The 247,789-nt window shown below is 41.0% G+C and overlaps 5 protein-coding genes across 9 annotated transcripts; 3 read left to right on the top strand and 2 right to left on the bottom strand.

Annotated features, from left to right (window-relative positions):
* Nucleotides 1-6,628: 6,628 nt before the first annotated feature.
* On the bottom strand, nucleotides 6,629-143,190 carry DCX (doublecortin). Of its 4 annotated transcripts, XM_085230459.1 has the most exons (9): nucleotides 143,053-143,190; nucleotides 141,350-141,568; nucleotides 90,794-91,001; nucleotides 88,877-89,267; nucleotides 79,125-79,465; nucleotides 36,840-36,942; nucleotides 32,927-33,064; nucleotides 22,235-22,332; nucleotides 6,629-18,535 (listed from the first exon to the last, which is right to left on the bottom strand). In XM_085230459.1, exons 4-9 carry the CDS (start codon nucleotides 89,238-89,240, stop codon nucleotides 18,479-18,481), a joined length of 1,101 nt encoding a protein of 366 aa, XP_085086585.1. In that variant the 5' UTR covers nucleotides 89,241-89,267; nucleotides 90,794-91,001; nucleotides 141,350-141,568; nucleotides 143,053-143,190; the 3' UTR covers nucleotides 6,629-18,478. The 4 variants fall into 4 exon arrangements, with proteins under 4 accessions (XP_085086585.1, XP_031410543.1, XP_085086586.1 ...); XM_031554683.2 differs by lacking the exon at nucleotides 143,053-143,190 and having other exon boundaries at nucleotides 22,238-22,332; nucleotides 141,350-143,009; XM_085230460.1 differs by lacking the exon at nucleotides 143,053-143,190 and having other exon boundaries at nucleotides 32,942-33,064; nucleotides 141,350-143,009.
* Nucleotides 119,261-127,796, top strand: SERTM2 (serine rich and transmembrane domain containing 2). The gene is made up of 2 exons (XM_031554688.2): nucleotides 119,261-119,724; nucleotides 124,104-127,796. The coding sequence occupies exon 2, from the start codon at nucleotides 124,643-124,645 to the stop codon at nucleotides 124,919-124,921; it is 279 nt and encodes a 92-aa protein (XP_031410548.1). The 5' UTR covers nucleotides 119,261-119,724; nucleotides 124,104-124,642; the 3' UTR covers nucleotides 124,922-127,796.
* Nucleotides 143,177-147,256, top strand: LOC109369088 (UDP-N-acetylglucosamine transferase subunit ALG13-like). Of its 2 annotated transcripts, none has more exons than XM_019618274.3 (4): nucleotides 143,177-143,309; nucleotides 143,531-143,693; nucleotides 143,921-144,059; nucleotides 146,233-147,256. In XM_019618274.3, the coding sequence occupies exons 1-4, from the start codon at nucleotides 143,229-143,231 to the stop codon at nucleotides 146,342-146,344; spliced, it is 495 nt and encodes a 164-aa protein (XP_019473819.1). In that variant the 5' UTR covers nucleotides 143,177-143,228; the 3' UTR covers nucleotides 146,345-147,256. The 2 variants fall into 2 exon arrangements, with proteins under 2 accessions (XP_019473819.1, XP_031410547.2); XM_031554687.2 differs by having other exon boundaries at nucleotides 143,269-143,436.
* A 126-nt stretch (nucleotides 147,257-147,382) lies between these two features.
* On the top strand, nucleotides 147,383-173,488 carry LOC100551113 (UDP-N-acetylglucosamine transferase subunit ALG13). Its single transcript, XM_085230461.1, has 23 exons — nucleotides 147,383-148,573; nucleotides 148,753-148,836; nucleotides 149,877-149,927; nucleotides 150,750-150,796; nucleotides 151,747-151,819; nucleotides 153,681-153,762; nucleotides 154,135-154,315; nucleotides 155,156-155,231; nucleotides 156,013-156,121; nucleotides 157,324-157,388; nucleotides 158,276-158,376; nucleotides 159,131-159,258; nucleotides 159,971-160,208; nucleotides 160,712-160,868; nucleotides 162,672-162,807; nucleotides 163,146-163,181; nucleotides 163,310-163,365; nucleotides 163,982-164,044; nucleotides 164,406-164,574; nucleotides 165,665-165,790; nucleotides 170,295-170,335; nucleotides 171,097-171,277; nucleotides 171,540-173,488. Exons 1-23 carry the CDS (start codon nucleotides 148,433-148,435, stop codon nucleotides 171,812-171,814), a joined length of 2,616 nt encoding a protein of 871 aa, XP_085086587.1. The 5' UTR covers nucleotides 147,383-148,432; the 3' UTR covers nucleotides 171,815-173,488.
* A 3,501-nt stretch (nucleotides 173,489-176,989) lies between these two features.
* On the bottom strand, nucleotides 176,990-246,455 carry TRPC5 (transient receptor potential cation channel subfamily C member 5). The gene is made up of 10 exons (XM_031554681.2): nucleotides 246,063-246,455; nucleotides 230,343-230,864; nucleotides 214,669-215,005; nucleotides 210,282-210,421; nucleotides 206,607-206,929; nucleotides 201,865-202,060; nucleotides 187,204-187,410; nucleotides 186,988-187,029; nucleotides 185,304-185,393; nucleotides 176,990-184,605 (listed from the first exon to the last, which is right to left on the bottom strand). The coding sequence occupies exons 1-10, from the start codon at nucleotides 246,438-246,440 to the stop codon at nucleotides 183,871-183,873; spliced, it is 2,970 nt and encodes a 989-aa protein (XP_031410541.1). The 5' UTR covers nucleotides 246,441-246,455; the 3' UTR covers nucleotides 176,990-183,870.
* Between the last annotated feature and the right edge of the window lie 1,334 nt (nucleotides 246,456-247,789).

Raw genomic sequence — 247,789 nt, 5'->3', positions numbered from 1 at the left:
TGAATGGACATCAGCAGATCACCCATGAACCCTTCAGAGCACAACCACAGCACGGTGCTGGGCCCTGCGAGAAAACAATGGCACAATCTCTGCAAAGACGCTCCCGCACTGCATCGCCGACGGTGCCGGCGGGTGCAGCACCACGCACCTCCCCGCCGGAACCCCAGAGCAGCCGGGAGCGGCTCGGGCGCACGGCTCGTTCCTCCTTCCCCCGCTCGCCGCCGGATCCGCGGCTCCCTCCACCGCCGCTCGCTAGGTGGCGGCCTCGCCCAACGGTCGCGGCCGTTCCTCAGAGCCAGGCGTTCTCCTTCCAGCCTCGGGCGCTGCCCGCCGCCATCTTGCTCCGGGTAAAGGGCGCAGCGCGGACTGAGTTTGTGGGATTCGCCGCTTCAGCCCGTCTCGCAGAGAGCTGGGTGCCCGCCTGCAGCTTTGTGTTGAGGGAGGAAAGCGGCTCAGGGAGTGGCGATGAGCAGCTGGGTCCACGTCCACCCGTGCCCTTGGGCACGTCCTCTAGCCTTCGCGTGGCGCGTTGATAAGGTGCTCATCAAAGCACACCGCAGCTTCGAGCGCGTGGCACACACCGCACGCAGCCGTTTGCTGCTCGTGTAGGCAGGCGGCAGTCAGGCTGAAAAACGCACATGAAGAGGAAACTCCCTGAGGCTCACAGTGAACACAGGATTCCCTTCTCTTTGAGTTGCCATTGGTATTCTGAGTGTTGTGTAAACATTAAATATTTAAAACATTGCCTGTAGCATTCTTGTTTCTCGGAGGGATTTGGATAAAGCCGTTGTTGACTCGGGGTCATCAGAACATCTCTCACATTGAACCGTTTTCCATTCTCTGTGCAGCTGAGACTTCTAGGAGCAATGTACCTCTGCAATGGGCTCAATTCATAACCTCGTTTAACAGCAGGAGTTGGAAGGGGCTTTGGTCAGTTCCCGCATCGCTTGTGGTCTATAGGATGCTGCTGCAGAAGCACCACTTGAGCCATATATAGGTTTCATTGCATCAGCCGCGATGATAGGTAAACTACTTTACAAGGCTCCGTGTTAAGATGGAGTCTAATGATAGGTGGAATAAGCTATCTGCTGGAAATGGCTCCAAGCCTGTGCTCGTCAGATCCCAGCTCTGCAGCTCATCTTACATACTGATAATTCAACAGCTACCTTAGTTTCACATGTAAAACTCTTGGGTTATTCTTCCCACCAGCACCTGAAGTAAGGAATTCCACGTCCACTTTAGGCATCTGCCCTGTTTTGGCTCTGGCACTAGATGATTCTGCAGGTCACACAGAATGCTGTGGCTGTGGCAGTTGAAAACCAGGTCTCCTCAGTCATAGCCCAGTGCTCTAATTACTCTTATCCTAGTGCAATTGCCCAACAGTTTTACTGACAACTGATCTAATGTTCTGATCAGCAGCAGTGCATCTTGAGTCATTTAGGTTTCAAGATTGAGGATATTCTGAGCAGGCTCGTTTTTCTGTATTTAAATCTCCATCTCTAGTGTAATGGAGTAAGCAATGACAGGGATGCTGTTCTTGTCCATGTGTGCCTGGGTGTCTGTCCCAGAGTGCTTTGTCATGAAGTGGTAGCATAAAGTATCTTACAGAAAGAGGGGCACAGGAGGACACGTTTCCCCTCATTTTTCTGGCACATAACTACACTGCCTCCCCTTTCAATCCTACTTCCCACCCAAAGGACAACTGATTCATTTGCAGAGCTACAAAAACTTGGCCTCATCTCACTGCATTTTGCTCATCTTCCTGTTGTATGTGCACAGTAATACATGGGTGGGCAACCTCATTTGTGAGTTGATTTCATTATAGATCAAGTGTGTTCCTCCCCTCACATATCTCACAGTTATCTTCTTCCCTGATGAGGACTTCTTAATTAAAGCATGAACAGTTTGTGATAGAACAGCATTTTCCAAAGATTTTATTTCCTGGGCAGACAGATGCATTGTTCTCCAAAGGCTGGTAAACTATTTATCATGACTCTGTTAACGCATCCTGCTCTAGTTGTTGTTCAGCTTTCTAAGCACTATTGCAAGAATCATATTTTACAGGCCGGTCATAGATTTGGCTGTGAACAGATGCAGTATTCCTACTTTGTAGGATTTTTTCCACTTTCTCCTGTCAGGCAGCTGTACTGTGTTAATACAAGTTCGGGTTGGATTTACTGCCATACTTTACAACAAAACTGAGGCCAGATATGTCACAAAATTACATCTTTGCCCCATTCCTGTTCCCAGGAAAGGGCAGTTGTATTCCCTGTTCCACCAGCAACTGAGGACTCCAGGAGATCATACTGTCTGTGGGAAGAAAGTCACTGATTGCTCCAGTGCGTTCTACCAAACCTTGGCAGTCTTACAGTGTCCCAGGAGCACCCAGCCATGCAATGCCCCCATGCTGCCTTTGGGATCCAAGGTAGCGCTGCAGATCTGTGCAGCTCAGCTCCCTGCACCATGTCCCACTGTCTGGTGTACACTGGAGGCTTTTAATCCTGCTTCTTACATCCACATTTTTATTAGCTTTTAAGGCAACTAGAGCTGCAGGTCAGCCTAATGGGACTGATAAAACACTGATCTAATTGAAGTATTGCCACTGGGAAGTTCAGACCTCCAATGTGTTTTTGCAGCTCTCATGAGGACCTCTCTATGGTTATGAATGCTCTTATCATTCGGATATCTCTGCTTTTGAAGGTGGACAAACACTGATTGATACGTTGTCTGAAAATCAGCAAACAGCAGGCCTGCAGTAGTAACCCCTGAGAGAAATTTTTAAAATTGCAAAATTTTATGACACACAGTAAAAGAGTGCATTTGAGAAAGTGACCAGACTCATAATTTGTTGCCCGGGGCTCAAGAAGACCAAGATTTGAACACAGGAACAAAGCATCATTTTCAGGATCAAAAATCCTTCTTTGATTGACCCTCAGCCTCCACACTCTGTTAGAAGCAGTGAAGCTGCTGTGAAAAATTGGTGCTGTGTAAGTGGCAGCCTGTGCCACTGAATGGACATGTTGTCAAAGACCTTCAGGAATAACCTTTTTCTCCAGAGCTCCAGTTGCATTCCTAGCTGTCATTCTTGTGGTAACTAGAAGAACAGAGGTTTAATGATCTTAATGGCATTTCCCATGGCTGCATGTGGGTGCTAAAAGCATACTCTGAACACTTAAAGTAGAAGATGACACACGCACCGGGGATAGAGCACAGTTGTCAGAAGAAACAACTCAAATCTGTTTTAAACATCTGTTCAGCTGCCAACATCCATTTGGGTGCACTGACTGGGAAGACCTATGCTTAAAATATATCAGCTTCCAGCAAAAGTGACTTATTTTTACTCATTTAGCATCCTTTACTGGCTCCTGTATTTTCACTGTTTTATACCACATTGGTGGTCCAGCTAGACACTGTCCTGAGCAAAACAGGAGGATGTCCTTGGGAGAAGATGCTTCTTTGCAATGACAAACCACTCCAGTAAAACCCAGCTGTAGCTGGTGGCCTAGAAACTGGAGTTTGGATGAGAGCCAGTGGTGAGAGAGGCCAAGGGGAGTGGATGTCACCACAGGGCTAGCACTGTGTCTCCTAAAGAGGGGAAATTTAGACTGGATATTATATATTACTTTTTGCAATAAGAGAATGAAGCACTGGCACAAGTTGCACAGAGACTTGATGGGTACTCAGTCCCTGGAGACACTCAAGGTCAGGCTGGACAGGGCTCTGCGAACCTGATCAAGCTGTAGGTGTCCTTGTTCATTGCAGGGGAGCTGGAGTGTTGACCCTCAAAGGTCCCTTCCAACTCAAACATTTCTATGATTCTATAGTGAGAGGTGCTTTGCAGGCTCCAGTTGTCCCACTGCTCGGACTGTGAGCATGTCACTGGTGTTCCTGATGGCTGCTTGCTCCATCCAGAGGTAAAATGTGTCTTGCAAAATCTTTCATGCTCTTCACCTCAAGGCAGATCAATAGAATTTGAGGTACTCAGTGCCTTATTACAATCCAGTATAAACTCAAAGAGCAAAATAAAGTGAACAAAAATGTTTGCATCACATTATATGTGCTTCTTGCAGGTTTTAGAGGAATGGAGACACCTTGTGAAGTGGGATTTTTCTGGAATCTGAGGGGAACAGTTTTATGTAAAACATTGATGAGAACTTTGAAATTTGGTATACCTACTTCTGAATAAAAATACAGATTAAAGATGAGTGATTGGTGTTATTTCCAGAGTCAGATATGTGTATATGGTGATTAAAACCATACAGCGTATAACGTTACTCCTACTCTCTTATGCATAGTTGATGTTGTACACAAGGGCTCCAATTGTAATTCAGAGCATCACACAGAGACTGAATGGGTGTTAGTCATGTTAACAATATTGGAAATACAGGGCTGAAAGCCTACAGATTTCAAGCATTGGAGTTCTCTTACTTATTTTGGAACTGTAATATTCAGTATTGCTGACCTGGTGCCTTCAAAAAAAAGAAAACTGAAAACTATATGGACTTGTTTTCTGGGTGGTTCACATCTGTTTGCAAGTGTGCAAGACCTGCATAGTGGTAAAGGTGATGCTTTAATGGGAAACTATACTTTTGAAGTTTAGGTGCACTTGGGAGAATGATTGGGGCAGCAGAGCAGATGGTTGCTGTGGAAAACAAGGGACAGATCTGAGATTACCAAAGGAACTGTGCAGAGGATTTAGATTTGTTGACTCTTTTGAAGGTGTTTTATTTATAGAAGAGATAAGATTATACTTCACCACATAACAATGGAGCCAGAGAGTTGATGCTACAACCCTCTTCAGCATTTCATAGAGCTAAGCTGCAACAGCCCAGTTCTATTCCTCTTGGTCTGGCTGCCATATTTTGGGCTGGAATTTAAGGCCAGAAACCACAGAAAACTTGGATCATGTGCAGCTGGCAAGCCTGACAGGCAAAAAGTGTGTTTTCTTTGATTAGAACCATACTGTACAGCAAGCAATGGCTGAGCATCAAGTAATGGGGATTAGGTCTACAGACCAGCCAAAGGTTTTCCAACTGGGCCAAAATGTCTGTTTCTGCCCAAACAACTCACACCACGTAGGGCCAACGTGCTTAGACCTACAGCTCTTGGAAACAAACACTGTTTTGCTGCTTTGGTGAAACATTACGTTCAGAAATACCTGACATGCATTTCTATATAAATCTGGGCTGATGTAGCAGGAAGAGCAGGAAGACTGGACATCAGAAACTTAATTTTGTTCTTATTTACATGGCTGTAAATCTGGAATAATTCATATGTGTCGGTGGGATTTATATTAAGGCAGCAACAGCATTTCCACAGTTTCCAGCGCCAGCTGTTGGTACCACGCTGTGCCCATCTGGGTTTCCAGTGACTACCTATAGTTTCTGGAATAGCTGTGATAGATGCACACAGTGGTGTGAGGGTTTATAACCTGCCATTTCCAGAATATTTCCCATAGGCAGAAACACTAACTCTTATGTTTTTTTATTGATCTCATCTAATAAGCAGCTCCTCAAAAAGACAATAGAGTGTTTTGTTGATATGCAAAAAGACAGAAGCAGAGTATTTTTTCCAGTACTTGTTCTGCCTTTCTGTTAACATTTGCTTCAGTGTCAATTCATGTCAATTCATGCACATTCAAATAAAGGCTGTTTTTCTTCTACTTGTTTTATTCTGGGAACTTTTTTTAGTGTGTCTTTCATTGCAAACACTACTGTATTGTATCTGCTTTTTCTGGCCTGTTCAAGCATGCCAAGATAATGACAAATGGGTGCCAGTAACTGGCCGAGTGGAGTGACATATTGGTAGCCCCAGTGCTGTCTGCCACTTGGCATAGGGTCTCCTCTGGATCCAGATGGCAAAGAGCACACCCTCTTTGGACTGAAGTGTGGTGACCATAGAAGAAGAAAGGCTAAAGGACTCCATCTGAGCATGTCTCTTTGGGAAGAATTTGAGCTCTTTCATGGCTGCCTGTTCTACAGCAGGGATGAGCAGAGGTGACTCAACCACCTTTACTTTTAATTCTGCAGATGTCAAGTAAATAAAACACAAAGTGATTTGCACTATATAAGTAAATGAGGAGCTCTAAGCCTTATTTTTCAGGGTTACAAAGAAAAATATCATTGTCTTCACTGTGGTTCTGATGAGGTAGCTGTGAAAGCAAAACTTGAGACATTTTTCTACTTTGTGTGGAAATACAGAACAAACACAGCATCTCAAATCTTACAAAGCCTCCCAAAGCGAATGTGGGACCAAAAATCCCATGCTGTTGAAACCTTGTTGCTAAGGAAGAGATCAGTTCTAAGGGCCAGATCCTGCTGGTCTGAATCCACAGTTTTGACTGAAGAGCTGCACATAAGGAAGAAATTGCCCTTGGCTTCTGCAGATCTCCTACACTGGGTCCCTTTAGTGAGAAGGATGGGTCCTTTACAGGTCAAGGCTGTTTCAGACAGGCAGATGTGGGTCATAATTAATTTAAGACGGTCACATTTTGGTGGTCTTTTTTCTGCATTTGTGCAAGTACAACCGAGATTGATTTAGGAAAGTCGACAAAGAAAAATGAACAAGTACCACTGTAATTTATAAGACATAGTAAACACACGCCATGCAAATAAAAGCATCAGAAAGGTTTTATCGGCCTAAATATTGAAACCAAATTTTATTTTTTGAAAATGACATTACACACATCTTGCAAATGTACATTTAGATGAGAAAACAATGAGTAACAAATATTGAGAGCAAAGCTATAAAGTGGACAGGTTCTCTGCTGCATGGCATTGCATTACAAGAATACTCAGACCTGGGATGGTTATTACAAGTGGTAAAAACAGTTCACAACACCTCACAAAAATGGATTTTTTTTTCTAGAAAGTCAAATCTTCTAACAAAAGGAAATTCTGCTAAGGGAGAAGAGGCGTGGGGAATAAATGCATGGATCAAGGTAGATTTTGTGGTTTTGAGGCAGGGTTTTGGGGGGGATTTTTAAGTCCATTTCTTACAAAATCCATCTTTATCTGTGACCCCCTGTCTTTTTCTAGCCTTTATTTCCTGTCCTCCTCTGCCAACAGAACCACGGCTATACAATAATAAGCCCTGTGTACTCAACCCAGAGCCTGGGAGTGTGGAGAAGGAGCTGCCTACAGAACCCATAACAACATAATTCCTATATATCATCCACTATCTCCCCTCTGCTGTGTATCCAGGAAAATCAAAAGGTGCGTGCAAACTCTGCAAATCAGGGGCCGTGGGACCAGTCCCATGTCAAACAACCAGGTGTGGAAGCCACGGCCAGTAGCCCACATGCCACATGCCTCAGCCGCAATGGATCAGCAAGATCTCATTGTTTACTGGTGGTGCAAACTTCCAAGGATTAACTTGTTCCCCAGTTCAAGCAGAGGCAACAGGTGATTGTTCTCCATCTGTTTTATCTTGAAAGAGTCTAATCAAAGTGCCAAGGCAGGGCGCAGTGAGAAGTTCCCCAAGAGAATCTGTTGAGAACTGCTTTTCAAACCTCATTGTATATCATTTTATTTATGCCCAAATCTGTACTTTACAACCACGAGAGAGACAAAGATAGAATAGAGAGAGAGGGGGAGAATCTTTCCAGGAGGAAAGGAAAAGCTAATTAAGTGAAGTACAAGACCATGCATTTACTCTCAAAAGCTTGTTCACGAGCAAGCTAACATTTCTAACACTACAACCACTCATCTACATTTGTTTGCTAAGTAATCGAGTTCTACCTACAACTAGGGAGCAGAAGGGTTTTTTCTTTTCTTCCCCCTCCCCTTAAAACGTCAATAAAAATGTTTTCTGTACAAGTTGAATGGCACAAAAGGTGGTCTGAATGCTAAACAACTCACCACAAATGGAGAATGCAAAATTAGTTCAAAACATGCATGGACTGTGTACAGGTAAGCAAGGAATCATTGGCATAAAGCTGCAATATATTACAAGATGATACAATTGAGATCTTTTGGCATAACCTCTGCTTGTTCTGTCCCTTTAAGAGAACTTCACATGAAAATTTGGAGTAAAGGGAACTCAAGTTATATACCCAAGCAGAAAGTTAACTATGGGCAACACTGTTCGAAGAGGAAAGCAGTTCCCCTCCCCTTCCACGTACTCCCCCAAAGTACAAAAGTCAACATAATGCTATGTGTAGCATTGCTGCAGGCTTGCCAAATAGAAAGTTTAGATACATCTGTTTTAGGAGAACAAATGCATCATTTAAATTAATAGCTCTTTGTACAATGACATTAATTAAATACCTTACTATTTAAACAAAACCAAAATGAAATTTATCAATCCAAGAAAACAGTAACTCAACCCTTACCACCCATGTGTCCTCCAAGGTTATGTACACAGAGTTTAAAGTATACCAGCTAAACTTTAAACCCAGCTGCCCCTCCAACCCCCACCCACTGAATGGCAATAGAAAATACACTGTGGTCTCTCAGTTATACTATATTGCAGCTTTGTTATTGATGATGAAATCATACAAACTCAATGAATGACCTAAGACAGTAATCCGTGATCAGCTTCCAGTTCAGCTGCATCTCCCTCCCTCAAAACCACCACTGGGCAGACTGGCAGCTCACAGAGAGCTGCAGAGTGCAGGGCTATGAGTGAAGGCAGGTCACGCTCTTCAGAGAAGACTGGCATGAAGAACACTGGCTTATGTGATGAGAGCCACTTACCTTAGCTTGAAATTGTATTTGTGATTAAGAAAATAGGCAAAGGCTAGTAACAGCAAAGTCAACAAGCTGATACTCCTGTCCTGTGCTTCTAGACTAGGCAGTGTCATAGAATACAGAATATCAAGCAGGGGAATTTGTACAGAGAATAGACTTGTCTACATAGGCTTCTTTCAAGAAGACCATGGATGTCTTCTAAATTGATAATCACAGCTGTACTAGTACTGCCACGGTGGTAAAACTGCTTGGATCACATGTAATTTAAATAAGAAGCAAACTAACAACAATTTTACATGTCAGAATTCAGCATGTAATTATAACTCACAGGCTTTCTTGTTCTTACATTCAATACTTCTGCTTCACCTTATCTCTAAACACCAATTAACAGTGCAATTAGTTCCCTAGACATTCTTCTTAAAGAGACACATTGTTAGATATCACACTAAATCTGGAAAAAGCTCTTCTGATGTAGAGAATGAAAAAAAAGAAAAAAACAGCTGTTTTGTTCTGCAACCCATCAGTGACTGTGGTCAGCATGACAGGGAGACAGAACATTACTTCATTCCAACTGCCACCTGCAAAGGGAAGAGAAATGAAATCATACTAAAGATCTAAAGATAACTAAGAGAACTAAAGATCCATCTATACCTGCTGTGCAGAGGTTGGAAGCCGCTGGAGAAAAGCAGCCATATTGGAATTCGCAAAATGAAACAAGAACACAAAAACGCTGAATGTTTCATAGGGATTCTCTGAAGGTAAAATTCTTCAGTTCTAGATCTGGGCCTGGAACCCAGCTAGGGATCCATTTGACTCATTACAGACATTTCTTCAGTATGATTCTACACACGGGTTCCTCAGAAAATTGGGGATTGGTTTGGGTCCACCCTTTCCAAGTGCCACCGTTTCACCCTAACTTCATGTATCAGGCAAATCACTTCGCTCTGCAGCTACCTCACTGCTCAAATGTGACTCACATTAATATAAATTTCTTATATATAACTTAGGCATGTGTTAATTGCAAATAGAGATGGAAGAACCAGCTTGAATAAAATCAAAAGCAGCCTTGAGCTTAGGTAAGTCACCTAAAAAAGAACAGAACCTTCCTTTTATGTTCAGAGACATTTGGCAATACTTTTCTCTAAAAACTGAGCCAACCATAAACCTCTATTCTGGTTGGCACTAGATGGGATTAGGGCAGAAAAATACCAAAAGAAATAGAAATGCTATTTTCTATAAGCCTGTTGGGCTTAGGGCATGTCTTGGTGGACTGAGGTGAGAGAAGGCAAGATAAACTCTCTAGGACCAGAAAATGTAGAAGAGACCTTGATTTGCTATGCTGCTTGTTTAATTTTCAATCTTAAATGTTTTAAGATATTTCAACATGTGAAATTATTTTAGCTTTATCATTAATTACAATAAAATTATAGAAAATATCTCCTATGTATAACTTTCTATTAGAGGTTTATAAAAGAGATCACTTTCTAGCTGGGATAAATGTGATTTTTTCTGCAAAGTCTGCAGTTGTCAGCCAGGAAACTGAATCTGCACTTACCTAATCAATCACACAGTAATTACTAACAGTAATGAATCTCTGACATAGGAGACCAACCTTGGACCAAATGGATTCAGCTCCCATAATTACAGAGGAGCTCCTGCCTGTTTTAAACAATGAAGAATTAGGAGCTTTGGGTTTTGCTTGCGTTACACTGAGTGTCAGAGAATCTACAGAAACAAAGAGCTGCAATCCTTATGGAAAAAAAAAGAATTGAAAGTCTGAGAGCAAGCAGCAAAAAAATGTATTCAAATAAATCACATCTTCTGTCTTTTAGCATTAAATTCACAAGTATTGTAACTCCACTGAATTCAAAAGAAAGATTATCATGAGAAAATCAGTGTTAAACACGGATCCTCTTGTTCACCATGGCCTTTCCATTGATTTATTGAATGCAACAGCTTTCACATGTGTGGCTAGGGATTTCAGGGACAAGATCATCATCAGCCCTTCTGCCTGCACAGCAATTTACGGTAACCTCTTCCAGAAACCTGTCTGGACTTATCACCTTGGTGCAACAGGGTTGGTAGTTCTTCCAGTTTGCTGCACTCCATGGGAAGAGCCAGGAGGTTCAGAGTTGCCCTCATTATCCTTTCATACATGTCTTGCAGTTCCCCAGTGTGCCAGACCTGTACTTTCCTGACCAGTGCATGCTGATGAAATTCTATTTCTGATCTAAAGGAAGAAATAAAAATAAAACCAAACTGTAGTTCGGTGCTGTCATTCAGCGAAGAGCTGGATTTTCCCTTCACCCTTTTAGAGATGACACAGACATCCATATGCCAGCAGGAGAGAAAAACAGGGCAGACAAAGAATTTCAAACCAAGTTCTTCAGCCTGAGGCCAAGTGTGACCTTATTTCTGCCAGTGGGAGTGGGACACATGCTGTTGTGGCAGATAGCCTGCATCCTAGCTTAGATACCTGCAGGGGCAATAACGCTCTCAACATGCAGCCAGAAACCCCTGCTGCTTTTCCATCCAGACTCAAGCTGTAGATCCACAGCTTGCACTACCCCTTTTATTTCTCTTTGGAGTTTCTTGGCACTCATCTTTCTTTGTTCCCACACATCAATGCTGTTGATGTTTCCAGTGCACTGCCTCATGCTCTCCCTTCCATACGATTTTCTGTGATGTTCACGCTCATTTCATCACTCAGTAAAGATCTTGCAACAAATGCCCCCTACCATTCCTCTTGGAAACAAGTCTTTTTTCTTTGTTTACTGTGACAATAGCCATCATGGCATCCTTCTCTAACAGTGCAGCTTTTTTTTTTCAGTTGACAGACTCTAATTGCTGCAAAGATTTGTTAATTCCCTTTGGGAATCCTCCTGCTTCAATTGTTTGAGTGGCAAACTGTCAGACCTAGGCAAGCTCTCAACTGGCCAGTGAGTTACAGTTCACTGAGTGATAGAGCAAGAGCCAGAATAAGTGTGTTAAGCAATGAAGACTGAAAGGCAATTCTTTCCCATGAACACTTTCTGAACAAGCAAGCTTTCAACAACAGGCCCACTGTTTTCTTGGTAGAAGGCCCCTGTAATCATTAGACTTATTCATTATTTAAAAATACATGGCCTCATTTTCGGATGGTAACCTGCGTTGCCCCCTGATACGTACATGTACAGGTAATGAAAAGAGGGGCAGTTGGGGACTGTGTTCAGGTCAGGTGTGGCAGCTCCAGATGAGAGAATTTGGTTGTTGGATGTGGACTTGTGCTTAGAGGCACTGCCGGATCCCCAGTTGGTTTGCGGGGAACTAGAAGTGGTGTGTCTGTTTTTCACCATTACTAAAATAATGAAGCATTTTTACATCATGGTTTTTGGAGACTCCTGAAAAGTTGGGAGTTCCTGGAAAGACTTGTCTAAGAGAGTGCACCATAATCTGCTTTTATAGGGTTTTCAAACTTCAGTAATAACGAATAAATCTTAAGAGCTAGCTCTTCTATAGCTCTGTATATCAGCTGATCTCAAAGCAGTTTATGGATAGAGATGAGTGCTATGGTCAGTTCTTTATGCACTGGGACAGTGTGGCACAGGGAGAACTGGTCAGCTCACTCACTATATCAAAGACCAGTAGCTCTGAATGCCCACTTACATTCACTAGGTTTGGTTCTCATTTGCTCAGAAATTCATCTACTGGATGAACATTAGTGTCAGTGTTTTTGACCTTCTTTAAACAGTGTCCTGATGAAGTGGTCTGTGACCCTAAAGCTCTGCATCTTCCCCTGAGGTAGTACTCCTACTCTGCCCTACAATTAGGATTCTGTTAGAGCAGCTATGCAATGACATTGCTGGAAAAAAAGCCTTTCCATCCATCCACTTACTGTCTCTGAGCATCTCCCAGACAATAGGGATAGTAACACCTTTTTTTTTTTTTTTGGTTAGCTTAGTCCCAGACCTGTGAACATCAAGCAACTCAAATCTTTCCAGAGGGGAAAAAAAAATAACAACAGCAAAATAGCACAGGGGTGGATGGACATGCCAGTTCAGGCTGGAGGCACCTAGGAGAGATACCAGATCTCAAGTCGGGGCAAAGAGGGAGGGTGAAGAATACCTGAATAACAAGGTTGATAGCTGATGCAGCAAAAAACCCAGCCCAGCCAATCTATTAATGTTTAGTGGCTTTACTGTGAGACACAGAACTCAGCTTTAACATTTCTTGAGATATTGCAGAGAGGCCTGCTCAGGTTCATAGGAATGGGACAAAGGCATCAGCCAGAAGATGCCTGTGATCCTGGAGACAGTCACTTTCTAGAGCTGACTGCATAAAAGCAAGATGGGCTAATCATCTCAAGAGGCTCAAGAATTAATCTGTCCTGCCCACTTTTGTCAAGGCCATTTAATCTAGGCCTTGTTGGATATGTGTAGTCCTGCTACTGAAGCCCAACGCATGTTGGAAGGCACTTAAAGACTTAACCTGCTTTGCCTCAATAAACCAAGGTGGTGATGATTCAGCTGGATCTCCTCTAGAATCTTGTATAACATGCTAGTCCTGTTGCCTGAGCTACATCATACTTTATCTATCTTAGCAGAAAAAGATATTTATTCTGTGCCATCCATTTGCTTCTACAAGTAACATCACCAGTCCCAAATACCATTCTAATTTGCTTCTGTCAGTAACCAGAAAAATAATTTTGAGTCTAAATTACTATTAAAGAAAATGTTTTGTTCTGTCTTGGTTGTGATCAGCACCTTCTGTGTAGTAAATACACCTCTATATAGCTCTTCTCTAGTTGTGTACTGTCTTAGCTTGTGGAGACACTTTCTTGACTAACTTTATACCTCTTTTACTTGGCTATCTTTTCTTCCTTTATCTAAAAACAATTCTTACTTTGCTGTAGCCAAAGATATCTCTCCAATTGCCTTGAATGGATGTGGGGTGCCACCGAGGTCATAGCAAAATACACTTATGCTTTTACTATGATAAAAAAGGCTCATACTTGCAAAATCCACAGCATACCCCTGCAGAGAGCATGGAACTTCCAGGGATAGCTGTCACTGGAATGATGTTTTATTTTAGGGATTCAGCTTGGTATTACAGAGCAATTTCAAAAGGTTTTCTTTGCGTTTGCAATAACATCAGCAGTCAGAGCAAAGGCATGGACAAGCAAACACAAGGCAGCCTAGAAAATGTCATCAGTATCCACATCAATAAGGGGGAACTAACAAATTTATACCAATATTTCCTATTAAAAATGCTTGGGTGTAACACTGTTTTGCTGTTAGCCAAAATTATTGGTCCTGCCTCTTTATTTTCTTTTCAAGAGCACTGTTCAAGGAAATGAGAGAAGTAACAGCTAGACTATGTGTGATTCTTTGCAAGCATATATGTATGCTAGCTAAATGAGAAAGAGAGATGTGGAAGTTCTTTTCTAAGCAGAATTATTCTTCTGTTGCCTATGAAAATACGCTTTTCAGATTCTGATAATACTGTAAATAATATGCAGTTATGGGAAACAGACAACAGAAGGCAAAAGCTAATTCCATCTCCTATTGCAAAGTGGACCAAGGTAGAATTCCTTTACCAAACTCTTTCAAAATTATTTCAAGGGGTAGAGTATTGGTTGGCTATCTAGTAGAAGAAAATGAACTAATTCCAAATCTGACATCAGATGGAGGTTTAACTCAAAAGTTTCAGAATATAAATGCTTATAAGTGACAAAACTCCCAAGGCTCAAGAACTTTGCTGCATTGCCCTGATATTCTACAGTTGAGACCGCTGTGGGAAGGTATGAAGACTAAATACGTTGGTCTTTCTATGGTTGAAGGATATTGCTCTAATTCCTTACTAATGATTATATGTGGAAATAGGTTTTTTAAATAATTTTATACGCAAATTTGCTAAATTATACTTGGTACTGAATAAATAAAGGTAGATTTCAAAGAAACAAAGCTCTGTACCAGATTAAGAATCTCTCAAATTTGCTTTTAAATACTGACTTGTTTTAAATCAGTATAGTCTTAATGATTCAATTAGTTTCTGAAAACACTAAAGGCAGCCTCATGGGGGAAATTAGATAGGGTTTTTACAGCAGAATTAATATGGCAAATCCTCACATCCTGTAGTGCTTTTTTTATGTGCCTGCAAATGTAGAAAATATATAAAATCTAAACTCTGGAGTGTATAACAGAATTGCAGTCATTTGCTCCAGGATCTCATAAGGTCTGGAATTATTACAGCACAGTGAAACTAATTCCTAATTCATTCTAGTTCAGGAAAGCTTTCTGGCCAAACCCAGGCTTACATCTCATGAAAAATCAACAGGAGTAAAGCACGTGCGAAAATTTAAGCATGTCTTTAGCTTCTTTGCTGAATCAAGGCTGTTCCTCTATTTAAATGACTAAGATATGATACTTGTGCATTATTTCTCTTTGTAATCAAATCTATTTAGGGATCCTACAAAGCCAAAGATAAGTAGTGTTGAATGTACAGTGCATTCCACATGCATTTCTGTACAAGACCTCATACAATAATAGCATTAATGCAGACTTAACAATATGTTACAGCTGAAATGCTCACTGACTTCTACTGCCTAAGCAGTTCTACCTAGAAAACTGCTTTTTAAAACTTTGAGTTGGACCTCATACCCTGTTTTCTTTGTTGGCTTTTGCAGGTTTGAATGGCTATTTTTCCCACTGAAGATTTTTTCTTCTTCTTTTAGGCCTTTTCAGGTTCCCTTGGTTGTGCCCTGAAGAAATTACTGGGCTCAACCCCACCCCAGGATGATTCTAGTGCAAAAAAAAAACTCCTAAGGAAGTACTTGCAGGATGAGGTTTTAGGTATGTCACTAAGTACAGCACAGGAGGAAGGCCTAACTGATTTATTAGCACACTCTACAAGGAAGAGCATATTTAAATAACCCGCTACTCGTGGCAGGAAGGAAAGGAATCACCTCTCAACAACAACCTTCACCACCATCCATCCAAAGGTTTATTTGACCTTTGGCATCCTGCTTTGTCTTATACAAACTGAATTTGTGAGTACTGGATGGAAGCATATCTCTGACTCCTTTAACATCATCATCAACTCTAGCACTTCACTCTGCTTATGGGCATCACAGAATTAGGTTTTCCTGTTGAAAAAGTGGTGAGAGTCTGAGGCTGAATAGCAAGAGAACCTAGATCTAGTTTTATGGCTGGTCTCCTTGGTTGAGCAGGGACTCACAGGAAGGTGGCAGGACATGCTAACTCGGGCTGTGAAGGAAACAGCCTGCGTCGCTAAGTGACAGAACCTCTGCCTAGAGTCCAAGTCCACCATCCCTTAACAGGCTGAGCTAGTAGTCAGAGTTCCTGGAAAGGCAAAGCCTGGGGAGGGACTTTCAGATTTACATCAACAGAACAGAGAAGAGGGTAAAAGCATGCCAAATATCTATCTCGCCAGAGCTTTTACTAAGATAAATGTTCTAATTAACAATATTGTTGGCATAACCATGGCCTTTGCTATCCTGATGCTTAAGAAAGCCCTGTTTTTTCAAGACTAGTGTCAACAGTAGCACCTAGTGGATTAAACAGCCAAAAATTAGCATCCATAGCCAAATCTGCAGCCAGAACAGTTCAGTATCTTCTGTTAGAGGATCTGAAAGCACTTTACAAATGCTAAGCAACATTTGGATTCACAACCTCCAGTGAGGTAGAACAGTATTATCCACACAGGAATGGGTAGACCTATTGAGGCACAGTGTTACTAGCAGACCTGCTCCCCTTCAGACACTAAATCTAGCAGTGCCAAAAGACTGAATGAAGGTTTCCTGACTACTACACCTATGCTTCGTCCACAGTACTTTCCCCTATACTTCACAGCTTACATGAGCCTCTAGCCTTCTGAACTGAAACCAGGTTTCTATATACAATAGGTGAAATGTTCATTTAGCAGTCACATAGTCAGCAAATTACTCAATTAAATGAAGTTATTTGTGGGCACAAATTATTTCTTTCACAAAACTCTGTGTGTAAAAGATCATGCACTAAGACTACAGGGTGCAAAATCGGTGCATAATTCTGACCCCTTGGTAATTCCCAATTCTGACCTCTCTCAGATGCATCTTAAAGTTGCATTATATGTATCATCACGTGAACCTCTAAAGACATAGCCTGCACAGATGGTTTCATATCAGCAATGCAAGCAAACAAAATATGGAGTGGCTTTGTGAACAACCCAGCATTCATATAGCATCAAACATCACATTATAATTCATTCTAATCACAAGGGGTTGCAAGAGAATAAGGAATAGGTGTATATGTTGAAACAAAGGCAAATAGAGCAAGAAAGAAATATTTGATTGCACAGATTTCCTTTAGGTAAAGTTCCGTAATAATCAGTTTCATCAAAAGCTTATTCCATGAGAAAGAGAGGCAATGCCAGCTAGCCTATAACAAAATTTCGGCGTAGTAAAAACCACCAGCCCTGCGTGAGTAGATGAACTTTGCATTCCATAGGAGTCATTACTGATTAATAAAAGCAAAAGGTTTCTCTAAATACAATAAGTTTGTTTTTGTCAGATAGAAGAGTTTCTTAAAATATGGGTTTTCAAACACACAAAGTTCCATTTGTTATACAAGTAGAGAATCTGGCCATAGTTATGAATACAGAAGTGTAAAAAAACAAATACATAGTCTTAAACATTACAAAAACTATCAAAACATTCAATATTTTGAACTGACTTTTTTTTTCCCCTACAAGTGTCTGTTCTGGCAGTGATGACAAGATTTCTAAACTGATTTGTTATTATTACTGTTCTGCAGTTGGTGGGGTTTTTTTTTGTTCATTTTTCTGAATGTGTTTTTTTAAACAAAACAAAATCACCAGCTTTTATAAAAAAGAAGGAGCTTGAATCTTTACTCCAAAACACAGATACAAGGTTTTCCTTTATAAAAAGTGTATTGATTTTTTGCTATAAAAAGTGACCTGTAGGATGTCAGACCTGAAAACAAATTCTCACAGTGTTTTCAGTGTTGGCTGTTCACAAGGCATTACTTTTAAAAACAGAGATAGAGAGATACCATAGGGTGGTTATAAAAGTTTGTTACCAGCTAGCAGTGTTTCTGGACTATATGTGAATCTGTTCAACTCTAGACAACTCAGCTGACTTACATTATTTTACTTAATTATTTAACAACTCCCAATATTTGAATATCTGAAAAATCACTATTGCACTAACCTTACTTAGCATCTCATGTTATCATTCCTAATCTTGTCCAAGCTTCTGCTGGCATATTAAGCATCAAACTAATAAGTCATTTCCCTTCCTGCCCTGTAACAACAAAAACAGTACTAGTTAGTATGCAAGTGCTAAAATCAGGGCTGTAAACGAGGAACAAGCAAGTGTTGGCAGTTTGGAGGTAAAGAGTTGTCAGAACTTGTCAGCAACAAATTGATTCACACACTTCTGGGGGAGCTTTCCATTACTGTCACTAGGAAAATTACGTATTTGCAGAAGAAAAAATAATAGAAAAATATGGGAAGTGCACAGGATCAGTGGCATAATGGCCCAAAATTGCTGGCAATGTCCATTTTGCATCCCTAAAACTCTGCTTAAAAGAATGGTATCCCTCTATCTCTATAGACTGGTAGGTGATGATTTGTGGTAGAGAGGATAAATCACAGAAAAAAAATGACATATAACTGTGTGTCCTTTGTCTGATTTGAAAGCACCAGTCACCTATCTGCTTAGTTTGGCAGAAGTACTCTACTGTATCTTAAACATAGCTTGCAGTACAGACTATTAACGTCATGTCGCTTTACATGGAATCTCCAAGGGAATCAGAGTCATCCAAAGACAGAGGCAGATACAAGTCCTGTAGGAAGAAAGAAAAAAATGTTAACTCACACAATTGGTTTTCACCTTTGGTCATGCAAAAGGAGACAGTTGGATGGGTCCAGTTCTGTGCACTTCCTAGTGACAGGGTGGAATTCTCATGCACTGGTTACTGGATGATTGCCCGGTTACTCTGAGGCTAAAATAAGATTAATTGCAGAGTGGAGGAATTGCACCTTGGTACCAAAAGAAAGATCACAGAATCACAGAATCACAGAATTGTAGGGGTTGGAAGGGACCTCTAGAGATCATCGAGACCAACCCTCCTGCCAAAGCAGGTTCCCTACACCAGGTCGCACAGGTAGGCGTCCAGGCGAGACTTGAATATCTCCAGAGAAGGAGACTCCACAACCTCCCTGGGCAGCCTGTTCCAGTGCTCCGTCACCCTCACCGTGAAGAAGTTCTTACGCACATTCGTGTGAAACTTCCTATGCTGCAGCTTATGTCCGTTTCCCCTCGTCCTGTCTCCACGTACCACTGAAAAGAGACTGGCCTCACCACTATGGCCGCCACACCTCAGATATTTATAAACCTGGATCAGGTCCCCTCTCAGTCTTCTTTTCTCAAGGCTAAACAGACCCAGTTCACTTAGCCTTTCTTCATAGGGGAGATGCTCCAGGCCCTTCACCATCTTTGTGGCCCTCCGCTGGACTCTTTCCAAGAGATCCCTGTCTTTTTTGAACTGGGGAGCCCAGAACTGGACACAGTACTCCAGATGAGGCCTTACCAGGGCAGAGTAGAGGGGGAGGATCACCTCCCTCGACCTGCTGGACACGCTCTTCTTAATGCACCCCAGAATGCCATTGGCCTTTTTGGCCACGAGGGCACACTGCTGGCTCATGGCCAACCTGTCGTCCACCAGGACGCCCAGGTCCCTCTCTGCAGAGCTCCTCTCCAGCAGCTCATCCCCCAGCCTGTATTGGTGCATGCAATTATTCCTCCCTAGGTGTAAGACCCTACACTTGCTTGTGTTGAACCTCATCTGGTTTCTTACTGCCCAGCTCTCCAGCCTGTCCAGGTCTCGCTGAATGGCAGCACAGCCTTCAGGCGTGTCAGCCAATCCTCCCAACTTCGTATCATCAGCAAACTTGCTGAGGGTGGCCACTATCCCCTCATCAAGGTCATTGATGAAGATGTTGAACAAGACCGGACCCAGCACAGACCCCTGGGGGACACCACTGGTTACAGGTCTCCAGCCAGACTCTGCACCACCAACGACGACCCTCTGCGCTCTGCCAGTCAGCCAGTTCTCAACCCACCTCACTGTCCACTCGTCTATCCCACACTTCCTCAGTTTTGTTATAAGGATGTCGTGGGAGACAGTATCAAACGCCTTTCTAAAATCAAGGTAGATTACATCTACCGCTCTTCCCACATCCACCCGATTGACTGTTTGGTGACAAGTTTGAGAAGAAATTTTTTATCCTTCTGGATCAATGCGTCCATTGCAGCACATGCATGAGAGAGCAGAAACTTTCCTTAAAGAGATCTCTCTGAACTTAAGTCTAATGAGTATTACCTTTATTTGACAGCTACCCTTAGGACAAATCTCTAGGAAAATAACCTTCCGTGGTGTATACTTTATTTTAAGCCATTTTTGATCATTCTGAAAGCTGTTCAGAAGTTAAAAACATAATGCCTAGTTCATTTTTTTGATGAAATACTGAATATAAAGCTTTCCCAGGGCCTCTTTCTGAGTAACCATTTTATTTCGCTTCTTTGAAGTTCTGCATGGATCTAGGTATACAAACAGTCTTAAGGACTAAAGCTATCTTTGGGCTTTTATGAACTCTGACCCCCACATGGAATAACTGAGCAACATGAAGCAAAGCACAAATACACAGAAAGGAAATCCACAAGCATCTTGATGGAGGACGAGGGGAAAAAAAAGAAAAGCGATTTCATTGTAAGTGGGAAATTGCTCCTGGGAGGAAAACGATGATGCATGAATAATCAGGAAACCTAAAATGCTACATTCATGCTTTCTGATTGGCTTGAATTAGTGGAGAAGCTCTGCCTTCAGCAGTCCTTCTATTACAAATGTTCTAGGGCCTTCACTGGGAAGGTCGTAAGTCAGCCAGCTGAAAACATACATAAAACATAGCAGAAGGTGACTTTTGCTTTTCTTCACCAGAAAACCAATCCTCAACTCCAAAGCCCTAAATGAGATAGTGTTTGGAAAGTATTGTAGGTCCTGGGCTGCTGAAGCAACGAATGCAGTTTATAGCATTTCTTTCATAGAAATACACACAAGCAACTGCTGAGGGCAGACTATGGGCCGGATCCTGCTCTCAAATAAAAATTAAGAATACATTTGGAACCACTGTGCTACATTGGTGCATTTCCTTAGACTTTAAACTGAGCGGCTGAGACCAGAGTGAAGTCCTGAGAAAAACACTGATTTCATCTGATTTAGCTATACCTCTGTTAAAGGACATGAAAACAAAGATGAATGACTTTGGATTTCCATATCTTGGAAATATTTTAAAGATCTGATTTTTGAGAAGCCAAATTCTGCCCCAGGCTTCCCCAGTACCATTCAGTCCCATGTCCAATGTAGTTCAAAGTCTTACATGCTTGAGTTATAATCCAAAGCCCATTGGACTTTCAGGGATACTTCACAGAGACTTTGCTATGCTTTCTTCCACCAGCTAACAACAGCAGTCCAGCTACCACTTTTCTCTTTGAGATAAACCATAATCCTCCAGCAAAATCAGTTCCACTTGTGCAATCAAGTCCACAGGAGATGACATGTGGCTAGCTGACTGCAAAACCTCACCGTCATTAGAATTGTTTAATGAGGCTTCCAGTCTTCTACAATTTCAAGACAATGCTTTCAAAATTATACTTGGGCTGAGGTACATTCTGATTACTAAAGCAGAAATCCCACTGACCTTCACTCATACTTTAATTTACATGCAAATTCCACTTTTTATATCAAGCAAAAACTGTTCAAGGAAGAGAACAGCAACGCTGTAGCTATTAGAGAAATGAGAAAGCCCACAGAAATGGCAAAGTGGATTCAGTGTAATAATACCAGAATAATAATAAACCATGAAAAGCTGTGCTACTTCTCTACAGTTTAAATAAATCAATAAATGAATAAACTATGAGACACCACAAAATTACTCATCTCCACTGGGATGCCAGGCTATATGTTAGATGCTCTGGATGTCACCAGGAAAGGTTACTGTATCAGAATACAATTACTACACTGGGAATAAAAAAAACACATTTCCTGCAAAACAGAACATTGCCTTAAATCATTTTAAAAATCCCTGAGAAGCAGCATTAAGGTGATGTCTTAGAGCTTTAGTTATGTTTGCATTTCTCTGCTGTTTAACGAACTAGACTTGCCAACACCTATAGCTTTTCAAGAGATGAGCACTGAAATGAAGTTATCCGTGACCTGTGAGCACAAGTTTAGGCCTAAGTTCTTTTCTGATCCATACAGATAATCTTCAGCACACATTAATAACCCCAACAGGAGGAACAGTTCAATGACTGACTGTTCTTATCTTGCTATAGGCCAAAGTGACAGTTCTTTCAGGGAATGAGAAAAATTCTCCACTGTTTCACTTGAAGATGTGTTTCAAGAAAATAAAGACTTTTTTAAAGTGCCTTGCACATCTAAGCAGATTAAGGAAGAAACAGATGTAGTAAGGTATAAGAAACATAATACCTTGTGCTTACGGAGGCTCCCTGGGCTGGTAGGTGTGGAGATGGGGGACTGCTTGGATTTGGGCGTAGACAGCTGACTGCTCGAGGTCCCATTTGCTGTCAGAAAACAAGACAGAAGCTAGCAGTCAGACAAGAAAAAGGAAGATTTCTCTTCTTTGGGGAGATGGAAGATATCCAAACAGGCAATATAGAAACACTATAGTTTATTCATGTGAGACAGGAGGGGAGAAAAAAACAACAAATGAACAACATAGCTATTCATCCAACTTAAGGCTTTCAGCTGTTCAGAATAGTTGGCTGTAAAAGATAACAAAAGAAATACAAAATACACTGAAGAAGCAATATTTTACACTGCAAATATTTATCAAGTTGATCCATGATATACATCAACAAAAAAACAGAGAGACAATTTCTGTGCTCTCAAACAGTTTAACACAATTGAAAACACATGGAAAAAGCATGAGAGGAAGCCAGAGGCTGCAGATATTCTGGATTCTACATAAGAAATGTTAAATGTCAAAGACACATATTAGAAATTAGACAAACAGCTGTCTGGAATACCCTGGATGGAGTTAGCGGTGGCAGAGATTAAATGACTAGAAGAGCCCTTCTGAAGCCCTGGTGTACCTTGGTGGGATCTCTTCACCTTGGTACCACTACTTGACACCAGAGCTGACCCTGCCACTCCTCCGCTGTCTGCACCAGCTTGCGAAGAGATGAGCACGGTCCATCAGGGGAGGAACAGGAAAATTGCATCAAGTGAAAATCCTCTTTCAAAGACCAAAATCTGGCCTCTAGGGGTGCTCTGTTTGTTCACTTTGTTTTGAAGAAAGCATAGCTAACCTCCATGGTTCTATTAAAAAACCAGTCCATTTAAGCTAAACAGCTCTACAAAGGGTTATTCTTTGGGGCCTAGTGTCAAAGTGAAGAAGCTGAGGTCTGTATCAGTCAGCTATTATTGACGTGTTGCACTAAAAAGGAACAAAGTAAATAGCATATTTCACAGAAAAGTGAAGACAAACAAAATGTTACCAAGACAAATAATTATTTTCCTACCATCGATGTCCTCTGAAGAAAGCTAATGTCTTTGATAATTTCAAAGTGTCATGCTACATATTTCATAAATCAGACTTACTCCTAGAGAACTTCATCTGTTGCATATCAACTCCAGGGATACAGACCCTGCTCTTGTTACCAGGGGCTGTAATCAAGTAGCTCCTTTGGCGCAAGCAGTATTTCCTGAGGGAGGGAAATTCCAACTCGTGCTGACTGTGCCTAAGTATATAATTTTCTCTGGTCTTTGCTTTTTTCAATCCAATCTGCAGCAAGCTGGACGCCTTATGAGCATTAAACTACACATCTCAGTCAAGTGTACAGAAGTGACATTTGGAAACCTACTCCAGATGTTAACATATTCAGCACAAGCCACAAAACTAAACACCAAATACTTTGTCATTTCCTTAAATGGCAATGATGTTGCCTACCCTCCAGATAAGTGTACGTGTCCCTACCCCTTTAAAGAAAGTATTTTTAATTGTGTAGATGTTTCACACAGAAAGACAAGCTTATAATGGTCTTACTGTCCCGATTTCTAATTTCCCATGACCTCTGTGTATCATTACTCCAGCTGCAAAGGCACACGCACAGGTAGATGATTTCCATGTATAGGACTCACACTTTCAATTGTAATCACTTAATGTGCAATTAGATACTTGCAACCAAAAAAGCATTTGAGTGTCTGGAGGAGACCTAAGAAACGTATAAATATCATGCAGTAACAATGATGTGTGCAAGTGTCATGTTTTAAAGAGTGAGATCAGGATAAAAGTGTAACATCAGAAAGCATGGCAGCAATATGTACCTGCACCCATGTTGCAGCCTCTCATCGTGTCCACTGACACAGAAAGTGGACACAAAAATTAGGACATCTCTGAAGTCAGCCTGGGTAGAAAAAGGTGAGCTAGGTCTCAGTGTGCAGCCCTGGCCTTAGTGATTCTATTGAATTTAATTCTTAAACACAAAAGCATATCCCCAACCTCCAGATCTACAGACATGCACAGCAGCCAGCGAGGCTAAAATATGTGGCCTTTATATTCAGGGCTTTTTTCAGAGTCTGGTCCCGACCAAGCAGACATATGTTTAACCTCAAGTGCATTACTTTGGGGAACTGCTGTATGGACACCGTTAAGCATAAGTCTATTAATCACCTCCAACACCCAATGACAGAACCTGGCTTGGCCTCGGGGCTGCAGGATACTCTACTCCAGAGCTTAGCTTCTGAGTTCAGACTCAACTGGAGGTGCTCAACATGCTTACTCTTCCTGTAAGAGAAGCTCCATCTTTTGTAAACCATTCAGTATGTAAAAAAATAAATAAATCACTAGAACCAGGGCCAAACAGGTGTTTCCTACACATCATGTGTTATGTTCCTTCGTCCTTCTCCATTGTGGGCAATTACGCATTGGAATTGAGATATCTTTTTGCCACTACAGCCATAGGCTTCCTGCTAAAACTTTTGGCTTCATTAAATCAAGTTTTTTCTCATTGTGAAAATATTCCTGAGAGACTAAAATCTATAATTTATATTTTTTTTAAACTCATTTGTGGTTGGCTCTTATGTCCTTGGTATCTACCTCATTATTCTCTGGGGCAACAGCATAAGTCCTGCTTTAATGCTCTGCTATCTTCCTGTGAGAAGGAGGGAAGCAGTGAAGGTTGTTGGTATCACTGGTGCAAATGCAGAAATCATACATTTGATTTTAAGTAAGTGTAAAGAAATGTGCTGTAAGTCAAGGGACAAAGGAAGAGCTACAGGCATGTTAAAGCAGCTCAGACTTAACTGATGCTTTGTGAATTGAGACCTCTGTCTTTGTATCCATTGCTTCTGCGTTTTAGGCACTAATGGGAAGAAACAGCTTTTTCCCCATTGCAAATGCATCTCACCAAGAAAATAGATATTCCTTAAAAGATGCTAGAAATAATGACTTATAGATAATTGGTTTATAGTTTGACCCTTCACCTACCTGTTCTACCCAGGCCATCCTTCTTTGGCAGGAAGAAAAACTAGTTATAGAGCCCCAGAAACTGTTACATGTTGTACCCTGAACTGCCACATGCCACTTTTCACTTTGCTCCAGTTCTCTAAAGTGAACTGTCCTTGAGCTTGGTGGGAAAAAAGTGGAGTTCACTACTTGCCATATAATGAAGGCAAGTCAGAAAGAAAGCAGGTTTTCTACTGAATATAGTGTGGGCTATAATAGTACTAATATGATCTGTATTAGCTGGAATCCATCTCTACTTTCTAAAATCCCTTTCTTTATCACTCAACCTGAGGCAGGAAATAATCCTTTCTAAGATGAAAAATGCCACAATTCTACAAAGAGACCAAATATCCCCATCCACAAACAGGAAGACTGGGATAACAGCTAACAGTCACTGCGCAGCAAAAGGATGTAATTGCTGCAGGGAAGGACAGAAATTCTCTAATACAATGAGACTTTCAAGTGCTACAGCAGGGATATTAATATTTTATAAGCACCAATGAAAAAGCAGATGTGACATCCAAATCAGAAATTCAAAACAACAGATGCACAAGGGCTGCTCTGAAAGTAATGCCTCCTAATTTATTACATTGGCCCATGACATCAGAGGTGGATGTTGGTGGTATGGCAGTAGAGGTTGAACCTTCCCACCAATATCCCGTTACATTCTGTTGCTGTGTGTGTGTCACAGAATTCCTCTGTGTAGAAAAAATGGCACCCACTGACATTCATTGCTGAGTGAATTTATGAAGACACTTGCTGAACGTTCATAGAGACCAAGCAGTGGATGTGAGCACAGTGAGGAGGTGGGTGGTGCATTTCAGCAGTAGCGACAGTAACAGCAGGGCACCTCTGCTGGTGCAGATTTTTAGAAGTGCAGCATGCAGGTGCTGGTTCATGGCTGGTGAAAATGCATAGCTAATAGTGGTGGCTATGCTGAAAAAGAGTGTTTTGCGGCTAAGAATTTGCTCTATCATGCAGTGTTACTGTACTCTTTGTATCTGTTGTAGTTTCTATGGAAATAAATAGGCATTACTTTCAGAGTGACCTGTGTATATCTTTACAGATATTCACATGGAATTTTACAGCAGGAGGAACAACAATTAAGAAGCCTGGTTTAATTTTCTTTGTGTCTGCTAATGAAGAATAGTGCTCATAGTCAAACTTGCATACACTTCTTTTGAACTCAAATGCAAGGAAATAAGATGAAAAGAGCAGATCCCAGGTGTTCCTCCACTGAATTCTGATGATGACTCTCAGTAGCTAAGGATCTCACATAAGCTTGGCTGTTGGAAACCACTCTTTATAACTGGCTTTCACTTTTTTTCCTGTCACTGTTGTTTGGATATTTTATCTTACTTATTTCATAGTATTTGCTTTGGAACCTCAATTTGCCTTAAAGCTTCTTTGTGCACATGACACATCCTTTGATTGCAGAATGTATGTTACATTTTTTGGAAGGATCCATGCCTCCTTCAGTGCACAAGTTAATTTGTACTCAGCAGATAAATAAGGGTTGTCCAACAAATGAGAGCGAAGATGGAGAATATTGCTTCCTGTCATGTTTCAGATGGCAATGAGAGATCCAGGTAAACTGAATTCTCTGCTTGCCTCCCCCCTCCTCCCCCCCCCCAGGTTCTCATTTATTACTGTTTCTTGAGTGCTGCTCAGGCTTGCTTGGCTGACTGAAGCTTTGGATCTGAATTTACAGCAATGATAAAGCACCATGACCTCTAAATGAGCTTAGTGATGTTTCTATCAATGAACAGAACTGGAGATAGCAAGGACCAAAGATTACAATAAGGGTTAAAATCTGTGGAGATATCTCTTTTTCTCCCAGCTTAGAAAACATGGCTAATGCTCCTTGCTCCACTGGGGTTCTCAGGTCCTATGGATGAATTTCTGGTTTGGGGATCACATGCTCTTGTATCATAAGAGAAGAAAAACATGGAATACAGGGATAATTTTGTCCTGGTCATGTTTTAGAGAGTTGCCGAGGAAATAAGGGAACAAGGAGAGCACAAAGCCAACGTAGAAATAACAGTGCATTTAGTGAGCACAAGCCATCCTGCCCTGCAGGGCGGAAGTATCTGGGAAACTTTGTAAGGACTCCATTGCAGCACTTATTTAGGAGTCGAAGAGTTTAGATTGCACAGGCATCCTTCTCTCAGGCACCTCCTAACAATGAACTCAGCTCTGCACTGTTGGCACCTGTTTTTAATCACGTTTGGTGAGGATGATCTGTCCGCTGGATGCATACTGAAGATTGTCAGCTAGCAGAAAGTAAGTAAGCACAAGTGGGATTACAAGCTGCTCTATCTCATGTGTGATCCAAAAGACATCTGCTGCCTTTTCGACATATTCATAGATAATGACCCTGGGGAGCCAGATCTGCTCTCAGGACAGACTGACGTTCTGTATCTGTTTTGCTAATTGCTGCTACATTGTGAATATGCTTTTGTCCCTCTGTCCAAACTCTCCCATTAGAGAAGTAAGAAATGAAAGTCCTTTAGCAGTGCCTTAGATCTCTGCTCATAGGGATGCTCAGGAAAATCAAGGCAAAAATGAGGAAAGGACATCCTCAATTTCAGCTCAGGTACCTGCGGCTCTGAACTGCATAGAACTAAGATTCTACTGGATTTAAAACTCTCCTACCACAGAACATGTACTTGTACAATGGAACTCTTGCTTGTTATGTGAGCTACTGTAAGAAATTCAGTTTTTTAGAACAAAGAAGGGCAAATAGCATGACCATTTTTACCACTGTATTCCTCAAGACTTAGCTCTGTCTTTTGTTCAGTTTGACTTCTTATTGGAGTGGTCTGTACTAATCTTCCCAAATTCCATTTTGACACTGCTCCATTTAAATTTCATGGACCATATACAATACCTTCATCCATCCTCCTACACAGTACTAGGGGGCTGCCTCATATCCACTATACCTTAGAATTACTATAGGGTTTTCTCAATTACACCAGCACATAACATCTGTGAGCTGCTGCAGGACACAGTAGCATGAATACAGAGCTACAGTATCTTCTCGTAACAGTCATTCCATCTTCATTCATTTATTTAAATGACCATATAGTAAATAAAGAGATAAAAGTACTATACCAAGAAAACAGTGTTTAAGACGTTTCTGTGGATTGGTTATCTCATTTTTTGAGTATCACTGGAGCTGAAGGGCTCTGGCTGCCTAGAGGGAATTGAGCTTTTCACAGCAAGGCACTGACATGTCTAGGCAGAAGGCAAATTGCCTCCAGCAGAAGGTAGCAACTCAACCAGTGAACTTGCATCACTGCAGCTGGAGCTGGTACTCCATGTAGCTCCACTTCTGTCCATAGCTTTTTGTCTTGATCATTTTTAACAAATGATTTGCTTGTGTTTTCTGTTACTCCATGTCAATCCTTGTTATTATGGAATGGGATCTGATCACTTATCTACTTGGGTGGCTTGCTACCAGGACTGCTGTAACAGGGTCACCTAAGAATACATTAGAATTCATATCCAGCTGGCAATAGGAGTAATTATATGTCTTATAAACTGCTTCCTTTTCAGTGCTGGATTTACAAACTTGTTACATATACCTCCTTCTGCACACTGCTATCATTCTGACTCAGAGGTGTCCCCAGACACCACAGCCAGCAGTCAAGTTTTGGGTGTCATCAGGGCAAACTGAGCTCCGTCCAGCAGTACTCTATGGCTCTCTCAGAAAGTTATTTAAAGTAGGTCCTTTGTTTCTTACTGAAATTAGATCACCAAATCCATAGCCAAAACCAAAAAGAGCAAAGTCTATCAAAGAGGAACAGAAATCATCTGCACAGAAGGTGGATCCCTAACACAGAATGCTTCCAGGCTGGAAACGTGTCAGCTTACATGGGAATCTATGCAGCCTACGACAATGGCTAACACAGCGTCAGGCCACACAGTGGTATTAATTCATCTGCGTACATTGAAACTTTGTTGCAGCAAGACAGAATAAATGGAATGAATGTGTTAGTGTGCAGGTTACTGAAACAGTCCCTGGTCAACTGGACGGCAGGTAGTGGCCTTGCTGCTAAATGGGTTACCTCTGCTGGAAGGCCTGGAGTACATGCTGCTGTCACTGCAGTCACTGATGATAGAGATGCATCTTGCCTCTGGCAATCTGAGAGCTGATAGTTTTGGTTTTAGCAATATTATTCTATAAATGCTTTCAGAATACATAAAAAGCCCAAAACGAAGATTCTCAAAGCTTTTTTGTGCATGATTCCATGAGTAGGTTACACAGCTTGTATATGGATTGGTAGCACTGCTTGGACAACCCATTGGTAAAGAAGGCTTGAACAACTTAGATATGTACTCAAAGCTGTGCAATCAGTGGAAGAGACTGGAGTCAAACACAAGTGCCCAAATACCCCGGTCTGTGTGAAGGGTAGCTGCTGCTACTTGGGCACAGAGCATTTCCATAGATTTGAATGAGGTTTTATTTGTGCTGACACAGAAAGATCAGACATGTTCCTACAGTGAGTGGTGAGGGAAATGTATGCAGTGCTTTTGTGCTGTCAGAATTAGCACCACTAACAAGCTGTGCAAAAGGAGTGTTTTCTGTTCTCTCTGTGCTGTAACAGTGAGCTAATACTTCTGTCCACTACCTACAGGCAGCATAGGAGCTGCTGCCAAGGAGTGCAGCACAGCCATGCATGCACAATCTTAGCCTCAGCTGCCTGTGTGGGCACTGCAAATGCCCTGGTGAATGCAACTGATCACTGTCCAAATGTACATGCGCTGCATTCTCATTTTCACTGCTGATAAATTATGTACCATTTTCCCCTAGATTTTAGAAGGGAAATGGAATAATTACGTAGGTTTATTTGAAAGTAATACCTCCTATATATTTCCATGAAAATTACAACAGATACAAAGAGCACAATACCAATATTTGATAGGGCAAATTTTCCGCTACAACACTCTGTTTTTCAGCACAGTTACCACCATTAATTACACACTTTCAACAGTTACCAGCCATTAACAAGAGCCTACATGCTGCACTTGTAAAACTCTGCACTAGCAGAGGTGACCCACAGCTTACTGTGCTCACACCCACTGTTTGGTCTCCGGAAACATTCAGCAAGCATCAAGGAATGGCAGTGGGTGTCATTTTTTTCACACAGTGCAATTCAATTCCACCTCTTTGCTTCATCTGCACTTCAGCATCTCACATCATGCTGTCAGACTGTCCCACTGCTGCCATGAGTCGCACGGCAACAACATGTAATGGGATATTGGTGGGAAGGTTCAACCTTTACTGCCGTACCACCACCATCCATCGCTGAAGCTGTGGGCCAACATTATAAAATAGGAGGCATTACTTTCAGAGCAGCCTTTGTAAAATGAGAAAATAAATAAAATAACACCTTTTTCTGCCACTATAATGTAATTTGTAATAGGGAAGGTTCAGCCTTCTTCCACTCAAGCACCTTGGAGACTCACCTCAGAATCTGTATTTAAATTATTACCGATAGATTTCTCAAAGGATAAAAAATACTACAGAGATAACAACTGAAAATAACAAAATCTAATTATTAAAAACTAAGAAACTCCGAGTTCTGATATGACAATCACAACAGAGTAAAAGACAGCAAAGACAAAAAGTGCAAATGTATGGAGATCAAACACATGGGAAATATACTGAACATACTTGAAATAAAACTGCTTCAAAATCCTTTTACAAAAGAAATAGGTGAGAATTTTGAAGGGAAAAAAAAAAAAAAAAGGATCAGATTATCTTTTGTTAATCAAGCTTCACTCAGTATTCCCTGCCTTTTTCAATGTGATAACTTTAAAACTCAGCTAAGCTTGCTGTTTGTTTACATAAATATTGACTCTCAGGTAATGTGCACACCTACTTTCTTTATTACAAAGTCAAGAGGAAACAACATAAGATGGTAGTATTCTTTTTTTTTGTCTCTGTCCCAAGAAAACAACTATCTTTTATTAACCTTCCATCACACAAAGAGTTCAGTCATTTTCTATTCTCATTAAAAAAAACAGGCTGCCATTTTTCATGTACTGTAATCACAGAAAAGTACGAAAGATCCTTGTCTAACTGAATTAAAGAAACCTGATTTGTCCTTCATTACAGGCCTTAATTCCAGGAGCTGGCTATTGTTTGACATTTCTGGTTATTTTAATCAATCTCCCTTTGAAAGGCTCAAACTAATTATTCATTAAGCTTCATCAGATGACTCACCGTTTTGTTCCGTGAGTCAAAATCAGGAACACAATAGTTGTCATTTCACATAAGACTATACACTCATGTAATAAAGTCTTCTTCTGGTAGCAATTAGTACCTGATGCTTATGGAGTTTAAATGCTGTCTCAACTCACGCATGGCCTGACTTCCAGATTGCTGAATAGGAGATTTTTTTTTTTAATTCTACAACAGATTTTCAATTACATCTTAAATGCACCCACATGACTCCACCACGCAACTTCTTCTCTATAAACTTCATAGATCACAGTAAACTCAAGTTTAAGCAAATACTGGAATGTTGATGGAAAACTGTATGAGTGCAGAATCCTTACAGAGAAGGAATTATTTAAAGCAGAGTCTTGGCATGTGCCAGCAAATTTCACATTTTTTTCACATCATCTTTTTAAGTAGCTAAAGAACATCAAGAGACCCCAAACAAATTAACTGCTTAATGGGGAAAATCTTACTGAATACCACTAGGAGAATTTTACATCAAATAATCCAATGTCTACTGAAGGGTCAACTGTTTTGTGGTGTCTACGTGCAATATGCAATGGGTTTCCATGAAGGTGAAAAGCAATTTCTGCTTTATTTTTAGCCTGTGATAATACTATGGGTCACTTGAATTTTGAATTCAATTTATAAAGCTCTGTAGAATCTTGAAATGCTTAGTTTGTGATTTGGCCTTTTTAATGAACACCTATTCCTGGCTCTCTTTTGGAAAGAACAGCGGAACAGATGATACACCTAGAGTCTTGCTCTCTTCATTGTACGAGTCTAAAAACTACCAATTACCAGCCAGGTCTCTAATCTACAGGCTCTGCAGCTCTCCATGTGTGCTATATTGCCAATCCAGTTAATACTGAAGAGGCAGGGCAGCATTTCAAATGGTGAAAGCTGCTGCAGTGAATGAGGATTACCATTTTCTTTCTCTTCCATTACTGAGTGAATGTCTCTATCACGTCAATAAGCCCATCACCAGATCCTCAACTGCAAGGTCACTTGTCTTCTTTAAATGGTGATTAAGAGAGGACATTTCTGACTTGTGCAGTAATTAACATTTGCATTACACAAGAGGCTATTCCAAATCAGTCTGTAGCTACAGGGAACATACAAGAGCACTGCAAACCTCAATTTCCTGCCTGCAAAATGGAAACTTTTCCTTTTAAATTGTTTTTTAGAGCAAGAGGCTGTGAGACTGTGGGTGGTACGATCCCAAAGCCATGACTCCACTTAACTAACCAGAGATTTCCTCTCCGATATTTATTTAGTGATCCCGTATGCTAACAATATCATCTTGTGTTTAATATATGCCAAAGTCTCAAATGCAAACATCCAAGGACAGTGTTTTCAAAGTCACACACTACGTGTTTTCATCTGGAGTAGAGTTAAGATTCAGAAAACAATCACTCACCGTCTTGATGGTTACCTGAATCAGCTGGAGACTTGCTCCGGCGCATTGGGGCTGGACTCTTTGCTGAGCTCTTCTGAGGGGTGGGAGATGACTTACTGCCCGTGGCAGCTGCAGGGCTCCCTTTCATCACCCGGCACTCTAAAGAAAGAGACAGTAACCATGGTTATGTCCCTATCTACTCTCACAGCCTATGGGCACTAGCTGTGAAACACTCATGGGTGGCTTAGTGACTTTCTGTTTCCAAAAAGCTGTAAGAAAACTTCAACACTAATGGGAAAACTGGCATTTCCAGTGTAAAAATGAGACATTTTAGGGACAGGTCAAAAAGAAGAGCCTCTAGAGGAGGCACTGAGACTGTACATTAAAATGAGGATTCTCTCTGTGGCAGGGAACATTTTTGTACGTGTGCCCTACCAAGGGTTTTCTACCCTTCCCCTTGCCTTGATGCCCACCAACTAGAGACCAAAATGAAAATAGTCAGCATTTAGTGAGGAAAGAAGAGGTCAAAAACCAGTTAATCTGCAAAACTCTCCCATGAAGACCTAGCAGTAGGAACAATGAGTACTGTTTATGCAGGTGTATAAAGCCAGCAAACAGCTCATAGCACGACTTAAAGATAAGTGGTGCATGGGACCTGTGACCTAGGAGGCTTTCAGCCCTTTCACGCTCTTTCTGTGTTTTCATCAGGCTGCCCTTTACAGATGTGGAAAGCAAAGACAACAAAATGGTTTTACAAAATACACCCTTTGTGCTGGTTAGTCATCTTTTTCAGAAAGGTTTACATAAGCAAATGCAGTAGATTCATGTGTTTAAATGCATGAGCAGATGAGAGCCCCAACTGTGTTTTGTTAAAAAAATAAACCAGCCAGGAGGAGGGGAAAATGTAAACATGATCTACAGTGTTGTGCAGAAGGGATCTGAAATGCTAACAAATCTGTATGTGTTCCAGGATTTCAGGCATCTCGGGTCTTCACAACCAGGGTTTATTTACATTGAGAACTGATAGAGAAAGTACTTTGTCTTCCCAAAGTTAACTTACTTCAGTTAAGAAATTGGCAATAAAAAAGGAATTCCCTCTCTGTCAAAGTCTAACTGGTCTCATCTCCTATAAGCAATTGTCCTCACATGGAAAACAAGTCTTTTTGAAAGATGTGAATTAGATATTCCACATACAGGAAGATTTTTATAGAAAAGCTCAGCTCAGCATGCATGGACTGCACTGAGAATCCCCTTGATTGGCATTCTTAATGGGAATTAACTAAAGCAGAATATACTGGATGGATACATAATTGGTCAATTGAAAACAAGTTGTCTGACCGAAACGTATGTGTTATTTTATTTATATGTCAGAATATATATGAAAATGTAATTGCCCTAAACCTTTTCCCCAGGCTTTCCTCATTCTCAGACAGTCAAGAGTCAGTCTCTTCTTCTTCCAGATGGGATGATTCCCTATGCTCCAGGGATGTTGCATGGTAATTATTAAACCCATATTAAGTTTATTCTCTCTCCTAATAAACAGATTCTGGAAACTGTAAATAAGGGATAGAAATTGTTTTGTTTTGTTTTCCTAAGGTACTTCTCATAGATGATGCCACAGAAGGTCTTGTAGGGCTTCAGAACAGAAATATCCCCATTTTTTTATGTCCTTGGTTCTAAATAATAATGTTTGATGAGGCAGTCTGAGATAGCCACTTGGAAGAATGTGCAAATAACTGCTTCTGGTGTTAGTCAGCCTAACCAAAACATGGGGGACAATCATCTTCAGGCACTACAAAAGTAATGTTTTTCAAGGCTTTTACATGTAGCTGCTTAACAAAAGAGTGTAACACTTGGATCAGCAATTGTCTGTGCACCAGATATGGGTTTCTAAGAAACCAAGGGAATTTAAAAGTGTGTTACATCAGTATTTAGTCATCCAAATTGCTCCCTAAAATATAAACCTAAAAAAGTGAAAATATTTTGTTGCCTTTTTTCAAGAGCTTATTCAAATTTATTTTCTCCCCAAAGGATAATTCCTTGCAGAGAAGCTCAGCTTCGCATTTACCAGCACAGAAATGCTGACTCTGATGAATTTCTCCAGCTCAGCCATCAGCAAGTGTCAGCACACCAAAGGCAATTACTGAGCATTTGTATGCCTTGCAACAAGGTAATAAATATGGACATCTGATTGTGCTGACATCAGTATAAGCAGGCCTCTTAGCATTGTGGGGTGTGACATTTCAGTGTGCTGATGCTGAAGCCAGCCAGTATGAATGAGACAGAGCAGAAACATCTGGAAGGTGCTTAGCAACAGGGATTACAGGCAGAAGCTGTGGTGGGCAGTCAGAAAGAAAGAGATGACATAATCCTCTCATGGTATTTCTCTTTTTGTTTCCTGATGTCCTGCCAGAGTGAACATAATAGCCAGCAATTCAAGTACATGTCATCCCAACAGGAAAGAGAAAGTATCCATGACAGAAGAGATTTTAATAAGTGACATTCATCCACAAGACCTCAGGTTCTCTTTGCAGCATCTGATTCATAACAAAGAACGATGATGGGTGGATAATGGGAAAATGCTGCTGGCTAATAGCTCCTCGTCTGTTTCTTGGGAAGTGCAGGGTATCCCCACTCTCCTGAAAATACAACAGAGAGCTGCAGATGCTCAGTACCTGCCCAACAGCAAGCTTGGCATACTTTTGTTAGTGAAATCCAAGCTGGAAAAAGTAGTAGAAACCAGGAGTGTAGGCAGAGAGCTGAGCTTCCCATGAAGTTGTTCTGCTAGGATTACGTGCAATTTGCTTTATATGTAGAACTCCCTGTGGAGCTGACTCAACTCCAGACTGTTAAAATAAAATATGAAGCTCACATTACAGATTGCTTCACCAGCCTGATGCAGGCTTTATTCTCTGTCTGCAAAGTTTCAGCTGACTCCTGGAAACTTTGAAATACCCAAGACCACCAAATGGGTTCATCTGGAGTACACAGGTCTGAAGTACCAGCATCAAATAAATCCAGCCTTGCTAAGGAGTCATAAAAAGGCAGTGTTTGAAGTTTAGAGGCTGCTTTGCCTCTTGGTAGACAGCAAAAGTTCTCTTAAGTCTTCAACGCTGAGCCAGTCTGTAGCATACAAGATAGCAGGTAGTTTCTGTTCCTTACACAGTATACCTAAAAGCTTTTGTAAGTAATGTTTGGAAGCCATATTTTCTTCCAGTTTAAATGGTCACAGCTGCATTCATTTACTCTTGCTGCACTTGCTGGCACCAGCAAACAGCCTGTGCTGTTGGTACATACAGTTGCCAGGTAGAGTAACTCCTAAAAGCAAGCTCTGCATATTCTGTGAAATCAGAGATTCTGTGGTTTAATTGATCAAAAAGACTCACACCGTTACAGATCTCTGGTTGCTATCATAACATGGACAAATGATGGTGCTGTCCAAGTCCCACCTAACAAACATTGCCCTCCTTTTTTAATCAACAGAAGAAAGTAATATGGGGAATGATTTTTCTTTTTAACTGTGCTCGTTCCTATTTTTTATGTTGACACGTGTACTTAAGGACAAGAGTGACAAACTGTGTGTATTTGTGTTCCAAGTGGGAAAATAGAGATTAGTCTTCTACTGCTTAGTTCTCAAAAATGTTTCAATCTGATTGGAACTTGAACAAGTTTAAAGGATATGTACCAGATTTTGTAATTAATGTAAAAATGATGGTAGAATGGAGGAGTTCGTCTGTTTTGAAATGGGCTATCCCAGCCTGTTTGCCCAATTACAATATCCACTGACTGTACTTTGTGTCACAAAAGGATGCTGAATTCCATGTACTGGGTCATATAGAAAAGAACAGAAGCATGCAGTACTTTTACCTATTACAAGCAAATGAATGGAAGTCAAGTAAGAACAGATTGAAGAACAGTGTGTGTTCAACATTACCACTTTCATCCAGAGAAAAGTCATCCTGTGCATAGCGGAATTTTTCGGGACCACAGGCAATAAACACATCATCATCCCCAAAGAAATCGTGGAGACAGGTCACCTATAGAGAGAGCAAAGTCATTCATTTTATTTTTAATTGGCAACATTCTGACATGGCTCAGTTTAAATTTAAACAGGAAGGCACTGCCTCTCTGCTGCTCCCCAATTCCACACTTACATGGTCCTGCTTCCTGCAAATCAAGTGGAACAGTGTAATTAAAAAAATTATAAAAAAGAAAAAAAAAGAAAAAATGTAACTACCCTGCAAAATCCAATGAAGTATGGAATTTCCAATCCTTTGGGAGCTGACAGGCTATGTTAGCCATCCTAATGAATGACACAGGCATTCCTGAGCTAATTCTAAAATAATAAGCAGGGTGCCCCCACGCTGGGTTGGTAAGCACGGCTGTCACCACTGCCCATGCTGACGGGTATTTCAGTACCAACAGAGCCTAGAAACTCAAGGACTGCTAAGAAGAGTGGCTGGGCACAGCATGTTCCTATAGAAGGTGTCTCCAAAACCATTAGCAGGTAATCCTGGTCTAGTGGTTGGTGACCCTGCCCATGGCAGGGGGGTTGAAACTAGATGATCTTTGAAGTTCTTTTCAACCCAGGTCATTCTGTGATTCTATGAATCCCTTTGGACCAGCAGAGCTGGACAGAAAACCTTAATTCCACCTGCCTTCTCTCCTTTCCCATGTCCCCCCAGCACTTGTGCAGCAGTTGGCCTGAAAAACTGGGAAAAACTGTGCACCGTTTGTATCAGCAAGGACAGCACTGCTGGTGGCCATTCAACATTCATTTTTCTTGGTGCTACACTGTGAATAATGACATATTCTGATATTTACACAGGTACAGTAATGGCAATTTGCACAGTTACCAGTGAAATAATGAATGCAATTACACAACAGCAGCAGGATAACTGTGCTAAGCGTAATTCCACTGGAACCAGTGGTAATTACACATTACCTCACGATAATGCTATTTTGCTATCTTCAGTACCTAAAGTTAATTCAAGTCATCTCAGTGCAAGAACATGTGGAGAATGTGCACATCACTGCTCTTCAGGGAGAACCTTAAATACCCAGATTTTTCATCAGTATATTGCAGAAAATTAATCAGACTCCTGGCAAGCTGACAGGTGCTCTTTTGAGGCAAAGGAAGATGATGCTTTTCCATCTTTACAGAATCCTCTGAAAACTTTCATGAAGTGCAAAGTAGCACTTATTTTTAAGAGGGGAAAAAACACTTTGGAAAGTCCAACATCAAACCTTTTGTGTTCAAAACGCAAATGCTCAGTACAGAAACAGCCTCCATAGGCTCAGGGGACACCAAAGTGCCTGTACACAACTGACTGCTGAGAGTTTAGCCCAGGGTCCTGGCATCCCAGCCACCTACTGATTAAGTACTGTGTCAGGAGGAGGAAAACGTGCTAGCACACAAGCATGGGACATCTCCAGCATCAGCCCACTGACAGCACAGCTGTGCACCTGGGTGAGCCCAGGAGCACAGGCCTGCACCTGCTGGAAATAAGTAAACAAAACAAAAAAATGCAGCTTTTTCACAGGACCACTGCAAGTGACTGCAGTACTGGCAACAACATTTATAATAGAGGTCTCAGATTGTTGAGGTCCAGTGTTTTGCCATGTCTAGCCACTGTGGTCTTCACAGAGGTCACACGCATTGCAAGGAACTGGGGAGAGCCCTGGAGACAGCAGTGGAGGAACATACTGTAGACAGAGCTGAATTTCCATATCTACTGATCTATTGGAGCTGGACTGTGAAAAGTTAATTTCAAGCTCTAATAAATAAAATATAAAGAAGGCTTTTGGCTATCCAAAGAGGGCTCCGTATTTCACACTGATTAATATAATGCATAATTAAAGCACTGATTAAGAGTGCCAGCTCTGTTTACAATGCCAAACATTAATGGAAAGCCTCCTTTTCACATCTGCACGACTTTCGAAATGGAGCAAGATGAAATCTGCAATGGCATTGATCAAAGACAGAATTTTCTTTACAAACTCAGTGAGCTGCAATTGCTATTTGCCTGAAATTAGGATGAAAATAGTTAACACATCACTTATTGAGAATTCCCCTACAGAATGGTGACATTTCAAACGAGCACTTGCTATTACAGCCCTCCCTGAGGGTGCATGCCACTGATTCATTTGCAAATAATTGGGTTTGGCTCAATACCCACATTCCCATCTGAATTCTAAGTACCCTACGTATACCACGGAAAAGACTCGTGGTTTGCTTAGCTCACTCTTCTGCATGGAAACTGCTGTGCAAAGCTAGATCACGACATAAGGGTTCAAAAAACCCACAGGCTTTTAGATGAAATCAGAAAGAACCAAGGGGGGCTTTCGCCCTCTCCAGGTTCCAAGTCAAAGGGTATACTTTGTCCTTGGGCTGCCCATTACCACAAGCAAAAAGAAAATCCAGGCAACCAAGGAGGCCTTCAGATCAAGTGTCTAACGTGACAGCTGCACAAGGACAAATATGATATCATATCAAGCAGAGATACTTGCAATTATTTTTCTTGCATTCTTGCCCCTTCAAGTAGTAGATTAATATGTATGTTTTATAATTGTGACCAGCAAACTGGCTGAGCACTGGAGGCTGATAGATAAATCACAAAACCCATTTGTTGTACTCCTGATATTAAGGAAACAATAACTTCTGTATTTGTTTTATTCATTCTCTTTTGTTTCCTGTTGTAAGGAAAGGCAGACAAAATCCCACCCCTCTCTCACCAAACAATGGAAAACATTAAAAATTCAGAAAATAATGTCACTTCATGTAATTCTAAGTTAGACACATTGCTTCTCTTCATTGTACATAGTATTTCCTATTTACCCTTTGTTTATTAAACTTAAATCCTTGGTCATCGCTGTATGTCCCTGAAGCATACTCCATATGCGTCACTGTCTATATAAAGTTGCTAGAATAAACTTGCTTTGTGAAAACATACGACTTAAGTGCTGGATCTTACTGCTCCCAAACCTAAATGTGGGCAGGAGATGAAAAACACCAGGAGAGCAGCCCCAGACATACACATCCCTGCAGGGCACGGAGCCGGGAAGAGGAACTGTGAGCTGCTCTGCTGGGACAGCTGCTTGGAAACCTCATCAGCCAGTGTGGAAACACCAGGGCCGTCCTTGCCCAGCAGTACTGAACTTCTACCTTGCATTAGCTGGCTCAGGGGATTTTTGTGACTCCAGAATAACCTTAAGAATCTTCTCATCTCTATTCTTTGAAAGCCTTTTTTCTCACATTTTCTCAGGAAGAAAAAAAAATACTACAAGCCTCTCCCCAGGCACTGTAGACTATTTTAAAAGTACATGTTCTGCTTTAGCTTACCCCAATCAACTGCTCTAATTATATCCAATAATTGGTCTGGAGCACCATGAAAACCCTAAAAAAAATTACCCCAGTGGACAACCTGAAAATCATTGTTTTAAATGCTTCCTTTTGCTGTTAGCTATCAACTCATTAAAGCGCAGGGCAGAAAAATGATAGCACTCTGCTACTGCACAGACCTGTGCTGCTACCTGAAAATGGTGGCTGTGTTTATGTTCTTATGCACAATTTGCAATGGCACTGGCATCCATGAAATTAGTAAGATGTTGTCTTTTTGAATCTGCAAATTTTATTATTAATTTTATCTATAGTGGAAAATTAAACCTGCGTATATAATTACAGTTGAGAGAATAAATAACATTTATTTCCAAGCCTTTGTTTAAAGAAAGATAATATTTAATTTGAAATTCAAGACTGAAATGATAATATTGACATAGAAAGGATCACATTGCATGAAATGTTTTCTCTCCATTTCCTGCAGCTTAAGCAGAGCCAATAAAGGAAGTTAAATCTTCACACTCCAGTAGATGAGGCACAGATTTATTTCTTACAAAGTAATTCTTTCTAATAGATTTGCTGGTAACATTTTTCTTTGTGTCAAGTTTTGGTGTTTTTTTAAACTTTACAGCATATATTAGGGAAGACACAGAAGTCAGTAGAGATCAAGAAATTCTAGGGAGCACAAGACCATTCACAGTTCCTTGGGTTTTCTTTAAACGTGGTTTCTTTCCTCATTAAATGAAATCCTTCTGTGTGTATATTAGAAAAACCTTCTCTGAGAGAACAATGCAGTTAGGATTTCCAGGAGGGGATTTCTGCACTGACTCTCCAATAGTGTCTGCTGCAGCCATTTTAATTGTGAAAAGGAAAGATATGACCTTTGGAGCAATGCTGAGCCTTCTAGTTCATTTTAACACAGCAGTGTAGAACAAACCATTTCACAAAATGGAGCTAGAAGTGAGCTCGCTGTTTGCTGAAATGTCTCTAATATAGATTTGCCTGGAAAAGGAGTGGTGAATATGCAGGATATTGGTGTGCAGCTGAATAACCAGCTAGTCCTACCATCCTCCACGAAGCAGCAGGAGCATTTCAAAATTGCAATTCAGTAATAAATGAAATAACTGAAAAGAATTACAGATCAAAAGACTGAAGACTTAGTCTGTGTCACCTACCAGTGCAGAAACCTCCTGAGCTTTATAAGGGAGTTATGCTAAACAAGCGCTTTTTGTTCCCTTTCATAACCTGCAGAATGACAGTTTGCAGAGTACACATGGTAACGTGCTGCCTCACTGTCACTCTACTACTGGCAGTGTGAAGGTTGTCACTGCAGTAACAACGGCTCCAGCTGCATTGTAGGCGCTGCCACTGCTGGACTGAGCTCTGCCACTTAGCAGGAGACCTCCAGTAGCCTGGATTGGCCATCACCATTTGTCAAGAACACGGAGAGTGTGTATGAAGAGTGATACATCACCAGGGGGGTTAACTGAACTGTCTTCTTCACCTTTCTGAGAAATGCCTTTAATAAAGGTTCCTATTTTTAGCTTGACAGGGCCAGGTCAGGCTGAAAGATAAATGAAAAGATGCTGTAGCTGGTGATTATTCAGAATAGTGATTTATGTATGTACTCCTGCCCTCACATTTTCCATCTCTTCCTTATGTTGTGGAATGAGCAAAGATCTCTGCTTAAATGGCTAGCAGAGATCTGGCAAAGGTTATTTGGAATGACATAATCACAAGTTTGACTTAGGGGTTGACCATATCCCATCTCAGGACTTCTATCTTTAACCAACTGCTTGATTCTGTGTAAGTCTTAGGGTAAAAGAGCCAGGGCAAGATTTCTTCTGTTCCTTTCTCCCTTAGTCATAAAAAAAAAATTAATTCTTCCCTCTGTAATAACCTTCTTGCTAGGAATTTACATGGCAGAACAGAAAGTGATAGCCATCTTCAAACTGTTCCTTAATTTTCTGCAGATCTAATAGTTGTGCTCAAAGAAAAGAGATGTCTATTCGATTTCTAAAAATCATCATACTAGTTGAGCCTAGAAGCCTCCAGAGTTGAGTGTGGGAAAATTGTCTTCAGAAACAGTTTCTTTTAAGGCCAGAATCCAATTTGCATGCTATGCACACATAAAGCCTATTAAGAGCAGAATAAAGGGAAGAAATGCATTTGCTAAGGCATTTTTGACGGTACTTTCATAACTGATATAAAATTGTTAGCTGAAGACAATGCATTTCAGAAGCTTGCTGATGTCCTTTCTCACTCAACACTCAAGTGCTAGGTGGAGGTGAAGAAGCAGGACTAGCAGCTAAACAGGCACTGGGAGTTTACTAAGGTGAGAACATAACTAAACCGTGCTTTAACTCAGTTTAAACTCAAATGGGAAATCCAATGGACTTACTTATACTCCAACACCTGCACTCAAAGTCAAATTGGCAGTGGTATGCTTATTTCATGTCTGAATAAACACAACTCTAAATCACAAAGGCAGCCCTGCTGTACAATTAATCAGTTGTGTGCACGCAATCAAAAAAGCATGGTACAGCAACCAAACATATACAGGCTTGTCCACAAGAAGAGTCAGCAAGGTCATGTGTCAGAGTGAGTATCAGGAATGAATGGACATGCTGAATGGATTTTAAATGAACTGCTTTCTCTTCTCTGACAAGCTTTTCACCACATGTCCAGAAAGAAAAAGACTTCAGATTTAATGGTTAAGCAGACATAATGGAAAATAAAGATGTTAATACTGGAATGTACAGCACTTAATACAGGGTTGGTTTTTTTTTGTAACAGTCTGAAGACTGCAAACCCAAAGCAGATACTGAATTGATTTACATTTTATTAGATTCGGGTTTCCTGCATTTAAAAATAAGGGATGTTTGGATTCAATTACTTCTTTAAAGCATGCACACGCCCACTCAATAGATTCTACATTTGCATTCACAGAAAGAAAATTACTTATCTGTTTTTAGGAAAAAACGCTGCTTAAAATGGATAAGCAATAGAAAGATGAGCAGAAAAAGCATGGATGTTGGTTTCCACAAATGGAATGGGAGCACTCCAGCATGCCAGCCCAGCCCAGGGATGCAAGTGCAATTATAGTGCCTTGGGGGACCCTCTCTGAGATACCCTGCAGTAAGGGAAGGGGACTTGGTCATCTGTTCCTCCATCTCTGCTCTGTGCCAGACACCCTTGTAGAAGCTTGTCACAAGCAGGGTCATGCTGGCCCCTCACAATGCAGCGCACGTTGTGAGGGGAAGAAAAAATCATCTCCACCGTCTACATCTCAGCTCACATAATTTGCTCAGTCTGCAAAAGCCTGAAGTGAGACTTCCATCCTTTAAAATGTTAGTCAGAGACCTCAGCTTTCTCTCGTATTCATGGAGACCCATGGCTCACATTCAGGAGAAAAAATTCTGCACAAAACAGCAAGACCAATGCTTTCTTTGATGCATGAGGGAATTTTTACACCACTTTCCATCCTTTCTCCTACTTAACATTTTTTTGTCAATGAAAAATGCAGATTTTCTCCATTAGGCTGCATAGCACAGTACATTGATTATGAGAGCTTTATGGCCACTTGGAATATTTTATTATATTGTGACTGAAGCAGAGTAGGGACACCAACTTCTAACCAATATGCATTATTTGGACTCATTTTGTGATTGCTTATTCAAATGGAGTAAGAAATATTCATGCATGTATATACAAAACAGCTTGTAATGCTTCAAGCTAGAAGAACTGCTGCTCTCAAAAGGGCTGCAGCACAAAGTATGTATTTATTTAAGTATTGGAAATAGAGCAGTTCAAAATAGAACAGAATAAAAAGTAGGGATGGGAAGGACAATAGCCAGACAACCTACCCAGTAGGAACATTAAAAGTGAATTTAATATATCTGGTAAATCAGTGGTGCTTCCAAACCATGTGAAATCCAATTAGCCCCTGGTAGAAAGGTTAGTTTGTTATGCTCATTCTCTATACATTTGCAGAGGACTATGAGACAGAAATTCGGGCTGTTCATTCTTTTTACCTAGAAGAAAGGCTTTTTCTTGCATTCATAATGGTATTACGTGAAGGACAAATGTGCTGTGCAGGGCAGAGGCATGAGCAGCCCACCCATCAACATCATTATATAAAAAAATTACCCTTTCTCCACTCAGAGAACCATAAAATCAGACATCCTAGGTAACAGATGAAGATAGCAAAGGATTTCTAACGCAAGTTGCCCCCACGCAGAGAGCACTTAATAATCCAGAGAATTCTTAGAACATTATTGCTAATCATTCCCTCTCATCACTTTTGAGAGGAAACCATACTTCTGGACTTAAAAAAGAGCATCAGAGATTTTGGAAGTAGCACGACTATATGGCCAAAGTCAAGCAGTGCTGCTCAAAATGGCATCCTTTGTCAGTCAGCCTACTCAAGGTCAGGCTGAAAAAACAATGGGCTGAAATTTCCAGTTAATGAGATTTCCTGCAACAAGCTCCTAAAAACCTATAGTTGTCGCTGATCCTATTGTGCATATCTTCATAAAAGAGAAAGGCTGTTCAGCTTTGTGCGAGATTTCATTTAACTGTAACAATGGCACTGATTGTGGTGGAGAGATATTGGTAAATAGATCCTCACCCTGATTAAAAAACAAAAGACTCAAAAACCCCAGCAACATAAACCCATGTAGCAGGACTGAATGGGTTGGATGCATGCCCATAAGCAACTGCACCATCTTCAGAGAGCACAGAAATAATACTGCCATTAGCCAAGCAACAGGCCCAACAGAGTAAACAGCTTCACTAAGCACTTTCCACTTGTAAGCAAGATCTGAGGGGCTGGAGGAGACCAACAGCAAGCCTTTACTTAGCCTTGCAGCTGAGCTCCTCCCCAAGGAGCTCTTTTCTCCATACACTCCCTTACTTCCATGTCTGCCTGGTGAATGAGGAGATCAGCACAAGCAGCTCCATATCCACCCCTCTGCCTGCAGACTCAGGTGGAAGCTGCACGGAACGGAGGAAGTACAACTGTTTTTGCTGTTAAAGCTGTTCCCACAAACACATGCAGTACACACTGTCTGCTTGAAAGACTAGGATGACATCTCTGCTTTCCTTATCTGCTAGATGGATGCCCTAGGAAGGGTTTCTTTTCTGTCCCTCAATGTCATATAAATGTCCTTGCTCCTTCTCCTTTCTCTTACCAGCCAGCACTACATAAAAATACTTCCACCAGTTAATTATTTCATGGTTAGATGCATCAAGAACTTAATTCTCAGCCCAAACATTTCAAAGTATAGTACACTGGCCAGATACAAAAAAGAGATTCCTTTGTGAAGTTTTACTCATCTGGATATAGTGAGGGACTTCAGCCCAGCACTGCAGCTAAAGTGACTGCAGATGAACTTTCACAGGGGAGAAGAACTGATTTATTAATGCATTTCCAATTTATGGGGATATGTCCATTGCTCTTGCAACCCCATTCTGCCTAACTATTGCCTACTGTATAGCCATGGAAGCAGGGGATGGCATCCCTGCACGGTGCCTTCAGGCAGAATAAAGTTCTGGCAAAATGAAGGATTACACAGGTGTACAAAATTGAAGGATTTGTTCCTACAGTCCCTCTGTGATGTGGTGTAAGACGACACAAGATAGGAAATTCTGTCTTTGATAATCACTCAGAGTGACAAAGGGAATCATATTTAATACAAACAGATTTGGTTTCCATGCAACAAGTGGATGTGCTTTTCTCACTGAGGCAGCCTGAGAACTGTAGCTATTTGACGCTGTCGTGCGTCCTGCTGACATCAGTAGCCTCCTTCCAAAATAAGCACTACAGTAAAATCAGCATCAGACTTGCCATTATTATTAGCGCCTCAGGAGAGCTTGAGGACACTTCAGTTCAAGTCAGGCATCACCACTGACTTTGAAGGTAGCAGGTTTTAAGCTGGCTGCACTTTTCCCAGCACAGTGGCAGCAGCACACTAGCACACTTCTCTACAGATAACCTTGTCTTCCCTGGCATGTCGAGTAGAAAGAATATATTGATTAGGACTATGGCAATGTGGTTTTTTCCCAGGGGAAGATGAACTTTAACTCAGTCACAATTAAAAATCTTTTCGTTCAGACAAGACTATTCTGTCGATTTACCTCATGCACACACTTATATCGCAGCCTCTCCACTGAGTTCCTTGGTCTAGGTCTTCAACTACAGTCTTTCAAAAGCATGCCTGCTGTTTTCATTGTATGTAAAGATACTTTGTCTGTTAACTAATTTTTGGATGTGTCACTGAGCTTATATTTTATACAGGCCCCTCTCTGTTTTGTTCAACAATTGCAAAATCCAAAATACTTTTTCCCCAGAGGAGATATAAAAAAGCTAATATTTTTCACTGCAGACTACGTTAATGAAAAAAAGACACAAGTAAGAAGTATTGGACCTTCAAGCCACCCTTCCTAATACAGACCTCCAAAACCTGATAATAAATGAACTGTCCTGTCCTCCAGCTGCAACTTTATTTGCAGGCTATGGATCCAAGTCAGCCCAACTCTTGGAGGGGATCAGAAGATGCAGCTGATTCTGTATGTAGCTAAAACTGGCTTTGCATTTCACCCCACTTATAGGCATTGTAGCTTTTGCTCAGTAGTTAAAATATTTCAAAAAAGTTCCTTAGGACATTTTGACTTGTTAAAATCCAGTGCTTGCAAGGATCTTTATTACACTGCTAATTTTAGAGATTAATGGGAATTAAAAGTGCTGTCCTTTAAAAATTAAATTGTAACATGCTACATTCAAGCTAAGGGAAAGTAACAATTGCCATCAAGCTGTTCTTTCAGTGAGTTAGAATTTCTTCCTTAATTACAATTCTAAACATGTTCTTTGTGTTTTGGGAGATTTCCTGAATTTAATGCAAACGCATATGCCCCCTCTATCAGAACAATTTTGTTTTCACTCTAATTTCTGTTAATCTTTGGATAAAGCTATTATTTTTTTCTAATTAAACGGGTCTTTTCAATTCAGCTGACAGCTAAGAGAGTCATGGAAAATTCAGCATTATGTCCTGAATTAAACCATATTAGGGTAGAAATTAAAAATGTTAAGCAGGCTGAGAGATAAAAAGTACTTTGCACAGAACATACAGAAAGGCTGCTGAAATGAGTGTCCCAAAGCCTCTCAAATGAAAGTGCTTTTTTTTTTTTTTTTTAATTTGAAATTTGTCCCATCTCTTACAATTCTATAGACCTATGGCAAGTTCTAGCTTAGCATGCAGTAATGTTAAAGGAATAATTGATGCAGGAATACTAAAATAGATGGTGTGTAAAATGGCAGTCTGCATAATTGTCTGGAGTGAGTTCAAGCATTTCTGCAGTGAAAAAATAGTCCTGCTTTATAATCCTATCACGTCTCCTGGCTGCTGTGTAGCAGGCAAAATTTCATTTGGAGATGATCCCAAGATGCCACTGATTTACCAAAGGGATTCCTAAAGGCAGAAGGTTAAAGCCGTTTTGCCCCAGCTGAACAGCACCTGGGAGAGCTATTAAAGGATCCACACTAATTTTGGCAGTAATGTTCAAATTGCATCAGTATAGTAAAGATATTGCACATCAAGCTGTTTCTTAGCATGCGATAGTGGCAGGACACTGAGTGATAAAACACCTTCCTTTGTAATGTTCTATCTTTCTTTTCAAAATATAAAGTGTTACGTGATGGAGGAAAGGGGAGCAGGAAGAGGAGCGGGTTAAAAATATTATGCAATTAATTTCTGCTCTGAAACATGCAAGAGCCATTACATTTGGATGGTATTTCTCATAAAATGAGCTGTAAGCTACTGAAGCAATTAGAAACTAATTGCTGGAAGATTCCCCCAAGAGACACATGACAAGAGAAACGAGAGATGGCCAGAAACTTAGGAGCAAAACTACATCTGTTTCCTTCCCAATCTGTAAGAAATAGCAAGTTCCTCTTCTGCAGGTGCCGGGCGACTGTATGAGCTCACACATCAGCTGGTTGCAGATGGTTATGCCCATTTACATTCCCTTTGTGCACTGGCACTGGGATAATTGGGTACTGCTCTTCTCATCTGAACTGCAGAAACACATCTGGACTTTTTCCTCTCTTCTCCTTTGCTGCATGAACTCATCAGCTCTTCACATATCATCCACTCTCCATCTCTTCCCCAACCCTCTATAAAGGCTGTGTAATTTCCACGACAAATGGATCCTTTCTGCTGAGGCAAAGAACACAGACCCAGTGTGGATACACACGCAGGGCTTCTCCCTGCCTCCACTGCCACTAGCAGGGACTCTATGGAGCTTTTTCTTCTCTGCAGCACTGTGCTGTGAGACAGTCCTGAGCCCAGAGAGTACCTTGCAGCTGCCTTCATATTCCAGGGACAGATGTTACAAATATTTCCCCCTGGCAAGACCCTTTCCTCATCCCTCCAGAAAATAAAGCATTTCTTCTTTCTTACAGATTTTAAGTCAGACGCTGATGTCTTGTGTGCATCCAAGAGCCCTGGGTCAAAGCACCAGTTCTTAACCCTCATTGTGACCGTGGAGATCAGTAACTCTGCATCTACTAACTAAACAAAAGGACATTAAATAACCTTCTGCTAGAGCTGATGATACCTTATATCAGCTAAAAGATGCAGATAGGTTTGTCATTTGCTTCTTTTTGTTTTTAATTACTGCGGGTGCCAAGGAAGAGGCAAGGTTTGCTGTCTGTTCATGGTGGACATGCTGCTCATACATAAACTCATATGTAGACACTGCAAAAGACCTCAAGATACAGCTATGAAATGAAATGTAAACAAAAGGGCCAAATCTGTACTGCCAGAAAAGCCTCTTGATAAAAATCTACCAAAGTCAGAAGAATTATACAAGGCATCCATCTGACTTTATTCCTTGATTAAATATACTGACAGCACCTCCACAACTTTGCATTTTCTTTTTCTTTTTCCCCTCCTCAAATGCTTTATAGCTTCCCTTTGCTCCCTTCTCCTTTCATCTCAGATCATTTCTGACAGGTAATCCAGCAATATCAGCCTCTCCAGAGGAGATCTCTATCCTCAGAGTGGTGTGCTTTCTGTTTGCTCCAGCACTCCAACACACATCCAGTTCAGATAGCGTGGGCTGGGCTTTTTTAAGAAACATCAAATGTCTGTAATTCCAGTTGGCTTCAAAATGAGCTACAGACACACAGTCTCTCAGACACACATGAGAGCAGAAATAAATGGAGAGGTAATTGTAACAAGACCACTTCTCTGAGCTCTCCTACAATATATTTGCTATATTTTCCTTGGCATCTCTGAAGAAATGCCGTTCAGCCCAGAAGATACATTTCCATACGGAATGTGGTGTCAGCTCACTAAGATGTCACTGTACCAAACCACCTGACCTTTTTCTTTTCCTTATTTATATCCTTTAAAAAATAATATCCTGACAATTAACACACTGATGCAGTCAAAATCCACTATAATATTTGCACACTGGAGTGATTTAACAAGCATTTTTCTTTTACTGTCCTGTCTTGAGCTCAAGTATGCTGAAGTAATTTTAAAAGATTTTTGCTTTTTTTTAGTCAGTCTAAATATTTTGTTTCTTCTTCAAGAGAACACATAATACACACCGTTATATCGTTTTTGCTCCAAGGCAGCTTCTTGGATTAAAAAAAAACACTCTAAAGATTAGCCGTAAATGATGAATAAGATATTTTTCACTGCTGCTACTCTTCACTGTTCTGTTACCTACGCAAGTAGTAAATTTGCTTTTCCAAGTTGACCTATCCATAAAAGGTTTTACTCAGAAGCATTTTCCCTGGCTACCTGACCCAGTTCTATAGCCACAGACCCTCCCCTGTGTTGCATGTCTCTTCTTCTATTTGGTTGGGATTTGATCAATGAAATCACTGTTTGGCACACAGAACCATTTCTGCACAGGGCTGTTGCCAGCTGCAGGACCATGCTGCTCGGGAGCCACATTCCTGGGAGAGCAGCAGGCAGCTCTCTAATGCAGAGCGTCCTGGTAGCAGCATGCAAACTGACCTCTCCTGGTTACTATCAGCTTAGAGAGATGCTGTTTAACATCTAAACTTCTTTTGTTGGAAGCAAACCCAGACTTTATCAATGTACAATTATATAAGGACTACCAAATGATCACATAACAAAGCATTTTTTCACAAGATGACATTGACTTCTAAGAAAAAAGTGGGGTTTGGTGTTATACTAGCTTCCAGATGTAAAATTTAGCAGTTGGCAAATGAAGGTTCTGGTATTTTCTTGAACAGATTTTTATTCTTTTCAGAACGCAAATGGAAAAGAGAGAAGTTAAATCCTATGGACCAAGTAATTATTCCTGTAATCCTCTTTAAGGTGCCTCGCTTATCTATATCAAATGAAAAATAAGGCATCAACACTGCAAGCCTTTCCACCTTGCCCCAGTGATGTACACTGATTCTGCCTTAGAGATGTCTGCAGAAACCCTAGTGGTGCTTATTCAGTACTTTGCATCTCCTGTAATAGTGATGATGGATGTCTCATCCATTGTAGTGTCAGAATTTGGTCTTTGAACTTACCTTTGATAATAATAGGCCCCATGAGATCGTCAGGTCTGAGTCGCAGATATCATGCTATCAGTGGTTGATAGCTGCTGCAATAAGTGTGTACAGTTTAAACAGTGTGAAATGTGCTTTTAAATGAATAAGACAATGAGCTGCAAGGAGCAGTATTGTTACATATTGTGGTTCCTGGGGTAGAGTATTAAGCTATAAGCATTATTAAGTATAATGTCATTCAATACAAACTTCCTTTGCACCACATCTAATTTTGCATGTGCTGATGAGAACCTGGCCCTTTTCCAGCAGGTAGCATACAAGCACACGTGAAGAAGGTTGTTTAGATTGTATATGTATTCATTTTATTCTTATTTTTCACTCACAGCTATAGCCACGATGAAGATGAATAATATTTTCTCATTTAGATGAAAAAGACCAACTTGCCATTTGAGGGTTAATGAATGATAGCAAATGGAAGCATGACAATAAAATTAGCCATGCCATGAGCAACTCACTTTATCAAAATCATGAGTTTATACGATTAGCAATGGATTCGGTGCAAATCTTTACTATGCTAATTAGAAGAAACAGTATAGATTATTTGGGAAGAGCATTCCAACAATTAGAAGTTTCTAATTTTAAACAATATTATTGAACATCCGTTTCAAGCATTCATGCCCACTTAAGACTATTTTTACTCATCTCCCATGTGCTATTTAATTTCTTTCATGCATTTGTGGCATTGTATCCTGAGGCAGTGGAGTAAATCATTCCTTTTTTAAGCTAAGTCTTGCAGTAGCTGCTCTCAGTCTCCTTAGATTCAGGCCAGGTTGCTCTCAGCAGAATCTAACATGTACCACATCCTTTACTCCTCTGCAGCAAGTATGATTCTGACCACACAGAGGTCAGAGGGAAAATTCACCACTGACTTCAATATGCATTGGATCAGACCCAAAATCCCCACCGCAATCAGGAGATCTGAAGGAAAGAATTACAGTAATTTATTGGTTGACACCACTTGACCATTGGAAGACATCATCCTGTCTCCACCAGAGAATTGTTGATGACAGGATATAGCTCCAGGCTTCTGCAACATGCAGTTTTCCTATGGGCATCACAACAAAGTCCACGCACAAATTTCATTGGTAACCTGATCAGAAAACAATGACTGCATGAAACCTAGACTTTTCCCATATATGCTCATGCCATAAGACAGGTATAAGGTTGAAACAAGTGCCACTTGTGACTAAGACACCTCTGTCCCTTGGAAATTCGATTCTGATTCATTTTGTGGGGCAAACCTTTGGCTCTGGTTCTCTACAACCATATTGTCATAAATTACTAAACATCAAGATAGTATCCACTCATCTCTGCACAAGGACTTACTGGGAGCCATGGGGTATGTCTGAGCTGGTGTCTCTCTACAGCATATGTGAGGGCAAGAACAGCAAGTTCCATCTAATTCCATCCATATACGTGTGACAGATACACAAATAGACACCCAGTTGATAATCTCTTAGACAGTTTGTCCCTGATAAAAAGCTGGTTAATAACTAAATAACTAGTTACTTACAACTGTGACAATTACACTGAAGCAATTTGTATGTGGACATAATGATGTTCCTAATGACGATTAACTTAAATTAAATGCTTTTAATTAGAATTTACGCAGCCCTTAGCTGTCTTACAGACAGTATTCTGACATTTGTGCCTCACCAGATACGAGATTTATATTTTGCTTTGTCAAATCTGACCATAATTATTTGCTGAATAATTGATGTCAGATGCTGACATTGCAAAATGCTGCAGTGCAGTAAACCAACACGCAGAATGATTAGGGTTCAAACCTCTGTCAGTCACTCACAGCCATTTGTGTGAGTGTCTGAGGTAGCAGCCTGTCTGATTTGCAAGTACTTCTACCTCATTGCTTCAACTTTCTCCAAAAGCAGAGAATCTTGCTTTTTATTTCAGTAGGTACGTGTGGAACTAGACCAATTCAATTTGTCAAAGTGTCTTTTTCTCAGTGTTCAACTAGGAGAAAGACAACTACAGGAGCCCAGAATACATACTGGATGCATACTTAAAATATTAACTCCAAAAGATCCTTAGAGGCAGCATCTTCATTATTCAGAAAATCTTGGCATGTAAACTCCACCTACCAGCATTCAAAAGGAATGAGTGATCAAAGCTGGATTATAGATTCATTAGTGATTATTCCGTCTGGAAAATCTTCCCTGATGTTTTGCGAGAATATGACTAATTAGTAATAGTTACAATAGGATTATGGTCAGAATTGTAAACAGCTACTGAGAAACATGACAACGGGAGCCTCCTCATAGTTTTACTCTCCAAGGGACCTTTTTGGTAGGGATGGGTTCAGAGCTCTGTCTTCTGAATTGCTACAGCCCATTGTGCTGATAACAAGGGCCTCAGGACTGGACTGGACTTTCATTGCATTCACAGAATTCCAGTGTCTTGAATGATCCAAAGATATTGCCTCATTTATGCCCTAAGCAACTCTAATAACTTTGGTGAAACTGAAGATCTGTTCCTCTCATCACTTAGTGGAAAACATTGAAGATGTTCCAAGATGTCTGGGGGTTGGCCTCTTTTCCCAGATAACTAGTGACAGGACAAGAGACAGTGACCTTAAGCACCAAGGGAGGTTCAGGTTGGATATTAGGAAAAATTTCTTCTCAGAAAGAGTGATGAGGCACCGGAACAGGCTGCCCAGGAAGGTGGTGGAGTCACCATCCTCAAAGGTGTTCAGAAAAAGTAGACATGGCACTGAAGGACATGGGCTAGAGCAGTCACAGGCATAGGATGATGGTTAGACCATCTTTCCAACACTAATGATTCTATTCTATGGTATAAGTCAGGGTAGAGCATGGCACTGAGCTCTTAGCAGCAGGACAAGTTCTGGGCATGCCTTATTTTTTCTGCTGTTTCTTCTCAATGTGAGGGAATGGGAATGAGTTACAGAAAATATTTCTCCTTTCTTTCTGAAAAGACTGCCATAGTAAAGACCATCACAGTATGCAACATATTTTATCTCAAGGCCATTCACCCTTATGGCATAGAGTGTGCATGAGCACTTCCCCAGGAGACCAATGCAGCTTACTGTCTGCTTTCCTTTTGAAGAAGAAATCAAAGGTTGCTAAATTCCCCTTTGAAGCACAGTGTCAACATACAGAAAGAGCACTTTGTGTAGGCTTTCCAGTGTGGAAGCTCTCCAGTATCTGCACAGGGCTAACGTGCAGTGAGGTTTCTCCAGAAGTCAAAGTTAGAGCCTGCCAGATTTGTTTCACTTAAGAGTCACACTTATCCCACTTAGCATTCGTTCCAATACATATTTCATCATGTTAATACATATTTTATTGCACTTTTTGTACCAGCTCCTCTAGCATTTCGCTTTTGCAATGGTGCCTAATAACCCATGATTGCATATAGCCCTGAGTGCATGTTTGTGACTTGTGTGATTCCCTCCTGTCCCTAGGAGGGAGTGATTCTCCCAGACTCCTGCTGTGGCTAAGCACTGCTTGCAATTTCACTCCATCTTTTCAGGTTTCTTAGCTCACGTATTCTACACGTAACGTAAGTTACTCCATATCATGTCTTCCCAACTTCTACAGCCGTTCCTACAGCTTCACACTGCTCAGCTTTTCTAAACATAACATCTAGGGCCAAGCCCTGCAACCTACCTATACAAACCAGGTCTTGTAATGTTTACTTCCAGCCAAAGTCTTCCTCGTTGCAGTAAGTTTTATTCATAGAAATACAAATTATTATTTGGTAAAATAGTAGAAAAAAATCATATTTGCACGAAAGATAAACCAAAGTTTACCATCATTCTTCTTCTGAACTGTTGCTCTGAAGTAAGACAGGCCATGGAGTGGCCATTGTCAGCAGTGCACCATAGCATGAAGCCAGGCAATGAAAGCCACAAGCGTTCATAAAGTACGTTCTTTGCAACACATTTTTTTAACACATCCAAGAATGTCCTAGCTTTTGAGAGTGCAGGAAGAATAAATACATGGAGAAGTCAGATGTGTCAGCTGCCTCCTTTCATAATCCGAGCTAATCCCACAAAGCGCTTTCTGAAAGCACACTGAAGTGCATGTCTGCAAGGCTGTACATATGTACGTATGTTTGTACACCTATGTACCTATATGAAGCAAATTTCACATCCTGAAAAAATACATTTTTAAAAATATTACTGAGGATCTGACTAAAACATAATTTCACCATCCGATCTTCAAGGACCAGAGGTCAAAGCAGCCATTTAAGTTGCTGTGCTATCAAGCTGGTTCCTATCAGGAAGTGCTTAACTGTTTACAGATATCACTAGTGCTTTTAAGGACTCATGTTATGATTTAAAGTATTTGGGGAAAAAAAAAAGAATTAACAAAAAAATTTAAAACAGTATACTTGCAGAGTAATGTTTCTTTACTCAAATCCCATTTATCATATTTCACTAAGTTATAGCCTGTTTTCCCTTAGAGAAATATAATATACAAACTTCAGATGTATTTACTTTTAGCTGTACAAAATGCATCCTCTTCCTAACACCTCTTCCCACACCTCAAAGTTGACTTATGTAAACTAACAAAAAAACCCACATATGTACACTCATCTCTCTGCCTCCATGTAAGGGGAAAAGTTACCATCTTTGCAGTCACCACCCATCCATGCCCAGGGAAACACAACAGACAGAACAGAAACAAAAAGCTATTGACAGTTCTTCAACGTCAAGTGATCCAAGCATTAATAGGCCACTAGGGAAAACTGCTCATAAATGTGATGGCCCTTGGTGTGAGGTTATCACAAATATTAGATCTAGGCAGCACTCAGGACACCTAGCTGATCTCAGCCAGTGCCTCATCACTCCAAGTAGGAGACCTCTTAGGAACTATCTGCAGTTTTGCAAATCCAAGTCAATACCTCGAATTTGCACTCCAAAGAAGAAAAGGGGGAAAAAAAAAGAAGAAGAAAAAAAAAAAAAGAAAGATGTGCAGTGGTGCTGCAGCTCACACAAGCAACACTCTTACACGTTTTTCTTTTCTTTTTTAATCCCTGACATTCCCTAAGCAGAACACAAGACAACAAAGATCAAATTCACAGGTTACAGAAGGATGGATTAGCATACAGAAACCCAGTTCACCAGAAGCAGATGGCCACAAAAGTCCCTTGGGATGATGAATCACAGACTCAGAATCTCATGGGCAAAGTGAAGAACAAAGCCCATCCCACAGTGGTAACTGCAGACTGAGAATAGGCTCAAGATCTTTTCCACAGTCCTACTATGGTTCTGTAACCAGGACCATGTCTAGATGAGCTCCAGCTCTCTGGCTGGAAGAGCACAGATACTAAACTAAGTTTAGCTAAGATACAGCATTTCAGTATCTTACTGAAGGTAAGCCCGGCTTGTTCCCTGCCATCCACGGCTACAGCTAAGCACGGCTACACTGCTAAGGAAGACAGACACAAAGTTCCAGAGACCTACCATGAAAATGCAAAGATGTAGATATCCTCTCCCCACCCCATTATGGGTGAGCAGACAGTGGCTCAGAAGACCAGCCAGGGCCATATTTCGTGCAGAATCTAACCATTCCCACTGGCAGGAAGGCCAGGATATTCCCTTGGCATCCAAATGCCCCCAGAATCAGTCAAGGCCACCAACCTTACCAGCAAAAAAACACTTGAAAAGTATCTTCCATGACTCTTGTGTAATAGCTAATAAGCAGCTATGTTTGCAAAGGGTACTGAAAAAGCTGCAGTGGCTCTCTCTTTTAGCCCATTTCCTTCTCTTTGTGCTAGTCTTTCAAACTTTGACAGACTGATGATGCAGAAAAGAGGCTCTCCTACCTCACCACACTAGGGCAAATAGCGAACCCAGCTTTGAGGCCACCAGCCCATTTGCTCTTCTCTTTTTTCCTCTTGTACTATTTTCCATGCATGCCTCTTTTCCATAAGGAATTCTTTGTTCATTTCAGAGTTGTGAAAAAATCAAGTTATTTCAGCTATTCACACCTTTAAACTTGCTTCCACCTCACAGTCCTCCAGGGATAAATTGAGATTAATTGCCCTTTCCCCAAAGTCCTTACATGATAAATGAAGTTTGCTTATATAATTTATCCAGGAAGGACAATTTTGAAAAGGTATGGAATTCACATACTGCAGGAGTTTGACACAGTGCAGTTGGGAGTTTAATTTAATTGACAAGGAAAAATAGAAATAAACCTTCCATGTACCGTAGGGAACAACTCTACATTAGCAGGAAAAGAGAGAAAGATGTGGGAAAGAATCGCTGGAGAGTGGAGGATACTGAAGTCATCTCTAGCTGTCTTACCTGTGAGTGACCTCAACGAGCCAAACAGACTGAGGGTGTTTGGAGATGAATGAGAAAAGGGCATTTGGACAACCTGAGAATCCACGTGAGCACTTCCTGTCTGCAAAAGGAGGACAACTACATATGCTTCTTTGTAATGCATCTGAGCAATTCCAGAAATGTGCTTACTGAGGATGCAGCTTTACCCATATCCAACACTGCAATCCTTGATGCTGTTCTCCAAATGTACTTGCTTTCCCTTGATTTTCAACTCACTCTCCATTGAATAACTTACCCAACCATGAGGTGCTTGAAATACTTATGCTTGACTAATTATTTGTTCTGAAAGGTGCTTTTTTCTCCCCTGAATTAAAAAGTCCATTTATCCAAAGTAATTCTACTTTGTTGAGGCATAAATCTCTTTATGCCAACTAGCAGCCATTTTTTGAGGACTAAAAAACTTGAGTCCGATATTGAACTGAATTGGGAGTACTTCCCATTTCGTCAACATCTTGTGAACTTCCCTTTGTAGACTTCCTGCAGCGGAGAATGTCTTTCTCTATCACCATCCTTATATTAAAATTTTTAATCTTTTATGCTGCCTGCTGGGACAATCTGAACAAGGAACCCAGAATAACCATAGTATCAAAACAATTGTTAACTTTTAACTTAAATTCATCCACTTGGCACCCATGATCACTAAATTTGAGTTCAGCTCGACACCATCTTTATTTTGATGCAAATTTGCCACAACACTTCTTTTGCCATATGCAAGTTCAATTACAAAGACTTTCTTTCTGCACTGCTACCTTCCAGATGCACTGAACTTCCCTCCTCCAGTCTACAAGAAAACCACTTGGCTCCTCTTCCACTGTTTTCTTTTTATTCCATTACTTCAGTCAAATAATTTGCATTAAGTTAGTGTATCACTTACAATCTCCCTACACACCTTTCCTTTCTTCTGTGTAAATATATACAAAAAAAATCCCAGTCTCACGCTCTGGTAGATTGCACACTTATATATCTATATCTTTTGTTATTCCATTCGAAAAAAGGATGGATAGAGAGCAAGAGGAATCATTGTAGCATCTCCCCACAAAGCAAATATTTATTGTTTACACAGATTAATATTATTTTATGAATTATATAGTTGAATATATATATTACTGGTGTTCAAGAGCCAAATACTGTTTCAACTTACACTTCAGTCTACCAATCTTATATAAATGCTGGAGTAAGGAGGAAAAAATGGCCAACTGCAGTGAACTCGGTGAATATAGCACTGGATGTTTGCCTCCTAGAGGTTTTTTTAATAGTTTCCAAGACCCAACACATTTGTTATGATTCACCCTGTGATAATTCTTAGAGTAGCACAGCTGTAGCTGCCAAGCAAAAAGGCACTGTTTACTTTCCCTACTCCTCAGTGAGTAAACCTCTGGCAAAGCAAGGGCAAGCATCTTTAAACTCAGGATCAACTCTAGCAAGCAAAGGCTGAAAAATTTAAATTAGATGTCTCTTACAACCAAGCAAATGAAAACTTTTTAGTCTTGCTGATAAAACCTGTGCAAAATAATAAGACAAACTTTTCTAGGTTAGAATACTGGCTGCAGGATTTGGCCTTTTATTGCAGTTTTCTAAAACCCTTTTCCCCACATTGGATATGTTTCTAAGCATAGCTACTTATCATAGAAGAAGTCTCAAATGCATTTACATTTACAAGAGGGAGGCAGCATACCCCTCAGGCTCCTCTTTGCTCACCTGTGCTGATATGTGTTTTACTTCTATGAGACTGACTTCCCTGCCCACTGGGTATGTAAACACATGTCCTTCCTTACCAGATCCTATGTCTGCACATGGGCTCTGCTGTTCATCACCTCTCAGGCAGCTGTACTAAAATGAGCCAGTGAAGCACTCTGAGAACAGCCTGTGTGAACCAATGCCACCTCTGGTTGTGCCCTATGTTCCCTTCTGATGTTGTGCTCTGGGGAACACACAACATCCAGTCTCTCTGTAGATCACACTGCCTACAGACATAGGTTCCACCCAAAAACTTACTTCAATAAAAAGTAAGTACAAACCACAGATGAAGACAGAATGTCAGGATGTTTATGCCAAATCACAGGTGTGCTGTGTGTACAACGTGATCTCACTGGGGCCAGGAACTTGATCTGTAGCACTTGATGCTCTGAAGTCAACATACTAAGTATTTTGCTACAAGCTTATTCATATTTTGAAGTTCAAGACAAGACGTTTATCTTCTCTGGTCAACCATTCCCCCATTTGCATTTCATCATGTGAAGCAGATTTCTATTTCATCCTTCTAAGACCAGCTCTGATTTCCTTATCACTTGCTACTGTGCTGAAGACATGTGCTTGCTAATGGCCTCTGCACAGCAGAAAAGCAGAGTGCAACATGGAGCAGATGCCTTCTCTGTAAGTGAAAGTCTATTCATTACCTCTATAGGAATGAAAGAAACCTGAATCTCTTCATCAGAAGACTGTTTTGTCTCCTGTTGAGTAAAAAGATGCAAAGTCCAGTTTTGCATACCAGATTCTCTGCTGAGATTTGGAGATACAGGTACCACCTCACTGATCTGGTCCATCTGCTTACTACATTCCACATTTTCACACACTGAGTAAATTACTGAGCCAGAGACAAATCTTTAAAGCTACTTCTATGCCTCGCTGAGATAGTGGAGGAAAAGGGCTCTATCCTGGGATCTGTTATGGAAAACTTTCAGCAACAGGATGGTTAACACAGTCTTGGATGTATGTAAACAGCACAAACATAAAAAAAAAAAAAAAAAAAAAAAAAAAACCAACAAGATAACTGGGAAAGCACCTCAGAGGAAAACTGCCCTTCCAAGGCAAACGGGTAAATTATTTCTCGGAGCTCCTTTCTTTCCCGTTCGATGCAGCTCTTTTTGCCGCAGCCCAAGAGGCTCAGAGCAGAAGCAATCGCTTAAACAAAGGATTTGCTGGGAGCTCGGTTACATCATTGCTGCTGGTTCTAGCAGACTGCTGAGGAGGATTTGATTAACATATCAACGGAGATGCTGAATAGACAGTACTAGGCAAACTGGCTGCATTAGCTCCTACTCTGCTAAAAAATAAGAGTGCTACGTGGATGCAGTTACTTAAAAATTATTCTGACCTCTTCAGGTCAGAGAAGTCAGGAAAGATTTTTCTTCTGCATATATATATTTTCCCCTTGCCAGCAATGAAGCAGACAAATGCCTAACCTCCTGCCTGGAGCACCCTCAGATGCTGGGTGGGATTCGGCAGAGGAAATAGCACACAAGGTGGTAATCTTGTGCCTAAGTAGATAAAACTGCAGATTTGCCCTGCAGAGGAAATCAAGTAATTGCCGAGACTGATAGAACAGTGCTCCTGTTAATGGTATCACGTTCAAAATCCACTGAACACTCCTTCCAAATACATTTTTAAATTGTCAGCACATTGAGCAAGTGTACAGAAGTAACAACGTGAGAAAGGACAAGGGCAAGCAATAAGAACTGTGTTGGTTTTAAAAGCAGCTTTAGGAACACATTATCAGCTAGCATAAATCAATAATTCTGCACTGCTTTTAATGGTACTTTCCAAGCTTATATCAGTCTTGCTCTGCAAATAGCACCTCAGATCTTCTCATTTACAACATCTTAAAATCTTGCTTTGGGGTTACTCTGTTGTCAAGAAGGATCTATTTTTTCTAACAGGATTCTTGCAAACACAACCCATGTGACAGCCAGGCAACTCCCATACCAGCCCTGTTAATGGATTTCTGCAAGTTCAAGACCCACACACATTGTGCTTTGGGAATACGTTTGCTCAGAGTGGTGTCTGAAATAGCAGCTCTGCCACTGTGCCAGCTCAGGGCAGATTACATGGGTGTGACCCACAGGTAACTTTTCTCTAGTTCTCTGTTGAAAGTTGGGCATCTTCCTCCCGACTATCCAGCTAAAAGGAGAATAAAAACATTGAGCATCATGCCTTGCTGTTACAAATCCACTTAACTGGAAATTAATGTGAGGATACAGCTTCCTGTGCCTCACATGGAGCCTAGCCCTAACAGCAGCACACAAATAGCTGGCACTCTCAGGAAGTTTTCAAGTACTTGAGGTGTGGTGCCCGAAGGACACCAGAGCCCAGTGCAACCTGACATTAATTCTACCGATGTGCAGGGACCAGGGGAATCAAGTCTCCTCCAAGCAGCAACTGGCAGCTGGAGCAGCAGACAAGACAGAGCAGTGGGGGCAAAGTGAAGGCCTCTCTGCACCATCTGGCAGGCATGCAGAGAGGTGCGCTCTGGGCCCTACAGAATGGTGCAGCAGTGGCTATTTAAGTATCTGCTCCCCCGGGATACCAGCAGCACACACCTGCCTCAGGCAGAATGTCCTTGGGAGCTGCTGTCAGCACACACCATTGCCAACTCCAGCAAGGATGGTGCCTCAAAGTGCTTTATATTGAGCGAGGCCAACCAGGTCCGCCTCCCTCAGCCCCTTTGCTCTCTTTACTCTCACTGCTCAGCATAACCTGGTGGAAACAATAAAAACTTTTAGGATATTTATGCTTTTTATGTTCATTTCCCACATTTCTTTCTGAAAAAGCAACACAATGCATTAGTGAGCTGCTGCTGCAATTGGGTCTGTGCAAGTACACTCATAAACAAACAAATTCCATCATGCGTTACTTGCTACCTCATCAGGACTTGCAGCTACTGTAAACTCCCCCTGGATGTAGCAAACCTTAGCTATTTGTTATGTGAGTTTAAGAAAGCTCAGCCTGTGGCACAGTTAAGATTCTGCATTTGTGAACAGTGCAGCTGTTCGCAACTGCAGCAGTAGGGATATTCTCAGACTTGGTTTGCAAAGCTTCATGGAACTTAGTCTCTCCCAAAGTACAGTGTTATAGGGAAGACAATAGCCATACATTTTTCTGCAATCAACAAGATACAAGTAGAAATAGCTGAGATTGATAGCAGAAAGCAATGCAGGACAACATCTGTGAAGTGCTTAGTGGGGAATCAGAGCTGGAAAGGCCTGGAGGGAGGCCTGTTTTCTCTCCTTCCTTGTGTAGGCAGGTTGGACACAGGTGCTGAATTTCTGTTCAAGACATGATCTAGTAAAGCTGGAAGAAATTTCTGGGTTTTGTAATTTCTGGCGTGAGCAGTAATGAGATACTTTTTTCTTCCTTATATTTTTTATAATAAATTATTTTAAATTCTTGGCTGGGGCATTTGTTAAACACAAGAGCGCAGTCAGCTTTGGCACTTTGGGGACTCTTGAGTACAAGACAATGCTGGCAAAGGTCATCAAAACAGGAAATATAAAAATTGCTGTAGCCAGGCTGCAAAAATGACATACAATTACCAAAACCATTACAAAAGTCCAGGAAAGGCTGCATTTGCAGGGGATTGTCATGGGTTGATGCGGAATACTGAGAACCAAAACAAAAAAAAACATAAAACCATGACAGGGATCCACACTCTGACTTGATAATTGTCTCAGTTCCCTCTATATTTCTCAGGGTTTCCTCAGTGTGACAAACTGAACCGAGCCAGGACAGAATAGCTGCACGAGGGCACAGCCCTTCTGTGGGGCTGAACGCAGAGGGGCCACTTCAACTCCATGCTAGAGACGAGTAAAAAGAAGGAACTTTTGGGGATGCTATGGCCTTTGTTGTTACAGATGGGTTTATCCTAAATGACAGAAGAATTTAAATAACTGGGTTGAAGCTACCCTCAAAGCTGCATTTCTTGCTATATCAGACATTGCTGACTCTAAAATTATAGTTTTTCACAAAGTGGATTTTCCAATCCTTGCTCCACAGGATCTAACTGGGACAGTGATATCATTCCAAAGGAAAAGCCACAGATGTTTAAATGAGCTACAGTCAAATATCATTTGAAACAACACAAGTATTTAGAGTTGCAAAGAACAAAAGTTTCCACATTCAGATGGCCTGGGAAAAAATCAAGGCTTAGTTTGTTCAGGCACTCTTGTGTAGTGGCAGATTTGACTCAGTGCACTGGTATTTTGCATGTAAATGCTCAAAGGGTGGCATAGTAGAACAAACTCTATAGAGAATAGATATAAAGGCCTGCCTTGTGGAGAGCCTCATTCGTGCACCGGTGAGAAGCAAGTCCAAACTGCAGTGTCTAGTAACAGCAGAGCAAACAAAGAGCAGCTAAGTAGGACTGGTGCTGCAACAAGAGAGCGGGACAAGGAATAAAAAGCTTCTGCAGTGAGAAATAAACTAAAACAAAAGGCTGGTTTGGAAGAGCTTTGGCAGTGCAAATTACAGGACACATGTACACAGATTTCTTCCAAATGGCCAGCAAACCACAGTTGCTTGTAAAGCTGTGCACACATTGTGTTCTGTGTTAGTGGTTAATCCACAGCTGATTAAGATCCACCCCGTCTGTGCGTGCAGAAAAGGCATCTAGCAAACAGACTGGGGGAACTGTGCTTAATATGATGGTTAATAACAGCACATCCAGTTGCCTGATTTGTACCCACAATTATCTTTGTAACCAGGAATGTAAGAGGCACAGCCATGGTCCTTCTGAGACTGAGAAATGGATTGTCTGTGCGCAAAGCAATTACTTCTCAGCTGTGATATGAGATGCACTGTTGCATCCTTCTTTTCAGAGGTGGCAATTCAGGAACAGTGCTGGTCTTCCCATCTGCTGGTCTTTTCATCTAGTTAAGAAATAAGTCTTCATGCCTGAGAGATTAACACATATCTACGCAGACGGGTTCAAGGCACTACCTAGCCCCACTGTGGGCTACACTTCAGCCTTTGTAGAACTTCTCTGAGGTTACATAATAAAGGTTTACACCTACAGGTTTATTCAGAATGACACCACACGCACTGACTGACACTTCTTTCAACTTGAGCAGTGCAAGCCCAGCACACCATGAGCAGTGCCAAGCTGTGAGGTATAACCTGGATTGCTGCAGGGGCCAGGAGAGAATTCTTTTCCTCCTGCCCCTGTACGCTCAGCTGTATCATCTAGGGAGCATTTCCAGCTGAAGCAAAAAAAGATGGCCAGGGGCAAAATGAAGGACATGGCAGGCTAATGGTCTCATTTGGTGTAGCAAATGCCCCAGAATCCATTGACAATTTAGGAATATAATCCCCTCACTTTTATTAGAATGACATGCTTCAGTCTTCTGTACAAATAGGAGAATACAGTTTCCCTATTGCCACAAACTTACATACAGTGATTTTTCTCAAAATAGGGCGCAGCAAACTGCCTAGTGGAATGCCTTTACCCCTGTTCATAGTGAGGATTAAGGTGTGAAATTCCTATTAGGACAGGGGGATTAGGCTGCTGCATTTACATAAGATTTGACACAGAGGATCAGTTCGTTGGTGTATGCAGGCTGATGCACAGCCCCTGCGACAGGCCAATAGCTGATGTTGCAGAGGGGGAAAGCTCCCCCTTCACAAATAATGCACTTTCTCTTTTTGCATGGTTTTGCTTGGAGAGGCAGGTCCAAAGAAACCCAGAGTGTCTTCTCTAACACTTGCTTACAGCTCCCTGAATGGGAGGCAGTGAAATTGATTCCTCATTTTCACAACTGGATCGGAAGATTTCACAAAACTTTGCTTTTCCCTCAGCAATTCTGTATGATAGAGTTAGCAGTGTTAAGCAGATACATCCCCACTTCAGTTCATATTACTCTATCTTCCTTGACTTTAGCCCTAGGAACAGAGCAGCCCAAACTCTCCAAAGGTAGCTTTATTTCTTTGAACCTCAGGGCTTTTGATCAGGGAAGAAAATGCATGAACCTATTGTGCTTTCTGCTCTTAGGAGTTTAAAGGCAGATCCTTTAGTGTATATGATAAATTCTTTATTCAGTTTATTCAGTTTTATCACTGGACCGTAAATATTCAGTGTTAGAGTTTACTTGCTTAGCTACTGTATAGTAATTTGCATAATTAAATTACCCCAAAGCATAAAATTAACAACTGATTGGAATCAGTTTTGATTTACATGCAAAATAACAAAAAAGTCTTGCGAAGTAGAGTTAAAAAAAAATCAGTAATTTAGGAATATATATAGTGGTCCTAATTAACTATAATAGTAGAAGTATGGCGAGACCAGCTTCAGCCATGGTGGGTTTCCTTGCTTTTCCCCTCTTACTGCTGCTTCTCAAACCCTGCAGTGCACCTCCACACAAGCTGACTTGCTGGAATTTCTTCACATGCCTAACTGCTCTGATGTATCTAAACTGATGCCTCAGCTCTTGGTAGCACTTAGACCCAACACCCATGTCTGAGAGATCCTGCTATCCCAGAAGTACCAGCTGAGCAGTACTGATGTCCCCTTGTCACCTCTCCCCCTGTACTTTCTCTTATATTCATCCAGACAGTCTGGCCTAAGTGGAAGACCATCAGGTCCCTTCAACATTTCTTCAGAGATCATAGTATATCTTAGTATGTCAATGAAACAGCTAATATATCAAATAACTTGGGATAATATCATCTGTGGAGGAGCAGAATTGAGAAGCCAGTGCTCATAATACCAAGGTCTTTTCCTGGGTCATTAAATCACAACACTGAACTCTTGGAGTTTTGTTTTTATCTTGCATGAAATCTGAGGGGAAGTACATCCTTCTGAGGTGGAAGAAAGTCATTAACAGCTGTTTCATGAAGGTGACCCACACAGCGTACGATTTGTACAAAGAACAAATAGGCACTCACACATCAAATTAAGGAATGATTTGTAAATCCAATACCCAATCTGACAACTTATTTTAAATACTGTCTGCTAAAAGCTCACCAGAACCAGAAGTGTAAATCATGCCTTTTGACTTTATTTCTACATCTCTGTAATAACAAACCACTACTGGTGTACAATGCCACTTTCCTGACTCAGGGAGTAAAAGAGGGATGTTAAAGAAGCCATAAATAGTATCTGCTGGTACTCCCATTTATATTATAAGCTGACTTTGATTCAGCTCCCTGCAATTAACAGGAACAAGAGGAAGACAAATAAAATTACCCCAGCTGTTTGTGGCCGACAGACCTGGCCTCCCAGCTGAGAGCTCTTTGTGCTGCTGAGCACGTCACCAAGCAACCAGCCCTTGCAGCTGCCAGACTGCAAAAAAGAAGTGAAAGCATGACTTATGGAAAGGAATCACATGTGAAGGGGATAAAGGTTGGGACTGAATCAATCTCTGCTTTGTCTCCTGGCCTAAATGCAGCATTAGATACGAAAAAAGAGATCACTGTCAATGGGTTTCACCCGCTGAGGGGGCAGAACCTGGACACTTATTTTGTGTTAGAAGACAGACCTTTGGAGTATGAAACCCAGGTATCCCATTCATGATATCTGGATGCAACAAAAAGAAGAGATTAAATCTGTTACAGTGCTATTAACATTCTTCGCCAGACTTAGCTGGTGGCCCAAAAACCAGCAGAAAGGTGGTCCACAAAACATCTGCCAAAATGACTACATTGTCCCAGTTGTAAGTCAAACCCACATATAAGTCAAGTGGAAGTGAAAAAAGATTGTTTGATAATTGAAACAATATGTCAAAGAAAGCAAAGCAAACAGGCAAATCCCCATGCATGCAGGCAGGGAAGAAATAAAATGGGAGAAAAAAAGAGAGCGAGAAATTAAAATTCAACCATGGTCTATGTTTTACTGATTGCTGGAGTAATGTTAGCTGTAAGAACTATATAGTGGATATTCTTATCCAATCTGGGAAGTCTTTTGATGAAAGAAAAATAAATAAATAAAAGACTTGAGAAACCCTGATCCCCAGCTCTCCGCGTTATGAATCAAAACTTATAGGTGAATCATCTTCTATTTTTCCTAAAAAGAACAGCTAGGACACACATGAAAACTTATAGCCTCATTTCAGCCCCCCCATGAGTTTAAATGAGGCAAAGCATACCCAACTGAAATTGCTAAATTAATTGCCTTAACCCAGGCCACAGCCTGCAGGTGGAGTAATGCCAGGAGCTCCAAGACCCACTCTTTGACTTTCTGAAGCACAATGCCTGTCATCTATCATAAAATATTTCCATATTTCCTGTAGCAACTGCCTTACTATCAAAAGTAAGAAAGTCTTTCGTGAGCTATGTTTATTAAAAAAAAAAAAAAGTTAGTTTTCACCAGTACTAAATATTATGAGATGTGTACAGTAGTTTTTCGTGTATCCACTTTTGGGCTCAACTTTATTTTTTGTTGTTTACTGCCCATTTTACACTAAGCTGAATGTTTCACAGATACAACTGGAAACAACCCAAATAACAAACAGCAGAATCAGATGGGATTGTTTGTTACCAGCATCTGCTTTCTGGGAGAAAAAGCATTCTGCAGAAATAGTGTAAGATAGAGTAATTCTGCACGGCTTGGCACTAAATCACTACCTGGTGCCAACAGCAGTGTAAAACCTTTATGGAGATGTTCGTGAGGTGGATAAAAATTCAAGGAAGAGCAGACATTTTGGAAACTGCTCTCCATTTTAAAACTGCAAGAAACACCAAGGATGTAAAGATCTCTGTTGCTATAGAGAGCTAAAAATAACATTCACCAACAGTCTCTATTGAGAGTCTTACGCAAAATCCAGGCAGCCTTATGGCTTTCATTTTGTGGGACACATTTTGCAGCTCTCCAACTAGGGTTGTCTAAAATGACAGAAATTCCCAGTATCATTTACTCTGAAAGTATTAAAATTCACTAGAAGCAAAAAGATGCCTCAATTTTTTGCTGGTATTAAGAGATGTAAGTTCTTGTTTCTAATCCATTATGAAGGGCTTTCAACTAGGCAAGAATAGCATTCTTAGCTCCTAACGTTGGCTATCTATCCCGACTCTTTGATACACTTAATTTACATGTAATCCTGCAGTCTGCCAGCAGTTGATAAGGTTTCTGATACGTGCACATTTGAGGAAGAGAAGTTTAGTCCTCTTCCTGCCTTTCCAGAAAGCTGAGCTCCACGATGGAAGGCCTCTCAGGTTTAAGGTTTCAAACAGATTCAAACAAATTTCTTCTCAGCTTGATACGTTTCTCTCCCAAATAATTCATCTTCTAGGTTTAAAATTATTATAATGTTGAAGTCACTGCATTGCAGTTTTGCTTCTGCTTCTGTTATTAAAATACTTCAGACTTTTAAAATACTACGAGGTAGGGAACCACGATGAAGGGCATAATTTCTCTCCATTTCAATGATACTATTTTGGAGATAAATACAGTGTGAAAATTGGACACATCAAAGAAACAGCTGAGTTAATAGCTATACAACTCACATTTAAAGAATGGACTGAAGAATGTGTTAAGAGCAAAACTTCCACAAGCACTGTATTTTTGTTCCCCAAACGTAAAGAGTAGAATCACTCCACACAGTTTTTACAAAACCATTTCAAATGCTTCATATCATGCAGATTTCAGCTCTGTCTATAGAAAACGAGAGTATTCCCCATCTGTAAAGCCACACCTATAGTGTCTCTCAGCCTCTTTACATAGCTAGACACCTCAAACCTCCAAAGTAAATTAATGTCCAGGGTGCCATGTCATCCTGATAGCTCAGCCAGAGTCAAACTCCCAGACTTCACACTAAGAGGCACAAAACCATACCACAATGTAGAAACCATGGAGAGCAGTGTAAGCCTGGGTGATTTCGCACTGAATTCTCTCTCCACAGTACACACGTCTTGACCATTTGTAACTTACTTCACATTTCACCAAAATTCTGGTCTTACTATAATACATTTACAAATGAGTTTCCAAGCATATGTGTAAGCTATTCCATCCTTTGTAGTGCAGATGGGAGCACTGCAGAGGCGTACGGGTCAGCACAGTCTTTGGAGAAATTATTTATTTATTTATCTTCCAAGGCTCACTTGTGAACGTGGAGAGGTGAAGTGGAGAGTTAAAGTAGAAGGGGAAAAGGACTACAGCAACATTTAAAACTGTTCCTTTCTAAATTTTGTATGTATACCATATGTTCCAGCATGTTAATTTGTTCTGAATCTGTGCTGAGACATTTGTACTAGCCTGCCTCATCAAGACCAATCCTCTCAGCTGAATAGATATATCTAATTTAAAAGCTAAGAATGAGAGTAATTTATACCAATGTGCATTATTTTGCACTTATGATCTTCCATTATACTGCCTATTCATCTTGGTATCCCAGTATCAGCATGGCTGGGGGTTTTGCATGATGGCTTGAAGAGCTCCATCACAACCAGGGAGTGATGTTCACACGAGGCAGTGGCAGAAGCAGAGCTGTGGCCCCTGGTAGCTGTAGGGGACTGAGTACCAAATGCACGACGCAGAGCAGATGGTGAGGGCAGGAGAGCACAGGGAAGGAGCTCACAGTCCTGCTTCTACCCTGCTGCCCAGCAGGCTCACTGGCTGCATAATTATTCCAGCAGAGCCAATAAAGCACGTTGTGTTTGTTGTGTTTATTGTCCTTCAGATAACAAGGCTCAGATCTGGAATGATTGATCTCTCACATACCTTCTGACTGAAGCAAAATCCTCTGAAAAAAATCCTTTTAATGAATGAATGAATGATTGTCTTCCCCCCTAGTTTTTGTTCATATAACTAGTTCCTCCCTTTGAGGAAGAAAAGAAAGAATTATTGAAAAACAGATTACAACTTACTAGTTGAAAAATCCTATGCATTTTTCAAGATAGAAAATAATAGTAAAGCACTTTACCAATAGTAAAGTGAACCAACGCACAAAAGTTTCCTATGCATTTTAAAATATGTGCATAAATTTGAAGCTGCAAATGAAAATGAGATTTGCACTTATCTCAAAGCATAATGTAGAAGTAATCAAATATATTTTCAAAGTAATGTTAAAAACTCCAGTCAAATGCTCTTGGGTTTATTAAAGGAAATGAAGAAAAAACAATAACTAACACAACTCAAGGATCATGTTTTCAGAGGAAAATAGTATCTTTTTACTGTAAGAGGAGAATTTAGTTTACCCAGACAGCAAGCTGAGCTGCAGAGCTATATCTGCAATATTTACTAAAAGATATTTATACAGATAAGTACACGTGCATATACTTGCACACACCCTGTTTGCTTTAACAAGAAAACTAGAATTGTGTCTTAATTCAGAAAAGAGTGACTGTATATTCACAGGGGAGAGGGTGTGTCTTTTGACTCGGAGCAGCAAATGCTCAGTTTATTAGCCTTGCTCACTTTTCCCTATTGAGTTTAAATTCAGAGCTAAGCAAATTTCCAGGAGCAGTCCTGCAATTCCAGCTCTGTGTGCTAATCGATTTGCTGCAGCCCGGGAAGCCCTGAGCACAAACTGGAATAGCCCTTAGCTTTCATGGCTTGCCTTTGCACTTCCCCACATATGCAGGCCTACCTTAGCCAATTCTGACAATCTGGATGGATTGGGTCCAGCTTTTTTTTCTTCTAAACTCCTTTAGACGTGCATTTATTATGTTTCTGTGCCAATATCTTTCATCACCCCTGGCAGACCTGGGGGTGGATGGAAGCTGTTATCCTCTGCACGTAAGTAAAGCTATCACTTGTCCCACACAGACACGTTTGAATGACACCAGCATTGTGTATAAAACACATGGCTGGAAGGCTTTGGACAACCTCTCCAGCTCAGTATGGGCCCTTTGCAACATGGATTCATTTCCTAATACTTCAGTTACATCAATATGCACATACATACAGAGAATAAAAATCATTGGTTCCATTTTGTGTGTAGTTTCAGGGACAAGAAAGGAAATACTGTTGTGTTGGATGATAGCACTATCACACTCTCTTATCACCCTCGATTGTTTGGCTGCCTGCTTCTAGCCACATCTAGTGCAAGCTCTTCCTAAAGCAAAGCCTGAGCTGTCGTAGCTCTCCACTACTGAGTGAAAACAGCCTTTTGATCAAAGGCCAAGAAGAGCTGTGAAGGGTATGGAAAGGAAGCACTGGAAGCAATGGATTCAGACAGACAAGAAGAGGTGGAATTTACTATGGGATGTGGAATACAGGACCATCCACAATCAGATTCTTGAGGTCTCTCATGCTGGGTAAGGTCAGGAGAGTATTTCCTTGCTTGATGCACTAGAGCAGGTAGATAAACATGAGCAAATGTACCTAATATGACACCATTCAGAGCATAAGAACCGAGGACTCAGGCTTACCAGAATGAACAAGACATTCTTCCAGTACGTATGGGAAAAAATCTACATGTAATTTGTGTTTCTACTATGTCATCAAAATAAGGCATCTGCTGAATTCCAAGCGTTGAGGTAGATGTTTGCTCAGAATAAATTCTAGATACCTGCTTCCTGTCAGAGCAGGTGGGACTCCCATTCACGACTCTGAGATTTCTACCTGAGCAATAAAAGGAACCAGAAACTTCTGTTTCATATGATAATATAATTAGTGATTGGAAAAAAAAAAAATAGAAGGCTTTTTCAGCCTGTCTCAGCTCCTGTTATTCAGCCTAATTTTCCCTTGCTCATTTTCAGCCTATTTATTCCTAGATAAACCCTCTGGCACTACAGTGAATAATCCTCTTCTCTCCTGGGATTCAGAGTGAAAAGGGAACATGTCACTCCGTATGACAGAAAGAACTGCTAAAATAAAGATGCTGGTGAGGATTGAATTTTTAACATCTCTCTTTTTGGGGGTGTGAATAGCACCAGGATTCAGTGATAGGGGCCATGTACTTCTAGGTCATCAGGTCAAATCTGACTGTGTCCTCCAATAATTTTGACAGTCTGCCATCTGTGATATAAGGAGCAGATGTTCAATACACGCCTGCTAGCAAGGCCTGTATTTCCAGAAGACCAACAATTTTCAGCAAGCAGCACTACAGCCTGCTTCTGGACTTTGAGACTCACTTCTTTAAGGAGACAATAGATGGATTAGACCTTTAGCCAGTGTTTACAGAACAACAAAACGCCAACAAATGGTGCCAGAGACCTGTCCGATGGCAAGTGTGAGCCATTCCAGAACCAGAGGCTGAGCTAAAGCAATGGCAAAATATCCACCAACCCTTGCAAGATGATAGGCTTCTTTACTGTCTCCCTCTGCCTCTGTACATGGCCTTGGGAGTTTCTTGGGGACACCACCAACTGCAACCACATCAGCTTCAATGCTCACGTGGGAACAGATGTGATCAAGACTTAAGCTGCTGAGATCAAACTGCTTCTGCTTTAATAAATACAGGAATTAGGACTGCACACAGGGCAGCCTCCCAGAAAACAAGTCACCTTCTCCCATCATTAAATTGCACACAACAGGGAAGGATAATGAAAACAAAAATATGTGAAACTGGAAAACTGACTAGAGTCTGTCCATAGACTCCAGCACTTCAGTCTGTCCTTGGAGGGGACATACTTAATTCAACACTTTATTTAACACTGCTCCAGAAGCAGCTTCCTCAGACAGCTCCAGCCATGGAGCAGGACTAAGGCAAAATTTTGTTTACTCCAGAGCCACCTCTGGCAAGGACTGATCCAAGGCCATATATGTCAGCTGGTATTTGTCAAAACCCTTGTGACACCATGATCAGCCAAATCCCTGAAGCTGGACATTCTTCGGTCATTTATTTTTAAACAGGCCACAATGCAAATCAATTGATCAGCTATGAGAAAAAAAGAGCTAGAACATAACAGCTTTTGTAGGTATTCAATAAATATGTTTAAGTCAGTAATTCTTTATGCTCACAAGGAGTGGAGGGCACCATTCTCAGCTTGCTTGTTGGCAGAAGTTATCACAGCATCAGTACTACCGCTTTAGAGCATTTTTCACTACTGTCTGTAGTTGGCACAATACTGAAGACACTAGCTAGGTACAGTTTCAGCAACAGAATCTGATGGGCACACTCTGGGGAAGCCATTAGTATCCTAGACAGGCTCTTTTATCCCTGATTCTGCGGCCCATAGACCAATGTAAACAGAAATTAAGAAGCATAAGGTTTCTGAATAATACCTTAGAAAATCTTCTGAATATTTCATCATTAGTACTTAGATATGCGTTCATGGAAGCCTGGCTTATTCACTCTAGCATATAATAAAATCCTTAAGGGATACCTGAGGCCAAATTGGTTTTGTCTGCGTTAGCGTCTAGTCGTTGCATGAATCAGGCAAAGCTGAATTTCTAGCTTAGACTAAGAGCTCCCTAAAGGTAGGGAACCAGGCTGCCTTGTCTGGCCATGTAAGTGGCTTGGGTTCAGAAGTTCTTAAGCCCATACATTATTACTTACTCTTCTTTGCATGACATGCATTTGCTAGTCATGTCACACGAACAACCCGATTCGGAGCAGCCTGCAAATGCAGTGAGAAGGAATGAAGCACAGAATTAATCCTAGAATGAAGTGACCTATCACAGGGAGCTGCTATGGGCAGAGCTGCCTGTGTTATTTCTCTGCTAGTCCTGAGCCACACTTGTCTTCCTGATATCAAAATGGGAGGTTTATGAAAGGCATGCCAAATCTCAGCAGCCAATAAGAAGCCCTAAAAAGATCTGGGAAAAAGATGCAGAACAGATACAGTCTCATTGTTATGGCTTTAGGCAGCAGGGAGGGAAGACAGGATTCACCTCTCCCCATTAGTGCCAGCTCTCGCAGATCCTTTCGCAGGATGCAGGATTAAGAAATACACTCATCTCCTATTTGTCTCTCCCATTCGTTTTGAGGGTAAACCTTCGCCAGCTTTTCACAAGTGAATTAAACTACTTTGTTCTGGGGTCACTTGAATGGAGCCTTTCAGAATCCAAATGGGGAGTTACAAAGTCTCATAAGAACAAGGTATTTCACATTCTACTTCTCAACATGTCTACACCTCAACATCTTTGCATGTTCCAACATGCAAACCAATTTGTTTGCTTTGTAGCCTTGAACCTCATGCCTCAAGGCATAAATTAACTAACTCCAGGGCTCTAGGGGGCTTTCTTTATTTATTTTTACCCCGATCTTTCAGCAATGCAGATGTTACTAGATACACCATGGGGTTATTCACCTTCTTGAGCATCAATTACAAATCACAGCAGTTGGAAGCATTTGTATATTTTGGTACAAATCTTATTCTGTGTCATATTAATTAAAGTTCGTTAATACAATCAATAGAACTACATTATCTTGGCAATAGAGTTTGGACCATTGCTAGCAATGGTACTTGAGTGGTGAAATTTTTACTGGTTTGTTTCCAGCTTAAAATCAGTGCAACAACTCCGAAGTTTGGTTTCTCCAGTGCAATTTACATGGATGCACCCAGGGTACATTTTTACTAGTAGTGAAGCACCAGATGCTGCTTTACCAACTATTTTGTTAGCCGTTATGTGAAAGAATCAACTTTTAGCATGTTGTCAGCTTAGTCATCCTGCTTCTTTCTCCTTGCAGCTGCTGTCCTTCCTCAATGCAAATAATCTAAAATGAAATGGGAGTTTCTCTTCTGGACAGGAAAGGTGGGCTGGTCTCCTGTGCATTTGCATCAGCTTTGTAATCAGAGAGATAAACTCCACTCCTCACCTGCCACAAGAAATCCTCATCAAAGAAAAGATTGCCAGAAGGGATCATTTTATTAAGACTAGAAATTATTTTGCGAGCACATTCACAAGTTCCATGACATATAAACGTATATAATTCCATTTGGTGAGACAGTTAACACTGAGATGGAATAGAAGCACTTTGTCTGGGCTAGATAAAAGCAAATAAATAGCATATGCATGACCTCTCTCTGTGCTTGAAGATTTTAAAATCCAAAGGAGATCACTATATGTTACTGTGGCAAAAAAGGCATGCAGTTGTCCTGATTGTTGAGCACATCTATGGGGAATTGGAGCTTACAAGCTCTCTCCCACCTGAACAGTACTTTTTTTTTCTATTTATTCAGTGATGCTAATTGATGAAATGGGGTATTTAGTTAATTAAGACGTGGCAAAGAATAAACTAAAGAAAAGACAGAAAGAATTCCATACCACTGAAAAGCATCTTAATTATAAGATAGTACTGAACCTACTGCATACATTTTTGGTTCTTCTAGAGCTGCACACTCATCCAATGACAATCATCCACATTAAAAAAAAAATTAAAAAACAGACTAGTTTCTTTTGCTAGACCTCTTTGTATGTATTCTGAATTACTAAGACTCTGGAATGCAAGACAGCTTAGGAAAAAAGAAGTTCAGTATGGACAAAAGAAATTAACTTTTTCAGTTAATTTCTTAAAGCAGGAATAAATGCTGACAGATACCATCTGCAAAGCAAGATACAGAAGGCAGAAGATGGGTACTGGGCTGTTGGTCATGAAATTGCTTCCTCTCTCCTAAACACCTATTTATTGTACAGCACAGTGAAAGAAGCTCAAGCACAAATGGGACATTATGTCTATACAACATTTGCAAGGTCTACTTCAGACTACTGCATTCAAAATATTTGAGTGCAACTTCATCCACTGTGTCAAATTCTGCTTTCTAATTCAGTTTAACTACATGAGGCAGGAACTGTCATCATATGTTTATAAAATAGTCGGTGCTCCCAGGAATCCAGACTTATTTGGGACACTGGATATAACTATAACAGTTTTAAAAAAGAGAAAGAATGTGCCAATACAACTGCTTTATGACATGACCCACAGGTCAGACCAAATTCAGTCCTGCACACACCCGTATATACATACACATAAATTACATTATATGCATCTCAGCAGAATAGGAGCTGCAGTCATGAAACAAAGTGCTGAATTTAATCTACTGTCTTAAGTTTTTGTTTAATGCACTGAGTTCTTTGGCAGATACTACATTCTATGTAGCTATGACAGTTGAAAACATAAATCTGTATTGTGATTCTGTTATGACTCTTCTTTGGTCAACAGTTTGAAGCTCCTTCTGAGTTCTAGGGTTTTTTTCAATAAAGTGGTGATATATTCCAAGGAGAGAAGCAGCAGACAGACTAGGCACAAAGCACTAAAAATGTATGCAAGAGCAAGTAAAGTAAGCTACTTAAACACAAGATTCTAATTTTGCAATTTCAAAATGGTGGTAGTATTCAAAAGGGTAATAATCTGAGATATAACAAGAAACAAACTTCCTTAAAAAAATCTAACCCACTGTTGTTTTAAGTGCTACATTCATTCAAATGTATCTCATCCCATCCAGCTCTCAATTAACTGCTTTCTCATTCCAAATGCAGGTCTGCAGTGCATAGAAATATAATTATTTACACACCAGTCTATCATTGCCACTACTGTCTGTACTTCTAAAGCATCTTGATTACTCTACTGATGAGCACCATGGAAATGCCTATAAATAAAATAATCAGCTCTCATTAAATTACAGTTCATGGAGTAGGGAAAGATGATTTTCCTTTGTACGTTCCTTTTGTAAATTTTATCATTTCACAGCAGAGAGTGTAATGTGCCTCTGATGACACTCAAAGAGACGGACTGTCAGGATTCTTGTCAGTATTAGTTTGAGCAGCTTGCACTTTTGTATGAATATTTTCTCCTGAAAATAAAGTACTATTCATGAGAATTAGGCATTCAATAATCTTTTTTCTAATGTCAGAATCAGACATGCAAAAACCTTTAATATCATATCAAAAGGTCAGTCTTTATGGAGCAGTACGTCACGAAACCCTAACAGCAAACATGATGCTCAAAGCAGAAGCTTCTGGCTTTGGCTTGGAAAACTGCATTGTGAAAACACACATAGGTGGGAGATTTCACATAAGCTTAGATTAAAATATAAGCATTCAAGGAAACTTTCCAGTAAGAACAAAGCATTGGTAAATCAAATTTGCTCCTCAGGGCCCTCCAGCAATAATTGATGCCACAAATATCAAACATTGCATTACTGTCAAATTACAAAATCTCATTGCTCTCATTAACTGCAATACAAAATGTACATTTGCATGCAGTAAAACTGCTGGTGGTACCTAACACATAATGGAATATCACATTTCATAAAATGGTAAATTATAAAGCTAGTAAAACAAGTTAAATGTGGTAACATCAATTAGACTTTACTGAAATCAGATTTCTGTGGCAAACACGATGATGAAATTTTCAGGTTACCCCAATGAATGAAGTACAAAATTTAGGCACCGCTTTCTATGGATCTCTGAGGCTGACATGAGGAAAGCAAGGCTGCTTTCCTTCAAGGTTCTTGAATCCCTTTTGGAGCCATATGTTGTGGCTGCTATGCATTTGCAGTTGAAATTGCTAAATGACATAGGTCTTAGTGCTCCATCCTCAGCCATGTCCCCATGAAAGGCAGCCACTCCAGCACCAGACTGCACTCTGCCCCACAGCAGCACTACTCTAGGCAATCTGTAACTTAAGAGCAAGCAGCATTTCCCAAATTTCTGCTTAACAATTGACAGAATTTCCCAAGGTGGTACAGCCAACAGCCTATAAACACAGTCCAGTTTATGAGCTGATTCAGTCTTGCTTACCATTAGAGGTGGAGGGGAAAACACTGTTTATTCCTGCAAATAGTTTAAAGGCAGAAAAGAAGATGGTATGCCAATGGGCTCCAAGAATTTCCATGCTTCATCCAAAGCTGCATCTAATCTCCAAATTGTCAGCTATTCTCAAAGAATAGAGGCAATCTACTCATCCAGATTAAGATTCTCATCCTCACAACTGTGAGTGCAACAAGACAGCATAAGGAGACAACTGGTTTTGGGTTCAGATCCATCCATTAAGCCTTTTTTAAAGCTGCTGTGATTCAAGATGCATGGTCCTGTGCCCACATATGATTTTCCTCAGTGCAAAAGAATAATTTGTCCCTCCTCTCCCTCTTCTCACAGCCACTTCCAGTATTCCCAGTACATCACACATCCTGTATCACTACAACATGCTACTGTACAGTCAGCTCAGCTGGAAAACTGCTCACCCATGTATGTCGTATAAGCTGTATGACTTACAAGTGCAGGGCTGAGGCAAGTGGAAAGAAAATCTTTGAAGGGCAGTTGAGATTTTTTATGTTTGAAACTATAAACAGCCACCAACTGATGTGCAGGATGCAAAGATACTAACATGTATGGGCTGAGACAAAGCAAAGCTACATTCAGCTCACAGACACTGTATCTGGACTTGGAAACTTTATGAACCAATGTTAGGTGCTGAAAGGATGAACATTTTCATTTGTAAAGGCTGCATGTTGGTTGGACTTACTGCTTAGTGTTGGCAAGGTATTTGAATAATTTTCTCCAAAGATAGGAGAGTTAATTTAAAGCAACAGCTTAAAACCCTAGAATAGTCAGTGTCCAACTTTAACAAAAGAGCTGGAATAAGAAAAACAGACACAACAATAAGATTATCTCTTAATTACAGCAGACTCAAAACTATTAAATCAAGATCAGAATTTTCCTTGAAGAAGAATCTAGTTCTTCCCAGTCCCCAGAGCTATCCTCCACATTCTTTTAAGGGTTTTCATAGATATGGTAATATGAAATGCCTTATTGCTGTATAGCTGCTAACAAGAGACAGATGTTTATTTCAGTTCCAGAAAAATGCAGACACGAAGCACATTATGATGACCACCTAAATATTTCTGACCCAAGACCCCATTCTGCATGTTATCTATTCATGTATTTAGTCAAGAAGATGCAACAGTTCCATACTTTTCCTCCTAATTATTGAGAGCATACATGGATAGCTGCTTCATCTTAGCAAGGCCACAGTGAGAGGCACTCACCGTCAAGCAACACATTTTCACTTAGTGAATCCAAAGCCTGAGAGCTCTTGTCATTACTTCAGAGGCAAATCAACTGGTGGCCATAAGCCGAACTCCCCATGTTATTTATTTAGCTAGTCCGGAAGACACACAGTGCATGTTGGCGTGCAGGATGGAGCATCTGTTTCACTCAGATGGTTGGCTGCATTCTTCACTCGATATTAATATCAGTGAAAATTTAGTAACTTAACCACTGGCATGGGAAGTCTGACTTCTAAGAGAACAGATGGCAGTGATCATCTCAGGTTAATTTTAGGCTTCAAAAATTGTTCTGAGTCAGCAAAGCATCAAGATAAGAAAAAAAGAAAAAGGCAACATCTGTAAAATCTCCTACCTGTTTTCCATCCAGAGTATACAGCTTTTTGACCACTCCTGTCTCCAGTTTTATAGCTTCAGTGATATCAGTGAGAACTTGCTCAAACGAATGGGCCGTCTTCTTGTTCAAGAGCACACGGACTGCCTTCCGGGGCTTCACCCCACTACGGATGATGGTTACCAGCTTGGGACGCACAAAATCTTTGTTCTCCTTTGCCTGGGCGCTGTTGCTGCTGGCCAGAGACTGAGGTGCTTTCTGGTTGGCAGATGTCTTCACATTGACAGACCAGTTGGGATTGACGTTCTTCGTGTATTCCACCTTCTTGAAGAAGTTGTCAGATGAGCATACATAACTCTCTCCTTTCAAAAGAAATGAACATCAGTATAATATAGTTCTTACCTTAAGACTGCTGAGAAACAGACAATGCACATTTTTCCCCCATTAACTATGTAAAACATTCATCACAGTTTTCATTAGAACTTCAAAGACATCTTATTATTAAAATATTGTGTTTTATATTTTATATTTATGCTTATTTAAAATATGATTTAGCATTTCCCCAATGTAAGCAAGTCAGACAACTTACATCAGCAAACATACATGTCACTCAGTCACATAAACCTGGGATTAAATAAGACTGAGATTTGTAAAGGTATTAGTTACCAGAAGATGCCACTAAGCTGTCTAAAAGTTCATAAACATCTAATTCATTTAATCACCTAAATTATTTTGCAAATCTGTGAGATTCTTCTCTATCTTTTCAGACCTAGTTACTACTTCAGCCTATCATCTCCTTCCAAGAGGATATAAACATCCATCCACAAAGTACCTGTTCTATAAAGGCTGAAGAATTATGAAAATTCAGTACTTAACAATCTTTGTCAAAAAGCATCTTTGGTAAATCTAGCAGGCATAACAAATACACTTCATTTAGTGTCAGTGATTTATTAGTCAGATCTAATAGCAGCTAAGATACAACACTATACCTAATACCACTGTTTGCTTTAAAATGACTGGTACCAACCAAAAATATATTAAGGCCAAATATAGACATAATAGAGAAGGGTGAAATGTTACACAGTCCTAGTAGTAGCTCAATGGAAAAAAAGAAAAAGAAATAAAGCCCTACCCTATCCCATCCAGAATTAGTTTCAAGCTTCATCTGTAATTTATAGGATTCTATCTACCTAAGGTTTTAAAATCACCTTAAAGAAGGATTTGTAGGAGCTTCTTTGGGCCTGCAAGTCTGATGGATCCTTGAGGATTTATTACTAGAATGAGACTGTAAAATAGTCTCCCTAAGGGAATGTAGCTGTCTAGTCTGAAATGACTCAGGCTGCTGAGCATTTGAGGATGCACAGAAAAAAAAAAAAAGAAAAAAAAACACACAAAAAAAACAGTAAAACAGTGAAGAGGAAAAAGCCTTTGCCCTTTGTCTCACCATTAGATAAAATTTTAATAGGAACTGAAGATACAAAATGGGTACCTGCAGGATCTTATGAAGTTTCTTTTCATGCTTTGTTGGACTGATCCTACAGTTCTTTAGGTATTGTGATAGTTAAATCTATATTTTAATATCAAGACCATTTTGAATAAAAAAAAAAATCCTTCTTCACATATAGAAACAGTTGCATTTCCTTATCTGTTACCTCCTACAAACTCTATGGCCTGGATATCTTTGAAAAGCCTGCCCAGCATCTCAATCTGGCTTTTCAATATGGAATCTTTCCAGATAGGGTTTCACATCTATTTGGCAAAGGTGTAAATATGGATTTCCAAAGAGCCCACTGATTTCCACAGAAAAATTTATGATCCAAGCATGAAACATATACCTTGTACACAGTGCTCACACAGTTATCCTTCTGATGACTAAATAGCATTTTTTAGTGAAAGTACTGAGATGATTCCCTCACAGAACACATGGAGAGACCAATAACACATACATACAGGCCTTACTAAAGGCTTAAAACAAAGGAGTGCACACTGTTTATGTCCTTACTACCGCTGGTGTTTGAATTCACAAAAATCCATTGAGAAGCTGCAAAATGTTTGGCTGTTCAATTATGTGGATTTCATTTTGCCCTGACTTTGTATTTCACTTGCCAGAAAGTAGTGCGTGCTCTCAGTGGTTACATCCCCAACAGCAGCTTTTGTCTCCTGAACTGCAGAGCACCGAAGTCATTTACCACCAAGCAGGAGGTATTTTGTCCCTTCTGAAGTAATGACAGAAACACAGACGGCAGAAATCTAACAAGATGGATACTATTTATTACTAGCGTACTCCAGACTAACAGAGCCCCAGCAGGAGGCTCTGTTGGTGTGAACAATCAATCTATAGCTGGAGTAGGAGTGCTATCAGCAAAGCTCCTTGATAAACTGCTCATATAGCACTCATAACTGAAGCTCCTTTAGTGCCTCACATTTCTTGAATTGGACTCAATAGAAGCAAAAACGTCCCACAAAGTTCCATACGTTATGGAGTTACTGATTGTTTTCCAGAAACACTGAATTTGTTAAATCTTTCTGATTAATAAGCGATAAGCCATTGTTTATTTATCTGCTTCAGCCAAGCAACATCTGGTGCAGAGGAGGCCCATGCTGCTCAGCACTTTCATAGCTGAGTACGAAGCAATGAGTCTGAGATGCTCAAACGGGGGAATTAGCCCTCCTAAGAACCTGAGCTTCCTCAAGCTGATAATTCCCAAGCAGCAGAGCCTTTGGGAGCATGCTGAACAGAACAGTAACATTATGCTTTGAGAAAAGGGATTTCTGCACCTAAATGCAATATGAAGAATAAGTGACTTGAATCCTATTCTCACCTCCACCTTTCTGTGAAAAGTTCTGACCTGTGCCTATGCTTCCCTACCTGAAAAATAGTAGCAATCAGCTACCAAAGGGGTGTTGGGCTCGAGTATAACTTGTTTTTACACAGTATTCTGGGAAACCACAACTAAATAAAGTATAGGCATATGCTGTGTTCTATAAAAACATGAAGTCTTAGTGTATTTTCCATAAATAAGCTCCACATTTTCAAGTGAGTTTAAGATATTATTGGTCTGTTTAGGAGAGTGCTATTATTCTTAATTCTAGGTGAATCCTTTGAAATTCTTCACTGCACTGTGTAGTTGCCTGGTGTACTTAGAACAGCAGACTCCAAAGGCAATAATGGCACCATGCAATAATGCCTATGCTTTGCTTCCACAAATGCAGCCTTTGGTACTCGTGGATAAAACTTTCAGATTATGCTCACAGTCACAAGTGGAAAATGTCATCTGTCCATTCTCACTTGGTTTTATTTAACCTGATCCCTAGCAGATATTTTATTGAATTCTAAAACTGACAAGAAATTTTCTTAGAGTGACACTGCTCTATCCTTCAGAATAGTGGCCCTTCCTAGCATCATTTCCACAGCTATAGCTGTATAGCTCCCAGGAAAAGGTATTTCCATCTTCCTTGACCACAGATATAACCTGAAGTGTTAATTTCAATTTAAATTAACTACAATTTATGTATTTCCAAATTCAGTTTTTGGCTGTGAAATCATAACGATATCCGTGAAATTCCTCAGTAAGGCACACTCCCTTTACCATTTGCCAGACAGGAATATTTGCTATTTCACTTTATGCAGCTGAGTTTTACCAAATTTTACCATAAAGTAGTAGTATAACCAAGCAAGAATGGTCTGAAGTCATTTGAACTTTCCAGTTTTGAATATGTGCACTGTGGTCATAGGTTCACCAAGGAGAGAAATCTTACGGAGGAATATTTCTAGCAGAGAGGAGTGGTTTTTCTGCTACATCAATACGTAGATGAGTCTTTAATGAGAATTCACGGTGTGCATTTGTGCCAGAAATATAACTGATAAGCACAGCATGGTTGTAGAAGTGCACAGCATAACAAAGAAAGGGAGGAAGCAGATACAAGATTCAGTCAAAGAAATAACTCCAAGAGGTACATTACTCTCCAGCCCTGAACGTAAAACCTGCACACAAATATTTTCAGGAATGTATATTCAGACAACAAGCAGCTGTGTGCACATGCAGAAACAGCTGGAACCATGAGAAAGTACAGTGAACAGCCATTTTGCTACTTCTAAACAAAACCCCAAATGGCATCACCAAGGAGAATTTCACATGGGGGTGGGAGCTTCGGTAAAGATGAGAAGTATCATCCCAGGCAACATCCAAACTGCTGCTCAATATGGCACTACAGGCATGGGAGCAGCGGTGCTAAGAACAGCCTTTTTCTAGTCAGTGCTAGGTCAGTGCAAGATGCCCTTTCTGGATTGCAAAGCCAAAGCCCTGCAGGATGTTGTGCACTTGGCATCATGACTGCGTGCTCCAGAGGTATCACTGTTTCCTACTGTGCCATCAGACCAGCTAGGACATTTATTTATTTTTTCTATCCTACTGTTAGCTATAGATGTAGACTGTAGAGCTTTGACCATAAGCCAGCACACTGGCCACTGAAGCCACGGTTTGTATCATACAACCGTACTGCCTATACCTGCATTACACATCACTGTGCTACTAATTTGATAGAAGCACAAGGCGATTAGATTATTCAGCTCCTAAAGAAGGGATGATCTCAGCAAAGATAAGGTTTGCCTTAGAGAAGGTTTCTTAGAGATTCTAAGCTCAAGATGAGTGCTAAGCCTTCAACCCTCTTAGAACGGCTTCTTTTGACAATACTAAAAATGACAGGTTGTACTTTTGCAAAGAAAAAAAAAAGAAAAAAGTTATACTTTCTCAACATGCACCAGCAAGTTTTGCATGCACCAGCAAGTTCTCAAGTATAATGAGATGGACAGAATTTGAGAAAAATTGGAAAAGCTGGATTGAGGCCATTTTGAAAGTCTAACTACTAGCAGTTATTCCAAAAACTGTCTCTGTAGACTGCAGTCAATTATTTTGGTTATTAGCTCTACTGCCTCAAAGTTGAGACTTTGCTACTGTGCCCAGCTTTCATGTTTCATGGGATTTACTATGACTTCAGTAGGAATTAAGTGGACTTAACTCCTCACAGAGTTCATTATATATTGCATTAAAGTAGGCCCTTGAATTCAAATGCATGAATTTCCTGCTACTTTATGCACTGAAAATGATCTTCTTCTGCCTCAAGACCTACTTCACTGTGGCAAAAGAAACAGTGGAAGAGCTTCCTTTTGCTCTTCCACATGGAGCTTCCTCATGAGAGAAGCACTACTTGCTCTGTTGGAAAAATAAAAAAATTAAAAAAAGAAAGAGAAAATGAAATGCATGATTACCAAGTTGCCTTCACACTACATGATAAAGATTCACCATGCCAGGTTATCTACAGGGACCACACTAGTCCTAGTGTGGCAGCTCAGATGATCAAGGAAATAAAACAGAACAATAATATGTATTGCTATACAGGATATAATTAACCAAGCTCTAGGGATAACAGTTTCAGCAAACAATGTCAAGTTACCAAAGTTTCAATATTGGACTACAGGAGCTTCAGCTTTCCAGATGAACTGGAACATGCATACATTGGGTGGAGACTTCAATGTGCTTCCCTCAGTCCCAACACGCACCAGGCTCTGTACAGCTCCAAGGTGGAGCCTCTCCTGTGACTACTTTAAACATTCCTGGACAAGACTCCAGAAAAGACTCTCCAGGATATGACAGGATACAAAGGCTTGGAAACACTTCCTCAAATATCATACATAACCCAACAACATTTGCGATGAAACCCCACTGAACAAAACATAATTCCATTCAGATTTTTCTAATGCTTAAACTAAGGCAAGAGCTGATTTCAGACCAGAACAGCCCAGCACAGGACAAGAGTATAAATCCACTATATGATGGGCCTTCTGACATACTGTCTCTCAAATATTAATTTTAATCCATTGTTTGCATTTTTGGTCTTACCTACCATGCCTCATCTATACTATATTTGTAGTCAGTATAGGCTTATTTCATATTTATTTCTGATCCCCACCATATGCTACAAAGAACTCTTTATTCATAAAAAATTGGACTCTAGAAGTAGGACCAAAGTCCACTTTACAATAAAAAAAACTTGATAGAAGTACGTACCTCCAGACCCCTGACCAGGCCCTGAAAAAGACTGAGGAATGGGATGAACTTGAACAAGAAAGATCAAACCCTGACTTTCATCTTCTTCTGTCCTATGAAATTAGGACAAACAAACCAGGCTTCCTTCCTCCATCTCAGTTCCTCAATGATAATATCACCTTCCTGCACCTTGACATAATCAGACTGTATCTTCTCTGGTCAGGGAGTTTCCTAAGTCTTGGTCACTAGAACTCATTATAAAATGAAAGGAATAAAGTTTCACCTGGTGCTCTTTTCCAAAACTCATTTATTGATTAGAACAACCATGATAGATGGAAGCGCTTGGGTGCAGTATTCACTCCTGACTTAGTCAAAAGAACATGTAACTAGAGGACACTATCAGCAATTTACATATAGTAAGGATGAAGTGAACAGAGAATAGGATGCTCTACTGTATTAAATCAACATCTATGTAAAGAAAGAATACAGTTCTAAACAATGGCAGCATGTACTTCTGCATATTTACAGATACATTAAAATTGATGATGAAAACAAGGAGTCAAGATTAAGACAGTGAATGCAGTGAATGAAGATAATCTTTATTAGTGATAGCAAGAGAGAAAAAACGATCAGAGAAGAAGACTTTGAAAGTCATTGGGAGACATGAACATAGACAAGTCTAGCGCAGGAGGCAGTACAGAACAAGTGGACAGTGCCAAGTTCAGTACAGGAAAGGATCAAGAGGCACATCCCAGCTGATAGATACGAGATGTGACCAGAAGAGTAGAAGAGAATTCACTTATTCCATGTTAGACAGACTGGAAAGGAAAACATACATTCATCAAGAACCTTAGGAGAATGGCCCCTAAATTCCAGGGAAGGACAGTTTACCAAGTCTGACCCTAGAGATCCAAAGGGTTACTTCCAAGAACCATTAGTTAGTACCTCACCAAGTATTTCTGTTCATGTGAAATATCTGCTGTCTTGAAGTTATTGGTATTATGCAGTATTCATTCTCTACCCTACAGAAGTACATTCAGACTATAACATATAAACACATTTTTAATCATGCAGAATAATCAAGTACCTAGAATGTGGTATGAAAGACTATTGGTAATTTATGAGCTACTGAAAATCAAACTGAAATTAGCCCCTCCAATAACTTCATTTCCTAGGTTCTACTTACTTACTGGAAATTACAATAATAAATTAGTCACCTTTTAGCAACTAAAACTGCTTTAGTTGCTGTCAGTCTCTAAGCAGAAAGCTAATTATATGGCAAACCTATTGTCAAGTGTCTGTACTGTTTTGCATGCCACAGTGCAAATATGCTGAAGTTCTGTTTTTTTCATGTGTACCTAGTACACAGTTACACAAACACACAGACCAGTAGCATAGTTTAACAAAGGGTTGTTTGCAACCATGATATTTGTGTCTCTCCAAGATTGCCTTTCTAAACTAGCACTATGGGAATATTATCATTAAACTGTTGATAACAGCAGATAGATCTCCTTTTGCATTTTAAGATGTTAGATTATCTTTTTTTCATTTTGATCAGATTGTATTTTCCTACTAGCTAATGCTCTGCTGGGGATGCTGCAACATAGACAATCCCATTTTTGTTTCACTGTCACATCTTCAGTGCTTCCATACACTGTTTTGGTAGAACAAAGCCAGAACCCAAATGTCAGCGTCTCCTGCCTATACTTCAATCAATAAAACAATGTGTTTTGAAGAACCAGGTACTTTCTTATCTGCAGCACAAATTTCATTGTAAAACAAGCGTAATTATGAAAGTCTTGTTAACTTCTGACCAAAAAAAAAAAAAGAAAAAAAGGAAGGACTGAGAGTCGTCATTAGAGATAGGCTGTGGTCTATTAAAAGTGATGAGAAAAAGATGGCAGAATCTCTGAAATCAGGGAGGCCACACTCCCATTTGACAGCTGTATGGTAACTCAGCTGAGAATAACTCTACTAGGATTGCATCATCTCTGTGAAAAGCATTAATTTGTTCTCAGTAAAACTCTTCTATGAAAAATGTTATTTTTCCATTGTGTGCTTTTCCCCACAAACTATTTTGGGGAAATGAGCATCCCACTTGACAGATAAGGAAAAGAGGCTAAACTCGGGGTCACTTGGTAATTCCCTGCTGAGGTTGCCCCAGCAGTTCAGGGGCTTACATTACTGTCTTATTAAAGCAGAAGCCTTGTGGTTTTTCTGAAGTCACCACATCCCTCAGATCATCTACTTGGAAGAAAACAAAGAAGAGAGGAAAGCACCTCTCCTTTTGCAATAGGATAATCAGGGTATTCCAGGCCCAAACAAAGGATGAAGTGTCTGAATTGGTCTGGAAAGAGAAAAGCAGAGCAAGAGAGAGGACATTCTCCATGCACCCTGCTCAAGCTGTGACACCAGCAGAGCTCACCTGTGGCCATGCCTCAGGCAAGGATGCAAGACTGGCTGTGCAGTGATTTTTGCCTTGGGCATCCTCCTGGCAGCACCCGCAGCAGCAGCCCACCACTGCAGAGGCTGAGCTCCATGGCAATTCCTTCATCCCACAGCCCAGGTGATGCTCAAAGGAACAGGCACGGGCTGCCAGCCTCTCTAGAAACAGAGAGCACTCTGACCTGCACCAAGCATCTCCTGCACACTCAGGCCTTTTTTCCATGCATGAGATGTCTTCCCACACCTTCCCACAAACCTACCACAGCAACCTGGCCCACATCAGCCCCCACCACATACAGTCTCTGTATAAACACTCCCCAGATACACTTCCTTGCACACGCACACTCCATTTCAACATACCTACCTTCTGTACGTACCCCACATGAACCCTACTCATATACAGCATATGAATCCCCCCAACACTCCTTCCTTACACATCACTGTGCAGGAATCCTTCAGCACCTCTTACACACAAAGCCCAACATCCCTCTACAACATTCCCTGAGCATAATCCTTCCTACATGCCCCCTGAGCACGAACCCCTTTAGGAACCCTCCTTACAACTTCTTCCACATATCTCTACATATAAAACCTCAAATTTCACCAAGTGCAACCCCTCTCAACATCCCCTTTCCATGCACACACATAGATCATTAACTGCCCCCCAAACACAATTGCATGAGCTCCTGACACACCCCTCCACACTCCTCAAATGCTGTCTGAATTGCTAACACACCTCCTTAAACACACTCACCCCACATCCCAACATTCCATAATCCCCTGCACATCCCAGCCAATGCTCCCATACACATTGTTCATGAGCCCCACACTGCACACCCTTACACACTGCATAAATCCCTCCTACCCCCATCATACATTGTGCAGAAACCCTGTTACATGCATACTGCATGACCCCACCACACATACAGTCATAGCACTTTCTACTCATATGCATCCAACCCCAGTGGGACCCTAGCCCAGTTTGGACAGACATAGGGATGCCCTCAGACAGCCCCCTTAGCCATGCATACAGCCATGTCTAGTCCAGAGTAAGACACACCCCTCAAGCTCCGCATCTGCACTAGAGCGAGCATCCGGAGGCACCCTGCGGCTGCCACACTCCTCTGCATCTCTGTGCAGGAAGGAGATGGGGCAGGTTCAACACAGAGGGGCAGAAGCACCCCTGGGCCTGCAGGAAATGTGACCTTAAGAAAAGGCCGAAGTGGTGCAGCCCCCTTCTCACCCCGCCTCCTCACTGCACCAGCCAGCAATGCCAATTACCTTCCTCCAGCTCATCCATGCTTCCAATCTTCCGCGATCCATCAATGGTGTAAATGTAACGGACTCCCTGAGGCAGATTAATGTTGTCAGACAGGGACCGGGTCAGGTCAGCCAGGAGAGCATCAAAACTTCGGAAGCGGTCAGAAGACACAGCATATACAATTCCCTTGAAGTAGCGGTCCCCGTTGCGATAGAAACGCACCTTCTTGGCTTTCTTCTCATTACTCAGTGCCTGTAAGGTCCTGGTTCTGTAGAAGCTACAATGAGCACTGTGAGTGGGACTGGGCAACCCATTCATACGTGAGCCTCGCATGTTTCTGGACGCCTTGTCTCGTTCGTCAAAGTGTCCAAAATCAAGTTCCATAGTTTGGTGAACCCTAAAGATCTGAAGCTGAGCAGGAAGACGGGAAGAAAAGGAGTGTGAAGAGGACAGGTTAGAGCCAAGCAGAGCCACAGTCCAGCAAGAAAAACGACAGAGCTGCGTCTGGAGCTGGCCAGATTTATTTGAGAAACACCCCCTCCCCTGACCCAGATTTGTATCGATTCTGGGGACTGAGGGTAGGAGGGGTCCTCACTGTGAAAGGGATCCAATTACTGGGGGCAGGGAACATATTACTAGAGAACAGTCTGCTCCTACACCTGGGAGTTTTCAAAGCGCAGTAAATTGGGACTTGAGGCCAAAGGGAGTTGCATCTCAGCCCCCAAAAACTCATCCAAACACCAGTTGGCAGTGAATTAAACCTCTGAGCCCTGTGAGGTTTCTTTTGGCAACAGAAAACAAGGAGATCCCAGTGAGTCAGCCCTTCAATCTGTCGAATCACGGAAGGAATCAGAGCATCTGAATATTTAACATTAGAATAAACTGGCATTTATGAAAGAATGGTCGCAGGGGACTAAGCAGTTTCTTTGTGACAGCCTGTTCAATAAGGGTTAACAATGAGATCCATCCCACCCTTCCCCCTATCCGCAGCCCCCTCCTAGCCCATCAATCAATTCCCAGGACCAGCCTACATCTCTAAGAAGAAATGACTGGAAAGAAAAATCTGTCATTGAAACGAGGCTTCTATGAGCCCTTTTCAGCAGCCTGAGCCTCCTCTGAATTGCATTTCAGCTCCCATTTAATGAGGAGGAGAAAATAAAGGAGCTATTTCCAACTCTTCCAGCCCCCCCCCTCCTGGTCTTAAGTGATTTAATTGCTGGAAGTGCCCCCTGCCCAAGGGACACGCCGCCCCTGCCAGCTCACCTTTCATTGTTCTGAGCACAGGGGGGCTCCTTGCGCAAGGGAAGAGCTCAGAAAAGCAGAGACTTGAGCTGACAGACAGTAATCAGGAATTTTCGCATGGTCTTTAGTTTATGCTTAAGAACAACCTTCTCCCTGCACCAAACCCCAACACAAAAGGAGGAGAAATCCCCCCAGTCCTGCTCTTTCATTCTCTCCGTAAACTAGAAACATGCAACTCACGTATGTTGCTTGCATGTTAACACGAGGCAGAAATGGGATTTACATCCCACACTTGGCAGCCAGGTACAAATTTAGGAAAAGCTGTTGCTATCAGTTCCCCACCCCTCACATTTGCCAGAACCGCTGCTTTGCTGTGTTTTACAATGTCACCGTGACCTGCACGAGAAAAATCATTGTCCTCAGCCTGCGGTAAAGCAGATGACAATGCAGGCAATCTGCAAAGAAACCCCAAGTTCGGAACGTTTTCCGCACAATGCCAGCTGGGGTATATTCAGTCGGGTGACACGTACTGAACAATGAAACATCCAAGCAACTTCAGGAATGAAACAGAGGATTTGGGGGTTTTGTTTAAAAATGAACTGCAGATGCTGTAAGGTACTAAAAGAAAGATTCCTCCTTCCATCTGACATCTGCTACTTTTCTGCATGCAAGTCACTCGAAAGAGCTGTACTCACCGGTTTTCAGCGCGCAGGGTGGAGATGCTGAGAGAAAGAAAACCAGGCTCGCTCTGCCTTTGTTGTCTGAGCTCCAAGCAAGAAATTCCTGCCAGGGTGGATGAGACGCCTCCTAGGTCCTAGTGCCTTGTTCGATCCCTTCATGGTAACTTTGCCTCAATGGTTTTTACTCTAATCATCATTCATCTTATTGTAATCTTCTCTGTATCTGAGGGGGGGGAAAAAAAGGGTGTGTTCATTCCAGTTCTGGATATGTTAATAGATGGTTAAGCAAAAAAAGTTTAAAGGGGTAAGTTTGGGGCTTGTGTTCTGAGGGAAGAAAATTCCTCCTTGGCTTTAACTTCACCAATAAAGCATTTGGCCCCACTGAAAATAGAGCATAATTAGACTGATGCACCAATTTTATAGGATTACAGTATGGGGAGGTCATGGCTACTAGCTTACTATGTCCTACAATACTGGCACAAGGCTCTACTGTGTTAGTAAAGCAATTTAAAAAAAAAAGTTAACCAGTGGCACTGGGCCCAGTCTTGCTACTGTACTGGTTTCACACAGCATTCATGGTTTACACTGGCAAGCAGGAAGGGACAGTTGACTTGGTGGTTACATATGCAGTGCACTTGAATAATTTTTCTCCGCTAGCACTGGACATAAGTCAAAACCAAAGCTCTGAATTCAAGTACCCAAGGGGTTCAGGATGGAGTCAATCAACACAAACCTAACCCAACAGATTCAGTTTGGCTTATATCCCAAACAAACAAAAGAGAATTTGGACTTAACTGCAGGAGAATTCATCTGTTTCAAAACTGCACTAGCCTCTTTCCCTGAGACAAGAAAATCTGTCAGCTGCTTTATAAGAGAGATTTCCATCCTACGTAGGGGAGCAGCACTGCAAACCCCACTCCTAACCCTGCTGGTGCTGGTATTATCTTTACTTTAAATAGGAATAACACTTGGAAATGGGAGGGTCTTCTCATCTGTAGAGGGAAATCTTTCGTAACAATGCTCTGTATGTTTTGAATGAAAACATCAGATTTTCTTCATTCTGGCACATTATGGAAAAAAAATAGTATTTATTCCAGCTTTGTCTGTCCTGTAGATGATTGTCCAGGCAGTGCTGATGAATCCACTCAAAGCACCTCTTCCCAGCAATTTTCACACATAACATTTGTGAAAAGTTTTCTTCTTTCCCAAAACCATCTTTTCATTCATATAAGGTTCGTTGCATCCTCTGCAAAAGCTGACATTTGCTCCCTATGTGCTTCGTGGAATCACTACAGAGGAAGCCACAGATCTACTCTCCTTCCCATTCCCAAATTAGATATATGGACATTCATCACCTTGCACATAATCTGTCCATGATAAACAATTCTTCCCTATACTATACAAAAGACTGTCTTAAGTTTTCATATTTTTAAAATGCAAAGACATAAATTATTATACATGTGCTCAGAGAGCAACAGCAAAAATAGAGGAAAGGAAATAAAATTTAGTCTTCAGTCATGCATGCCTAAGGCATTTGGTTACTAGTTTGTGGCAAGGTGGAAGGGTGATGTAAATTCATGCCGTACAAATTATCTCCCAAGTGTGACTTCTATGGAGTCTATGATGAAGGCAAATAGTCTCGAACAGTATTAAAAGACAGCTCTTCTTTCTAACCCTGAAACCTCATCATCAGTGAGAAAATGAAGCGTGTGTATATGGATGTGCTTGCTCAGAACACTATCATAAACTTTTGAGCATGGGCACTTGTTTTTAAAATCATTCAGGGTTAAGCACATTTACTCTGGCAAGAAACCTGGTATTTGATCCTGACTGAAGGATACGGTTTCTACAGTCAATGGTAACAATGTTCATCTTTGGTGTAACCAAGTTATTTGTACAAGGTGCCCAAATCATGGAAGTACAGTTGTCCCCCTTTAATCCTGCCACAGGCAAGAAGAATCTCAGCAGCCGGAGCATCATTGAAGATGAAGAGCCCTGAAGCCAGACTGACGTGACATTCCCAGTGGAATCACACCACATTTGCTTCTCTGCAAATGAAAGCAGAATCATCTCATTCTACAGACAGTGGCTGGGCAATATGGCATGGAGATAAACAACCCTTTCTTGATGAATACTTCTTCACTGGCCCCAAGGAGTTAATGTTGGTCAAAACCTATTTACTTCAGAAGAGAATCATTCCCTGAGACAAATCTAAACCATTTTAGGCAGCGTGCGGTACTGAGAATCGGAAAAATTCTTCTTCCCATCAATAGCCTCATCTTGCTAAAATGGAAAGACAAATATAGCTTTTCAGATTAAAATATCTGCTTTAAATCAGGTGAATCATTTTTCCTCCAAGGAAGCTAACATTTAGACTTCTGCCTATGTAACTAAATCTGGAAAAAGACATGTTTGTTGGCATTGCCAGGCAACTGTGATACTTCAGAGAAGAGCAGAGTGCAGATAAAAGAGATTCTGTGACTGCTTCTGTGCTAACTTCCCCATGCATACAAAATCCAGTTTCTATTATCAGAAATCAGCCTTAAATACTTTCTATGTCGGCCTTCCATTGCCTTGCTAATAATACTGTCCTGAACTCTATAAAAATTTTGTTTATTCATAGCACATCACAATGTAAGGGTGCTAATCAGCTGAAGTCTGGCTGCACCACAGACAACATTTTTAAAAAAAATTAAATCAAGTGATCACTGCTTTTGTAGGAAAACTTGGATCATCATTGTCAAGTCAGTCTATGTAGATGCATGTTTATTTTTTTTTTTTATTTTCACCTCCATTGTTCTGGACTGCTTTGAAGATGTCATATCTGATCACTCCTTTCAAAGCTTTGTTGGATGAGATCTTTATGCCAAAGCACTCTGAAATCACAAATAACTATTTCAGGGCTCTGTCAAACGTGTCGAGGCAGTCAAAACCTAAGATCCATAAAGCCAGTAACTCACTTCTGAAACTATAGAGCAACAGCCTTTAAACCTGAGGAGCTGATAGTTCTTTGAAGAACCATCCTATATTGGCTGACAGAGTTAAGTTTCTCCTACATAGCACTATAAGCAATGAGCACTTCACAGACTTTCACCACGCAGTGTTAGTTTCCTTTGAATATTTATTTTTATAAGGACCACACACATCCGAAAGTCTTTTAAATACCAAAGCTTGTGAGCCAAATTCAGCTTACTGCCAGGACAGTAAGAGGTTTACCTTCACAGCAAACCTGCCCCACTCTTTGCCTTGTAACCATCTGCAGAGGCTGTATAGTCCCATCTGTAGCCTGAATCACTGAAAACCCCAGGGAACAGAGGGGACAGAGTTTTCTGTGAAAACTCTGTTTCTGTGAAAGGAGGAAAGGTTGGAAGCTGTAGATTCCAACGAGTTTGGCTGGGCTCCAAGGCCACCTGCAGCAGCCAGAGAATGTGAGGTTCTCACCTGCATCCCACAGCAACAACACCCTTTGGGTGGGACCTCTCACTCCTTTGGAGACAGCCTGCAGCTGTGCTGAATTAATGCTTCTGTGCTGCTGCAGCCCCACACCCTTGGCAGATCCCCTCAACTTCAGCAGATTACTTTGGCATCAGATAAACTTCTGCTAAAATTTAGGAGAAAAGAGCTATTCCTTCCTCTGAGGGATCAACAAGAAGCATGCTACAAGTGAAAAGGCCATTCCCTATGCTAATAAACCCTTTTTAAGTATCTGGAAACAATGCAGCCCGAAGAATTAATTTAGTGACTCATCAAAGACATTCCCAACACATCCAGATATAAGAAAGCACTAAAAAAGCACAACACTCATCCAAAAAATACCTTTAACATTAGATTTCATCTGGCCTATTCCCTCCATTCTACAAAGCAACAAATCACGTAGATTAATAAATATTCCACGGCTGAAAACAAATTCCCTGATAGAGAAAACAAAACACCCTCAGCCAAGGTATCCTTTTATAAATCCTGCCACATCCAGTGGTTCTACAAGGCAAATTTTGGTGGCAGTTCAGTGACACAGTTTTTCCTCAACAGCAATTTGCAAAGCTTGAAGAAAGCCATGGAAACATCTGCCACATGCATTGCATCTACGTTGGGGAACATGCAGAAGCTCACAGAGGTTGTCAGTATGTTTCTGCTGACCAAACTAAGCATGAAAAATGGTCTGCAAGTCCCAGCCAAGGCCATGACAAATGAAACCACAAGAAATCTAGATGTCTCCTTCCTCAAAGGTTGTCCGAGGAGACTCATGATCAAGACTACTAATTTCTTAATAATTGACCTACAAGACTAAAATTTTCAATAAGAGATGAAAAATAACTTCAGTGGCTTTAGGAGACATTAGGAGTATTTTTTTTTTAAATTCTGCAGCACAGCATTGGAAAAGACTAGAGGTAATGAAAGGACAAATTACACCAGCCTGGAGCTCTCAACCTCTGAGGCTCATTGTGAAATTTGGAGTTGAAAAAAATCATGATCATCTTGTGTGATGGGCAGGGACTACATGAGTACAAAGGTTTCAGAACTTTAAGAGGAGGCAAAGAAAGAGTCATAAACAAGGAAAAAAAGTGAGTTCAGTTTTGAATCAACTCATTCTAATGCTACAGAAGTCCCCTGCCTATATAGATCCTCCTTTTCCATAGTGCCAAGCATTTCCCATGTCCATATACCACAACACACTGCCCATAGGTACCCTTGACTGAGGCCCACGTTGTCTTTGGAGCATGCACCCACTGCTAGCAGAGGACTCACCTTCAGGCACAGACTATGTTTGTGCCAACGTGTCTGGCAGAGCACAGGTGATGAAGTCCCAGGGAAGCCACAAGAAAACCTGTCCACTGGCAGAAGATTAGTATTTAAAGCATGGATTCTGGCTAAGCTCAGCACTGGTGCCGAACTGTCAGCTACATGGTAGAAACAATTGTCATTCAGCTTTCTCACCTACAACCAATCAGAGCTGAGAGGCAGCTCTGATGTTTTTATACTCTCCGTGAAAGAAGAGAGCAGAGTGGGGAAGCACTTCTTTTATGCTACTTGAACCATCGTATGGAAGCAGTAAGACAATCTCTTTTATCCTAAAATTTCACAGAGAACAGTAGTAAATGATGATTTTTTCATTGCTGCAGATACTGCTTAGCTAAATCTGCCATTGTTCTTCAGGCACATTTATCTTTAAGAAATTATTGATAAACATTGCTTTAAAATGAAAATTTAACTGCTCAAAATCACTTACAAAACAAAATACACAAACACACTAAATGATAGATGTTTAAACACCAGTATATAGAGATTTCTTATTTGCATTGATGCAGTCTCATTCAGAAGGACAGACTTGTTACAGTCTGTCAGAATGGAGAGAACAATAAAATACACTACAGCACACAAGGCTGCCTCTGACATCTTTAGTCACCTTCCTCCAGCTGGGAGAGCCAGCTCTGCAAAAACTACATTGAACTAAAACAAAGCTGATTCTTTTCCCAGATTACTACCAGGCTTTGAAATGCTGGGTCTTGCGTGCAGCAGCCAGCAATATCATTTGTTTCTGGTGGCAATGCAAAGTCCTGTCCCTAGCAGCTATTAATACATCCAGGGACTTTAGATATACCCTTAGGGAACCTACAAAGAGCTACATGTATGTTTCATCTTCAAAACAAAGGTTTAGGTATACAAGCCTAAGACATGGCCTTCCAGATAACTCTATTTAAAGCGCTGAAATAATGATCTGAAATAATGATCTGAATTTCTGCAGCTCATTTGCTCCATGGGTTAGATGTTTCCTTGTCTACAGCATGACCATCAAGAGAAGCATGGGGCAGTCTACGAATCCATTGATGCCTCTGAACAGACTCACTGGAAATAGGCATCTCATCCTGCTGGGAGGCAATGACTGTCAGCGCTTTGATGCTGATCATTTTAGGAACCTTTAGTAGGTTTTGATTTGGGGTTTTCTTTGACTAGTCCAGGGTTTCTTTTGTTGTTTTGTTTGTTTGTTTTAGGAATGTACAGCTTGCTGAAAACCAGATAATTGTTTAACATCTCAGGAATACCAGATGATTAGATTAGATATTAGGAGGAAATTCTTGACACAGAGGGTAGTGAGGCCGTAGCACTGCTGCCCAGAGAGTGCCCCATCCCTGGAGGTGCTCAAGGCTAGATGGATGGGGCCCTGAGCTGGTGGATGGCAACCAGCCCAGAGCAAGGTTTGGAACTAGATGGTCTATAAGCTCCCTTCCAACTCAAGTCATTTTATGATTCAATGATGGTGATTTTACTGAGTGAGAAGCTGACACCAGAAACTCCAATGTTGATTCTGATGCTGTTTCCACATTATATTTTTTTTATTATGAACCTTCCCCCCAATGTAAGATAAAAAATTACCAGATACTACTTATGGATTATTTATTCCTCATTATAAGAAACCCCTGATCTGGAAGTTTGTAAACCACTGTTTACTTGAACAGAAGAACTGTACCAGAACATCAGGATTCACAGCCAATGTTTGGATCAAGAACCAGATTAGAAGATAGTCTTGATCTCTCATCTGAAGGCATCCTTACCTTCAATTTAACAAGATCTCATAAAAGGTTACCCAGAACCAACTATGTAAACACTCTGAACAAGCAAAGATTATAGGATTTCAGGCACCAGATAGAAAAGGCTTCCATTTCATACTCCACAATTCTTAACACTTATTAATTACTAGAGCTGGAGCCAAAAAGGGTCTACTCAGAAAATATGAAGAAATGCAGATATTTCCCGTGACCTCAAACTCCAGAAAAATAAGCCCTAGTGTGTTCAAATGGGACCAGCTCTCTGCTTACTGTGAACCTGAGGGTGGTCTTTACGTGGGACATCTAAAGGCAAGTGCCTCAAGTCAGAAAAATCAACTGATGAAATGCCATAATAGTGCAAAACATCAGATTCGATCCTTGCTAGCTATAATAAAAGAATATTAGTACCAGACTGGCTTTAATGAGAGTCCAGTTGGTCATAACCACTGTTCCCTCCTCTGTTAGCATCTGCTGAACTGCAAAGTGAAGGTACTCCTGCAACAACAGGTTTCAGTTCCTAGTGCTGAGTACACATCAAGTCCCAACAGAATGTCACCATACCACCTTTACATCATGGGCTAAAGGACAGACAGGTTTACCCACACACATCACAGCCACTAATTTTGTTCATCTCCTGCTTTGTTACAGCCACTGGAGAAAGGCAGATCAGCTGATTGCAATCACACTACAGAAACAAGCCACAGCCATAAATACTAACAGGCAATTGTTTTGTCCTTTGCACCCAGCAAGTGCTTTGCAGTTCTGAGTTGATGTTTTATTCTGTTTCCATTTAGAAAATTAAATTGCTTAGCTGCATTACACTCATCAAGCAATTCAACAAACATTTTCAGCTTGATCCTCAGATAGTAACTCTGAAAGCAGATGGAGCACTTCTCAAGTATCTTTTATTCAAGACTGATTCAAGGCCCAGAGCATAATACAAATAGTTTTTGCATGTCCCCTAGGCACAGTCGTGACTTGTTTCATTGTGGTCACCCTGTGTTGATCCAGGCCCCAGTGCTGGGGATCGGGCTGATTCCCCAATTTGTGGTCTAATTCTGAAAGCCAGTATTTAAAAGCAGTGCTTGCCTTGTTTTTTTAACCCTACAATCCCACTCACTTTTGAGTTGGCCATGCTAAAGATTATCTCTTGTTCTTTACTTCTTTACTACCTTTCCTATACATGTCTTTGGGATATCCATTTTAAGTCTCCTTCCCTGCCTTTTCTATTGAGGTGCGAAAGGGAAATCTGAAAGGCGATCTAGTTTTACTTTCTGCAGCGTTAATCACAAAAGAGTGGAATGTCCACATCACACCCAGGCCATTCACAGAGAGAGAAACACAGTGCAGAGTGGTTCCCTGTGAGGTTGGCAGATGTGACAGGAAACAGTAAGCCAGACGTGAGACTGAATGCATAAGTTCAGTGCACAAAGGGTACCTCCTCCGTGCCTCACAAAGCAGCACGGAACTGCATCGTACTCCTGAAAGCTCAAGCACCCGCAGCAATCACCGTCGGGACGTCCGTGAAAACCTCGGTGCAAACCTCATAAAGGCCTTTGGGCTGATTGCTCGGGCTGTAGGCACCACTAAGACAGCAACGATGCCACCACGTGGTGAAATTGAGATCGGGAATGCAAAGCAATCCTCGTTCGAGGACTCATCAGTTTGGAGGAAGTGCAGCTCTCAAACATATGATTTGCTCCCTAGAAAGGGAGGACATAATGCACCCATAAGCAGCCACCCTGCTTCACTAGCAGTGCTGCAGTGTGTGTTGTGAGATGCTAAGAAGGATTTGCAGCCACAACAGTTAGTCCATCTGGTGAATTGCCATGGCAAAAGAAACGGACGATCTCTCCTACACTTTGCATTTCCCACCCTCCTTCCTGCTTTGTGGAAAGGAGCGAGCAGACAGGCTTTTTGCCTTGATGACTTGCAAGGACACTGCCAGCTCTGGACCATGCTCACTTCCCCTGCAACTTGGTGGGCAGTATAGCATAGCCTGATTGTTACCCAGCTACCGAGAGCCATGTAATGATTATTCATCATCACAACAGGCAGTGTCTGTACAGCATGATGTTACTTGCTACTACAAGGGATCACTTCTGATCAGAAATTCAGGTAAAGCTGAACAATACGGTTAGTATGTAACGATAGTGATTTAATTCAAAGGAACGGATAGCTGATGATTTGGTTTAACTTCCTCTTAGGAAATCAATTCCCATAATCTGGTTATTCTTCCTACAAGTTTCAGCACACATTAAGCATACATTTGCAAGACCTAACAACATCTCAGACATCTTGAATGGTTAGTCAGGGCTGGACTGCAGTTCTCGACAATGATGCAGCCAGATTTACACAAATCTTTCTCCATTTGCACAGTAGGATTCAGTGATTTAGATCCCTAAACTGAAAAGGAACAGATTTGTTCTTGTTGTTTGTTTGATTTTGCACATTACAGGATCTTGAAAAGCAGAATGACCCTTGCTCAAACTTGGGATTTGAGCTGTATATGGGGGGAAACAAATCCCAGAGGTGGAGTCACAGCTTCGCGCTGCATTGAAACAATCTGTGATGTGACTTGTTTGATTCATGTCAGACCAAAGGAAGGTTTTGCAGAAGCTAATTACTGTTTTGTTTCATGTAGTTCATTGGGTGATAAGAAATCATTTCAAATTACAGACACCAGGAACAGGCCCCTCATACAACATAGCTTTCTTCCCCTTAATGCAAGGCCTGCTAAACCAACACAGACAATTGGTTAAAGGATTTAGAAAACACTTAAAGAAAGCAAGTTATCAGGCATTTACACGTCAGACTTGCTTCCCCGTATTTTGTAAATGCCCTTCCCATCGCTGCCCAGGAGGAAGCAGTTAAAGGCAATGCCAGCAGATGGCAACCCGCTAAGGAGTTTGTAGTGGCTGTTGAGCCGTGCAGACCTGCAGCGTGGGTAGCAGCCAGAGGGTCAGAGCAGCTTTGTCCTTGCAATTAAAACTTTGAAGGAAAGGCTACAGGAGATATCCAGCTGTTTTAAACTCTGCTGCAGCCACACTGTATTAATAACATCCCTGTGGTATTACTTAACCCATTTTCATAGCTTAACTCATTCCATAAAATTCTTACTGGCTTCTCAATGCTAAAACATGGGAAGCTCACACAACATGCATGTGGTCATACATTGCTGTGATTTAAGAGTCTCAGTTTTCTTTTATACTTCCAAAACCCCTGCCGAAGACCAGCTTCCTTTAAGCAACGCTGTCTGAAGTATAGGTTTAAATTATACACTGCCAATTCAAACAGAATATAAACCCTCACGCCCAGATCACATTTTTTAAAATGTCCCCATGCTTGAGATTTCCTTCTGTCCAGCTCTAGGATAACTTCTAATTTGTGCTGTAAATTACTGTTCAAATATTTCCCTCCCACCAACAATTCATGGAATGAGAGGGTTTAAGTTTTATGTGCAGATTACATTTGGAGGCTGTAAACGTTTGGAGTCTCCTTAGATTTTTAAAAGCTGGAGGGCAGCAGGTTTGGCAGTCCTCACAGAGTTCGAGTAAGAGCTTCCTCAGCAGGAGCAATGCTTTGTTTCACACCATCAAAACACAAAACAAGGGTTTCCAGGCACCCAACAGACTCCAGAGGAATAGAGCCAGAACTCACATTCAGACAAGCCACAACCCTCAATATGCACACTTTTCATCCACAGCTGAGCTCAGTACTAAGAGCTCTGTACTAAGAGAAGCATGCTACTTGCTGACCAGGCCTTGCCAGCCTGACCTACACAAACTGAATGCACGCAGAGAATCTGTTCTCTTCAGAGAGGAGCCTAATCTTTCCTAGAGCCTGTGTTTCTGCATATACAAAGGGAGATCTGAAAACTGCTCAGTCTTCTCAGCTCTTCAACAAACCCTAAGCTCATGGCCTTGCTTCAGGAATTTGAATTTTCTTGAGAAAAGCTGCAGAATTGAGAAACATTAGTTTTCTCACATACAGAGTGATCAGTACCAAGCAGAACATAGCTGGGAAAGACTACTGAAAAAGTGACCACTTTAGAGTCATTAAAGGAGGGATTTGAGTTATAGTGAGGGAAGAGATAATAGTAACGTCCTGCTAATTAGCAGGGGAGAAGACAGGAGGTCCCATTCACTGAACTATTGTTTTAAATTAGGATATGGAGTTATTTCATTGGAGGGCCGCTTTTTATCTTCTCTTCCAAAATAGAGATTAGCAGTAAATTATTTAATTTACATTGGCCAAATAGCTATCAATTTCAAGGAGATGTAATTAGATTTCAGAAGACAGCTTTTAATATTCATATCAGCTGCTGTAACTACCTTTTCAATCCACTGCAGGATTTAGCAGGCTGTGGATGTCAGAGGTGTTTGGTATGGAGCAGTGGGTTGTGGTAGGTCACTGGGGTGAGCTCATGCTGTGAAAGGGATGGATGATAACTCACTAGTTGTGTTCATGCTATAGGGAAAGGAACTCAACAAACCCCAGGATAAAGAATATTTGCTAACAGGAATCAATTGCCCATTCACTACTCTCTACCAAAGCTCTCCAGCTTAGCCATGGTCCAGCACAGTATCAACATCCCAGAAGAGACAATAATTCTTAATTATTGCTGCCTGCTGCCCCCACCACACATGCAACTTCTACCATGCAGTGACTATTCCACATGCTTTTACTCACTTTCCCATGGATCACAACTAGCTTCTAGGAAAAAATATATATATACATTTTACTTGGCCTAAACCAGTTTCACCCACAGCAGAAGCAAAATATTCATTGGTTTGGCTCAACTATCATGAAGTCTCTGCTGGTTATAAAGCATGCAGAGACTGCACAGTAGGATCCATGAGGAAAGTCTGCAATATACAAAATCTAATGCCTTGAATGTAAGGAAGCAGGATTTTTTGGAGTACTGAAACATAGAATACAATATGAGTAAATGTAACATCATCCTCAGCAAGTACCATTAATTTACTTGCACACTGGGATAAGCTGCATTACAGTCTAGCAAGAGAGCTTTTGTTCCCTTATGTTCTTCACACTAGCTCGAAAAAATACCTATGATGTGGATTATACTAAGGGTAAGCAGTCCTTAAGTAGAGGAGAGGTGCTACTATACCTTCATTAGAAAACAGCCTCTTCTGTACCTCAGTCAGGGAGGGAGTTATGGGGCAGATTTAGAGGAACTTTACTGAAAGAGATTTTAACTAGCAGGGAACACATCCTTCAGAAATGAGGCATGTAATAACTTATTCTGGTGTCACCATTCCCTGAAGTAAATAGCATTGGATTTTTTTCTGAAATAACTAGCTCATTTCCTCAGCCTGTGGCAGAAGCAGCAAGTGCCAGCCATCTGGAGTGCTAGATGGCCCACTGCCAACATAGCTGTGATGCTGTGGAAGAGGTGGAGAGCAGGGGTGAGATAGAGCAACAGAACAAGTATAGCATAGACAGACAGCTAAAGCAAGGGAGGGACTTACATGCAAGAAAAAAAAAAAAAAAACTGCTCTTAAAAAAATTGTAATTGATGCCTAAGATCGAGCAGGTATTGGAAACAAGTTGTTTTCCAGGTTATTTGCTGCCAGCATGAAGGTAGGGAAAGAGATGATCTTAGCAATGAAGAATGATTAGAAATAAAATTATGAGATAAATAAAATGAAATAAAGTAAAATAAAATAGTGAAGAGCCAACCCTTTACACTGCGTTGGGAAATGTAAGTTCCCTGACTCGAAACCTATCTCTACACAAGAGAACCATCACAACATGGTTTACTGACAGATGGAGCTTATCTTTCTAACTAAAGAGTCCAGGCTCTGTGATACTTACACAGACCTCATTTAGACTCTGCTTGAGTCTTTAGCTCAAGTAGCTCAAGCCATCACACTTTACCATTTTGTTACCTTATTGTGATGCTGTAATATGAAGAGCAGTCATGAGAAACAAGACCTTTTTCACACAGAGATATAGCAATTTACCATAGACTAAAATATGATCCAAATTCCCAATTCTTGACAACTGAGTAGTATAGAAAATAACCTACAGAATATACCAAGCAACACATCCCTAGTAAGTGCTTAGATACCATTTCAACATATTTGTTGGCAAGAATTGGTTAAAAGCAAAAACCAGGTGGGGCTGCTCACAGTTCTTAAAGGAAATTGGATGAAATAATTTGTTTTTGTTTTTGTTTTTTCTTCCATTGTGCTCACCGCTATCAAGTTATGGTAGGAAAATTGGGACACTTGAACATTAAGTGTTACAGCATTTTTCTGTATAGGAATGCTGTTTTTCTTTCCTACCATTGTGAGTTCTTAAGATCTGCATTCTTTGAGCTGTAAGGAATGGTAGTCAAAGTCTAATAAATGTAGGAGTCAAGGTAACTATGTTTGTCTTCTGTTGGTATAAGAAAATAAATCAAGCTCTATCTTTCTGGAAAGTGAAGGCCTTTAGTGTTCCTTCTATTTTTCTTTTTTTTTTCCCCTCAGGCTCCTTAAGAAAAATTACTGTTCAGAAAACTACACGTGAGAGTCATGCCTGCAGAGGGCTAATCCAATATTGCTGTGCCATAGAGCTGTGATCTCTTTCTCTGGAAACAGGAGAACAAGACTTTCTTTGTAAGGGATAGGCGAGCTGTCTTGAGGTGGAAACATGACAAAGACATTTGCCCTTTTCCACAAAATTAAAATGTGCTACTAAAATGGGCTGATTTTAAGGAGGAAATGTTTTATCACCAGGCAATCAGGAGAACAAATAACACTGATTTAGCTGGCTATAAACTAGAAACATAGGTCAGGTTAGAGTTCCTCTGGTTCTGTATCCCATACACAACAAGACAAATAGTTCTGAAGCCACTGTAAAACGTGAGAAGTAACATCTGGGCACAAATGTACTCCTATTTTTTTGCCAACCCCTGATAGTGTTTGCCCTATGCTGTGAAGTTTGGGTCATCTTTATACTCTATTTATAAATGCTTCTTGTATTACTGTCAAGTAACTTACAAAATGTTTTGGAGCCTTCAGATCCTTGACAGTACCCAGAAACAATGAATTTCTCAGGTTATTCAAAAACTTCCAACTGGAATCCACTATATAAAGTGGTTGCCACTGGATACTCCCATTGATTACTGCCTATTAATGTTTACAAATGAGTACTGACACAAAATAAAACATAATGGGATATAGACTGAACACGTGGTTGATATTTTTGGTTTCTAGCATGTCAATCCATTCCTTTTCAGTGACAGAAATTTCAAAGTTAATGAAATTATTACTGCTGAGAGTTTAAATGTCAGACAGATCCTGTATTTGCTGAGAGCTGAGCCAATCCTCTATCACTGCAGGGATTTCACACACATAAATGAAAATAGAAATGTGGTTCTACCTTCTGCACTTCAGAAACTCCTAAACACAGGGATGAGCAAGGAAAAAGGAGTCCTCTTATTCAGATGCAATCTCCTTGTGTGGTTGAGGAATTGGAAGCTTCTGGATACAACTAAAGGAAACCTTCAATAAGAACTCATAGATGTTTCTATTATGAATCCAAACGTACTTTGAATTCAAAGGCAATGAGTCGGTCACTGGGAACAAGATATTTTGCAGGGAATGTTAACTAGAGGGAAGCAGTATTACTTATAAAATCTACAGATGAGGGAGGGGAATCTAGAGAATTGTTATAGTTCATTGTATGGGTCATAGAGGCAATTTAGCAGAGATTTCTTAGGTTATCCACAGGGGGGAAGGGGACAGGTTGACAAAAAAAATGTTCATTGCCATAAATCAAAAGATGTAGCAGTTTTTCTCCTTGAGCTTTTTGTATACAATCTTCCTCACCCACTCCTGCTTTCAGCCCACCAGCTAGCACAACTGTGATTGTATTGATGAGAATCAGGTGCTGTTGCAGTGCAGATAATATAAAGCCTGCACCAGTCCAGGTACAAAAGATGGCACAAGGTCTTCATTCCTTGTTAACATAGACCTGAAATCCTGGCTATGTAGAATTTCTCTTCAATAGATAAATAGTTTCTGAAAAGCAAAAGGAATGATTAAATACTCAGGTCCCTAGTTGGATCCTTTTATAACATTTCAGTGGGGGTTTGGAGCTAATAGCCATTATACCACTATGATTTTAAATGCAAAAATATCCAAGGTTAGTCTAAAGACATAAACAATAGGAATCATCATGTCTGTGGCTCTCTTTTCAAGTGGCACCCTACTTACTTGTACATGCTACATCCCACTAGACTAACTGGACTATGCTGTGGGAAAAAGAATGTGCTTGCACTTACACAGGAACTTTTCAAGCTACAAAGGAAAATGCTATGCTTTGCAAACCAAACTTCACTGCTCTTTATGTCCAAGATGACATTAATTCAGACTTCACCCAGCTATTTAAAAAAGCTACCAAAGCAAAGAGAAGCATAGCTGTGTGATGGGAAAAAAGTAAGAAGTCAGGTTAAGGGGTCCCACAGTGTAACAGCTGAGCCCATCTTCTCTCTCTGCTGCCTGAGAACAGGAGATGATGCCTGTAGTGGCCAAACAGCAATTATACATTCATATCTTCTTCCAGAAATGAATCTGTCTCTTCTTTATGGCAGGGTTACCAGGACCTCTCCAGTGAAAAGCCTTTTTGTTTCCCTAAGGTCATCTGTGCAAAGAGGACCATGCTTTGATAGTTTCTGCCATCTAATTAAGAAAGGGTTGTGTGAGTAAGCAAGTAGCCTGGCAGCTGATCTTTTGTGAACAGGGCAAATTTCATTTGTGCAAAAAGAAACCTGGGGCTTACACTGAATTATTAAATGAATTATAGCAACTGATCACTTTCCTTTGGAGTGATTTAATTATCACAGATATTCCAAATGAAGGAGAGGGAGTAATCAGAGGAGGTACAGAACGTTTCCTGAAGGAAATGTCAGGTTGGTAGCTGCACCCCTTACCTGGAGATGTCCAGTGAAGTTCATTAAGGGCTGGTGATGTGTTGTAATCATTTGTGTTGCCAAGCACCAGCATTTCCGTGATGCAATACACAGAAATAAATGTGTAAACCAAAGTATTCAAGAGAAAAAAGAGCATGGAAGCCACATTTGTCCCTGGAAAAAAAGACAGGTGGCCATAATCACATGCATTAAAAGCCCCTCAGCCAGAAAGGTGGGAGAGCAAAGAATTAAGTCAGTTTCACAAGTGGCAAACTGAGGCACAGAAAACTAAGATAGATCTTAGGATAGAACTAGGAGAGAAATCTAGGACAAAGCTCAAAGCTATAACCAGAAACAGTCCAGATATTCAATTTAGCAGCAAGTAGGAACAATTTCTAGGAAAAAAAAAAAAAGCTATTATAGATATTTGCAAGATAAGATAGAAGGCATCCAAACTTCCAGTTTAAACCATTATGGGAAGACAAAGGCCACAGAAGACTGTTGTAGGTAAACTGGATGTGCCAGTCTAATAGCAATGCAGAGAACAAAAATAGTGGGATCAAAAAAATGCATTCAGACCTTTTAACCATAGCTGCATGAAAATTGGCAGCATCCCGTTGTTTTCTGAGGGAAATAGCGGTGCTAAGAAGATAATAGATGGAAACGATGGATATCCCAGCATTATCCATTTTCTTAGAATATTACAGCTACATCCCAGCCTCCTTTCTGTCATTGAAGGGAAATGGATCAGTAACTGTCAGTCAGACCTTTGATATCCACTGACCAGATCTGCAGTACTTTGTGAGAGTTATGTTATTTCACCCACACTCAGAGCTTTTCAGCCTCATATTTTGTGTGCTGTGTTCATAGCTGTGTACTTCCAGTACTAATTCTTTGAGTTTGTTACCATTATTGCTTGCTCATGGCACTAGCTCCAGGCCTGGTATCCAAATCTCATTCAGAAACTCAGCCCAGTTCAGATCTATGTACCACTCAAACCAAGCAAATCATATCTCCCATCATTATCTTTAAGACAGCAATGATTGGCATACTGCTTAGATTTAAGCACAGCTTATTTCCATGTTTCAACACTTTAGAAAACCTTTCCTTCTGAAAAGTCCTTGGCTTTGCTTTGCATCACTTCATGTTACTAAAACAATTTTGGATGAAAGTTGGAGTAGAGTAAACCAAATAACTGCTAAGTTAGAGCCTATGACTTCAGACATAGACAAATTGAAAGGCATTTAAATGGGTTTCTATCTTTACTGCCAAGTATTTTCAATAGGCATAGTACTTTAACTGCTTCATCCTCTCTAATAGACCGGTTGCCTTCAAGATTGAAACAGGGACAAAGAGGCTTCAGTGTGAGAAAATGAAAACCATGCTCAGGCTATCAGGAGTGTTGGGAGGTATTTCAGTGTACTAAGACCTAAACAAGATCAGACTGGAACAACTGAAATGCTTTTCTTGCTGCTTGAATAAATGGCATTGGAATTTTTCTACTCCCATGCACTCTTCATGTGCTTCTTTGTAGTTCTTTTAGGCACATTAACATGTTTCCTGTGCAGGAAACTTATCCTCTGTCTCAGATGAATTACCTGAAGCACCTCAGACATTTGAACGTTTCTTGTCAGATGCATAAAACAAGTCTTACCTCAAATGGCAGTGAATCCGATGTGCCCTGACAGTTACAAGCAGGGCAACAGAGAGAATCATTACATGTTAGCACAACTGAGAAATTCAGTGTCCCACTACCAGAAAAAATAGGATTTGTCTCCAAAAGTGACAGTCAGTGCTGAACATAGAGACACATGTTCCAAATTTTATTAACGTGGGTTTCCTTTCAATTGAACTATTCATTTATGGACCTTATCTTACAGTTAGGTCTGAGACTTTGTTTTTCTGTGACAAAGAGCAGTAAAGAAAACTCTGTTGTTTTTGTTTCTTTAAAAAATGTTGTCCTGCTTGGAGGAAATATTTGTTGGCAGAAGACCCTATATCACAGGCCACAAACTATAAGTCACAAACTATGAGTATATTTCATACAGTATGAAGGTAGCTTGTAGTATTATAGCCACTGAAAATGAAATATCTCAAATTGTTAAAAGGTAAGAAATTATATGGCTAGAAAAGATAGCAGTACAAATCTTCCAGCTACTTGAAATAAGATCAGCTGGATCAGGAAGATTCAGAGACTTGAATTCCCTTCCAGAGAATGTACACAAAGTAGTAGAGTTCGTTACACTGCTGGGTGTTTAGATGCTTCCTCTCAGGGCTGGACTTGACTCACACAGTGGATTTTTAGCTACCTCACTGGAACTAACAGGAAAAGCTATCAGAGTAATTTTCCAAGCCAAAATTAGAGTATAGGAAATACATTTGACCTTTGCTATCTGCCCTCTTAATTCATGGCAACTGCTTTATTTAAAAGGAGGCTTCCTGAAGTATTTGCAAATATACTGCAGGAAAGAACCTTCACTATGACAGAGAGAAAAAATATTGTTTTGTTGGTTTTTTTTGTGTTTGCTTTTCCTAACAACTCCGCTTTTGGCAATATGAGACTATGTTCAACCAAGTTATGCTGGGAGGACACAAAACCAGGTGCAGAGAGAAAGTAAGACTCTAATTATAGGACCTACAGGACTGCATCCATCCCTTCTGACATGGCTTTTCCATCCGCTTTTCCTTACTTCCACAGTTGAATATCCACTGCTTACCAGAACGTACAGTGGGTGAAAAAGTTGAGTGTGAATTCACTGATGTGAGGAAGCTTCAAGGAACTTCAACCCACCACCACAACCTTTTGGATGTTCTCAGGGTTATACCTGAAATACATACATGGATACCTAGATGTCACTCCAGGTCAGCAAGAGTGAATCAGCCAATAAATTTCTGCACTGGGGACAGAAACTAAAGCTTTTTATGTTGTTAGTTGTTTTTGTTTTTAACCAGGAAAAGGTGTATTCATTTTTGGTAAGTGTGACAATCTCTTTTCAACCTGGTATGGCCTAGAGCTTTCCTACGGTCCCTGTGAAACAGAGAAGAGTCCATGGCAAAAGGAGTCACAGGAAGCAGATGCTTGCAACCGACAACTGTGTTCTACAACTAAAAGCAGCTGAGGTTTTGCTGTGGCAGTGATTTGCTAACCCTGCTAATGAGACACGCAGACACTTCATCTTGGAATTCAAGAGCAATTGGCTGCTAATCAACCAACCAAAAAAGCAAATGCTAGAACCTTGTTTAGTATTCTGATGACAGTGCTGTAGAGGTTACATATGAATAAACGGGAAACAGCTGCTCACTGCTGCTTTTCTACTGCAGCCCTGTCCAATATTACCCACCCACTGAAATATGAACATTACAATAAACTGACTCTGCTCATGTGAACTTTGTGCGAGCCTTAGGTGAGCTGGGGGTGGAGGAGAACAGCTTACAAAGAACAAGAATGGACAATATGCAGAATGAGTTATAAGGAATACAGAGGGAATCTAAGAGGGGCAGGATGGAGGCTGTAGGTTGCAGACATTAATACTGCAAAGCAATGAATGCTAGCACAGACTTGTGGAACTAAATTCTAGATCAGCCTCTCTCCATCCTTGTAAAAGCATTTATCTCAACAAGTAGGTTTTGAACAAGACTTCTCCAGCACAAATTGCCATATTTTAAGCTTTAAAGCTAGGCTCGGTGAAACATGGATAACATGCAAATCTCTGCTCTGTGCTGAGTAACAAGAATTTATAGAGGGCCATACCAGCACATATCTGGCTACAGACTCAGGACTTTGGAAACATTCCACGTTGATAGAATGAATTCCAGCAAGTCTGCCTCCTAATGCTATTTGGTAGGTCAATACAATCCCCAAGGAAACATAGCACCTCTGGGTGCTGCAAGCTCTGTTAGCCTCCAGAACTCAACAATTCACCTTTTGCAAACAATTGAGAGAACAGGAGTTCATCAAACATAAGTGGCCAAGTTAATATTCAAAGAACCAAATCCTTCACTAATACCTGCCTAAATGGACAGGGGATGCTAAGAAAGGGTAGCTATAGCACCTGCTGGTGATGTTAAGACTGCAATATTTGCTTTGGTACTCAGGACTGCACAGGCCAAATAAGGAGCCAGTTGCTTTGACGATAATGCTGGCATCACATTCACAAACAGCTCTTCCAGGAAGCCCAACTCTGGGAACTGAAAACACAGGTGGTGGAAAAATGCCTAGAGAAACCATGGTTCCACTGAGAATTGGCTGCGGTGCAGCCCAACAGAGAGCATTGCTATCACAATCTTTGGTCATCAGTACAGTGACTTCGCATCTGAATGTGTGAATGATCTCTTCAGGTCTGATCTCTAACACCGTACTTTCATTTAAATGTACATGTTCTCAGGATAATCTTTGTAGGACTGACCCCTGCTGAGAGACCCACAACATCACATACGCTGTATGTGGTCTAGTCACAGATTAAGAAATGAGAAGTTCATTGCATTATTTGTACACTTGTTACTTCTTTTTCTTGATTATTTTAAGCCTGTCACTAGAAGAGCAGCTGAAGCAGGAAGAAATGTTAACAACAAACTGTATGCAGAAGGAGATTTTGTGCTTCTTCCTATTGCACAAGGCTAAAATTCTATGAAGAGAGAGATTTTGTTGGCATCAGGAAGTAAAATAGAAAACTGCTATCTGTTGAAGGAGTAGAAATGAAGCATTTGCCCTTTACAGAAGGCAGCATAGGCACATAACAGACACTGACACAAAGTAATATTTCCTAAAGCTATTGTCAGGGGAAGGGTTGAATGCCTTTATCACCAGTGGAGTCACATAGATGTATAGAGAGAAGATGTAGCCCAGAATTGACATTTTCTTTAATCTTTGTACATGGAATGAGTACTGGAATAACAGGAACCTGCCAGAGAAAAAGCTAGTTTTCAGCATCAAAAAAGTATCTCTTCATTGCTACAGGGGAGAAGACTGAACATCTTACTTGGCCACTGCTGCCCAGCAAGGCTTTCTGCTGCTTCCCAGGACAAGAAACCTCTTCAAGAGCATCAGCTGAGCACAGCATAAGATCTCTAAATGGTTGGTATTTTGAATCAATGCCTAGGCACTAGGCAAGTCTGGCTTTTAAGAAGCTGGGAGAGGTTAGCAGTGTGAATCTGGAGGATAATGATACCTCCTACTTTCAGTGGGAACTAAGAGAGGCTGTGTGGAATGAGGCAGGATGTGATAGGTATTTTGGACCTAAAAAGAAAAGGACCAGACAACCAAGCAGCAGACTTCATGCTGTGTGCTATCAGAAGAACCATGTGGAAAATTTTTCTAGGTAGAATTGTTTATCTGTATTGTAAACATCTTCATTTATAAACAATGAAGCAATAAAGCAACTTTTGTTGATAACATGCTAAAAATAAACGGAGAGATCAGCCTGCTGATAAAAAGGAAGGGAAGTTCAATGAGGTCTTTGTCCAGCCTATTCACAGAACAGTGACTTCCCAGACAACTTGATCCTGGAGACAGAAGGGAAATGTGTTTTTTTGTGACACAGATCTGGGGGAAAAACCAAACTGGCTATTAATATTCAGGCACAGTAACCTTGCTTCACCAAAAATGAATAGTAATTAAGTGGAACTGGCCACTGAGTTTGTTCTGTTAGTGACCCAGAGGCTGAGGAAGAAAGAATTTGTGACTGCTATTAGACAAAGGCAACAAGTAGAAACACTCCCTGTCTGTGCCATAAATATATAACAACAGCTGTTACAACTGAGACTAAGAGAATGTCTAGGCTGACATCCTGTCTCCGCTGTTGTTGGAAAGAAATAGATGCTAAAAGCTGTCATACAAAGAGGCCTCCAGTAAATCAGGGGAACTCAAACAGTCACATTGTGCAGTTTTCTTCATACTACTTGCTTTGCTCCTCTTCTGCATTCTAAGAGCACCAAGTGGGGATTTAAATTCAGAACTAACCTGAAATCACTGATAATGTTTTGCTCCTACTATTCTACCTGAGCAGAGAAATAAGAGCATATTTTCATCCAGTGAATCATAGATTTCAAAATTGCTTCATTTGACATAACTTCTTGCTCCTTCAGTACAGTAGAATAAAGTAAGATACTGTTACACAGGGTCAGGGCAACACATGGTGTCTGTATCACAGCACAAATCTCTGGGGCTCTTCAGCTGAAAACGACAAACATTAAGGTATAGATGCTTTCAGGAAGAGGCAAGAGAAGAACTTAGAGTCATGGCAAGAGAGGTTTATATTACTGGGAAGGATCAACTCCTGGCAAGTGGATTGTGGATTAAAGGAAAATACCTGAGCAACTTCTTTATGAAGCTACAGCATGAGGCATAGGTACTATTCCAACTGATAACTTCGACTTTTAGACAGTTTTAGACAGTTTAATCCCATGCCAGTCAGGTAATGCAGCAATGGCTTTCTACACTTGATTTTGTATCATTTTAGCTTAAACTATTAGTACATTTGACAGTGGCTAAGCTTTACTGTGCTTTCCTTTATAGCACAGATTGATACAAACTGAGTTTTATTCAAAATCATGGTGAAACAATGTGGCAGAGCAGAGATGGCAACATTTGCATCTACTACTTTTTTTTTTCCTTCTTCTTCTCCTTGTGCAAGGATTTCAACCATATTTACTCCAGATGAGTTTTCAAAGAGTTCATCCAGCTCTGGGTGGAAATGCTGATATCTGAAAAGTCAAATTGTGTGGGTGGGTAAAGTTCCCTCAGCAACATATTTCATAAATGAGAACTGAAAAAAAGGGATTTTCTTCTTCAGGATCAGAATGAAAACAAACCCAAAGAAATAAAAGATGATGTAATAGGGTCATCACAAAATTGTTTTCTTTACAGTATAAACTGTTGTAATTATTATTTAATGACTGGAACTGAAGAACAGTTCCCCCCTACACATAGGCATAAACCCATCTGTTAACTGTGAATCATGCAAATAATGTGACATCTGAGACTTTAGAGAAGAGTTTAACTGTTTTGCAGCTAGCATTCCCTATACTCTACCCACTGTGCATTCAGCTTTGTGGTCTGCCTGTGAGGATTTAGTTATAATTCAAGATATCTGTTCATATTTTAAAGGTTCTGAAAGTAGTGACTCATGGGTCCTTGCCAGAAGTGAGTTTATAAGTGCTTAAGTTCATAAATGCTCAGCATTCAGACCAAAATAATACCCTGCATAACAGTGAACACCAGCATTAGGGAAGTTTGCTCAGGATGAGCTCTAAAGAAAGCTTTTAACTTTGTAATCACAGCACTGCCTGGCAAGTTCAGGTGGTACCTTCAACTGTAACAAGAGGAGAGGCACAGATTGAGAAAAGTTTTAGATACAGTTATACATATTGCAACATCATCTCTGTGAAGCACTTTCCAGGGAATCACATCCTCAACACTTCAAGCTGGTCCTGCAAGCAGAAAACTGTGTGAAGCCCGAAGAGTCAAAGGGTTCCCTGCACAGAGGTCCTGCTCTGTGGGGACTGAGATCGACCTTGTGGTGGCAGCAGGTCCAGTAGCTCAAGACTGACTCACTCACTTGCCATAAAACAATACTAAGTGGCAATGAAGGCAATGCTAAGCTGTCCAAAGCCTGAGCATGGGGCAAGACTGAAGGCAAAAAAAAAAAAAAAAAAAGTAGAAATAAAAAAGTACATTTTCAGACACCATTAAGAATATCCAGAATTTCAGGAAAACTACATAGAGCACCAAAATACAAAACATTCACATTTCATGTGTATACACAGATCAACCTGTTGGCTTTGACATGTATGTCCATGCCATGTCTCCCCTGGGCACAAGTCCCACTTTGGAAGTGGGAAGAAGTAGTTTCTGAGCTACCCAAATCTCAGCAAAACCTGCACTGCCCACGCAGATGGTAGTTCCTCTGGATGATGGATACTAGTCTCCTGAAAGCTCGTTCTTTACTTTGCTGATAAAATAAGGCTGGTTATGAACAATTACTGCACACAGACAGTCATGCCAAGATCATCCAGTAAGTAGTGCAGTTGGGCTGTAAGACAAGCTTGGTTATGAGTGTTAGAAAAAAATGACTTTAAACAACAAACAGAGTGGCTCAACATCAAGCAAGGGCCACTCTGGTTGTATCTTAACAACTGGATGGGCAAAAATAGATGATCAGCACATCCAAAAGCTTCTCCAGGTTTCCCTGAAGCTCTTGGGTCCAGAAATTGTGCTGAAGTCCCTAACAATAGGTACTGCAAGAGCTGTCCTACTTAGGAATAGTAATAATGGTAATAATAATCTAGACCATGGGCTAGAGAACAGTATCTGGTTTAAGTTCTATCCCTGACTCATTTTTCAACTAACTTTTTTTTTCCAAGACCAACAAGGACCTGTGTGGGACTTCTGTGGAAAGAGGCAGTTATGTACTTGCATTTCATGTGGAACTGATTTTTAGATAGCCCTCACTCCCAGGGTTATTCATACAACACTGCTCTTTCTACCTGGCCCTACCAAAGCTAGATCTCATCAACTTACCTACAGAAAGGGGATCTGCAATGACAATCTTTACAAGCTCCCTCAGGAAAATGAAACTTAGGACTGTTTCAGACAGAATTCTGTCTGTGGGACAACACAGTCCTTCACTGACAACAGTAAATCAGATTAGAAATGTTCCTTAAAATTAGCAGTAACATCATGCTAGACTGGATTTCTTGAGTTATCTGTGGGAGAATGAGTTTTTATAAATAAACAAAACCATAGCAGTATTTTTGAAGAATGAAGTTCAAAACAAAACCAAGTTGTCAAAATAGCCCAAAGCCTTCCAAAACAATAAAACTTTCAGTCCAAACACATGAGCATTTTGAGGCACGCTATACTGGGCAAAACAAGACTGCATGGGAATGCACAGGAGAAAAAGGACTCAGCTCTACTGGAGCAGTGGGCACATGGCCACATGCATGTCTGTAGCACTTTGTATTGACAGACTGTTTATGGAGAAGTGGTGGTAATTTTTCCCTTTCTGTGAAGCAGAAATGAAGTAGAGACAAATCAGCACATTTACTTGAGACCCTTTGTGGTCTAAGAAAGAAAAACTCCAGGCAACTTCCTTTGTTTTCAGGGTTGCCATCCGATTGACTGCAGTGTTTCTCCTCTAAAGATGGTGGCAGCTAGATCTATTCCATGCAAATCTGAATGAACAACAAATATTTGGAAGTCCAAGAATTCACTGAAGACTTCTGTTCCAAAACCTACTGAAACAAAGTTTTGTTTTCCACTTGTTTATCATATAGATCATCTGACACTTGGAGTCATGGTGTGTAATGCTGTAATGCGATGGAAAGTACAGCAATAATAGTGGAGTGGCACAATCCTAGGCTGCAGCAAGTGAGAACAAGCTGAAATGCAGCAGCCATGGACGTGAAAGAAAAACTGCTTACTTTTGAAAGGCCTCTGGTAGGCAGGGATCTTGCTAGAAATCCCTCTCCTCTATTGAGGACCCTTAAATGAAGTCTGGGAAGGGGTGGTTCCTGGTTCCTCTCCTGGTCACTCAAGTACATTGCATGCACCTGAGCTCCCCAGGTTGGCCCTGCTTTCCCACCAGGTGCTCAGTCACTGGTTCAAGCTGTGACTTAGCTTGATTTCCACTACATGGCTAAAAGGACAAAATACATTTAAACAAACAAACAAAAAACCAGATTCCACTCTGCCAAGTCAGACAGCACTAAGTGCTGTCACTTGCTTTAGTATCTTTTCCAGAGTAATTCACGCTTTTGTTATATAGAACTGTATATGTTTATACAGTTCTGGGCAGAAATCAGCAACCTTCTGACCTTTAGAGGAACAGCAGGCAGTCCTAGTTACCCAGTTCTCCTCATGGCATCAGCACTTCTATGGGTGGTTGGGACAGGAGATGAGGAAGGCAGGAAAGGGAAAGAACAGGTCTTTTTCCATGTAAGAGGTCTAACACCATCTGGGCACCTTGGGAGTTGGACCTCGTGGCTAAAGAAGGCCTGGGCACCTGTTTGAGGAGATGTCCTATGGATAGCTGTACAGCACAGCAACACAGCTTGTAACAGCAACAACAGCTGCTGAAAATCTGATGCCTGGCAGCCCTCCTCAAGGTTATGTGACCACACCTCACTGAGGGACTAAATAACTGTAAAGTGCTTTGAAAATACAAAAGTGCTAAGTATGATTATTAGTGCCATCCGTAATGAATACTACTAGAAGATCACAGTTAATTATGAGTTAATTGTAAGTTATCTCTGAGGGGTGAAGAGAGTGAATTTCCTCTAAGCCCTTTGAAACTCCGGGCAAACTGAGCTGCCTTGGGTTCAGTCAAACTCTCATACAGGCAAGGATTAACCATGTAGGTGGAAGAGGGAAGCTGTTTTAACAAGAGAAAAAGGTAAAGACAGTAATGAATAGATAAATGATAAACTGGTATTGAGTGTAACCTCAAAACAAGAAAGTACATTCAAACACAAAGCATTTCAGACATGCCATCTGAATTAAATCTGCTCTAATTTAACACACTTTCTTTCCATCCCTGGAACTGAAAACTCAAATATTGTTTCTGTTTTCTGTCATCTTTGACAAATGCATGACACCTACCAAGTTGTATTTCTTTCCAGAGTTCAATAAATATCATCTACATTCGCAGAAGAGGCCTCCACTTGATCCTGGCCCTCCTACACACAAACAGATCTGAATTATCAAAGGTCTCTGCAGATGACAGCTTGAATAACCTGGGATGTCTCAGCTGCAAAAATACAGGGAGAGAGGAGAGCCCAGCTCTGTCTTCATTCTCTGCAGCTACACTGAAATAAAATTTTGAAACATCCAAAGTAACCTTTAGTTGGTTCATAGAATTCATAAATTTGAATAACAGAAGAATCCATGAAGAAACAAACAGATTATAGCCACTAATAATCACTCACATCTCCTTGGTCCTTGTTAAAACCAAATTTCATATCTGTGGGAGTGTTATGAGAAAGATGTATAGAAAGATGTATAAAATTAACTGATCAACACTTGGTGCACAGGTCAAACAATGTGAAGAAAGGAACCTAATGAGGACTCTACTCTTCAGCTTCCAGATTTCTAACGGCTGCTTGAAAAATTATTTTCCCTGGATTCTTATCTGTGTATTTCCAAGGTAATTTGTATACCTTTATATCACACAGATTTGTCACTGACTGTTCCAAGAATTTGCATAGAGAGAAAGCCTTACATACTTCTGAACAATTCAGGAATTCAGCAGTCAGTCAAGCAATTATTAGCTTCAGCTGGTATAAACTGTGACATTATCTAAAATTCATCTGTTTTTATTATACCCTGCTACAAAGGAAACAAGAAATCCAAGTATGCCCATCCAGCAAAAAGCAGCTTGGATCTAAAAAACGGAGAGAATTTCCTGCAAAAACAACAAAGGGAAAAAGAGCTGAGCAGAGAAGCTGGGTTGCAGGGTGAGAGAGATCTTTTCATTTCAGCAACACTCATCAGCATTACACAGAAAGCTGGGTTGCAGGATTTCAATAGACGCCTATCTGCCTCTTCTGAGTTTCATAACTCAACCAGCAACATAATTTGTTTAAACAGTGCTCTCACTCATTTCTCCTTAAATAAAAGGACATGTTCCCACGGTTTTGAGGTGTCATTGGATAGTTTGTTGCTAAAGGAGAAACTGGACTGATTCCAGTAAAAATACGCATGCAGGGAATCATAGCACAAACAGCAAAATAAGGCACTACACATAGCACTATAACAGAGAAAACTTGAAACCCAGAAAAGGATCGGTTTATAATATACTCCTTCACTCCAAAAGGATAAGAGAGTTATGCAGCTGTTTTTCATTACCCTGTGGCCCGTCTGCTCGGGCAGTTGAGATAGGGAACTACCAGGAGAGAGCTGTTCTAAGGAGATAAAACGTTTGTCTCATCAAACAATGCTTGAAAGAAAAAATGAAATGCTCTTTCCCGAACTTGCATGGGACCTGTTTTCCAGAGGGAAACCTTGTTGCCAGTGCCCAAAGCACAGGTTGAGAATGAATGACAGCCTCTAGTCACTGGAAGCTACCACAAACCCACAGTAATTGTGGGCCTGTGGGTCAGGTTTAGCTAGGACATAAAGAACATTGGGAACAGATACTCAGGCTGCATGTGAAACACAGCTACATGCAGCCCAGTGGTCAGCAATCACAAACCGCAGCTTCCCTGTCCACATCCTGGTCACCTCCAGCTGTGCTCCTCTGCTGGTAAAACCTTGGGGCCCACTGCACACATCCCAAACTGACATCTGCTCCCCTGAAAACTGAGCCACTTTGTGTAAAGTAAGCAATCTTGATCCTGTCAGCCTCCTGAAATGTGCACACAATGAAAATTCTAATTTTCATACTGTTTAATTTGTATAGTAACCGGAACAGTGACACAAAATACCTGCATTTGTCAGCTGGGGGTACATAATAAATGCAGGTCAAGTGACTTGAGATCAGGACTGTTTAGGTTCCCACATCAACTTCAATTCCTCCTGCTTCTTTTCAGCAGGTAGATCTGAGCTTCAAGCAAAAAAAAATTTAGCCACAAGGCATTCAAGCTGGGGGTACACTTATTAACAGTGTCAAATTCCTCAGGGGATAAATGAACTGTAAGCTAAAACAGCCACAGACACCTCCCCAGAACACCAGACACTAAGCAGTAAGAAAAAAACAACAACATAAAAAGCAACAATGTCAAAGAGCAAGGTTTGAGGGTCCCAGATGAAAAGTGACACCTGCCCATGATTGCAAACAGGATCCCAGCTGGGAACTCTCCCCAACTAATTCCACCCAAAAGGGGAAAAAAAAAAAAAAAACAACAAAAAAACAACTCTGCAATTCGCAGAAAACCAGAAAGAAATTGATACCCTTTCTTCCTGGCTCACATCTTACTCTGCAACTACAAGGAAGCTCAGTCTTGTTTACCACTTGCAAGCACGAAAGGGTTAAGAAGAACCTTGCACAAACTTTGCTGTGTGATGAGCTGGCAGCCTCCCTCCCTTCCCTCCTCGCCTGCAGCCGAGATGCAGCAGCGCTGGAGTGCTGCGATCCTCTCTGCTCTGACTGTTGCCTACTGCTGCTGAGGGAGGGAATTACTGGCTTACACTGTTTCCATCCAAGCAGTGAAGCACACAAAGAGAAATCTCCTTGTCTTCTACTCCTATTGCCTACGAAGAACAGAGCATCAGCTCTGATGCTGTTGAGTCAGATTGTAAACTGACATCAAGACTTGGAATAAGAGCCATACCTGATATTAAACCACACGAATTCAAGAGCAAAGGAGAAAGCAACAGATATGCCAAATGCACTAAAAAGACAGTATCCTGAATCCAACAGTAAGACTGCAAATTTTTGTACTAATCCCACTACCTAGGAGGAGATATTCCTTGATACATCAACAAGCTCATGGTCCGAACCAGCTGCTCTAGTGCCTAATCCCAAAACTCCTGCTTCTGAAAGGTAACTATGCTTTATTCTGTTCTCTCCCTATGCACTGTCACAGCTGAGACACTACCATACTGACTTGCATTTCAGCATAAGAACAAAAAACACCACCACTGAAATAAGAGACACTCCCCTCTCCTCTCTCTCAGATACTCCCTGGAGAAAACACAAGCCATGGATGGAACTGATATTTAAAAACCTTGTTTGCATTTTTTCAACAGTCTTATCTCTAAAAGTCACCTAGACAGAATACACCTGGTAGTGTCTGTGTTCTAAAAGAAATGTTTCTGTGCTTGTTAGACAGCTCAGAGCACCTTACTGCTTTGGACTAATCATTCTCTTCTGTCCCACTTTACTCATTGCAATAATGTTAGTATTAGCTGGAAAAGCAAAAGAACTCAGTTGCCCACACTTTCAGAGATGCCCTGCTAGCAGGTGACACTTAAAGCAATCTGGAAGTAAAAGGAAATAAGTGAGATAAGACATGAGTTGCAAAACAAATTTCTGTTGTCTGTCTGCATTGTTTCAGGGGAGGTTAGGGGGGGAGGAAGGGGGAAATATCTTTTTCTCTGCTTCTCTGTGACCTACAAAGGTGCAAAGGGGCCATGCAGGCTTCCTAAGAACAGGGAAAATCTTGATAGTTCCTGAAGCTGCAGAAGGAGAGTGGTAATTGCAATACTCATGAAGTTTTGGCTCACAGATTTGCTCTCTTGTTAAGACATACTCCAAAGAGAAACTTCATTGGTGTTTCGTTTGGGGCATCTATTTTCATTACTGTTGTTTTGCTGTTGTCGTTTTCTTTTATTAAATGAAGTGTTCTGTTTTTGTTTTTAATACTTGCATAAAAATGAGCACAAACTGCTGAAAAGGAAGTGTCTGTTTGGAATCAGTCTGTATCCACTGAGCATTAGTGAGCATTAACGGTGCTTGACACTCCTTAGAAACTGATATATTGTCCAGCCAGAGTAGAACAACAAAGCCCTGATGAAGAACATAGATCATAGTGAAGTTTGGCCCCACTTATGCTGCTCTGCTCTCTAATAAATCTCTACTTAATTTGTCCTCGTACTGCTGGTCTCCAAGGGTAGCCAGGGAGACTTTGTCTGTAGTATTATGAGTTACACAAAGTTATAAATACTAATCTGCTTTATACACAGGTTTTGTAGAACCTTTGTGTGCCCATTTACTTTCACATTACCTTGATCTCCACGGTCTTCAAGTCTGCATTCCTTAAACGAGGGAGTTCAAGCTGAATTTACTAACATCCAAAAAGATACATTCACTGAGATAACTGGCAAATTGAACAGCAGAAATCTTTACTGCTGCCTGGAGCTACTGAATTATTTCTGGAAAGAAAAGATGTAGTTAATTTCACAGCTTTTAACAGCCCGAGTAGTTGGTCGCTCCTGACAATTCTATAGTTGAGACTACAAAAAAATGAAAGCTGTGCCAAGTCCCTACTGCTAATACTTTCTACTGTTAATCTGCTCCTTTTATTAATTAGCAGAGCTTTCTCAATTCAAGGTCTTGGTTTATAGTTAATTATTGAACTTAAGATTAATGTCCTTAGCATTCTGCAGTCTAATTTTATAAAGGAGGAGAAATCTTAATGGCTTAAGTAGAGAAACCAGCTCTGACTTTTACTCTCAGTGAAACAGCAGAGGAGATGGGCATTGCTCTGTGCTTTAATGCATGCATATGTCAGATTCCAGATTGACTACATTTCATTATCAACAAGGAAATCTTACTAAATACAAAGGTTTAAAATGATATGAAGGTTACTGGCCATATTAATTTCCACCTGCTTTATGTCACGAGAATATTCCTCACAGGGGAATACTTTTCATTTATGTCATTTATGTCTGAAGAACAGAGTTAAGATACATAACCCTATGATTGCCTAAGTGCTTGGTTATGACACAGCCTTCACATCCCCTGCTCCTGCCTCAGCTCCAAACCTGCTCAAGTCAGTACCACAGACTATATAACAAGGCTGCAATTTTTGCTCACTGGTAGAGACCTTGAAGGGTGCCCCAAGGCTGCCCTACAACCAGACAACAAGACTAGTCCACAAGCATCTCCGGATGTTCAAGCATGCTTAAGAGTTGCTTGCTTTGTCACTGGTACACTGGGGGCAGAATAATACAGCACCCACAAGGGTTGTGGGAGGCTGCTTGCAGTACCCACATCACCAAGAAGCAAATGGGCTGCAGAAGTTCAGAATGTATGCTTCTGTCCAAGCTCATCCTCAGGGTTCAGTACAGACATATCCACTGGGACCTCTAGACATGTGAAACATTCCTGCTCAGGGCATGTGCACCCAAAAAGTACACTTCACCCTACCCCTCTCTCTTTCCATCTAAGCTGTGAATCCACTTGTGTGACCAACAGCCCCCATCTTCTGTTTCTTACATTAGGATCCTGTTGCATGTCTCCTCCAGTCAGAGAAAGATATTAAAATAGTCACCTTAATAGCATATCAGCACCGTATTACTAACTAATGGCATTTTTATAGACACCTTTCATGTTTACAACTTAGCAGCATAACAGGAGGGCTTACACATACTAACATCTGCGAATCACAGAGAACTGGTTACTTTATTTTGGAGGTTGTAAATCAAAGAAGTTGAAAATCCTGAAGGACTAGGAACTCTCTCTTCTAGAACTGAATACATTTAATATACCTCAAGTATTTTATTCTAAAGAACACAAAATCACTTGTAATTAGGAATCACCACAATCTGAAGTCTTTCTTAATTTATTCCATTTGATAGAGCTGTAGCTGCATTATTAATATTTGCATTTTCTCCTGAAGTCAGTTGCTCAGAGAACTAATCATAAAATGGAGTATGTACGGGAGGGAAACCCCAAATCAACCCCCACTACATCCTAACTGAAGCTTTCAAATCTACAGTTCCCCCAAGCTGTTCAGCAGCAAACTGCATATTCCGAAAAACAAACATTTCTATACATACTCTAGCCTTAGATGGACTGGAAATTTCTAATAGCCTTTTTTTTTTATAGTAGTGCTACCTGCATTTGTGTGTGAGGATTTCTGTGTATACTGTAAACTTTGTTTTCTGGGGAGATTTATGATCTGTACATAAAAAGTTTGTTTGCCTTGGTTTGCAAGACTTGCTACAAAAATACAATGCAAATGCTTTACTTCAGTTATTCCAGCAAAAACAGGTGTTGCTGTTTATAGGTACCCTGACAACCCAGTGGCTACATGCCCAAGAGAGTTTCAGGGGAATTTTTCTTCAACTATACCTCGGGGATACTGGAAGTACAAGCGTACCCTGCAACAGAAACAACGGGTTCTAACAAACAAAAAACGTGTAGGGCGCTTGCTGGATTCTTGTTCCCTTCTTCTAAAATACCTAATTCCATAGACCGTGAGGCCTTCTCTTACCTTTAAGTAAGAACCAGAGGAGACTAATATTTAGACTTGCATGGTCTTTCTCTGAACTTCATAGAATCATGTAATTATAGGGGCCAGAAGAGACCTCTGGAGAGCATCCAACCCCCCTGTTAAAGCAGATTCCCTAGAGTAGGTTACACAGGAAGGCATCCAGACAAGTTTTGAACATCTCCAGAGAAGGAGACTCCACAGCCTCTCTGGGCAGGTTGTTCCAATGCTTTGTAATCCTCAAAGTAAAGAAGTCTTTCCTCATATCTATATGAAATTTCCCATGCTCCCTTTAGTGCCCATTTCCCCTTGTTCTGTCACTGGGCATCACTGAAAAGAGCCAGCCCCATGCACTTGATTCCTGCCTATTAGATATTTACAGGGTTTCTACTCAGCTTTTTCTTTTCCAGGCTGAACAGCTGCAAAACTTTCAGCCTTTCATCATTAGGAAGATGCTTCAGGCCCTGATGATCACTGTGGCTGTCCACTGAACTTTCTCTAAAAGTTACCTACAGAGAATGTTCTTGATTTGGTGAGCCCAGAACTGGACATGGTGCTCCAGATGTGTCCTCACCTCCAAGGGAGAATCACCTCCCTTGACTTGCTGGCCACTTTTCTTGATGTACCCTAGGATACCATTGGCCTTCTTGGTCACCAGGACACACTGCTGGCTCATGGCCACCCTGTTGTCCACCAGCACACCCAGGTCCTTCTCCACAGATCTCCTTCCCAGCAGGTCAGCCATTAACCTGTACTAGCACATGCAGTTATTACTCCATGGTTGTAGAACTCTGCACTTGCCCTTGTTGAACCTCGTAAAGTTCTTCTCTGCCCAATCTCCACTTAAATAGATCAGAAGAAGCACTGAGCCTAAGCGGCTCACAGGACCACGACAAGGGATTAAACTCATTTCTTATCTAAAGCTATCACATACAGACTAGGCTATTTTTGAACTTGCTTTCATTTCTCTCATTTTTCCTTCTAGACAGACAACTTTTGATTATGCATTACAAGAAACTGGAAACTCTGTATTCCAAGCAAGCATCAGTAACCCTGGATTAACAGAGAAACTTCCCGCAGACTCCAACCTTCCCCATCTCATGCAGGAATAAACCACCTGCTGTTGGAAAAGCCAGCAGAAAACTTACTCTTTTTGGAAAACAGCACTTGCAAAATTATACAACCCCTTGCAGATCAATTTGGAAGAAGAACCAAAGCATTTCACTTTCCAAAGGAGGTGGCCTACTAGAAGCAGCAGCCAAGGATTTTGAGGACAAAATAGAAGATTGGTGGCCATGTAAAATACAAGTCTAGTGCTTGTTATCATTATGATAGCAACTATAATTTACAAAAGCTTATTACTTGCAGTCTGCTAACTCCGTGAAACAGTTTGAGGACAAGAGGATAGAGCATTTCTTCCTGAATTTTACGCAAGTCATATCACCATCTGTCTTCTTTTGACACCAGTGAGGTAAGACATTAAAGTTGAAAGTAAATAGAGAAAATGTAGCACGGTTGACAGCAATGACTGAGATTTATTTCAAATTCCATGGAAACTTGACTGGACGTGTTCATTATCCAACTCTGGCTACAGAAGTAGACAAAGCAGCAGATAAATATTCTGGTCTCTATGTGTATGTGGGATTGTTCTTAACAGTTCTGGCAATCCTTCTCATACTGTTTTTCACCATGCTTTTGCGCCTGAAGCATGTTGTTTCCCCAGTCACCACACCTCCAGAGAGCACTGAGAATGGCCAGCAGTTCACAGATGTGGAAATGCACTTCAGGATTCCTACCACTTAGAGACCCCCATGAAAAGATGTGGTGAAAAGAACTTCTGCCCACCTGTATGAGCCCTATAATTTACTGCATAACCATCAACAGCAGCACAAAAGACCTGTTGTCATGAACTCAAACTCTGACTGGCTGGGACCCACTGGCTGTTAATCAGGCAACATGTGTGCCTTACATTATGAAAATCACTGCTGTCAGACTCATGTTCCTCTAAAAAACCCTTGCAGAATACGATGAAATGCATAACCAGGAAAGACAAAGCAAAGAGACGCATATCAGAACATGTACTGGAGTCTGTATCTGCTGTCCTATTTCTCTGCCTGAGAAGAGACTATTCAAAGTTAGGAGACTTAAGTGCAAAAAGCCTACAAGGCACATACAGAAATAGCTGGTGGTCTAGAAATTCTCAGACATTTCTCCTATTTAAGAAAGATAATATTAAACATCTTTCCTACTTGAATGGCAGACTTGTACAACAGTTTCAGTAGTAAACAAATGTTTCATCACCTGCTGGAACTATTGGTTTCTCACACTGAACTGTTCCCCATAGAGATATCAGAAAGAGCACTTAAAAGAAAGAAAACTTCATAAAAATTTATAAAATAAAAACAACAGCAGGAAATGAGCAGCAAGAGAAAAAATGTTATGACACTACTTCTTCATTGCTCTCCTTTAAATTAACTGAGCAGATTACAGATGCAGTCATATCTTACAGCCTTCCCAGTATCACTTGGTAACTAAAATGGATTGTAACATTTGGGAATAGGATGGACATTGTTTTCCTAACAGACAAATTCAGAATAATTTTCAATCTCATACTCATGTTGGGTTTTCTTTAGAGAAATTTCTTTTTTTGTTCTTTAGACAGATGACTTCTTCCCAAGCTTTTTTCGTTCTTTTTCTCCGTAGAAAATTAAAGAAATGCCAAAATCTGGCACTGCAATAATGAAGAGGGAACAGCTTTGGATATAGTCTAGTAGGGAACACGCAGATAGAAAGCAAAACAGACTGAGCACTAGAAGACAGGACTGGATTCAAATATCCTGGTGACTCAGTTAAAAGAATGAGAAGAAATGTTTACTTAAATTTATGAAGTAACAACCTGACCCCAATCCTCTCACCTATGAAAGATACACAGATAAACTTATTTCTGTAGATGTGAAAAATGGAATAAAATAAGGCATAACAGTTCCGCTGCATCTTAGAGGTAAACTTTGAAGAAGATTCAGCTACACCTCTGAAGGGCATGGATTTCACCCAGCTTATCTTCTCTATTACAGAAGATTACAGAACATCTCTAACATGGTAATAAAGTCCTCTGGTACTTTTCACTTTTGCATACACTTACTGTCAATTCACTTTGTCCTCTAAGGGCCTGAAAAGTGCATACTCCCCACATAAAAATATTGCTACAAATAGAAATGACACTGACTCCACAGTCAGTGTCAGAAACGATAAATTGTTTCTCAGATGCTTCATGTCCACAGGTGCTTTACTTACACTTATAAGTCTGTGTATGGGTGAGCTGTTTTTATGAGAAATTGCCTTTTTAGCCAATTCTGTGGGGGAGAATGGAATAACAAATTACATCCATACTAAGTATGGTTGGTCCACTGATGTATTCAGCACAAAGCTATTTAAAAAACCTGCTTTCTCATATTGAATAGCACCATTTATATAACATTTACAGACTAAATCTTAGATTATGTTAAATAGCATGTTGACTGTAAGAGGAATACAGTAGCCATATACATCTATCTGGAAAAGAAGGTAAAAAGCTAGATACCCTCAAGCTTTCTGCCATGGGCACAGCACAGATCAGCGGGCAGGATGGTTGGGTCCTTCAGGAGTGCTACTCTCAGCACTGCAAAAGAGTCCAAATTCTATGTGATGACAATTTGAATATTAACCCAGTTGAGAGATGTGGCTGCAACATTTGTCAATGACACTTAAGTGTAATGAAAACATATGCAGATTAAATTGGCTTGGTACATGTCATGTATTCAGCTATCAGGGTGCAGTCTAGCCCAGGGTCAACATCCAGCTTGCTTTGTGCAACCTCTCAGTTTATTTGATGCTCCATTTCAAACCTGTAATTCATTTATGATTCAAATAAACTATCATACCAAATCAGCAACTAAAACATTAATCTTCCAGCACACAGTCTGTGGAAAAGCTTTCTTTATGAAAAGCAGTAGGAAAGATTCAAATACTAACAAAAAAAATATCAAGCCTACTAATGAAAAATGACAGTATCAGAATCTGAGCTTGCTCATGGCTCTGATCACAGCTGAAAAGCCACAAGAAATAAGAGTCAGGAGTGGGTTTTTGCCTTGTTAATTCAGAAGAGCCCTGTAACCCTTTGAAAGTTATTCAGTGTATAGTTTATACATCATTACATCGTATCTTAGGTAAACTGTGTATATTTGCATATAACAGTACTAAGAAAGACAGCCATATCTCCTAATACAAAAAAAAGCTAAGTCTTCCTTTACACTTCCTTCATTTCAAACAAAGTATCAAGTCCATTGAAACATCTACATTCTCAGAGGTACTGTGAGTGCATCATTTGTACAATGCCAGCAAATTTTAAAGCTTGCATTTCCTATTTAAAACAAATGTATGCTTTTCCTCCCCAATTCATTTCCATTTGTGAAGTTCAAGACATCATGCCTGTAAGAAAAGAGACTGTTGAGGTGTTTTGACCTGGGTTTGCTGAGGGGACGAGTCAGCTACCAGGAATGCTAACTGTAACATCTGCATGGATTTGCTGGATCTGAAGATATCATATCCATACCACCTCCTATCAGTTTGTTTCCTTCTCATTTATCTACTACAAAAAAAGTTGATTAAAAAAATCAAAAATAAAGAGACATCACAATCAGCTGTGAGTCATTGATTGCTCTGTACTATTAGCAGAATGCTCTCAAGCTATGGATCTCAGAGGCAAGTTCATATGCAGAAATAGGTTCAGGTGGTGCCAATGGATTTCAAATTACCTGCTGGCCTCAGGAAGGCATCTCTGTAAGAAGACCCCCAGCAGTCTTTGTAAGTTTTGCTTGAACCACAATAGCTTCCTTGCATCTTTAGTACAAATCAGAAGTAGGAGACATGACTATTTATTAAATTCACCACCTCCTCCATTCTGCAGTTGTGGAGAAGACCGACACATGAAAATTTAGTTGCATGCCTCGTCTACACCAGAAAAAGAAATATGCCCTCATCCTGCACTAACATGTGGTAACACAGCAGTGCAGATAGACAGCTACAGCATTAAAGCATGTTGCAAGAAAGATGCCGGCTCCTCCTGCTGATGCCATGAGTGAAAAATAGCCTTAAACTGAATTTGAATTTTGAGTCTTAGATTTTTTTGGATTCATCCAGATGTAGGTAATGCCAAGTTGTGAAACCAGATCTTGAAATTATATGGAAACATCTGTTCAATTCATACGTAATTGTGAAATTACACTCTCTATACTCCCACTTGAATTTCATTTCTATGTAAACTTGTCAACTGAGAAACAAATGATAAATAATTCAGAAGCCATTTCCCTCCCTTCCTTGTCCTCTATATTTATTAACCCATTTTCAAACTATAATTTGATCAAGCTAATAGCCACATCTTCCAAAACTGACTCTCTCCACATTTATCCTGTCTCTAAGGTCAAAGTTCTACTCATGAGTCCCATTTATTAGCAATCGATTAAGATACAGCATCCTGGCACATGCAAGTCAAATGAGACCTCATGCTTTGTTACTTGACATCTCTTCCTCTCTGCAAGCAATTCATATTTTTTAATCTAGACTGTTGTCCTCAGCCTATTTCCTCTTCAAGTCCTGAAACACGCGTACATCAATAGCTACTGGCTGATATCTCTTTGTGGCTTTATGAAGAACAGACATACCTACCAGCATTACAGAAGGATGAGGTAGAAAGCAGCACCTATTTGGGAAACTTCTACATATCACAGGCACCCCTGCAAGCTGACGTTGGACAGATAAATTCTTCCTTAAAAAGCAGGGGACATGCAGAAGCAAGTTGTACTTGGGCTACCTTTGAACTTTGTTGGCAAGCAAGTGCTGGCTCTACCTACAGGACAGCACAAACCCATGAGCTGGATTTGAATGCATTACAGGCTCGGGCACTCTGCACCACCTACCCCATCATTCTTCACATGTCCCTTACACATCATACACAGATCAGAATCCTTTCTTTGTCTCAGAACTAATGTATAGTTGTTTCTAATACTGCGACACAGGGTGCAACTGGAGATGGCTTTTTAGGGCAATGTGAGCTTGTAATATCAGCTTGAAAGACACAAACCTAATTGCCATCTGCTGAAGATAAATTTAGGATAATCTCTGTTTTATACCTTATGCCTTAGCAACCCTAATTCAAACAAATTCATGCTCATTGTAGTCAGTGTGCAGCACTTTTTATAATGTTACTCAATAATCCTCAGGTTACCAGGAACTTATCAAAATAGCTGAGGCATAATTAGTACTTAATAGCCCAGGAAGCCAGTAGGAGGCTTCCACCAGCAAATCTTACAGCTTGTCACAATAGAATTAAACCGATGTGAGTTCACTGTTCTTTACAGTTTTTTTTTAATGCTACAAGAACCAGGAAAAATCTCAAAACAGTCCTTACAGTGCTGCATTTGTCAACATGTGAAGTCCAGGTGGTAACATGATACCAGTTTGCACTCTGTACATATTGGTACCTAGTGGGAAAGAAATGTCATTCACTGTTGTTGAAAGCATCCAACAAAACAGGAGCATTCTGAATTCCCTTGGTTTTGCCTAGTGTTGTACTACATTATATACTAAGTTTTGAAGATATTTATTGTTGTACAGCATAACAAACACTGAAGGGACAGCTGACAAATACAGCACATCAACATCCTCCATAGATGCAACTGCAAGCTACTCTGGAAGGAGCCACTGAGATCAGAATACTGGGGCTGTTTTGCCTTTGTTTCGCTTTTGTTTGCAAGTACATACCAATTTGCTACCAGGCACACCATTGCCCCACTGTGTTAAGTCCACATACAGGCTGTTCAGAAAGCATTAGCATCTCCCATTGCAGGAGGTACAGTTAAGCATTCACAACAAGCACATACACACTTGGCCTAGGTGAGATTTGGTGAAATTTCAACTTTTCCCATGAATTTTGCAAGACTTGGAAGAATTATATCTCCAAAGGGATACATTAGTGGAAATTCAGTGCTTTCTGTGCCCATGCTAGACAATAACAACGGGGTTAGGAAGAACTTACTATGCTTTAAGGTAGTGGGATGAACCAGATATCCTCTTGAAGGCCTGCCTGTGAGCAGCTGCCTTCCATATTCATGAGCAAGTTGTTATTCAGACAATGCTTATAGACAACACTTCTAAAGTTGATGTCACTCATGCCTGTTAAAGGCAGGAATTTTATGAATATCGGTTAGTTCAGCAACTTTGCCTCTTTTTTCCTTCTGCTGAGGAAACCCGAGAGCTGGCTTACACCTCAAAAGCAGCTGACAGAGTAAGACACACAGCAGATACAAGTAAAACTTTAAGTCAGAGTCCATTTTATATAGGCACACACATATGACACATAACAGTAATTCATACAACAGACTAGCAAAGTGTTATTGTTAGATGCATTCATAGTATGTGGTTTTAGCATTCTCCTACTCATGATTCAGCTCAGTATTTTAGAGCAGGCAGAAGGGCCATACAGTATCACTCTCAGAGACAAAGACATCTCCAGAATCAATTACTCTCCTGGGGAAAGACAAACATGGCAAACAAGTGTCCCCATGGCCAGAAAGCAATGAGAGCTGTTGCCTGTCTCTGAGGTGATTATTTCCAGCTCTACTGGTCTTTCACTTCCCCAGGTATAACCTTTCAGCAGTAATTTTTTTCTTTTTTTTTTTTTTTTTTTTTTTAAAGTAAGCTGATCTGCAAAGAAAAGCAACATGCAGTCCTCCTCCTGGGATGGCTGCTTATTCTTTCTTGTAGGTTAGTTTGAAAGATCATCACTAGTAAAGATGCAAAAACCTTCTGTTATATGAAAATAAGAGTTTGGACTCAATTCCACCAGGAAGTTGGGAAAGACATTTTATGCAAATTCACTGTTAAACACTGCCTTTTTTATTAAATACTGCAGGTTTAAAACCTCAGAATAAACAGATGCCTCGTGACATGCACACATGCAGTTACTCGTTCCTGAGTGACTGTAGTCTAGTCTTTGTCATTCTTATCTATAACCACCCTCTATCATGCTGAAGAAGCTTTACAGCTCTTCTCTCAGCTGCTGACTTTTTTTTTTTTGCTGTTCAGTTGTCTTTTGAACAACCCTCAGTAGAGCTTAATGAACCACCTCACATTTACAGAAGCCCAACCAAATTTGTGCTGGAATTTAGTCTGAAAAATAGGTCTGGGAGTGAGGAGTCGGAGGTTACCCTTTTTCTATCTCAAGCAACCCATTTCTTGTAGTAACACATCTGGTAACAAATTACAATACACAAAGCATTCCTGAGCTAGTTTGGGGTGCCTCTAAACTTATTAGGAGTATAGCAGAAGATTGTTTCGGCCATTTTCTTATCACATCTCTCTATTATTACCCAACAATTATTGTCCAACATTATTCATCAAGTAAATGTCAATAGATCTACCAACTTTTAATTGACAGTAAAGGTCTTAGGCACAGAACAGTCAGCTCTTACATAAAATAAAGCCTAGATAAAGGTTGAGAAGAGTCTCTACTAGCTATTTCATATTCCCTCCTTGTCTCCCAGGGTAATCCTCTCCCTTTTCCTTTTTTTGTTGTTGTTGTTGTTGTTTTCTTGTTGTTTATTTTTTTCCCCTTCCACTTTGGTAAGAGGCTGGCACAGGTTCTCTCTGGCTCTTTATTGCATAGAGACCTTTAAGATCTTTTGTATTTCTAGGGGAATTAGTTCTTTACAGAAGAAGGGTTTTTTCCATTATAGAATTCACACCATAATTAGACAAAATGATGGGCTAAGTCCCACTGGATAGAATACACTGTAATTGGTGTTCATTTTTGTTACATCACTCTAGGGAGATCATGCTGATTCCTCCTATTGCAGCCACTTCTGCAGCAGCGTTCAACTTAAAACTGATACATCATTATTACTTAGTACCAGCAAATATCCTTAGGCGAATCAAGTCTTGATAAGTCTGATGTAAAAAATAGAATGCCCCAAAGAAAATTGAAAATAACTTGCATTTGCATTGCTTAGTTTCCTAAGCAATAGATTTCAGCAACCATGCTTTGCCCTGTGTTCCTTGCTCAGACACCTTTGAGCTCAAGTCAGAAAAAGAACACTCATCATGGCACAAAAAATACACATATGTCAAAGCAAAACACTCAGAAGACATTGTTCCAGACTACACAGTAAACAATTGATTACTATCATAAGATACTGACCACTACAAACAGATATTGATATCGTGGAAAACAACAATATTTAAACAGTTTATTTCATCTCACAAACCAGTAACAAGGACTAGTGATATTAACAATTAAAAAGTTACAAATACTTGGTTAAAACTGAAAACACCACTCAAAAATATTTGCTATTATCTTGCTGTTTTCAGAAACCAAGGATGCACACTATTAAGCTCACAGTTAAATTCATCTCAATCACAGATTTATTTTTATGGAAGAAAACAGCATTCTATGTATATGCAATTATTCTAGCTAATTAGCACATTGGGTTAGACTGTTCACAAACCAAACATTAAGTGACTTGCATAATATTCCAGCAATGCATTGTGTAAGTCCAGTCTCAGATTTATGAAGTTACAAGAGTCCTCACCAACTCACAAAGTGAGAAATAAATTTCCAGGTGCAGAGAACCAAAGGGAATGATTTTGCCTATCATGACAAATCTAAGACCCTGGAGGGAAATGAGACACTGTAGTTCAGAAAACATTTCCTTTTGATCTTAGACATGAATCATTTCAACATCAAAGTTCATTATATTCAGAAAAATTAACTTATATTTATTAATCATGCCAGAATTGTCATTGTATCTGTATCAACAGTGGGGTCTGCCAGGCAATTATATCGATTTCATAAAGAAAAGAAAAATAATTTTATTTGCTTCATGGTGAAGGCATTGGATTAACTTCAACACACTGATAGGAACCCACCACACTTCTATATAATGGTTGCCCAGCAGCCTGCAAACCCCCTCAGACAAGTTTCTAATGACCAATTGCCCACATCTTCACTGAAAGCTCAGTGCTATTACCAAAGAAATGGGCCATGCTGTGACATATGAAGAATTTCCTCAGCCTTACAGTTCCATCTCCCAGGCCAGGCAGAGACATACTTGTATTTCTGCCAAGTACGTTCTACCTCTCCTTTGGATTGATTAAAGACTTCAGTCTACTCTCAGCTGCCAGCACAATCTGTGATATGCTTAAAAGTCAGATAAATAAAACCAAGGCCCTTCATTTGGACTAATTTCTTTAACAATGAATCACTGTTTTAATATGGAGCAGTAACAAGAACAGCACTTTGTAGTGTCACTAACAGGAAACATTGGTATACAGAGCCTTGCATAAATGAACAATCACTGTATCTGAATCTCTTATTTTCATGAAAAAAAAAAATGAAGACTGTTACTGTAGATGGAAGTACAGGTGGTCATGCATAAGTGTGCTATAGGGTGGAGAAAATGGGATTACAATGAGTTCAATAACACTTCCTTAAAGGACAAAATAATCCAAAAGTATCTTGCTTTGACATCAGTGCATGCAGCAATAATGACTCTCCCAAATACAACACTGAGACCTGTTTTAGATCCAAGGCCATACAATCACACCTAGGATTAATCTAGGTTTTTTTTTTTTAAAACTTTTATTTTACTTTAAACTGATCAATATTATCTTGGAATTATGATGCAAGAAATCCTGGAGGAAGATTCTACCTTATTTTGATACCTAAATAAGAATATATATTTGTACAGTGCACTGGGATACACACTCAGGTTTACCAGCCTTAAGTGTTAACAAAAATCTGTTACACCTCTCTCTACATACACCCTTATCACATTAAAAAAACCAAACACCTTTGTGAAATTTACTGCATAATATAAATCTTTTTGTTTGCCTCTGCCTAGAATATTTGTAGCATTTCTAGTGGTATAAAAAAGGTCAAAGTGTGCATAACAAAAATATTTCTTCATTAATACTCCTCAGCATGAGTGTTATATAAACATACAAACAAAAGATGGTTCAGACAGAACTTTAAGAACCTCCAAGTTGAACTCAACAGTTTCAGCAAGTATCTAGTGGCCACTTTGATCCCTAATGCCAATAAAACTGAGATGTAAATAATAATTTACCATCTTATTAATGAAAAAAATAAATGAATCATAACTCTTTTGCTGCTTTTAGCACCCCTGCCTCTGGTACAAAGACTTGGGGAGAATGCAGACAGTTCAGTCCCTTTGAACAATATTTGCTTTCAATAGGCAGATTCAGTGCAGGACATTTTGATATTTGAGGCCTCTTGCAGAACTGTGGTGGCTATCTCCATTGTTAGGCTTGGAAGTGCATGTCGTATTGTCAGTTTTTCACTTCGGTTTTGACAGAGAAAGGAAAAAAGTAATTGCAAGTGTAAAAATACTCATGCAATGCAATGGCAAAACAAAGAGAGCCTACATGCTTGATGCCTTTTGATCAATGCAGCATATGCAGGCAGCCCTCTAGCGGTATGAATGCCACTGGCCATGTTTGCACAACTCCCCTGCTTTTCTGTTTTCTACTCATGCAGAATTAGACTACTGTATGGAACACTCAGCCTGTCTATCTCTCTCCGAAGTCCAAACTCTACTTTATCAGTAGAGTGACTTCAGAATCCCTGAAGAATTCTGAAGAGCATTTCAAAGTGCCTTCAAGAAGTACCGCTGCTGAGAGCCATCAGAAAATAATAAGCATGCAGAAGGCAAAACTTAGACAGGACTTCTCCTTATCAATTCTTATGATGTGTGGTGAGTACAGATGTTTTTATGTACCTGTACAGTAGGGATTGGCTGGGAAAAGGGAGGGACTCCATTCATACAAAGATCCTTACTAAAGACATAAATATGTTTACTTGAGTGTAATATTTTAATTCCCTTAAAAGTGAACATATAAAAAATAATTGAAACAGAGTGTATCTTGGTGCTTGTAGAACACATGCAAGACCAACTCAGGATTTGATTACATGCACACAAGCACAAGATGCTTTCAAAGAAAAATGCTCAATTGATTTCAGGGAGTTAGATTTACCTGGATGAAAATGAATTTTAATAGATTTGGTTGTCAGAGGGATTATGCAGAGATATAAAATAGCAAGGCATTCACACAGTGATTTGCTGTGGAAGTGCTTGCTGGTAGCTAGTAGGCAGGAATAGCAGCACATGTTTTCCACAGACACTAAGGAGTAGTGCTACACTGTCACCAGTATATGTTCTCTGGGGAACTGAGGAGACCCGTTGCCAAGAGACATCACAATATCTACTCAGGATAACACCTTGCTGTAGAGCTCAGACTGCCTCCTATGCCTGTACACCAGCCTGTATTGAAAATATTCTTCAAGCTATTTTTTTTTTTTATAACCTCCCAACTTTCATTGCAAATGACCAACTTTGAGAAATTTTATTTCATATTAAGCCCATATTCAGGTTCTATAATGCAAGTACTTCGTCCATGACAGAAACCTATCAGAAGCATCAAGTATCAGCCCAGTTGAGCCCACTTCCTATAGCAAGTATTCATATAGTACACGCCATATCTAACTGTAAAGATGATCTGCTTTACATGTGGAGCAAAGTCCAGAAGAACTTTACTTCCATTGGCACAGAATTAGTAAGACCAGAGCTTCCGAAAGTCAGGATTCAAAATATCATGACACTGTTTAAATACAAAGTAAACAGAAGCAATAAAAAGATACATAGTTACAGATAAACAAGTAGTATTATTTATGCCTTAGTCTTAAGGACCTTAAGATTCACTTCAGTAATTTTTCCCTTAATCTCCTCTCTGGAAGCATAAGGCCTTAAAAAAATCATAATCACAACTCCAAAATCTGGAGCTTTTAGGAGGTACCACCAAATATATATAAAAAAAAAGAATCTGTGAGAGTAGTCAGATGATGGACTGATACATTGCTTACTCTAGCTAAACCACATTCTCCCACCACAGAAGTGGATACTTAGTCAGTGGACAAAGCTTTTTCACATTGCTTCAGCATCTGCCCTCTCTTAGTTGGCCCTGAGGAAGAGATTATTTAACACTCCCTTCACTGTCAACATTCAGTCAGAGCTTTTGTGCATCTCCAGGCCTAAAAACCTCACTGTAAAATAACAAACCCATAAAGTGACAATTCAAGTGCATAGCAGTGTTGTGATGAAATATTTCAAACTATACCATTTAACTCTGCTTGACAAATATTCCTGTCATTTTTCCAGAACAGGCATCTCTGAATCACAGTAATATGAAGGAATAATTCCCTCAAATATACTCCACAAAATTTTGACAGTTCCCTGCAGTAACAGAAATATCCCTCAGAAGAACCACATCACAGCTTGAGGAGAGAGGAAAAGAGAACATTTTTTCAGTTTAAATGTATATGAAGTCAACAAGAAACACCAGTTCATCTTTACTTATCTTGCAAATTAACAAATGTGTAGAAATAAATGAAACAATGTACTACCTCACGTGATCCACTGCAGCACCGTATCACAAGCCAAAAGGAGAAACATACTGTACATGAAACACAAAGTAAAGGAAAAACAGGTTTGTGGTTTTAACTAGTCATTAAAAATTCTTTTCCTTCAAACAAAATCAGATGTTGCAGGCTTACAGGTTTCTTTACTTTTCTCCTGGCAAAATTTAATTACAGCAGTTGTGAGTAGTCCTTAGACTCCAAGAGCAAACTGAAGGCAGTATGTAGTTTTCAAAAAGCAAGATGTGAACTGAGTAGTTTATTTTCATGCATTTTCTTATGCCTGAATAATATAATTATGGAGCTTTCAGGGCAAACTGTGGCAAGCTGAGTTGAATACAAAGAGACAGTGTTCAAAACTGAGCCATCAAAAGAAAACCAGGAACATTTCAAAGAATGGCTAAGGAGAAAGAAAGCAGCATACATGATCTCTCACCTAACAAAAACCAGCTTGCATTCAGTCCATCTTTAGTCTCTCACCCAGATGTTGTCATGGGAAGATTATACCAGAATATAAATTATGCCATATAAAGCACAGATGGACACAGGAAAGCATCATCTATTTCATCCCTCTTCTAACTTTTCTCTTGGATCTTGATTACATTATGTCAGCTCGACCCCATACTTCTTTTGATAAACATCTCACACTCCCTCAGTGTACACACTCTAGCCTAGAGAGAAACACCTAGATCTGCAGAGACGCTTCAGCCCAAGCAAGGGACTGTTCCACACAAACCGCCCCAAATGCGAGTCACTCACTGCCTGAATCACACAGCTAAATGAATGCCATCCCAGCTACTAATGGCAATCAAGAGGTAGACATTGGCTTTAAAAACTGGGCAATTGCACCTACCTAAGCACAACATGCCACAATCCTGCCTTTTTTTGTGTGCATTTTCATACTAATGCTTGTGTAATTCAGGGAATCAAATTAATTGTGAACAAATGCAGTTAAATCTGCCTGATCACTCTGAGCTGTGTGCTGTATGAGTATCATACACAGGATACAAACAGACAAGAACAAAGCATAACACCAAGTCTGTATTACCTGATCTTCACTTGCCTTAGAATTGCAGGGACCAGCTCCAAATAAATCATTTTGTGACTGATCTGTAGTTCTTACAGATAAATGAATCATACATAAGCACTCAGCCTGCTTATGGCCCACATTACAAATGAGGATAGGATTAAGTCCCTCAATGAATCACTTCCCCCTTCCTTACCCATTTTAGTTTAAGTCCACTTTAACAAGCTTAATTCAATGTGCAAATGGAATATATCCTCCATTGCTCTGTGAAAACTCTGAAGCAAGTTTATATCACTGCAATATTGTTTGTAAGGTTTGTTTTTTTTTCTCCTCTAGTCCCTAAACAGCACAATGTTGTGAGCATAAACTGCAGAAGACACTGACTTTTCAGTAACACATTGAAAACATCAAGCTAGCATAAGATGGAAAGGACCTTAAAGCTGATTTAGTTCCAGCCTCCTGCTGTAGGCAGGATTGCCACTCACCAGATCAGGCTAACAAGAACCCCACCCAACCTGGCTTTGAACATCTCTATGGATAGGGCATCCACTGCTTCTCCGGACAGCCTCTACTAGTACCTCACCACTGAGTAAAGAGTTTTCTCTTAATATCTAAATTTCTCTTCCTTCAGTTTAATACCATTCCCCCTATCTTATTGCTACCTGTTCGTGTTAGAAGTCAATCTTCCTCTTGTTGATAAGCTCCCTTTAAGCAGTGGAAGGTCACACTAAGGTAGCTTTCTGTTCTCCAGGTGGAAAAAGCCCACCTCCTTCAGCCTCCTACATAGACTTCAGCCCTCTAAAATCACACAGGTGTACTCTACACTTCAGAAATTGTTTCAGAGATTTCTGAATAATCTTCATTCTAGAAGACAAATGAACAAAATAGAATCTTATAGAGCAAAATTCAGTGCTCTTACAATAAGAAGAGCCACAAAAGAACTAGATACAGAACATAGTGAAACACAATCCTAAATATACAACATCTTAACAGTTATGCTTTTAATCCTTATTTCAAGTAAAATCACACATAATATCAGCTACCCCTATGAAATAGTGAAACTCTTCCAATGAAATATTTTCATAACACCAGGCAATACATTATCAGGAAGACCAATAGACATACAAAGAAAAAAGTTGACTTACCCCACTAACAGTGAGGATCTCTAGCCAGAGAACAGTCCTAACAAAGTGACTTCCAGCCAGATAATCTCTCAGAGGCTAACTCTTAAATGAGTCTGGTTGGGGGTGGACCCAGGTTCCACTGCTCCAGTCACATGGGAAGCATAGGTTAATTGTTTGCACCTGTGCTTCCTGGACCAGCCACACCCCTATACCAGGAGTCCAATCATCAGTTCAGGCCACAACCTAACAGTTTCCCTTACAGATATTTTCCGCAAGGTCTACAAACGGTTACATGTTAAGGACTCTCTATTGATAGGTGCTGTATGTGAACTGTTGAGTCACGGCCTGAATCACTGATTGATCACCTGAGGCAAGGACTCGGTTAGCCATGGGAGTATAGGTGAAGGCAATTCACCTGTGTGATCAGAAGGGCTGGAGCCTGGCTCCACCCCTCCTAGACCCCATTTAAGGGCTGACTGGCACTAGAGTAGGACTTCTTTCCAGAAATTTCTCCTTTTTGGAGTTTTCCACTGCAAACCTAGGATATAGGTGAACTTTTCTTCTTTGATTGTTTCTTTTTTACCATGAAAACCTTTCCAACTATAATGCCTGTAAATTACTATCCTAACTGTGCTGCTCCTTCAACTGTACAGGTGCTTACTCTGATATTTTTGAATAAGCTGAAAGACTACTGCTATTTGACTAGTAGCATTAGATCTGTTTTAGGAACTTGCTGAGTATAGTTAAATATCCTTCAATCACTATGCTCCTGTGCAATCAGATCTTCTACTTCTGGGAAGATGAAAAGCACTACTTCAATAATAGAAATTCTTCCCAAATTCTGAAGAAGGGGCAGTAATTGTTGTTTGTTTTTCCCTTGACCTGCTTGTGTTTATTGTTACTTAAGACAGTATCTTCCTAAAACATTCAGTGTTTCATTTAAATTGTGAGTCTTCCAAAGCATTGTTAAGAAAGTGGAATTTAACTTGTGGTAATACTAGGCAGCCTTCACTCCAATTTCTCACTTAAGGATCAGAAAGACTAATTATTAAAAGCATCTTCATTTTACTTTATATGCATGTTGAAGTTTGAAGGAACAAATAGGGAAAGTATAAATAACTTGCTGCTTGTATACAGAATGTTTTCTGAAGAGCGCCTTAATTCATAGGACCTTTAAGTTACTACTGAATAGTTGAAATCAAGATCATAGCTGAGGAACAGTGACAACCATTCTAAACTTGTTATAACTGAAGAATGAATGCATAGACTTACCTCATTATGATGGATTTACATATCATTTGTGCAGAGCAAAAGCATGCAACTGCTGAGTTACAGTACATTAATTACAAACAAGCAGTAACTTGCTAAACTACAGAAACATAACCTAATATCAAATAATGAAGTAGAAAAGAAAGCATTTCAATATACTTAAATTCTATCCTTATTAAAAAAAAATAACTTCATTAACCCTTACTTTTCTCAGAAAAGTTTACAGATGTATTGGCACTCATCCCTGATGCACTTGCAAATTTAGTGTTCTTTCTATCATTCTAGACTTTTACTTCCTATTAATCATCTGTCAGGCCCCTAAATTGCACCAATATGTTTTGATTGACTTGATGAGCCTCACCTGGAGCCTTTATCCCACAACCTCTGATGGTTGTGGTGATGTGTAGGAGGACATACAATAGGTGGGAGAAGCTTTGCTTAAAGCTGTGGCTCTAAAGGGAGAAGTGAGATGGTTTCCCTCTTAGTTTTTTGAGTTGCTATATAGGTTTCCCGGTTTAACCTTGGAGATAAATTGTTACCTTATTTTTGCCGATGGTTACTAAACTGCTGACTGGACTTGTTATAGCTGTTCTGGTTACCTTTCTCCAGAGCACCTGGGCCGCACCCTGTGGGTGAGGTCTCTGCCTAGCTTGTGTTGCATCTCTACTTAGCGTCTGGCTTCCTTTCTCTGAGAGAGAGCTTTATGCTCTTTATGAGCAGCATGAGGCTGATCGCTGCCGCTAAGGCCCTGAGCACTCAGGACTGATATTGTTTTGCTTAACAACGTGTTTCTCAAGATAAAGTACCCTCTTCCTGTGTCTACTGCTAGTACCATTTGCTTTAATAAAAAAATAAATTGTAATGTAGCTTATTATGCTAAATGGAAACAACAGGGGGCTAATGAGCATTGTGAATGAGCCATTAACATGGCAATCAGAGGTATCCTCAGGATTGGCTCCATCTTCTCTACATCTTTCTTGGAACACTGTGCAATGCATACAGTGCTCTGCAATGCATACAGCTGTGACTGCATATATTAAACTTAATTCAGGGAACAAATAGATTTAGATATCTAACTTGAGTAGCTTTCTCTTCATAGAACTATATGCTGCGTTACACTTAAGAAAGCTGCCAGTTCCTTTTATGCAAGAGGATAACAGGAGTTATCTGTTTTAACACATTTTATGTTTGTTTTGTTGTACATTTTGTTGTTTTCCTCCATTTGTGTGGAAAATAAACACTTTCTCTCTCTCCACAACAGGATTTCATCAAAAGGGAAAATGTACCTGAGGTAATAAATCTACTGCTGACTTCATCTTCACAACTGATTTGAAGCAGCTTAGCAACGAACAGTATGTTTTCCAGAAAAGGCTTCCATCTCCCTCCTCAGCTCCTTCCTGATTTCCTATCCCTGGCTCCTGGAATCACAGCTCAGAGGGAGCCAACACGCACTTGTTCAAGGGAGCACTTTTCATTAGTCGTCTTAAGAAGGCAGTAAGATCAGCCTGAAACATCAACAGAAAGAGGTGCACTCAGAGAAAAGGCAATAGGGAGTAAGGGAACCTACCTGTATTCAGTGATACCAATCATACGTATTTCAAAAGGCCAATGGAAGGATGATAAGAGGGAAAAAAATATTTTAAATATAAGAATTTGCTGCTTTTTTTAATGACTTAATTCTTTATGCATCAATGTAATCAGCTCCACAGGAACTTTTAGAGGAGATAAGCTGCTAAATGCAGCCTTGCAGATACATAAAGATGAACACCTCCTCAAGGTGCTACCACTGGTCAGTGGCAAAGTGAGAAAAAGAAATCAGATTAGAACTCCTAGTCCTGATTTCCCTTTGTTTTCTTCTGAGCTGCAATCAGAACGTGTTATGCATTTTCATCTCCTCTATCAATGACAGTATCTGTGATTTTTTATTTTTTTTTTTAAGAGGGGAGGGTCTGGGCAGAGTACATAGCCAAAATTATTAAGAATCTTTACGTTGAGGAGACCAGTTCAGCAAAAACCCACTGACATGGGCTGGTGACCTTAGGCAAATGTCAGTGGATGCTGGTGATAGAAAATTTTGAATGTTTGTTTGCTGCTGATTCCTTAGTTTGCTATTTTGTGTCTGTCCTAGTCTACCTCCGTTAACTCATGTTTTCTTCACTAACAACAAGCTCAGAGACTGTTTCCCTGAGAGCATTTCACTGTGTTAGCTTTCCAGTGTCTGACACCTGGGACTCTCCAGCTGGGAAAGCATCCATCCTGTCACTGAAGTCCCTGCTGTGATGTTCCAGACCTCACTTACACCAGTGTGCAGCAGTATTTGTGTTAATGCTCTCAGCAGACAAATTCAATTCTGAAAGTTGAACTCCCAAACTTACTGTTTACTGAAGAGAAAGTAGTTACTGAGGAGGCTAAGAAAGCACAAACTGGCAATAGCTGGTACCATTCACATTCCAGAAGCTTTCCAGATGCATTAAACAAGCCTTCTGGGCTGATAACTTCCTCAGTGAGGACAGGTTATTTAAGAAAAATGCTATTTTGGTATTTTTTTTTTTTGTATGTAAAATGTGTTTGTGTATGTAGAAGTGCATGCTTTCCAATGAAAAAAATGGCTTTTTAAATCTAGCTAATTCTGGCAATTCTTCCATTGAGAGACACCTTCCTTCCCACCATGTAGACTTGAGGAAAGGAAGTGGAATGAAACAGAAGCAAAGAAAGAAGGGACAGTGGCATCTACAAAGGTAGCAATACTCGAAGCAAGTCAGTGTCACAGGAGGGATGGGATAAACCCGGGGATCCCCTCCTGGCCCGGGTCAGTTACAGCCATTAAAGAACGGGCTGTGATGTGGGCGCGGTAGGTTGTGAGCGGTCCCACCAGCCGGTTACAGCGGACCGCAAGTTCTAAAATAACACGTGGAGCGAAAAACCCATAGAACTGAATCCCTTTTTCAATACACTTTTTTCCTCTGTGAAGAGCAGCACCTGCACTGACCCTTCCGCGGCGCAGAACCGAACGGAGCGCAGTGGGCGGAGCTGGAAAGCGGGAGCTGCCCCTCAGCCGGCCGCCATTTTGGGAAGCGCCGGAACGGGCCTGGCGCGCCCTCTGGCGCCCGCCTGCCCGCAGCCGAGGCGCAGCTCGGGCGCCGGTGGAGCGTGCTGTCGCCGGCCATGAAGTCCGTCTTCGTTACCGTGGGCACTACCAGCTTCGATGAGCTTATCGCGGCCGTTTCCTCCCCTGCGGCCGAACAGGTGGGGAGGCGGAACTGCAGGAGGAGAGTCCCAGCCCGCCCCTCACGGCCGGGCCGCCGTGCCTCAGACGCGCGCCTGCGCGGGGCGACTGTGGGGGAGAAGCGCGAAGCCGCACGGAGGGCGGGAGGTGGGAGCCGTTCCGAGAGGAGCGGGAAGCGCTGGAAGGAGAGCCGGCAGTCCTGGGCCGCGGCCTATCCCCTGTTTCCGTTCCTCCGTCCCAGGTGCTGCGGAGCCGCGGCTGCCGGCAGCTGGTGCTGCAGATCGGGCGGGGCGCGCTGCAGCCCGCCCCTCAGCACGGCCCGGCCTTCGTGCGGGAGGTGTTCCGCTTCAAGGAGTCGCTGGCTGAGGACCTGCGGAGCGCCGACCTGGTCATAAGCCACGCAGGTGGGGCCCGGCGGGTTGCCGAGGTGTGCTCCTGGGGCAGGCGGGGAGGTTGGTGGTGGCCCGCGCTGTGAGACACCGGGCTGAGCTGGCATAGGATGCTCATGTCCGCGGCTGAAAGTTGTGGGAATAAAATGTTGGCGTTCAGGAGTCTCTGATGCTCCAGGAGCGAGTAGGGTGATGTTTCATCGGTTGTTGCAAACACTGATTGCTTTCTGCTTCTCCTGCAGGTGCAGGTAGCTGTTTGGAGACTCTGGAGGAAGGAAAGCCGCTGCTTGTGGTGATAAATGAGAAGCTGATGGACAATCATCAGCTGGAGCTGGCACGTCAGCTCCACAAAGATGGACATGTCCTCTATTGTAACTGCAGGTATGGAGCTTCTGCGGCTGTCCAACCGAATGCAGTGCTCAGGAGCATAACTGTTATTACAGTATTGAGAATGTAGCAAGAAAACTTACATCTTTCTCTGTAACAAAATCACACTAACCATGTACCTCAGTAAGCTTCCTCACTGGGCGCAGACCTCAGGGGTGCTTGTCTTTCATTTATTTGCAGGGTGGATTTTCCATAGGTACCTTTTCCATAGATAGAGTCCTGCGCCTGGGTAGGAATTACCATATGCGCCAGTACAGGTTAGGGGATGACCTGCTGGCAAATCACCTGGGGAGAAGACCTGGGGATCCTGGTTGATAAGAGCCAGCAGTGTGCCCTTGTGACCAAGAAGGCCAACGGTATCCTAGGGTCAGATCATGAAGGGTGTGTCCAGCAGGTCAGTGGAGGTGATTCTACCCCTTTTACTCTGCCCTGGTGAGGCCACATCTAGAACTGTGTCTCCCAGTTCAAAAAAGAGTCCAGTGGAGGACCACAAAGATGATGAGGGGCCTCGAGAATCTCCTGCATGAGGAAAGGCTGAGAGACCTGGGGCTGTTCAGTCTGGAGAAGAGAAGGCTGAGAGGGGATCTTAGCCCTGTTTATAAATATCTGAAATGTGGGAGTCAAGTTGATGGGGAGCAGACTCTATTCAGGAGTGAGCAATAATAGAACAAGGAGCAACGCAGAAACTGGAACACAGGAAGTTCCATAAAAACATGAGGAAGAACTCTATTGTAAGAATGATGGAGCACTGGAACAGGCTGCCCAGAAAGGTGGAGATTTTCAGGACCTGCCAAGTTGCCTTCTTGTGTAACCTATTGTAGGGAATCTGCTTTAGCAGAGGGGTTGGACTTCATGATGTCCGGAGGTCCCTTTTAACTCTTACAATTCTGTGATTTTGTTAACTCATTTGATCTGTCTTTTCTTTCCTTTTTAATTCTTTTTTCAGTCCTGCTACTACAACCCAGACCAACAGTTGAAAACCATGAGCTATAAGGAGTAACTTGCTCCCTAGAGACTTAGTACTCAATTTCATTGTATTGCCATGTAGACTTCCCTTCTGAAGTGTGCTGAAGTTGACTGCATAAGAAAAATGAAAATATCTGGAGTATTTAGGAAAAAAACTAACATAAGAATGGCCTTTACTGATATGGATCCGGAGTTCATGAAGCTCAGTATTCTATCTGCAGTGGCAATATGTAGTACAAGAATGAAAAGCATTTCCTTCTATTATTTTCCCTCTAACACTTGAGTAGTTTGATTCAGGGCTGACCTAAGCCAGGTGCTGTAGGATTAGTAATTTCAAATACATCTGTCTTCCACTTTAACCACTTTTCCTACTTTAACCAAATTTTTGAATCTACCACATTACATCCTTTGACAGGGAATTTCACTGATTTGCTATCTTCACTTAAGGAAAAAAAAAAAAAAAGCGCAGCTCCTTTTGTTTGTGTTCATCCTGGCTTCTATTAGTTTCATTTGCTATCCTTGTTTTGACCATATCTGGCTGTTTTCTCTTTATTTATGATTGTTTATGATCCGTTGCACTCTATAAACAACAAATGACCTTTTAACTGAAAGCAGACGAAACGCAATTCCTGTTGTTTATTCTGCATCTTGTTCTTTTGCCCTGCAGATAGGATTTTGCATGTTTTAGAAGAGCTATAACCGAAGGTCTGTAATTTGGGAACAGAAAGGCATTTTTATTTCAGTTTTGAATAGTGCTTAGCATTTGAGACTTATTTGCAGTCTGATAATTGAAAGCTTACAGATTGATTTAGCTGTTATCTCTGGCAGTGTGTTGAGTGGAGGACTAATGCCATGTATTCACATGGGATGAATTCACCATAAACCATATTGGGAGATTCTCAGGCTTTATTCAGTATACCATCATTGCAGCCACGGAAGACTGAAAAGTCAGAGCTGAGTTGGCCCATGAAAGCTGTGATTTATGTTGAAGTGTGTTCTGCCATTGATGGCTGGGGCTCACTAAATTACGCGGTCTTTTTTCATTTCAGCTTAAGTCCTTATTTTTAGTGTTATAGTAGTTTGAAAGAACATGTTTCAGTGTTAAAGTAGTATGAAAAAAGGGAGAAAATGAGGGGCAGGGAGGGAAATCTCCTTTGGGATGAACTTTTTTTTTTTTTTTTTGTTTCTTCTGCTTTTGCAGCACACTCGTGGAGACACTGCAATCAATGGACTTGGCAACTTTGAAACCTTTTCTTCCTGGACAACCAGAAAAGTTTGCTTTGTTTTTGGATAAAGTTGCTGGATTTGAATAAACAATTTTGAAGAATAAAAAGGCGATAATAAAATCATTCTCATCTCTTAGTGAGACCTTCCATGCTTAAAGATTCCACCAGCTGGGACAAAAAAAAGAAAATGCCTGTTCATATCAACTGATGGTTTCCAGTTCAGTTTCAGTTCAAAGTAATCTATATTTATGCTTAAAAGAGCACAGTGCCAAAAAGGAGGGGAGAGTATGAACTCCAAGTTGACTGACCTGGTAGAAGGAGAAGCATATTTGAACTTCTGGATTAGTTTATTTATTTGCTATAAACACATCTGTTCTAGAGGAGTTGCTGGTCAGGCATTAAGAGATGTCCTAGAAGAAATGAAGAGTGAAATACCTGACCTAAGAAGTTTGCACCAATGAAAAATGTGAAATAACGTTTCATTCAGCTGGAGCCCTGTGAATGTAGATCCTGATGATCCAAGTGATGAATACTGGACAGAACATCTAGCATCCAGTCTCATTTGCTTTTGCTACTGTTAAAGCTAAAGCTAGATCAGAGCATGTTTTAGAGAAAGGAATCATCCTTTGCTTCTTCCTTTTGCAAGTTTGATGTATTGTTTTCGTTGTTTGCCTTGAAAGGGTAATTCACAACTTAGAATTCTGCTGCAGAAGGATCAGCTTTTGTAAAATCTTCCTGCAAGCAATTCTGTACATAGCAGTAGTGTTACCAGGGCTTTCAGTTTCACTCTAAGGACAGTAATCTTGGACAAATGTTAACATTTATATAGACAGACAGCACTAGGTATTTGTGAGTGGTTGGGTTTGATCTTCTCCCTGTTTAGTTGGGTTACTTTGCAACAAGTATGTGAAAGAAACAATACAGAAGTTTATTTTGCAGGATAAAGGGGCGTTTTTTTTATAACCACGATGTTTTTAATAAATAGTGTATGCAACAGAATGTGTACATCTTCTGTGACTAGTTCACAAACTTTTCTGGGCAAATAATGTATTTCTGTGAGAATAACTCACTAAAAAAGCATACAAAACTAATTCATAAATACAACTTATTCTCGATTTTATACATACGCTTTTGTGATATTTTGGTACTGAAAAATACAGCTTTTTTCTTTCTGTTCACTTCCTGAACAAAGATGAGGCAGGCAAACAGACTGAATAACTTGTCTAAGTCAGTCTTGTGTGCCAGTGTACGGGCTTGCTCAGTCAGGGGACCGGGTGTCTCCGTGGGCCAGCAGTTATGTGCGTCGCCAAAACCTCGGTAATGTCCTTACGGAGGACAAGGTAAATTGTTTCTTAACTGAGAGCGCCTGTACGTAGCGGTGTATCGGCTCTCATTGCCTAGTACTAATGGAAGTGCCCTCTTGGTGTCCCTGCTGGGTTCCGGGGAAGCCTTCAGCTCTTGTTTCACGTGGTTACACTGGGAGTGGAAGGAGAACTTAAGTGAAAGATGTAAGGGGAACGTGCTGAGCTGAGAGGCCTGGGCGTGGGTAATTAACTGCTCCTTTCTGAGTAAATCGTGGCGACGAGAGGAGGAGAATGGGGCAGAAAGGGCGCGTTATCGCATCGTTACCTGTTTGGCTGCGGTGAGGGAAACGCCTTGGTCTCTCGATGCTGACTGGAGCTCCCCATTTAAAGTAAGGAAATTCAACTGTTTTGCTGCCCTCGATGTATCTAGGTAAATACTTTTAAAAGCAAAGGGGGTATAAACTTCACAACGTCCGTGCGGGCTACTGGGTCTGCAGGACGAGAGAACTGCCCGTGTACGCGGTGCTGGTGGCCCGTCGGAGCAGTACCTTGTTTGGTGGTTTTCTTGCTTTGCTTAAGGCGGGCAAAACAAACTCCTGAACCGGCGCTTCTCGTGCCCGAGCGCAGCTTCTAGTCGTAATTACGAGCAGGTAGAGGCGTTTCCCTACCGAGGTCCGCCGCGCAATCCCAGCAGGGGGCGGGCGGCAGCAGCGGCCCCCGCACGGAGCCGGGCACGAGATCCCCGCGCTCGAGGCGGGCCCGACAGCGGGAGCGGCCGCACCTGGGCGCGCCGAGCGTCGACCCTCATTGGCGGCGGCCGCCGCCCCCAGTGCTATGCGAGGAGCCTCGGCCCCGCCGCCTTCCCGGCACGATGCAGAAGGGCTGGAAGAAGTACTTCGGGCAGAAGTCGCTCAGCGAGGTGACCATGGACGAGTACCTGGGCAGCCTTGGCCTGTACCGCAAGCTGACGGCCAAGGACGCCTCCTGCCTCTTCAGAGCCATCTCGGAGCAGGTGGGGCCCTCGGCGGGCCGGGGTCGGCGGGGGGGGGGATGCGCCCCGGGCGGGAGCGCGTGTGGAGCCGCCCGTCCGTAGGTGCAGCGCCTGGCGCTGCCGGCCTTGGGAGCGGCGAGACAGTGAGCTCCGCGGCTTTCTCCTTCGTTCTCACTTAACGTTCTCACGTTGTTTTTCAGCTGTTTTTGTGCCAAATTCATCACATGGAGGTGAGGAAAGCTTGCGTCTCGTTTATGAGGCAAAACCAGCGTAACTTTGAATCCGTAAGTACTGGTTGGTTGGTTTTTTTTGTGCGCTTCTGCGTACGTACATTGGAAATAGCGGGGCAGTTGGCCGAGAGCACCTCCGTGTACACGTGCTGCCTTCAGCCCGGTTCCGTGTCACCTCGTGGTGCTGGAGCTCCTGAAATCATAAAGCTGCTGATACCTGAACTACCCAGTAGGTGACCGGAGGGCACCAGTTACTCGTGTAGGACGTCGTCTGTGGCACAAGCAATGTAGAACTGATGATGTGAGAAACCCGTAGAGCTGTTACGATCCTAACAGCGTTGAGATGTTTCTGCTATTTGCTAGTCGCAGAGAGGAGTTACCTACAGTGGACCCACAGGTGTCAGCAGCAGATAGCTTGCAGTCCTGGTTGTGTTCTGGGCTGGTACAGGGTTCCAGGTTTCCCTTGGAAACACAAGCCATGGGCAACGTCCTCTGCAGAATAGCTTTGTTTTTATGATTCTTAGAATTTTTATATCAACTTGTCTAGCGTGCCAACTTCTGTAACGTTTTGTACCTTGCTTACTTGCAGCCACCCTTCTGCTAGGGAGGCACTTGCCTGCAGCTGAGGCTGAGACTTTTTAATTAATGATGCCACAATTCAGGTGCTGAGAAATGAAAACAGAACAGCTGAGATGTTTTCTCAGGTTGTGCAGTTGTAGGACTATGGGTTTTTTTTTCTTCCCTGCAGTCAGTTTAAGTGCTTAATCTAGGTGGGAAATGAATTGCTGAGTCTTTTTCAGACTCATGTTTTTAAGCTTCTGAGGACCTCTTGGTATCTCTACTCTGATACACCTGAATCGTCCCTGTGCCCTGAGACAGGGAACAGCTAAAGTAATTCCCCAGGCAGACCAGAGCCTGAAGTGATAGGACTTGAGAGGCCAGTGCTGTGTTTGCTGTGTGCATACCCCTGCTCTCTCAGCCAGCAGTGTTCAACACCCAGTGATGATGTTTCTTTGACACAATGTTTAGGTTTAAACGTTTTTGTTTGTTTAATTTGGCTAAATCCTTATTTTCTTCTTTATTTTTCTTGAAAGTATGTGGAGGGATCATTTGAGAAATACCTTGAACGACTGGGAGATCCAAAGGTAAGAACGATCTAGCTCTTGTGTAGATGTTAAGGTCTGAGGTGACCAGAACAGGGAAGTAGTTGGATGTCGTTTTCAATACTGCTTGTTTTTTGTTTTTCACTAGATACACCTCAGTCCTGGAGTTTCATTTCGATAGGGAATATTATGTTTTTGTAATGAGCATTTGTATACGTGTGTGTGTGTGTGTGTGTGTGTGTTTTAGTGGTGAATTTGGGTGCAAAGAAGCTATCTGTGCAGAGTGTAAAGTAAAGCTGAGGCATGTTTGTAGGCCTTATTTGTAGCTGCAATTTCCTTTTTAAAAAAAAAAGGAAAATATGGGCTGTATACGATATCATATGCGTTTATTGGACTCTGCAGCTCTTTTTTTCTTCCTTACCCTCATGCTTGAAATGTACAGTTCTAATTCTTGTTTCTTTATACTCTTAAACTAGAAACTATGGTAAATACTGCAGTCTCTGAAACAATGCTTATTTAAAAAAAAAGTTCAATTGAAAAAAAAAACTAAAAAAAAAACTATAAACCCACAATTCTTGAGTGATGCATTTAAGGGTGGCTACCAGAACTAGCACTATCTTTAGCCATCACGTTGGTAACCATGGCCATTTCACATTGGAGAAATATTTTTTTTCCCTGGATATCCTGATGTCTCAACTCTTAGTCCATTGTCCATTGTTTATTTGCTTTATCTAACTGAATTTATCTGAATAAACTTATCTAAACTAAATTTTATTGTTGTTTCAATACTATGGAGAGCTAGTATAGAGTTCCTAGTGTTGAAGATGGCTCTTCTACCTCTTGTAATCTCCTAATCCCACATAGGAAAGTGCTGGCCAGCTGGAAATAAGTGCTTTATCAGTGATCTACAAGTAAGTCTTTCTCTCTCTCTTTTTTTTTTTTTTAAAGTTTCATTTTGTTTTGGACTGTTGATTGTTTTGAGTTCAGGACTTTTTCCCCAGAACCTTTTGTTTGTTGCTGGTGCAGTCATTTGTGAAACATAGTAAGAATGCAACCCTAAAGAAGTTAATTGAATTAACTTGTAAATGAGTGCCATCACAGCTCCTCTTCTAATAGTGTGGATTAAGGGGCAGCTTAGTTTCCAGTAGTATTTGTTATTCTTTCACTAATCTTAAACTCAGTAAAGTGATGCCTTTCAGTGGCTGAAGAATGGAGAGCAGGTGAAAGAAGTAGGAGTTCTGTGCAGTGGAATGCTGTGGTAGTTACAAGCACGCTTAAAACTCAGTGTAGGTGTTCTTAAGAGCTCTAGTTGTGTGGAACGTCTGCTGCTTTCTTCAAGGGCAGCATAAGGCTGTACAGGTGCTGGTGGTCTTGTTAAAAATGAATGCTGCTGGCCCTGTACAAGCACAATGAATTTCCACTGATTAAAAGGAAGAACACTTTCTTTGCAGACTGGTTCTGTTTCCTTACTGAAGAGCAAATGGAACTTTTGCAAGACTTAACCAGTTTCCTGTATTGAAATTGTAATCCTTCTGAAGTGTGATGGAATCATCTGAATTTAAATGTTTTATTGGTTGGGCACTCTGCCATTGGGCATAAGTACTTGATTTAATACGATGGGTGTAATAATCTATGATTAGATGTAGCTGTCCTTTCCACATTCTTTTCCACAGGATGAGTATAATTTGCTCATCTAGCTATTGCTTTATGATAGCACTCATTTGTCAGGGAAAATGTTCTGCTTGAGTGTTTCTCTGTTAAAACAAACAGTGGAATATCTAGACTGCTCCTTTCAGCCTTCTTCATAATACACTTCTAAAACTGCGCCCTTTCAAGACTTGTTTTTCCTCTGCTTACCTAGTCGAGACTTTATTCTGTACCGGTACCCTGGAAGGCCACCCACTTATGCTACAGACAATGGCTTTGAAGACAAGGTGAGGAGAACTGAGGCAATTTCTTATCCCTACCCCTAACTCCTAGATACCTCCGGTCCCACTTAATTGTGAAAACTTCCCACTGGAGTTGTGCTCTAACTCAGTCTTCCCTTGTGCATTCAAGAACAAACTCCCAAAGCTGACTTCTGCTCACGACAGAAGCACGTTATTTGCACAAGAGTTAATCAGATTGTAGTAGCTTTGCTACTGAGGGTGGATTGTTGTGTGCTGTTCCCCTGTTGATCTTTTTATAACAACTGCTCATTGTTGGAAACAAGTCTAATTTTAATGGGAAGAGGTAACATAATTCCAGAATGCTATTTCATTTTTCTGAATTTTTGCTGAGTGAAAACACTTCCTAGTGGAAAGCAGGCTGAACTGACTAGATACAGTGAGATACCCAGGTTGAGTTTCTGAAGAGCAGAATGAGATATACACTAAGTATAGTATATACACTGAATAGAGTGTATGTGAGAAGGTATTCTCCCCAGTCCTGGTGCCTCTCATCTGAAAGTCAGTTGAGGTGGTGTGGAGGTTTTCTCCCTGAAGAGGGGATGTTGACAGAAATGGATTAATCTAACAAGTTGATTCATTTAGCTGACATACAGATCAAGTCCCACTAAAAAGGAGCTAATGAAACAGCTTTTTTTTTTTTTTTAAAAAAAAGAAGGAACTTATACAAGAAATGCTCTGTATTACATCCCATCTGACCCCTTTTGGTTTTTTTCTGGAATTATATTTGATATGCCCATGCAATTATGTGAATAGTTCAAGTGTGCTGCCAGTGAAGTTGCTGCAGTGTAGATTTCTGGATGGGCTATCACGTTTGCTCAAATGGTGAGCCTGTTCTGAAATCTGTGCAGCTTTAGCTCTTCTGTTCTTGGCTAATACTGCTATCTTTATATGGGCTTCACTTGCACCTAAATGCTTTCTTTCCTCTGCGTAGCTTAATCTAATTCCAAAATCCACAAACTTTAAAAATCAGGCAGCGTGGTCTAAATGAGTATTTTGTCCTCAAAGATTTTACCACCAGAGCTTTTGTTAAGAGTTGTCTGTTATTAGACTGCACTACAGTTCTTTCTGGTGTTGCATATTTCACCATGAGATGAGAGACACTTTTGCTAGAACAGAAGGCACATGGAATTAAGACCCCTGGCATCTTGACTCCTACTGGGTGGCTGGAGGCATCCTTGCTGGCACTGTGCTAACAACAGCTGCACAAGGGCTTTTTCCAGTTGCAGTTACCTATTCATGGTCTTGTACTGAGATGGAAATTGATAGCACGCATCTTCTTTGTGTATCAGTGTATGTGTTGCAGAAAGCATGCAACTTCTCAAAGTTTTGCAGTGTAAAGTTGATTAGTATGAGCAAAACTTACTAAAACGTACTGAGGGCTAGAGCAGCAGGTGCTCTTCTGGTCCATCTGATGGGGAAATGTGGAAGTGTGTCTTTGACACTTGCACAGTGTACTTCATAGATTCTCCATTTGATGGCTTGTGTTTTAATGGTAGTTTTAAATGGTAACTTAATTTATTATAATTATAAATGGTAATTTTACCTCTTGAGCAGCTGATGGTTTCAGATTGGACTGGAAACAAACGCTGTTTATTGTTTAATGCATTGTGATGTGTAAAAGAATGGTTTTTGTTTATGTAGTAGCTGTAAAGTTTGTAAATAAATTCATAAGATCCAGTTTTAAACTGGTTGTACAACTCTTTCATATTCATCTTTGGAAGATTTACTGTTTTCTTAAGTTCACATTGCCTATAGAGTGAAATAGAACATGAACTAGAATATCAAGTAAGAAGTGTTGGGTTTTATGTCACTCCATCCTTAAAGTTTTTCTTCTTTATTTTCCCAGATACTACTGTGCTGTTCTGGCAATGGCCATTATGACTCTGTGTATACAAAACAATTTCAAGCAAATGCTGCTATTTGCCAGGGTAAATTTGAAATTACTGTGTTGTTTTGTTTAATTATGAAAGAGAACTGTGTGTTTTTGTATGTTTATAGGCTGTGCTTATTCTGGTTTCCAGAGACAGGAAGAGTAAGAGATGGCAGCTCATTTTTTGTGTGTTAATGTACGTGTGCTCTCAGTATACTTATCTATTAAGTAGGGTAATGAACCAAATGCTCTCCATGTGTCTCTTTCCACCTGAATTATTTTATGATCCTCTCCTTAGTTGAATTTAATATATGTAGTGTCTTGTAACAGTAGATATTGCTAATATTGCTAAAGATATGCTTACCTTGAAAATTGGAGCTGTTGTACGTTTGATATTAACTTGTTTTGAGCTTTGTCTTGGTTTGTCCAGCTGTGTTATATGAAATCCTGTACAAAGATGTGTTCCTCATGGATGAGGAAGAATTGAGGTCTGCAGTTGAGATGTTTCGAAGTGGTTCCAAGAAGAACAGAAACAGTGGCTGTGTAGAAAGCGAGGATACAAACTTTGATTGTCTTCATGAAAAAGTACCCAGAAATCCATCAGGAAAGAGGTAGTATTTGATGGGGGAAGGGGGTGGGTATGGTAGCAGGAAAATGTTGAAATAAAGTTTAAGGGCAGTGGGTTAGTAGGCTGATTTCTCCAAGTTCCTTTGAATGTGCACATGGTACTAACTTAGTGTTTCATGCCACAGACTCAAAGCTGAAGTGTGGTGTAGAAGAGACAGTGCTACTGCTACTGGCTGTGTTATATTTGCCTGCAACTTTGTAAAATGAGTGTTTGTAAATAAAATGGTTCCCTTTGTCATCAGAGTTCTCTTGATGAGAGACTTACTAGCTGCCTCAGCCTCTTTAGCTTTGTACAGGCAGTAGTTTATTGAGAAAATTAACTCTTTGTATTTTTTCCTTAATTGAATTATACCCCGTATAGACAGTTAAGTGGGGGCATCGTTGAAGTCCGTTGGATCCCTTGGAGTGAGGGGAAGAAGCGAGCATACCTGCCAAAAACCTTGATGTTCTTTAATCGGTCACCACAAAGGCTTGAGGCATAGTGTGTCTGTTAGTAAAAGCTTTCAGGTGATGTTGGTTTTGTAGTGCCTGGAGCAGAGTGGTGTAATATTCAGCAGTGCGAGAGTTCAGATGTATTCAGTGGGGTCATCTTCATGCTTTCCAAATGCAAATAGTAGCTATTGGTAGGGGTAGGTTTGGGGGTGGTAAAGGTCATGCTAGGAAAAGACTTCTCCTGTGCTCCCTTACAGCCTTTGTTTCAGGCAAAATCTGCCACTTGATGGCACTATGGTGCTTTTTTTCAGGTTTTGTAAAAAGTTAGTTATTTTAACCCTTCTTAGAAATTATGCATTGCATCTTTTGTAATCTTATTTTAAATTGTTTAGAGGTGATGACTGGGAAGGCAATGATACTGACAATCCAGTGGAAGATAAGTTCAGACAAGGCACTGAAGAAGCAAAGGTTTGACAATTAGGGAAGAATTTCTTGTGTGTGGTTGGGTGTTTTGTGTTTTCTCCTCCTCTTGTTGCAGAATGTTACCCACGTTAGGGTAATGATTCTACTTCTTAAAAATAAGTTTTTGAACAGTTTGCTTTTTTTCCTTTTTTTCTTTCTGTCTGCCTGTTCTTTGATTTTTGCCAGTTTTTCTTGAATTGCATAAGCCTTACTCCTTTCTGAGATTCTCTTTTTCTTCTATAGCTGATGTTTGGCTTGTTGGTTGTTGTTGTTGTTGTTGTTGGTTTTTGTTGTTGTTGTTGTTTTTTGCTCCAGAAATTGAGCTCTGCAGACTCTTCCTGGTCTGCTGTTTACTTGTCTGAAAAGTGTTTAAATCAGCCCGCTTTCATTTTGAGCACGGTGTAAATATCCTTGGAACAGGTTTTAAAAAACTCTTTAGAGGCCTGTTTCCAGATGTAACAACTGGAATTCCCACCAATTTTGGAAGTCATGGCTTCATTGGTCTAACTAGTTTCTCTTCACTCAAAAAGAATTGAAGGAATGCTGAGTGTTACTCTTAAAACTGTTTTTGATCTTTCTGTAGTCTGTCAGCTTAGCTTCTGAGCTGAACAATCCTCAGTTCCTAAATTCATGTTCATATTCTTGGTCTTTATTCTATATAGTAGAAGTAAAGTTTGGGGAATTTGTGTGCATCTTAAAAGGGTCCATAGCTGTTGGTAGAATAGAGATTATGCTGAACATTTTAAATGTGCTTGTTAATGATAGTCCATTTCAACTCTATTTCTAGACTCCAGAAAATTCTTCAAAAATGCCTTTCCCCTACAAAGTGCTAAAGGCTTTGGACCCAGAGATTTATCGAAATGTGGAATTTGATGTTTGGCTGGACAGCAGAAAAGGTATCTAAATCAAAAAATCCTCAAATCCAAACCTTATTTCTGCAGTGAGCTCTGCATTAAGTGTATGGATCTGATGCTTTTGACACCTTCTTTCAGCACAGGTGTGAAGGATACTGTTAATCCACTTGATATTTGTAGGTAATACCAGAGCTATTTCTTGGTTTCATTTCAAAATACCAGGTCCTATTCTTGATGTTGTATAATGACTGTAAGGTTGCTAAAAATCTGATGCCTGGTGTTTAATGACTATAATGTAGGAAATACCAGGACTCTAAGCAGAGAATGGAGCAGAATTCTGTGTTATTATTCAGTTGTGTTGGGAGTCATCCAAATTTGAGCCTACAGTTACTTATTTTTAATGGTGTGCCTGAGGACTACTAAAGCAGTGTTTTAGATTGTGTTCCATCGTAATAAAGTCTCAACTTTAGCACTGAGATATGTCACGTGAAATGAGTTTTCTTTTGCTTCCCAGCTCTCCTGAGCTTGAGCATCCTAGAGAGATTTTGTGGTCTTTGTGGATTCAATAGTTGCTGTTTTATGGCAATACACTGTGGCTGGTGTGTGAGCAAGTTACCAAGGAAGATGAATTTTGAAGTTGTATCGTTGATATTTGACCTGGAGTGCTTTGCATGCTGAAAAACTCCAGCATCTTTATAGCTGCATAAGCAACAATGATTGTCATTAAATTCTTGGAACAGAGTATAGTAACTGTATATCAGTACTCAACACAGATAATTAGAGAACCTGGGCAGGGAACGGAGATTTAAAAAAAAAAAAAAAAAGATTGAATTCTGAAAACAAAGGAGAATACAGGAATATTGTTTTTTCCTGGGTAACATTTCCTTCTTGCCAAGTGTTAGCAGAACTCTGGCTAGACAAGTCCTTCATAGGTAAGATTGGTATTAAATGCTGAATTAACACAGTACCATCATAAAGGGCACAAGCATTGCAGTAAGCAGGTCTACTACTTCATCAGCTAGATACTGTTAATCTCCTATGACTTAGGTAGTTATGGTCTAAGAACAGCTAGAGTTACTTCATCATTACTGTGAGGAACGCTTATATATGCATAGGGAATGTTAACACAATTGGCCTTTAATTAGTAGCTGGATGCCATCATGAAGTATTTATAGGGTACTTGAAGAAAGAACAGTATTTTTTAGGCTTTTTTCCTTTTTATTTATTTATTCGTTTGTTTTTAGAGCTTCAAAAAACTGACTACATGGTGTTTGCGGGGAGACAGTACTATTTAGGAGACAAGTGTCAGGTTAGTACTCAAAAGAGATTCAGTTATGGTAAATTACTAAAACTACTTCAAATGGAGTATGGTAAACCATGAAATGACTTCATAGAATCTTCCAGGGCTTTTCTCTTTTTCTTCCTTGTAACTATTAATTTTATTTTAGTTTTTAATTACATTTCTTTCTAAAGATCTTTCTTTAAATATTGGGCATGAATGAAAAGCTACTTGGAAATTCATTGAGAACCAGTGATACAAATAATGTGAGTGCTGAGGTTCTGCACTGGGAGCTCAAAGTGCAAAGTATGTGCAAAACTGAGGTAGCTGTCTATTAGATTTTCACTGGAAGTCACCAGCAAGTCTGTCCAGTCTTCTGCTTCTCAATGGTAATGTAGCAGGTTTCTTTTAGGTAACTGAGAGGGAAGAGAGGGTGAAGAGTGGCTGGGAAATGCTGAAATCAAAGTCAACTTCCCTTTTGTTCTCATGTTGTATGTAGTGAAGGTGTACTTCTTAAAATCACTTTGAGGTGGTGCTGATAACTCATTTAGTGACTCTTCTAGCTCACTAGAGCTTTCTTGCTTTATTTTTTTGTTCTGCTCGAGTTCTTACATAGTGGTTCTCTTTGCTACTTACCTGTTTGCCAGTGTATGAAAGTAAGTTAGAAGGCAGGAGTCCATCTTCTTAAGCCTGTTTTACAGGAATTTGCACATTGCTTGCAAGACTGTTTCTTTTCCTTCCTTTCTTAAAGCAGTACCATGCTATCTATCTTGCCTGGTCTGTTAGTATTTGATATTGCTGGGCCCAGTTCATAACATAAAATCAGCTAGGAGCTAGGAACTTTGCTGGTTTGTAGACAGTATTTGGTCCCCTGATACTGTTTAGTTTTTTCAGGGCTTCCCTTGTTCTCTCTCCAGGTGCGTCTGGATCCTGGAGGTAAGTATTACAATGCTCATATCCAGGAAGTTGGGCAGGATGGCAACACGGTGACTGTTTTCATTGAGGAGCTGGCAGAAAAGTAAGCAATCTGGTGACAGTTTCACGTCTGAACTTTTTACAGTGGAGTCTGTGCAGTCACAGATGGTTAAGATAGGGTTGTTAAGATACTTTAAGAAGAAAAGGGAAATGAGACTTTGAAGTAAAGTGTGGCTGCTACAGGGAGATTTGCTTCCTTGTTGGTTATCACTCTTCAACTAAGATGTTACAGGAAAAATTCACTTGCTTATAATAACAAAAATCCTTATGATGCTTTATGTGAAGTCTAATTCTTCTCGAGAATCTTTGCAGTTTAGGCATAACTCCTGGATAGCAAATTATTCTCAGCTACCAGTTTCTCTGAAGCTTTTATGTTGTAATCCCAGAAAATAATGGATGTTTTTGACGAGTCTCATCACATTCACCACCTTGCTGTTCAAAGCATTTGCCCTTCTCCAAATCTGCAATTAGGCTTATCTACATTTTGCAGAAATTCTGTCTCTTTAATTGCTTCCAGATAGACTTATGAAGGCATACCAATGTAGGGAAAAAGGGCTTGACCTGTGAAGTCAGTAGCATTGGGACTGAATCCTACCTTACCTGTTCTAATGTACAAAATATACAAGTAACGGTGCTTCAGAGAACAAGAGCTTTTTTTATTCCCCCAAAGCTCCCTATAGTCAATGAGTTTGCCTTTTCCCTATTTTCTTTTTGTAGTGTTGCTTCAGCATATGTTGCTGTGTTCCTGCACATAGTGTATTCTTGCAGTGCTACTAACATGAATGTTTTTCATGTAGGCATACCGTTCCTTTGGCAAACCTAAAGCCAGTGACACAAGTGGCACCCGTCCTTGCTTGGAATGTGGTTCCCAGCCGAAAAGGAGGAAGCTATCAGAAAGTAGCAGGTGGATACTTCTCAGGAATAGGTTTGTACAAGTTTTCCAGAGGTGTTCCTTCCCTTTAGGGAGAGGTAGGATAGGGAAAGATGAATTTTAGCAATACCAGTCTCTGGATGTTGAAAGTAACTTAACTTGGCCTGTGGTATAAAATCTAGTTGTGACAAGGACTTCATGTAAAGTGATGCTTCAGACAGAAGGTTGAGTTTCCATATGTAAAATAGCAAATCCCTTGAAAATACATAGTAAGGTTCATGTTGCTCAGAATCTTAAAAAGAATTTTGACATTTGAGAACTATTTATGAAGATTCGATCTGTGAACCAAAAAGTATATCAGATTTGGCCTTAGAAGAGATGTATGGAAGGACTAGAGTTTTGCTATTGAAATAAACAGGAATTGTATTTGTTTTGTTTAGAGAATGGTTTTCTGATTGAATAAATACAGCTTTTACGAAGGTGTTTTAATACTGCAAATACTGGTTTGATCAGTTGAAGTTGGGAATGTGCTCATGTGAATGAGATACTTGTATTCTGCTTGCAGTTCAGAATGCATGTTAGGCTCTTCAAAATGAGGATATGAACTTTGTGTGTTCTGGATACTTCTTCCCTGCTATGCAGTAGGCTGATTCTCTTTGATATATCCAAATAATAACTCTTCTCAAATGATAGAAAGAAAATATAGCTCTAGAGTAACCTACTTAAAATATAAACCTCTGTTTTCTGTCCTTAACTGAAACTGCAGAAATGGATGTGAAAACACGGAAGAGATTGCTTAAGAAAGTTCGTGGAAAGGAAGTCTTTATGACAATGGCTTATAGTAGGGGTCAGCCAGTTCTCCCACCCCGGCTACAGCATGGTGTTCCCTCAGGGCGCTCTCCTCCAGTTCAGTGCTCACAGGGTGGTGGAAACATGGCACCTTATGGACCCTATCATCCTCAGAATCCTCCCCAGAGGCATAACCGTGGATTTGGAATGCCAAGGTATGAAGCCTTGAAAACCTATCTGAGGTTACTGCTTTTTCTCTGTTCTTGCTGTGGATTAGTTAGGAGAGAGCTTGTGCTATTTAATAGATAACTCTATAGAAGAGTTCCATCTGAGAGGCACTTCCTGGTAATTGCACCTTTTACCCTTTAAACTTAGGGGATCTGCCCGATTTATAAACAGGCACAACATGGTTGGCCCTCAAATAGCATTCTACCCCAGTCCAGGAAAGAGATGCTATCAGAGCTATGACAGTTTCTCCTGCAGGTCACGGTAAGTGCATACAAACCTCTCTACAGAATGTTGTACTAAAAGAGGTGGGGAGGATGGTGGGAGAGGGATGTAGAGGGATGAGTTAACTGTTAATGGCACAATATTCAACACTGGGATTATTGTGCCTTTCCAAAGAAAAGAGAGTTAAAATTGAGCAACGAAACTAAGGTGAAAATCCAGATAGCAGTGATTCTTAACCTTTCTCTTTTTTTTTTTTTTTTTTTTAAAGTTCATACAGCCGTAGCCGCCGTCAGATGCAGTGTGTGAATAAGGAATGTCAGTATGGGTTTGTACCGGAGAATGGAGAAGAGCCTCAAGGGTCAGAAGAAACAATAACTTTCTATGAAATTGAAGAAGGAGATGAAACTTCTTTTCCTGCCTTAGCAGTAAGTTATGAATGATGAGTATGTTGAAGCTTCGCAAAGCTTTTTAAAAAATTATGCCTTATAATAAATTAAATATTATTTTTTCTTGAAATGAGCTTTAGCAGTAGGGGAAAGGAAGGCTGAAATTGGAGGAGATCCTTAAAGCTCTGCGTAAAGCATCTATTTTTCTAAGCTTTCCCTTTCTTGTCCCTCTTTCTGTCCAGCAGCATTTGTTTTATTTTTTCTTTAGCATGTTTTAATAAAATTAGAGCCATATTTTTTACTTCCTATGGCAATTTGAAAATGAGATTTGGGGGAGAAAAAATTCTTTCCTACTATCAGTGTCTGTTTGATTTTAAGTATTGTGGGAGTTAGTACTTCAGTTGTTTTGCTGTACTCTTAATTTGTGGTTTGAATAACTAGTTTCAGAAGCTGTACAGTGATAGCCTAGATTACTCCTAGGAATTCACAGTTGAGATGTTTTGGGCTAACATTCCTGAAATTTTTTCTGCTACAGAAATGGGAGAAGAATCCAAATCTAGCTTCTAAAACTTCATAGCGTGCTACTTTCATCTTCAATCTAATACATTTTTAAACAGTGAAATCAATCTTCTTTCAATTTTTATCTAAGCTTAATAGAAGTTACACTTGCATTTAAATAAATGAGAGGATAAACCTGCTCAGTGTTCTTTCAGCAGCCTTTGTTTATTCATCTGCCTGTATTAAATGTTGATCTTTGCTCTTATTTCTTCCAATGATGTCAAGAAGTAGGGGCGTTATCTTGTAATACTCCTTTTTCTTCCCCATTCCCCCTTCCATTAAATCAGGATAGGTTTCTAGCTTGTTTTTTTTTTTTTTTCCTTCCCATTGCTAAGCTGTACACCTTTGGCATCCAATAAGTAGTTTTTCATGTTCATTGAGCCACTTTGTTAGTGTCAACGCCGAAGTCTCTTCCCTGCATCTTCTCCGTCTCCTTCGCTGAAGGAATTTAACATGCCCTGGAGATAAATGTTTGTTGCAGAAAAATCTGCCATCCTGCTAGAGGCCTGGTGGGAGAACCTTCTGACTCAATACCTGTACTTCACCCTTGGAGATCTTACAAGCCTCTTTTTCAATCTCATAGCTGTCCTATCTTCTGAGAGAATTGAATGTTGTAGTCATTACAAAAGAGTGAATCAGTTTCTTTTACTTATGTTTCTCATTTATGTTCCTCCTTTAGAAAACTCTAGATTGTAATTGTCCAGCTAAGGGCTGGCTTTGTACAAAGACAAACTATGTACAAGGCTTTACAACAGTCATGGGAAGTGTGATGACTGCTGGTCTCTGAATATGTCGAGCGTATCTATGTGGATCCAGCTAGTGCAGGCAGCGGGAGCTATGGCAGCTGCCAGCCATGTGATATTTCTGGATGAACTCACTGGTTGTTGGTGTGGTTGGAGTTCCTCAAGTGGAGGAATGCAGGAGTGTATGCTGGAGGTAGAGAGTCCTGGTGGGGATCTGCTCCCTCTTTTTCAGCTTTGGTTGAACCTAGGTCAGAGCTGGCTAAATTCTAATTGAGAACATCTTGACCCTGTCATATAGGACAACTGTAAGTCTTCAAAAATAAATTTTGCAAAAGATGCTAGGTGGAATGAAAGGCAAAAGAGAAATATGTCCGACTGTTCTACTGCATGCGGGGTGCAAAGTGATGGATGGAGGGACTGAATTCTAGTAAGCTTTGGTTACAGCAAGCTTGGTTTTCCAGTCTGTTTCTATTTGGCTGTGTCTTAGACATGGGAAGTCTTATACTATTTATAAATGCACACTTCTTATTTTGCTTTTTAGGGCCAGGGTAGCCCTACTGCAATTGTCCACAGTCCAGCAGGTTTTTGGGTAGCTAGAAGAGGCCCCAACTCAGTTCCAGCCAACAAGCAGCCCCTGAATTCCTCAGAGGAGGATGTAGAAGAAACAGGTCAAAATGGTGAGTTCTTAAAGAGTTAGTTATCTTTGTCTGATTTAAAAAAAAAAAAAAAAAAAGTCACTATTCCATTAAAGCTTGCTAGAACATCACTATTTTGATAACATGGGTTTGTAGCAAGGCAAGCTGCTGTGTGGTGTAGATCTGGCAATAGCAATCTTGATATTGCTAGAATAGCAAAATGGGGAAGAGGAAGATCTTGAATCCTGCTATTTTTCTGTACAAAACAAGATGATATTGAAAGCAGTTCAGTTAATTAATGCAGTGAAATTCAATTTTAGTAACTTTGGCTCTAACTTCCATTTTTCTGGAATTAAAGCTTTCTGTTCTCTCCCTTCTAGGGAAATTTCATGAAGAATATCTGTATGCACCTCCAGGTAAATAAAATGTTAGTCTTTACTGATGCTACATTTGGTGAATGTGCTCATTACAACTTTTTTAAAAGTTTCTGAACAATTAGATATAATGCTGTATTTTTTTAATTAACTTTGCCTATGTCTTTCAGATCCAGACTGTGAAACGGCAACAGTATTTAGTTCAGCAGAACCTACAGCAAACTTGGTAAGTGTTTGTCCCTGCCTGTTAAGATTCCTAATCCTTCAGGTATGTGTAACATTCTTCATGGAACCTGTCTTTGGAACCAGGCTTAACATAGTAGGTCAGAAACTGGTTTTGTCACAAAGGATTGATAGTTTTACTTCTGTATTTCTCCCCCCCCATCTCCTTTTCTTTTTAAATGGTGAGGGTTTTTGTTGGAGTCTATAAGTACATCTAAACTGTACTTTCTATCTTTCCCCTCTGCAAACCGTCTGAGCATTGTTTACTTTTCTTCCTTTTCTGTTCCAGACAGCACTTACTTTTGCCATGCCACTCGTCAAGTCATAGACTAGTTAGTCTTATTCCACCAATGTGTGATGGAAAATATCTCACCTTTGATGGAACTGGCATTGAATTTTTTTATCTGAAACTAGTCAGTGGTTACCTTTCAAGTTCTCCATTCACCTGCTGACTACAGTGTAAAAGCCAGTCCTGTGCACATTGGGATGAAACTGATCTTTCATGAGTTATGAAAGGAGCTTAGTGTAGTTCATAATTGGAAGATTCTTAGAAATCTAGTGTTTGCGGTTTTGTTACTTCTCTGCTTCTAAAATGGAACATTACTTTGGAATCCCTTCAGGAAGAAGGGCCAGTATCTGTGTCACCTCAAGATGGAGTGGCTTCCTACAGCTATCCCCAGAAGGTAATGTGTAATATGTTATTGTGGTAGCTCTTTGGAGAGATGACTGCTGTGTTTGGTCTCTTTGGGATTTTATTCTCTCTTTCTTACATGTTTTTGTTACAAATAATATAATCCTCTATAAATAAAGCATAATGGAATGGTGAAAAGATGCATTTGCAGGTTCCTGCAACTTACTGTTATTTTTAGGTTGGTATTTTTCAAGCCAATTTTTAGACAACTTGGATAACTAGCTGTCTTTACAGCTAGAGCTTTCAAAGTGCATTTTTGTGAAGTGCAAATCTCTTATATCTGTGATGTTTCCATAGCTCTTGTCAAAGTGAGTCGTAGAGGTAGTGTACTGAATACTCTGACTCTTTTGCAGGTGATGGTGAACTCTGCAGTAATTGCTACCTCCACAGGTGTTAATGCTGCTCCACCTACAGTCTTCTCCTCAAATTCTGCCTCCACACAAGCCAGTGTCACAACAGCTGTTCCCCCACAAACAGCAATTCAACCTGTTCTAATATCTCCCACTTCTGTAGGGAGGCCAGGTAGAGTGTGTGTGCTAAGGCTTTGGTCTTGGATGGTCTAGGCTTTCAGCTGCCTTCTTCACTCCCACTTTCTTTCCACATATCCAAAACAAATGTGGAAAATTACATTCAATAAGGTTACACAGCTATTGATGACTTCCATGTTTCTATGCTTTGAAGGGCATGCTTGCCTCTGTTCTTGCATGGGAATTGGAAGTCTCTACTCTGCGGTTGTTTCCCTCACCCCATCTGTCTTTATCCTTCAATGCCAGGTGTTCCACTAGCAGGTTCCTTTTTAAAGACAAGTTCATGGTTGCTTCTCCCTGTTTTGTATGGTTAATTTCCAGTATGTTGGGCTACTGGTGCAAACCTCAAGGTTTTTTTATACCTTCCAGAAGAGTCACGAGCTCAAGCACTGAATCCAGTTCATTTTTGTGAATTGTTTGTCTTAAGAAAAAGGCTTCCCTTTCTACAAAGAGGATTTTTCTTGGTTTCTGTAACTCTTTGTTTAGCATGAGGGGAAAAAAGAAACCCTCCTTCCACATTTCTATTTGTTTGATTGCTTTTTTTCCCGCTTGAAAGTTCAGTCAGTGCAGTTCTCTGTAAGCTGTCTACTTGATGACAGCTTCATGAGGAACCTGCTAGTGTTCTAGAAGTATGGGCCACCTAATAAATATCCAACAGAAATTTGTCTACAAACTTCTGCCTGATACTTGAACATTGCCTTATTTTTGTGGATTTATTGTGATGCTTTTGATGGCTTAGAGTATTCTGTTCCCTGTTCTAGGACAGATAATTATGTAAGAAAAGCCTGACCTACTTCTAGTATGAAGAACTGATTGAAAAAGAGATGTTTGTTCTTAACTGAATTACGAAGCTTGAGAACAGACAAACAGCTAAGGCATCTGAAATTGGAACCTTCCTGTCTGGTTTTAAAATTTCTTCTGGGCTTCTTTTAAAGTGGGAGGGAAGCAATTATTAAAGAGAATCGAAGTTAAAGTCACTGAGCTGAAAGGAAGGAAGTCCAGGCCTGACTGTGTAACTTATCATTTTCCTTGCTCAAATAAGAAGCCATTGTAAACTTGACTTGACTTCTGTTTCCTTCTAATAGTACCAGTTTCTTCACTGCCATTCCCAATTTATTCAGCTCCTCTTCCTCCAACTAATGAGATGGGAGAAGCTAGTGCCATTCCTCCACCTTACTCTTACGATCCCAGTGGCAGTGATCTGCCAAGAGGTAATGAAGATGTTTTGTTCTTCTTTCTATTATTACTGTGCTTCAGCATGCTTCTGGCTTGTGTTCTTTATGAAACTGAACAGAATACCTGTAGTGACAAGAAATGGCTCCCTGCAACTCAGAGGCAGATAAAAATATTTTGGATGCTTATGGTAAAAATTCCTAGTTCTGAATACTAAGTTCATATCAGGCTCAAGCATGATTTACTGCAACTTTAGACCACGTCCTAAAGATTCAGGTATCAGTGGAGAGAAGAGTGCACGTTCTGTATCTTATCAGCACTGCATGGAATAATTTTTTCTGATAACTTGATTTTTTTAAATGCATTCAAAGTTCTGGTATTGCACAGTTCAGTGGATATTGTGTGTTGTCCTATATACTATATAGAACATATGTACTATATATAAAGTGTAACTCTTAGATGCCATTCTGTATTGTCATAAATATGAGTGCAAGGGTTTCTGTTCTGTGAATGCACAGCCTTTCTGTAAACTGTCATTGGTTATAACAGCATTTTTTAAAGTGGATTTTTGCTCCCGAGCAACAAGCATGGAAGAACCAATGCAGTAGCCATAGCACTCAAAATTGGCTTTCAACTTTGTCAGCTTGAATTGAGTTTTGTTTCTGAAGTGGTGGTCTTTAATCAGCTGGCACTTCCTGCTTAATACCTGCATGCTGTGCGAAGCTGCATCAGGCAGCATAGCTTGGTAAACAGTGCAGCAGCAGTGCTTGAGAGTTTATTAATATAGCTCCTTGTTCTGTCATTGTGGCTTTCAGGACACAAATTGGGCCTGGAGTTTGCAGAATTCTTTTTAATAACCTAAAGATCAAGCCATCTGCTGTCCTTGACTGTGAGTTAAGTGCCTCAGCTATAAGAATGACAGTGCTGCTTATTATTATGCTATATATCTTGCTTTGCTCTTGGTAGGAATGCTTTGAGGCCCAAGTGTGCCACTATCACATCACTGCACACATCTCAAAAGGCAGATAAAACTATTATGATGCACTGTCTCAGCTGATAAAGAATTTCATGGCTATGTGTAGTTTTGGGCAGCTGTAGAAAATCCTTTCTTTCCTGCACATGTCCCCATGCTCAGCCTTCTGATGGTGCTCTGGCTCAAACTGCCCTAAGGATTAAAATTTAGAAGAATTGTAAAAACAGATTTGGTTACTCAGCCTGCTTGTTGGATAGAAAGGTTCATTTGGTCATAATGTCATCCTCAGGGTGGAGCACAGATGCTCTGGATAAGTGCTGGTGTTCAGTTATGGCTTACCTGTGTTGCAGCTGCAGCGAGTACAGCAGCTTCAGCTGTCGCTGCCTCCTCTGACAGGTAGCACACAGGCTGTTTTTGGCAGTACTGAGGCCAACCTAAAGATGAGCTATAGCCTGTACTTGAGAGCAGCAGTGCAAAACTGTCAGCTTGTGTTTGTTGTTCTTGCACTGGGTCTATCTCTGTGCGTTGGCCAAAGTACATGTTTTTTATGTATTCCTCCCATAGACTGGATTTGAATGTGTGTGTTTCTGTAGCCATCTAGAGAGACAGAGAGGCTGCTGTGACTTTTATCAAAGGCTTACCTTTAACTGAAATACCTGAATCTCCCACTTTCTCTTCTGCTAATATGGAGAAGTAGCCTTTGATTCAGGGTCGAACAAGGAAAAGAACTGTCTGCATAACTGTAGGGTCTGTAAAATCCAAGCATTTCTTTTTCCACCATTTTGAACGCTACAGTTTCAGTCTAGCTATCTGACTCGATTTCTTCACCACCATCACCCTGGAAAAACAAAACAAAAACAGCATGCTCTTGGAACTGGCTGTATTTCAGATGTATGGCAGTTCTGAGTTTTGCTGCTTCAGAATAGAAAGCTTCTGACTTTTATTCTGAAATCTATTTGAAGGTGGAGTAATGCAAATTGTTCTCATGCTTGATTCAGCATACTGCCATTTGAAGTAGTTTCATTGTCCCTGTATGGAAGTCGCATGAAAGTAGTAATCCTAGAGGGCCAATTTTAGATAATATAAAGAGCTACTGTTGATATCTACAGTTCAGGTAGCTGCATCTGGTGGATTGTAAAGCAGCTTTGGGCCAGAATGTTAAGGGGTCTTTCAGTTGCATTTACCATGTAACATGTTTATTTTGCCAGCAGTTGATCTGGAAGTAAGCAGAATGCAAAAACTTCTTGGCATGACTGCTCAAGGTCTTCTCTTAGAAGCATTGCTAATGTGTTTTGCAATAACTCCTTTGCTGGTATTCTCAATTGCTGTTTTTTAATCTTGAGTATTTGACTTACTACTTCCCTACTGCAGTAGTACCACTGGAGATTATTTTATATACACATCAGAGTTGTCTTCCGCTTCAGTTAAATGCCCTTTACTGAGGTTTTCAGCACTTGGAGAATTGGGTGTTAAGTGTGCTGACAGGAATCTGGAGTGGATATGGATTAATAACCTCTTCAGACCCTTGCCTGCAGCTCTTCAGCTTGCTCATCATAATACTGGCCATGTCCTTCTGGAGATAGGCTCCGATTTTCTTTTTTTTTTTTTTCCCCCCCCAGGATTTTATGGTTAGTAGCTAATAGGAAATTGCACGTAGCATTTTTCCTTTTCTACAAGGAGACGCTGAGTGTCACTGCAGTGTCACTGCATAATCTTTAGGTTGAGAAATCCAGTAGTTTTGGAGTAGGGCATGTTAAAGTATTTACATATACTTGACTTAGAGAGTTCTGTGTAGTTTGCTTTAAAAAAAAAAAACAAAACTGCTTGACTGGTATTTGGCATGGCATGGTGGCACGGCTTGAAATCTGACTTTAACAGACTGAAGTCATACTGATGAGGAAGACAGTGCCCTAATATTCATTGATACATCTGTATTCCAATTCTCAGAGTTGCTGGAATATTTTTAATGACATTTAGGGCTTGTGAAGTGGCTTCTATTAACACAGCGACCTTAGGTATCTTACTCTCGTCTGCTTCCTTGTGTTTGAAGCAGCTGTGTAGGCTGCTTGCTGTTATTACAGTGTTCTGGAGACTGCTCCTTTCCTGTGGCAGCATTTGGGATTGATCTGAGCTACTCAACTGAAAAACAAACTTTGTCCTCATGGACCGTAAGATTAAATTTTATCAGTAGTTGATGTGATCTTCATATTTTCATGCCACAGTGGTTAACTTCTTCTGGCTTAGCTGTTATTTCACACGGTAATTTTGTTATACTGAAGACTGACTTGACTTCTAGACATCTGAAAGAAGAATACAGATAAAAAACTGGTCCCCTACTGTACTGGCTTCTGTTCCAGAACTCTCCAGACGTCAGTATTTCCTGTATCAGTTTGTCACTTCAGTCTCCCAGCTCCTCCTTTGTACTGTTATCTCTGCTATGAAGCAGCTGTTTCATTCAGTTCTTAGGTTTGTTTTGCATATATTTGCATAATCAATTGAAAAACAAAATCAAATTAAAAAAATCTTTCCAAGGTAGATGCAGTTTCAGCTAGATACTAAGAAGCTGACGTTTATGTGAGCCTTCCAGTTATTTTTAATATTTAACTGGTTAATGTCAGAGCCAAATCACCAGCACTTTTGAGCGTAAGCTGTTAGCTGTTTTTGGAAAATGCACGCAGATCCTTCCTTGCATTTAAGTAGATTGTGCCCTGATGTGTCCAATATGCTGAACAGTAAAAGAGTTGAGAATTGGCAAAAGAGGAACCAGTCCTCATTCATTTCAAAATAGGGATTTGCATTTTCCATTCTATTCCTGTTTGCAGCAGACAACAATACTCAGTACTAGAGAAGAGCAGGGCTATGAAAGCATGCGTGTGCAGTAGCTGAATAGCAAGCAGGAAACCCATGTGGAGGCTCTAGTCGAGGGAAGAACAGAGGTGGTAAGAAATCAGCAACACTCCAGAGTTTCCATATAACCCAAAGTTGAAATCCTTACCAGCTTGCTTATCTCAAGTCATTTCCCTGCTTTGCTGCTTTGATTTATTCAGATCCTTTCAGTACTAAATGAGACCTAACCTATTGCTGTTGAATAGGTGACTGTCCTTCCTGAGCCTTTAAAAAAAGTCTTTATTTAAGACTGAGAAATGCGTTTCTTGTGCACATTTCTGGAACTGCATCATGGGTTTAAAACATGCTTGCTTCTCCTTTGCTTTCACTGGCAAACCTGGAAGGTTTTAAACAGCTTCACTTCTTCTGGGACTGTTAAGACTTTGAAAACCATGTTATGCTTGGCAACTCTTTTTAAAGTTCCTCTAAGCTGCTGGGATTGCTGGGAGCAAGTTATCCAATATATTACACAAACATCTAACTGGATTAGCTTTAAAGATGCAGTATTTATAGCAACCATTTAAACTCAAGATATACTTTTTACCCTCAAAACACTGAAGAAAAAATAATGCTAGAATAGTTACTTCTTGAAGTGACTTAAAGTGTTCTCAATGTACGTAGAATTCTTTATGCTCATCAGTTTATGCTCATCTGCTCTTTAATGCTATATCCTTTAATTTCAGATACAAAGGTCTTGCAGTATTATTTTAATCTGGGATTGCAAGTAAGTGCCTTTAAAGTGAGTACAGCAAATTGCCTGTAAAAACTGCTACTTTTCTTGACAGATGTACTGATGTATTTAAGACTTCCAAGTGTGTGCTAAATGTGCATACTGTGTAGCTGACTATCATTATAAATAAGCTTGGTTGGAGGTATTCTAACTCAAATTGTAAAGCACATTAGTATGTCTGGTAGTTTACCCTGATTTTTGTGGAGGATGATGAATAAATATTCTCTCAGTGAAGGTAAAGGGGAAACGTGATCTACTAGGAAAACTTGTCGTCTTAGGTGAGATACCAAAGGCTGGTTAGAGATGAATGGTTTGAGTCCTCTGGGATGTGCATGGCTCAGACCAGTTAGCACCATTTCTCTGTCCTGGGAACCACTGCTCTGCTAAAGAGCACTGTCTGCAACAGTTGTCTGTGCACCAGCAGTCCTGGGTAACTCTGGAATCTGAGAAGTAAAAGCAGTATGCCAGATTCTTCAACTAAAGGAATGGAAAAATCTTGAATACAACAAAGTTGATTACAGAGAATCAGAACTCCCTCTTAAGAAATAAAACAGGATAGAACTGAGTTGGTAGTTGCAGCTATTACAGCAAATTTTCTTACAGTCTTTATTCTTTTTCTCCTTCGTATATAATGTTATCCTACAGTAGCGGAAGGGAAAAATGCACATATTACTACTCTTTGATATGAAACTAGTTGTGATTTGAAGGAAGAATGGAGACTGCCTGACCTTGTTTTCTTATTTTTCTTCTCAAAGTACTATCACCAGAGTTACTGGCATTCCATGGTCTATGTACAGCCAGTGCCACCAGCATCATCTGTGGAGGCTTATCCAGCATATGCTGAGCCAGCTCATGTCCTGGATCAGTCAGTACCTCAGCTCTATGATGCTGGGCGAGCTGAGGTCCATCAGATTCCCCTCGATGTGCCTACAAATGGTTAGTATTTGACTACAGGACCACATACAGAAACTATGAATAGTGAGGTAATGGCTTTCAGAGTCTGGCTGCTCCACAGGAGTTGCTTTCTTGTATCTTTATAGTATAGGAAGCATGGAAGGACATAGTGCAGACATTGTAATGAGTTATCGTAAGTTCCTTTTTACTTTTGGACACCAAATAATGTTGCATTCATGCTGATGAAAGTAATAAATAAGAGTGGAAGATGGTAGTAAGTATGTGTATTCTTTTCTTTTTTAAGGTAACTTCCAAAACGCAGAGCCTCCAGCCCTGTCCCATGGCACGGTGTATTACCCAGTGGTGTCAGACCCATACAACCAGCCATCTGCTCCAGGGTTTGACTCTTGCATCTCTCTAGTACCTGCCTATCACTGTATTGGCTCGTGGCATTCATTAAATCCACCATATGGAAATTCTCCACGAGTTCCTAATGCTGTAAGTTCCGGACAGCTGCACCAAGTCAGCTATGTTGCCTCACCTAACCCTGCAACACATTATGTGCATCAAGGAATGTAAGTCCGGGAGGGTGTAAGCTCATTTCTTGCACTTAGTTTTTCTCATGTCTTTTTTCATCAACTTACATTGTTTTGTAAGTCTTTGTCTCAGTGGGCTGGGGTGACGGATTAAATTGTGTTCGATTCCATGTTTCTTTCCAGGTTTATGCTAATGATAATCAGCTTGACTGGATGAAGTTTTGGTAGTTCATTTAAGGCAGCATAGGAAAGGCGTATATGTAAACTAGCTCAGGGGAACACAATGTGTGTATTAGACTACATAAAAAAATGTGTAAAAACATACTGTCACTAAGGGAAAATTGCATTACGTACCTGTGTGAGTGGGTACACTACAACACTTAAACACATGGTTCTTGTACAGCACAGCTGCCGTTACAACCACAGCAAAAAATTGGGTGCAGAGTTTGTTAGAGGACAGAATAGCTTGAAATAAGTTGGTGTTCTCAGATTTCACAAAACAAAACTTTTTTTGCCGTTGGTAATCACATATTTGTAATATGTGATTTTGTTCTGTGTTGGCTTCGTGTCTCCTAAAAGTGTAAGATACTGCTTCAACCTGTTCTACTGCATATCGGTGTGTATTTGTAAGATATGTTTTGTGAAAGCTGTTGCACGAGTGGTGGTAGTTCTGGTGTCTAATTTGCACTGATAGCACAAAATAAAAGCATCTAACCCATGGAAATGCGTGGTTGTTCATTACCAGCACTTCACGTTCATGACAGTAATTTACCCAGCGGACAGCACTGAAGAAATACTGTCTTGTTTAGGGTAAGGCCGCTCCTGCCTCCAGTGGGAAAGCATGGGCTTTTTCAGCATGAGACTGCAGCTGCAAACTCTAGCTGTTTCTGTATCCATAGAACCTTGCACTGCATGTGCAGAATTATCATGTGGTGGCTGCCAGCTGGAGCCTGCTCACAGCCACGGACAGGGTGGTGGCATAGCCCTGTTCTAGGAGTAATGAGCAGGGGCACAAGTGCAGGTTAGGAGAGCTTGATACCAGGGTCCCAGAAAAAGAGCAAAGTAATCTGTTTTCCAAGGCTTGGTTTTTCACATGAATTCAGCATTTGGGTCTTGGAGCTGCCTTCCGAAACTCATGGCTGCCAGATTTTGTAGGGAACTTGAGTTGTCATAATTGAAACACAGCCTGCGTGGGGGACATATGGTACAGATAAGGAGGTGCTGTCAGTTGCTTCAGAAAGTGGCACAGTTGTTATTTGATAAAGTTGAAAGTAATTATGTGTGCCCCTGCTACTGTTCTGTGAATTTATACAGCTGAGTAGGGATGAAAAGAGGAGTGACTGTGCTAAACAGGGAGGGAGTATGTTTCCATCAGTATACCTGTTAAGTAAACACGGGATGAAAGTCACTCCTTACTGTTTTATTCTAGCCTATAAAGACTCAAAGTTGTGTTATGTTTTTTTTTTTTTCTTTTTTTGCCCCTCTGTTAATAAAAGTGGTTATTTACTACTTTTGGCTAGGAGGTTGTATGCTTCTTGGCTTCTAGTTTATTTCTTCAGATCTCCAATTACTGCTGTACATTTAACTTAGGGATTTAATGTAACTCTTTTGAGTTGGAGGGACCAGAGGGAAAATCAAGGTGTGATGGAAATGATCCCTGATTAGCTGATATTATTTTGACCTGCTGTACTGTTTGAAAAGATTCCACAAAGGAGCTGGAGACCATTAGGACTTCAGCCTCAGCGCTTCTGCCTTTTTGAAAGAGTGCTCTTAACTTACACAGGCCTCTATGAGAACAGGGAGCAATGCCACAAGTTTTCTTATACTTCCTCCAAAAAATAATTCACCAGGTAACCTCTAAAGGGAATCTGCAAACCACGTGACTAACTTTATGCACCTGAAGATATTTCAGAAGTGCAGTCTCCATCATGGAGTCATCAAATGTTTCCACTTCAGTCTAGAGTGCCATCATCTGTCATATCAAAGTTGCTGTTAGCACTGGAGTGAATCTCTCCACTTCAGCTGTGAATAATGCCTCTTTCCTTACACTGTCAGTGAGACAGCCTTGCTTTTTTTCAGTGCAAACGGTTATCATAGCTGGAAGTTATGTTTTATCTTTCAGTATTTATTTGTCTCCAGGAGTCGACTTCTTTTTTTCCTCTTAGAAATAAAGACCAATGATTGTGATAGGGAGTCAAGTTTTTCTCTCTTCTCACCCTTCTAGTAGCTGGGTTTTTGTTAGCTGTGGCATTGGTAACCCTGTTAATCACCTCAATTGATGTATATTTAAAAAGAAATACCACTGCAATTTTCATACTTGTAATCTGGATCTGGTGAACTTGCTCATGGATCTGATACACACACAGGCACCTCAGCTGTGATGTTTTTATCAGGGCTGTTGAGGCTCAGAAGCAATTCTTTAAACTAGCACGCAGGGGCTGTGGAGCAGTTAGTGTGCTGGAGCAGGTTCATCCCCGTCCTCTGTACGGTAGAAAATGGTGCTTCTGTATTACAGCATAAAGCTGTAATGTTAAAAGTACACTGAAATAATGGGGAAGGAGGGTCTAAGAGTTGCTGCTGTTGGAGTAGTGGTGTTGAGGACCTTGGCTTCACTGGGAGTATGTGAAGGTGTGAATAGCAAGATAGGGGCTCAGAGTATTTTTTTTTTTTTTTTTTTTTTTCTGTGAGGAGCCCAGTGTTGGATGATGGTCCAAACTCCTCATCTTTGGTTCAGTTACATCAGAACCAGACCAACACTGTTTCGTGCCTGGCTGTATTTGGGCACGAGCAGGGAAGTATGGTTTGCAGCCACATGCATATTTTAGCATTTATTTCAGTGGAGGTACAAAATCTGAGTATTGATTTCTGATTGGAACAATAATTTCCTTCAGATTTTTTTTTTCCCTCTTTTGGTTTCTTGTTGTATGTTGCATAATAATGAATTCTTTAAGTAGATTTAATCCTGAAATGTGTTGGTGTTGTGTATTTTTATTTTTTGGTGGCTGGATTTTCTGCTTTCCAAAGAGAAAAGGCTTGTGCTGCCAAGCCTGTGCCAGTCATGCTTACTGCCTCCTTTTCCACACATTTCTCTGCATGAAAGGCAGCAGCTCAGAGTGGATTATCACCTGAAGGCTGTGGGAAGGAGCCCTGAGCTGGCTCCTGGCACAGAGCACTCTTGGCAGTGCAGGATGAAGTAGGCAGTGATGTGCTGTAGTTTTCAGTGGACTTTGTGTTTTCAAGTATCCCACCCTCTTGTAACCTGCTACAAACCTTTCTGCCCTTAGAGCAGGCTCTTATTCAGCTGTTTGCCTGCAGATCCTCCAGTGCCAGAGCACACAGTTCTGTCCGTTCCTGAGCACCATGCAGTGGTGGCATGCTGCAGCCTGTGCTGGCTGAGGGGTGCTGGGCCTTCCGGCTCCCTGCAGGCAGTGAGCTGCTCTTCTGCTTGTTAACATTCTGTACAGCGCTGCTGTGTGCTGGAGGCACAAGTCTCCGGAGTCTCTTGAATTGTAAAATCCATCTGTTATTGAAGGTAATTATTACAAATGCTGTAGAGACTAATCTTGCTGATTCTGCCTGCCGGCAGCATTGTCCTGCAGGGCTGTGCTGGCTGCTGTTCCTGTGCTGTTTTCCCCATGGCTGTGCAAGAGCACCAAACCGACTCTTACGGCTGTTGCTTTTCCAGCTCAGTTGTTTTATTTTAGCCTCTCTTTCTCTCTGCAGTGGTGCTGGAAATCCTTCTCGTTTATAAAATCACACTGTCAAAGGCTGCATTATGCGTGGGAGGTGCTCAAATTTTAAATCCGGACTCCCAGTTCAAAGTGACCACCCTTATGAGGGAGGAAGGCAAAGCTCTCAAATTAGAACTTTATGGCTTTGAAACAAGATCAGAATTTAAATGTTTCAAGGCAGAGCTCCTGCTGGTCGAGTCACTGCCACTCACAGCAATTTAGCACAGAGCAGTTCAGCCAGCATTAGCCATAGACGATGGGTATTGCTCACAGCACTTCAGTCATTGCCACAAGTGTGCTGATCTGCAGAATCAGGAACACGTGTCTGAGCACTAACAGGGTGTTTTTACAGATTGAACTCATTTATGGTTCCATGTATTCCTTCTGCTGAACATTGCCTTCGCTGGAGCAGGTGAGCGCTTTGCCACCAGCATACCACAAGGTTAACACCAAGATAAGAGCCACACATGGCTGTGACAGCTGCTTGACATCGCCGTGTTATGGAAAATGGTCCCAAGAGAAAGCGATACATCCTGCAAGGATAAAATTAGTGGACCTTCTAACTCCCTCTGCCCCTCTCCTTTGGGTATTTTTTCCTGTTTTCTACCCTGCATGTTCACGTTCAAATTTCAAACTGTGGTTTCAGGCCCCTTTTTAAACCAGTTTGTTTTGTATTTGTTGGAGTTGAAAGCAGAAGTGTTTAATATTTATGGTGATTACTTGAGCACATGATTTGTATTTTCAGGAAGTGTAGTAAGAGGACATGGATTATACTGCAAAGCTCCTTCTGTCTCAGCCCACTTCTCTCCCTCCCTGCTCCAACCTGGTGTTCTCTGCTGCAGTGCATCCTTCTATCCCTGCAGTCACTGTACAACGGAAGGTGGCTTCAGATGCAGTTTCTGTTTCTGAGGTAGAGAGCACAACTAGAGATTCAGGGTGCCTTAACTTTGAAATTCCAGGTTTTATGGTAGGAGTAAGGAATATGCACGTCAAACTCTAAAACAAAACAAAACCCAACAGTAATAATAAAATTGCAGCCTTCTCACATCCTTGGTGTGTTTACAACTCTGTAGCTGAGGACCGCTGCAGTCCTGGGCCTTGCTGCAGCTTTTACTGTGGGCTGCCTGTTCCCATGTGGGGCCATGGTGCCCAACTTGTACCAGGATCATCTGCATTTCAAGGAGAGGGGCACTGCCCTTGTGTAACTTCAGAAAACTCCCATTCTTCTGCAGGTATGACCAGGGGCTCCTGGTGGATGATGGAAACCTTCAGAACTTCAGCAGCATGCCTCTGGTGCCTTAATGAGGTTTGCTTGGAGGACTGCTTCACATGAGCAAATTAAGTTAATACAGTTGGGTTGTTGCTTAATGACTCTTCCACGCTATTAGCTATATTGCTGCATATTCCAAAGTGGATGATGTAGTTATGCTGGTCAAAGAATATCTTTGGGGAGCAAATTAAAGTGGAACGATACATACTTGGACTCCTTTGTACTGCAGTAATTGCATTCATGTGGTGCATTATATTTACCGACGCTCAGTGTGGATCTGCTGCTTTCTGTTGCAGAGAGGATGTAACGATTGCGATTTTTCAACTTCTGCACAGTCAGGTGCTGCTCAGCTGCTGCCCAGGAACACTTGCTCAGATCTGGCTGACTGACTTCACTGCAGGTAAGCAGGGCTGTACCATGTCTCTTCACTCAAACACCAGCGTAAATCTCTACAGAAGTGGAGCCCTGAAGTGCTCCTTGAGGAGGTTTCCTGTGCAGAAGGTGGTAGAAATTATTGAATGTCATCTGCTTTGCTGTTCATAAATGTTTATTATCAATAGGTAGCTGGAAATATTACATCCGAAAAGGTAGAAACACCTTGAATTTCAATAGGCTTACAGTTTTGGGAAAAAAAGATTAAACGCTTCTTTTTTTTTTCAGTTTACATTTAAGCTAAAAATACACATAAAATAAATAATTTTATTTATTATATACATTGTTTCATTTTTACATGTTACATGAGGGAATGACATGGAATCTGCACTATGGACAGAAAAGGTGCAAGTAGAAAAGTACGTAAAATGGAGCGTTTGTTTTTGCTTTTTGCTCTGCCCTCTCCATCTCCCCCTCTCTCGGGGTGGCTGCTACCACCTAATGGGTAAATGCTGAGGTCTCCACTCTGTCTCTACTAAATACACAAAATTCTCTCAACATCTAAAAGCTCTGTTGCCTGGAAAAGGCCATTTGATTTCTGACCAAAATTAAACAAAAGAAGAAAATCCTCACCTTTTTTTATCCCATGAAATAAAACAGCATCTTCAAATATGATCTGCCGTGAAGCTGTTTCTGTGATAGCTTTTTCATGAAGATTTAATTTGATATTAAAACTGGATTGATTTAAAACAAAACAAAAAACCCACAACCATTTCCAGTGTAAGCCCAATTCTCCAGGGCTTCCTGAATAGAAAATCACTTATGCATCTGCAACCACCCTTTGCTTCTCAAGGATCCCTAGCTCTCTAGTTTCCAGACCCACCTTATAAACACATTCGGTAGTTTTTAAATAAAACTGTACAATACCTCAAAAATAGCTACACCAAAAAGTGCCCCTTTGCTCAAAAACAACTATTTATAGTCAGAAGGCATTTCATTCTGTTGGCGAAAGGTATCACAGTGTTCTATTAGCTCACGTGCTAATGGCCAGCTCCTTGGCTGATCACATCTCATTCTAAGTGCATTGTTTCTTCTGGCTTAGAGTTACTGCTCATGGAAATGCTTTAAATGGAAGGGGAAGAAATCCCCAGAGGAAAGAAACAAGCCATGCTGAAGGAGGACATGCCAGCCAGCAGGATGGGCAGTGCTGTTCTCCATAGTTGGTGAGCTGTAGGTTGAGAAAGGTCTGTATGTAAAGAAAGAATGGAATGGTCAGGTTGGCCTCACAGTAGTGGGTGATGTGAGCTAGGTGGGGGTTTCTGTTGTTGGTTTTGGGTTTTGCTTTGCATGCCTTTATAAAAGCAGAGCAGGTAGAAGAGTTCCCTGAAACATAACATGCTGTCATACATTCAAAAGATGTTTTTGCCTTTTAAATATACTTCTCTTAGATAAAGCATATTCTCTTTTAAGAGTCATTCTTGATCATCAGTTTACTCCAGAGCAGCAGTATTCTGGGTGGAGGGAATTATGTGAATAATATATAAATGACTTGTTTGTACAAGTGTAATGGTCTGAAACAGGGAAAGCAGTGTAAAAATTAAATGGAATTGAATTACAAATGGTTTGAAAATACATTGACGTGGCCAGCCCAGAGTGCCTCCCACTGCCTCCAGAAACTCAGTCAGGGATTGATTTTATACTTGTGAAGTTTCAAGTTACACATTCCCTAAAAACTGCAGATTATTTTGGTGACACTTTAATTTAGATGATACTCTAGTGGGTTGATTTACTATTCGCTGTAGTCTCACTGATTTCAATTAATTTTGCCTTTGCGCGAATGGAAATCGCTGATGTTTCTGGCACACCTGGGCAGGTGCAGCTAAGTTGCTGCTCGGGGCAGCACCAGGAGCTGCTGCAGAGGGGACAGTGACTATCAGTGCATCCACCCCAAGGGCAGCTCGAGAGTTGCTGGGTAAGTAACAGTTTTCATTCGTTCTGGGCAGCCTCAGTGGCGTGGTGGGCTTCTGCTTTTTGTATTTCTCCATTCTGGATGTCTGTGGAATTGTAATGGGGCTGGGAGGGTGATTGATGTTGCTGTTTTGGAAGTCAGCCTTGGTGGCTGTGCACGGCCGTCTCACGGACACGTCTGTGGGACACTTGGCACGCTGCAGTGCAAACTGGCTAAAGGAGAACTCGGTCAAAAATGGAGCCTTTTCCTGGTGTATATATGTATTTCTGTGAGATTTTGGCCTTTAGAAAAGGAAAGAAAAAAATAAAAGCAAGACTGAGAAGTTCCAAGTGTTGTAGGACCTATACCTAATAGTGAGAGAGCAGTTGGTATTCGCCTGGTTTTCTGACTTGGTGAGATAGCCCTGGAGTAAAGGGCATCCCTGCTTACGCTGTTAGTACTTTTCCAAAGTGGAGGTTTCCCTCGTGTTCCTGTAAGAACACCGTGTTCCTGGGCTCAGAACGCTTGCTGTGCCCTTACCATGTACATCAAACCTTAGGGCTCATCTGACATGAAAGAATGTAATGTTTTCCTAAAGCCCAACTTTTTTTTTTTTTTTTTTTTTTTTAAAAGGTGTGTGTGCACATAAACAGTGCTGGGCTGACTGTGAAACTTCTCTATGCCTGGAAGTCTGTTGGGACAGCCACCATTAATCTATTTAGAGGGTGAGGTTTTATATAGGAATACAGTTATATATTAAGTACTTACAGTGGCAGTTTCTGTTTAAAAATAGTTACACGTATCACTAGAAAAAGGGTGAAACACAAGTACAGTAAGGTGAGCTTCCAAGTGAGACATGTCACAAAACCAAGGAAGTTAGCTGAGGCTCCCAGCTCTCCGTCTACTGCAGAAGTGCCCTAAATTCCCCTGGTAGGAAATCATGCTTTTTTTCTACATGGGAAACTATCTTAACAGACACAGCAAAATTCTAACCTGAATTAGTCTTCAGAAGACAAAAGTACGTAGCACTGCTATGAGTATTAACTAGTTACTGTATATAGCGCCTTTAATTCAAAGATCTGAAAGTGCTTGTAAATAATGAACTAACCCCCCTGCGAGGTAGGTAAGTAGTATTATCCCTATTTTACAGATGGGGAAACTGAGGCATTAGAGAGGCTACGTGACTTGCCCAAGGTCACAGGTGAGTCAGTGGCAGAGCTGGGAACAGACCTCAAGTCTTGTTGTCTAGTCCTGTGCTCTGTCACTGTGCATGCTGCTTCTCTAGGGACCACATATACAAATAGCTGAGTATTTACATATATACCAGTATGTGAATAATATACAAATAGAATTATCCAAATAATCTGCAGAGATGTTACTTAATTTCTTATTTCTAAAACAACTTCAATCTCTGACCTGAGTACACTGCCTTGTAGCTCTGTGACAGCCTGTGTTTGGGGGTCTGACTGCCTACTGGGGATTGGTTGTAGGTTACAAAGCCAGGTGAAAATGATGCCAGGGATGGGATATGAGAATTAAAGCTACTTTGAAGAATAGGCTAAGTGATCAAGACCCATGTGATTCCAAATAGCATATGATGATTGTTGTTGGAGCATCCAGTACAGAGGCCAGGCATGGCCAGTTGTGATACAGCTGTGTACCCTGAACCAGAGAATAGGTTAACTCCTCACAGAAGATGCTCAGTGTCTCATAAACTCCTACCCCAGCTGCTTGCACAAACAGCAGAGAGATGCTTCCTTTCTTTCTTTCTTTCTTTCATTTCCTTCCTCTGAAGGAAAGAGTAAGAAAATGGAAAAATGTAAGTAAAATCACCAGTAGTCTGACTGCAGGTGATTTTAAAAATGAAAAATAAGGCTAGGATCAATCAAATGTATTTTTTTTTCCACAAGATCTTTCAGTTTCTTCCCCCAGTGCTCCTCCTTAACAGTAGTAGTAATCATTCATGAGCTGCTCTAAAGCCTATTGCTACAAAAGGGGGTGCATAGATGCAATCAAACAATTCGGCCTTTTGGGGAGACCAGACTGACAATTTTGCAAACTTTTGGATAAATGTATTCATCACGTAGTCAAAGCAAATAGTTGTGTTCAATGTGAAAGTCAGCTCAAACTAGTTCATAGCTGGGAAGTATCTGAGTCATGAAACAAATCCCCCAGGAGCTGCAGCCCAGCAGCCCTGTGATGTTCCTCTCCTGTTCAAGAGAACGCTAGCAAGAGATTATTGCAGTGCTTTATCCATCATGCCATTACAATGTGGCAGCTCCTACCCCTGCCCTTTCAGGACACAGCAGGAGGACATGACTCACACAATTTGCACAGAGGGGATTTGCATTACCCTCTGTCACTTCTATGTTTTTGAGGGGCATTGCTGCAGAGTTTTATTTGCATTTCATTTTGAGACTTGTACCTGTTAATGTAGGGCTGAATTTGAATGACACCTCTTAATTGGAGCCAGATCCAGTGTGCAAAACTTGTGGAAAACTTCAGAGCTCTTCTGCTGTCTGAGGATGTGAGTCCTGCATTTGACCAGCCTCCAACTCAGCTGACATCATCTGCACAACTAAACTGGGGTGGCTTTTATGCCCACTTGTTACACGGGTAAAGTAAGGATGTGCTGCCCTAGAGTTCATAAGCTGCAGTATGCTTAAGTGAGGCATGAAATAATTCAAACCCTTCTCTGTACTCCCTGTAAGGGAGTCACATTAATGTTCATGCTTCCAAAAATACACTAGATTTATTAAACTGTGGGCTACTTCTAACTGCAGCTCTCGTAGGTGGGTTTGCATCGTAAAAGATAGACTTGCTGGATTTCTCATTGAGCAATCATCAAACTGCTTCTGACCCTTAACATTTTGCAAGTCTCCGTGTGATGCTTTGCTCAGCCTTGCTTTCAGGAAGAGAAGATGCAATTCTCAAAGACTGCTATAACCCTGCAGTAAGTATGAAAGCCTGAAGTCTATTCATACTGAAGTGCTTCTTGCTCTCTCCCACCTAGCACAACTAGAGGCTTACATCCTTTGGGTTGTGTGCTGCATGCTGGTAACAAGGAGAACATTTCTGAGTTTCTCTTCCTGGCTGCTCTTTTTCCTTAATGCTGTTGCTTGCCTAAAGCTCTGCTTTTCCCCTGAAGTTCTGCATTCAAAGCTTCCTGTAGCCAAGCCTGTCACCCTCTGCAGGTCTGCTACAAGAGCTGTTCACAAAGTTGTGCTCTATAGGTGTCCTCAGGAAGATCCCAACAAGGTGGTGGTTTTCCTTAACAGGCAAAGCATTGTACCCTGGGCACCTCAGCATCTCATTTATGCAGGACTGCCTCTGCAGAAGAGGTCATTTTTGGCACTACACAGCTCCAGCCCACATAACCTGTCCTGGGAATAGAGCCTTCATCCTGATGCAGCCATGGTGTAAGGAACAGCCATTTCTCAGCTCCTGGTCAACACTGGCTTCTTCCTGGCAAGCAGCCAACTAACAGCAGCTCTTAAGCAGTACTGAGTGCCAATCACCTGTGTATCTCAGCAACAGCACAGAAAGCCCAAGTATTGCATTGCGGAAAATCACTGTGTCAACCATTTTGATTTTGCTGGTACATCTCCCCTTTTTGATGCTCTTTAGGACAAACACAACAATGGGAGTGCTGGGACAGGGCCTAGCACAAATGGAGGCGAAAAATGAGCAATTGAAAAAAGAGAAATAGAAGGTTAACATTTCCTGCCATGCTCTTTTTTGTTGCACCTTAGTAAAGGGACTGCAGAGACTTCCCAGGGTGCCAGATACAGTCAGGGCTGCTCTAACTTCAGTTGCTTTTCAGGAACGCAGCTCACAGACCCAGAGACCTCACTGCTGTACAGCAGGTGGATGGCTTCTGCCTGAAACATGACATGGGCTAGGAAGGCAGCAAAAAGCAAATGCAGCAGTGGAAATAAAAGCAAGAATTTCAAAAACAGATGCAGCTCAGTGTAAGGGTGAGGTTTAGGGCTCGGTTTTGGTTTACCATTAGTGATATAAGAACCACACTGAGGTTTCTGTCTCAGGCAGCCACAGCTGGTTTGGGGTTGTTCATCAGTGCAGAAGTTGGGAGTGAGGCCAGCTACTCACTTCCCCACCTGCCTCACTGGGAGGCCATTCTAGTCCCTACCAGGGCATTTCTTCATGGCAGTTAACAAGCAAATCATAACATGTTCTAGTTGCATGACCACAGGTGTCTCATAATAAGAATTTACAAAATGAATATAATGACCTGAAAAATATACTACTGCAAGAATTAGAGGTTGTATTGCTTAAAGGAAACAAGCCAGTTATAACCTGAAACCCTTCCTATAAAGGTTTTACATATGACTCCCAGCCTCCTGCTAAGCCACTGCTCACCAGCTGGATGTGCTGATGAGGACTTCAAGCAGGACAAGCATATTGGATAGCAGCAGTAATAATCCAGCAGTGCTGGGATGATGAGGAGAGCACTGGAGGAATCCTCTGCCACTGGTGTATCTGAATGATGTGTGATTTGAAGACTGACTGCATCTGACTGAGTACTGCGGTTTACTATGATTTAGTAGATGGTGAAGCCTTCCATTCAGTTTTTGTGAAGATAAAAATAAAAATAAAATCATAGAAGATGTAGATAGCTATAAAATAGGTACCTACACAGACTTTTAGGTTTGTTTCATCCTGTGGGCAGAAAAGAATTCTTAATGCATAAACCAGGTGAGAGCAAACAATTACAAATAATGAGCCAAGTTTTCCAACAGGTGTTAAGATAGCCTTACTTATAGTCGCGTTGTAACATGGTCCTCTTGCCCATCTTTCCACTGGTTTATAAACAAGTCACAAGCCTCTCCCCATGAATCAAACACATCCTCTGATGAGTCTAAAAGTTTGGAATTAGAGGAACAAATACTGGAAGCACAGTGAAGGGAGCTGGTACAAACCATAGGGCACTCCTTGCTCTGTCCTGTAAGTCTTGTGTTCCTACTGTAGTCTACCTCATTGAGGTTAATTTCACTTTTGGAACAATTCTCTTCTCTCTCTTTATCAATCTGAGAATATTTGATGTCTTTCCACATGTAGTGTGGCTGAATAATTCCATCTGAAATAGTGTACATGGGCTCTGAATTTGCTTCAGGTACGTGTCCATTCATCTTGGAGAACAGCAGCCCCAGTCTCTTAAAGGACTCTTTCTTGGAACTGGAAAGCCTCTGAACTCTATTTCCATTTCGGATGAAGGAGCGCTTACTGATCCCATTGCTTTTTGGCTTCTCTTCCACCATATCAATCCCAGACATTGTTTTAATTAGCGCAGACACATTGAAATCCTTCTTTTTGTTGGCTACACTGAAAGACACACTCTTGACTTTGGGTTTTTCTCCAGCACTATCCTCATTTGTTTCATCCTTTTGAGACACCTCTGTGCTACTGGTAGAATAACTTCTCCTCTGCGGCTTCCTGTTTCCCAGCAGGTCAAGGACTTCGTAGCGAAAACTTGAGATGTCCTGTTTTAATTCCTAGGACAAGAGGAAAAATGAGGTATGCTCAGCAGCATTATCTGTGAGGTGAAAGAGTGACCACATTCTCTTGGGAGGATTGCTCAGAGGTAAGCTAAGTGCTGATATCACATCATGCTTACAAGTACACCACACAGATCATCATTATTTGATGAAAGAGGAAAAAAAAAAAAAAAAAAAAAGTATTGTTAATCCTGACAACTGGAGTTTGCAAGATCCTTATTACCACAGGCTGTGGCCCAGCCTTTGTGACCACCCCTTTTTCCCCTTCTTCCTGCTTGAACAGTGGGGAACAAGCTGAAATAAGGCATTTTATTATACAAGTGATGAAACTGTTGGAATTTAGAAATATTACAGGAATCTTTTAGTTGGCCCAACTTTAACTTTGTTTACAAGTGTTCTTTGTATCCACTAATCCAGCTCAGTCTGGGATTAGGAGTGTGATGTTGACACAAATCAAGTACTTTGTTTAAAGCCATTGCCTACATACAGTATTGTGTATTAATATCTGTGGAAGTGACCATATTAGAAGACACCTGAATGAGGAGTATTTTCTGCTCCAAAGAAAACCACATGCACACCATGTATGCATTCCCAGCTCCTGTAACTGCTGTATTTCCACATTTTTCCCCAAATTAGTGGGAACTCTTCAAGTGGCTACTCAAATTAATATGATCATTAATGAGAGAAAGAGTTACCTTGAAATTTTCTTCAGTTAAGCCTTCATTGGTTTTAGAAGTTCTTATCATTGCTGCAACATATCTTTTTACAAGATTTCTAATCACTTCCTGAAATAAGAAACACGAATGATTCAAGTCCTCGCTCTGAGCAAATTCCATTCTTATTGTATTTCTGAGCTCTTACTGACAGTGGTTCTCCCTATTTTGTTCTCTTAAAATGAATTGAAAGTCACCATTAGCAATACTAATACTTTTTTTAATCTTGAAAGCTATTAAGTATTTTGCACTTTTCTAATTGTAAAAATTATTCAGCAAAATATTCTTGAATATCTTAAATATCTTCAAGATATTTAAATTCCTTCACTACAGTTCTTAATCTCAGATGCCAAAAGTTTAAGGTTACCAGTCTCACGTATACTGCATAGCTAAGCTTGCCATTTTAAGGTAGTTCATTAAATAGTGGAAAGATGGTACATCATCAGCAAATAGCCTGAAGAATAGCCAGGACTCCACAGGGCAGTGTTAACCCCCAGCTGCCTCGGTCTTCTCTGGTGGTGGATTTAAGAACTCCTTGCAAAGCTACTGTGGCATCCACTGACAGTACTGGAAGTACCGATTCACCCCTCGGGTGACTTTTCTAGAAGCTCTCACTCCTCAGTGTTAACCTGAGGATGTCTGCTACAGTCCAGATCTCTGTAGAATGAAATCCATTTTGCTTTGTGTTTGTGTACCTCCTTGCTGGCTTGACATAAACAGATTGTTGTTTAAGGCTTCTATGTTTATCTGGCACACACAGCAGCTGATCTCTGTATACAAAAAACACTATCCTAAACCTTTCCTTCATTTTCCCTGTTCCAGAAACTGTGATAAGTCTGAGTACGACCAAGCATTAAGATGTTCTCTGCACCAAGGCTTTACTGAGAGGTGTTTAAGAAATCCCTGTACCTGTGAGCTGTAAAGCCAGGGAGCACGAAATGTACATTACCAAAAGTGATCATTTTAAACATCAGCTCCAGATGCAAATACTCTTTAGAAAACAGATGTCTTAAAGATGAATTGTGTGGTTTTTGACAGTACAGCCTGATGTACTGCCTAACATTCAGGAGACTTTTTTTTTGTTATTCCAGCATGCTGGCATAATGATTGCATTGAGTTCAGGTACTGAAAATGGTGTTTTTCATAGTTTCATCCTTTTGTAGGTTGAATTTAATGAACTCTTGATAATGAGCAGGCTGAGAAGGTACAGAAACAGCAGAATTGAACACAGGAACAATTCCTCCTTCCTAAGCTGCCCTGAACAGAAGGAAATCTCAACCACTGTTTGATGTTGGATTAGGGATGCCTTGCAAAAAAGAGTAAAAGAGGAGCAACTTGAGAGGTCGTGTGTAAAAGTGCTTTTGAAACAGATATAATCAGGATGACATGGCAGCATGATCCCTCTGAAGTCACTGCTGATGCAGCCTTTGACTTCAGCAATTGTGACACTTGGTAACTTTTCTGCTACTTTACAGCAGGTGGAAGAGTTAGGAGTGATTTACTAAGCCATCTCACTTCTACTGAGGAAATGCTTTAATCCATAAGCAAAATCCTCTCAGAGTTCCTACACTTGTATATATTCCAGAAGAAAACAAGAAGTGAGATACTAGAAAATAAGCAGGAAGAAGAAAAAGCAAATGAAAATTTGAGCTGCTGGAGAGCTTACCTGGTAATGTTGATTCTGGATGAGGTTATCAGCATGGCGCTCCTGGAAAGAGAAAGGCACAGGCATGTTACCCATGTCATCCTACTTCTAATGATGGCTTTTGGCAAGTTACGATCCAGCAGCAACCTTCTACACCAGTGCACCAGTGACCCTGGTGACCTCGAACATGCAAAAACGCTCCCAAAAACTGAAGGTTAAAACCATGCAGCTTCTTACTGTGAATGTTTTGAGGTTTTCATGTCTCTTCTGTTCATCGTCAGAGTCATTGCCCGGGCACAACTGATTGTGAATCCACTTGCAGAGGTACCAGAAAGACTTGGGACTTGGGATGATGTTAAAGGGAGGAGGCAGGGTGGCCCCTTCGTCAAAGTAACTCATCCAGAGCTTTGTCCGTGCAAACTTCCACTCGATGTCTGCATGGTCCTGTGGGAGGGAGGAGAAAAGAGCATCAACAGTTTGCTCCAGTAAAGCCTGCCTGAAATACCAGTGGCTAAGGAGGTGACATAAACAAGAAAGGAACTCTTTGGCTTCAGCAAAGCAGTATCACTTCTTCAATCTCCTTGCTGGGAGTGTACTTCATAGTGCAGAACACAGCTGAGTAGAAAAACACCATCCACTCAAATGTAACGATAGCAATATTCAGCAAAAAGGTTTGCTAAGCTAAAGCTTAGCTTCATCCTTTAGAGTTAACACTTATTGGCTTACCAGTAAACGAAGCAGGGATACTGTTTTTATTTTGCTTTTTGCAAGTGTTTGTATTATCACAAACTGTTGTTTTTCATGTCAAAAGCCAATGAATTCTCACACTTTTCCCTGGAAGAATACATTTCATAGTTTTTGTTGATTTTTTTTTATAGCATCTATTAATTCAGCACTTGTATATAAACAAGTGGTAACATTTTACTGCATGCCATGTTTTAAATCTCACCTCTGCAATATCACTACACCAAACTGGAGACAGCTTACTGATTTTTTTTTTTTTATTTATGCTATCACCACAACACTGTACCCGCTTGCTTTGCTCTAGTGCTTTTCATCCCAATGAAGTAAAGGTGGAAAGTTACTTGTATCATTTTACAGCTACAGAGATGCGTTCATACCATCACCAAAAGAGAATTGCAGAGTGTGCAAGATATCGACCTTCCAAACTGCAAAATGGTGATCCCTGAATTGAGGGCTGCTGCCTGCCCAGGCTCTACAGATGGCAAATACCTCAAAACTATGCAAGTGTAGAACAGGGAGTTAAATATGTCTGAACATCATGCCCCAGAAATTACTACACTGGCATCCTGGCTATGCTCCCATGCTCTGACATGGCTAAAATATGCTCACAATTCAACAGTGAGGTGCAACTCAACTCTATTTTAATAGCACTCTCAAATTATGTGCAGCTCTTGATTTAGAAGAACTGCCTTGGTGGCTGAGGAGCACATTAGTCTCTGCAGATGGTGTGAATCAGCTCAAAATACAAGGGCCTGAGCTGCATCTCCCCCTGGACATGCTCACTGTGAGGCAAAGGGGAAAATCCAGCAGTGACTGCATGTGAAGAGGCTGCAGACAGTTGGTGCACTGATAGATTGAATCTCTGAAGTACTCTGTAGGGAAATATCCAGATCATGCCTGGCAGCATGAGGTGTGTTGGGTTACTCAGCCATGTTTTAAGGAACTACAGACACCTGGAAACACTGACAGCAGTATCTGTATAGTTCAGGTTAATACAGTGAGAGCACAAGGCTGTTACTTAGAGACACATATTCCAAGTTTGTTAATGCAGAAACATAAAAGTCCTACTGGAGAATCAGAAGGGAGATGCTCATTTGGCTAGACAGCCACCCTAGAAATCCATCCCTTCTACAACTGCCCATCATAGCTGTCTGCAGCCAGTGCTGGGGCAGGATCAGGTATGCTGACATTCTCCACCTGTACTTCTTCACAGTCTTAGTCGCAGAGCACAATATACCCTCATTTAAAAGACAGACCCCTGTACTGTACTCCAGGTGTCTTTGCAATTTCTCTTCCTTTCTTTTACTGCTGTTAATTCCCCTGGGGTTTACAAACTCAGCCTCAGTTACCTTGATGTTTTGAGAACCTGAGCAAATCAGCTGAGAACTGCTGGCAGCAGTTCTGAGTTGGAAATATGTAGAAGAGAGATACTTCGGTTTTACTGGGTTGTTTTTTGGTGGCAGGAAACCAGGCAGGAAGCCACCATTTTCTTGGTTAGAGCTCTCTTAAGTGCTACAAGTAGCGAATCTGCATGTGAAACAGCAGCTTTGTGAACTCACTTCCCTGTGACGAATGCCAGCAGCACCATGCTTCAGCAATCACCTGATAGCCAGCCCAGGCCTGACCACCACATGCAAAGCTCCACAGCTATGGACAGCCTGAAGGCTCCTGCAGGGCCATAGCAGATCATGTAATGTTTTCATACGACAACTTTTGTAACTTTTATTATAAACTAAAGAAACATCTGTTAGCTTTACAAGCATGACCTTGTTGCATTAGGAATTTAAATCCAAGTTTGGAATTCTCTGTCCTCTTTTCAGGCTGCTGTTGTGTTGCTCTTGCCCTTGCTCTTGTCACCATTTCCTTTCAAGTTCTGCAGCTGAAATGAGCAGTACACTCTGCTTCTAAGAGAGCTGAGCCCTCACACTCAGAGTGCAGGAACTTAAAGAAACAACACTTGGTTTCTCTCTGAGAAAGAAAAAGTGTCACTTACAATCACAATGCAGATGCGTCATGCTGGCCACATAATCCTCTTGCAAATCTCTGCCATTTGAAGTGAAAATTAATCTCCCCTAAAGATTTCCCTGTGGGATTACTGGAGCCATCTTACTGCAGCAGTTGTGAAGATTCTTTAATTCAGTCAAAGTGATGAATTCACAGATGTGCCAGATTTTAAATAATTACCTGCTACACTGATTACACAGGATAATTCAAGCATTAATCTCCATCTTCATCGCTGTATAGAAAGTCTGTTGTTTACGTTTTGTAATTATTATTATTATTATTTTTTTTTTTTTTTAAACACAGATCACTACTGCCACCTCCTTACTGGGCCATATGGTTTAGATCATGCATTGCCAAATAACTTCCTGGTTTTTTTTTTTTTTTGGAAAGTACTGCCCCAGCCAGCACAGCCACAGTGCTGGGAGGCTCTCTCCTAGAAGCAGGGAAACATGAAGGTTGGAAAAGACCTCTAACATCATCTATAGTCCAACTGTCCACCTACCACTAATACTGCCCTCTGAACCATGTCTCAAAGTATATCTCCACAGTTCTTCAACTCTCCCAGGGATGGTGACTCCACCACCTCCCTGGGCAGTCTGTGCCAGTGTCTGACCACTCTTCTAGAGAAGTTTTTCCTAATACCCAACCCCCTAATCTCCCCAGCACATGTTGAGGCCATTCCCTCTCTTGCTATTGCTAGGATGAGAGGACACTTTCATCCTCGTGTCAGATGGCTGCTGCTACCTCTCCACCTGGGTTCCTCAGCTTGTTCTTGGTTTTAGTGTCTAGGCTCCCTGGTGGCTGAAAAGCTGAAGGAAAATACTGTCACTTGTAACTTAGCACAAGCCTGTTGACAAACACAGGAGCCCAATCTCACGGCTCTTGAAGCAGCATCCCTGAAAGCTCTATGATGAATCTGAGTTTCCATCAGCTCAGGGCTGTGTAATGCTATAATATGGTAGAGGGTACAGAGATAATAGCAGGGTGGATAAGTCTTTAGCTACAGCAAAGAAGAAGCAAGCCCAAATACAGCAACCACAGATAAAAATAAAAGAAAATCAGCTACTTATCTTCAAAAGACCTCAGGTAGGCAGGGAGCTCTCTGCATCTCCCCCTGCAAACCCTTAAATGAGGTATGGAAAGGGGTTGATCCTGGCTCTACCCCTTCCAATCACTCAAGTACATTGCATGCACCTGAGCTCCCCTGGGTTGGCCCTGCCTTTCTACCAGGTGCTCAATCACTGCTTCAGGCTGTGACTTAGCATTTCCACTACAGGCTGCAATGGGTTCTGACAGCTCTGTGCTTGCTGATGCTGCACCCCTGCTCAGCTTGCATGAGGCTGGTGTATGGCTGTGGTACAACCATTCAGTGAGAGCAGCACAGGGATGACAGTGAAGTTGGGCATTCAGACAATCTGATACCTTCAGACTTTTCCACAATCACAAGACAAGCAGCTGCTTCAGCTCTTTTGTGCTACGAAGTGTTGCACGAGGGCTTATCTCTTTACTCAACAGGAAGAAAGAAGTGTGTTCCTCCCCACACCCCTTTGCACAGAATAATGCATAAAGATGTTTGGCATCTTTCTAGCTGGCACAAAAAAGGCTGTGTATGCCTTTCTTGTACTTTATTACACAACAGTCAGTGGGCTAAGCTGGAAATCAGGCTGCTGCCTGTCAGATGCAGATATAGATGGCTGTGATAATGCCCCCAGGACCAGGCTGTCTGGCGGTGGCTGTGCACCGCAGAAGCAGGGCAGCATGTTCTGCAGGGAAGGCTGGCAGCAGCCAGCAGGACGTCTGCATGGACAGCTCTGCTGCTATCCCAGGAGGTGCAAAAAAGGTCAGGAAGGGCCCGAGCTGTATTACTTTCCTCCAGGGAAGAAGGAGGAGATGCATCACCCACTTTTAAAGGAGGTCACAGACATGTCTTATTTGCAGCCTGGTGAGTAAGGGGGGGCTCATTCCCTCAGAGGCACAGGAATGTCAAAGGTGCTTTTTGTTGTATCATCAGCTGAGCTGCTAAGAGTAGGAGAAAGTCATTAAACTGTATTTAGTATATTTCTATCTCCTTTGACTCTTTATTGCTCTTTGCAGGATAAATCCAGAGCAGTGACAGCACAGAAAACCCATCAATAATGGCTTTCAAGCAGGCTAGCACAAAAAATATGCCCTTGTGTGTCTTGAACAGAAAGCAGTATAGAAAGAGGGCCAGGAGAAAGTTAATCTTTGCACAGCCTGACACAGACAACTTTTCTGCAGTTTCAAGACTGTTAATTTATATGTAATATATGTTGTGCAAACTGCTAATAACATCAGCAGAGATTGGGGGCTTAATGACAAGCTCAGAGAAGCAAGCAGCAAAAATCCAAGCAGGCTGTTTGAGCTGGTGCTGAATATTTTTCAAAGAGAAATATTTCGTACAAAGGAAAAAGCCATCTATGAGCAAAATCTGGGACCTACAAAGGCAATTAATGCATAGGTAGTTCAGCTGCAGCTGACAACAAATGACTTTGCTTTCAAAGCTGGGGATGACATACTGAAGGATAAGAACTTAATGGGATCAATCACAAAAATAATACAAGAAAAATTACCAAAGGAGGACAATCTAGCATTAGAAAAAGCAATTAGAACAGTCAGGGAATGAGGCAGACATAGGAGAGATGAAAGCACTGTCTGGCGTGAATCGCGCCATGCCAGGCAGAGCATCCAGGCCTTGGACAGCAGCGGGCAATGCCAGGAGCACGGCCAGGGGGATGGCTCTGCAGAGACATGGAGCAGCACACACAGGGTGGAGGAATACCCAGGGTGAGGAAGAGCATGTCTGGAAAGCACAGAGCGCACAGCATGCAGCGTGGCAAGCAGAAGGGATGGTGATGGCATTGGAAGGGAGTGCTGCTCGTCAGCTGCAGCACAGAAAAGCTTTTTCATAAAGTATATGCAGGTCTTCAGAAATATGCATAAATACTGACACTGAGGTACAAGAAAAGTGAATTCCTGGGGCAGGATACAGGTAAAGGCTTGATTTCAGCAAAGTACAGGAGGCAGTAAGGGCTCAGAGATTGAGCCTTTAAAACTTGAACGCCTGATAAAAACCAGCTGTGGTGCAGCCCATAGAACAACATGCTAACAAAAGGAGCTGTGAAAAGATTTTGTTTTGAGGTTTCCAATGTCCTCCAAGATCACTTCAAACAGACCAAGGAGATGGCCAGTGTCAGCAAGACATGCAGCACAGTAATTGCTTCATGTCACAAGATGGATAAAGGACACCATCTTTGGAGCACAACCAAACAAGATGGAAAAATATAGAAGAGGAATTGTCACTGGTTGCAATGGAGAAGAAAACCACTCATGGCTTCTGAAGACACAAGGTCACGTGAAGAGCATGGGAATTCTCTGCTGGGACACCCCTGCAGCACTATACTGTGCACACGATAGTCCATCCAGATGTGAGCACTCCGGGAGAACCTGGCAGGGGAGCAGCGTGGTATGTCTTTCAGTGTCCAGTGGACCCAGCTGTGCCAAAAGTGTGCCTTCATACGCACAGGAATAAAGCAGCTGACATATCAAGACAATATGATCCCCCAAGAAAATGAGACGTAGCAGTGAAACAGAAAGGGAGAAGGGAGGTGGGAAAGGTGCAAGAGACAACAGCACCCCTGCCTGGCATGACTGTTTGATGCTTCACCTGCATCCCTGCCCAGACATCATTCACCCTGCCAGCAGGAGGGGACTGCAGCCCCTCAGCAGCACTCAGCTGTGTGCTGCACTGCACAGCCCCAGTAATGTCCACTGCCATGGGCTGGTGGCAGCAGGGCAACTGTGCTGGTGCTGCAACACAGGAGGAAGCCTGGTAGCTCAAATGCCCACAGGAATGGTAGTCTTCATGCTTTAAATTGTGTTACAGAAAATCAAATGTAAGTTATCATCACCATCTTCACAGGGACTCCTGCATTAGGAGCTATCAAATCTTTTCCAAGGACTTAGCATATAAATCTGACTGCACCTCAGTATTAGCCGCCTGCTTTCTCAAGCACATATTCTTTCTGGGGAAGGTTAAGTCTGATGGGTTCCAGTTAATTTCCATGAAGTCCTTTTGGGAATTTTTTCTCTTTGTGCTTGGGTATTGCCCCAGATATGCTCTGGGCCTGTTGGGCAGTAAGAAGAACCAGTGACGTTTCTGTTGTGATGGCCATGTCTTCCCCAAAATGCACCTCTGTACTGATTTCCCCAGCTCTAGGGAATCAGTTTGTTTGTACTTGGAAAATGCATGCTTGAGCATCTCTATTTATATATTCCATGTGCAGAATATATTCATAATTAAAACTTTTATTATAGCTTGCAGTGTACCACATTCCACAATGTATTTAGGTTTTCATCAATTACCTTTCATCTCCCACCAGCACACTGGATGGAAACAATGATAGCTAATGAGAAGGCCAGGGAATAGTGTATTGGAGAGAACACAGAGAACTGTGCTGGTTTTAGTGCAGTTAAATTATTTGAATCGACTCTTTTCTGTTCAGTCATATTCTGACAAAGTTCAGCTTTTATATTAATAGTCAAATAGAGAAGTGTGAAGGTCATGTAGACAAATAGTTCTCTAAGAACCTTGGCAAGAAGAAACAATGAGAGAGGTATCAGTAAGGCTTTGTTCTTCCTACCATCCACTCTCTCCCTTATCACTGCTGATAAGGACATCCTTTCAAGCTGGAAGTCGGAGAGATAAGGAGTATCTGCGCTGATAATGGTAACTACCTCCAGCCAGGTCAAAATCAAGTAATTCACACATGCCTGTGGAGAAATGGTGGGCTGAAAAACTGTATCTAACCTGTAGTACTTGAGCACTGATGACCATGTTAATATACCATGGCAAAAATGAACTGAGAAAGACTCAGTTCTGCTCACACTATTTCCAGAATATCACATTTATTTTTTCTGCATAGCAGATCAACCTGGGATTTGAGTCTTCAAAGGAAGAAGCAATACCCTGAATTTTATTGCTAGACTGGTGAGAGGCAGATATAAAGGAGAATCACGTACTTCTCTCTGACTGGTTTTTTTCTTTCCTACAAGAGCAAGTGGTCCCAAGAAACAAAATCCCAGTTCGGATCCACTTGGGATTCTCAGATCCCAGAATCCAGTCTGTGCTGTCACAAGAGTGTGCTTTCACCTGGGAAATGTGGTGTCAGCTACTCTCACAGGCATTTAAAGCACCAGTGGCTTATTTTATGTGTTTTTTAGATTGAGCCATTTGTAATTCTTAGATCTGAGCTCTGATTATGATTTTACACAAAAATATAGCTGATGTTCTTTGCCACCAACTCCTGTGCCATAGAAATATTAGGAGAATATCTGGTCTCATCCAGCTAACCAGAAAAGGCAGTGACAACAGAACATTCATTACTGATCTGACCACATGACTCTTTTCACGTGCTGCAGGAATGTCCCTGAATCAAAGCCCTAAGCCTCAGTATCTCTTTAGGCTTAACAACCTCTTTATACACATACATCTGCAGCTTTAGATTCCATCTACCAAAAAGAATAGTATAAGTGTTCCCAAACTTTCAGAGTTAATAAAACCATCTATTCGGGTACCCAATGCTTTTCTATTTTTTTGCTTTTTTAACTAGCCATGAACTGCCTATCTTCAGCAGGAGTGGAGACGGACTGAGTTAGTGAGTCTGTAGAGGTCATAGCACTAGTGGGAGAAGCAGCTGCTGACACCTCCAGATATCAGCATCCATAGGTGCTTAAACAGAGTGCATGAGCTTAACTGCCAAAAATTGAAAAATTGCTCAAAAAAGAAAAACCAGAGCTAAGTATTCAGATTGTTTAAATATATCCTTGAGGCAAAAGAAAGGGAACCATTATAAATGTATGAGATCATTCAAATCCCTTAACTGAATATTGAGCCAAGTACACAGCACTGATGTAAGAGATGAAGGCCCTGTTTCTCCCAAAGATCCTGGGAGCAGGGTCTGCAGCCATGGGGACACCAGAGAACACTGCGGCTCCACAGGCACAGAACTGCAGACAAGAACCTCCAGCACAGCACCCAGGTTAACAGCCATCTTCCCATTTAATTGGATGGAACTGTCAGCATCCTGTTTCACTTGTGTAATTAGCATCATCTTATTCACTATATTTCAGTGTGCTGAGGAGTAAATCCATGAAGCACTGGAATCCAAAAAGGCACGTTTCAGAGGACTAGGTATAGCTGCTCCCATTGCTTATCATCAGGTGAGAGTTCTTAGAGGATAAATTCCTTTTATTTTTGACTGCTTTTCCCTCAAAAATATTTCTCCTGTATCTTTCAGTTCATCTTTTTTCCTCTGCTTTCCTAAAAAAAAAAAAAAATCCCCTTGATGCAGAAGCAGAAGATAATGCTAATTGAGCTTGTCAGCTCTAAATAAAAGATGGGATAATGCAGGGGGCTGCAACCTATGTGGTTCCATCTGGATACTTCAACTTCTATCATGTAGCAAGAGCAAACCTTGCTGTGCTGCTTCACACGTAATGGGTAGAGAATTATTGACCTGTCATGTGGGGCACTGGTGTGTTAACTACAGCAGAGGAAACAAAAGCTACCCACACAAATGCCAGCAAATTCCCTATAATATCTTAGATCAACCAGGGTTCACCAGCACATTGGAAGCTCTTCTTGTTCTTTACTTAATTGTAATGTTTCCACTGCTCTGAATAAGCTCCAGACTGGTGTGGCCTCTCTGGCACATGGGGTCAGATGAAGATGATGATTAAAAACAACAGAAAGCATTCACTTTTCAGTCCTGCTGATAACACATGTACGAGCGGGGCCTTGCGGGATGATTGGGCCTAGGATGGAAAATCTGCTTGGTCTTGTTTTAACAGCGGAAGAAAGATGCTGCACATGAAGTCAGAGCACATGGAGTACTTCCATTTAGAGGCTCTGCAAACACCAGATGAATATTAACAACTTGACTCAAGTCCATGGGTTATATGTAATTAGGCCAAAGCCAGCAAAAAGACAAACAGTTCTACACCTTCAAATGAATCCTTCAGCTTGCTAACAAAAAGCAATTAAGCTGCCTGCCAGTCTACAGTGAGGCTCCAGCGCTGATTTCACACTCAGGCCTCTTGCTGCATGGCAGTACCACAGCACATCGTTGCTGCAGTGCATTTCCCTTCACTTTCAAACAGGAATCTAGTGGGAGTCCTCCACAACCCTTACAAATTCTAGAGGCTGCACCCAGCGTGGGGAGTCAGTCCTGCTCCTCAGAAGAGGTGCTGCAGCCACAAGGAGGGAAGTGGAAAGCTGACTGTCTGGATGTCACAGAGAAACTGTAAGTTCAGGAGAGTTAGTGATTTCACTATTACTGATGATAAAGATGGTGAAGGGCCTGGAGCATCTCCTCTATGAAGAAAGGCTAAGTGAACTGGGTCTGTTTAGCCTTGAGAAAAGACGACTGAGAGGGGACCTGATCCAGGTTTATAAATATCTGAGGTGTGGCGGCCATAGCGGTGAGGCCAGTCTCTTTTCAGTGGTACGTGGAGACAGGACAAGGGGAAACGGACATAAGCTGCAGCATAGGAAGTTTTGCACGAATGTGCATAAGAACTTCTTCACGGTGAGGTGACGGAGCACTGGAACAGGCTGCCCAGGGAGGTTGTGGAGTCTCCTTCTCTGGAGATATTCAATTCTCGCCTGGACGCCTACCTGTGCGACCTGGTGTAGGGAACCTGCTTTGGCAGGGGGGTTGGTCTCGATGATCTCTAGAGGTCCCTTCCAACCCCTACAGTTCTGTGATTCTGTGATTCTGTGATGATATGAGTGAGTTTCGAGAGCACAGTGAGAGGTGTGGATGAGTACAGCTACACTGCAGATTCAAGAAAAGATATGAGCACATTACCACACCTAAAGCACAGGGCTGTACATCAGGTGTGAGGAGCAGCATGTGAAGGGGTGGCTCAGGCACCTGACGGCCATAAAACTGGGGAACAGATAGCGGTACTTCATTCAGCTTGCCAACCATAGGAGAGGCATTTAACTCGCTCTTTCTAGAGTCCAGTTGTTTTGTTACTCCATAAAAAGCTCCAAGAGATATTAATCCCAGCTCATACAACAAGAGCATAATTTCATTTCCTGCTGTAAGACAGAGTTCAAAAACAAACACATCTCAATTTTGACTAAGAAATTTAAATTACTGGTTCTGAAACAGAGCTTACAAGACAAATACACCCCGATGCTTAACACAGCTTGAATATTAGTCTGGGCTTTCGAGCTGGCCTTACCTCTACAGTGGGACAATCTACCACCCCACATCCTGCCGCGTGCAGAGACTGTCCAGCTGTGTATTTTAAACTAAGTTTTGGGATTTGTAGAATTTTTTCTTAGCCAAAACACAAGAGAAAATTAAATGTACAGAAGTAAGACTTTCATTTTCATGCACAGCAGTAATATTTAAGGACGATTTTTCCCAGATCTGCTTTGGTGTGATGCTACTTCTGAGGCATTAAGCATCTCTGTTCTTTCTTGAAACTTCTGGAAGCTGCAAGGGCATGCATCTCTCCTAAATACGTCAGTGGGATGCTTACTGCTGCAGTGCTGTTGTGTTCCACTTACTGCTCTAATCCGCCTGGAATGCAGATCACAGCCCTATCCTCCAGAATGAATCTTAGTTCCCGTTCTTCCATCAAACTTGTCCCCATTGTTCCTGTGGCTGTGCAGTCAGAAATGTTGGTACAGTTCCAGTGAGTAATTCTTGTGTGACTTCCCAGAATCTCATGGATCCATAGGGAATATGCTTTCAAAAAATACATATAGATTAAATCCGGGCAAGATGCACCTGTACCATTCTACATCAGAAAGGCCAAAATACCCCTGTGCCCTAAGACCACAGGAGATGTGCATGCTTGGGTGTCAGCAACACCCAGAGTCACATTATTCTGTAAACATTACAAACTAGCAGGAGGATTCTACAACTTAAGAGACAGCAATTTTATGAGAAACAGTCTATCATATAAAATCTCCTCATTATCCACTCTGTTACTGCATGCTACTCATGAGTGATGGAGCCACCTGGCTTCTCCCAGATAAGTCCCATTGTCCTTCCTCTTATCATCATGACATATTTCTCTTGCATTCATCAGATGATGGTATTTCTGTCACATCTGGAAAGGTATTCTGATGAGAGACCCAGCAGTTCATGACATCCACTCGCATTCTGTGCTGCTTGCATAGAAAATTCTGATCCTTACAAAGTGAAACAGCCCACAGTGCATGGACATCTCATTGTGCATGTAGATTTTGTTTACTTTTCAGTGAAATATAATGTCTCCTGTAATCCACTACTGACAATGATTTGGCAAAAGCAAAAAACATGGTGTATGAAAAAAAGTCAGTATTGAAATTGTGTTAGGGTATCCCTAGAAGTTTATTGAAGTCTGAAATAGCTTAGAAAAAAAAAAATTAAAAAAAAAAAAAAGATGGTGGAACAATTCTTCCTCCTGTGAGTCAGGAATCCCTCCAAACTCTGTGGATGTCTTCTCTTTGCTTTCCTTGCTCTGCCTTGCCTAGATTCCCAGCGATGTCACGCTGTGTGCATATAGCTCTTAACAAACTCCCAAGCCCTACCTCTTGTACTGGGCAGGCATGATAAAGAGCAGGAAAAGAACAGCCCAGATTCTACTTCCTCTAACTTCACAGCAGAAATTCATGTATATATGAGACAATGGAGAAAAGCAAAACTGAACAAAAGCTGCTGTGAAGTGATTGACAGACTTATCTCTGGGAGAAAGAATGCTCACACAGCAGCAGTGTCACTGGACCATTAACAAGTGCAATTAATTGACGTGTCCTGACCACTCCAGTGTAGGTAAATGAACAAGCAACGATGCATTCTCATTCCTGATGATGAGCTTATTTTCTTTCTCTGCAGTCCTGCACGGGGCAGCAGCTTTTCTCCTGATGTATTTTAGGAGACCTTCACCCCACTCTAAGGATGATGTGTCCCTTCTCCTCCTCTCTCCCTGGAATGCCGTCACTCTGTGCATTCAGTGTGATATAAATATCAGGAGGAGGAAACGCCCTGTTCAGCAACCCGCCCAACTGTGATTCAGAAAGAGGTAGAGCTGACTACAGGAGGTTAAAAAATGACCTACAGTTGCAAAGCTCACCATTTATTAACGATTCATTTTTCTTCAGTGAAGAAATTAATTGATATTTGCCCTTAGAAGACACATGAAGCAAACTTGTCTCCGGGAGAATGTTATGAGCATACAGAAACATTAGTTTCAGAAAACAAAGCTTCAGTGCAATGTGCCAGCAGAGGCTGGGACTGACAGTCTCTTGTTTTCCCGAAGGTCACTGCTCTCAGTAGCAATTGCAGTATGGCAGTGTAAGTGACAAAAAAGTATCCTGTAGCATTCCCACCGGCACTACTGTGAGGAGCTGCTTGTTTGCTAGGCTCTGCCTCATGATTCCAACCCTTTACACCAGTCTCCCAGATACACTTTCAGATGTACCACTATTGTGATGGATCTAAGTAAGTCATGTGGGGTTGTCTCACTGCATCACTCAAATTATTCTGGGAAAAGAATGATGAGTGGTTTCTATTTCAGTGAATAACAAATACGTTCATTATTAGGCCAGTCCAAGATTCAGGCTTTGTGTCAGTGACAAGCCTATCTGATGACAATAAGGCAAAGGGAATGGGAGAAAATGCTGAAGAAACCATCTTTGTTTTCTGCCCCTCATTCCAGTCTCCCTGGAATGCGATGAGTACCAGTGAACAAAGAGAAGGCACTTTAAGCACTGAAGCAGATTGATAAAGGGGTGATGCCTTTGTGCTCAGCTGCTTTCCTCCTTGTTTGGAAGGTCAAGGGGCCAGTTTTTCTTGCATTTTTTGAACACGGTAAAGATCAGATGTTCAAAAATATAACCAATTTGTCTGGGTTTGTACTCAATTTGACCAAATAACTGTGTTTAGGAGCCAAGTGGATCAAGCAGGTAATCACCAGCTGTTGTGTAAGCTGTTCAAACAGACAACGTGATACTCTTCTTTGCATTCAGCCAGCAAAGGAGTTCACCCATACATTTACCCAGAGAAACTGGGAATGGAAGCAGAAGCAGAGCTGATGCTGTTCTTTTCCTCTGCTTTATGCTCCATCCTGTTCTAGAGTAAATTCAACAGTCGTAGAATGCAGAGCAGGCAGTCTCTACTTTAGCTGTCCTTCTGAGTGACCAGCTGAGGACACAAACGATTTTCTTAACACCTGTTGCTGTGCACAGGTGATATAACTCTTCATCAGCTCACTATCTCTAAGCCTACCCTACTAGGCATCAGAACTGGAAGCACCCACTTGTTTACCTTAAATGCTGCACACACAACTTTGAGCTTCGCTCCATATTGTTTCTAAGTAATTTACCTAAAGCCCTTTAAAATGCAGAGCCATATTGCTATAGTTTTCTATCTGTTGACAGAATGAAGTATAAAGGTACTGATTGGTTTTAGGCACACAGAATGCAATTACAGTAGAGAAACAGAATAGAATTCTGAACATTTGACTGAAGATAAGTTTGAAAATGGCTCCATGGCCAACTGGCAGCTCAGATCCATCCAGCACTGAGGCTACCCAGGAATCTCACATTACAGGTTTAGAGAGTTAGCTGCCAGGAGACTGGTTGTGAGTTCCAGATGGAAATGATCTAATTTCAGTGGGAAGACTATGGAATAAGAAATTGCATGTTGGGTGCCCAATACATATCCCTTCAAATGAGAAAGTAGTAGTAGGAGAGAAGCAAAAAATATACCAAAAAAATTATGCAAGTTAGAACCAAATGTGTTAGGAAGTGATGGGAAGGTTTCGCTTTCTGTGCCCTCTTTGCTCCTAAGTCAGTCAGTTGCTAAGGACAAGGTGATTGGTGAAGTTAGTTTACAAGAGAAGACGAGGGCAGATCACAGGTGATAAGCCTTTTCCAGATAAGAAACATTATAACAGAGCAAAATGTCCTCCACAAGCATGATTCAGGCTAGTGAATAGAAATCCCTACTATTTTCTGTCAAGAAATGGGGGCAGCAGTCCTCAGCATCCCAGAAGAAACACACAACCAGGCAAACAGATTAGGCATATAGTAAAAAATGAATGCAAAGAGAGAATCGGATAACTTACAGCAATGAGCTGATAGGAATTGTTCATCATGGCTATGAGCATGTTCAGCAGCACGACAAGAGAGATGACATTGTAGGTACCAAACATAGTGGCCCCAACAAACTCTGTGAACTCATGTCTGGCTTTCACATTGGTGACGTAGAGATTCAGCAGACCAAACACAGACCAGAAGAGAGACTGGAGGGTCTCGAAAAGTCTGGAAAAACAAACAAACAGATTTTTACTTGGCTACTTGGTTCTGGGAAATGGAAATCAATACCTTTAGGAGCCCTGGATTTGTTGAGGATGGGTGTCACCTGGTGTGAGAGCTCTGCTGGTGGCACTGGAAGCACTTCATCACTGGGAGCACCAACATCAGGTGGGGAATGCACCGACATCAGGAGCTGGAATGCCACAGAGCATCAGTACAGTACAGAGCTCAGCAGTGCCCTTTATTCTGTCTGTACTCCAGCCACAGGGACCCGCTGGCCAATGCATGTAAGAGTTGTATCACATCAATAAAATTCACCACCTGCTTGAGAACCATATCCATGTGAGATGCAACAGCCTAATTGCCATGAAGAAACCCGAGGTTCTATTCCTATCTATATACATGCCAAGAACAAACACAGTATATTCCCTTTAATTAAAGTTGGCACAGAGTGTTAGTGCTACTGCTGTTATATATAGATGTAACTGTTTAAGCAGTGCATGCATCATTAACATGTCTATAAACTAAATGCTTAGGAAGTCCATGCTTTAGTTCTGCATGACCATAGTAGTTAAATAGTGCTCTATGACAGGGAATCAAAAGGTGAGAGATGCAAGAAATCACATCCACTTGAACCTTCTGCACTAGGATAGGCTGATAGCTTGTGATTACTTTGATCCTGTCTGACAGCATTGCACGTGGCCAGAAACACTGGTTGTGATGGCTTGTTTGTGAAGTAGCTCCCACCCACCACAGTGCAGTGCCCTCAATATCATGCTGCAACAATTGATCAGTAATGACTCAGATGAAAGAGAGTCATCACATTAATTCAGCTTGAGAGGTTTTCTTCATTTGAAGTCTTCCATCCATAGAGGAACTAGACCTGACCTCCCATGCTTTACAGCTGATGAGATCATCCCAGGTCTCTGTTTGCTTCAGCCAGAGACAAGTGACCTTTTGCAATCACGTCAAATACATAATCAGCAATCTAAATAATTACTCTATTTGGGCATCACTTGTTTTGGCTTTCAAAAATGTGGCGTTTATATCATTAAAAAATGACATTTATATGCCTGTTTAAGAGTTTCCATTTTGGCCTAGGGTCAGTGGATATTTTTGAATGTCCTTACCAGAAAAATCAATAAAAATAAATTCAGATACATTACAAACCAGGAATCCATTCTCCTGAATTCTGTGTGCAGCTGTTCCATACATAGCCCCATGCTTTATATGGGGATTTAGTTTCTTTATGTTTTGTGAACATAGGTTTTCACTGGCCAAAATTACAAAGACTCTTGAAAGCAAAAATCCTTTCTCCCAGAAGTCAAGACATTGGGCTTATTAAATAAGCAAGGTAATGGTAAAATAAGGATTAAGCAAAGAATGCTGAGCAGTTTGCTGTTAAAAATAGTGGAGTAGTCACTGTCTTTTAACTTATTTTAGCTTCTGGTGGTAGAAATACTGATTGGAGTATAGGCTCAGGAGAAACCGAGGTTCTTATCGCAGTTGAATATGAAACTGAAATAAACCTTCTATGTGATTTGTGCATTGCCTTGAATTCACAGTGTTATAACCACGAGTATTATTGGCCCAGGTTGCACCCAATATATTTGCATGTAGGCATGTACACAGAAAGCAGGTGTAGACAGCACCTGGTTTCTGCAATTTTGAATAGAAATAACACTTTCTCTTTTGTCCTTGTTTAATAACAGGTGAGAACCATAATCTTTTTCACTAAGTGTTTCAGGTGGGACTCATACTACTTCTGAGAAATGAATTTTGGTAATACAACTGCACTCTCTTGTCAAGTATGTTTTGGGCCTTAAGCAAACGGGAGAAATCTCACAGCTCCAACATGCTCCTGAGCAGCTAAGGAAGAACAAGTGCCCCCCTCTCTTCCAGGAACTCTCCCAGCCTCCTGCAGTCACTGCGGGGAAATGGTCCCAGCTGTCAGCTTCACCCTTCATGAGAACAACCTCCCAGACAGTCAGGTGTAATGGCTTCTTCCTCCCCTTCCACTATCTTCTTCTTTCTCCATCTATGAGGATCACAGTGCTAAACATACTTTTAGATTAAGCAATAGGCACTCCGCTTTCTAAAGGATGGTTAGGGCAGAACAGAAAACTTAAATTATTCATGACTTCGCCTCATTGCTGTCACAAAGGAATATTACTTCTCCATGATCTGTGTTTGTGATGCCGAACACTTCCACACCAAAAAAACATTAAACCCTTCCTCCAGGAGTAATAGGAAATAATGCACCAGTAAATAGGTGTCACATTTTAAACAAGCTGTACAAACAAGAACAACGGCCTGCTTTTCCTTCCCTTACAAAATTAGATCTTATTGTGTGACTGCCTAGAAATGGTGGTAGGAATCAAAGGGGACTGATTGAAAGCTTTTCACATTTTTTCTTCCATTAGGGATGAACTATGAGCAAACTTGAGGCAGCACCACCTCTGATTTGAATTCACTGCAGTCATGCTTGCTTTCTCCAGCACAACGGTGTAATTTTCTGTTTTGCAGGTTGCTCGTTCTTAGCCATTCACCCATGCTGTGCATCTGCTCAAGGGCTAAATGTCAGCTTGAACTGGGGGTGTTAATAATGACTATTTAAACTTTTAAGAATACGTTAAATAAATTCCTTAAGCGAGGCTCCAACAAAAAAGTAGCTGCAGAGCATTCTGTCCCCTGCCAGGAGACCTCAGTCCTAATGGGTCCCCTCCCACTGCGATTCTGTTTTAAACAAACCTCTGTCATAAAGGCTGAGCCCCCTCAATTTCCTTCCTGTGCTCTGTTCTCCTTGGCAGGGGGCTTAAACTGAATGCTAGGGTGGGAGAAATTGTAGTTTGTATTGAAGCCGATCCATACTCCTTCTGTTAAGTGGTTCTGTGTCATTTCTAGTTCCAAAGATGTTGTGCCTTCTTACTGACTTAAGGATCTTTTTTTTTTTTTCATTCCTGCTGAACAAATGCTCTTTTTCTTTAGTCAGATCCTCTTGTTGCTTCCTTCACTAGTATGCCAACACTGAAAACTAGTTTGTACTGGAGACAGGTCCAAAGTAGAATGCAGAACTGGAACACATCTGTTCACTGTCGCTCTGGGGAAAGGCAGACTCCAGTCCTGAACTTTGTGGGTTCGACCCTTCCTGAGGTAGAAGCTGTCACTTAACAAACACGGTGCTTGCCAAACATTTCTCCCTCTGGCTACTGCATCAATATAGATGTAGATAAAGAAATAGCATTTGTCATTTAACTCCTTTGCAAGGGCAGCACAACGCATTTCTGGAGCATTCAAAGCAATTAAGACAGAAAAAGGACTGAAGTCTTTAATTCTGTTTTTCATTAGCACAGTGCAGTTCCATTCACTTCCTCCAGATATAGATGAGTTTAATGAGAAAGTTAATCAAGTCTGTGGTGTTCCTGCTCTGCACTGGAGAAGAGCAGCATGCCTGGCCTACCAGGACTCTCTGGTGAAGAGTCTCTTGTAAGTTTGGACTTTATCCCTAGAAAGTCTCCCTCTTCTTGCAAGAATAGAGCCTACGGGATAGTGCCAGAGCCTTTCCTCTTCCAACCTAGTCATGTGGCCTAAGCTGTCATTTGCTTTTGATAACAATGCAACCTCACAAGTCCTTTTTTTAACCTCCAGCCTTCAGCTGAAGAAGAGTGGAGAATTATTGGGCATGATGACAAGTTTTATTTAATTTTGCCTGACGTGGTGGACAACAGTTTTGTTTTGCTTGCTTGCAGGACGTAGGCCCTTTTCTAGATGGTGCTTTATTTATTTCTCTTCCCGTTGTGTGTTAAGTACTGTGCAAGCAGCAAGAACAATTGGAGGGGGGCTGATTATTATAATTATTTCCACTATTAGTAATTAAAACAAATAGATCACAGAGACAATTCATGTTATTTTTCAGCATGTGCTATCACTTTCAGCCCTGCCAGCTGTCATCACAGCAATTTCCATGCCAGCATCTCAGTAATGTACTAGTATTTGCAGCAAAATTGATTTTGATGTGATTTTAGTCTCACCCCGCTGCAAGGGAATCAGAGGAGCCTGCAACATCATGTGTGAATAAAAATGGCCTAGATGAGCTTGTTGTTGTTGCTCTGCCACATTATTTATTAATACAGCTTTTTCCTACGTTCATCTCTTGATTTCTACATTTTGCTTGGCTTCCCCTCCTCTCTTCCAGAATAAGACAATACAGTTATTGCAGCAAAAGGATATCTGTTTTCTCACATGCCAAAATTGAACGCAGCACTAATAACATTTCAGTTGCAAGATGATGCAGAGAGACTCTCTGGACCAGAACTAAAATGATTGTCTCTCACTTCCAGACCTAAGAGGCTTTGAGGCTTTCTGACAGCAAAGCTCAGCAGAATGTCTGCCCCAGTTAACTCACACCTTTCCTGCAGAGTGAAGCAGCTCACCTGATGTTTACAAATGAATAAATAAAGTTACTTTTGGTGCAGTGATACACAGCATGCAAAGGCAGGTAAAAATAAGGGACAGAGTTGTCCTCAAAATCAGACAGGAAAGAACATCTTACGTGGAGAAGGCATTGTTCTGTTTCTCACATCGGATCCCCTTGCAGTTGTTGGGTTCCTCCGAGGCACTGGTCTCATAATAAAAATAAAGCTGGTTCAGTCCATTGGCAAAAGCCAGAAGCACCAGACAGTAGATAAAAAGGAACTTAAGGATGTCTAGCAGCATGCGTCCCAGAGAAATCTGCAGGGGTCCCAGGTGTGAATTTGCTGTAAACAGGGATATGAGACGCAAAGAACTTAAAATGTTGGATATTGCAAAGAGGGCTTCTGCAATGAGAGTCGGGTGCCACATTTCCCATTCCTCCCTTGGACGAGAACCGTTGTACTGAAAGAAATAACACGGGTATAAAAGTGAATTACGTTGTAATCATTTTGAGATAAACTTGAAACTCAAACCTGCTAATACTAATGCTTTCCTATATATATTACCAAAGACACAAGTACTTTTCAACTCTTAGTGTCAGTATCCCACTATCATTCAGGATTCACTACTGAAGCTGAGTTCATCAGGACAGAGCTTTTTAATGAAGTCTTCTTATGAAATCTCCTTCACATTTAGACTGTTCTCTAGAGATATTTTTGGGATATCAGCTTTTCTCTGGAGGTTTCTGGTATGTGGGCTGTACTTAGCTAAAGTTTGATAACAGGTCTTTTGAATTGGATAATTGTGGGTAATTCAGGTCCTTGCACTGATATATAACATCCTTCTCTTTATTTATTTATTTATTTAGATTTAAAGAGGTTCTGACTGCTCCTTGGTAGGTACAGATCATTTCCAATTACCTTTTTTCTCTTTTTCTTCCTGAATACTACCATACCTTTGAAACACTGCTTATTCCAGGATGAATGTGAGAGAGACAGAAAGGAGGGAAGAAGGCAAGCAATGAACTAAGGAACATAAGAAGTGAATGCTTTCTCTCTGTCAAAAAAGCGCCAACAGCCCAGAACCAAAACATGTTCTTCATATTAATTTTCTTATTAGTTAATTTGCCATGGCAATTTTAGGAAAGTCGCTTAGGCAGAGGTCATAATTACAGCCAAAATACTGGATACAATTGAGTGCATCAGTTATAAAATTAACTTGGTTTGTAATGCAACTGTAATAGCAGAAGCATTACCTGAGATAGCCAGATGTAAATAGGTAACATGAAAGAGCTGGTTGTATAAACACAACTTCTCTGGCAGTAGAGAATGGAGTTCAAGACATTTTAACATCAAGGAATAATTTATCTTTTTTAGCATTTGTTTCTGCTGATTTAACACATAAAAAGGCAAAAACGCACTTAGAATCGTATCACTAATACTGTAGCCAGAATGTTTAGGTCTCTAAAAACTTTTTAAATACTTTTTAAAAGAAAATGGTATCCATATATCACTGGCAGATGAGTTTGTAGGGACTTCCCATTTAAATCTGAAGGTGCAATACATGAATTCACATTTTTGTCAAGGAGGCAACTTAAAAACAATAGTTTTAAACTGTTCCTCCATATGAAGGCACTGAGACATGATAGAATTTCAATGTGACATGTGATTGCTTCTGAAATTTCCAAACTGTTCATTATTCCATGAACATAACAGCCTGAGTTTGTTAACTTGATTTGAAGATGGGTCTTAAAACGCTTACAAACAGGTCGACATTTTAAACTTTTCTGCCAGTAATCAACTGTGGGAGTGGATAGATGTGATCAGCAAGCCTCCCCTTCTTAGAGGGAAGATTTGCACAGTTTCCTTCTGCGTGCTGGCTGGACACATCAGCCCTGGGGCTCTCTGCCAGGATAGGTGCAAGTAAAGGACTGTGAAAAGGTCTTCATTTCACATCTATTTTTAAAGCAATTTGCTAGGATTGTATTTTGGCTCTTTATAAATTGACGGTATATCCTTGCTTGGAAAACAGCAATCACTTTTGAACAGGCAACTGCAGATAGCAGAGAAACTGATTTCAGAGTTACCTAATGAAAAGGCTGGAGTTGTTCAGGTGAGGCTTCAGAAGATGAAACACAAAGTATACAGGGTAGTTCAAACAAGTTATAACAGGCAGGCATATTTATCCTTCCTCATTACATGATAATTCAATGCAGAAAATGAAAACTGATTAAGAAAGTATTTTTACCCTATAATTAGACTGAAGATTTCATTGTTACAGGACAATATTGAGGCCAAGACCTGAAACCAGTCAAATCAGGGGGAAAAAAAGTCTCCACATAAAAATTAGGATGGAAAACATAACCGTCAGTATACAATTTATTTTTCTGATATTTGGCAGAAAGTTAAACGTGCATGTAATCCTTTGGAGTTCCAAGAAATGTTAGACTATGGTATACTGGCATATATACCAGCCGTTTCCAGCCCTGGGCTGTTCTATAAATAACAAAAACCTTTACAAGTCTTGTTGCAAAAGACTTTGAAGCCATTATCAATGTTTTAAATCCTCATGTCTCAGAGCATACTGCAACCTTTACTTGACATAGGTCAGAACTTCTGTGGGCATGCTCTTTCAGAGCTACCACTGTAGAAGGTTTTAAGCACTTCTCAGTATTGTTTGACATTGGTCATTATCAAGACCAGACCTTAGGTTAGCCAGGTTTAATTCAAGTGGGACTGATCTGTACTCAAACGGATATATTCCTGTAATTATTCTGTATTCTTTTTTGTGCTGATGTATAGTTCTTTGTGTTTCTGTAGTCTTTAGAAAGTATATAAATGAAACTCTACCTCCTTTGTGTGTCTGGTTTGGCTGTAAGTTTAAATCTCAGTGTGACCAGATAAGTCTGCGGATGCATAGCTCTTTTGGTAATTTGTATGCGAGAGAGAGAAATAAAAAGATTGTTAGCATTTTAGGATTTGTTTGTGAATGCTACAATTTTCAACATTTTCTGTATTGCTCACAGATTAAAGACCAGCCTTTCAAGTCTCTAATTTCCTCACTGGTTCTGAATGCCGGGAAAGAAAGATGTGATCTGTTTTAGCTTTGATGCTGTCACAGAGCTGCTTCTTCAGGGAGTAGCAACTGTCATGAAGTTTTTCCCTTGAAAAACTAACTCACCACCATACAGCCTTCTGGATTTTCAACAGGCCCTGAAACACTACAGTCTTAAAGCTCCAGCATGTTGCTTTGTCATTTTCTTGCCTACAGATTAAACCTTGAATGTATATTCAAGAGGAGAAGCTGACTACTTTACATCAGATGCAAGCTACAAGCAGGTGTGCTCTCAGCAGACTTTGCACAGACAAGTAATCTACAGATCATGGGTCTCAGTGACTACAGATTATAAATCTTGGTTGTAGATGTTTTCAGCTAACTCTATTCTTCTTGTTCCTTTATTACTTTATTTAAAAATCATAACTTCATGAAATTTAGCATTGTTGAAAGCGATCTAATGTCAACATGGAAAACAAAAGGTATCATTGGCAACTGAGTAGCTACAAAATGGAGAGCAAGTGGGGAAACTTCCACCCGGTGCCCAAACAATCTAATTCAATATTAGTCAAAGAGTAGTGATGGGAAGGAAGGTCATTCCCTATACAAATTAATAAGCTTTCCAGGTGAATTTTCAAATCTGAACTGTTGCGGTAGCAGCAATTCTCATAAGTCTGTAATTGTGTGCTTGGCAGTTTCTATCCTGTATACCACAGTTCTCACAAACAAATTACAAATTCTCTTTCCCAAGTTACTGTACCTTGACATAGGCAACAATTTTAAGGGAGATAGTTGCAAGATAGAGGGAGTTCATTGCAAAATCCATCAGATTCCACCAGTCATGTACGTATTCATTGAATCCACCGTCCCACATTTCCTTGATTTCTCCCCAGATAAAACCTGTTGAAAGAGAGTTCACTGTCATGGGAAGGCATTATTTTCCATTAAAGCATTGTGTATATGTGATGTGGTACAACTATAAATTAACTGTTTAGAAAAAAATGTCTCATTCCTTCTGTCTTCTAGAAAATAAAACTGCGCTGATTATGAGGCATTTTACAGCTCCATTAGGAATGCTATCTAGAGAGATATGAGAAAGACCTAGATTTCCTATGTAGGGCTGCAGATACAAACACAAGGAGACTATCTGAAACCTGAAGTTACTTATAACTACCTGAAGTTAATTGTAACTAGCATGAATGGATTGACTCAGGTGAAATTTGTTTTATACCAATGTAGTATTTAAATTAGTGTATTTGGAATAGTTTTTTGTGTATTGTCTGCTTCCACAGTAATCTGTGGCTCAGATGCACAGTACAGATTTTTTCTGACCTTTTCTGCAGAACATGCAACACAAGTATACCAGCTTCTGCATACCAGTATACTCCCTCCCTGACCTGGGAATACCACACCAGAGATGAAAGAAGTGAATTCATTCGCTACGCCCAATCATTGCATTTATGCATCTTGCTCCACAAAAAGCCTAGGGACTATTTGGGGGAGGGAGGGGGGCAGGGGAGAGAGAAACAAAACAAAAAGGTATGGCTCAGCATGAAAAAGGGCACTGCAGCTTGGTGTCGCATCTCTCAGCAGTGAGTCACCTAATGCCAACCATGGCTACGGGTTTTGTGAGGTGAGAATTTGTTCCCAAAGGTATGGCCAGAGACCATCATCTTTACTCTGAAATGCCTTCTGGTAATAAGGTAGCATTTCTCCCGCAGAGGTCTGTGCTGGGACTGGTTTTGTTCAACATCTTCATCAATGACCTTGATGAGGGGATAGTGGCCACCCTCAGCAAGTTTGCTGATGATACGAAGTTGGGAGGATTGGCTGACACGCCTGAAGGCTGTGCTGCCATTCAGCGAGACCTGGACAGGCTGGAGAGCTGGGCAGTAAGAAACCGGATGAGGTTCAACAAAAGCAAGTGTAGGGTCTTACACCTAGGGAGGAATAATTGCATGCACCAATACAGGCTGGGGGATGAGCTGCTGGAGAGGAGCTCTGCAGAGAGGGACCTGGGCGTCCTGGTGGACGACAGGTTGGCCATGAGCCAGCAGTGTGCCCTCGTGGCCAAAAAGGCCAATGGCATTCTGGGGTGCATTAAGAAGAGCGTGTCCAGCAGGTCGAGGGAGGTGATCCTCCCCCTCTACTCTGCCCTGGTAAGGCCTCATCTGGAGTACTGTGTCCAGTTCTGGGCTCCCCACTACAAAAAAGACAGGGATCTCTTGGAAAGAGTCCAGCGGAGGGCCACAAAGATGGTGAAGGGCCTGGAGCATCTCCCCTATGAAGAAAGGCTAAGTGAACTGGGTCTGTTTAGCCTTGAGAAAAGACTACTGAGAGGGGACCTGATCCAGGTTTATAAATATCTGAGGTGTGGCGGCCATAGCGGTGAGGCCAGTCTCTTTTCAGTGGTACGTGGAGACAGGACGAGGGGAAACGGACATCAGCTGCAGCATAGGAAGTTTTGCACGAATGTGCGTAAGAACTTCTTCACGGTGAGGTGACGGAGCACTGGAACAGGCTGCCCAGGGAGGTTGTGGAGTCTCCTTCTCTGGAGATATTCAAGTCTCGCCTGGACGCCTACCTGTGCGACCTGGTGTAGGGAACCTGCTTTGGCAGGGGGGTTGGTCTCGATGATCTCTAGAGGTCCTTTGCAACCCCTACAGTTCTGTGATTCTGTGATTCTGTGATTTGCTAACCTTCACGTTACCTCCCTGCTGCTAGTAGGGTAAAACAGTGAGCTTCCATAGCTCATTATCAGACTGCTACCTGGCATAACATTTTTATTGTAAGTAACTTACATGCCCTTTATTTAAGATCTGTTTAAGTACTTTTAAGAACCTAAGCCCAATTTAAAAGCAAATGGCAGCTAAGCTCCTAGGTCACCATGTTTCTGAGCACGTCCTTAGAGCTTTCAGATGTTTTGAAATAGCCACTTTACAATATCCTTGAATGAACACCTGAAATGCACATGAAAAGAGAAAGAACAAAATACACATCAAGCTGTACTACCGATGCAGTTACTCAAATATCTACCCATGCCCAACCACAGAATACTGGAGTGGTCACTGAAATGCCACTCCCAATTCATTTTTAGGACCTGAAAATTCAATCTGAAGAGCAGATAATGTTGAAATGAACCGCTGCAAACATCCAAATATCAGTCTCAGCCCTTCAGATTCCAGCCAGCAGGTCAATGGTCAGACAAGCATAATGTCAAGGCCAATAAGGTAATTTTATTACAGCTGCCTCCAAATCTTTGCATGCACACAAAAACGTAGAATAAATCAATGGAGAGGAGTCTGTTGAAGAACTCATACACTGTATTTATAGTGAGTTATCACTGCTGGTTACTATAGTTACAGCAATGCTGTGTGTGCTTGTTCACTCTCTCTCCTTTTGTAGTGGAAGATATTTCATAAATAATTACCTTTAATCGGGTGAAACTGTTCTAATTTCTCCATGCAATAAGCAATCCCACAATATCCCTATTTATCTGAAACAAAGGAACTCAAAAGTAAGAATAGAAAACTGTAGCAGGCTATTCTGAAAGGCTTTTTTGTATGGATTATCCTTTCATCTGCACATCAATTTTGCTGAAGTGCCCACCATTTCCTTCAATTTAAACCATGAAGTAAAGGATAAAATGAAGAGATCACCTTAGTTCAGAGAAGACATTTAGCTTTCTCAGCTTATTCTGAAGTTTCTACCAACACATACATTTCAATGCCATAACTTAGTTTAATGAGATAATGAGGCTTGAGTTACCTTTTTTAAGTTGCAATGAAACTACACAAAGAACAACATGCCCTGGATCATGATGGAAAGTGACTTGTGAGCATGATGGCAACTCTTTTTTTCTTTATGCATTTCCCATCAGCAGTTTTAGCTTTGGCACAGTGAAGTCCATTCAGCACAGAACCCGCTTGCTGCTGAGCCACCACAGAAAGGAAGAGCTGGGTCCTAGAGCTAGCCCAGGAGAGGCACCAGCAGAGAGAGTAGAGGTGGACACATAAGAAGCAGTGAAGAGCCACTAGGAGAGCTCTAGAGACAGAGGTTTGCTGAGAGAGATGTCCCTTACTGTGCTGTCCACAGCAGCACAAATATGGCTTTCCAGGCCCTTGACCCCAAGTATAAAACTGCAGCTCACTAATAACTGGCTGCGGGGTAATGAACTGAGCTAGAGTGCACAGAAAGGCTGGAAGAGAGAAAGGAGGGCATTTAAACCATTGCCCCACGTGTGCCTCATAGTATCACTTCAGCTCTCAGTGATGCTACATGCTAATGGCAGAGCAAAGGAGATGGGGGCCTAAGGCGAGGAGAGATGATGTTTCCTAAGAATCCTAGGTTTTCACCTTCTGTTGCCTTTGAGCTCAGTTTGAAAGGATAAATACATCTTATAAAAAATGCACCCAAATTTGCTTCTCTGCTCTTCTCCAGTGGCTTTATTTACTTTTTCCCACCTCACCTTGCTACCTCCTCACCCGTGCATCCTGCCTTTGGGGTCCAGGCACTCCATGTTCTTCACAGTTCTGCTTGCCCAAGCCAGAACAGGTAACAACCTCAGGTTCAACCTGCTGTATTAGATATCCCTTCTGCCTATATTAGAGTGATTGATACTGATTTGTTCAGTGTATATCAGCACAGAGGCATAAGGCAGAATGAGATTTATCTTCCCTTCTCTGCTATCCTGTGGCCCAGGAACAAGCAAGGCAGGCACCTGTGTGCTGACTGCCAGAACACATCAGCAAGAAGGGAAAAGCCTTTGGCTTTGCCTCCTGCCATGCACCAGCCAGTAGAAGGAAGCCAGCATTCAGGTGGCTTATTTGATACTACCATGACCCAGTAGCTAATTCCTACACCCACTCCTTGCACAGATGATGTGGGAAGCAGGGAGAGAGCTGTGTCTGTTCAGGTTTACTCAGGGTCATCTCTAAAGGCATGTCAGATGGCAACAGGGACAGCAGAAGAGCCCTAGGCCAACAAGATCTGTTACACCAGAAGGAGCCCAGCTGTTTCATGCAGCTTCTGAAGCTGGCTGCCAAATCTGTTTACATGATGATGATGCTGAGATCAAGTCTCCATACAGTTGCCATGGGTGCGAGGCAGGAGACTGCAGGTCAAGCATTCTTGTGTTCCTGACTTACCTAGAACCCAGGGCAGGATCATCCACTCCACGATGGTGGGAGGCGGTCCCTGCATGTGAAGGTCAGTCCTGACGATATGCTGCGATGCCAGCAGGAGCATGAAGAGGAAGGTTAGGTATGAGCCGGTGTGGCAGATAAACTTTATAAATGGCTTTTTAATGAACAGTCCCAGCCTGCTCTTCGGTGCAATCAGATATGCCACAGATAGCACAGGGAATAGCAGTCCGATGGTGACACAGGTCAAGAGTTTTACTGCCCAGTGTTTCCGCCTCCAGCCTGGAAAACCATCATACCAAAGTGTTGCTAGTAGCTGCTGGCAGTTTGGCTGAGCAACAAACTGAGGAGGAAGAAAAAAGAAAGCTTATTACTGACTCGTACCTCATGTATGCTCCTCCTTATCTTATAGAGATCCTTATACAAAACTTTGGGCTGGGTATGGGGTAGAACTCCACTCTTCTTTTCTACACAGGATTTAAGATTTCTTTTAAGAGATCTTTTCTATTTGAATCATCATTCAGTGTATCAGGTACTCACGATATATAAAGCCTCATCCAGAAGTGATACAACTAAAATTACTATGAGCTTTTTCTCTTCTTACGGTTTTCCTTTCAGAACATTTTAGGTTTCGACAGTCTCAAACAAATCACTGTCAGTATCTTTAAAAAGTGACTGAAAGAGAAGTCAGGAGGGAAAAGATGGAAAGCTCCAAGTGTGTGCATGTGTGCATGTGTTAGAGAGAGGGAGAGAAGATGTCTACAAAGCGTATGGGGTGCTGCACATGATTTTGTGCAAGGACTCCAGCATATGTGTGTGTGGGCTGGGCTGGGCATGAGACAGCATGCAATAATGTAAAGTTTAGCCAGGTGACATCTGCTGAGAAGCAGGACAGCACATTTGTAAACGTGTCTTGTTATTAAGGAAGAGAGCAATTGTAAAATGTAAGAGATTAAACAGAAGCAAAAAGAAACCTTTGATCACAGCAGCAAAAATGACATTTGAAAGTTCACTTTCTCGCTGTAAAAAAAAACAGCTTTGGGTTGGTGATATATTGTATTTTGGTGACTCCATACAAGAAGTGCTCAGGTTGAAACTCTTGACTGTTTTAATGCCTAACAGCCCTTGGAATTTCAGACTCAAGCCAAAATATTTCTGGCCTATGCCAGAAGACTTATGTTCTTGATTATAACTAGACAGCCCCATGGTTTTCTAAACTTTTCAGACCCACAGCTAACTAGAGATGTCTGCAAGATCAAGAGGGCTCCATCTATGTATTGGATTTTTAACCCACATTAATGAAGTTAAGCAATGACATAGGTTGCCCTGAGAGGCTGCAGAATTTCCTTGGAGATCTTCAAAGGCTTCTCAGCATGGGCCTGGGCACCTTGCTCTTGTAGCTCTGCTGGAGCTAGAGCATGGGTGGCACCAGCTGGACCCAGAGGTCACTTCCAGTTTCAGCAATTCAGCGAAGTTATCCTTTCTGAACTCAGATTTCTGACTGTGCTCTGCAAGTTTAAAAGCAAACTTCTGTTTTCAGGGTACCTGTTATTTTTGCTGTAATTAAGTTTAAAACAAACAAACAAACAAACAAAAATCAACTGTATGAGCATGGATACAGCTATCACAAAAACAATTCTGTCACAGCATCTGCGACAGGACATGGCTGCATCAAAAGAATCACACTTCCAATTGACTGTAGGACTAACAGCATTCATCAAGAAGAAACCTCTGAGTAACCTGAAGATGATACTACTGTTTATTACACTTGGCTCATACATATTTAAAAGAGTCCTCTGTGAAGGATGTAGTGCTAACATGCTCTACATCCCCCAGCAGAGAAGCCAGATCTTATCAGCAAAGTACTCTTTCACTCCCATAATTCAAAGCAGCTCTTGGAAGGAGGTGGCAAAGGGCCTGGATTCTAAATACCAGAGATTCCTTCTTAGTGTTCAACCCTGGAAGAAGCTCCCATGCAGATACTGTTCCCCACAGTGCTGACACAGGCCAGGGCTACAGATACACGGCCCTCCTTAACACATCTTTGATTTGTGCCTAGAATTTGCCGTAGCTCTTAGTTACCTGAAGATCACATTTGGTGTAAAAGAGACTTCTTAATGGTAGTTTCAGCACACACCTGTATCTTTTAAACATTCACTCGCTGCCAGAAGTGCTTGGTTTATTTAGTATGCACAGGGACTTTCTATATGCAATTCTCAGCACTCTGTACCAGCAGAGTACTATCACTGCCACGTTCAAAATGGGAAACCAATGTGAAACAGAAGGAAAAAACAAGAGTTGTTCAGTATCAGAGGAGGAAAAGTGGCTGCAGAACTCATGGCTGGGGTCCCTCAGGACCTGATCCTGAAGCACAAGTCAGTGGTGGAGTCCCAAGCTGCTGTTCTGACAGCAAGTAGTATCTGAAGGCACTTCTCCAGAACTCCCACAGGACCTGAGTGCAGCCTGGGATCAGCACCAGGAAGAATGTACAGTGAGAGGGGAAAAAACCAACCAAACAACCAACTTTTCCTCCATCTCTTATGGGTTTCTCTGTTTTTCCCTAGAACAGATTTTTGGTGTGAACAATGTTGTAGAAAACAAAACAGTATGTGACAGAAGTCAGGAAAGTCTGACAAAACCATTCAGGTATTTTTTGATTTTGTGAATGTATCTAAACGTTGTAACAGGCTGCCTGTATCAGAATCACACCGCATTTGGCTTTGGGTAGTTCAAAGATATGGACTGATGAAATTAATACTAAAAACAAAATCTCCAGGAGGCATAGAAGGCATTTCTGAAGCTGGACATGTACATGTTATTACTACAATCCATATGGTTGCTGCATCTCACATAGAAGCGACACAACACTCCAGTGGGCATGAGAAAAAAAAATAAAAGCGCATCTGATTTGTGATTAACTTACACATACAGCAGAAACTGGACAGTAGCTGATACGGAGATGAACTCCAGAAAAAGCAAAGACCTGTTGCTCATAACTACCTGAAAGTGTGATGGTGAAATGTCAGACCTGGGGACGGTGATGAAAGAAACAATTCTACAGAAATTGAAAAGAACATCAAGCATTGATTCTCACTCGGTTTGTTGTTTTTTAATCTCTTGTTTCAGAAGGGTCAGGATGCTAGGTTTAAAAGCAAGAAGATACGGAAGGCTACAGTGCAGTATTTTTTCATATAAGATCACAAACAGGAGCTGTGACCGCTCGTGTTCTGCAGTCATTTGCATGGTAACAGATACTGCTGTTTCTCAGAGATGAGACACAACTTTTTGTTGAGGGGAAAAATGTATAAATGCATTTTCTCTTTATCACATATGATAGAAACCTTTAAGGGGAGAACAAACTGTTTTTCCCTTGAGTCAAAGTCAGAGTCATTTGAGAAATCAAATGACTATGTTCCTCTGGTTGCTGTGCAACTTGTGAGCATCTTCGAAGTGCCTCCTCTCTGCCTAATAGCTCATTTATAAAATCTGCTTTCCAAATTGCATCTGATGTTAGTTCTTCAGACGGAGAGAAATTCACACATCACGAAAGAGCAGCTTTAAAGATCAGGTTGGCATAAGGCAACGGAAATGGAAAAAGCCATTAAATTTTCCTATCAAGCCCATCTCAACATCACTAAAAATGGCCTGGGGGAAATTTAAGCACACCACACTCAAAAAAGCCCTCCTAATGTCATAAACCACCAAATGTTGCCATTATTAAAGATAAGTCTAAGCACTTACCAATGCAGGATTTTATTAACTCATCTTAGTAAAACTCATTAATCATAGTGTTCAAATTAGTAAATACTACAGCTTAGCTTTCACATGGCACAAAGACTACAACTGGGTGAAATGCAGTGTTTTCAATCTGCAATTATCTGGCTACTTCCCTGCATACTACAGCGAATGTCAGTCTCATCTTTGTTTCTAGGTGTTGTTACCAGAACCTGTGGACTAAACCATCGAATGCTCAGCTCCTTAAAGACTGTCCAGGGCTAGTGAGGCTACATCAATACACATAACATTCAAAACAGGGAAAAGCTCACCTCTAGCCTTTTTTGGGTGTGAAATGGCCTGAAATTGTAAAATTGTGGAACTTTTGTTTTCATAATTTGAAATTTATCTAGAAAGTTTAGGAAACAACCTTATTTTTATTTTGCAAATAGGTGAAACCGGGATCTGAAAAAGCAAGCTGACTTTTCCAATATCACTTATTTGAAGGCCTTTCCTGAATATGAGTTCTATCTCAATGTAAGTACGGTCCCAAAGATGTTTTTCATCTTTTTTTCAAAGCCTTTTCATTTGCTGTAGGTAGAAATATTGCATATCGCAGTCTTTTATCATTTCACATGAACATACTATATGTGACAGGATTTGATATCAGTTAAAGCTTCTGCACTGTGAAAAGGGAAGATCTTGACCATTTAAAAAAACTACACGTTGTCCCAGTTTTGTAGGTGGTCCACAATCAATGGCAAATGTTCTGTACCAGGTGCTCTGTTTGAGAAGACGAGCATGAGTTGAAAACTGTATTTCTTCAGCAGCTAACAGGCAGGGCTCCTTCTCATTATCTGATGAGAAGAACACATCCTTAGCTGAAGATGCAGTCATCCAGTGAGCAATAAGATGCAATTCAGAGTACCTTCCTTGTGAGGACAACGCGGTTCTGTGGGCAAGACGCTTCGTCTAGCCTCTGAAAATGGGGATAAATTACTTAATCTTTTCAAGAAGTGAGATCAGCAACTTCACTCATGGTTGGGAAACACATTGAGGGCAGAAACTACTGCAGTATGAAGTCTTCTGTGCTCTTTCCTTTCCTTTTTTCCTTTCAGTCCTGCCAGGCTGTAACATTTGGCTTGCATCTGGATTGTGCAATTAGAGAATTTCATTCTCAATGTTCATCACACTCATTGTCACCTGATTCTCTACCAAGGGGAATGTTTTTAAGGGAAAACAGCAGCTGCTGGATGGAGTATCTTTTTCTTAATATCTAATCTTAACTGATGTTTTTATGTCACCTAAATTTTATTTCTTGGGAATTAAATGCTTTCTGCAAGCTGTGCCATTAATATAAATATCAAACATAGAAATTATATTCCACCCCCCCTCCCCTATCTATGAGGAAATCCCTTATCTCTCACAGTCAGAAGTAATTTAGGATCAGACACAGATGGGCTGAGATGTGAATGCCTCGGGGAGCAACTGAAATAGCTCCCTGATAGACATCACAGGGGCTGAGCACAGTATCTCTCCGCGTTTATTCTGATTATCGTGACGGCTGCCAACAGGCTCTTCTGTTTGGAGTTTGTTAGAGTTCTTTTCTGTACCCTTGCTGCAGACAGCGATAGTGAATGCTCTTCATAGATGAACAAGCACTAATTTATAACTGCAGAGCCCTGCATTAATAAGCAGGACCGAGTTCTTCTGCTAGTCAGCTTCAGCTCCCAGTGAGGTTAACACTGAGAGCCAAATGTGGCATGAGAGCCATAAAATTAACTTTGGTCTCCCTGTCTGACACTTATATTGATAAGTTAGACTTCACCGATAGTGCTTTACCCCACAGCAATGATCCAAAACACACAGCTGGATGCAACACTTTTTGAAGTATTAAGTGCATTTGGGATTATTGTTATTTTATATACTATAAATTACTTATTTTATTACAAACATTATATTGCATTACATTAAATTACACTATATTACAATATTATGTTATGACTATATTCCATAGTAATTATCCAAAACATGGCAGTTGCATAGCTGCAAGGTTCCTGTGTTTGAGGGTTTTATTATTTGCGCTGTCCTTTACAATTAAAGTTATTCTGGCTTTGAAAAGGCAGACTGTCACACAAACTGAGCTAGATTTTGCAGTCTGTGTGACAGTTGGGTAAATGCAGCGTCTGATGTAGTGGCATTAAGTATATATTTCAGCTAATTCTGTAAGAAATGTAGAATTCCTGTGAATCTAATTATATCATGAAATAGATAAATGCCATTGCCGTTCTCCACTCACTGCACGTCCTGCCTTTCAAGTGCCTTATGCTCTCTCCCTGGCAGTCATCAGAGTGAAGATGTCTCTGAGGACACACACATCCCCCAGTTCAGGTGAGCAGATGAGGCCAGGCTGTGCAGCAAGACTGTGCCCCTCTTACCCCACACTGACACAGCTCTGGGGAGCGTATCGGTTTCCTTTGCTTCCAAATCCTCCAGATGGGCCTGCACGAGTAGCACGATGCATTTCCATGCAACAGAAAAACTATTCTGCCTCCATTTTCTAACCAAGGAGAAGAAAGGAAATGTGATTGTTGTATCAGTTTGAAATTCCAGCAGGCAATACTCAAAAGAGTTACATTTTTTAAATTAGCTCAAAAGCAGAAGAGAGAAACTATCTGTGGCCTCATTTGAAGCCTGCTGCTGAAAGCAAGCAAGCCCTGTGAGATCTGATATTCTACATAAGAAATTCCAGCCCCTCAAGTGTGCAGCGTTGCGAACAGTGAGATGAATAAGAAAATACTCTTTCTTAGCACTTTTTTTTTTTTAAAGTTCAACCTTGTTAATGACTGCAAAGTTATTTACATTCTGCTGCTAAAGCATGAACTGCAGAGGGTAAACACCTAATGGTTGTTCATCCCGTTAATTAAGTACTTTCTGCAACAGAGAAAAAAGGAAAAAATGAAACAAAGAAGCTGGAGGGGAAGCTGGGTAACTCAGCCATAGCTACAGACTGTAGCTCAACATTCTTCATCAGGCACTTCCAAGAGATCATCTTTTTCTGTGTTATTTTTTCTCAAGAAATTACAGGATGAATATCCTATGAAAACACAGCTGCTATTCACATGTATGTTACCTCAAACAGTGAAGCACTGATGCAAATCCAGTCATTTCTGTCATTAGAAGATCACTAGCTCAGCTGGAAGAGTCCTTAAGGAAAACCTGGTGCTACCCAAATCACTCAATCCCTCTGCTGGTGGCTAAAACAAACTCCAGATCCTCCACAGATGAACATATGGCCTTAAATTATACAGAATTTTGTTTAATCTGTTCTTAGAATATTTTAAGTGACGATGACACATGAATCTTAACTAAAGGTCTCCCATTCATAACACGTCTTGATGGTAGCAGACATGAACTGAGTTCAAGCTGTAGCAACTACTAAGTCCCCTGTGATGTGAATGCTAGCAAAAGGTAAGACTGCATGAGTGCCAAAAACCTGCTACCATTCCATCAAGATTCATAATTTTCATGAATTTATGTTGGACTGGTTTAAATATTTAAAGAGAAGAGGTCCTGTATATTCTAAGACAAAGGTAAGACCCAGTAAATCCTGGTGCCCACACACAGAAGAAGCAATTAACAAAATATTTAAGCTTGACATTAAATTCATCTCTTCTCAGAGTGTTTAAATGTGTGTTTAGCTATAGACTTGTATTTATGGCTCTGTCAGCAGGATTTAAGTGCAGTGTAAATCCAGCCTTGAATAAAGGTGAACTGCTGAACAGTGCTTCTGGAGACGAGCTGTTACCAGCAACCCCAGAACAGCTCTTCTGGGTCAAAGCCTGAGCACAAGCCCAAATGAAAGCATAGAGCTTTCTAGAGAAAAAGAAAAAAATTTAGTATGTATTTTAGCAGATAGCAGAATACAGCTGAAAAATAAACAAGCTGATAAATAAAATTATCCCAGCAAATATTTCAGAGTAGAGTTGTGTTGCAAAGGTTAAAGAGGCACAATTCAGTTTCCAAAGGCAGTATGCTACAGTGTGCAACTAAGAGAGGGTCAGTTGATCCACAACACGCTAACTGCTCTCCCAGAGCCAAGCAGACTCCTCATACAGGAGCACTGAAAAACCATTCAAGCTAAGAACTGCTTAGAGACAAATCTTGCAGACTTTCTTACATCCTCCTGCAGGCAGCAAGTTACAGGTCTTGCAAATGAACACTGGGAGCTTTAGCTGAAGTGGAGAAGATACTGACTTTTAACTGAAGGGTTGAGTTTATTCTCCCTAGTGAATTTTTAACATTAACATTAAATAAGTGATAAGTAAAGCAAAAACAAGAATTTTAAAAGTCATTCACAAGTATTTTTAAACACATACTTACTTTACCCTATTAGTGTCAGTAAAAAACATTTTCCATTTATTTCCTTTCTAACCTGAGAAATGTCTGTGCTGAAACTATTTAATTTTGGTTTCCTTTTTCTTTCTACCTTACCTTCTCCTCCAATATCCAGGGGAGACCAGCATATTGAAAACACTTCTTGCATCCTTGGGACTCTCTGTAGTCTTGCTCTGTTTCTGAGTGATACCACTGCTATGGGTTGAGGAGGACATACTCTGTGCTCAAGGATGTTTACCAAGTGGCCAGGGATTGTGAATAAAGAATAAGAATGCAAAAATGGCAGTCTCAGCTTCTAACTGCTATTCTGCAGAAGACCTCAGCTGGGAGGATTACAGTTAACCCATCCATCCACCTCACTTTCCCTGGAGTGAAGAACTGTGGTGTAACCATGTTTCCAGTCACAAAACATCTAGATGGCTCATCTGGATGATGGTGGATCTGATGCATGTAAGAGGTGTAAGGGGAGTGGGATCTCACTTCTTCTGTCTCTCGACTTTCAAACCACTGTTAACTAAGAGACAAAAGTGAAGATGAAATTCACAGAAATCAGATAATTAATAATGCTCATTTCTATATACAAAAGGGAGACTATATAGAGTTTATTGTTCTGGACTATCATTCAAAGTGAATATGAAATAATAAGATATATGTACTCTTGAAGACTGATGTAAAGCTGTTTCTGAAAGGCATTCTAGACTTTCAGACAAGATACAACTGAGCACTTTGCTTACAAATACCAAGAATGTCACTTTTCCTTTCCAGTTTCTGTTGTCTATAGAAAGCCAATCAATCACGCCCTGTACTTCAACTTTTGGCTTCTCGGGCCTCTTCTCTTGCTAGCAAGAAGACTGATGGGATACATGAAGCTAAGAGAAATGACAAACGCAATAAATCACTCTTGAATGCTCTTAAAACAGTGACAATTCCTTTAGCTTTCAACATACTTCCTGTCTTTGTCCAAGAGATCATTTAAGTCAGAGACACAAGGCACCAAAAATGACTTCAAGAATGATCCAGGCATTTACTGCCTGATTCACATTACACTAATTCAAGCAGAGTCCTTGTCCTTGACTGACATAAAAGTCTTATGTTGTTTTTTAAAATCTGTGCATGACAAGATTAGTCAGAGATGATTTTGCTGTCAAAAGAGAGTCTTCTGCAGTTCTGTTCTGTGACAGCTGCAATATGCGCCTAACCTTCATCAAGTTAGAACATTTTGGTGTTACGTGAATAATATACCAAATAATACTGTTTCCTCAAATAAACATTCAAGTCCACTTTGTCAAACTGATGAACCATCAGACCTCTGAATATTTATTCTCCTTTTTTCAAGTCTGGCAAGAAGTCACACTTAAGCACTAGTTCTCCTCATTTTTGTAACACAATGCAGCTGCATAGGTTAATTTCCATGCTAATTTCCAAAACTGAATAAATAAATCTGACAACGACACAGCCCATATAGTAGTGGCTCCTGGATACATACAGAAAAAGCTTGTCTTAAGGGTGCAAATGCAGATAGGTCTCCCCATCTGTCACTTTGAAGTCCTGCTCTTGAGACTGTTAGTATCCCATACATGGAAAACGTTGCAATGCGGTCACCAGTTTGATTGGACTGAGTCTGAGAAAAAACAGCTTCCTTTAGCAAAGGCCACTGTTCACACATCAGATGGCAACTTTCCTGCACACAATAATGATGAATGCTGATGGAAAATGGAAGGCGAGAAATCCCTAAACCTATGCTCAGGTTTATGGCGTAGGATAGAGCTGGAAACAACATAGTTGCACCATCCTCAACATTCCCTCTGAAGGATACAGGTCTTTCAGGTCATGAGAAAAGGAAAAAGCTCCCACAAGGAGCAGCTTTGCCTGCCCCACCTAGTCCTAATAAAAATCTTTTCTTGATGTTGTATGATTTCATTCTACAAAACTGGAAGTGCAAGCTTTTTTATTAAACTTCTGAGTTCTACAAGCTCACTGAAGAGCTCTCTTTTTATTGTGCTTTTAAAGAGTGTAATAAAAATATTCAGCCCTGTATCATACTGCCTGTCAGTGTGGCAGGAAAACAGACAATGCCATGGGAGAGCAGCTTAGCACTGGCTGCAAGCAAAGACTGGATCTGTGACTATCCGTCAAGATACCTGAATGGCTTTCAAAATAGGTAAACAAGGTGCAGTAAATGAGCTTTGATTTTTATAGCCCTTGCACTGCATTTTTCATACATCTGTGATATTTTTAAAAGCTCCTGTTATACACTAACTGAAGTGCCCTTAGAAATTCACCAGGTTTATGCACAGTCCCTGGAGAATGATGCTGTGCTTCTAACTGCAGCTACACAGTTTAAAGAGTCAAGACCAGCTAAAAAATATGTAGCATGGCAGGAATGATTATTCATTTACTCCAGTACTGTCTCTCAGGAGGTACTTGGCTATGTAAATGACTTGGGAAAATGAACTAGAACTTCTGAAGCTCCATCCTGAAGAGAAAACAGCAAAGAGCACTGTTTCTGAATTAGAAAAGCAAACAATTCCATTTCTTTCCTGTACTTAGAGTACAGCCAGTAAAAGAGACCAAGGTAACAGTTTCTGAGAGGGAATTTCACGCAGCCCTTTGATGTAATGCCGTGAAAGTGCTAAGCAAAATGGTCTCAGATAAAATACATTTTTTCTGAGTGCTTTGTGTTGTGCATGTTTCTTACAGATATACAATTGAACCAACTACTAGTATTGGAAAAATAGAAAGTATTAAAACCCCACCACTGTGATGTTCCACTTTATTCTGAAGATGTGACTGATCTGTGATGGAGATCAGGAAAGTCAAAATATGGTGAATATATATTGGTGCTATCACAGTTATCAAATTGTTGTATACACTTCATGTAACTTTAAATTACACCTCAAAAAGTAATCTGCTATGTTAGACCTGATTAGTTGCTATACTATGTTTGCTTTACAATATTTTGGCAATCTAAAATACGTTAAAGGACACAGAAATTATATCTGCATTCAGTCTGTTTCTATTCTTTAATACAGTGACAGCACACTGTAATACAACTGTGCTTTAAGTGACTATCAAGATCTTAAGACATGACTTTCCTCGTCTTTTCTTAGAAATACAAACAAATTAACAAATGCAGAGCTAACGTGGTGCCAGAACAACATAGTGAACATTGATCCCCAACAGCTGAGCTGTGCCTTTTTGTGTTAAGCTTTCAGCACCTTTTTTTCTTCCAAAATTAGTCATGAGTACAAGAATTTCAAGCTGGGGGATGTAAGGATGGAGCACAGTCCTGCCAAAAAGAACTTGGGTGTACTGGTGGGTGGCAAGCTGGCCGTGAGCCAGCAATGTGCTCTCACAGCCCAGAAAGCCAACCATAACCTAGGCTGCATCAAAAGCAGCAAGGCCAGAAGGGCGAGGGAGGTGACTTGCCCCTGTGCTCTGCACTGTGAGACCTCACCTGGAGTGCTGCATCCAGATGGGGAGTTCTCAGTTCTCAGGAGAGACGTGGAGCTGTTGGAGTGCATCCAGAGAAGAGCCATAGAAGTGATCCCACAGATGGAAAACCTCCCTGCGAGGGCAGGCTGAGAGCTGGGGCTGTGCAGCATGGAGAAGGGAAGGCGCCAGGGAGACCTGAGAGGGGCCTTCCAATGTCTAAAGGGGGGCTCTAAGAAAGAAGGGGACAGACTCTTCAGCAGGGTCTGTCATGACAGGAAAAGAGGAAATGGTTTCAAACTAAAAGAGGAGAGATTTAGTCTGGATGTAAGAAAGAAGTTTTTTACAATAAAGGTGGTGAGGCACTGGCACAGTTTGCCCAGGGAGGTGGTGGAAGCCCTGTCCTCAGAGACACTGAAGATAAGGTTGGACCAGGCTCTGAGCAACCTGATTGAGCTGTAGATGTCCCTGTTCACTGCAGAGGAGTTGGACTAGATGATCATTAAGGATCTCTTCCTACTCAAATGATTCTACGAAGATAAATCGTTTATACTACAGAGCATTTATAGGAAAGCCTACTTTTCTCTTAGTACAAGAATTCGTATGATCTCATGAAGATTATTTCTTCCAAAAGCAGAACTGAAGAAGTCTGGCTTTCACTGCCTGCCTGGGGGGTGCTTACATGGCAGTAGTACTTACCTGGATGGAGCCTTTGCAATGAGGCCAATGTTAAAAGTGCTGAACCGATGCAGTTTCCCTCACCAACCAGCCCTTGATCAGTCTTCTGTGAAGACTGAGGGGCTCGTGCCAGATTAAGAGATGAAGGTTCTGAGCATGCTCACTGGATTCCAACCAGGGACCAGGGAGCTGTATTGATGGTAGGGGAGACTGCTAACTACTTGCTAAAATTAACATACAAGATCAGATTTTTCTCCAGTAGTTAGGTGCCAAAACATGCAGATAATTTAACAGTGGAATTTCAAACTGCATCAGCAAGATAAGTGTCTAATCTCCAACAAGTTTTAAGCACTTACCTAGATTATTCTGTTTAAAATCTGATCTCCTACTAACCTGCATATTTAGCAACCTAAATAGCTTTGAAAACCTTTCCTCTAAGGATTCAGTTTGGAGCAAGAACTATCTGTGTCTAGGTTTTTCCCATCAAGACTTTTTTTCAGTCCTGTATGTTCACTGCTCGAGATCATCAACCTGCACTAGGACTTTGAAGGCTGCTATTCTTCCGTATCTGGAGCAAAACTGGCACCTACTTTTCAGTATCGGTGTGCAAAGGAAACAAAAAAGGCACAGTAGTTTCAGCTCAAATGACCTGGAGAGAAAAACACTGAATAATGTCTGATGAAAAGTACTCCAAAATCCCAGTCTACTGACACTGATACAAAGCAAGAGTAAGTCTGAAGTCTGAGTGTACTCTCTACTCAAAATGTACAGTACAGCACCTCCATCCAAAGGCAATGATCTGTTTACCAACTCCCTTTAAAAACAACTTCACTACAAAAAATCTAGAAGTTGAACATACCTGCTTGACTAAGCTGAAATTGAATTGATTTGTATTTTGTGGGATTTTTTGACATTTATTTCACTCAAAAAGAAAAAGCTGCAGAAAATCTTCTCTTGCAATTCATCTAAAATCAATGTGAGATCACACATTCCTTATGTTGAATATAAAGAACTGCCAACTGCGGTAACAATTTACAGTCCCAGAAAATAACTAACATTCACTCTGGATTTTCATCTATTGCTATTGGAGATTTGACTTGTAAGGTTGTCAATGCTAAGATATAAAATAATTCTGTGGAACAAGATGATCTTCTACAAAGTCTGCCATTTCTGCAGAACTGCCTTTCATGAAACCAATCTTATTTCTATTTCTTCCTTGTCCCTCACAAAAATTCTCTTAGTTTGATACTTTTCAGTCATGATTAAAAGGCATTTCTCAGTGTCTCCCACTAAATATTCGTACTCTTTTTTTTTCAGAGGCTGTCAATGACATTCATATCTTGCTTGGTATTTTGTATTGGACCAATTAAAACTATGAGAAAACTACTGCAAGATTTTGTTGCATGGAAACATAATGCTTCAGGCTGCATAAAATGCTTGTGAAGCAGGTAGGATGAGGTGGTTCAGTAGTGCTGATTCCCTAAGCACCTTCATTCTGTCCCTGCCCTGGTAACAGCATTAGCTGGCAACACAGTTTGTGCTTATTTGCTATCATTCATGTGCTGGAATTGTCATGAATATCCCACAAAAGATGGAACTTGTCCATATGTTTGGAATTCAGTCAAGTATATCCACCCCCATCTCCCTGAAAATTAAAAAAAAAAAAGGATGAACACTGTCAAGCAAGCAAGCTTATATTAAGAGTTTGTTACTTGAGAATAAAAGAGCCTCACGACTGTTCAGCACTACATCTCAAATACAGTGAACCTCTTCCAACTTACGACATCTTAATATGAACACAAGACGAGAGGAAGTCACAAATTTGTGCTTGGTGTCAGTAGTGAGCCTGAACTTTGACATAATACCAGGTGTCCTGGCTGCTGAAGGGCACACATGAGGATTATGTCTGTGGCTACCTGGACAGTAAAAACAAAAGTAGTTTCCTGACCTTTTTAGATTCAAGGAACATCTGAACTGATACGCTACACTACAATTCTCCAGACTAATTCCTCACTACTTGTTTGTGTCCCTAATGCACTTACGGTGTTACCAAGCACTGTCAGCTGGCATTAAAAGCAGAAATTGACATGAAGAGCAGTAGGCCCAGTGATACTATACTGAAATAGACCAGCAAGAGCAGTAAGTGACCACGTATTACATTCTAGAAAGCCTGAGGCTTCACCTCCGGTTTGCTGCAGCAAGAGGCTGGCAACAGATCAAAGGGAAGAAAGGAAAATCTGCATCTTTAACTTCTTGACTGTTTTACCTTAGGTGACAAGAGCAGCCATTCTGGGAGGTGGAATGCATCTTATCAGACTGTTCCCATTTGGGTCAATGTATAAAAAAATAAACCCTCAAACCCTCAAAACAGTGAGAAGAATAATGTGCAAGCTTTTCCACCATTCCTGTCAACCTCCAGACACAGAAAAATGTAATAGACATTGAAATTCACTTCCTTAACCAAGCAAACCAAATTCCTCTTTCAGATAACCTACGAACATTACTGGCCAATAGCAATATATCATCTATTAAACTCTGTCCAGATTTGGAAAGAGAAAGAAATTCCAGAGCCAACTAATGAAACTGTGTCAGCATTCTCCCTGGGTTCACAGCCTTTATTGAATCAACTTGTAAATTTCTAGATCTGCAGGGCTTTTGAAAGGCTCTGTGCCCTTTACCCTTATTATGTCTTTCCTTTCTGGTAATGAGGGCAGAAGTCTGATTTGGGAAGTGATTCTAGGACCCTGGAGACACGGATGAATCAAGAAGCAAGAACCTACCTGAGATGCTTCAGGTGTAAAGTATTTGTATGATTGAGATCTACTTCCTAGCATCACACAAGCATTTTCAACTAAAAAAATACCTCTATTAATGTGGGAATCTGAGACACTGAGCATGTCCTTGTCCTCTCCTGCTTTTCTTGTGCTGCTGTAGTTTCTGTAGCCCTTACAAGTTAGTGCTGAATGCTAGGAAGTGTGTGGCAGCTGGAGGAAGTGAAGAGTATATTATATTTCCTGCAGCCAATAACTCTATTACAAACCCTTCTAGTCTTTGGTTCCTGTATAAAGACAGTTACTGTGAAAAGCTTTCAGAGCAAACAAACCCGTAAACTGACTGTTGTTCTTTGTAGGGGCTGGGTTGCAATGAAAAGGGACTCAAATATCTTTGAAATAGGAAATAACAGTGCCATCGAAACCATAACTTCCTGCAGCAAGTTCCACTCCAGCTGCCAGACTGCAGTCCTGCTAGCAGATTCACACTGTCACAGCAGTGCACTGAACCTCTGGGCTGTGACTAACCCATTTGCACATGGTTCTCCACTTGATCCAAATACACTCCTACTGGTTCCCATCTAGCAACCACGTCTTTCCTGAACAAACCTATGGAGACTTGAAAAAGGAATCATTTCATCAGATATGTACAGCCTCCACTAACCTTTGCATTCAGATGGCTCTTACCTCTTTCTGGTGGTACTTTATTGCTACCTTCAGTTTTGCCAAATCATGACATTTTTGGGGGTCCAGCTCTTCACTTTGATCATCTCTGTGATTGAGAATAATCTCTAATTCTCGGGAACTCCGTGCTTGATCCAAAAGGTCCTTAGCAAATCGCTTGCATTGCTGAGAAAGCTCTTCATATTCAGCCTTGAACTCATTTTCCACTTTGCTGAGCTCTTTCAGCTCCCAGCCCAGTCGAAAGGCCGTCAAGATGGGGTCCTCACTTGATAAGGCAATCAATGAGGGGCTGGCTAAGGCTTTATAGATGTTCAGCCTTGACCTGGAATGCCTCAGGCTGTCCACCTCCGAACTGGAGACACACTCCACACAATTGCATCTGATCTGATGTGGGCGTGGAATAGTTACCCGTCTTTGGACAAGCAGTTTGATGATTTCATAGTTGTTGGTGTGAGCCGCCAGCATTATTGGTGTGATATCTGGAGTGAATTCTGAAAACTGTGTGTCCATCATCAAGGTTGGAACCTATATAAAGGGAAAAACCATAGTCATATTTCATTCGGGACAGCAGAAGGGTGATGTTCCTCCTTCATACTGTTATACTTTTAAAGTGATCCCATAATAAAACAAAGTTTTTATAACACCCTATGTGCCTTAAATCCTCTTGTGTTCATGTGTATGCATACAATTCTATTCTGGCAAAATCATCTTGCCTCAAATCTTGACTCTCTGCCCCTAGAACAGGATTAGGTTGGTGTAAAAGAAAGTCACAATCCCATCTGAATGCTTTATATGTGAACTCAGTCTGAAATGGATACCGGTTCATATACCAAAAGGAGAACTTTCATAGGAGAAAGGAAGACAAAGGCACAAGTAATTACACAGGAAGAAAAGCCTAGAAACACTGAATACATTTCCGTAACTATCATTATTTCCATCGTATACATGCATTAGCAGACCAGGAACCTACTGACAGCAGGCCCTATACAAACCAAACCAAACTCTGGTCCAGAGCTGAGCAAAGCTCTTCCTCACCTTTTCCCTACTATTTTTATTTGAAGTTACTTTTCAGTGGAAGGATACATTACATAACTGCCCTCAGAATAGATTTGTTTTTATTTTAATGGGTTTGAAAAAAAATTTAAATGTAAAATTAATGAGCCATAGTCCACTACAAATAAGACACTCCAGGGTGTGCATTATTCAGCTACCGTTGCACTTCTCAAAAGATGAGCTTAATGCATACCCTGTTGTGTCTTATTACTATATGCAGAGTGCAAAATTAGACCGAAATGCTCTTACATCCCAAGCACACAGTGTGTTTCCATTTGCAGCACAGGCAGCTCTCTTTGTTGTGTGTTAATCATTACTCAGGCATACTGTACTTCATGTGCCCACCACTCCTGCCCCGGCAGCTGGCATCCTGCTGCTCAGGGGGTGATTGCTGGTTTTGGTGAACAGTAGGTCTGCTTCCCCTTGCAAATGTCAAAGGCATTTCACAGAAACAACTGTCAAAGAGTTCTAAGGACAGGAAACATTACTCAGTCCATAAAAAAACAAGAGTAAAGTAACGACGATTAGCATGTAGCAAGCAGCTAGCAATCTTTCTGTGGGCTAGATGTAAGACAGGTTGTGAGACAGTGAACCTCTGACCACTGAAACTGATTTCCCTAGGAGTGAATTGCCTCTGTAGCACTAAAATGCTGAGGACTCCTGGGCTGGTGCTGATTAATAATGCTGTACATGCAGCAGGACTCAGCCTATTCACCATGCAACGCTTTCCCAAAGGCCAGCAGCACACTGAGGTATGGGGTCATTTACTGGAGCAGGGCACACCGGGAGCCTAGAGGCATTCCTGGAAATGCTATGAGTTTGCTACCCCAGGGGCAGCGTATGAGGAGTTAAATCACACACAGGGGCAGTCGTTGCTAACAAGGCTCTTCCCACAGAGGCAGTCAGAAGGGAACCTATAAATACAACTCATGGCAGGGAAAACAGAATTATAGTGATGGCTTTCTGCAGGTCATGGAGGGCTTAGTGTCTCTGTGCAAGGTTGGATAATGGTATTTTAAGATCTCTGGTAACAAACTGCTGAAAGCAGCTCTCTTTGTAAGGTCTGTGACATTCTTTCTTTTCCTTTGCTTAGCTGGTTTAGGTAGTTTTTTAAAATGTCAAGAGAAAGGTGCATGTTCCTCTTTTCTTTCTCTCTCTGAAGTGTTTTTAAGCCCTGCTGCTTGCATAACTGCCTTTATCTTTCTTCTCCTCTTTCTCAGTCAGTTGCTGGCTGCTGCATTCAGAGCCTCTGCCTCAAAGGAAGAGCATTTTCCCCCTCTCCATCACCCCTATTACTGTCAAGTTTAATCTTGTTTTCCTGTATGGAAATTACTATACCCAGAGCTGTAAAAAGAATTTTCAGCTTTTACAGATGAGGTATTCTTGTTACTCAGCAAAGAGAAAAAGCCTTGTAAATGAGGTGATAATGTTACAGGTGGGGATAGGGCTACAGGGCTGAGTGTGTCTGCAACTATCCTGCTCCTGAGGCTTCCTAAACCTGGATCCAGGGCTCTCAGGAGTTGTCTCAAGGCATGGGATCAAACTGGGAGTATCTGCCAACTGATCTCCCATCCCTTACTCTCTGGCTGCTATCACAAGCCCTATCCTCATGGTAAAGCTCTGCTTTGTTAGGAATCAGGCAGCCACTTTGTAAAAGATGTATTTGCCTGGGCAGCTTGCAGCACTTTAATTAAAAGGACAAGAAGGGCAATGGCAGTGCAGAGAAGCAGGGGCTCTCTGGAGTCTGGAAACAGATCGGCCTAATGCCTCACATTACAGGAACTGAAGCTCACTGCTGATTATAGCAGAACAGCAAAACAAACCAGCAGAACACAGAGCAGGAGCTGTGCAGGGGATGGCTGCTGTGGCCTCTTCCCCGTGTCTAGATGATCCAAGGACCATGCACTGGCTAAAAATGACATGGCTTGCAGTGATCATTTTTGTTGATGTCTTGCACAGCTCTTTGATAACTTGCATCTTAATGAACAAACTGTCTTGTTTTAGAGATGGGACTATGCAAGGAAAGCCTTTGCTCCTAATGCTGCATTCTGTCTACTGTCACCAGAGGGGCAGCAGATATTAAAACAAGATGTTGTAATTGCTGATGTTCCTCCTGCACTACTGACAGGTTGAGTTCATGTTTAGATCAGCTTTTTCTGTGTCTTGGGTTAAGTTAGAGTGATGGAAGCAGAAGAGGAATAAATTATTTCACCCTCAGAGGCCTCTGCTAAGCTTTCCCAAGGTTATTTTCATTAAGTGACCTGAATAACAAATTCTTTTCCATTAACCTCACCAGCTGACACAAGCTGTTAAGCTGAGTCCTTCAGAACCTTATTGTCAGTGCTTGCGTAGGAGCACGTGCCATCCCCGTAGTTTATCTTAGTAATGTTCGCTCAAGAAATTGATGCCACTACTAACAACTAGCAATCAAATGCCTGGTACCTTCTTTCTTGGATTAATCCTCATAAACGTAGGCTGCTCAGCACAATACCACTGCTTCTCTGAACGATACCGCAGTGAGTGAAAAATCTCATTTATTTAAAATGGAGGGGGGAGTGAAACAAGCTTAGTTCTGTAGAGGAGAAGAAGCTGGAGGATTAGCTCACACAAAAGCACTGTTCAGTATGGCAGAGCTCTTCTCTGAGCAGAAAAAACAAAAGTTTTCTGCTAAGTAGCACACTGCCGGAAAGAAGCTCTGGATAGGAAAAGCAGGAATCACTGCTCAAGCTAGTAACTAGTATGGTGTATAAAAGGGGAAGGAAAAAACACAACAACAACAACAAAAAACATCAAACCAATCTGATACTGAAGAACTGAAGGCTGTGATTGGCCTTCTAACAGCTTTACTTTGGACTAGATCTAGAGTAGTACGAGTGCTCCCAGAGCACAACGTCTGGGTCAGAGTGGTGAGAAGCAATCCAGCTGAGGGGTTTTATGCTGCTCAGCAACGTGAACCAAGGCAACCTGAATGGAGGGAACAAGGAGATACCTCAGAATGGAGGCAAAGTAAATATCACCTTTAAACACTGAAGAATTTCCAAGCGAGCTACACAGTAGCTTATATAGTATCTGTCATCCACTTCAGCAAATAAGGACAAGTAGGTGAAAAAAGCTGTTCAGGAGAGAAACTTGCCATCGGGTTAAAAATGTTCAGCTTTGATGAAGGAGCCTGGCTCTGTCTACTATTTGAGAATGGCTTTCTGTTTGTCTTCAGCCTCTTTGTACTGACAGTCCTCCTAATTATAGCCTGGTAACCCTACTACCAAGTCTCCTCCATGTACAGGGCTCCACAGTGCTCACCTGGACTGCAGTGCTTACAACTGCTGTTTCCCCAGGTAAAACCCTCAGTGTTCCAGGCCTGAACTGAACAGAGTATGCAGACAGCAAAGCCTAAGCACAAACCCCTTCACTCCCAGCTCATCTGCCAGCAAGCTTCTTGGGTGACAGGCTGCTTAAATATGCATCTTGTTTTGAGATGCGCCGAAAATGTTCATTAGGAGTGCTACTACTTTTACTTGTTACAGATGGAGTTGACACATTCTCAAGGCTATCTCAATTCTGTAAACTAGCACCATACTTGGGCCACTGTAATAAACTGTGAGTACAACCACAACAAAATGTAAATACACTGATCAACATTATTTTCAGCTAGGATAACCTTTTGATTGGGCTCTTTATTATAAAAGATTGTCTAAGTGCCAAAACAATGCTCTATTAAGCAAAACAGAGTCATACAACTTCATGGAAGATTTAAATGCAATGCAAGCAGAAAGGGAAGCTTGGGTAGTTTTTTGAGCAAAGATTTTCTGTTTGCAGTTTATTTTTCTGTATACGCCATCCACGAGCACTGTAGCACTGTATGACAATTGCTGTCATTCTAGAAAGATTTTGTACTACGTCAATTCAGCATGAGGCTCAGTGGTCAGAAGGAGCTTTAGCAGTGACTATTTTGTTCAGAATCGCAGTCATGTGGCACTTTGAGACACAGCTCTATAAATAGAGAATGAGTGACAGTGTTGCTAGACTGCAGATCAGCCATGTTACCAGCAAAAGGGTTGTGGAAAAATGTCTATTGTGATGGTGCGACCATTCTCATCTTGCTCCTTGCCTAAGCCCAGAAACAAACTATTTCATTGACAGAACACCATGGGCAACTGTGGGGCTCAGGGGAAAATGCTGCACACTTCTAAAAACCTAGGCATTCATTTTAGGTGGTACAGTAGTGTTGATTTCAATAACTGAATATCTTCATCAGGCATGCCTTGGGAGACATCTTTTATTACTGAGAGTGATGGCAGTTTCTATACTTAAAAGAGTGTTGTCTTTTTTAACTAAAGAGCAATTCACTGAATATCATTTCATTAATGAAATATAATGAGCAGCACAAACTGATAACGAAGTAATGTACTTTAAGGGGTTTTATATTGGTTATGAGCAAGTTCTTATCTCTGGCATAAAGACTGCTTCATTGCAGATGTATTTTTGGGCAAGCTCTGCTGCTATTGAGGTATTTTGGCAATTTCAAAAAAGCTGTCCCAGGATATCCAGTTGAAGAAAAGCGTCCTTCTGATCTGAAATGTGCTCAGTAACTTGTATGTACGTTAAGTCAAATAGTCTCGGCACCTTGTAGCAAGCCAAACACTAAGATAAGGTTACTAGATGAGCTATGTTAACATTAAAATATGTAGCACTGAATTTAAAATTACTAGATATAACACATTGTTACTGAAATAATGAAAAAAATTAGGCTTGTGATTCTTACATAACCAAACTTTGTTCATTGCAACCAACAAACAAATGCCAAATACATTAATCAGAAGTTTTAATTCAGCTTCTTATTCGTGTGCTAAAAAAGCTGAGACAGACCCATGAGATTGGTTATCAGAGCTAAGCCAAAGCCCAGTGCTCGTGACTGTGGCAGAGCTGCATCCGAGCCTGCGTTCAGCCATGTGTTCAGGGAATGCAGTGCAGCCAGAGACCGTCAAAAGATGTCACCACTTATGGCTCATGCTACATAATTTTCTCTTCTTCTGTGGATTAAAAAAGGAACCCAGAGAGAAGTCTTTAGAATGAAAGGATTTTGCAAAAATGCATTTAAATGCCCTGAGGCAACTCATTCCTGACAGAGCACTTTCTTCTCTAAAGCACTGCCCCTTTCTCATGCAAGTGAAATAAAATGAGGAGGTTGATGATTAAAACTAAGAGTGCAGCCAATGTAGTTCATTCTCCAGATCACAGGGATGCTTTAACAAGAGTCAGACGGTTTGTACTTGAATCTCTTGTATTTAAATTAAGATCTTGAGATCCACTTGGCCCCAAATTCCTGTCTTTCTCTAATGAAGTGCCGAATCCAGTAGGAAGAGCAGCTGCGTCTTAAGAGCCGATCTTGTTCTTGCTCAGAGGTGGAAGACCAGATGGTGGTGTGCCATGAGCAACTGCACCCTCTTCTGGCTGTGACTTTTTTCAGCAGCTTAAAAGTGGCTGAGAACTTGAGTGTCCATTATCCATTTTGTCACGTTCTCTCTCATATGACTAACTATCAAATAAATCTTGGTTTTCTCATATGCTTCCATGGCTTGGGGCTTGCTGAGTAGCGATACTTGTCCAATTAAAACAAACAAGGTACAACAATTCTGGAATATTACAAATCTGGACCTTAATTAAGTTGCTATAGAAAATGTGGCATAACTGAAATGTTTGCTATGGATCTATCCCTGGCCTCGCCAAAATGCAGAAATTCCTGGCCACTTGCTAATTTGTTTCCTGAGACCCTATGATACCAAGTCGGCTACAAGTCTAGTATTGCTGCCAGGAGTAAATTGAATTCTCTCCTTACGTTCAGATAGGCAGACTGGATTGTATGCCTGAAGCAGTTTTTTTCCCCATTTGAAACCATAAACCTGTTTACTCATTTTTCACTACTTTCCATTGCCATTTGAACAGTTGCTCTGTGGCAGGAGCTGCTGTTTTATTTGTTTGGTTGTTATTTTTTTTTTTAATAAAAAAGAGCTTGACAATTTTTAATTTTGCTTTTATGCCTGGAAGTTAGTTTTGTTACAGAGCTTGCTTAATCCAGTCCTGTTAATTTCTCAACTACATTAAAGACCTTGGAATGTCACTGTCTCTTACATACTTTTTAAAAAATTTTATATATAAATTCTCGCCTGACCTCAAACGTGCTTAAATACAGTCCAGAGTTAGCTCGAAATTTGCAGGCTTTGCTTTCAAAGTCCTTTCTGTTTTATTATGACCATCTTTCAAACATTTTCTAGATATTTTTCCTGAGAGAGAAGAATTGTCCAACTTTTAAATTAATTTTATCTGATCTCTGTATTCTTCTTTTCTGACTTAGTGGTAACAAGGACAAGATGTGCTAGAATAGTCCAATAATCACGCCAGCAGTAGCCTTTCATGTCATCATCTTTGTACATAAAATGTCACCATTTCATGTAATTTATTACTGTGTGTGGACGAGAGAGGTTTCAGGGAGTTTAGGTGAGGCAATATGTTGCTAACAGGGCTTGGAAACGGAGAGCATTTTTGCTTGGAAGGGGGGAGGTGCAGGGTCACGTTGCTACTGAATCATGTAACTTTAAAAAATAATTTAAAAAAAATCAGATTTCATCATAAGACAACATCACAAAGTGGAATGAGTGCAGCTGGTGGCAGCCCGTGCTATGTGATGCTGCACAAAAGACATCTTGATGCTCACAAAGCTGTTTCCCTCCATTTTGACTTTTAGGTCGTGCTTTTTGGCATCTGTTTTTTACTAACCAAAAAGACTGGATTCTGTAAAGCTCCCAGCATTTGTGCTACCAAAGGTGGTATGGTCCTATGCAAGAATGAAATCTGTGTGGTTGTGATCCTCCTGTACCACTACTTCGGCGGTGATAGCCTTTGTTACTCCTACTGCACAGTAGATGAAAACACCAAGCAGATGACATACCCCTCCTGCCCTAGAGGCCAGCTCTAGTTTGTTCATCTGCCTTAAGAATCTCTATGTGGAGCACACAGGTCCTCACCTCCACAAGTGAAATACCAACAATGCATGTGACCATGAGCCTCTTGCAGGCCTAGAATGGTTCTCGTGCGCTTTTCCAAGGCAATGATGGAGCACAGACCTCAGATGTGCTGGGTTCCCTCAATGTAACAACACAGGATTGATCAGACAGAATATTCTTATTCACAGTTGATGCCTTTTTGATTTCCCCCACTCTCGTTGCCACCAAAAGGCTCTGCTCATAACAGCTTGGTCATCACTGCTATATCCCAGATCATCACAGGGATGAGCAAGCCATAAAGATGCTGTTCTAACTTGCAGATGCAAGCACAGCTATGTTCAACAGCCTAATTAGGGTTAGGGGGCTCCTACTAAACAATCCTGCAGTTGTTGATAAATCCTAGACATCTGCTACAGGGGAATCTGTAATTTCAGTTCTATTTTCCCATACAAACCAGCTTCCCCTTGACAATGTGTTACCACTCTAGCAGCAGGCAGACTCCCCAGCACATTCAGGTCAATGAAGTCCAGACAGTCATTTCAAATGCCCTTTCTGTGTGCCAGAAGTCACACAGACCAGAGGAAAAAATGTGTTATGCGATGTTGAAGTACTAATCCAAGGGAGCACCTGATGCTGTAATCAGGACCCAGGAGCAAAGTGAGTGAGCACTTAGTGAGTAAGCAAGATGCATCCCTTGATGCTAGGTGAGTAAACAATTTTTTTTATTTTTTATTTTTTTTCAAATTTAATACCTTAATCAGCACATCTATAGAGAGACCAAAGGCTTATGTAGCAATCCAAACAGGACTATTTTTCCCTACAAATAGTTCTCTGTAGGCAGTCCACCCATGCAGTCCCAACTGAAAATACACACGTTAGTGCACAGAACACTCTCTACTTGCAGGATTTCAGACCATCAGTAGCCAGATCATTGCACTGCATTTCTGCTTTTATGAGCTGTGCTGTTAGCAGCTGAAGCAGGCAAGTACTGAGATCACACCCTATAAATGAATAAAGAAAACTCCCCGGGAAGCACCTCATACAACAGCACTTCCCTGACTCTCCCAGCTGTCTATACACTAGATGACAAGTGCATCATGGTTGTGTGTGCTGTGATGCAGTTGTTGGACTGACCCCACCAGCCCCCCTACGAGCTAATAACAGACCTGCTGTTGGCCCTGGCAAAGGAGCCAGACTTATTTGCTGCTGGCACCACAGCCTGCGAGCCTCTGTTCTGATGCTACTCATTAGTTCTGTGATAAGGCACTGAGTTATACTGTTTTTGCCTTGCACCTTCTCATAGATTTAAGATTATTTTGGGAGGAAGGCACTGGGGAGGGAGGAAAGAGATTTCCAGTTAGATATAATCATTAACTGAAGCGATCTTTGATTTCTCTGTTTAGTTTAATTAGATGGAATTCATTTTGGAGGCAGCCGCCGATGTCAAAGGCATGTTAACTATAGCTGTGAATTATTACTGCATCAATAAAAATAATGAAAAGCCTGGCTGCTGGCAGAGCCATTACGCTTTGGAGCAGTTACAGCTAGTTTTCCATTTTCAGACAATCCTTCTTCCTTATAGTGCATTTCAAATATTTTCATACTGAGAACCCAAGGCTGGTTTTTCTCTATTGCTTCAGTTTTTCATTACCTCCTCTGGCTGCAAGCACATCCACCCAGGTTCAGCCTTCCCCTTTCTCTCTGGACCTCCCATTAACATGGAAACAGCTGGTGTGAGTCATACCAAAGGGCACAGTATCTGTACTGAGTCATATCACCTTGCCTCTTACCTTCTTTGTTACTGAGTTTTTGCTGTGGAGCACTGTCAGATCAGGTCAAGACTATGCACTTTCTTGATACAAACTCCTGGGTTTCAGGAACCCAGCACTTCTGCCTCCCTAAATTAGCTGTTCTCCTTTGTAAAATCATGGAAGAACATAAAGGCTGCTTGTATGTATCGACCAACACTGCAGAAGGGCACAAAACAGTGCCCTTCTGGCCTTGTTTTGATTCCTTTGCTGTACCTCATGCCTCTGTAACACCCTGTATTTGCTGGCACATGCCTTATCCATGATGTCCCAGAAAAGGAGCGTACATTCAGAATGTGTTAACGCTACCAAACAAGACATCTTCTCTGTCTGGTCTGTATGCAGAATCCTCTACCTGCATCCATCCTCAGCTCATGGGTAAAAAGCGAGTTCTAGAAGGCTTAGCAATTTTAGATAGGAAGTCCACAAGTCTCTCCTTTGCCTTTAACCATGAAGGAAACCAACCTTGGGGCAGGAGATGGGGTAACATTTGTCATGGCCACAAATCCTAGGTCCTCTGGTCCTACCACAGGCACCTCTGTGCACTTTGCCTGCAGGTAATACAGATCCACAGTAACCACTCAGGCAAGCCACAAGGAATATCAGCAACTTCTAAAACCCTTCTCTGATTCTCTGTAGAATCTAACTCCTACATAACTAACAACTGATCTGCTTCCTTTGACGTAAAAACTCCTGTCAGTGACTGCACAGGTTTGACAGTGCTAGCAGGGAGCTTAGACATCCCATATCAGTAAGTCTGCAGAAGTCATGGGCTGTTGGTAGGAAGGGTTCAACTTTGCACTGGACTGTGCATAGAGGAAGAAGAACCCTATGTGAGTAAGAAAACTCAGTTAAATCACATTATATCAGAAAATTACTGGATATGGACAAGAATAAAATGGTTTAATGCACCATTTAATTTCTGGTTCACAAGAGGACAGTTTTTTGGCTGCTGATCCATTATATTTACACTGATTGCAACAGATTTTCACTCATTAGTTCATCTAAAAGGGGATTTTTGAGGTCAAGTTTTAAGTTTGAAAATACTATCAAGTGTAACAACCTTATATCTGCAAGTATCTGAGGATTAGCAACTAAGACTTCAAAACTTGCCTCTTATTTTCTAGTTTCCCTTCTACAATCATATCCAGGGCTTATTTCTTGTTAAGATTCCTCTTAAGACATAGAGATAGGTAGCTGTTGAAATTCCATTGACTCATAAGGCCTTTGGACTGTCGTTACAAATTGAATCATGGTCATAAATACTGAGGTCCCTTTTCTTTTTATTCTCATTATTGTGGAATTGCATTTATAGTCCCATCTGTGAACCAGATTAATTCGAAACCATCTGCCATGAGCAAATTGCTAATTTTGGCAGATACCAGAGAGATGCTAGTATCTTCCTTATGTAAACATTTGATGTCAGCTCTGATTGTTGTGAAGAAAACAGCTACCAATAAAGGTGCTTATGGCTACACCATGCACATGGAGTCATTCAGACAGCTGATTACTGCTTCTTAAAGAACAGAAGCGGCTCAGCAGTCAGCACAGATTGTGCCCACTGCACTGCAAATACCCACTGTAACAAGGCAAGAAACAATGTGAGATCTGTGCAAGCTGAGCGAGCTGCCCTGTGAGCCGTGATGAATGTTTAACAGGGAGCCAGGGCCATGTTGCAGAATTCACACAAGAAGCTACTGAAAATTCCTGAACGTTCCTAAGACTTCATCTGAAGTAAAAAGGAAATCTTGTACTGATTTCAGCAAGATTCAAAAATTGCAGAAATAAAACTATTATTAATGATAAATTGAATATGATTCGAATATGAATTTTCAGCCTTATATTTCCTCTTCCTTCTTAGAGCTGTTTAGGTGCCAGACTGCAGCCTGGCTGAAACCACAATCCAATATACTGATATTTGAATGGCCAAAAAAATTTTTAATATAACTTCCAGCACAAAAACAACGCACTAAACTCTGAAGATCAAACAGATGGGGAGGCAGAAGATTTTACTGGGAAGGAGAATTTTTTTCATGAGGCTTCATGTACGTGTATATTCCCTCACTCCTACAGCAGTATTCATTTCAAAAACGAAAGAAGTCACTTCATATTCCCTACTAACTCTAAATCTAATGGCATATATGAGCATGCCTGTATGGTCTTCCTGTGACAGCAAGGATAGATACTTGAACCATGATAGCTCTTATCTCCCAGAGGTGACAGCATCTTTCCCAACATCAGTAACTTCATTAGCCACAGAACTGTTCTGACTGTAACTGGTGAAGTCTTCTCCTCAGCTTTTTCAAGAGACTCTAAAAACACTACACAAAAACATGCACTAAGATGTCAGGACCAGGGAGAACAGATTTGAGGAGAAAAGTTCTAAAAGAAAATATATCTACCTGAACACATCACTGTTCGAAATGCTCGTTTATCTTGTGCTTTGCAGAGGTGTTTAGAGAAGGGCTGATTTGTGCTCCTGCCTCTCTCACACTCTACACGTAAACAAAGTCACTTCTTCCCCTCCCCAGACACCCCTTACGCAAACAGCTGCAGTGCAGGAGATCTGTGTTGTTATAGTTACTGGCTACAACTTAACCCTGCCATTGTCACAGTATTTTCAGTAAATGGTGCTTAAACAGCAGTGTAGCAAAGGTTTGCAAAATGACGACTGCTTGCAGTCCTTCAAAAACAGGATGTCAACATCTCTGTTGCATGGTCTTCTCAGCTATTTCTATCTGTCACTTACATCATCAACAAGACCCAGAGTCTCTTACACAAGGAACACAACAAAGGTCACTTCAGATATAAGAAGATTTTCTGACTTCTGCTCCCTGGGAAGGTCATCAGACAAGGGAAAGCAGAGCTCTTCCCCTCAGGCAGAAGGAGAGCGAAGTCTGCAGAGCCCAGGACACATCACCTTTTGCAGGTTCTGTAGCTGGTAAGCCAAGCTTTGAGGTTAAGTCTGAATGGGAACAGTGTTTTCTACCCCTTGTCCTGTGTTTGGGTGCATCTTTTGTTATCTAGCTATCTAGATCTTTTGCTATTTGTAGCCCCAGAAGAGGCTGGCATAATGCAACCTGTGACATTTTCAGTTGGGGTTGCAATACAAGAATAAGGTTGTGGGAATGAGCAAAATAAATGCCTGTAAAATGGATTATGCTGCTCAGCTGCCTTGGAGATGCAAAGAATAATTAATAGAGCTGACGTGAACAAGAATAAAAAAGAGCAGATCCTCATGCCTGACAGTTCAAGAAACAAGATTTTGGTATGGAGGCAAAAAACAATCTCTCAGAGGTAGAAAATAAGAAAATGTGAGCTAGAAGGTTTTGGTAGACCCCAGACTCTGTAAGATGAAGGAGGAAGTGCATTTTGCATTTAGGAGCACAGTCAGAAGATGCTTCCTTTTCACTTCTGCCTGGTGTACAACAAAGACAAAGAGCCAGCCCCAACTGGACACATGCTGCTAAGCCTGAGCCAAGGAGCTGCCTTCACAGGTTTGTTCAGGAAAACTGAACCTTACGTAGGTTTCATGAACAGATTAACGTACACCTTATATACAAATGCTGTAATATTATCTCACAAATTCCTCATCCAAGCAGAAACTATTTCAAGAGATATGAATTTTTGGTAATTACTCAACAAAAAAAGCAGGTTTCTGTATGTTTCTTAAAGATATAAGTAACTGATTAGGACAACGTCGTGCTAATCTGACATAACAGGTGCTTTCTGTGAAAGTAATTAGGTTTGGGATTCCCAAAGGATTTCTGAGAAAGGGTCCAACAAAGATAATTACTGAATGTGTGCTGATACTAGTCTCAAATTAGTCTCAGGAAGTCACATTCTAAAAGTTCTCCTATATTAGTTTTGTGATTTGACAAGCTCACCCGTGCATCCCACCTTTGCTTAACTAAGTACTTCTTTACAATTGCTGTAATATTGACAGTACATGAAATAAATTTTAATTACCATCATCACATGGACAATCAGTGAAACTGGAGAAGTGAAAGGCCAATCCTGCAGCCTTCTGCTGGCAACACTTCCTGCAGTCCACAGAAGACCATGAACCATAAGCTGGAGAAGTAAATTCTGATTTCTACGCAGGATCATGCATCAAGCCAGCACGAGCTGAAAACTGTACCAATGAGATCTGGTCTTGCAACAAACCTTGTAAATAAAGCTGAAACTGGCACTGCATCTCTTCTCCCACACATATTCCCCTTCAAGTTGTAAACTTTGCAGCAGATATAAAACTGGCTAGAGAACGAAAGCTGCACACTGATAAAAATAGGAAAGAAAAAGACACAGGCCTACTATGAAATGCATCATTGACAGAGAGATGCTGGAGATGAGACGCAATAAAGCCATTTATTTCATAGGCTTCTGTTCCCATCAAGTTATTCCATTGCATAACGTTATGCTTTGAATTTGATTGGACAGAAGTCTTGCTGTTCAAGAAATCTTACAGAAGGCCACAAGAATCCCATCTCTTGCTTTTCATGATATTTTAAGAGAAACTTGTCATTAGTCTGCAAAAATTATTCACAGTTTCTCATGCTACCTTGGAAAACATTTAGTAACATGATCTATCCTTCTATTTTACTTTCTGCTACATTAGGGTATAGGACAATCAAACTTTCTAGAAGATCAATTAAAAAAAAAAAAAAAAAGGCTCATTCTTCATCTGTGGCTCATGCCTTGCTACTTACATTTTGACACTTTAAAGCCTAAGGCTAATGTTTCAATGTTTAAGTATAGTAGAAGAGATTCTCCATCTCTTTAGGGCCTACATCACATTGCTATAGCACGCTGAAAGTTGTTGTTTCTAAATACTAAGCTGAGTACTCTTCAGTGTTGTTAGGGTTAACCTGCAGTGTTTCCTTTTTTGCTTTGGTTGTGTAAAACTGCTATTTAAGAACTATGTACCAAGGCCCACCCATTGAAGAAATTTTTATGGCTAAGTGATAGTAATCTTTTTCTTCCTTCACACACAAAGGGCTACATCCAAGTAGATTTCAAAAGAGGATTTGAGAAATCAGAACCATCAGTTCTGAAAGTTCCTTTCTTAGCACTGAGCTTGTAAAAATTGACAGTGGTCAGTAATGCATATAAACTATCACAGTTATTGGCAGTGTTAAGCACAGATGAAAAAAGCCAGGGACAATGCAGTACATGACACTTGAAATGCTAAGATTTGTACTTTGTGTTTTTTCACAAAGATTCCTATATGCCTTAGTGGTGGCTTTGTAACTAACAATCTTCCCTACAAGACATAGCTGTTCATTGTTCAGATATATAGCACCTTAGCTCATGCTGTAATGTTATGTACTGCCTCTGCATTGCTGAACTAGACTCCCCAGAGATGGAGACGAAGATACATGTCTGTACTACAGCTAAGTACTGAAAGCTAGCAGACTGCTTCCTTGCTTACTATTATTTATAAGCTTATATGTTTTCAGGATTTACTTACAAAAAGCAATTCCACTTATTAATACCAGCGCGAGAGCATGGCAGTACTTCATATTTATAGATTGTAATATAATTTCAGACAGCCCCAAATTCCTTTACAAAGTATGTGTCTATAAATCAGCCTAGAAATCAGTGTGTCCACAAACACTGTAAGACTAAGAAGAACACTGAGTGAAATTGAAAATGTCGAGTTAAGTCAGGCTGAGCACGTTTGCTCAGACAAGAAAGTTACCAAAGTATCACATTCGCTCTGGGCATTTAAAGCAACGAATGCACATCAAGAAGCTTGTTTTGTGACTCTTGAAGAGCACCTTCACTGTGGAGAACCTCTTTCCTAACACAAGATTTTATTAAGGTAACAGCTTAAATCTGAACTGAAACACTTGACCAACCTGTTTTTCACCACTTGGCTTCCTGTAATTCAGCAGCAGCTCCACAGCTCCCACCACCTCTTTCCGTATTGCATACAGCAGAGCATCTCCCACATACACGCTGTGGCTCAGAAGTAACTCCATGATCTCCAGATTTTCATTCTCTATGGCTATTAAAAGGGCACTGCGACCAAGAGGATCCATACAGTTAATGTTGATGTTGTAGTAGATCTCCGCCTCTTGTAAGGCATGCTTCACACTGGCATAGTCCCCCTTCTCCACAGCACTGAGGTAGGCCTTCTCTTCCACTGAGAGCTCTGCCTCTGCTCGCACAATCTGTAGTGGGATCCGATCTCTGTATGGTGAATAGTTTACCTTTTTGTAGTATAGCTGGGCCATTGTTCATAGTGACCAGGCAACCTGTGGGGGAAAAATAAGTACACGTAAGTGATAAAACAGACAAGCAACCTTCGTCTTTTCATTACTGGGGACAAATCTACAAAGGCCTGTTGCAGTAAAAGCTTCTGATCACTTTTTAAGGTGTTTCATTTTCAACAAAATGACTGCAATGCTCCCCAACCAACCCCACGTTAAGGGGCTACCTGAAAAAATTAAGGATCCACTACAGCTCAAAAGAGAATGACAGACAACCAGTAGTTTAAATAAGGTATGGACATTATTTCATTGGTTTCTTTTCATTCTGAAAAGGAGTGATCTTGTTTATGGATTATCTATCACCTTAATTAGGTAGATTTCTCATCTTTCTTTTTTTCATTGCTTACTGTTCTTTTCTTCTTTCCTAGTTTTCATTGAGCCAGGTTCTCAAAATCAAAAGCACCAGTGATAGGAGCTGCTGAGTTACATCCCTTATTTACAGCAACAAGATTTCTTTTGACTATTTTCGCTTCTTCTCTGTTTCAATCTCTTAAAATAGTTTTCATTTTTCCATAATGTTTACTTTCTGACTAGGTCACAGAGTTATTTTTAAACCATGCATGTTTTTTAACATAATTTCTCACTCTGCATTTATAAACACAATCTAGATAGGTTGATGGAGAAAGCCCCCACCTTGTATTCCAGGAGCAGTGATGTTGTTTGCAGTCTAGAAAAGTGAGAAGTAGTAAACCCCGTCCTAGAATGAGTGCAGCAAGCTGAAGGAATGATTGCCCCATGGCTCAAAAAGCCTAGAAGTCACAGGGAACATGGGGAGGCATTCACACACTCCCTCTCTCTCTCTCCCTCTCCCTCTCTCACGCGCACACCCCCCCCCCCCCAAAAAAAAAAAAAAAAAAAAAAAAAAAGGAACTATGGTAATCTATCTCTGTTTAGCATCAACAAACCACACCAAATCAGGACCAGGGGTTTAGGCAGTTGTAACTAATTCAACTAATTGGATGACCCTTTCCATTTCCTTTTCCCTGTTTCAGTAGAAAGTTAGCCTGATTTTTATTCCATTTTATTTCTCTATCCAGGGGAAAGAGGTAATGAAAAGCACGATCTTGTAGTTCAGGAGTTGAACAAGGAATGAGATGCTGGGGGTTCTACTTTCACCATTCCCCTGCTTGCCAGAAGGCAACCATGTTCAGCACAGCCTATTTGCATTTTGCCTTCAGCTCCAGAGTTACTGGCCCCGTGCAGAGGAAGTGGGTGGATCTGAGCTCCAGCCCAGCTGACACTGCAGAGCAGTGGGTGGCTGTAGCGCACAGCAAAGTTACATCTGCGAATTTCCTGGTGAGCCACAGATTTGT

This window comes from Meleagris gallopavo, chromosome 9, assembly GCF_905368555.1.
Source record: "Meleagris gallopavo chromosome 9, MGAL_WU_HG_1.1, whole genome shotgun sequence".
NCBI classification, from domain to species: Eukaryota; Metazoa; Chordata; class Aves; order Galliformes; family Phasianidae; genus Meleagris; species Meleagris gallopavo.
The sequence above is the reverse complement of the archived record's forward strand: the minus strand, read 5'-3'. Positions and strand labels throughout refer to the sequence as shown.

Excerpts from the sequence above, each read along its gene's own strand:
- LOC100551113 (XM_085230461.1), top strand. The coding sequence starts at position 148,433 with ATGCAGAAGGGCTGGAAGAAGTACTTCGGGCAGAAGTCGCTCAGCGAG. Across the intron at positions 151,820-153,680 it reads ACAATGGCTTTGAAGACAAG|ATACTACTGTGCTGTTCTGG; the intron begins GTGAGGAGAACT and ends TTATTTTCCCAG. Across the intron at positions 153,763-154,134 it reads AAATGCTGCTATTTGCCAGG|CTGTGTTATATGAAATCCTG; the intron begins GTAAATTTGAAA and ends TGGTTTGTCCAG.
- SERTM2 (XM_031554688.2), top strand. The coding sequence starts at position 124,643 with ATGACTGAGATTTATTTCAAATTCCATGGAAACTTGACTGGACGTGTT.
- TRPC5 (XM_031554681.2), bottom strand. The coding sequence starts at position 246,440 with ATGGCCCAGCTATACTACAAAAAGGTAAACTATTCACCATACAGAGAT. Across the intron at positions 202,061-206,606 it reads CAGAACAATGCCTTCTCCAC|ACTTTTCGAGACCCTCCAGT; the intron begins GTAAGATGTTCT and ends TTGTTTTTCCAG. Across the intron at positions 184,606-185,303 it reads TAACTGAAGAAAATTTCAAG|GAATTAAAACAGGACATCTC; the intron begins GTAACTCTTTCT and ends CTCTTGTCCTAG.
- LOC109369088 (XM_031554687.2), top strand. The coding sequence starts at position 143,269 with ATGAGCTTATCGCGGCCGTTTCCTCCCCTGCGGCCGAACAGGTGGGGA. Across the intron at positions 143,437-143,530 it reads AGCCGCACGGAGGGCGGGAG|GTGCTGCGGAGCCGCGGCTG; the intron begins GTGGGAGCCGTT and ends CCTCCGTCCCAG. Across the intron at positions 144,060-146,232 it reads GTCCTCTATTGTAACTGCAG|CACACTCGTGGAGACACTGC; the intron begins GTATGGAGCTTC and ends CTGCTTTTGCAG.
- DCX (XM_085230459.1), bottom strand. The coding sequence starts at position 89,240 with ATGGAACTTGATTTTGGACACTTTGACGAACGAGACAAGGCGTCCAGA. Across the intron at positions 79,466-88,876 it reads CATGGATGAGCTGGAGGAAG|GAGAGAGTTATGTATGCTCA; the intron begins GTAATTGGCATT and ends TTCTTTTGAAAG. Across the intron at positions 36,943-79,124 it reads ATACTCTGGATGGAAAACAG|GTGACCTGTCTCCACGATTT; the intron begins GTAGGAGATTTT and ends CTCTCTCTATAG.